General features: G+C 44.8%; 5 protein-coding genes and 2 long non-coding RNA genes across 10 annotated transcripts in view; 3 read left to right on the top strand and 4 right to left on the bottom strand.

Moving 5' to 3' along the window:
- Positions 1-1,000, bottom strand: part of LOC132472955 (1-phosphatidylinositol 4,5-bisphosphate phosphodiesterase beta-1-like) — a 35,618-nt gene extending 34,618 nt beyond the window's left edge. Inside the window, exon 1 of one of the 2 annotated variants that reach the window (XR_009529227.1) lies at positions 372-1,000. Coding sequence is in view for 1 of the 2 variants with exons in the window: in XM_060072841.1 (XP_059928824.1) it covers positions 372-470 (99 nt within the window). In the remaining variant the exon portion in view is untranslated. The remainder of the gene's footprint in view (positions 1-371) is intronic. The other variant, XM_060072841.1, reaches the window with a different exon arrangement.
- A 6,302-nt stretch (positions 1,001-7,302) lies between these two features.
- Positions 7,303-16,491, bottom strand: crls1 (cardiolipin synthase 1). The gene is made up of 7 exons (XM_060073044.1): positions 15,807-16,491; positions 15,350-15,487; positions 14,909-15,038; positions 9,130-9,215; positions 8,875-8,943; positions 8,581-8,672; positions 7,303-7,788 (listed from the first exon to the last, which is right to left on the bottom strand). The coding sequence occupies exons 1-7, from the start codon at positions 16,332-16,334 to the stop codon at positions 7,695-7,697; spliced, it is 1,137 nt and encodes a 378-aa protein (XP_059929027.1). The 5' UTR covers positions 16,335-16,491; the 3' UTR covers positions 7,303-7,694.
- A 1,239-nt stretch (positions 16,492-17,730) lies between these two features.
- Positions 17,731-61,436, bottom strand: mcm8 (minichromosome maintenance 8 homologous recombination repair factor). 2 transcript variants are annotated; one of them, XM_060073677.1, is made up of 21 exons: positions 61,357-61,436; positions 36,458-36,736; positions 36,233-36,298; positions 35,878-35,960; positions 35,424-35,573; positions 35,044-35,141; positions 34,709-34,907; positions 34,236-34,321; positions 33,721-33,866; positions 33,078-33,152; positions 32,611-32,725; positions 30,883-30,913; positions 30,615-30,752; positions 26,674-26,734; positions 25,188-25,268; positions 24,328-24,523; positions 23,579-23,795; positions 23,117-23,326; positions 19,673-19,749; positions 19,283-19,472; positions 17,731-18,131 (listed from the first exon to the last, which is right to left on the bottom strand). In XM_060073677.1, the coding sequence occupies exons 2-21, from the start codon at positions 36,696-36,698 to the stop codon at positions 18,039-18,041; spliced, it is 2,553 nt and encodes an 850-aa protein (XP_059929660.1). In that variant the 5' UTR covers positions 36,699-36,736; positions 61,357-61,436; the 3' UTR covers positions 17,731-18,038. The 2 variants fall into 2 exon arrangements, with proteins under 2 accessions (XP_059929660.1, XP_059929661.1); XM_060073678.1 differs by lacking the exon at positions 23,117-23,326.
- A 131-nt stretch (positions 61,437-61,567) lies between these two features.
- On the top strand, positions 61,568-117,920 carry LOC132473518 (endoplasmic reticulum junction formation protein lunapark-B-like). 2 transcript variants are annotated; one of them, XM_060073689.1, is made up of 17 exons: positions 61,568-61,718; positions 62,470-62,523; positions 63,041-63,082; positions 64,951-65,001; positions 79,159-79,295; positions 79,681-79,739; positions 80,033-80,073; positions 80,367-80,450; positions 80,711-80,762; positions 88,061-88,180; positions 103,730-103,822; positions 104,637-104,742; positions 106,054-106,124; positions 109,669-109,839; positions 113,177-113,269; positions 115,450-115,654; positions 116,144-117,920. In XM_060073689.1, the coding sequence occupies exons 2-17, from the start codon at positions 62,497-62,499 to the stop codon at positions 116,154-116,156; spliced, it is 1,365 nt and encodes a 454-aa protein (XP_059929672.1). In that variant the 5' UTR covers positions 61,568-61,718; positions 62,470-62,496; the 3' UTR covers positions 116,157-117,920. The 2 variants fall into 2 exon arrangements, with proteins under 2 accessions (XP_059929672.1, XP_059929673.1); XM_060073690.1 differs by lacking the exon at positions 113,177-113,269.
- On the top strand, positions 113,276-114,113 carry LOC132473526 (uncharacterized). The gene is made up of 2 exons (XR_009529432.1): positions 113,276-113,669; positions 113,737-114,113. It is a non-coding gene; the product is annotated as an uncharacterized LOC132473526 (long non-coding RNA).
- Positions 117,857-174,000, bottom strand: LOC132473524 (acetylcholine receptor subunit alpha-like). Its single transcript, XM_060073711.1, has 10 exons — positions 173,967-174,000; positions 167,086-167,228; positions 165,560-165,604; positions 165,369-165,478; positions 149,097-149,292; positions 121,291-121,528; positions 119,954-120,177; positions 119,731-119,845; positions 119,443-119,567; positions 117,857-118,795 (listed from the first exon to the last, which is right to left on the bottom strand). Exons 1-10 carry the CDS (start codon positions 173,998-174,000, stop codon positions 118,667-118,669), a joined length of 1,359 nt encoding a protein of 452 aa, XP_059929694.1. The 3' UTR covers positions 117,857-118,666.
- Positions 174,001-200,902: 26,902 nt separating this feature from the next.
- On the top strand, positions 200,903-201,506 carry LOC132473324 (uncharacterized). The gene is made up of 3 exons (XR_009529322.1): positions 200,903-201,162; positions 201,256-201,318; positions 201,409-201,506. It is a non-coding gene; the product is annotated as an uncharacterized LOC132473324 (long non-coding RNA).
- Positions 201,507-288,358: the final 86,852 nt, after the last annotated feature.

Here is a 288,358-nt window from a genome sequence, read left to right on the forward strand (position 1 = left end):
ACACACACACACACACACACACACACACACACACACACACACACACACACACACACACACACACACACACACACACACACACACACACACACACACACACACACAAACAGTAACAGGTAGAAAATTACCCAACTATCGGTTTCAGCAACACGTTCTCCTCTTTACTTTCTTACTTTTTGTGTTTCAGAATGTAAATCAACCAATACAAAAACAGAGTCAATGCTTAAAAAAATGAAAATATGTCACGGCAACACAACCCTGGACACATCCTCTCCATCCGCTGTCTCTCCTCAGTGTATGATGGAGAACCATTGGCCCAAAACAAAAAATACAACAGCCTCACTCCAGCCAGTGTCTCTCTCTCTACTCACGTCGTCCCATTTGGTGAAGTTGCTTCCATTCCTCAGCGCGCTGCAGACGCAGGGGGTCTGGAGTTTCAGAGCATGGACCCCCGGCTGAGCGCTCGCCATCCTCTCTCATACAGGAGAACACCTGTACGCACCTGTGTGCTAGCCGCCGCCTGTTGAGTCGTGTTGAGTCCCTTGCTGTTGAGTCTCGGCTGGTTTACAGCGCAGAGCGTCCGGAACAGACGTGACACACCGCAGCTCCGCAGCACGCTCCTGAAGCAGCTCCTGGAGCAGCTCCTCGCGACTGGTTGCTCTTCAGGCTTGTTGCCGTGTTTCTCCTCTCGCTCTCTCTCTCTGCTCACTCTTTCTTCTCCTATTCTCCTCTTAATGTTTGGATCCGCCCCCTCCCTGGGCGTCTGCTTTCCTTTCTTTCCTTTCAATCTCTTCCTCCGTGTTTCTCTAATGTGTGTGTCTCTCTCCTCATCCGTGTGTCATTTCTCTCCTCTCCTGACACACTCTTCTTTTGCTGGTGCTGCGTCTCTCAGAGATGGCTTTAAACAGATGCTCCGAGATGTGTGTGTGTGTGTGTGTGTGTGTGTGTGTGTGTGTGTGTGTGTGTGTATGTGTGTGTGTGTGTGTATGTGTCTGTGTGTGTGCATGCGTCTACTGCCTCCACAAATTGACTCATCGATGACATGCGCACAACACAGCTGCCTCCCACGGATGGGGGAGGAGAGGAGAGTAAGAATAGGAAATACAGAAAGAGAGCAGGAAAGATACAGCGAGGGAGAGTGGGAGAGAGGGATAGGAAGAGGTCAGGAGAGTAGGTAGAAGATGAAAGAGCGAGGGAGATTAAAAGATAGAGAGACAGGAATGAAAGAACCTTGTTAGAGAGAGAGAGAGAGAGAGAGAGAGAGAGAGAGAGAGAGAGAGAGAGAGAGAGAGAGAGAGAGAGAGAGAGAGAGAGAGAGAGAGAGAGAGAGAGAGAGAGAGAGAGAGAGAGAGAGAGAGGAGCTAAGGGGAGTGTGGAGATATAGAGTGGGTGTTTGAACATGGAGTGAGTTAGGTTTAAAAATGAAATACAGGGAAACAGTCGCATGACGACAGTTAAGAACATTCCTCACTCAGTGTAACTACTGATGGCGTACTATGTGAATACATATACACTAGCAGGATTTGAAGAACTGGTAGCCAATAGATGCAATCATGCAAGCATTCTGATGGAGCATACAGACAATTACAATACTAGAAACATATTGTACATGCATGTGTGTGTAGGGGTGTTGGGTAAAACACCCACACTTACAGTTAACATCTCTCTTGGATGATCGGTTGAAAGAAATTCAACCATGGAAACAGCATATAAGTGTTGTTAGACCATACCAAACCATACCCAACCAAACAATACCAAGACCTATCAAACCATACCCTACCAAACAATACAAAACCATACCAAACCATACCAAGCCCTACCGAACCATACCATACCATACCTACCAAACCATACCAAACCATACCAAACCCTACCATATCAAACCATACCCTAACAAACCATACCCTACCAAACCATACCAAACCCTACCTTATCAAACCCTACCATATCAAACCTTACCCTACCAAACCATACCCTACCAAACCATACCAAACCCTACCTTATCAAACCCTACCATATCAAACCTTACCCTACCAAACCATACCCTACCAAACCAAGCCCTACCAAACCATACCAAATCCTACCAAACCTTACCAAACCTAACAAACCCTACCAAAACTATGCAAAAACCCTACCGAACCATACCAAACCAAACCATACCATACCATACCATACAATCCATACCAGACCATACCAAACCATACCCTACCAAACCTTACCAGACCATACAAAACCCTACCGCACCAAACCCTACCATACCAAACCCTACCAAACCAAACCATACCATACCGAACCATAACATAGCATACCAAACCATACGTCTCCAAACCAAACCAAACCTCTCCAAACCATACCACACCAAACCAAACCAAAACATACTAATACTTATACCCAAAAGTCCTGCTGCATGACACTTGAGGCACTTCCAGCCTTTAAATATAGTTTATAAATAAATATATATAATATGTTTATAATGCACGATATAAGAGCTCAAACCGAAGACTTAACTACTAAATACACGCACAAATGTTTTTATAGAATGTCCCTGTTATGTGTTGTATGTAAATGTGACGTGTGATGTGCCTTGTCCCTGTTACATGTTATATTTGCTTCAGAACAGGAACCTGCTGGAAATCAGCTATTTTACTGAGACAGGCCAATTTTAAATTGTAACTTTGTTACTTTTTATACTTTCCTGTATAATAAATATAAAATAAAAATAAATACATTTTCATAACACATATCACACGATTACCATGAAAATCTCTAATCACAATTTCATGCATTACATGTTTTGTAAATCATACAGAGATTATATCTAACTAGGGAACTCTTCTGGTTTGGCTTTGACCCCATTCTTTAATATTAACAAAACATTTAGCACTTTGGGAAATCATTAGTTTGAGCAATGTGTTTCTTTCCACTGTTGTTTATTGTGTGAATGCCTGCTTGTTCCTTTTGCAGTGGTAAATTGAATTGCCCTTTTTGAAGAGACACCTATGACAACAAGCACTTGATTTAGTGGAAATGCTTTCCATGAGCAGGTGAATGCAAGGGCATAAAAGGCCTTTAGCGAGTGGTGCCCAGCATGGCCTCATATGACTCCTGCTTATGCACCACTCTCCCACTCTCCATCTCCCTGCTCCGTGATCACAATCCACAATACGTGTCTACACTCAACATGCATTAGCCACAATGTGTTACAATAGCCTTTTTTTTTTTAGGATGCAGCAGTATCACATATGCTCAACTACACGCCAGTATGGTCAGGTCTGGTGTGGTTTGGTATGGAGTGATATGGTGTGGTGTTATAAGGCTTGGTTTGGTAGAGTTTGGTATCCTTGGTGTGGTTTGGTATGGTCTGGTGTGGTCTGGTGTGTTTTGGTATGGTCTGATGTGGTCTAGTGTGGTTTGGTATGGTCTGGTGTGGTCTGGTGTGTTTTGGTATGGTCTGATGTGGTCTAGTGTGGTTTGGTATGGTCTGGTGTGGTCTGGTGTGTTTTGGTATGGTCTGATGTGGTCTAGTGTGGTTTGGTATGGTCTGGTGTGGTCTGGTGTGTTATGGTGTGGTTTGGTATGGAGTTAAATGGTGTGGTGCTGTAAGGCTTAGTCTGGTACTGTTTGGTATGGTTGGGTATTGTTTGGTTTGGTGTGGTTTGGTCTGATATGGTTTGGTATGGTTTGGAGTGGTATAGTCTGGTAGGGTTTGGTATGGTATCGTCCAGTTTGATTAGTATGGTATGGATAAGCTCTGAATGGAAAGGTATGGTTGGGTATGATGTGTTTTGGAATGGACTGGTATGGTTTGGCGTGGTTGGGTATAATATGTTTTGGAATGGACTTGTATGGTTTGGTTGTTCAATCCAAGGCTGGGTTATTAAATCCATGAAGTTAGAAGGCTTAAGTTAGGTCTTCTGGGTGAGCTAATCTATAGTGAGGACTGTATAAGCTTTGCTTGTTATTTATTTGTTACATTTAAAGGCTGGAAATCCCTGAAGTACTATTGCAGCAGTACCGAGTAATTAGAAGTAATAAAAAGTAAGGTATATACTTAAGATGAGCTCACACAAAAAACTGTACTAACTGTTAAAATGTCTTAAATACTTTGCTTGTTTACTTATGCTTTCTCAGTATCGTGTTAATAATTAATAATTGATTGTGATTTCTTATTGTGGAGCAATGTTTATAACCCTGATTTCAGTAGGAATTCATTGTTTACTTCATTAAGGCCTCAAAGTTATTAGCCATTTACTGTTTTATCAACATCTGATTGATCAGAGCTGGTAGGTGTAGGGGTTCGCAAAGTTTTGACAGCTGAGGGCCAATTTAGGAACCCAGAATTTGACTGAGGGCCGGTGTCACGTTAAAATTGTACCAGGGGCAAAAATTGTACCGGCCTACGTCATCAGTTGTTGACAACTTGACTTGATTGCGTTGTCCGTTGCCGGGCAGGTTTCAAAAAACATTCGGCTCATGTTTCCAAAGACGAAATAACATAATACAGATAACGGATCGCTAGATAACACTTGTTTTTACTTTATATTTGTATTGTATTGAATTGTTTAATCGAATTTAGCAAGTAAACTGAGTGTTTAAAGCAGATTTCAATGAACGAGGAGTGCAATGAACGAGCATGAAAGTTCGCGAATGTTCAAGAACCTTCCTAGTCATTCGAGGCGATCGCCCGTTGCCAGGCAACAGACGATCGCGTCGTCTGTTGCCAGGAAGGTTTGGAATTTGTCAACAACTGATGACGTAGGCCGGTACAATTTTCGCCCCCGGCACAATTTTAACGTGACACCGCCAAAGGAAAAAAAATGTCCCAGTGGTGAAAATAAACATTGCACCATGGACCTCTGGGAGTGAGGTCAAGTGAGGTCTAAATCACGATTCTGAGGTTCATCCTTTCAAAGTAATGTAGAGTCGGATTAAAACTAACAAATGTAACAGGATTCAATTGAAAGCTAGAGAGAGTCGACTTTTCTCTTTATATTTATTTAAATGAATATTTATATAATAATGAAAAAATATATATATAAAAAAAATGTCTTTCTTTACTACATCTGTATGTCATTGCGGGTCCCCAGGAATGTTTCTGCAGGCAGCCATTGGCCCGCGGGCCGCACACTTCCAATGGTGTAATGTGACAAACTGTGTGACACAGGCAACACACGCACGTTTAAACACACACACACACAAACATGTACACGACCACCCACATCGCACACACACCCACAGGCGTGAACACATCCAGGCAGGCACCACTTCTCCACCAAACGGATCGCTGTGCTGAGATCTTATATAAAGCTGAGTAGGAGGCAGCAAGCTATTTCAAGACCAGAGAAAGCGAGTGTGTGTGTTTCCATCCATATGGATTTGTGTATGTGACTGTGTGAACCTCTCCCTCGTGTAACATCTCTGAATCAGTTCGTTTCATAACCAGCAAGGTTTGATATAAAGTTAGGCAGACATTTCTGTGAGCTTCGGAGGCAGGCCCTTCTCTAGACACTTTGAGAGACACTGATTGCATGATGCTGAAAATACCAACAGATCCACTGCAAATAGATTCCATAACTCCCAGAAGCAGTGCCGGGCTTACTACCTCAAACAGCATGATAGGTTTCACAATGTTCCAAGGTTAGGGAGATAACGGTAATTACTACAAATGCTGATAACGACCATTCTAGGGGTAACTCTGAGTTGTTTCTAGAACCAGTTTCAGAAGGTAGTCAGTGATTCATTTTTTTGTCCCATTAGTTTTAAAGTAGAATAACATGATTAGCTTTGTTATTATATAATTTAATAGAGAACATTTTGTATAACTTTACAATTAATAATACTAATTTACTAAGTTACAATCATTAACTAACAGCTTACTAATGTCATTGTAATAATTTACGTGGTGTAAATTACGTAATCACGTTCATGTTAAAATGTGTAAATGCATACATTATTCAACACCATGAGTAAACATGGAAAGTGATAACTAGACAATAACTGTTAGTTTATTGTTAGTAAATGCTTATAACTTCATTAAGGAATGGCAAATTATGTATCCTTATGTTAAGTAGTACCCAAATTATTCTCCACCTTAAGTGCTTTTAATCGTTTTGGCCTAGCCTTAGGGACAGAGAAGCCTAACTCTTTCGCCTGTTATTTCTACTGTGCTCCTCTTGTATTTCTATTGCGCTCCTCTCGTATTTCCATTGTACCCCTCTTGTATTTCCATTGTTCGCTTGTATTTTTTATTGTGCTCCTCTTGTATTTCTGACCTACGATAAGTTAAAAGTGCGAGCTCAACAGCTGCTGGGAGGAGAGATCCCTTCTGCGTTACATCTGGAAGTCAAACAACAAACATAAAACACTCCAGAAGACAAGTTTGCTACAGGACGCACTGAGCAACACGTCAACCCTACAAAACGTTATTTTCTGTGTAGTATGCAGTATACACTGTTCATGTGCAGCTTAATTAGGCCAAATGAAGTTCCTGTGGGGTTTAAAAGTGAAACGGTCAGTTCAGTAAGGCAACAAGGATTATATTGAGCAACTGGGCCACTGTCTTTTCAAAAAGTAATTGCTTGGGAGTATTTTTTGGGAGCCCCAATCCAAGGGGCATTCAGGGATGTTTCTGTCATGATGGAGGGACGGCCATCAGAAAACACTTGACTAACCTGATGGCCATCAGAAAACACTCGACTAACCTGATGGCCATCAGAAAACACTTGACCAACATGATGGCCATTTGAAAACACTTGACTAACCTGATGGCCATCAGAAAACAATACACTAACCTGATGGCCACCAGAAAACACTTGACTAACCTGACGGCCATCAGAAAACGCTTGACTAACCTGACAGCGAGACAGTCCGACTTACCTGATGGCTGACACTAACCAGCTCCACTTAACTGATGGCTGACACCAGGACCTCCAGTTGACTCACCACATCTGCTCCACAACCATAGCTTAGCTAAGCTCAGAAACCCTATCTGCAGCCACATGTCCACTCAAACTCCTTTAGTGATCTCGACGGACGTTGCTTTAGGAGCACTGCTAAATAAACAAGGATCAGTTTACTCTTCGCAGAAGGTCCAGCAGTCCTCCTGAAAGTACAACTTAGTACTAATTATAAAGCCACACAAATTGTGCGTGATGTTGTTTGAAGCATTGGACGATTTAAAAAGTAAGATCTGACCAACTATGTTAACCGTATGTGATATGGTGACGTGTTTGTGAGTCATTTATCAATTCAACTTACCTTAGTGTTAACCAATCAGAGATAAGAACAAAAATAACACAGATGTATCTATTCTTTCCTTTGTTTTTAATCATAAATCATTGACTTACAAAACTGATTTGACAAAATATGGTTGCCATGGGAACATCTAGAAATTATTTAAATGAGAGTACAGAATCAGGGACTGGCCAGACTACAGTGAGAACATCTCTGGTTATGTGTTCCATTGTTCCAGACCAAGACGCCGCTAGCGTAAAACCAAGGCCGCTCCATCAATGTCATCTCGTTTATTAAGTGGTCGTCATAGCAACCTGCATCAGAGCACCGTATGCCAGCGTGTCCGTCATGTAAAACCGGCCCTTATCCTCCTGGTCGGCCGCGTCTCGCCTGGGCCGTTTCCTCGTTAATCAGCGGCCATTGTCCGCGCCACCGCCAGGTGTGTTTCTGCTCGGGGCTTGTCATGGTGATTTGGTGTTGAGTACCTGGACCGTCTTGCGGCCGTAGTGCCAGTAGCTGTAGCCGGAGGCGGCCGTCGTCACCGCCGTTACATACCTACAGGATACAAGGACCAACAAGGTATCTGATTGTTGCAAAGTGCAGCCCCACCGTTGCTAATAGCAATTAATCATGCTTCTAAATCTAGGGCCTTCAGCAGACGCTTTTATCCGAATCGACTTCCAATAAGGACATTTGTCAGGAAAAGATCAACAACAATATATCGCTGTCGGTACAGTACGGATGTTCATAGAACCATGTGCCACGCACTAACATCACTAGGTTAACCCATCCCGTATACAACAAAGATGGCTAGAATAAGACTCTACACTAAGTTATATAACTAAGTACGACTTACAATAAGTGCGTACATTAAGTGCCAGGACGTACAACATACATTCATTGTGTAGGAGGGGTGGGCGGGGTGGCTATTTTGAGGGTAGAAAAATAAATTGAATGGTCCTATTTTTTATCTGCTTTGCCTCTAACCAGATGCAATCCGTCTGTGGGCATTCGCACAACATATCCAAATAGCTCTGTCTGCTGTCACCCGGTTCAGAGCCCCCACAATGCACTGGTCTGTGGGCGGGACATGTCGCCCACAGCAACACTCTTGGGGACGGATCTACTTTTACTCCCGAGCTAGCAGTAGCTGCAGCAGACGTCACTATCACATCTCATCACTCCTGTGCCAATACCCTGATGCACATGGAAGTGAAGCCGGGCTCTGAGGCAACCATGTCCAACAACACACGATGAAGGGGTCCAGAACAGGGGGGCTGGTTATAACGGAGTAGCTTAAGAGACAGCAGCTGCAGGACGACGATGTATATCCTTTGTGTGCGTTACCATAGCGACTGCAGCAGAAGACTGTCCGTGTATTTGAAGACTGGAGCAGCGAGGGACGCAGCTACTAGAAGGAGCTGGATGGCTGTGTTCACCTACACACAAAGACATACTGTTAAATCATTATCTATAACCACTATGTTCCTATCTTTCAATGTGGATGTGTTTGCAATCGATGAACCAAAAATAGAGGGTATTTCATGGGCAATCCACAATGTGTGTGTGTGTGTGTGTGTGTGTGTGTGTGTGTGTGTGTGTGTGTGTGTGTGTGTGTGTGTGTGTGTGTGTGTGTGTTACCTTGCTGAATAACGTGGGTTTGAGCTGGGCTGTAGTGTAACATGGATTAAAAAATTTACTGAGGGTCACCTGCAATGAAAAGACGAGGAGGAAAGAGGGTTAAAACCGTTTGTTTTACACAAACTGGTGCCTGCTCCCAGGGCTCTGGTTGGGGCCCCCTCCGCCCCCCTGTCACATCCAGGGATCCCCTGGGACAGGTGGACGTGGGGAACCGGGTTCGAGCCCAGGGCTGAGGGGTACAGCAGGGCTTCTTACCGGTGGGGGCACAGTCTTGTATCTGACCCAGAAGACTGCGGCTATCAGACCGATGTCTCTGAAGATCACCAGAGCCGTGAGAGGAGCTAAGGGCAGAGGAAAGGAAAAACACCCCAAATCAAACTCAATAACTCATTGAATCATAAAGCAATGTATCAGTAATGGTTGAGATCTACTATCAGTAATACATAAAACAACAGCTAACCGCAAGGGACGCAGCCTCTCTGGGAAACCCGCCTATCGATGGCCCCGTTTCCACCAGAGGAACATCGCCATTCCACAACTCTTTTAAGATAAGATAAGCTATATTTATTTGTCATTGTACAGGAGTACAACGAAATTCAGTGCATTCACGGACTGGTCTCATTTAAAAAAAATATAGGTAACATAATAAATAGTAAATAAATGAAAAAAGAAAATACATTCAACATTTCGTTCACTCACTACATTCATGTCGTCATATACTATACCGTTAACTTAGTGCCATTGTATGCCTAAAAATAGTATGCCTTAAAATAGTAGTGCAAATATGTAAAGTGCTGAGCATTGCATTAGGTGTGGATGTCACTGGTTAATACTGTCAGAACTAGTGGATTTATTTTCAGGTCAGAGTTGAGTATGGTGACTGCTTTGGGATAGAAACTGTTCATGAATCTTGTGGTGCGTGTTCTGATGGACCTGTAACGTTTCCCTGAGGGCAGCAGTTCAAACAGGTAATTTGCAGGGTGGTATGAGTCTTTCAGAATGTTGTGTGTCTTCTGCAAGCATTGGGAGTTGAAGATGGTGTCCATGGTAGGTAGCTGTTGGTTGATGATGTAATGGGCAATTTTTATAATCCTCTGCAGTGACTTTCTGTCTGCAGCAGAACTGCTACCAAACCACGACAGGATTCCGTAGGTGAGCACACTCTCGATGGAGCAGGGGTCTAGATAGACAAACTCATCCGTTTACCGGAAAGGCACAACCTCATACAGTTCAGGAGGAGTCCCGCACCACAGGCTCCAGGTTTGTACTGCCTACCGGTTTAAGCTTTGGATATTCTACCATTCAGATAAAAAGATGGAAATAAAACAATGTTTGAAATGTGCTCTAAAATACATCTGACGCTAACTTTAAAGATCTTTGTCATTGGTTATATTTCATTCTTTATTTAATAAAAAAGTTAAAAAGGTTGTATCTGCGATTCTAGGCCGAAACATAAATGATCACATTTATCTGATCTTTCCTCACGATCCGCTAGCTGCCCGCCCAATAAGCAGGCCATCAAAAAAACCTGTCTCTGTAGGCAGCCTGTGCTCCGAGATCGTACACAAAAACAAATGGTACTACCAACCACTCAAAACCAAAATAAATTGTATTCCAAACAATCACCGATAAGGGGTGGGTGTTGTGGGGTTTCACGCTGCGTTCATGATCGTTTTTACTTGATGCAAGAAACACGGAAGGGAGGGGCGAGCTGGCTCTGCTTGTTTGGGATCTTGTTTAAAATACCAACAGAAGGGACGTCACCCAACATCGATGATACATTCTTTAAAAAGAAAAAAAATCATAAATTGTGGTAAAATAAAAACGCTTTTAATTTGGCAACAAGCTAGGCAATGTATTTGAACACAAACCAAAGAATAATCACAATGTGTACTAAACGTAATTTAATGAAGTAGCATCAATTGATTAAAGGCCCACTATGCAACTTTTTTAGCCAAAATTACATTAATTATGCAGGTTGAGAGTTATTCTGATGGTTCTGCAACCATTTTTTGGGTCGTTTGGTGGGTGTGTCATTGCCCCATGTCGCCTCTCCAAAGAAAAAGCGCATATGCAACTTGCTCTGTTCGGACCGACACAATCCGGAGGTGACGCAGCGGAAGTATCCAATCGCGCCTTGAAAATGTAGTCAGATTGTAGTTTCGAAAATGCTTTACGGCACAGACACACACCCAAACATGGCACCGGCTAGATATAAACAGCCAGTTGCGAGGCAATTGTTGCATTCATCATGGATCAATCGACTGATAAGGGAGCCAAGAGGCGACTGTCGGTGGAACAAAAGAAGAATAAAAAGAAGTTGGACCAGAAAGAGACCAGACACGAGTGAAAGGGGAACTATGCAACTTTTTTGGCTTGATTTACCTTAATATAACAGGCTAAGAGTCATTGGTTCTATTATACATTTTTGTTCGATTGTTCGTTGTTTCGACTCCCCCTTGCGCATCTTGGCGGAGAAAGGGAATAGGTTTCTCCCGGTGACCCGCCGCCTACTCTCGCGGGAGTCTCGGGTCTCGCAAAGTAACGAATTGCTTTACGGCACAGACCCCCAAACACGGAACCGGCTCGATATAAACATAGAAACACAAGTAACTAAGGGATTGTTACATTCATCATAGATCAGCCGACTAAAAAGAGACAGAGAAACCCAATGTCGGAGGAACAGAAGAAGAGACAAGGGAGACTGACCGACAGAGAGGCCAGACACGAGTAAACGTTGGGCAAGCTTTTCAGGAATAGCGTGAACTGAAAGAAAAAGACTGCAAATCAGACGCCGACTTGGCCGTGTTGCTTTTGAAATTGAAAGTACCCTTTGGTGAACTTTGTCTTCGTGGTATTCTTGATGTTGATGGTCTCTGTACAAATGTGTTTGCTCAACCATTTTGTTGTGAGCCCTGTAAAAATGTGTTTTCTCGACCGTTTTGTTGTGAGCCCTGTATGTTTCCTTTCCTTTGTTACCACGGGTGTTTTGCTGTTCGTCTGTCTCGTCCCCAAGATACAGGCTGAATCCCCGAATCCAGGTTCTTGTTTATTTAGATTATTATGTTGGCCAACACTCTTACACTGATTGTTCTGTTCAACCTAAAATAAAACAATTATAATCTAGGATATAAATTCTCCCAGTCAACTATAAAAAAGGATGGATTTATGTTTATTGCAATACAAATACACAGTTTTAAAAATGTATAACCTTGTCTACACTTCATGATCATCTACTTCGGACATGGCTCCACGCATTCACCGGTTGAAAACAAATGCACATGGCTAGCGTAGAAGTGCATGGGGAAGGGTTGTCAACGAGTTGTTACGACACTGTTGTAAAATATCTACTACGAAGCTGTATGCTCTTCAATCAAGCTGGATTTATTATTTAAGGATTGAGTGTTGAAAAGTTCAAATTTGACCAGTGACTGTGGGGTTATTCTCTGTACAGGTCGCAGAGCCTTAAAATCCACTCCTCGCAGGTTGGAATCCACTCCATGAAATCTATCCAGCCGGGAGTGCGGGGATCTCGCGATGTTGCGTCTTTTGCCCTCAGCCGTCTCAGCGGACCTAATGGATGTGATGAAACCGGCAGGCTGACCATAAATAAAGTTTCTCCCTGAGCCTCTGTGGATATATCGAGGTCTACGCAATAGTCCTAGCTGCTTAATGGTGGAAATACAGGGTGGGATGGAGCGATTGTTGTAGTTCAGCAGCTGTGGGGCGAAGTACGTCAACATCGAACCTGATGTTGCCTGTTAGCAGCTAGGTACAGACCCGAAACATCTGGGGAAGAGCTGGGAGGCAGTGCAGAAAATCCACGAGACAGTAGAGACAGCTTAGCATGTTGACCAGGGCATATTCCTCACCAGGATCACCGAAAAAAACGCCAGCAGTGACCAGGAAAATGTCACATCGGCTACTTGTTTTTAGCCGTTGTTTTTAGCCGTTGCTAGGGACGCCAAAATAGCAAGTGAGCTACACGGCTCTTCACAATAACACTGGAACAACTAAAGACAGTCCATAAGCTTGCTTTTCGTCGCTGATGTAGCTTGCAGGGAACCATGTAGAGATTATATGTCCACAAAAATTGTTTGGGCCAAATTTTGGGCCAAAATTGGCCCAAAAATTGCTTGGAGAAGCGGATAATAAGCTGTAGGCCTCACTCACTCAACACTTTTTTGCCTGTCTCCGACTTTTCTTGGACTTATTGTATTTGCTCTCGGACTTGTCTCGGTCTCAGCCATTGGGCTCGTCAATAGTGTAGTTTGTCCCGACCGAGAAAGGGTGGGGGGAAATCATCGGTCCAAGGACTGATTGGTGTTTCGAGATATACGGCTACTCGAATTCTGAGATAACCTGGGTGGGATTTAGCGTGAATATCCATTACGGAGGTTGTAGCACATAATACAATGGAAAGATTTCAAATGACAGACTTGGATGCAAAATGTAGCCCTTTATTATACAGAAATTTGCTGTTGGTGTATTAGCCTAGGACAACACTCTTGCCAGATTATTTATCTAAATAGCCCTATGTTGTTAGAATTTACTAACTTTATGCACTGCTGCGCGCCTGCGTGCTTGCGCAATAGCATACTGACTGAGAAGGCAGTATTGCTGTCAAATCTGTCCCTGGGAAAATAATCGTTGCGCCGAATTGAAAAAGGAACTATGTTTCGTTACTATATTTTCAGTAGTTGCGCGTAACTTTACTTTTTACATGAAAAAGTAGTGAGGTTACTGTATTAACTCGTTACTTACGTTGTTACGCGTTACACACAACAGTGTCTAGTACCGGTCACACGGTAACGTCAAAATCCATACCGTAGCGCAAATTCATACTGTTGTACTTTCGATACGGTTTAAATACTGTACACCCCTACTTCAAATTGATGTTAAGAGTTTCCATCAGACTCCCGCGGCAGCCAGGAATCTCATCCAAAGGGAGCTCAGTTGGCGCTGTGTGCCTCAAGATTCTGAAGCAAGTGCTGAGATTCTGATTGGCCCAGAGAAATGTCAATTATAGGAATTATCCAATAATGTTTCACAATTCTAGCCTGCATGGCATGCATATGAAGGACAGCCTCCCCCACCCCTAAAAAAACCTCTCTGGTTCTACGCGATTCACGTGTATGACCCAATTGACCAAGAAAACGGCAATTGTCTCCGAAAAGCGACAAGTTTGCAGGTGTGAAGTATTGAGTAGTGAGAAGTATCCGTCTGCATGAACTCATTACACATTACCATGCCTCGATGTCACCGAGACACATGTGGATTGTTTAGTTCATCGTTTTAGTGTATCGTTTATCAGAGGAGAGGATTTGCAAGGTAACACCTGGCTCATCCACCAAAATAAATACTTGTATTCCACTGTGTGGGCAAACTTCCTATTATTCATGGCACTGAATTGAGGATGTCTAACGTAGCCTACTGGAAAAACCAAGGCAATCATAATGTTTTTCCTTCTATCATTTTTTAATCAAGCAGGGTTATCAACAGGCGCCGACCAAAATGTCTCTGGACACGATTGGATAGACAAACAACCCAATAGAGCAATGAAACATAAGAAGTCAGTGGCAGCTCTCTTGGTTAAGGAAAAAGCCAGATTTGTATCGGTCACCAGCTTAAAGGTCTGTTCACATGGCGGTGCGAATCGAAGAATAGGGCAGCACTAACACCCTGTAATATAACCCTATAACCCTATAATATCACTGTGTGCGCCTTCCGGATGATATCAGGAATCTTAAACGATGTTTAAGATGTGTGTCGGGTTCTCCGACGTCTCTGGTACTTCCACAACAAGTAAAGACTGGTAGGGGTGGTTATCTCGGCCATGGTTGAGAAGGAGCTGGCGGAAAGAATCTTTGGCAGTCACAAGAGGAAGCCCTTGCTCCTACAATCATGCGAGTAAGTTTGCCTGATCAAACTTGCGCAAATCACCTCCCTCGAGTAAAGTTTGTCTACTCACGCGAGGAAACTCAGACGAAAAAAAGACCACCATTACTGTCCATACCACTTAAACAAACCTTACCTGGTATGAGCTGAGCATAGGTGAGGCTGACGTACAGAACACTGATCAGGATCTTATCAGCCAATGGGTCAAGTGCACTGCCCAACGCTGATTTCTGATTGGGCCATGTTCTTGCAATGTAGCCGTCTAACTGAAGACAGAGCAGAAAACAGAGGGGTGCTTCAAGCAGGTTCAGATAACTAGTATTATGTTATATAGTACTGCAGCGTCATGTCGAGGAGCGAGTGTTGATTCATTCACTATAAAAGTAATGTTATGAACATACTGCCTCACTGTACAGCAGCAATGAAATGTGCCACTGAAGATCATTTATTTGGTCTAATTCGTTAGTATTATACTGACCACTCTGTGTGCATGGTATTTACTACAGAGCACAGACCATTGGTGCCATCTTTAATATGAAGCAGCATTTACACATATCTGTGTGTGTGTGTGTTTTACCATGTCTGTGGCCCCAGCCATAGTGAACAGAGCCAGGCTGAGGTAAAAGTGTTGGTGGATGATGAGGTAGCCCAGGTAGGGCGACAGCACGATCCGACAAACACACAGCAGGTTTGGGACGGTCCATGGGTTCTCGTGCTGCGTGGAACCATTCAGTGGGGACGCATTGAGCAGAGAACGAGATATAGTAAGAGAACACACAGCATCAACACAGAATTTAAGAGACTTGGTTGTATTCAAGATACATATTCTATTATACAATTTAAAATACACTAACCATGTTGTGATGAACTCAAGGGCAAACACATTAATCACGTTTAATCAAAATTATGTTGTTTATTCTAGTCAATAGTTATAAATCTGTATACGGTTGTATTCACCACAAGCACAAATGTTACCACTTGAACCAGTCTAAACCAGCACGCGAGGAGCAGTCAGTGGGCTGTCGTATACATACCAGCTCTTTGAACTTAAACAGCCCGTGTCCCGGGACATGGACAGAGCTTCCTTGACTTTCATTTTGCTCCGGTGACGGGTCAGTGTCCTGAGTTGGCCGGGATTTCCCGCTGCACAGCCCACGAGCCCCGGAGGACCGGAGGAGGGGCGGGACCCCAGGCCAGCCAGGAACCCCCCGGAGGAGGGGCTGGACATGGGCCAAAGGCCAGCCGGGACCTCCCCGGAGGAGGGCCGGGTTCACCTGAGGGTTCCCATTCGGCCTCAGCCACGGACTAGTCCGGCAATAGTGCGCGTTTAGATTTGTTTCCGTGCAGGCAGATATCTGTAGATGGCCTCTGAACTGCTTCGGTCTTGTGCCTTGGTTGACCGGTGTCTGCGGGGTCCGCCAGGATGACGTCTCAGGGCGACACCTGTTTGCCTGACGCGCTGACCCCCCCTGACCCCGTGACAGCGACCCCGCATCCCCCCGCGGACACAGCGCCTCGCCCCGCTGGCACAGCCGCACGGCGCTCCTCCGGATACGAAACATCTCAGCTCCAATGTTACCTGAACGTCTCTCCTTGTTTCATGGTGTATCGGGTCGGTCAGAGCTCAACACAGTGCGTACAGAAGCTTCTGCCTGCGGGCCGCCATGTTGCCGAGTTCCGAGACGGCACGCTACGTCACAGCGTCGTAAAGGCCGCAACTCGGTTCTGAGCAGTGTTGCCAGATCGGTTAACACACCAGCTAAAGCCAATGTTGGCAGACGGGCGGAAAATCTGGCCCAATCTGGCAACACTGGTTCTGAGGCGCATCAGTGATAAAGTTCTGGGGCATCTATGAATAGTCATATCTCGTAACCTTTATGCCTCCTTTACTTAGCTTTTGTCGAAAACGTCATCGGGTCAGGGAGAGATGAAGAGTTGCTTCCTTTCGAACATAGGAAAAGACAGCACTGTTAAAAGGAATAGACTCCACTTTTCCTAACCGACGTCATTGCGCAACGGCGACTATTGCAGACCTCTTGCGTCTAGCCAGTGCCGCTGCTAGCTATTTTGGGGCCCTAAGCATAACTCCTTTATGCCCCCCCCCCCCCCCCCCCCCCCCCGAAAAAAAGAATTGGTTTCTGCCAGTTTAACATTTTATTAAAACGCAAAAGTTAAATCTACTTTGTAAACACAGTTCACAGAACAGCCAAAACATACATACAGTACACACAAGTATTGGAATGTCCAAAATCTTTTAAATTAAAGTTATCCATAAATACAAACTTAAAACCAGAAGTATACAAGTAATAATTTTTTTTTTTTGGGGGGGCCCTCAGGACTTGAGGCCCTACGCGCAGCGCGTAGTGCGTGTTATGGGAGCGGCGGCACTGCGTCTAGCGTTGTCGCCAACAGCGAGAATCACTTAGGTCGGACTTGAACAAGCGGGAATATTTTAGGCCACTTGAAACCCAATTCACATGTGAAAAAATAGAGGCTCAATTTATGAAGTTAACTGCCCCAAGTATTCTCTTAAATGTGAAGCCGGCATTTTCTTACGGTGTATATTGTGTGCTTAAACACCAGCCACAAATTAATTAATTTATATTCAAATAATATTTTTCTGGAAATTAGCCAATATTATCAATTGAATTATCTTCTCTTCTTCTGCTTTACCGCGCCTCTCGTGCATCTTCGCGTAGAGTCGGTCAACTTTGTTGGCGGCCCGTTGCTTTAAATATTGCCGCCGTAAAGGATTATGGGATACCAATCTCTTTTGCTTTCGTAAAGGTTGCTCCTAAGCATACCTTTCCTAAGCATTTTTAGAATTCGAACCGTCCACTTTTCCTCCAAGTACTTCGGTCATCTCCTCAGGAAAGGAAATTTCCTATGCAAAACAGAATCCCTAAAGGCCCCTGCTGTTAACTGGACTTTACACCTCCAACAGAGACACTAACACAATTCAAACACAAACTCCATTTTATTTGTATTCTGATCATAAGGCTTACAATTACTATAAGAAATCAGAAATAATGAATAAATAACAAACCTATAAAAGTGTCGCACTGTAACGCAACATTTAATAAGCCATCAAAACCATTCAACTCTTCATATAAATGTTTGAAATCTATGTCTAGGCAGAGATGACCACCATCGCACCTCCAATAAGAGCCACACGTCCAGCAGTAGATGTTTGTCAAAGTAACACAGTAGAAACTGATTATGAGAGAGGGTCGAGGTCAAATCCAGCGGTGTGTGATAGGGGGGGATCAGATGGTCTGCAGCTGGTACAACTTTGCTCCTTTCTTCAGCAAGAAGCCCTGCTCGTTCAGAGAGCTGATCAGGCCCTCAAAGTCCACCACCTGAAATACAAAGAGCACGATTAAGGAACACACACATAACACATAACACAAGCGGACATACATGGTAATGGGGTGATATCATGCTATTAAATGGTATATGAGGTATGTATATGTTTTACGTCTGCTTAACTAGAAAAATCTAAGTGAGCCAGGGGGAGTATTCGTGCCCACGAGAACGCCCCTCCTAAGTGTGTGAAACAGCTTGTTTGCGCTCAAACTTTACTTTTGTAACAGTGTGACATCAGACTGTGCAATGGGCAGTTCTGATGTGCAGTGGTCCCCGACTCATGGCTACACGCAATGTTTACAACTTCTCGGGGGCGTGAATTTGCCGACGCATGCGCAAAGCGGTCGACCAATTGCAACAGAGTGGGCGTGCTGACCAATAACAGAAGACTGGGCTACTCGTAGGGGGGCCTTAATGTGCCTTCAAAACAGCTCGGAGGTTCGGAAGCTCTTGAGTGTCTTTACGTAAACCTTCCCGTCTTCCGAAATAAGAGTGTTCAGGAAAAGCCCCTCAGAAGTTCGTAGGTTATGACATAAAACCTGAAAAAAGTTTGTTTGTGAGACTAGACTTCATAACAACTAAAAGTATGGATGCCCGCAGGGACCTCTTTGCACTTCTTTGCTGATCAGATATTAGCACTCCTTGTGATGGTTGAACATGAGCGAGAATTTAATCAGGCGATGTTTATAATTGTAAGCTATAATGTATCGCAATGCAAATGTTAGAATGGGTGTTAAGTCCGCTTCTTAGTGCTTGCTGCAAGTTCACTTTAGTCTATCAATGCAATCGGCAGCCATTGTTGTGACATGATCTCGGAGGACTCGGGTTGCTTTACTTCTGCACGAATCTAAGCGAAAACCCGGACCCAACAGAGTGTTCAGAGGACTTTCCTCCTTTTCCGAACCTCCCGGAACCTCGACATGATACAAAACAGAACATTTTTGAAAGATGCTGAATTGGTTTTGCAAAAAATTAACAGTGTGAGAATAATAAGGGGTCATTATAACATACAGGCATGTAACCCTATTCTAGTAGTACCTCCATATTATTAACCCTAAGAAAGCATGATATTGGATCTTTAACATCCAGTATATGGTCTACCATTCAGTGTGAATGTGTTCCCTCTGCGTTGATGGGCTGTTACCTGTATGTTCAGCCTTTCAGCCAGCGACCTTAGCTGCTGCATGTCAAACTGCTTCTGATTGGTCTTCTGAGCGTGGGAGTGCAGCGCGTTGACCAACTGCTTGGCTGCGCTGCGCTGACTCATCCCCGAGCCCAGTTGGGAGCGCTGGAAGTCCAGGCCGCCCAGCCCATCAGAGTAGGTATCGGCTAGGCTACACACACACACACACACACACACACACACACACACACACACACACACACACACACACACACACACACACACACACACACACACACACACACACACACACACACACACACACACACACACACACACACACACACACAGTTATAAACAACAGCATTCCAAAGCGGTCTAGTTTAACACCCTTGTTTCTACGGTGACCACCTGTGTTTCATGATCTCCACTACATCTTCAGCATCGGTCTTTACTGCCGTCTCTCTGAGTTCCAGCCTCGCCCTGGCCTGCACGCACACACACAGGGTTATTGCATCATTCAGTGTAATTAATGAATTGTATTTATGTATTCATTCTTTCCGCCCTCTTCAGTCATCTAAGTTTCTGTAAATAACACCTTGCTGGTGTATAAACAAGAGGACAGGTCCATCCATGGAGCAACCTCATAACTGTCCAATATCTGAGTGAGCAAGCTCATCGGAGCCAAGATGGAGTCCACCCAGTGTTTATACTCTTGGTGGGCGCTTCAGACCGCTGTGGAGAACAATCAAAACTCGGGATGCATTAATATCGGTATCGGCCGGTGTTCGTCATTTTTTTAAATATCGGCATCGGTCCAATGAGTAAAATTGGGCCGATATCCACAACCGATATCCTCGAGTTGCTGTTTGTGTGTCGGGAGAGGGAGAAGGAGGGGGAGGGGGATTTGGCCATGTGTGTAGGGGGATTATTTGTTTATCAACACGGTGGATGCGCGTGCAGAATGATCGCAAAAAGAACATTTGTTTGACCGGTTGCCATGGTTATCTCTGTGTCGTTGCGGTGTTAATTAGCGATGTTGTCAGTTTACTGTTACATTAAACTTTAATCAGAAAACGCGGTTATATTCTATCGACCCTATAGTATCTGGTATAAAGGCTGGGACGAATTTGAAATTATAAATATGTAGCCTACACTTTATGTTGAAAGTATAGACCGTCGCGATTTCCATTGAAACGAATGGCGCGGTGATTATTCTTCAAAACGAGAGCTGGTAAATTGTGAAAAATGAATTAAACTGTAATCAGACAACGCGGTTATATACTATAGACCCTAGAGTATCTGTGGTATAAAGGCTGGGACGAATTTTGAATTATAGATATGTAAACTTTATGTTGAAAGTATAGACCGTCGAGATTCCCATTGAAACGAGCCTGGTGATTATTCTTCAAAACGAGAGCTGATGAATTGCGAAAAATTAATTAAAAACTGTAATCAGAGAATGCGGTTATATGCTACAGACCCTAGAGTATCTGTAGTATAAAGGCTGGGACGAATTTCGAATTATAAATATGTACACTTTATGTTGAAAGTATAGACCGTCGCGATTTCCATTTAAACGAATGGCGCGGTGATTATTCTTCAAAATGAGAGCTGGTAAATTGTGAAAAATGAATTAAACTGTAATCAGACACCGCGGTTATATACTATAGACCCTAGAGTATCTGTGGTATAAAGGCTGGGACGAATTTCGAATTATAGATATGTAAACTTTATGTTGAAAGTATAGACCGTCGAGATTCCCATTGAAACGAGCCTGGGGATTATTCTTACGAGAGCTGGTGAATTGCGAAAAATGAATTAAACTGCAATAGACAACGTGGTTATTATATGCTATAGACTAGGGGTTTTCAAAGTGTGAGAGAGTGAGCCCCCCCTCAGAGAAAATAATTCAGCTGAGCCCCCCCCCCCCCCCCCCCCCCAAAAAAGTTCTAAATACCTGTGTTTTGAAAGCTATTTTAATTATTTTACACATTTGAAACATCTCTGATCATAATTATAAAACATTTGAAACATATTTTTGAAACATTTGAAACATATGTTTTAAACATATATTTTAAACATATTTCTGAAACATTACAACATCTTTGTGTGTTTTTAAACACATTTCTTAACACAATTTAACAACTTTATCTAAGCATGTTTTAGCTTAACCTTTTTTAAATACATTTGAACATCTTAATCTGTGTAAACTGCCAGTCGAATCAGATCTGCCTTTTCAGTCCAGATATTCGACTATTCGGCGGGGTTTGTTTACCGGCGTTGCTATGGTGACCTAAATTATTATAAGCAACTGAAAACGATGCCGGTTTGAAACTAAAACTGATTCTGAAAAAAGTATAAATGCTATCAAAATTCAGTTTCTATAGTATTGAAGACACAAGTGTGTAGATTTGTTTAATGGTTTGAACGATGGTAAACGGTTGAAAAAGGAATGAGTTACGATGTCTAGAAGTAGGTGTATCAGAATGGGCTGACGTCTTCAATGAAAACAGTTGAAAACGAAGAGGGATGAAACTAAAACTGTGATTCTGAAGAAATTTTAAATGATATCGAAATTCTGTTTAGATATTATTGAAGATACAAGTGTGTAGATTTTTTAAATGGTTTGCACGAAGATAAACGGTTGAAAATTGATTTAGTTATAATAATAATAATAATAATACATTTAATTTAGAGGCGCCTTTCAAGACACCCAAGGTCACCTTACAGAGCATATAGTCATCATTCAAAACTATGTAAAACAGACTAGGAATAAAAGGAAAACAGAGGTTAAACATGAAGAATAATAATAATTAATAACACTCAAAGACGCCTAAAGTGAAGGGGGGACCTCACTAACCACCACCAATATGTAGCACCCACTTGGGTGATGCACGGCAGCCAATCGGTGCCAGAACGCTCACTACACACCAGCTTGAGGTGGAGAGTTAGGGATGAGGTGGAGAGTGAGGGAATAGAACATTTAAGCACTATCGACCATATTTAAACACTATCGATCACATTTAAACAATATCGACCACATGTAAACACTATCGACCACATGTAAACACTATCGACCACATTTAAACACTATCGACCATATTTAAACACTATGGACCACATGTAAACACTATCGCCCACATTTAAACACTATCACCCACATTTAAACACTATGGACCACACGTAAACCCTATCGACCACATTTAAACACTAACGCCCACATTTAAACACTATCGACCACGTTATGTTACTTCTACAGTTGAAGTACGACTGATGATTTGAATCATCGACTTTCAGTTTTTTTTTCGGGATTAAATTAATATCGGAATCGGCCAAAATTTTCATATCATCTCTAATCAAAACTAATAACATCTCTTGACTCATGTTCGTGGCAGACTCATGTTCCCACAGCCAGCTGGAAATCTAATTCACAACATAAGGTGTTTTTTTGAGGTTCATCTCATTCAACTAGCTATGATTTAGACATCTAGCGTTGGCATTTGTCCAAAGCAACTTACAAATAAGGCTAAGTATGAACCATCACAGCGTAAAGCAGCACTCAGGATCAGAGTAGCTGCAGTAATGGCTGGAGTCCCGACCAGCCTTAGAAATCAACCTCTCTCAGACTATTGAACCCTTGGTCCTAAGAGAAACAGATCCATCCATCTATGTGTATTCTTAGGGCACCATAAAACCCCCCTGACCCAGACTCCCCAGTACCCGACCCCCCCCGCCAGACCCAGACCCCCCAAGACCAGGACGCAGCCCCCCCAGACCCAGACCCGGTCCCCCAAAAACCCAGACCACCCCAGACCCAGACCCAGCTCTCTTTTCTTACTGATCAAACCTCACCTCGGTCAGCCTGATCAGAGACTCCAGCTGCCTGGTGGTGATGGGCGTGCAGTCTGCCGACTGCGCCTGCACCCTGAGGGACAGGTAGAACTCCTGCAGGGTCTGTGCCGCCTCAGGCGAAAGGGTGGGGTGGACGTACTGCCGGGCGTAGCTAACATACTTCCTCAACAAGCAGGCCGGGATTACGTCCACAGATTCGCCTGCAGGCACCTTCCACCAGAAACAGATTTAGACCCTCAGTGGGTGGCATCCTTCAGAATAAATCAATAGCCTTGTGCGAGGAGAAATTGTCGGCAGGCAAACTTTGGTCAATGAAAGTTTCATTAGTTAAGTCAAAAAGGTTGCTGCCCGGTTTAATGAGCTCATTCTTTAGGACATAATTCAGTGTGGATTCTCGCCTATAGTCTTGCTCCCTGCGTCTTACGTCTCCACCAGATAACGTCATGTGATGGTCTCTCTCACCTGCAGCCGTTCCGATAGAGGCGCCTCCGAGGCCTCCAGGAGTAAGGAGCTCTCCAATTGGCTGTTATTGGCTCTGCTGACCATGGCACTGCCTACCCCACCCCTTCCTGTCCGGGTCGCCATGACGTGCTCCGACAGTAGCCGGTCATGTGACTCTTCCGGGACGTCCAACAACAGGAAGACGATGTCGAAGCGGGAGAGCAGAGCAGAGCCCATTCTAGACACACACAAAATACCATTCTTTGGGACGCACACACAAAACACATCCTTCCTCTGCTGACCTTGCCATCCCTTCGTCTAGAGCTCGCGGACAAGGGCTTCCCTCAACGCCACACTCTTTCAACCAATTTTTTCAGTTTATATATCTAGAATACCAATACATTAGACTTGTGTGAGCAGAGATGAATATCAGTCTGGCCTTAGATGGGCAGTAATTAATTTCCACATGCGAGAAAAGCCGAGTATGCACATTTCTACATGGTTATGACTACGTCCTTTGCTGCACTTTCCTCAGACGCCGCCATCGTATTGAGATTCTGTTGATGTGGCGCTCCATTTCCGTCATGAACTAATCCGATCATATAATTTTTTACCTTTTAACGAGAGCCTTTCAACGTGCTTGAAGCAAGATTGATCCTCAGAGAGCAACGGGAGGAGAGCTTGGAGATTAGGTTGGGCTCATTCATTTCTAAACCCTGAGGTTCCGCCGTGTTTGCACAGTGGGCACGCCGTTGCTCGGGGGGGGCTACCTCAGGTTTTCGGACACAGTCTTGGAGCGGTTGTAGTGCCCCCCGCTTGGGTTGGCTGCGGCGACGACGGAGGTCCTGGCGGGAAGACTGGACACGATGCCGGCCTTGGCCAGGCTCACCGACTGCTGCTCCATCGCCTCCAACAGTGCCTGCTGCTGGCTGCCCAGCTTATCAAACTCATCGATACAGCACAGCCCTGCCAGAGGAAATACACAGGAGGACACACACACATGAGAGCAAACACATGAGAACACACAATTGAGGACACACACGAGGACACGCTCATGAGGAAATACACATGAGAACACCTACAGTCAAACTCATCGATGCAGCACAGCCCTGCCAGAGGACACACACATGAGACACACAGCCCTGCCAAAGAACACACAGCCCTGCCAGAGGACACACACAGGAGAACACACAAATGAGGACAAACACACATGAGAACACATACACATGAGAACAAACACACATGAGAACACATACACATGAGAACAAACACACATGAGAACACATACACATGAAGGGTTTCCCACAGCAGTAAGCCACACATGCCTGCCACCTTAACTACGACGTCAAAAAAACTCCAAAAAGATTAAAAATGTATATATATTTTAAAAGTAAAAATTGTACAGATTCATCGACTGTTCTTGTTTCAGTTGTTATTGTTTAGCACTTTATTTATTTTTAATTATAATATTCAGACATCAACCCCCAGAAGGGGGTTGATGAAGATGTACGTCCAAGAGATGAGAGATGAGAGATTCAGCTAAATGGAGAGACTGACGCCAGAAGACAATGGAAGGAGAGGAAGAACATAATGCCAACGCATACCAACACAAACAGACACCAACTCAGACCTTGGTCAGCCAGGACTAAAGCTCCAGCCTCCAGTGCATAGTCTCCTGAACCCGGGTCTCGAGACAGACTCACTGTCAGCCCTAAACACACAAACACTCATCACAAAAGATACACACATACAGTATATATACATATATACCAGTGGAGGCTTCTCCAGTGAGGAGAGGAAGGAAGATCCTCCTTAACATTGTTGAGAATAAAAAATGTTGATTGCCAAGACTACTAATGAATTAATGCCCTTAAATATGACTACTTTAATGCCTTTGTATATGTAATGTTTGTTTCCCGCAGCCCAGTCCCCGCGGCCGAGCTGCAGGAGGATTGACTTGTTCTATAAATGAAGTCCCTCAATCTTAATTGGCTTAAACCCATGACCAACATTCTGAAACAGCCATTAACATCCACATTTGCCTCAAACAATGTTAGGCTTACAGCCCATGCTAATAGTTGTGAAATAATGTTCTTCTTGTTCTTTTAATTGTTTGTTACTCTGAGCATTCTGTTTGATATTGTGGAAAGGATTTTTTTATTTAGTTTTACAAATCAAGAGTAGGCCTGATTTGACTAATTGGTTTTACATCCTTTCCTTCTGACCTTGTAGTCCAAGTCATGCTGCCCACCAGCTTTCAAACAACAATGCTGCCACTGGTGGATTTGTATCACATTCACATAATTATCCCTCCCTGCTATTTTGTAGTTCACCAGTACCTGAAACAACTTGAGTCTCACATTCTTATGCCACTGTCACGCCAAATTTGTACCGGGTGCCAAATTTGTACCGGGCACGTCATCAGCTGATTACGTAAGGGTTGTCCGTTGCCGGGCAGGTTTCAAAAAACATTTGCGCTCATGTTGCCAAAGACAAAATAACATAATACAGATAACGTATCGCTAGATTACACTTGTTTTTACTTTATATTTGCATTGTATTTAATTGTTTAATCAAATTTAGCTAGTAAACTGAGTGTTTAAAGCGGGTTTCAAAAAACATTCGCGCTCATGTTGCCAAAGACGAAATAACATGATACAGAAAACGGATCGCTAGATAACACTTGTTTTTACTTTATATTTGTATTGTATTTTATTGTTTAATCAAATTTAACGCTAATAAATGTAATTTGTAAGTGTAAGTGTTATCTGTCTTGTCACGGTCAATGTTATCGGTCTTGTCACGGTCAATGAACAAGTGCGAATGAACGAGCTTGAAGGTTCGCGAATGTTCGTGAACCTTTCACTTCATTCGACGCGATCGTCCGTTGCCAGGCAACGGACGACGCGATCATCTGTTGCCAGGCAGGTTTGGAATGGATTACGTATGGATGACGTGCCCGGTACAAATTTGGCACCCGGTACAAATTTGGCGTGACACCAGTGGCTGATACGCCACTAACAGCGCAAGCAGGCCAATGGCAACCAAGCACGCAGTTCTTCCTCCCTCACTTTAAAAACCACCAGCCGCCACTGATATATACACATAAGACATACCTGAAGTACTGGTGCTGTTTCCACAAACATAGATTCCTCTGGGAGCCACATTGCACAAGGCCTTTAGTTGACACACACACACACACACACACACACACACACACACACACACACACACACACACACACACACACACACACACACACACACACACACACACACACACACACACACACACACACACACACACACACAGACAGAGAGAGAGAACAAATGGCACATTGTGTACATGATATCTAATGTAATTTTAATATACACTACATCAATTCAGGGAGGCAAAGAAAGGCTGAACAATTGTGACAAAAATAATAATTGTGATTATTTAGCCCAATATTGTGACTATTTATTACAATTAACAGATCCTTTAGTCAATTAGCCCTATCTTGCCTCCACATGACTTTGAATGGTGCTCTGTATCTAGCGGTATGATTCTTTAGATAGCGTATGGACAAAATTCCTCCGAGCGCCCTTAATGCCATTGCCTGTTATTCATTAGAGCGCTTATTGCAGAGTTTTCCCTGTTGTCATTCCATTTTAAAAAGGAACATTCCTCAAATATTTGTCATGACCATGTCAGGGATTAGGACAAGGTGCGTTTTGTCTGGTACATACGAAAGACAGTCATTAAAAGCAAATACTATCAAAGGAAATGTACAGGCGTTGTGATATGTACTTTCAAAATAAAAGCCCAACTAATTGAAAAATGTAAGCTTATGCCAGTACCGTAGTTTTTGGAGATTTAAAAGGAAACACCCCGTTATCACAGACTTATTCCACATCAGAGTTATAGTTCACGACCCCATAGTGTGACCCAATAAGTTTCAAGACATTCTGATGCATAGTTTCAAATTAAAAGCCCACCAAAATTCAAATATGAGACATATTACATATGATTTTGGATTCAATTTAAAGGAAACACCCTGTTATCACAGACTCATTCCATTTCAGGGTCATAGTTCACGACCCCATAGTGTCACCCAATAAGTTTCAGGACATTCTGATGTGTAGTTTCAAATTAAAAGCCCACTAGATATTGAAATATGAGAAATATTAGAAGTGATTTTGGATCAATTTAAAAGGAAACGCCCTGTTATCACAGACTCATTCCACATTAGGGTTATAGTTCACGACCCCATAGGCTAACCATGTAGGGTTCAAGAAATTCTGATGTGTAGATTTATTAAACCCTCTCCATGTAAAGATTTCTGACGTACAATATTTTCTATGTATTATTAAAAATTATAGTTGTGACAAATTATACATAGTTCTCTTATGCATTACTTTATAAGTAATTTCAAAATTCTATCACTACCATTATAATTAGTTATTCCTGTTCGATTTCCCATGTCTTCTTTTGGCCCTATACCTCCACCACATGGGCCTCAATGATGTTCACATGTTTTTCCTGGTTTAAATATTTTCACCAGATTTTGATTTACATTGAAAGTTATTCTTTTCTCTTTGTAGGATCACAGTGGATGAGAATAATACGGTCTTGCAAATATAGGAAACCTATTTTGATGGGTAAGACAAAGTAAAAGAGTGTGAGGATCAACTGTATGTTCAGAGGGTCACCTGAGCTCCATTACTCTACAGGCCAGCCCCATCTTTGCAGAAACCATTTCACCCCACCAGGAGTTCCACCACTGAACCTCTAGGAAGCAGTATAGGGTCTTCATCTATCAACTTTTGTTCACCATTTTATTGTTCTACTTCGATGGATACTGTAACATATTTTTATTCATTAAACATTGCAATATTTTATTAAATAAAAATGCTATTAGTGGCTTAGTCTTATCTATTTTTAAAGTGCAAATACAGTAAAATGTATTCTTCTATTTAAATATGAAGTTTAACTGTAACATATCAAGATTTTCTTCGAAACTCTAATCTGGTTATATCTGGGTGTCAGACTGTGCAGTGATCAAGGCTTTTAAGATACTGTTACCTCATTACAATTGGTTCACTTATTACATTACAGTTTATTTTGCTCCATATGGTATTTAAGTGAACCCAAATGTAATACATTTTTATATTATGGCAAAAAATGCGCCAGTATTTTCTTACATAATGGGTTTTAATACATTTCTTTAATACATTATATTAAGTTGTTACATTGTGGGCTATTACAAGGCTAACTGTATATATTTTTTAAAAATACAATTAAATAATAGGATAATGAAAAAAATGAGTTACTTATAAAGTTTTCTTAATCAAGTTACAAGTATTTTATTTATGTTCTATGAATACATATTAGGATGTCAAAATATCAATTATGTTTTTCACAAGTGGACTGATTGCATTTTAGTATGAACTTTTTTCTTTTATATTATTTTTTATATAATGCAGAATTGTTTGAATAAAGATTTTCAAAAATGATTTTATAAGATGTTTTAATTCAGTTTTATCTTCAGATTGTGGACAGATACATTTGTAGCCTATAAATGGTAGTGTTATTTTTTAAATACATAGAAAATATTGTACGTCAGAAATCTTTACATGGAGAGGGTTTAAAAAATCTACACATTAGAATGTCTTGAACCTTACAAGGTTACCCTATGGGGTGGTGAACTATGACCCTGAAGTGGAATGAGCCTGTGATAACAGGGCGTTTCCTTTTAAATTTAATCCAAAATCATATCTAATATGTCGCATATTTGAATTTTTGGTGGGCTTTTAATTTGAAACTACACATCAGAATGTCTTGAAACTTCTTGGGCAACCCTATGGGGTCGAGACTCATTCCTCAAGTGGAATAAGTCTGTGATAACAGGGCGTTTCCTTTTTTAATTGAATCCAAAATCATATGTTATGTGTCATATTTAAATTTTTGGTCGGCTTTTAATTTGAAACTATGTATCAGAATGTGTTGAAACTTACTGGGCGACCATATGGGGTCGTGAACTATGACCCTGAAGTGGAATGAGTGTGTGATAACAGGGCGTTTCCTTTTAAATTGAATCCAAAATCATGTCTAATATGTCTCATATTTCAATTTCTAGTGGGCTTTTAATTTGAAACTACACATCAGAATGTCCTGAAATGTATTGGGTGACCCTATGGGGTTGTATACTATAACCCTGAAGTGGAATGAGTGTGTGAGAACAGGGCGTTTCCTTTTAAATCTTAAACCTGTTCAAACACTCAATCCGTGGAATGAGTGTGTGAGAACAGGGCGTTTCCTTTTAAATCTCCTATAAAAAACTATTGGCATAAGCTTACGTTTGTCAATTTGTTGGGGTTTTATTTTGAAAATACGTATCACAACGTCCGTACATTTCCTTTGATAGTATTTACTTTTATTGACTGTCTTTTGGTATGTACCCGTCGAATCCTTTTAATTTGAAACTAGTAGTTACCGTAATGGCTAGTATAAACAGGTACAGCAAAAAACTGGGTCGGCTGGCTTGACCGTAGTTGTTTATCAGCGTTACTATAGAGATCATTATGATAGCTGATGTAACAGGAGTCCGGGCATGTGCAGGACCGAACCGCGCTGTATGACCACTGTTACACTGAGCATAGGCTATATATTTCAGGTAGCCTATTTTTGCACCGAAAAGATTTGAAAACCATGAAAGTTTAAACCCCCCCCCCCCCCCCCCAAAAAAAATTAAAAAAATCATATCCCAGCGCCTAGGTTGTGTGAACGCCCCCGTTGAGAAACTCAAACCAAGATGTATGACGGATAGATGAGCAACGTTTGCTACAGTCCACTGGGTAGGCTGGTAGACTGATCTATCCAGCACACATCCAGGTGGACACGCCCACTTGTGATGTCAGGAGAGGCAGATTTTCAAAATAGCTTGTAATGTCTGATCACACTCACACCTGGTGGTATAATATGTCACCTTTCAATGCAATCATTCATAGTGAGGTAATTGCAGGGGGCTTGAGTTATATCATTCCCTTCATGGAGCAGCAGAGGGGTCCTTGTTTACCTGGAGCATCTGGCTCTTGCCCAGGCCGGGGTCTCCAACCACCAGGACATGGGGATCTCCTCGGATAGGCACGCAGTTCCTCTCTGTCCGCTTCTGACGCCCTCCGAACAGAGCCAGCGCCAGGCCCGCCTTCACCAGCTAATCCAATGGTTAGGCCCAACGTCTCATCAATGCACATCCATCCTATAGTCTAGCTATCCAAAACAAGGACTTCCTCGTTTAATGGAGGGATTGAACCCACTGTGTTTTGGAGCAGGAGGGGACTCACCAGGTGGCCGTAGATGGCAGGACACAGGGATCTGGAGGTGGAAAGAAGAGGCGCAGGGGAGAAAAGGGTTAATGTGATTTCACACTACTACTTGGACGCGATTGTTTGTTGCAATGTTTTCCATAAGATTATGAAAAATCTTGGAGCTGAATGGGATCTCACCATGGTCTATTGTTGCCGGCTCTAACCTGCGATAAATCGGTTTAAACAATCACAATCAGGTCTCTTTGTCAACCACGAGTGGGAACAGTAGTTGGTGTTTGGTGTCTCACTCAGGGAGGCCATGACAAACTCCTAGGAGGAGCCGGGGTCAAACCAGCAAACATGTGGTTGCCAGACCACCTGCTTTCCCCCCTGAGCCTCTATCCTGCCGTACTACTGGTATATTCTAGGAGTCTCAGGAGGTCCGTCTGGGACTGGATCTCCTGGATGGCCTACAGCTACTAGTATCTTACTGCACTAGGAGTCTCAGGAGGTCCATCTGGGACTGGATCTCCTGGATGGCCTACAGCTACTAGTATCTTACTGCACTAGGAGTCTCAGGGTGTCCATCTGGGACTAGATCTCCTTGATGGCCTACAGCTACTAGTATCTTACTGCACTAGGAGTCTCAGGAGGTCCATCTGGGACTAGATCTCCTTGATGGCCTACAGCTACTAGTATCTTACTGCACTAGGAGTCTCAGGAGGTCCGTCTGGGACTGGATCTCCTGGATGGCCTACAGCTACTAGTGTCTTACTGCACTAGGAGTCTCAGGAGGTCTGTCTGGGATTGGATCTCCTGGCTGGCGTACAGCTACTAGTATCTTACTGCACTAGGAGTCTCAGGAGGTCCATCTGGGACTAGATCTCCTTGATGGCCTACAGCTACTAGTATCTTACTGCACTAGGATTCTCAGGAGGTCCGTCTGGGACTGGATCTCCTGGATGGCCTACAGCAGGGGTCAGCAACCTTTTCAACATGCAGTGCCAGTTTGACATTTTTCGTTAGAGTGTGCCTGAAGCAACAATATATAAAAAATGAAGCTGAATTATGACACAGCGACCAAAAACATTTCCAGAAGACCTGGAATTGTACTATTTCCATATAGTCCACAATCATGCATCAACATTTTAAATGTTTTTTTGGTTGTTATATTTGCAACATGGGCTTGCAAATTATAATTACATATGTCCCATCTTAAAACACCATTATCAGAAACTCATTCAAAAACATATTTGCACTGCGAGGAATGTAAAAAACGAGAATATATGAGGATGTTGAAACCATCCACATCAATATCTGGATAACCATGTGAAGGCTATGCATACAGCAACAACACCACTTGCAACAATATTTTAAATATTTTCTTTTCTATTACTGACAACATAGGTTTTAAATACTAATAATTGATCCCATTTCAGAACACTGCTTTCTGTAACTAATTTTAACATATTTGCACTGGGAGGAAATGCCCAAATCAGAATAAAGTGCAAAAAAAAAATCTGTAGTAATGATTATGCTGCCGCATTTTGCTGTGAATCTTTTTAATAATAAAATATATATATATTATTTTTTCTTTTCTTTTAAGTGTGCCAATGATTATTCTACCCCGTGCCAGTGGTGGCACGCGTGCCTAGGGTTGCTGACCCCTGGCCTACAGCTACTAGTATCTTACTGCACTAGGAGTCTCAGGAGGTCTGTCTGGGATTGGATCTCCTGGCTGGCGTACAGCTACTAGTGTCTTACTGCACTAGGAGTCTCAGGAGGTCCGTCTGGGACTGGATCTCCTGGATGGCGTACAGCTCCTTCAGACTGAACTCTTCCCCTCCAGAGTCCTGAGCGCCCAGGTCAGAGCGCTGACCTGGCAGAAGAGAGCGTAAGACAGAAGGTTTAACATAACCACCTGTTTGTGGATCACCAGAAAAAACATATTTTAATGCAACACATGTTATACATGCCATTACTTGAACTCAACAATGGAATAAGAGTGAACTTAATGAGAAGGGTCCATTTAATATACAATTTAAAACACTGTATTGAATGCTGCAGACATAAAGACAGACATCAGTTGTCTGGTTTATAGACCAAATTAGGCAAATGCAGCAACACAGACAGAAAGCAAGCAACAAACATGAAATGAGAAGCAAAGGAAAATGATTGAGCAGTAATCTGGTCTTCAGACGTGTACAGGGTGGGTGTTGAGGAGACCGTACCTTTGGTGTTGCTGACTGAGTTGGCTTCAATATAGAGCAGGAACATGCACTGGTCCTTCTTTCCCTTTGAAGTGCCTGCACACACCCAAAAACACTGGTTATGGTGTGTTAAAGACCTTTTCCGAGAGGATTTTTTTAATGTGCGAGTTTGGTTAGCCACCTGGTGGCAAAATAGGGCCCTTTAATACCGCACTATTCTACATCAAAAGACCAGAATCTATAAAGAGGGCCTGAATGACAGTGAAAGAATGTGGTATGACCCGTATGGAGGGCGCCCGGCCCATTAGGGATACGTCAATGGATTTATCAATCAAACAACCACTCAATCCATCTATCATTCAGAAGTTAGAGCGCATTTTAAATCATATTCATACGATGTAAGAGCTATAATTATATCTATATTATGTATATTATGATATCTAGACAACCGAAACGATTTTCTACCAAGATGGTAGAATCATTCGAGCCCGTACAATTAGATCAGAGTAGCGAGGGAGGAGAACTTAGTTTTAAAATGACTTTGCTTCTGCCCTCTCAGTCTTTGCAATCTGCTCGCTCAGCCTTTTCAATGCCAACATGATGGTAACTAGTGCAGCTTTGAGGAACCATGTGCATGTTTCTGTCTGCATATACGAGTGCATACCATCACTAGCCACCCGAACGATCCCTGTGACTGTCACCGTGTCGCCGGGGACACAGCTGTCGCACAGGTCAGAGGTCAGCTGGCACTCCACTGTGCGTGGAATTCTTCCAGCCTCCCTCTGCTCCCCACAAATCAGCTCCTGCACTCTATGCAGCATAAGGAAACCCCATACTTAGCGGTCTGCAACAACTTAACTCAACTCATGAGAAAATTGGTTGGACACAACAAACAATTTCAAGCAAAGGGTAATAAAAGAGTTGTGTTTCTATGTAGGGATCATTTCCATAATGAAAGGATATAATTGGAGCCAATCAGTGGCAGAAAACCCTTTGAGAGGACGGACATTGACAGAGCTATGTGCCCAAGGATACATCCCAGCCCGTTCTGCAGATCACGGCTGCAGGGTTCTCACTATATAATGTTGTCTGCATTGGTCCCTAAGACCCAGAATAGTCTGAGAAAAGGAGTAAAGAAGGATGGGCGCAGTAGTATAGTGTTATTGGTTGTAGACCTACTTGATGGTCTGCCAGTCCACGGCGTGTGTGAGAGGAGACCTTCTATCTGCAGTAAAGGAACGGCTCCGACACTCAGGCTGGGGACACTTTTAGAGCGAAGACAAACATACACACAAAACATGCATATGTTAGTTTATATATTTATTCAAATAAACAGAAAAAATAAAAAACAGACCGGTGTTACACCGCACACTGTCACCCATCATAAAGTGTGACACCAGGGGTCACTGTTGCAAATTTTCTTTAACATGCACATGCGTAAATCGTAGAGGGCCATGAAGTTGTTCACTTACAGAAACATGCACGTGCTTAAAGCGTAGACTGAGTTCACTTCTAATTAACATTGTCTCGCCATCGCTCAGTTGGGATGGGTTCTTTCGTTTTGCTACACCGGGCGATACACCAATGAGTGGCTGAAGCAAAGCGGTTGATTTGCCTCTGTGGTGGCAGCATGTTTGCGTGCGTACATGTACCTTGACCGGTGTGGTGAAGCTTCCGTGGGGCAGCGGGACAGAGTGGGTGTGCGAGCATCCCTGACACAGGAAGGCCATCCTGGTGCACATGGGCTTGATGTTGCTCACTCTGACCACCGTGCCTCTCACACACACCAGGCGGCCGAACACACTGGCCCGCAGTGTGCGCAGGGGGGTCAGTGGCTCAAAGTTATACAGCCTGGAGCGCATAGAACCATTAAAGACCCTCTAACACTGGACTGTGAGTCTGGATGCTATGTCTGGTTCTAGGACTGGATATAAATACTGAATGAAGTCTGGATTAGAGTAAAGTCATCAAATGTTTGATATTTTACCTGGCGTTTATGTGAGGTATGCTAATAATAGATGCAGCCGTATTAAGCGCTTCCCCTTGCAGTTCTGCAGCCTGTTTCTCCAGGTCGGTGGTCAACACCTAAACAAAAAGAAAACGATCCAGAATCTCTCTCTTTGTCAAGAAAAATAAATAATATTCTACAATGGAAAAAATATCCTCCAAAAGTCTAAAAAACATCGCCTGGGGACCAAACCAACCTGCAGCACAGTTTTATCTGGCATAAGCCTCTGGACCACACCCTTTAGATCTCCAGCAAACCAATCACAAATGCATCTGATGTGTGTTTAATAGGATGGCAGTTCAGAGGAGTATACTATGATAGCGCTGTAGGGGTATCGGTCTGTCTGTCTGTCTGTGTACCTGGTGAATGGCCAGTCCTAAACAGTTAAGGACGGCCTCTGGCTTTTCCTTCAGCTCTGTAGCCAGTTCATGGAGCGTGTCATTCACAAGAACGTTCTCCATGAGGTCCGCATAGTCCACCAGAACACTGCCCTGCCGCTCAATGTCATCCTGGGTACGCATAAAACACACACTTATCGACACTGGATTTAAAAGGAAGTACAGATACAGCATTGTATATCTGTCCAATAACCGCAACGTTACAACATTATCACTAAAAAGCAACGTGTCAAGAGTCCATTTAAAATATGTTCGCCGTTACAGCAAATATTTACATTGACTAAAGGCTGAATAACTTTTTTTCGAGATTAACTTCTGTATATTCTTTGATAATTTAGATTCATAATGAACATTGCTGATAGGTTGTTGCATAGTCCATTCCATAGCTGCCAAATTATTGATGGGGCTAACAGACCTTGTGGTAAAGGTCGATCTTGGAGGTGAAGTATTGTTCAAAAACTCTGATCTTCTCCACAGACGGTGAACTCTCAATGAAACCTACACACACACACACACACACACACACACACACACACCTTAGACTGATTATCTCAGGAACTTGAAGATTCTGAAAGCAATAACCAATACCAAAACACTGAACAAATCAATCTCTAAGAAAACTAATATTTTACAGTGATACAATAGATGCCTAAACAGAAACATACAATTTGAGTTTCATTACACTGAAAACTGGTCTAATTCTAAAATCAATCAGTCAGTCATTCTAATATTTGCAAGGATTGAAAATGTATCAAAATGATAAAGCGTACCTTCAGTAAAGTAGAGGGGCCATCCCTTATAAGGACACAAACTGTCTAACGTGGTTTGATAGAACTCTGCAGAGAGAAAGAGGCAATTTGATTTCAATCAATCTATCTATATCTGTATGATAGATAATAATACAAACAAATACACATACAATAACAGAATAATACAAAAACTCTAATCTCATATCACGTTTTCTTTAATGTCCGACATTTCAGAAAGGAACCTACTCCTCTGGCTGCTGAAGGTAGACCCAGCAACCTCTCTTCGTCCTCTTCCCTCTCCACCTCTCCTGGCCCCCTTTCCTCCCCATCCTCCTCCTCGCCCTCCTCCGGCCCCACCTCTCCATCCTCCTCCTCGCCCTCCTCCGGTCCCACCTCTCCATCCTCCTCCTCCTCGCCCTCCTCCTCCTCGCCCTCCTCCTCCGGCCTCACCACTCCACGGGCCGCTCCGGGATCCCTCTCTACTCATCGTTCTCTCAGAGACAGAGACACCTCACATAACCTGGCCTAAAAGTATGAGGATGATATGTAGGGGAGGGTGGGGAAAGATGAGCCAGTCGGTAAATTGACCTGCCCCCTGTATTTAGGCAACCCCCTGCATTTAGGCAAAAATCAGAACACACCCATAATTTATATCTGGCTGTGACCATGGCAAATGGACCTTGGAACATAGTTAGTATGTTAAAGGGGACATTTATGAAAACAGCACTTTTCCTGGGATTTGGGGTGTTACTGTGGGTAGATGGTGCTCCCACACGCATACAAACTTTGAAATAAGTCCGTACATGATTTTTTGAGTGAGATACGCATTTCTGGAAGCAGCCCGCCTCCAGCTACCAAACGAGCGATTCAGTTTCGGCGCCCCCTCCTACGAAGGAAGGGGGCACATTTGAAAATGACATCCCACTTCCCAGGGGCGCAACTGCCTACTTTCTGGGGGGTATGCAGACACATAGCAGGCACCCCCCCCCCCCTTTGATCTGGGCACAAATTTGACCTAAAACACACTGATATCGAATCAAAAAATTCATTTTGAGTGCACCAGGACAGATATCCGGTGTTTTTTTAGAGGCAGCCTTTCTAAGATGCTCTGCCAGTGTAACATCATACCGTGCTATAAGAGATCAAGGATACCCAGATTTCCTAACTGTGCATTTTGTCCCCCTCAGTGGCAGGTTTCTTTCTGCAAGGAAGAGTATGCAGTCGATCACTCGAGTCAACAGGCTCTCTGCAATTCGCTATCAATAGTTTTACCTAGGCATAAACGGGATGCCAATTCTTTCCACATCAGATAAGCATTTATGTGATAACCACTTGTTTCATGGTGCTTCAGTATCTTTGAAAGACACTGCCAGTTATTATACCCCACCACAAGGCGCGTGTCAGCAACTCTAGCTTCACCAAAAAGCTTACATGCAAAACAATACTCTGTTAGAACTGTTGGAGTACAGTAACCAATAGGGGTGGGAAAAATAATCGATTCTTTGATGCATCGCAAATTTCGCAATACTGTGTAGAACGATTCAGTCTCGATTCAGATACGATAATAATCTTATAGTTATAAAGCATCAACTTTAAAACTCAGTTTTTACTGGTTCTATTGACATAAAACAAAGACTTGCATAGAGATTGAAGTAAAACAAAATAACCACAAACGAGTTCCTTTATTTTTCTTGTTATGATCCGTTATATTGTAGGCTCAATTCTGATCAGTACACAGTTGCAAGACAACAGTAACCTGTTGTTTTACTAGTAGTAGATTTAGCTAACCTGAATATTTACAAGCCTCCTCTTGATACACTGACATAAAAACGACTGTCTTTCAACCACTTTGAAAACCTTTCTTTAATCCCTGCGCACACTTTCTCCTTCCCAATCTTTCTTTTTCTATGTTGTGACCCCGAGGGCTTTCTTCTCTGCCTCTCCATATTGAGGTACGTGTCAGGAGATGACAATACGGTTCAAATAAAGACACTGGCGCTCGCCTCCAGGGCGTGGTCGAGGAGGTGCCCACTGGAGCGCCGTGTGGGGAGGAGGGGGGGAGGGCGGCGAAGGATCAGGGGGGGCGCCTTATCAGTGACGTTCCTCCGTTATTGATCATCGCGATATTCCATCGCTTTGGCCCCCCCTCTGGTGCGGCGCCCCTATGCGCCGCATATAGTGCATACCCACTTTTTGCGCCACTGCCACTTCCCCACTCCCCTCCAATCAGAGCATCGCTACGATTTTGTGGACCAGCGGACGAGCAGCTCCGGCGGGGGGAACTCGGCCCTAGCCCTGCAGCTAGGCTCCGGGAGTGCAAACCCTTTTACTGGCGCCAAGCTCACCCGGCCGGAGCTGCTACCGAAGGGAAGTCGGGGGGAGGAGACATGGAATAGAAAGGGATTGTACTCCCGGAGCTGAGCTGCCAGACTGCCGCCGAGCAACCCCAGCCGGAGCTGCTCATCCGCCGGAGCTGCTAGTCCGCTGGAGCTGCCACCTAGCTTCGGCGCCAGTTCAGCTCCCGGAGTACACCGCCGGAGCTGCCGGACTGCGGCCGGACGGCTTTGACGGCGGCCGGCAGCTCTGGCGCGGGGAGCTCGAGGCAGTCCGGTAACTCAGCTCCAGGAGTACAATCCTTTTCTTCTGCATTACTGCCACAAGCATTGGCAGCAGTAGTCATTATGCGCTAAAATGGTCCCTGCCAGTGTTTTTCCATTCTGATGTTTGTGGATGAATCTTTCAGCTACAGCTTTGTTACATTTCCTTGCGATGGTTTGCTAGTTTAACTATACAGCAATACATCAAATTATGTAAGATGATGTGTCCGTTGCGTGGCTGTCTTGTGAGAGCCGTATACGCATTTTAAAAACACCTGTAATCAGCGTGACTATGACTTTCCCAGCCGTTCCAGGTGGGCTCTACCAATAATTTATAGAACACTGGCCGGGACCATTTTAGCGCATAATGACTGCTGCCTATTATGCTTATGGCAGTAGGCCTAATGCAATTCTGCTGAATTATTTGGAGGACTTATAGCCTACTTGTAGTGCCGTATTTTTAACAGTGTGTGGAATCTACAGCTGATCACTTTCACTGAATAAGCTAAATGAATCCCGAACAGTTGAACCTCTGAATTGATCCTGAAAGCCTATGTCCTAGAATAATTCATTTGTATTCCGTTTTAGGCCATCTCACTAAGGGTCACTTAAATGTAGCCTATTTAAGCTCACCAAGTCCAGTATTCAGAATTCAAAGCATATATTCACAAATACGTTCTATTTTTTTGCCAAGCGGAGCCGAAAGTCCTGTGCAAGTAGCCTATGCAAATTAGCCATGTGCGCCAAGATAGACGCAAATTTGTATAGAACTGATTGTTGTGCATTGTTGTGGATATGTAGGCTGGTTAGTTGTGGTCGTTTGTGGTCTTAGTGAAACAGCCTTGCCTTGGAGTTGGAGAAGTTGGAGTGATTGTGTGAATGTGCGAGAGAGAGCGCACCTGCCGTGGTGATGTTGGGCTTGTTGTGGGCTTATATGTGATCAATGATGTATCTGTCTGATCGTATTAGCTGTAGATGGATGGTTAAATAATAGGGATGGGCACGAGTAGTAAATTCCAAACTCGAGTGATCGAAGGAATTCCTCGAGGATCAATCGAGTACTCGTTTAATCAAATCTATTTTTAGAATGCAACGCATCTGCAGCAGGAATAGGCCTGATGACGAACGGCAATATTACCAACCAAACATGTAATGCTTATTCTCCATCAAAACAGAGTTATGAGAGTATTCATTATTTATTTTTGCAAATGTTCAAAACACATTTTCCTTACAGAAATAAATATGCGTCTCACGATTTAATCACGTTGAACCAAGGCCTTTAACAGTTTAAAAAAATAAAAAAACGAAACAAGTAGCCTAACCATTGAAAATAATTTAAAGCTGCAAATAAAACGGCAGCAAATGGACTATGGAAATACTCAGCGTTGTGATCTTCACTACACGGCCGTGATTACAGCTGCGTCTTGCGGCGGTGAAAATAGCCGACACACTTGGTCTGCTTTCCCGAACTCACCGTTGTGTTTCAGGAGCATATGTTGCCACATAGTACTTGTAGTACTCTGGTAGCTCGATTTCGCTTGGCATATTTTACATTTCACCTTATGATCTCCTATTTCTTTAAAGTATTTAAATTCTTCGCTGCGCTTTGCTTTAACCGCCATCTCAACTTTTTGAATTCTGGCGTGTCTGCACACGGAACGGCACGCGCCACACAGAAATGGATACATTTAATTTGCTTTGTTCCCACGGCATGCGTTAGTGGCCCCGCACAGAAAATTGATACATTTGCTTCAGAAAACTTTGTGTGTGTATAATATGCAAACTCGAGTTCGCCTGTCCACCAACCGAGTTCATTTGTAACGAGGAGTACTCGAGTAATCGATTCCTCACGCCTATCCCTATTAAATAATGTCACAAGATCGGTCATACTGCAGGCTCTCATTTGCAAATGCACTGATTGTGTGCCCGTCTCCGATATGCTATATACCTGGCATTTATTCAGTTCATGTTCTTCTGAGTGCGCAAGAATGGTGCCAATTATTGTCGTGTTTGCATTGTAATGCACAACTTTGCCTCTCCCCGTTATAAAATAACGTGCATCCCAACAACTTTAGCCAATGCAGGCTCCTATTGCTTTATCAGTGTGTTTAAAGTGTGTGTGTGTTTAAAGTGTGTGTGTGTTTAAAGTGTGTGTGTGTGTGTTTAAAGTGTGCGTGTGCGCGCGTGTGTGTGTGTGTGTGTGTGTGTGTGTGTGTGTGTGTGTGTGTGTGTGTGTGTGTGTGTGTGTGTGTGTGTTGTCATGTTGGCTATAGATATAGATTTATTGTCTTGGCTTGCTTGCATCCATGAAATATTGTAATGTTATAGCCTAGCTGGCTACTGCATATCGAGAACAATCTGGGGATGAGGACATCCCCGAATATTGACTGGTATTTCGCACACTGCCATCTCAATATATAGCCTAACATATACAAATATATCACTGTACTAGACACAAATGTATTTTCCACTAGCTAGTGGTGGTCATTACATTGTAGTGAAACTAGTAAAGACAACACAGCTTTATGTTACGGCGAAACATGGAGGCACTGCAGCTCTCGACAATGCGTTACTTTAGTCTGGTATTTCTCTTCACTGATTGGTTAGACAGCCTTCAAACTTTGTAGTCCAGCAAAGAAGAGGGAGGGGCTCGTTCTGCATACCTAATAGCCGGAGTGAATAACTAATAGCCGCGGCTATTAGTCATTCAAAAACCGTACGGAATTCCTGGCAAACCGTACGTAATCCGTATGGATTCCGTGAGGTTTTGCACTTTTACCGCGCCATTCTAGGGCCAGTTAGTGGCCTCCTTGGCTTTCCATAGAAGTGCGCCATAACACCAAAATTAGAACAGTTATCCAAATAACAAGGAAGTGTACAACACTTGCTTTACAGTCCTGGAAACTCTATATCTAAATAATATCATATAATACATAGATATCTATATCATATAATACATATTATCACGGCCAAAAGCAGTGTGCGCCTCCTGACGATATTATGAATCACAAACGACTTCGTCGGGTTCTGCAACATCTCTGGTTCTTCCACTTTCACATCAATCTGAAGTAGACTGAACCGCACGCTGCCTGCTGCTGGCTGCCCACTGCCGGTGGTGCCTCGCGGCAACCGGCGACATGACGCAGTTCATGTACTTCAGGGAGTCAAAGCCAAAGTTCCTTTCCCCCAATTTTTTCTCAACCATGGCTGAGATAACCCCCACTACAGTCTCGTTGTGGAAATACAAGAGACGTCAAAGAACCGACAAGAAACACTTGCGATACAGTGTGTATTCACACACACACACACACACACACACACACACACACACACACACACACACACACACACACACACACACACACACACACACACACACACACACACACACACACACACACACACACGTCTCATTGGCGGGCCAAGTCTCTGGGCGGGCCAGGCAGAGTAAGGGAGGAGCTTACTGCAGTGTGATGATATAGGAAACCACATTCCAAATCAGCGCGCAGAACACCTAGTTCTCGTTTTACACCAAAAGCAAGTTTTAGCCACTTGGAGACCATAGGCAGGCTAGGGGAACTCATATTTATGTTAGAAAACCTCATAAAGTAAGATTTTCATGCCATGGCACTTTTAAAACATAAGTCAGTGATTCTGATAGTGTTTAGCACAGCAGAGAAGGCCTTGCTGGCCCTGACAGCCCACCACTGCAATAGACCTACTTCAGCAACTGCCTACTACTTTAGCTACTGCCTACTACTTCAGCTACTACTACTACTGCTACTTCTACTTCAGCTACTACCCACTACTTCAGCTACTCCAGCTTCTACTAATACTCCAGCTACTACTACTCCAGCTACTACTACTCCAGCTACTACTACTACTTCAGCTCCTGCCACTACCTCAGCTCCTGCCACTACCTCAGCTCCTGCCACTACCTCAGCTCCTGCCACTACTTCAGCTCCTGCCACTACTTCAGCTCCTGCCACTACTTCAGCTCCTGCCACTACTTCAGCTCCTGCCACTACTTCAGCTACTACTTCTACTTCAGCTACTACTTCTACTTCAGCAACTACTAATACATCAGCAACTACCAATACATCAGCAACTACCAATACATCAGCTACTACTACTTATACTTCGTCAACTACTACTACTACTACTTCAGCTACTACTTTTCAGATTCTTCAGTTCAATTAATTTTACATTTCTTCAATTTCAGCAATGCTTTGTGCTTTTCAGTCAGCATTCAGTAGGGCCCGACCGATATTGATTTTTGAGTGCCGATGCCGATTATTTTCAGAGAAAAATTACGATTACGATTTAATTGGCCGATAAAAAACAACAAAAAAAAGCATATAAAACGTAGTTTTTGATACCTTAAATATACTAGGGCTGCAACTAACGATTATTTTGATAATCGATTAATCTGTCGATTATTTTTTCGATTAATCGATGAATCGGATATAAAAAAATAAATAAAAAAAATTGTAATTGCCGCATCTTTATTCAAAAACTGAACATTACTTCAAATTCACAGTGCAGACTGAAGTGTAAAAAAACCAGGTTATTGCTCCAACGTCCCGGAACTATTAAAAGTAATATTAAATAATAAAAAGATTAAAAAAACATAACTGGGATAACACAAAAAAACAAAACATACAATGTATGATATACTTTTATATGTATATAAGGGATGTCCATGGTTAACCGGTCAAACCTATTGAAACCATTTTCGAGACTTGCTTTAATTGCTGATAAGATGACGATGGTTCAAGATAGGACATTAAACAGGTCATAATTCGATCTTTACTATCTATTTTATATTACTGGGAAAACAAGTTTTCACCAAAATCTCTATTTTTTTTTTTTTTTACTGCTGCATTTGAACGCATCAATCATATTACTGAGCCGATCTGAACACATCACATTTGACACTGTTTGTGACCATTGGTTAGTTGTTTTTTTTAAGCTAACTAGCTCTATATCCTGCCGATTTTAACATGGATTTAAAAACTGCATTACTATTTTTAACTGACGGGACTTTCTACACCGTCCGGTTGTGTGATTACTACCGCTGCTTTGAATGACTGTTAATGCACGCGGTGCCGACTCCGAGCCCGTCTGCACAACGTCTGCAGCAGCAGCAGCTGACAGAGTTTTCGTTTGGACTAGACGGATACTGAGTTGAGGGAGTTTTTTTTAACCCAAAGACAGTGAAGGTACAACACTTTTATGTAGGCCTACAGTGCAGTTTTAAGATATGACCAAAATACAAGCTGTGGTCGCTCACACAGCTCGCTGTGGGCAAGTTAGTTATAGAAGAAGTCTAAACTGCAGAAAATAAACACATCCAAGCTGCCTTTTAAGGATACCTTGGAATATCTGTCTATTTTTCAACCATCGGACCCTAGTTTACGACAAAAACAACCCAATTGACGGCAGCTCCTTTGCCGCGTGGTTTTTTAGAGCCACGAGTATTAGAGGGGGCGGTCGATAGCAACCACCATAGCAACCATGACGGTCAAGTGACTGGATTCAGCCCCGTTGAAAAAAATAGAATACCTCCCTACACACTCAGTAGTAGCTTAATGATATTTAAATTATTATGACCATGAAGTCTTTATTTGCATGGGTTTACATTTCGTTGTGTAGCATGGAAAAATCGGAGGAACACTCCCATTCAGAATGCATTGGTTTACACTTCGTTCTTTGGAGCACGGTTATTTTTATTTATTTATTTATTTTCCGTTTTTGAGGAGTTCCAATGGAAAAATCCAATGGAAAACCCGTTGGCTTTTTGTCAAGGGAACCGAGGGCGACGCTCACTTCCGGGTTTGCCAACATACGTCATCCCTCTCCACCACTATACTGTAAAAACACATGTTCAAGTTGAATGATAATGCATGAATTTATTCTTTATTCTGCCATAGTAACACGGTAAATAAATGGCAAAAATAGGCTGAGAACGAATTCGTATTTACGATATTGTAGCGACCCTGGGACAGTTAAATAGTTTGTGTGTTATGTGTTGCATTGTATTTCGTTGTCCGTTATGCCAGTTGTTCTGTGTGCATGTATTGTAATGTTCTTCTTGTCAATCAGTGTGGGGGCGAATCATTAGGTCAGCTGGGGGAGGGCCTTGGAAGAACACGAGGGTGGGGGCCTGCACGTGAATGAGACCGTGTTGGGGGTTGCCGGGGTAACCGGGGTTTGTTTTGGGTGGGATTTCTGCCGTTGGTTACGGGTTTCAGTGACCTGGTTTTGGTTCATTAAAAGTTCCTTCAATTACTAATGACTCGACATCGTTATGTCACCGGCGAGGTCATTACAATATGTTCAATAAAACTTAATCACGGACAAAATACGTTTTTTAGACAAACGTAATTGAAAATGCCGAATAGTTCTCTGGGAATGTAATTTTGATGAGAAAGGGTTGCTCTGTCAGTTGTCAAAAAAAGCGCACGGACGTGGCCTCTATAGCAACGACCTCAGCTACCCAACACTGAACAAAAAAACGATTGTTTCTCTCAATCAAAACACAAAACAGGACAACTGATGCCCATAAACTTAACCCATACATGTTTTGTAATTAACAAGGACACGTTGGTGTATTTGTGTCGAGGAATGTCACAGATTTCACTGTAAAATCGCCGTTAATGTGCAGACATCGGGTCTTCCGTTAGCCAATGGGATGAATGAATGCTCATAGCTTGATACATTGCCGTGGAGTGATTACATTGCAATGAGTGGAAAACCCCCTGCGTCGAAAAAAGAAGCACATGGTCCTGCGTTAGCCAATGGGATGAATGCTCATAGCGTCTCTATGTGCAGCCATCGGCTCCCCCGTGAAGTTGTTACATTGTAAGGAGTTGAAAACCCCATGCGTCGAAAAAAGAAGCGCAAGGGTACCCTTTTGCGTCAGAAACTGAAGCCAAAGTCACTGACCGTTCGTCAGAAATCGACTCGCTCGGAGTGAGAATGTGTTGGCAAATACTGAGGGACCTTCCTGACGCCATAGTCAAAGTAAGAACCCATGAATTGAAAACTTTATTATTTATTAAGTGAACATTGCTGTACTACTCATAATAATAAATACTACTAATTATAATGATGATAATAACACTGTGGGTGTGGATACATACATTTAATGTGATTATTTTTATAATTTCAGGCTATCAAAACCAGATTTGCTGATGTCCTGGGAAATGAAGAGGCGATGCTTGCTGCCGTAACTCTTTCAAAATTCAACTTCGCTGGCTGCGGTCACAGGAGTTAAAGGATAAGGCTAAGGCAAGTTTGCTGGCAGAGTGCCGTAAAATTGTCCACGAAGAACCACAGCCAGGTACCAGCAGCACATCTTCACATCACACAGATTCAGCCAAAGAGCTATTTCTTTGCTTTTGAGGAGGATGAGGAGGAGACCTCCTCTTCAGCAGAAAACCAGGTGGCAGACTATATTAGATCTTCAGCAAAAAACTCTGTGGATTTTCTCTCATCAAGAAAATGTCACTACGTTACAATGCTGCTACTCCATCTAGTGCACCTGTTGAGAGACTGTTCAGCCTGGGCAAACTTGTTTTCTCTCCGAAGAGGAACAGACTGTCAGACAAAAGATTTGAAAAGCTTCTCCTCCTACGTTACAACTAGGGCCCGACCGATTTATCGGCCTGCCGATTTAATCGGCCGATTATAGCCTTTTTGAAAATAATCGGCATCGGCCAAAAAGACGCAGATTACAACCGATTATTATTATTATTTTTTTTTTTTTAAATGTTATTGCGATTAGTATCCTGCAGATTGCGCTCCTACTCGCCTTGCTAACTAACAACTTTAGCTGGAGTAAAAAAGAGGAGATTGAATTTTACCATACAACATGAAAGCACGCTCGCTCAGGCAGCTGCGCGCTCACCTCACCAATGTACACAAGACGCGTTGTTTGAGCATGTTGTGCCTGTTTTTCTTTAGGTCCCAGCCATGTTAATTTGTTATACTGTAGACTAACGGTGAGACCATACTGCTCAGCACGCATGTGTTAGTCACTGCTCACGAGCGCAGCACATTGGGAGTTAGTTATTTATTTTACATTTTACATTACACTCATTTTTGACTGTAAATGTATTCTAAAACACTCAAAGGTTCTGCATTCAATTCACATATTCGTGAAAAGTGTTTAAAGTATATTTAAGGTATCAAAAACTACGTTTTATATATATATATATATATTTTTTTTTTTTTTTTTTTTTTTTTTAAATCGGCCGATTAAATCGTAATCGTAATTTTTCTCTGAAAATAATCGGCATCGGCATCGGCACTCAAAAATCAATATCGGTCGGGCCCTAGTTACAACCACTGGTTTAATCGTTAGATGAGGAGCATTTCAGTATAGATAGATTAATGCATTGATCATTTTCACTGAGAATGAACAACGTTCAATGGATAGTGCTCTGTTTATTGTGCAATGATACACAGGTACAGAGATTTGCACTACTTAATGGCCAGATCATCCTTCGTTTCTTTTTACCCAAGTTTACATTCGTGTGTTTTGCACTTGATTGCAAAGTGTCAATAGCTGAATATTATTCATTTTTAACAATTCATTTTGTTACTGTTCTGAATATTTAAGAGTTGGATAGTGTTCTGTTTATTGTGCAATGGTATACAGGTACAGAGAATTGCACTACCTAATGATCAATTTTCCTTTGTATCTTTTTACCCAAGTTTACTTTTTTGGGTATTTGGTTTTGTACTTGAATGCAAAGTGTGTGAATATTATTTTAATTTTCAATATTAAATTTTGTTACTCTACTGAATATTTAAGAGTCGGATAGTGTTCTGTTTATTGTGCAATGGTATACAGGTACAGAGAATTGCACTACTTAATGGCCAGATTTTCTTTTGTTTCTTTTTACCCAAGTTTACATTTGCACTTGAATTCTATTTTCAATATTTATTTTTATATGTTTTAATTCTATGCATCATATGGCAGGCTGCAATCTATTGAGTTCAAATGAATACCAAATGTTCTAAAATACTGTATATAGTGTTTTTATTATCAGTTAATAGAAACAACTTTGACGTTAAAGATGTTATAGAACGTAACAGCGTTATAGAACATGAAAAATAACGCCAGTTACTTTGCTGAGTAACTAATTATTTTTACAATGTGGTAACCGAGTTACTAACTCAATTACTTTTGGGGAGAAGTAATTTGTAACTGTAACTAATTACTTTTTAAAAGTAACTTGACCAACACTGACCACCTCTCTTTATATTTACGGCCCACAGCCCACGGAAAAAATCGTATGCACTCGCAGAATGCAAAATCAAATTCGATTGACCGTATACATGCACGCTTAGTTAAAGGCCTACAATGCAGGATCGGCCATTTCTTCACAGTTTTCTCGGTTTGGGCTCACACTTTTCTCTACACAGCTCTGTATTTGTGTTAAAATAAACCCCATGCTTTTTTATAGTTGACGGGGAGATGTTATATTCTAGAATAGAATTGTATTATCTTTGGTTGTTGAACAGAAAGATCAATGTAAGAGTGTTGGCCAACATAATACATAACGACAGCATGAACAATTTGCGCAGCAATCATACATTTAGGTATCTGCTCAAGTACTTCACTTGTGTAAGGAATTACAGGGAGATCAGGGGTTGACACTAATGGTTGCCCGCTTGCCCGGGGCAACTAAAAATAATGTTTGGGCAAGTTGAGATTATTTCTGGTTGCCGAAAGGGCAAGTGCATTTTTTAGGGTTTGTTCATATATAATCATATATATTTAAGAGTTTTTAAAAACTGCCAAGCAACCATTTTCTTCCGTAAAATCACACAAAATAGATATATTTGCAATTGATCAGCTCGCCGTCTTCTCTTCTTTCGGACAGCCAGTTAACAGACACACAGCGCTACTGCGCGAACATATCCCCGCCTCCTGTCACTCACTCGCAGTGCGGTCTCTGGCAGTGATTCGGCAATAGTCTCAATGCTCTGTGTGACGGTGTTAAAGGTTGGGTATGGGATTTGCGAAATGCCAGCAGATTTTGAAAACACACAACTCAAATGTTCCTACCCTCTCCTTCAACGCTGACTCTGACTCCACCCATTCCAAGTACATGGACGCGCAATCATGCACGAGCGAACACAGATGCGCGAGAGCGAGCCATTAGCTAGTTAGCTAGCTCCAGTAGCTACCACAGGATAACAACAAACAGAAGCTTGCTCTGGGTCACGAGCTTTGAGTACGTGCACGAAGGGGTCGCGAGGGGGAGTGCAGTACGACCGTTTAATTGACGTACTTACTGTCCAATGCCATTCGGTGGGTCTGGAAATCATTGGCTGGAGTTTTTCAAGCCCTGCCCATTCCAAAGATGATTGCCTTGTTTAATTTTCATGTCAGTACTTCTAACTCAGTGGCTGTAAGTGGGTTATGAAAAGCATTTCAAGTAATTTTGCAAAAATGGCCAAAAAAGAGAATTCCATACCCAACCTTTAAAGGTTAGCCAATACATCTAGCATCTCAAGTGCAGCGCCGCCGCGACCGTTTTAGGTAGAGAAGGTAGACGGAGTAGTGATGGAGGAGTGCGGTTTGGAAGTACTTTAGATTAAAGCAAATGACCAAGGAAAGTCAAAAGAATCATTTCAAGTCATATGCAAATGCAAGAACACAGTTTACGGTTTCATAACTGTGCACATGCACAGCAATAGCGATCTTTTTCACAAAATTGAAACTGCACAAACTATATATTATTTGAAAGCTGAGCCTCCACCAATTCCGGCAATCTAAACCATATCATTCTGGGACTAAAACTCGCAAGTAACAACTTAAGGAGAAACTTCCCCTTTTCTTTTAAAAATCAAAAATGAAATTTTACCTTTGTGATTTTTATCCACAAAGTTAAACCACCATAAACAGATAATCCAGTGGCCAAATTTTGCAACTAAACATGGTGTTTACAATAAATTCCTTAAAGAAGGTTTCTTAGGAAAAAGGTAAATTGCCTTCAATCAGAACACATGTTCTTCAGCGCAATCTAGTGGCCATATGTGTATTTGCGAATGTTTGGCTTGGTGTCATTCGATTATATTTGCCCTGAACTTTAAATAGAGGTTTCAAGTGTCAAAATGGTAAGATATCTGTTATCTGCTATGAGACACCTGTTTGTGTCTCATAGTACGACAGTGATACCAACTGATAATGCAGGGCTCCAGAGTGCGCCTAATTTGGGCGCACATGCGCCTAGAATTCGGGGTAGTGCGACCAAATATTTTATTTGGGCACACCGGTGCGACTGAAAATTTATCTGGTATAATTATTATTATTTATTTTTTTACAGAGCAGTCTATTCATAATATTGTAATAACCACGGAAGAGGCAGTGAATGAAGTATTGATTAGACAGCGATTTATTAGACACCTAATAAACCGTTGGAACACGCAAGACCGGTAACAATAGCAACGCCGGTAAACAAACCCGCGAAGCCCAATCCAGGGGCCTGTACTACGAAGCTCGATTAGAGGGTTAGCGAGGTAGGTTGAGCTGAAAGCCTGGGTTAGCTGTACCATGAAAGTCGATCTCTTTAAGCGTCGCTGTATCACCATGGTGACTTACGCTCGCAACCAAACCTGGTCGGGAGCAACTTTTCAGCGAGTCTACCCGGAGATCGGCTACTTATATCGGCGTGCGCAGCTTCCTAGCCCCTCCTCCGATAATGGCGTCACCATTTGTGGGTTTTCCCATGGACCTTGGCGCACTTATCGTACAGGCGTCTCTCCGGAGACAGAGGGTTTTTCGGGACAGAACCGATCCCTTGGCATTGTCTGACGATTGTTCTTTATGAGAGATACAGATTCTGCCTTTATTTAAGGCATTTATTTAATGGTCAAGATATTATTAATCAATGGCGTAAATATCGACGGTGCAACTGCCCGGGTTGCCCCCCCCCGTCAACAACTCAGCGCAAGGCAGGCACGGTTTCCAGGTATAGCATCGAAGTTAGAAAATCCAGTATCGTGACAACACTACTATAAACGCGATTGTGATTATTTAGTTAGACATAAAGGCACCCAGTGCAACTTTATGTAAACATTCAATGAAAAATAAACATTCAATTTCTAGTCTTTTTTACACGTAGTAAGTTTCAATAACTCCATACCATTACATATCGACATTCAAGGAGCAAAGATGAGACGTCGTTGTGTGGTGAGAACTGATAGAAAATCGTAAACAACAACAATCGCCGGTGGGGAGAAGCCATTTTTCCATTGACTGGAAGCCTGCTTTATTTATTGTAGGTTACAAAAAAGAAAGAAAATGGCGGCATTGTTGTTGTTATCGATTTTGTATCAGTTCTCACCACACAACGACGTCTCATCTTTGCTGCTTAAATGTCGGTATGTAATGGTATGGAGTTATTGAAACTTACTACGTGTAAAAAAGACTAGAAATTGAATGTTTATTTTTAAGCCTCGAAAGTTGCACTGGGTGCCTTTAAAAGAAACGTGAAAGTTAAAAAATACATATCTTTGCTACTACCTTGGACATTTAGTTATTCACATTTGCATAAAATCCAGATGAAAGCATGCAGGTCTACATATAACTGGGCGATAGCTTTAATAGGTTGCAACGGTGGACTGAAATCATTTCATGGCACGATGTGACCATTTGGTAAATAAGTAAACAAAGAATTGTTATTTTTTGAAACACGTACTAGGTGGAAGCTAACATTCAGCTTCAGTCTGAGGTAGGATGAGTTTTTTGAGTTCCCCAAAATTAGGCCAGGTGCCTGGCAAAAAGAGGCCCGTTCACGTTTTAATTTGGGCAAGTGAACATTACATTCGGGCAAGTCGAACATGACCTGTACTTGCCCGATGGGCAAGTGCTTTTGAAACCTTAAGGCCAATTTCCACCAGAACCGGCACGGAAGCGCCACGGCAGCCACTGGAAGTGGCACGGACACGTTCCGACTGATGGCTCAAGACGTGCATAATTATAATAATTATCCATGCAATATTATTCCCGAGTTATATTCAAACCATGTATATTATAATATATATATATATATTATACATTATAATACATACATACATACCTTATAATCAACCATACACATAACCCATTAAATACGGTAGACCTATGATTTCTAGATGTCATGGCACTCGCGTAACTGGACTTGCGAGGCATCGACGCAGACTTTCATTACTTCTTTGCCACTGATTAGCTATTGATACCGTAGATAGATAATATTATATATACAATATACAAGATGATATTACAATACCCTGTGAATTGCATAGGGATCGATGCAAACTCATGAATATTCATGAGCAAAGGCAAACTGATTGGCTGTAGTCTACTTCTGAGACACGGCAGCGAACCGGCAACTTTCAGAAATAAAAGAGGCAAGTATCGTAAACGAAGTGCCGGTTTGGGGGCGGTTCCGTTCCGTGCCGGTGCCGTATCCAGTGGAATAGCCTACGTTGACTTTAATGGTTTCTATTATTTTCGGCGACCGGTTCGCTGCCGTTCGCTTCCGAGCTGATTCCGGTGGAAATTGGCCTTTAGTGTCAAACCCTGGAGATAGATTCAGACATCGAGAGGATATGCTGTCGCCGGTCCCCGCAGGAGAGTTGTCATAGCCAAATGCTGTGTCTGGAAGATTAGGGGTCACATTTATGTTTATGTGTAAATGTTTGCAAATAAACATTTTAAATAAATATTATATATGGTTTTAATTTTTTTCCCTTTTTTACATTAATGTTTGTGCCACCCCTCTCTCATGTTTAATAATAAACACTTTTTAGTTAGAAAAATATTTATTTTGGACAGTTCATCAGGGTTTGTTTTTTGCCTTAGGGCTATTGTGTAGCATCTTCTTGAGGGTTCTCTGGAATTCCTTGTGACACTTGTACCCGCACAAGTCCGGATGTGGGTGGTGGCCGACAGGCCGAGCCGTCTTGGGTCATCAAGCCTCGTAGCGATCACTCATAACAATGCTGTTTGCCAATGCTTGTAACTAAGAAAAAATATAAAGCAATCTTTTTTCAACTTGTTTACAAGCGGGGAACTACACCAAAGATAATAACATGGCTAAAGCTATAATGGAGGATCACGTCTCGTTACAGTTCTGTTACCGACGAATATGTGCTAACAGCAGCTCTCGTGCTACATTATATGGCCAGCCTGACCTATCACATGATACAGGCTACACTCTTAGAAAAATCTGAGGAATTCAAATAGCGGTCTAGTGATCGATATAAACAACAAAACGGTGGAGCAAACACATTTTTACAGAGACCGTCAACATCAAGAAAGCCACAATACAAAAGAGGAAAAAGTTCAAAGGGTACTTACAATTTCAAGAGCAACACGGCCAAGTCGGCATCCGATTTGCAGTCTTCTCTTTCTTTCAGTTCATGCTATTCCTGAGGAGCTCGCCCAACGTTTACTCGTGTCTGGCCTCTCTGTCAGTGTCCCTTTTCTCTTCTTCTGTTCCTCCGACATTGGGTTCATCTGTCTCTTTTAAGTCGGCTGATCCATGATGAATGTAACAATCCCTCGCTACTCGTGTTTATATCGAGCCGGTTCTGTGTTTGTGAGTGGGCGGCGGGTCGCCGGCAGAAACTTGCATATTCCCTTTCTCCGCCAAGATGCGCAAGGGGGAGTCGAAACAGCGACCAATCAGCCCATAAAGTGTTATAGAACCATCACATTGACTTGTTATATTAAGGTAAATTAAGGCAAAAAAGTTTCATAGTTCCCCGTTAATGCGACTAACAATCAAATAATCTGGGGGTCTTATTTTGACCATGGGAAACCCAATTCGATTCTAGTCTGACTATGGTGTATACATGCATCTTAATAATCCAATCATAGTCGGACGAACTCAATAATCAGACTAACCCAATAATAAAATAATAACGATATTCTTGAGTAAACGCACTTAAAAATACCGATATATTGACAGGTTTTATATTGTTTAAAGTTAACTTAAGCAAATATATAAAGACTATTTGGAAAAGGTTATTCAGCTTGAAAAAGTAAATTGGTAAATTTATGGTGTGATCCAGATGCCTGGCTAGTCGTTTATTGTTAGCTACAATAGCCTCTTGAGCAAACCAGCTTGAAAACAAACACAACTTTGCATTGTATTGCATGCACAGCAAGACTGTGAAATGAAAAATTGGGGAATAAACATAAAAAAAATAGATGCATTTTGATTGACAGGGGACATCCTGAAATATGGGTCGATATTTTCATACAACATCTGTCTTATTTTTCCGTGCCTAGAGGACCACAGGAGTACAATTGACCAATCGTAACCCACTCTCCCCTATATATATGGCTGCAGAAACACAAGACATTGTTATTCGAATATTAGATTAGTCTATAGAATCTATAAAAACTTTGCCAAAAAGTTTTTATGCAAGGATACTTCACCCATTCAGAACCGGCGTTCTATCATTATAAAATCGCTATTGTAACGTAAAAATTGTTTTTTTTCCCCCCTCAATCTAAGTCTTCCTTTTGCCCAGCTCTAATTGTCTCCCGAGAAGACATCAAATTATGCGTTTGACGTCATCTCGGGAGAACTTTGCTAGAAGGGCCGAGGACTACAAACTAGAGCCCGACCGATATATCGGCAGGCCGATATTATCGGCCGATATTAGGCATTTTTCTAACTATTCGGTATCGGCATTATAATGGCCGATAAATGAATATTAAAAAAAATAAAAATTGTCCACCAGAGGGCGCTCTAACGCCCCAAACCCGCTGATTCAGGCAGAGTGAATGACGGAGATCGACGGAGATCATCGGTGTTGTTCATAGCTGTGTTCGAAATCATTTCCTATCACGGATGTAGTGCACTATATAGGGTGCTCGCCATTTTGCAGTGGTGTTCGAATTCTCAGTGGTTAATTTCATGCACTAAAATTTGAGTGTACATACAATGTTCCCTACTTGTTACTCCGTATACCACAATGCAATGCGGTAGTGTTCATCCGGAGGAGAAGAAGAAGCTGAATAACCGCGAAAACTAATACATTTAATGATGGAGTCTCCGGCTTTCGTTTAGAGATGTCAACAATTTAATTGGGAGTTAACATAGAAAATGTAATATTCAAAATTAATAAAAAAAACTTGAACAAGGAAATGTTGCATTCAACATCAATACAAGCTCCAGCTTTCCTCGGGATTGCCCGGTTTGTTTACATGATGTGGGAGCATCTGTCTGCGTCACACAAATACCCGGCGCATTTACTGACGCAAATGACGCTTAGAAATGTTCAGCGTAGTGTCCGAATTCTCGTTTGTTCGTTCCCTATATAGTGCACTATATCATAAACACTATATAGGGAATAGTGAGGGAGTGAATAGGGAATGATTTCCAACACAGCTCATGTGTGCAAGTGTGTTCATGGTAAGTTGGCAACTGTCACAAGACATAGGCCTACATTGCTTGAATAACAATTAAAAGAACATCCCCATCAATTCTCTAAAGTCGATAAGCATGACTTAATTCATGACTACCATGTCCAGTTTTGCTGTTGTTACGTGTTAGTTGAGAGTGAAAAGGATTTAAAGGATAACTACAAATAACCAATGTTAGGGAAATCTGTTTGTTTTGTTGCGCGTTTCTGGATTTTTTTTTTTAATATATATCGGCATATCGGATTTTTTAATCACAAAATATTCGTATCGGTATCGGCCTTAAAAATCCTATATCGGTCGGGCTCCACTACAAACCACTGGTTCCGCAAATTTGTGAGCCCACCAATAAGGAATGAGGGGGGCGGGAGCTCGGGGACAATATGTAAACACAATGTCCGCCATGTTTCTTCACCGCGAGAACAAATTTGCAATGTGAAACAGCCGAAGTGGATTTTGAAAATCTATAGTTTGATTTGGAAATTCAGGGCTATTAGTATGAGCCAGAATACAGCCAGGAAGAATTGACACAAATAGAGGAGGCTGCTGCGGCTGCAGCAGCTGAACAAGCCTTGCCTGTTGCAGAGGAGCCGGAGCACGCCGGATTGCTCTGTTCGCCTATAGACAGAGTCACTGTGCTGCAGCGAATTTAAGCAATACCAGTTTCTTCTAGAATAAATGGCTGAATCTGGCGAGGACGGGGCCATGTGTGTAACCTCTCACCCAGTCTTTACGCCTCATCTGAACAGTTCGGTATTCAATACATATTTCCGGACCCAGAAAGTGAACTGGAAACGCCAGCCAAAGCCCGCCGGGAGAAACAGATGTCTGAGCATTGTTTTTTTATTAACACATTGGCTACAATAGTTTTGAGTCCCCGGGAACGTGACAATGTAGGTCTCCGAAAGTAGCCGATCTTATCGGCAGAGCATAGGCAACGTCTGTGTAATGCTGTATAGGCTACTCTGTGTTGTCCAGGCCATCAGAGCTAATTACCCAGCACAGGATGGGAAGTACCGTGGCTACCAGGAGACAGTAGATGCTCAAGTAGAACTGTGACTATTTTGACTCTAGCAAACGCACCCTACACGTTTTATTTTTGCAAGTAGTTCAAATTTTTTCATGAATAAAAGTTCAAATTCAGGTTAGTTGTTGTGATTTGTTTTCTTAACCCAAGTGCTGTTAAACTAAAGTAGGCCTACTGTATAAGATACACTTATTTCAACTGGGGAGAAAAGGTTGAGTACAAATACTTGATATGCTGAGCTACTGTAATTAGCAAATGTTTTTACACTGTACAGTAATTCACAAATGAAGCGTTTTAAAGAATGAGGGCAAAAACCAGTCAACGTATCACGGGGATATGTTTACACAAGTTTGCTCACGCCTCCACTCGCGCTAGGATGCAGCGGGAGCAATGCACTGTGGTAGTTTGAGGATTTCTTACTTTTGAGCCAGAGAGACACGTTCTGCCTTTTCTCAGGCTAGGATGAACCGATTTTTTTTTTTTAAATGCACATTTATAATACATAGAATTATTTACTTCATATAACCTTCGTATCGAGTGCCTTTCAACACTCGCATGGGATTCCTCCGGGAATAGCAAGAACACCGGCGTCTCCATGGATAGATACACCGAGCGGCATACCCCGAAGACGGAGGAGGGAACGTAAACAGAAGCGGGGTTGCAGGTCTGGCGACTTGGCTAGGCTAAAAAGGGCTCCAAACAGACCACCACTGCCCAGTCTTTACGTCGCAAATGTAAGGTCTCTAGGAAATAAGATGGACGAGCTTCATCTAGATATATCGACGCGGTCAACCATACGAGACAGCTCCATCATCGTTATCACGGAAAGCTGGCTACACTCGGGGATCTCAGATGCAGCAGTGGAGCTGGCAGGTCACTCACTTCATCGCAGCGATAGAACAGAGGCTTCTGGTAAGAGCCGTGGAGGAGGACTATGTACATATGTAAATAAGGACTGGTGTACAAACTCCACTGTCATTGATCAGCATTGTTCACCTGATCTAGAGATGCTAGCAGTCAAATGCAGACCATTTTATTTACCACGCGAATTCTCCGTTACCGTGGTAACCGCTGTATACATCCCACCAGATGCCAACGTTAATGCAGCACTTGGCTATCTACTAGCAGCTATAAACAAACAGCAGACCACTTATCCAGAGGGCGTTTTTATCGTGGCTGGTGACTTTAACCATGTCAACCTCAAGACGGTGCTGCCTTGCTTTGATCAACACGTAAAGTGCGCAACTCGAGGAAAAAATATTCTAGACTGTGTGTATTCAAATATTAAAAAGGGATACAGGGCCTCACCCCTCGCACACCTGGGCCAGTCTGATCACCTGTCACTATCCCTGATTCCCGCATATCGCCCCATCATTAAAAAACAAGAAGCTACCATTAAAACGTTTAGGAAGTGGCCTGAAGATGCATCTCTACAGCTCAAGGACTGCTTTGAAAGAACAAACTGGACCTTGTTTTTTTTAATCAGGATGTAAATGAGTATGCCTTCGCTGTCCTCTGTTACATCAGGACCTGCATTGAAAATATCACCACCATCACCCGCAGCAGGATTCCCCCTAACAGGAAACCCTGGATGATTGGGGAGGTACAGGCCCTTCTGAGGGAGCGCAACGCAGCTTTCAAATCAGGTGACAGAGCACAGTACAGCATAGCCAGGCACAACCTGAAAAAAGGCATCAAGCAGGCCAAAGCCATGTACAGGGAGAAGATTGAGGGCCACTTCACCAACAGAGACCCAACACAAGTGTGGCAAGGCATACAACAGATCACGAACTACAGGGGAAGCCGCAACCCACCGACAAACATCAATGCCTCCTTAGCAGAGGAGCTCAACCACTTCTATGCCCGCTTCGAGACACCTGGGCTAGATAATGGAGCTGCTCCCCCACCTGCTGGCACAGACCACACAGCCATGGTAACAGCAGAGGAGGTAAGACTCATCCTCAGGTCTGTGAACACAAGGAAGGCAGAGGGACCAGATGGCATTCCAGGAAGAGTGCTCAAAGAATGCGCATACCAGCTTGCAGATGTCTTTACGGACATGTCTTTAGCCAAAGCGGTCGTACCAACCTGTTAAAACAGCCACTATTATACCTGTGCCCAAGCAAAGTAACATCAGCACCTTAAATGACTATAGACCTGTGGCGCTCACTCCCATCATCGCCAAGTGCTTTGAGAGGCTGGTGGCGAAGCGCGTTAAGGCTTTCCTCCCTCGCTCCCTGGACCAGCATCAGTATGCTTACAGGGAAAACAGGTCCACTGAGGACGCTATCGTCACAGCCCTCCATTCAACGCTGACACACCTGGGGCCGTATTCACAAAGCATTTTATCTTACCGCTAGGAGTGCTCCTAACTCGCGCTAAAACATTTTACGTAGGAGTTTTTTCTTAAAAGTTATTCACAAAGCCGCTGAGACCTACTCTTACTAAGGATAAATCACAAAGAGTGAACTAAGAGTGACGCGCCGTTGCTATGGATTACGTCAATTCTCGTGCACGAGTTTAGAAGCTGTCAGTTCGGTGATTGGTTGTTCAGACGAGCCCACTGAATCACCGAAAAACAAGGAAATAGCCCAGGCTAGAAATGAATTCCTATTAAGTAGTTATAGTGCAGTTAGCAGAATACACACATGATGACAATTTTGTGCAGACCACAATAATGACGTTGTAGCCTGCACGTTCAAGAGAGAGAGAAAGCAAACAATAAAAATACGTAAAAGAAAATAAATGTTACGAACTACCCAAGTGTTGACTGATTTGTGCCAAGGTGTTTACCTAAAATGTGTTTTCAAAGTGATCCCTAAATGCCTGTCCACTCGGTTCCACACGGCCAAATTCCTTGTAATGTTGATCGCCATCATCATCATCATCATCATCATCGTCGTCTGGCTGTGGAATGTTCCTCCGCTTGCAGAGGTTGTGTAGAATGGCACATACAGTGAATACTGTGCTTGCCCTCTCTGGGGTGAGGCGTATTTCGCCGTGGAGGACATGAAACCGACGTTTCATCTGCCCAATTCCTCTCTCCACAACATTTCGTGTATGTTTGTGTGCTCGCAAAGAGCCAATACGATGTGTTTTACGCATAGGACTAAGCGTAATCTGCGTAATCACTTACATTTAACTGTGCTCCCGGTTGTGGATTGAGGTAGGGTGTCTAGAGCCACGTCTTGCATGGATAGTCACTGTCACCCAGCAAGTGACACCCAACTGGTACATCTCAAAAAGCTGCCTCAGACCGCTCACCATTAAAATGCGCGAATCATGGGTAGCTGAAGATCCAGGCCACTTTGCAACAACATCCAGTAGGCTATGTTAAAATTTGCATCAAAAACAACCTGCGTGTTGATGGAATGCACTTTCTTCCTATTGACGAACACGTCCTCGTCTTTTGATGGCGCAATTATTTTTATTTTTTATAAGTTATATATTTTTTTTTATAACTTTATAACTTTATAACATTTTATTTCGGGACTAATCTGATTATTCCTGTTAGTCTGGGATGTTATTGCATCGCGCATTAACTCCACAATAAGTTGAATACCCTAACATTTCGTCTCGCAGGCATTTGAAGATTCTTTGTGAATAGGTCTTACTGAGTTAGGAGTCCTCTTGAGGACTTTTAAGCTCTCCTAGACTTAGGTGCTACTTTTAGTCCTAAAATACTTTGTGAATTGCTCTTAGTGAAAAAAGTTAGGAGTCCTAAATTTAAGAGTGACACGCCCATTATTTTTAGGAGTTACTCCTAAATTCGGCAGTTAGGACCTACTTTTAGCCCTAAGATCCTTTGTGAATACGGCCCCTGGACAAGAAGGAGACATATGTAAGACTACTCTTTATAGATTACAGCTCGGCTTTTAATACCATCGTCCCCAACCGGCTGATCACCAAACTTCTTGATCTGGGCCTCAGCTACAGCCTGTGTATGTGGATTAAGGATTTCCTAACAGATCGCCCGCAGACAGTGAGACTGGGTCCTCACCAATCCTCGAGCCTGTCCCTCAGCACTGGAGCTCCACAAGGCTGTGTATTGAGTCCCCTGCTGTACTCCGTATACACATATGACTGCACCAACACCCATCCTTCAAATACTGTGATCAAATTTGCAGATGACACCACTGTGGTAGGACAAATCACCCATGAAAATGAAAGTGCCTACAGAGACGAAGTTGACAGACTGACAGAATGGTGTCAAAAAAACAACCTGACCCTGAATGTCAGAAAGACAAAAGAAATCATAGTCGACTTCAGGCGGCAAAAGGCGAACCCTCAACCCCTCATCATCAATGGTGAGGAAGTAGAGAGGACCTCCTGCTTTAAATTCCTGGGGATTATGCTCTCAGAGGACCTGAAATGGGTGATGAACACAACTGCCACAGTAAGGAAAGCACAGCAGCGGCTCTACTTCTTGAGAATATTGAGGAAAAACAGTCTCCCGAGCTGCTTAAGACTTTTTACCACTGCTGCATTGAAAGTGTGATCACTTACTGTATCACTGCATGGTACGTCAACTGCACAGAAAAGGACAGGAAATCCCTCAGTCGGGTCATAAGGTCTGCTGAGAGAATAGTTGGACTTCCACTGCCTCCCCTGGATGACATCTTTAGGACGCGCTGCCTCCGCCGAGCATGTGGCATTTTAAAGGATGAGACTCACCCCGCAAACCATCTCTTCACCCTGCTACCCTCTGGCAGGCGCTACCGGGCCACTACAGCCCGCACCTCCAGACTGCAGAACAGTTTCATCCCCAGGGCCATCACAGAACTTAATAATCACACTACACTCCTACCCTCCACCCAGCACAACTGCACTTTTGTTAGTGGTTGCACAAACAAATTTCGTAGTGTATCCAATGCACAATGACAAATAAAGTCTATTCTATTCTATTCTATCGGCACCGGTGAAGTATCCATTTAAATGGACTGCAGTGCGTAACAACTCAGTCGTGAATACAGTTTCAGTAAATCTTTCGTGAATTCGTTATTTTTTAACTGATTTAGTATTAGTGAGGTGTTGTCACAGCAGCAGTTTATATCGTCTCTAATGGTATTAATCCGTGTTTTACCTGACTGGAGTTAGTTGGAGAGAGAAGACACTTGAATCTCCCTCCGTGGCGCTTGAATATGACGTCAACGCGTTGCTGACGTCAGGTTACCGACAAAACAGTTCATTGTGTTTGTAAAAACTCTGAATATCTTTTTCCTAAATATTTATCTTCAGTGTTTCTTATTTTTTCCAATGCGCCATTCTAATTTATGTACATACTATATACTATATATACAGTATTTGGAAGATAAAACACACGTTGGAACCGGAAGTACATTTACGTCACTGTTGTTTTTCCGCCGCTAGCTGAAGCTGTCAGTCTGGACCGTCAGTTTGTCCGGACAGTGTTTCCGTCACTCTGTCTGTACCGTGCTCACTAATGTAAGTACGTCTAGATGATATTCTATAGAAGATATTGAAGCAGCAGCCTGCCATGCAAATACCGTTTAAGGGCTAACTTTCGTCCCATTTAAGGTCTAATTTAGTCCCGTTTAAAGTTTAACCTCAGACCGTTTAAGGCGCTGTCTTAAATCCGTCACTTAGTCCCAACTAGTCCCTCGAGTCTAGTCCCTCTAGTCCCCCCTAGTTCCCTCTAGTCCCACCTAGTCCCCTCTAGTCTCCTCTAGTTCCCCTCTAGTCCCCCCTAGTCCCCTATAGTTCCCCCTAGTCCCATTACTGTACACATTTACACATATGAACGGATTTGCTGACATATGGAAGTGTTTAGTTGTGCTGTTGTTTAGGGCACTTTGTATTCTGCTGTTGGGATGATCATGTATTTGGTCAAATCGCTATAACCAGACCGTGAATATCGGTAAAATATCTAATAAGATTATCTTTCTAACTCAAAATAATACATTCAAACTACATGAACTGCTATTGAGATGTGTGTTAAGTATTTAATAAACGGACAGTCATTAATTTAAAACCTCACACATCACGAGGGCAGCTATTATTATTGTTCACTAATCTTATTTTATCATCCAATGTAATGGCCATTAATGGCCCCTATGCCATTTCATTTAATGATATGTTACTTGTTCAATATGTTATGATACAAATACAATGAAATGTATGATTAAGTCAATTAGTTGATTATAATTTATTTAACTAAAACTCTTGATATCAAAAGCTCAAAGAAAACGGCCGACCTGCAGATATGGGGGCTGTCATATCCAGATGGAAGGTAAGGAATAGTTTGGGCCTGCAGAGATACAATTTACATTGTATTGTGAGCAGTTCACATGTTTTGCTCTGTTAGAGGAGAAATTAAACCTCTCTACCCTATCTGGAATGAAGCCAGCTTCTATTCTGAGCAACACTGGGAAGTGAGCGATACCGAGTCAGAGGGATTGGGATTAATGAGGGAGAGATAGAAACAGAAGTAGGGGAAAATAGTCAAGGGTGTTGGTGTTCAGTCTGTGTTTAACTGGTAAATAAGAATTGGAGGTTACCATTGTGCAATAAATACATTGTCCCGTCTTTCTATTCAATCTTGGTTGTTTCAAGTAACTAGTTCAGGTCTGAAATATTAATATTGAATATGTGTATATGTTGTGTAACATTCAAAATAAGTAATCCCAAAATGATCTGATGTTCCCAGCCCAGCCAATGTTTGTATTTCTCTGTTGTAGCATCTATGTATCTATCTATCTCTATACGTATATGCCCCATTCTTGTTTTTTTCTCTATTTTCTGTTCAGACAAAGCAAACCACAGTTGAAAAACTTGAAAACTTGGATAAGGTACAAACACACTCTTTCACACTATGTTATATTATAATTAGGTGTATAACGGTACACATATTTGTACCGTACAGGCACTTCGGTGCGGTTACAGAGGTGTACCGCGGTTCGTAAATGTGGCATACATAGCGTTAATACGGCGAATGTAAAGGCTTGTTTTGCGATGCAGAATTGAAAACTTGAAGTTGGGGGTTCCAACTGGACCGTTTAGCCAAAGTATAGTACTCCAACTCCGTAATCCGACTCCATAACTACGGAGACCCCTCAGCAGCCCTCTGTCGGGATGTCGGATAATCAATGCAATTCGCCGCCCGATCTATCTTATATGTTGACTACAAATCATGTAAGCAGTGTTGTAAATAAACTTTTATAATTTTATTTGGTTTTTTATTCGTCCTTAAGGTGCAAAGTAAACGATATACAAAGTAATTAAGGTGCAAAGTCAAACCGGAGAAGTGATTCAGGAATGATTTTGTTAGAGGACCAATCACAGCCCTTGCTGTCTCCGTTGCGTCGACCAATAGGTCCATGGCGTCGACGGATAGTTAAAAAATATCGGATGCGCACGTAAGCTACGGAGAGGGTCTCCGACAGGCTCTCCGGCCATGGAGAGGGCTCTACGTGTCCACGTACAGCACTTTAACATGCACACACATTTGAAAAGGCACCATCCAGGTGTTACTATCACCGTTGCTGTGAAAAACTAGCTGTGCAACCCAGCTCGCAACACTATTTCAACAACCCCTGTCTGGGAATTCAGAAATGCAAATTACATTACCAAGCTTATTGGTGTTTTCATTGCTGCTTATCTACGGCCATTCTCCATGGTTGAGAAAAAAACTTTTTTTTTTAATAATTGTTTTAATCGCGCAATAAAAATTTTAACGCCGTTAAAATTGGTTTGCATTAACGCCGTTAATAACGCGTTTAACTGACAGCTCTAATCATTAACTATCTATCTGTCCTTTAAGGATATGGACAGTTTGTCGTGAATTGTTGACATTGACTATGTTGTGATGTAACATAGTCAACTTGCGGTTTAAACGAGGTCTGATACCGGTAGTTTGGCGGTCAATTGACCTCCAATTGAGTTCCCATGCTAACAGACGAAGAGACCTGCTGAGAGTGAGAAGTCAGCGTTCTTGAATGTTACATTTCCTAGTCACGGGGATTTGGGTTAATTTTGGGTTCATCTGTGAATATTGCTTCGACCCACCGATATTAATGGATTTGCTTACTGCGGAAAAGGTTTAATTCATGTTCAGTTCTCTCATGCTACTTTCAGTTAAACACACCGTAAGTATAAAATAATCTAAACTTCATTCACTCTCTGTGTATAGATCAAGACAAACTTGCGGGCTGACAGCCTACAATAACCGAGGGCCCTTGAATGCCGAGGGCCGTTGCAATGCTAGACTCAGCCATAAGCAGTGACTGTGATACGTAATGTTTGTGAAATTTTACAACTTTTTTGCAATCAGGGCCTGAGATATAAGCTTTTGAATTAAAAAAAGAAATCAATAATAGCAGTACAAATAAAATTGGTATCCACAGTTACTATGTGAGTAGCAAACTAGTGAATACTAGAATACAAACTGTTAGTTTGTGAGCCCTATTGGAGAAAGCCACCAAGCCAAGGCAGTTTACATCCGCTTATGTGAACAAAACATAGACACAGCTACCGGAGCTAGAAAACACTATCAAGATAACACAGACAATATCAGCAATTTACCTGGGGTCTTAACCGACCGAATCCTTTAACATCTGTGTCATTTCCAACGAAGTTAATACAACATTCCTGACTCGCAAATCTCACTTTCTGTCACTTAACCAGTGTAGTGAGACTGGGCTTCTTATTTATTTTGTAGGAGATCAAAGACCTCGAGGAATTCCGAACCAAGAACCAGCGTCTTTTGAAGGTAGGCTCACAGAACAAGAACTTATCCACAGGGACTTCTACAACTCCACTCTTCTCTAAAGGTACGGCCACACTGAACGCCTTGCGCGCGTTAGAGGCGTAGAAAATCTCAATTTTTTCATAGGGAACCATTGCTGTAGATGCGTTACACACGCTAAAATAATTTTTGGGCGGGCTCATCTAGCTGCGTAGGCGTGTTAGGCGTGTTTAATCATTTTTGTGACACACAATGATCAAGCGGCAGGTTAGGCGCATTACCCGCGTAATCCTACGTGCGTTACGCGCTCAGTGTGGCCGTACCTTTAGACACATTTAAGATTGGTCGCACTTCAAAGAAACATTCCTTGTAGAGATTTTGTTGGAGTCCAAAGAGGTCTGGAACAGTTCTTCCAGAAGACTCAACACAGAGGTTTCTGGCAGGCTTGTCTCAAGGTTCTCAGTGAATGGGTTCTTGCCATAGAGTTGAGAAGCTGATCCTCTTCTGTAAGTGATGGACTGTATTTCTTGAGCTTGTCCACCAGCCTTGACAGGTGGGATGTAACCTGGAAATATAGAAACAATCCTACATTAATTTAGTTATTTTCATCTATTTGCCATTATACTCACAATTACAAATGTGGCTGTGTTTGTCCTAACTGGTGTTTGTTTTGAAGTCACTCTTCCCCCGAAGGAAGGAATGCAGCTCCTTAAATATGTCTGTGGTTCCCTATGACCATGGGCGTCAGTTTGGTTTGAAATGTGCTGGGGACAGAGACGCATTCGGAAGTGCATTTTCAGAAGTGCTGGGTACAATGAGGATGCACTCTTTTTTCTCTCTTTAGTGCTGAAATGAAAGGTTCTGAAAGACGGCATACCCATGTAGCTGATTACTAAGGAATAAAATGTATACAAAATCTGTCTGGCACGTTTTATTTAGTAAACGTTTCCAAAAAGTATCGGATATATGACCCACTATGTTGTGCTCCATGTATCCAATGTTGACAACGTGACATGATATGGCTAAGCTAAAGGTATTTAACTGCGTGTTTAAGTTCAGAAGGGCCAAACGTCAAGATTGAAAAAGAAAAAAATATTTGTTGCACAGCTGAACGCTGTATCACATCATGAGCTGGCTGTTCTCAATTCACAACACATCAAAACTAGCCTACATCAGGCATTCTGACCAAAACTCATGCACTCCCTCCCCACAATTATTCCAGAATTCAAGCAAAGCCAGAATGACCAAAAGTCACTTTGTGTCAACAAGAGAGTGACTCCACCGACTATCAATTGCAAGCAATTGCAAACAGCCGACCACTTGAGTGCAAAAAACACAAAAGACCTCGCCACAGCCCCAGCAAATCTTAAGCAATAAATATCGCGTCTTACCTTTATTCATGTGGCAGTGGTCTGCAGATGCATCCCGTGGTGTAGCCTACCACATCCATTTAGTTCAACAGGTTATCGTTCTGATACTGTCCATGGTACTAGCAACCTGCTCTGGTGCTTTTTACCTATTTATTCAGGCTAAAATGACTTGATTGTCTGATGCCTCCTCATCCCAGCCAAAGAGTATTGGTATTATTAGTAATGGCTACTTGCCCAATCGAAAAAAATAACTTCACACAGTGTGTCTTTTTCTAATGTATTTATTATCATTCGTAGAGTTGATCAGCAGAGAAATATTTCACCAAAGTTGTTGACGTCGCTTAGCAACCGAATACGCTGGGGTTGATAAGTTACTGGACTGCAGAGTGAGGCAAAAAAAAAACACTTGATGGAATGGAGCAGTCTAAAGCATTAAGAAGAGCTGTGTATAAGTAAGGGATAATGTATAGTACGGTCATTATCGGGAAAATAAGTCCCGACAGGGCGAACAGGACACAGACGCGCAGTGAAGGAGTCTTGCTTCCCACTCAAGGGGCTTAACAAAGTTCACACCAGTCCATTATTGGGACTTTGAAAAGCAGTATATTGCTCCAAGCTTAATTGAGACCGGGATCAAGGTCCTTGGTGGCCCGTCTCAGACCATGTGCGTTGAGGCGGCACAGGGAGTGATAGCTTTTATGCTCTGAACCAATGGCGGTTCTACATTGAATTACGCCCCGGGTGAGACCACTCCGAGCGCAAAATTTGACAAGAGCAGTGATACAATAATGAAAAATATTAACTGACACATACAAATAAAATATTGAATAAAGATTCTAAATAGCACAATGTGAATTATTATACTATTGCACCAAGAACAGAAAACAGAAGCTAAAACCTAACTTTTCTGTCGTTCCTTGATGCAAAATCATCATATCATATCAGCTCCCCTATTCAATGATTAATACTGATGACAGCAAGGCCAGTGAGCCGTACCTGAGACATGGTTGACCTAAGGTATGACTTGATCAATTTTAGTTTTGAAAAGCTCCTCTCTGCTTGAGCCACAGTGACTGGAAGAGTAAGTTCAATCCTGAGAGCAGTCCAAAAGTTAGGATAGATCTCCGATAGGTCCTTATCATGCATGAAACAGATAAGCGCAAGGAGGCTCATGGTTATTGATGGCAAGTCAGGGAAGTTTTTAATTTCCTCCTACTGTCCAAATCAGAGTGCACTTCAAAGGGCAGTGTGGTGCCTAGTGCCTCACATTGCTCTGCCAGCTCCTCATCTGTGAGGCTTGGGAAATTGGTCAAAACCCAGAATTTGTTAACCACATTTTCCAATGAGGAAAACCTCTCCTTGAGGGCTGACGTGGCTGCATCAACAACAAAGTTGAAGAATCCAACCTCCAATTTCGTAAGTGCATCACTGATCGGCTCATCATGAGATTCATTTAAGAAGTGGTGCTTTACGGACCTCAGCCATTTTTGTTTTAAAACAGCCTCCTCATTAATTTCTTCACAAAGGTCTTTGTCTGCCATCTGTGCAGTCACAAAGCCACTTGCCCTGTAGCTCTTAAGACCTCGTTCAGTCTTCTTCAGAAGACGCACAGCTAGGTCCACATGCATATTAGGAGTCTGCATGAATTTGCTGACATGCTGTATTGCAGATGGCATGTCATACCAGACAACCGTGCAGATGCTGAAGCGGTATGACCCTACTTCCTCAGACAAAGACTGGGTCTCAGCCTTTATAGCAGGGTCTTTGGTGTGGTCTCTCACCTCAATTGAAGCCTCTCTCACGGCAGCCCCCTTGTACCTCATGGGCTCGACACTATTGACATTGCTCTCCCACCTTGTTTCTGCCCACATATTTAAGGTGATGCTCAAATGATTCTTCAGTATGGCCCTTTTTTGGGTGGAGGCTGAAAATTATGTGTAAATCTTTTGCAGGACACCAAAGTAGCTCATTCTGCTAAGATCCCTTAGCAGAATCACACACAACTAAATTAAATGTATGCGCCCAACATGGCACAAACAGAGCTCGGATTATTTTCTAAGAGCCTGGCTTGAACTGCCTTATTTTTGCCTCTCATGTTTGCCTCATTGTCACATGACTGTCCTCTGCATTCTTCAAAAGGAATTTCCAGCTCCTCAAGTCTCATCAGGATCATGGATGCCAAGTGCTGGCCTGTGGACTCCTTTGCCTCCAAAAATCCCATAAAATGTTCCTTGATATGGGGCTTCTCCATCAGTGACACCGCTCTAATGACCACTGACGACAGTTCTGTGTGGCTTATATCTGGGGTGCCGTCCAGAATTATTGAAAAAAACTTTGCCTGCTTGATATCATCCAATATAGCAGATGTGATTTTGCTGCTCAACAAATCAATTACCTCATTCTGCACATGATGGCCTAGGTAGATGTTGTGACTTGCTGTTCCTCTTTCAACACGGTTAAGGTGATCTTTCATAATGTAATCAAACCTAGCCATAAGTTCAACCATAAAATTCCCATTTTTTGGTGTGAACAGTGTTTCTGTGTGTCCGCTTAGAGACAAATTTCAAACTGCCAGTGACTGCACAATAGCAGTGAGACGTGTCAGCACTGCTCTCCATCTCACCCTTTCAACTCCCAGAAGCGCCATTGTCTGCTTATCAATAGTTTCTCCACTTCTTAACCGCACTGCCAGTTCCTTCCATGCTTTCATGCAATTGAGGTGTTCTGGACTGTTTTCATCACTGTATCAGATATAACACATAAATTATCAGAAACATAAAAATTACATTAAATTGCAGTTGTCACACACACACACACACACACACACACACACACATAGGCAAAAACCCACCTGAAGGCTCATGCTGGAGAGAAGTAGAGGCAAAGAGGTCTTTATCCTCAATGTCAGATATTTATGGAGACATATCAGTACCTGAGGGCATAGGTTGTAGTAGCTGATGAGGTAGGCAAGGCAACTTTATTTATATAGCACTTTTCATACACAAGGCAGACTCAAAGTGCTTCACATATAAACATTGTCATACAATAAAATAAAATAATAGATAAGTAAAAGTAAACATATGCAAGAAATGAGTAAAATAGAAAGTGCAATGTATTTAAGAGAAAATTAAATTGAAAGTTAAAAAGGCTTTTTAGCAAGTAAAATTGAAAGTGCAATGTATTTAAGATCAGATAAACAGTCTCTCTGGAACCCAAGTCGGGACTACAACCCGACCTAAAGGAACTTGGTCCTTTCTCTGGAACTCCAATCCAGATTCTAGGACTCTAACCAAGACAGAACTTGGACACAAACTCAGGACTCTAACCCTTATACAAACAAACTCAGGACTCTAACCCTTATACAAATACAAACTCAGGACTCTAACCCTTATACAAATACAAACTCAGGACTCTAACCCTTATACAAATACAAACTCAGGACTCTAACCCTTACACAAATACAAACTCAGGACTCTAACCCTTATACAACCTTTCTCTCTGGTATCGGATCATGTATTTTTCTGGTAAAAATAGAAAATAAAGGGAAAGTTAAAAAGGCATTTTAGTAAAATAAAGGTAAAGTATTTAAGATTCAGCAGAAAGCTAAAGCAAACATAAAAGTCTTCAATCTTGTTTTAAAGGTGCTCAGAGTTGGGGCAAGTCTTAAATCCTCAGGGAGTTTATTCCAGCTATTTGTTGCATAGTAACTAAATCCTGCTTTCCCATGTTCCGTGTTTACTCTGGGGATAATTCACAGATTGGTCTCAGAAGATCTTAGTGTTCTAGAAGGCTTATGTAGTGGAAGCATATCAGTTAAATATTTTGGGCCTAAACCATGTAGGGATTTATAGGTTAGCAACATGATTTTAAAATCAATTCTCTGACCTACAGGAAGCCAATGTAACGATTTAAGAATTGGTGTAATATGTTCAAATTTTTTGGTCTTTGTTAAAACTCTAGCAGCAGCATTCTGAACAAGCTGAAGCTTCCTTAGAGTTTGTTTTGGGAGACCTGTAAGGAGACCATTGCAGTAATCAAGCTTACTAGTGATAAAGGCATGTACAAGTTTTTGTAAGTCTTCGGTGGACATGAGCCCTCTATGTCTTGCTACATTTTTAAGGTGATAATATGCAGATTTTGTGACAGATTTGATGTGACTTTCGAAATGTAAATCAGAATCCATGATAACCCCTAGATTTCTGGCTTTGATTGAGGTTTTCAGGGACAGAGAGTGAAGGTGTTGGGTTACTTTAAGCCTTTCCGTTTTAGCACCAAATACAATTATCTCTGTTTTATCCTCATTTAGATGAAGGAAATTTCGGCACATCCAGTCTTTCACTTGCTCAATGCACTGGCACAGCAGATCTATGGGCCGATAGTAATTTGGTGATAGCGATACATCAGCATAGCAATGATGGTCAATATTGTTATTATGCATGATTTGCCCTAGTGGGAGCATGTAGATGTTGAATAAAGAGGGTCCTAAGATCGAACCTTGTCGAACCTCGCCAATGGAAACAAAGTAGTTCCTATTTTGTAGGTAGGATCTGAACCAATTTAAGACTGTGCCTGAAAGCCCCACCCAGTTTTCTAACCTGTCCAAAAGTATTGTATGGTCTACAGTGTCTAATGCAGCACTGAGGTCTAGTAGCATTAGTATTGAGGTTTTGCCAGAGTCTGTGTTAAGACGGATGTCGTTTACAACTTTAATGAGGGCGGTCTCAGTGCTGTGCAGGGGTCGAAATCCTGATTGGAAGGTGTCATAACAACAGTTGATGCCAGGAAGTGATTAAGTTGCTGGAGGACAACTTTCTCAATGATTTTACTTATGAAGGGTAGATTTGATATTGGTCTGTAGTTGTTAATAATAGAGGTATCTAGGCTCAGCTTTTTTAAAAGGGGTTTAATAACTGCAGTTTTCAGGGCTTTTGGGAAGTTGCCTGACTGGAGAGAGTTGTTAACTATCTGCAATATGTCTATGGCTAGGCAGGTGGATGGCTTTAGTTGTGTAACAGTTTCCACAAGAGTTTTAGAGTCAATAACATTAAAGCATGCCATCCCTGCCACGTTACTTTTGCCTGAACAGGGTGGTAGTCCAACATTTTTGTTTGAAGTGGAGATATTGATGGCGCGTCTGATGCCTTCAATTTTATCAGTATAAAAAGCTGCAAACTCATTGCATTTCTGCGTGGAATGGAGATCAGGTGGAATTTGTGTTGGGGGGTTGGTCAGTCTGTCAACAGTTGCAAATAGGGTTTTTGCATTATTAGTATTGGTTTTAATGATATTGGAGAAAAATGTTTCTCTAGCACTTTTTAAGTCTGAATTGTAGGCACGGAGGCTCTCTTTGTAGATATCATGGTGAATATGAAGTTTTGTTTTACGCCAGATGCGTTCAACCTTCCTGCATTCTTTTTTCTGTGCTGTTACAGAAGCAGCTTTTCTCCAGGGTGCCTTTTGCTTTCCAGAAATAGTTTTAACCTTATAAGGTGCAATGACATCCATGACTTTCAAAATTTTCAAATTAAAGTTTTCTACAAGATCATCAGCAGAACATGGGTTGAGAGGTGGTAGTAAGGAGATGGCCTTTCTAAAAAGTACATAAGATTCTTCATTGATATACCGTTTTTTGACAGTATTTGATTTTGTCTGTATGTCGGGAATAAAAGATATATTAAAGAAAACACAAAAGTGGTCAGACAAGGAAGGATCAGTCACAGAGAGATCAGAAACATTAAGGCCCTTTGTGATAACCAGGTCTAGAGTGTGCCCCTTACAATGAGTAGTCTCTTTCACATGTTGGGACAGTTCAAATGTGTCCAAAATGGTAAAAAGTTTTTTTGCACACTTCATTGTGTCATTCAAATCATCAGTATGAAAATTGAAGTCACCAGTTAAAACTAGACAGTCAAAGTCTGTGGAGATGCTAGACAATAATTCTGTGAATTCATCGAAAAAATTTGCAGAGTATGTGGGTGGCCTGTAAATAATTAATAGGATAACTCTGGGGAGCATTTCAATACAGCACAAAGGTATTCGAATGATGGAAAATCACCAAATAACATCTGTTTCCCCTGAAAAACATTTTTAAATATAACAGCAACCCCTCCACCTCTTTTTCCAGATCTACATGCATCAAAAAAGTTATAGTTGGGAGGAGCTGTCTCTATCAGAACGGTTGCACTGTTATTTTGTTCCAGCCATGTTTCACTTAAAAACATAAAATCCAGTTTAGAGGTGGTAATAAAATCATTGACTAAAAATGATTTGTTATTAAGAGACCTAACATTAAGTAGTTAAAATTCAGCTGAGCCCCCCCCCCCCCAACAATTTTTTTTCTAAAGACCTGTGTTTTGAAAGCTATCCTAATTATTTTACACATTTTAAACATCTCTGATCATAATTTTAAAACATTTGAAACATATTTTTTAAACATTTGAAACATATTTCTGAAACATTAAAACATCTTTGTGCGTTTTTAAACACATTTCTTAACACAATTTATGAACTTTATCTAAGCATGTTTTAGCTTAACCTTTTTTAAATACATTTGAACATCTTAATCTGTTGTAACGAAAAGAGAGCTGAGCCGCAAGGCAAAGCTCTCGATCTACCGGTCAATCTTCGTTCCTATCCTCACCTATGGTCATGAGGGCTGGGTGATGACCGAAAGGACGAGATCGCGGGTACAAGCGGCCGAGATGAGTTTTCTCAGAAGGGTGGCTGGCGTCTCCCTTAGGGATAGGGTGAGAAGCTCAGCCATCCGTGAGGAACTCGGATTAGAGCCGCTGCTCCTTTACTTAGAAAGGAGTCAGCTGAGGTGGTTCGGGCATCTGGTAAGGATGCCCACTGGGCGCCTTCCTTGGGAGGTGTTTCAGGCACGTCCAGTGGGGAGGAGACCTCGGGGAAGACCCAGGACTAGGTGGAGAGATTATATCTCAACACTGGCCTGGGAACGCCTCGGGATCCCCCCGTCAGAGCTGGTCAATGTGGCCCGGGAAAGGGAAGTCTGGGGCCCCCTGCTTGAGCTGCTCCCCCCGCGACCCGACCCCGGATAAGCGGATGACGATGAGGATGAGGATGAGGCTATCGGCGGGAAAAATGTAAACTTGAATAACCTTAAAAAGTGGTAAACAAGCATTAATGTTGAGTTTAACCAGTTATAGGCCTAAAACATTCGACCAGGAAAGTGGTTTGAATAAAATTATACTCCATCTGCCTTCAATTTAATCTCATCTGCCTCACTTACTATCTCAGTAACCAGGTAACAGTCCTCATCCAGTTTACACATATTCATTCAGGGTCCCCGACTCTGAATTTTCAGAGTCGAATCAGATCTGCTTTTTCAGTCCAGAGCAGGGGTCGGCAACCTTTGTGACATGGAGTGCCAGTTTGAAATTTTCTTCTCATCTAGTGTGCCATTATCAACAATAACGCAAAGTTAAATTATGTCACAATATTTTTTTTTTTTCCAATATACCTGGAATTTTATTCTCAACAATAACAGTATCTGTATTCTTAACAAAATAGCCACATCAATATTTCAAAGACTGAAAAACAGCTACACATTTAAACAAAAACTAGTGTAGGCTGAGGCAACATCAAATTATCAGATGCCTACCAGACAGTCAGTGTGATCCCTGGCCCTGCTTTGCTTGACTGAGCTCTGTGATCTGTGGCTTGTAGTTAGTTAGGCCTACTTTGAGTTGCAAACATGCCTCAGAGTGCTCCGTTGTTAACCTCCTTAATAAATTTGCCATCTGTAAACGGCTTCCCATGATTTGCAATGTAATGCACAATGCGATAACTTGCTTCTGTCCCATGATCTTTAGCAGTGGTAAAAACCTTGAAGGAGCAAGGTTGTTTTTCATATCTGGACACAGCACGTTTGATTGACTCTAATTAGTCTGCTTGGTCTTTGAATGTCTTCTCGTGGTTCGTCTCAAAATGACGCTTAACACTTGACGTTCTGCACACAACATTCTCACAGCATAAAATGCACACAGCACGGTCCTTCACAAATACAAAACCAAACTCTTGTGTCCAGCAGCACTGAAATGGCCTAGTTTTAGCTGCAGCGGGTGTGGCCATTGTTCACAATATCACGCTCTGTCATTCATTTATGTCAGCACGAAGACAGCGGACAGTGCGCTTGAATTTCAGACAATTTGATCTGAAATTCTCCCGCTGCAACCTGACCAATGGCCACACTCCAACATAAATTCCAGTGGTGTCCTCCGGGTCTTAGTGCCGGCAGACAAAAGCCGGCTTTTTTTTTTTTTTTTTTTTTTTTAAACGGGACAGATAAAGTGAGTATCGTAATAACACTGAGGTGCCGTGCCAGTGTTTATTCTGCGGCGTGCCAACCGTGGCACGCGTGCCATAGGTTGACGACCCCTGGTCCAGAGATTCGACTATTCGGCGGGGTTTGTTTACCGGCGTTGCTATGGTGACCTAAATTATTATAAGCAACTGAAAACGATGCCGATTTGAAACTAAAACTGTGATTCTGAAAAAAGTATAAATGCTATCAAAATTCCGTTTCGATAGTATTGAAGATACAAGTGTGTAGATTTGTTCAATGGTTTGAACTATGGTAAACGGTCAAAAAATGAATGAGTTACGATGTCTAGAAGTAGGTGTATCAGAATGGGCTGACGTCTTCAATGAAAACAGCTGAAAACGAAGCGGTATGAAACTAAAATTAAAATTTTTAATTATATCGAAATTCTGTTTAGATATTATTGAAGATACAAGTGTGTGTAGATTTGTTAAATGGTTTGCACGAAGATAAACGGTTGAAAATCGATTTAGTTAGGTTACTTCTACAGTTGAAGTACGATTGATGATTTGAATCATCGACTTTCAGGTTTTTCTTCGGGTTTATTTTTTTCTCACGTCGCGCCCCCCCTGAAGAACTCTGGCGCCCCCCAGGGGGGGCGCGCCCCACAGTTTGAAAACCACTGAAGTAGACCCATCCTGATGGTGTTGTTGATAGGCTTTAAGGTTGTTTTTGGTTTGGAGGCAATATGTATGAGATTTGTGAGGTTAGCAGTGTGTCTAAGTTTCCCTTTGTTTACTCTCTTAGTGGTTACAGCAGGAATGTAAAAGTTGCCATGTTTTGACATAGGCAACCTTGTGTTCAGCAGATTATGCGAAACGTCCTTTATACTTTGTCTACGGCTGAACCCTTTTTTGTCTCAGTAATACTCAGGACTACTATCAGTACAGGGGGCGGGGGCCTGGGGCTCCCTCCGCTTTGGTGTTATCAGCCTGTGGGCATGACCTGGCGATGCTATCATTGACACAGATGCAAGTTTGATGCCAACATATTCCAGTTTCTTAAATTCAGCTGGAAAATCGCAAAGGGAGGAGACAGTGGAGCTGGAGTTGTTGTTGTGGCTATGGGAGAGATGAGGCTGGAGGTCATTGTCGATGGGGGAGTGCAGAGGAGGGGGGTGGCCGTTCCTCGCCAAGCCAGCATCAGTGATGGGGGAAGGCACGGTGTCCATGGTGTCGGGCAGGCTGTTGTCTCTCTTCAAGGTCTTTGGTCTGTAATGCAGAGGTGGGGGGTGGCCGTTCCTCGCCAAGCCAGCATCAGCGATTGGGGAAGGCACAGTGTTGATGGCGTCGGGCGGGCTGTTGTCTCTCTTCAAGGTCTGTGGGCTGTCTGCTATCTGTGTGTCAGATAGTGGCAGAGTAGATGTGTGGGGGAGGCTGTAGTCTCGCTTCTTCTCAACCTGTGCTCTGATTGTGGCCTGTGCGTCAGACCATGGCAAGGTCTGTGGGCTGTCTGCTATCTGTGTGTCAGATAGTGGCAGAGTAGATGTGTGGGGGAGGCTGTAGTCTCGCTTCTTCTCAACCTGTGCTCTGATTGTGGCCTGTGCGTCAGACAATGGAGATTTGTGGGAAAGCGAGAAGAGAAGATTGTCCCTCAACAGTTTTGAGCCTAACCTGTTTGGGTGTAGGCCATCTGCTCTGAAAAGATATTTGTGCCCCCAGAATAAGTTGAAATTGTCAATAAAGCCCCTTCCTCTTTCATTGCAGACTCTGGAAAGCCATGTATTCAGTGCAAGTAGACGACTGAATCTGTTTATTCCCCTGTCAACTGCTGGTATGGGTCCACTGATGAATGACTTGATGTGTATTTTGTCCAGTGTATCCAATAGATCAGTGTAATCCCTCTTCAGAAATTCTGACTGTTCTCTTTGAATATCATTAAATCCTGCATGCACAATAATCTGTGAGATTTTGGGGTTTTCCAATATGATTTTGGCTAGTTTATGGTTAATATCACTAACCATTCCATATGGGAAGTTGCATATTTTGATCTTCTTACCGGTTATATCCTTGATGGTTGAGTCTCCTATAATCAGAGTGTCTGGTTCATCTGCTTTCTCTGAGATGGGCCCTTGTTGGATGGTGGCAGACACATGCGCAGCCCGCCTCCGTGGCGACTGGTTGTTCCATGTCTGTCCGTACCGTCTGTCCGGACACATTTCAGGGGTCAGGGGTGCACAGGTGGCCGAGGCATGCGCAGCTCGCCTCCATGGCGACTGGTTCATGTTCCGTCTCTGTCCGCACTGTCCGTCCGGACGCATCTCGGGGCTCAGGGGTGCTTGGGTGGCGGGTGCGTTCGTGGACTCTTGAAGTGGCAGGAACCGGTTCTTCAGTGGCAGGGTTAATTTCAGTGATGAGCTAATCCGGCTGATACATGTAACTTTAGCTTTGGGTAGTTTAGCATTTGGCGTTGAGTGATCTTGTTGATTCACTTTGGTATGTTGTTTTGGCTTAGCGCCGACTCTGTGCCAGTGAGACGCAGCTGGAACTGTCTCTCTCTTGTCCAGCTTCGGGAAGGATACAGTGTAGCTTTGATCATCTTGCTGTATCTGAGTGAGCTCAGCAAACTCACCCATCGGCACTGTATCCTGTAGGAGTCCTTTGCATTTTTCTAATGCTGCTAGTCTCGTTTCAAATAAAGCCACCGTCTGTTGCAGTTTGGTGCAGTCTGTGCATTTCCCAGTCTCCGTGCCTGAGATATCCGAGTACAGAGGCATGTTGGCGATAGGAAAGTCCAAGGCTTTTTCTGCGGTCTGATCCGGGAGTAAAAAGTGCCAAAATGTATTGTTGAATCGAGCGATGGAGGACGACGGAAACAAACTATATACTGTTAGGTATTATGATCATGAAATAAAATAAGATAAAGTAGATCTGAACGATGAATTAAGTAGTTTTTTCCAATGCCTAGCGGAGCTTCGGGAAACATGACCTCTCTCTCTGCTGCCTCTCTAATCTCCGGTAGGTAGATGGCAGCTCCTCATCCAGAAGCACTGAGACTACAGCAGAGTCCTTTCTAGTGGGGGAGGTGGTTGGCTCATCCTGACCAGTGGTAGAGGATGCTCCAAAATACTTTAGAAGTGCCCCTGAAATTGCAATTGAATTGTAATTGACATCAAAAGACAGTAGGCTTAGGGCTGGGCGATAAACCGACTTTATCGATTAACCAGTTCACGTCGACTTGTTTAAATGAAAATCGGTTTTCTCTTCATCATCAGACAACGCTTCCCTCTCAGCTCCCGTAGTTCGAATGGGCTCAGCCCTCCCTCCGCACATTTACCAAAGTGATACACAAACATTGCAGTGAGCCGGGAAGAATATGTTCCTAAGAAGCATCCTCGATAAAATTGTATGATGACTATATGCTCTGTAAGGTGACCTTGGGTGTTTTGAAAGGCGCCTCTAAATTAAATGTATTATTATTATTATTATTAAGAAAGTCACGCGTCATCCGTTATTTGGAATTAGTTCGCGTTCGCGAGGTCAGATTGAGACCAGACAACACCCCGTTGCAAAGTCTGTTCGAAGTCTGTTGCTAGCAAAGGCAGCAGTACGACGAATTGACTGCAGCACCTCAGGCATAAACATCCCGCCGAATGGGAGAAAAGTTGCGCGCAGCGGAATGAGAGAGACCACGCCACCACAAGCACCACACGCACAGCTGCTAAAATACAGACCACCATCACACAAACCTTTGCCAACTGCATCCCATATGAAAATAATTTGCCCCGCTGGAAAGCCATTACTGATGCGATCGCTATGTATATACAGAGGATTTGGTCCCAATTTATACAGTGGAAAAGCCAGGCTTCATCAATATGCTATAAGTATTAGATCCCAAGTATGTACGTCTAAAGCCAGAGGTCGTAGACAGGCTTGTCTTCCTGGCTAAAAATGTAAAAATCGATTTAAATCGGAAATCAGATTTTTGGTGAAAAAATCAGGGACTTATTTTTTAGGCCAGATCGCCCAGCCCTAAGTAGGCTATAATATCATCTTATAGAAAACACCCATGAATAGCCAATTTAAATGAACATACCCTTACATGCTAAATGTCTATCATTAGACGCAATATTAATCTAACTTTCAGGGAGGAAAAAATAGCTCCTTGGTTACTGCCTTGAATTCTATGCATGGCATTATTTTAGCTATGACTGGTTAACTAACTCTTGAGGTCCTCAAGAGGTCCCTCAGAGGACCTCTTGATGTCAATTGTTTTTTCGATTAATTGACCGGATAAAAAAAGAAACATTTGTAATTGCCGCATCTTTATTCAAAAACGGAACATTACTTCAAATTCACAGTGCAGACTGAAGTTTAAAAACACCAGGTTATTGTTAAACAATCACTATAGATTGCTGGATGTGAGTTTTGGGCAGGTGCCAATATCGACAGTGGCAGAAGTTGAGCCTTTGCATTTCTCACCCAGTGTCCATCAAAACGTGAATGACAGTCCTGCGTTGTCTCTCCCCAGCTGTGGGTTTGCAGGCTCATCCTCTACTCCTCAGTGCTGTACCTGTTGACCTGTCTGGTCGTCTACTGGCTCTACCTCCCTGAGCCATGGATCCAGAGGATTGCCATGGCCCTGCCGTTCTTCATGGTTCCTGTGCTGTGAGTATGCAGCATCACATAGGTTCCTATGAAATGGATTTTACAATCAAGTTGCCCAGACTTGCCTTTATATATCTGCATCTAGGGATAAAGTTAATGTTCAATTTTAAACTAAATATGGTTAGCTTTCTGCTATTAGCGCCATATGGACTCATTTCACATTGGTTTCCTTGCATGGCATACGTTTACAACATTGATTTATCAGTCCTTTCATTAATATTTACTATACCTCTTGCATGTTAAGTAAGTTAAGTTATATCACTGGTGTCGCTATAGCAACCAGCATACCACAATGGAACCAATATTTAATATTAACCCTGCTTTTAAACTGATGTGAAAATAGCAGTATCTTCTCTCATCTGTTGTGGCCGTCATTCTCCCTCAGGGTGTGGTTCTCAAGGAAACTGCTGGTCTATCTCTTCTCCAAACGCACAGAACGAAACAGTAAGCATCTCTCCTCGCCTGTCAGTTTTATCTATGTGTTTTTTGGTTTCTTCTTTGTTCTATGCTTTTGTTCCATGTTGTGTTACAATTTCAATTCCGTTCAATGTAAATATATCTTGCAAGTGATGCCAACGGCAGACTTTACAGACATCATGGTCTGCATGTGCCGGGCTACAATACTACACCTTATGGAAATGTGCCATACTGTCCTAGCCATTACTGAGGCAGGTCTGGAGTTCTCATCTCCCCACTGGTGTGATACTTTGTCACATTGTTTCTATTTCTACTTTTAGATGATAAATTAGAAGATTTGAAAGTTTCCAAAAGAAAGATTGTAAGTATATGAGCATCCAATCAGAGCTTGTGAAGGGTGCTAGTTGGGGTTTTTCTGTATGCATGGGGTACCATGTTTTTGTTTTCTTTCAAATTATAATAGTTCTGCAGGTAATGTGTCAAATAAAGTCTCAACAGCTGGATGAATGGGTTGTAGTTATTTAGTAACAAACCGTGTAACATGTTTGATGCACTAGGAGAGTGTTTTAATGAGGAAGATTATACAATAATTTATATTTCAAAACAGAACTAAAAGGTCTAGCTTGAGGTGGAGATAAAGGTTTTTGATTTCAGCTGGAGGAAGTGATGGAAACGGAGACCTACAAGAATGCCAAGCTCATCCTAGAACGCTTTGACCCTGAGGCCAAGAAGAAAGCGGTGAGCACGGTGTTGTGTGCTATTTAAATCCCTATATCCATAGGTTTATGCAACACCCACTCAGAGTTCAGCAGGACCAGCCTTTATTTTACTAGTGTGCCACTAGAAATACTCAAACGACCCCTACCGGTTGGGATGGAATTGTGTGGTACTTGTGTCTCTTTTATCTCTGGCATTGCAACACGGTCACAGGCGGGAATAGGGGAATTTAAACACATGTTGAAGACTTGATTGTAGATGTTTTTCATATTTTTTTGTAGGAGTTGGAGTCAACTCCAGTGCGTCTCCAGATGACTCCACGACCAGGACAAGGTAGAACCGTGATCCACACAGTAGAATCGGTAGGAAGGTAGAACCGTGATCCATAAAGTAGAACCAATAGGAAGGTAGAACTGTGATCCCCACGATAGAACCAATAGGAAGTTAGAACTGTGATCCACACAGTAGAATCAAGAGGAAGGTAGAACCAATAGGACGGAATAACCAACACGAAGGTAGAACCAATAGGAAGGTAGAACCGTGATCAAACATTTGTAAAAATGCCAACGGCAGTCAAAGCTGCAAATGATAAACTTACCCCATGGACCGGTGATCCTCTTTACCTTGCTGATGGTCAACCCAGGAAACCCCTTGGGTGGGTCGAGCTTGAAATGAGCCTACATGATAAGACCTGGTTGATAACTATGGTGGTCCTAGACTCCAGGACTCTGGCTTTTCCTGCCCTGATTGGTTTGGACTTCGTGTTTTTTACTGGTATGCAGCTTGATGTTGCAGGCGGGATGTACTGGTTCCGGGATAATGCAGAAAAGAAATTCTACTTTTGTGCAGAGTCCTCTCTTTCTGGGGAGGGGGAGACTGGCAACTCTATTGCCTTCTTTTCTGTGGTAGCTCCATCGGCCACTGCACTGTTCCCTACACAGGTCCCTTTGGAGGACTCAGACTTGATGCTGGAGATGGATCCAGAGGTGAGGGAAATCACAGCATTTATATGCCCTCATGGACTGGTCCAATTTAAAGTCATGCCATTTGGACTTAAGAATGCCCCTGCCACCTTCCAGAGGCTCATGGAGAGAGCCCTGGGAGAGCTGAAGGGAATCATCTGTTTTGTCTACTTGGATGACATTATCATCTTCTCTTCGTCCTGGGAACAGCATTCTTATGATGTCCAAGCTGTCCTGGACAAACTCTGAAACGCAGGCCTCTCTGAATATGAAGAAAAGTAAACTGTTCAGAACCTCTTTGAAATTCCTGGGCCTTCTTGTCTCTGCTACAGGAGTCCATGTTGACCCAGACAAGATTGAGGCTGTGCAGAACTACCCTGCACCCACCAACTTGAAAGCCCTACAAAGGTTCCTGGGCATGGCTGGGTGGTATCACAGATTCGTCCCCAACTTTTCCCAGATTGCTGAACCACTCAATGCCCTGAAGAAAAAAGGAGCAAAATACTGCTGGTCACCTGCATGCCAAACATCGTTTATTACCCTGAAAAAGCACCTGGTTAAACCACCTGTCCTGGGCCACCCAAGCTTCAATGCACCCTTTGTGGTATACACCGACGCCAGTGAGATTGGACTTGGGGCTGTGCTTTTCCAGAAATCCCACCAAGGAACCGAGGAAGTCCTCGCCTTTGCCAGCCGCAGTCTAAACCCTGCAGAGAAAAACTATGCTGCCACTGAGCTAGAATGTTTGGCAGTGGTGTGGGCAGTAGAGAAGTGGAGAACTTACCTGGAAGGTAGACAATTCACAGTGGTTACAGATCATGCCTCTCTACTATGGGTGTTCAAAACCACCAAACCCAGCACCCGACTCATCAGGTGGGAACTCCGGCTTCAAGAATTCTCCTTCACTGTTGAATACAGAAAGGGAAAGTACAACACTGTACCGGATGCCCTCTCCCGAGCTCCTACAGAATCCATCCATACAACCGCACCGGTGTGTGCTACCATCGCATCTGCCCCTCCAAAACCATCAAAAGAGCTTCCTATCTCAATTGAGGCCCTGTGGAAGACCCAACAGGAAGATCCAGAATGTCAGGTTCTATATCAAAAAGTAGTAGAAACTGGACAAGTCATTAATTCAAACCCTTCCTACATCATTCTGGATGATCTCCTCTACCGTCTCGTCACCCTCCCATACAAAACCATCTACCAACTCTACATACCTCCTAGCTTCCGCTCACACTTAATGGACTACTTCCACCAAGATCCCCTCTCTGGACATCTTGGCAGGCACAAAACCTACTGAAGACTACAACATCTTGTCTACTGGCCAAAGATGAGCTGGGATGTCAGAGAACATTGTTACACATGTCAACTTTACAAACCAGAAAACAAAAAACAAACCCAAACTCACCGCCCCTGGGAGATGCTGGGAGTGGATTTGATGGCCCCCTTTCCCAAAAGCTCCAACCAAAACGTCTATCTCCTTGTGTTTGTAGATTATTTCTCACGGTGGGTTGAATTGTTCCCAATCCGAAATGCAACTGCTGAAACCATCTCTCGGGTCATGGTCAAAGACATCTTGACCAGGTGGGGCATTCCTGACTACATCCTGTCGGACCAGGGAACACAGTTTGTTTCATCAGTTTTCCAAACTGTATGCAGGACCTGGAATGTGGGACACAAGTTAACATCTGCATACCATCCACAAACTAACCTTACAGAAAGGGTGAACCGTACCCTAAAATCCATGATAGCATCCTATGTTGGTGACGATCATAAACATTGGGACAAGAACCTGTCGGAGTTCCGGTTCGCGATTAACTCTGCAGTCCAGGAGTCAACAGGCGTTTCTCCTGCAGAGCTTAATCTTGGTCGCTCCCTCAGAGGACCTCTTGATGCAATGTTGCAACCTCAGGAAACTGCTCCTGACACCCCTCCATAAACCAAAATCACACAGCTCAAAGATCTCTGTTCCTTTGTTGAAAAAAATCTGGACTCTGCTCGTCAACGGCAGAAAAGAAACTATGACAACACCGACGTGACCTTGAGCTTCAGGAACAGTCTGGTTGAGAGCCCATCCTCTCTCCAAGGCTGAAAAATCATTTGCCGCCAAGTTAGCCCCAAAATGGCAAGGTCCATATCGGGTAGTGGAACAAGTTTGGCCGGTGAACTATAAAGTTGTTTTAGAAAATTCAGGCAAAGACTTAAAAGTTGTACACATTTCCCGTCTCAAACCTTGCTACCCGACTGCACTGAAGAAAAAACACCTTCTTGAAATCTTCAATGAGGAGTCGGATGAAGAGGTCTTCCTTGGGTTCGCAGACACCTCCGGTTCTACTACAAATAAACTAGGAGGTGATTCTGTGTAAAACGCACACTTAGTAGGACAACTACTGCGCCTTACCTTTGGTCGGCTTCTGCTAAGGGGGGAGGAGTGTAGCGGCCGCGTTGTCAGAATAACACATTGCTACACCCCTTTCCAGTAAAACACACCTCCATTCATGTCTTCCTCCGTCATCCACCCCATTCATCTCCTACTCCAATGGAAATAAACTGCCCACCGATTCCGCGCATTTTAAAATCCGTCCTCCAGGAAGGAAATGTGGTAGCGAGTGAAAGTCACCGAAAGAGCGGAGTCCGTGAAGAAGAAGTGGGACCACGGCGTTAAGCGTTTGGTTGAAGTCCGCGATATAGCCGTCTTATGCTTTGCATCCTTGTCACGGGAGTTTCGTCGGCACGTCTGCGATTGCCTGTGGATGTCTTAATTTCCCTACCGGACGTTGCTTCATGGGAACCGGCATCTCACGACTGACTCACTCTGACTCTGACTCTGACTAACGTAAACAACTTCGGTACCGTGAGTACCCGGTGTGTATTTTTGTTTTGGGTGGGTTGTTGCTACACCGGGTCGAGAGACGCTGGTTATTGTGGTTTATTTCCTTATTTTTCTATTGGAGTACTTTTATTACATCGTATCTCGTAAAACCTGAACGGACTTTTCCCAAATGGATTAAAAACGGGATTAAACGAGGAACAGACAGACTGATGCGTACGCACGCTGCATTTATTTTCTTCCAACCAATATGAAAGTAGAACTGTGATCCACACCGTAGAACCAATAGGACACTAGAACCAATAAGAAGGTAGAACCAATAGGAAGGTATAACAAATAGGACAGTAGAACTAATAGGAGCAAGGTACGTTTTATCAGTCTGTTTTCTGGGAATAATTGACACAAGCAGAAACCAGAAAACAAGCCTTTTTTGTTTTGTCAAAAAAACAAATCAAAAGTTTACCACTCAATATCTTGTTTCGGTGGGTGGGCGGGTCCTCTAATTGGCTAGTATGCTTCGTTGCCCTGCGCTCTTCAAAATAAAAGTTCTTCCGTTTGATAATGTCGACAAAAATAATAGTATTCATAATCATTTGAAAATGAGAACTTATGAAGTTATGATGACTTCAGTGCAGTTGACATGAAGTTATTACCTGAAGAGTAGACCTGAGGGCTTTACTACGACGGATGCTCAACATATCCAGGCTCTATGTTCATAATCCGGCTCAACAAAACTTAAAGCCCCGGTCAGAGTTAACTGGTATGACGACGGTGGTCATTGTCCGGATATGAGCTTTGCGCTCTGTGCGCGTTCACATCAAAGGAGCTGCGATCGCGGGCGGCTGATTTCCTCACAGCCTGAGAGCTATGAGGAATACAAGTGATCACAACACATTTCTGACAGCTGAACATGGCGCATCTGTTGACCTTTATCCATTTACAGTAAACAAATATTTTTTTCTTGTTGGAAGATATTTTATATTGTTTTCATATTATTATTTACGGATGGTGATTACAGAATGCGAGTGTGTGTTATATTGAAAGCGAGGCTGGGTGTGCCTATGAATATAGGCTACAGTGAGTTTTTTAAGGTGCTGTACAGGCAAATCATATTGTCTACTCTGTACAGTGACAAAGAGTGTACAGTGTCGTAGCAATCTCGCTATTAGATATTGCGTCAAAGACAGATGAGATATTTAGATGCAAAAAGCACACAATACTTGTAGGCAATTGCTGGTCACATATATTTGTAATAAAAGTACTAACAAAGATACATCTCAATATGCATCAACAAACAATAAAAACAGGCATACAATAATAATAATCTGAGGCCTCAGATGGGAGTTCTCCATGCGTCTTACTTCATACACTAAAGGTACGCTCAGAGAAAATCCACCGATCAATGAGTTCTTATTCACTTGGGTTGGGTTCTGGAGGGGGTGTGTCCCCTAATTAACCAAAAGCCTTTGTTTACCAGATGGTAATCTTTTACAATTGAAGCTCCCCTGGATGCCATTCAAGGGGGTGGCGGCCGTGCCATGTAACCCTTTTGCTTCCTCGACGCTAGCCCGGGGGTCGAGGAACAGGCCCATACATCAAAGGATTGCATGGAAACAAATTTACATCACACGTAAGGAGAGGAAGAGGCAGGCAATAATATGCATCACACAAAACCCAAAGGTTCACACTTTAGATCACCCACAAGGAGAGTAGAAGGCAGGCAATATAAATGAATCACACAAAATAGCAACAAAACTTAAATTCATAGATAGACCAAAACAATACAACATGTGGATTTTCCATCACAACAGTAACCTTCTTCATTCAATATTTAATTGGCTACTGTAGCCTACACTATAAACAAATGGTTTTGCGCTTTGCTCATGGCAGTTGTGACAGTCATTTTAACATGTCAGCAGGCAAGCTTCACTCATTCCAAGATATACTATGCTTTGTCCTATAGCCTACTTGGAACATGTTTTGAAATTGATCTATAGTAGCCAGATTTGCTAACAACAGGCCAGCTGGAATACAAAGCAAACTGTCACTCAAATGCACATTCATGGAAGTTTTCCATTGTCATCCCAGGACAAAACACAAATAATGCTGTAATGTAATAATATACATCTTTAAATGCGCAATAATGAGTCATTCACAGACTAATTAAATGTTTTTATTGGCTCCCAGAATGCAGGTCAGTTAGTGACTCCCAGTATCTCTAAAAACAGACTGGGAAGTAGAGCCTTCAGTTACTGGGTTCCTTTACAGTTACTGGGTTCTTTTACTGTGGAACCAGCTCTCTCCATGGGTCAGAGAGGCAGACACTCTCACTACATTTTAAGTAGAGCCCCCCCCCCCCCCCTCACCTTTCGCAACTTGTAGTTTGGCCTTGGCGTCTCGCAGTCTCTCTGTGTTCCCACATATTCTCCACAGCTCCATCCCTCTGCACCAACTGCAATTTTCCCCCTGTTAAAAGGGTTTTCCTGGGAGTTTTTACTCAGTGGATGTGAAGGTTTAAGGGAAGAGGATGTTGTTATGATGCTCATGCTATTTTAAGCCCTTGGAGACAAACTGTTCGTAAAAACGGGCTATAAAAATAAAATGGCCTTGCCTTGCCTAACCCGCTTGGACTGTAATTCATATTCATGCTACTAGTTTGATCATTGACTGACTACGTGAGTAGTTGCACAGAGGAGATCTTATAGAAGTCTTATAGTCAAACGGTATAGGGTATATACAAATTTGATGTGTTTAGGCCATTTATAAGATCTAGTTAACATCATTAAAGAGTAGACAACATGATTTTCTTGTACAGCACCTTAAAAAACTCACTGTAGCCTATATTCATAGGCACACCCAGTCTCGCTTTCAATATCGCATTCTGTAAGCACCATCAGTAAATAATAATATGAAAACAATATGAAATATCGTTCAACAAGAAAATATAATTTGTTAACTGTAAATGGATAAAGGTCAACAGATGCGCAATGTTCAGCTGTAAGAAATGTGTTGTGATCACTTGTATTCCTCATAGCTCTCAGCCTGTGAGGAAATCAGCAACACGCGATCGCAGCTCCTTTGATGTGAACGCGCACAGAGCCGGACAATGGGGCTTTAGGTTTTGTTGAGCCGGATTATGAACACAGAGCCTGGATATGTTGAGCCTCCATCGTAGTAAGCCCTCAGGTCTACTCTTCATGTAATAACTGTGCCACCTTGTGGCTAAACATCAACTGCAAGTTCTCATTTTCAAATGATTATGAATACATTGTTATTTGAAGCCGTGTCAGTCTTGACTGTGGGTGATGGGGTCCTCTTTGTCTGCTAGTGTCTATAATACAGTAATATTTTTGTCGACATTATGAAACACAAGAACTTTTATGTTGAAGAGCACAGGGCAACAAAGCAAACTAGCCAATAAGAGGACCCGCCTACCGATGGAATCCAGATATTGAGTGACAAATTTGTTTTGTTACGTAAGAACCAAAAAACGAATAAACGTCCTGAAATTTTGATTTTCGTTTTTTTTGACAAAAGGAAAAAACGAAAAAAAACGGCTTGTTTTCTCGTTTCTGCTATATTAGCCAATTATTCCCAGAAAACAGACTGATAAAACGTACATTGCTCTAATAGGACAGTAGAACCAATAGGAAGGTTGAACCCTATATATATGAGCCCAATGACAGTTGCATGACCCCGGTGTGCATATCACTAACAAACTGAACTGATCAACACGGCACTAGCCAGGATGATCCCTTTAAAGAGAGTCTTTAAATCCTGAATCTGAACGGTTTGTCTTGGTACTGCTGACAAGGCTTTGCTGCCCCTCCCATCAGAGATTCGTCAGAGGGGCGTGGCCATGAGGCCCATGCCGATGGTGGGCCCGGCTGGTATGGTGATGATGACTCCGCCCCTGGGGGAACGCCCTCCAATGGCCCCGGGCGCCACACCAATGGGTAAGGGAGTGCCCACACGGGTACAGCATGTCAGAGAAAAGGGAGACAAAGTTTTGTGTTTATGACTAAATCTTATTAATATTTATTTGGCAATGTAAAGAATTGTGCACCCACCCTGTCCTCGTAGGGTTAGAATCTGCTGTTTTATTCGACATAGAGTGGATTCTAATGCCATGAAGTTCCCCATGGGGACAGCTTACCATACGGCTGTCCCTGACTGCCACAACTCCACTCTGTGCCATTTGACACAGAGAACCCTGTTCGAACCCCCTGTCCCTAACCCTGACACCCCCAGGGTCCAGTTTTAGAGGTGCAACCCGGTATCACACGATTTCGTGCTCATGCGCACGAAAAGTAATCTGTTGAACCGTGTCCCAGAGCATGATTGTCCGACTTTATTCTTACTTGTTACGATGCTGACCGTAGACAGCCCATAACCCAAGTCTGTCCCTACGTGGTGTGCTGAACATGAGTTTTTTTTTTTCCTAATCTTGCCCTGGGTGAGTGCAACCTAACCTATCTAGGGGGTTAGGTGCAAGGTACTCACCACAGGTCCGTCTCTCACACTCCGCACCGGCTCCTCGTCCCGGTTGGATGAAACGTCAGTCCCGCTGACCAGCCCGCGCCTTGATCCAGTCTTTAATTCACTGTGTATATATATATATACAGTGGGGAGAACAAGTATTTGATATACTGCCGATTTTGCAGGTTTTCCCACTTACAAAGCATGTAGAAGTCTGTAATTTTTAGGTACTCTTCAACTATGAGTGACAGAATCTAAAACAAAAATGCAGAAAATCACATTGTATGATTTTTAAGTTATTAATTTGCATTTTATTGCATGAAATAAGTATTTGATACATCAGAAAAGCAGAACTTAATATTTGGTACAGAAACCTTTTGTTTGCAATTACAGAGATCATACGTTTCCTGGAGTTCTTGACCAGGTTTGCACACACTGCAGCAGGGATTTTGGCCCACTCCTCCATACAGACCTTCTCCATATCCTTCAGGTTTCAGGGCTGTCGCTGGGCAATACGGACTTTCAGCTCCCTCCAAAAGATTATCTATTGGGTTCAGGTCTGGAGACTGGCTAGGCCACTCCAGGACCTTGGGATGCTTCTTACGGAGCCACTCCTTAGTTGCCCTGGCTGTGTGTTTCGGGTCGTTGTCATGCTGGAAGACCCAGCAACGACCCATCTTCAATGCTCTTACTGAGGGAAGGAGGTTGTTGGCCAAGATCTCACGATACATGGCCCCATCCATCCTCCCCTCAATACGGTGCAGTCATCTTTGCAAAAAAGCATCCCCAAAGAATGATGTTTCCACCTCCATGCTTCACGGTTGGGATGGTGTTCTTGGGGTTGTACTCATCCTTCTTCTTCCTTCAAACATGGCGAGTGGAGTTTAGACCAAAAAGCTATATTTTTGTCTCATCAGACCACATGACCTTCTCCCATTCCTCCTCTTGATCATCCAGATGGTCATTGGCAAACTTAAGACGAGTCTAGACATGCGCTGGCTTGAGCAGGGGGACCTTGCGTGTGCTGCAGGATTTTAATCCGTGACGGCATAGTGTGTTACTAATGGTTTTCTTTGAGACTGTGGTCCCAGCTCTCTTCAGGTCATCGACCAGGTCCTGCCGTGTAGTTCTGGGCTGATCCCTCACCTTCCTCACGATCATTGATGCCCCATGAGGTGAGATCTTGCATGGAGCCCCAGACCGAGGGAGATTGACCATCATCTTGAACTTCTTCCATTCCTAATAAACCTAATAAAAACAGTTGTTGCCTTCTCACCAAGCTGCTGGCCTATTGTCCTGTAGCCCATCCCAGCCTTGCAGGTCTACAATTTTATCCCTGATGTCCTTACACAGCTCTCTGGTCTTTGCCATTGTGGAGAGGTTGGAGTCTGCTTTATTGAGTGTGTGGACAGGTGTCCTTTATACATGTAACAAGTTCAAAAAGGTGCAGTTAATACAGGTAATAAGTGGAGAACAGGGGGCTCCTTAAAGAATAACTAACAGGTCTGCGAGAGCTGGAATTCTTACTGGTTGGTAGGTGATCAAATACTTATGTCATGAAATAAAATGCAAATTAATTACTTAAAAATTGTACAATGTGATTTTCTGGATTTTTGTTTTAGATTCCGTCCCTCACAGTTGAAGTGTAACTATGATGACAATTACAGACCTCTACATGCTTTGTGAGTGGGAAAACCTGCAAAATCGGCAGTGTATCAAATACTTGTTCTCCCCACTGTATATCCCAAAAGTGTTTCCTTAATGGAATGTCCGAGTAGTAGGGATGGGAATTTATAAGAATTTAACAATTCAGATTCTGCTTATCGTTTCGATCCCTTATCGATTCTCTTATCGATTCTCATTGGGTGAGAAAATAAGTACAAATTTGTTTGTTTATATTAACTCTCTTTAATATCTGATCAGAATTGCGTCTTGTATTAGGAAATTGTACATTTTCACATTAATTGGTCTAGGCAAAATAAGGATATGTTTGGCTTTTTAAGCCCAAATGCCATCATTATGTGCAATAAAACTAAAAACACAGACTGAAAATAGCCAAGTAAGAGCTTGTGCCTTTTGGAATATTAACAGTGCTCATTTGCGTTCAACAAAATTCAACTGACATAAACAGAGAAGAAGTCACTTTTTGTGCAGAAAAATTATCATGTTTGCCCTCTCAGGAAGGATACGAGATCTTTCTGGACTTAGGGTGTCTCCAGCAGTGGAGAACACCCTTTCAGAAGGGATGGAGGACCCTTGCACACAGAGATACTCCTCAGCAAGAGCTGACAACACTGGCAATGTGTCACTCTTCTTCCACCACCAGAGATTGGTACTATCTTTGGTTGCAATATATATTGCATACACAACAAACATAACCTTTTTAATGTGTCTTTAGTCAACCAAGTTTTCTATAAGTCATTTTAATTTTTTCTTCTCCTTCTCAATGGGCTTTCTAAGCCGTTGGTCTATGGCTGCAGCTTGGATGGCAGGGAACTGTTCACAAAATCTCTCCATCATCAAATACAGGGAGTTCTATCTTGTCCTCACATCTAAAAGGAGCATGTGCTGGGGCAGCTCTGCAGACACACACACACACACACACATTAAAGGTTGGGTATGGAATTCGCTTTTTTGGCCATTTTTGCAGAATTACTTGAAATCCTTATCATAACCCACTTACAGCCACTGAGTTAGAAGTACTGACATGAAAATTAAACAAGTCAATCATCTGTGGAACGGGCAGGGCTCGAAAAACTCCAGCCAATGATTTCCAGAGCCACCGAGTTGCATTGGACAGTAAGTACGTCAATCAAACGGTCGTACTGCACTCCCCCGCGCCCCGCTCGCGACCCCTTCGTGCAGTACTCGTGACCCAGAGCTCGTGACCCAGAGCAAGCTCCTGTTTGTTGTTATCCTGCGGTAGCTACTGGAACTAGTTAATCCACATTTGGACCTAGCAGTAGAAGACAATTTCCATGGCAGACAAGACGCCACCATCCCCATGTTTTTTTTTTTTAATGTTGCCATGTTGTTTAACGAAAACCTACGCTAGCCTGGCTCGATCTCGGGCATCTGTGTTCGCGCTCGTGCATGATTGCGCGTCCAGGTACTTGGAATGGGTGGAGTCAGAGTCAGCGTTGAAGGAGAGGGTAGGACCATTTGAGTTGTGTATTTTCAAAATCTGCTGGCCTTTCGCAAATCCCATACCCAACCTTTAAACAATGTAATATTTCCATCACTTTATAATTTTTAAATTGATCATAATCTGTTATTTATCTTACAATTTGTATCTCGTTAGCTTGCAATTAAAGTATTTAAACGGTAGGCCTATTACTTATTGAGGAGTTGTTGCTTTTCCTTTAGGACGACTTTAGCCATGTGGGATCTCCTCATCCATACGATCACAGAACGAATCCTAGCTGCCCAGTTGGAAACTGTATTGCAGTTGTACAGCTTCTGAGCTCCAAGGTGTGTGTGCAAAACATGGAAACTTGATGTTTAGCTTTTTGACAGCTACATCCATGTTTGCTGTGTTATCCACAGTTGCTGCCACCTCCTTCTCTTTCACTCCAAACTCTCCAGGATCCCCTCAATTTCCTTCGCAACAGCTATCCCTGTTTGAGATTGGTACACTGCTTTGGTTTTAAGGACTTTTTCTTTACTCTGACTTTCCCTGACGTAGTGCAATGAGTGAGGTAGTGGTCCTAACTGAAACTAGTCCAACCATCTGCTGTGCTGGCTGCATTTGTGACATGCCTCAGGTCTGTGATCAGATTGCTCTTTTAAACTGTCTCTGTTTGGGGCTTTGTATTTTGAGTTCAGAGTCTTTTCATATCTCTACAGAAAATATATGGTAGGATTAGGAATGAATAAAACAGACTATACTGACATAAAAACTTAGAAATTTGTTATTTTCATTTGAAAAGAAAAGCTGGACAAAATACTACGGAAATTCAGAGGACTCTAATGTGGCAAACGAGTGCAAGCCCTTTACCACAAACTTAGTCACTGCTCGGTGACATTCGTTTATCCTCGCCTCTGTCATTTTATTCCTCCCTGCCTCTGTGAACGGAGTAGCTAGAGGTGCACGAGAGCTACTTGCTGCAGTGCAGACTCTGAGCCAGTGTGAGAGCCAGCCTCTGAGCCAGGCAGACTTTGGCCGTCATCATCTTTTAAATTTGATGGACAATGACAATGTAGATTATTCGTATAGTATACTTTTACACAATGAAATAGCACTCACATTAACTAAGTAGACAGGGCCTGTCCTGCCTGGAGTTTAAAGTTACCTTCGGCATTAATAACAGATGGCGTCCCGATAGCTCCGCTGCTGCTTGACTCACTTCGCTAATTAGTATTGTATCAAACACGCAACATTTCTGCAAATGAACTGCATGCTGTGTAGCCAAATGTTTCTGCATATTGGAGGTAGTTCCCCCCTTTGGAAAATGGAAACTTTACAATTGTTGCAAATGGCCATATTTTCGTCTTTTCGCATGAAATACAACCGAGCGCTTCTGCATCGGCGCCATGCTGGCTGCGTTCTCTGAACCAAAACAAAGCAGCGTGTGTGTGATGTGTGTCACATTTGAAACAACTGGTGTTACACCGAATTCTGCGACACACTGAAAAGTGTGACCCAAAAAAAAGTGTGACATTTTCTGCAACATGCATGATGTTTGCATTATAACAAAAACATAAATAAAACATAAGATCTCCCCCCACCGGTGGGTCTTTCTTTTCTTGATACTAACATTAATTCGAAACAGCGTTTTACACAGTAGGCTATAATAGGAAATGCTCCAAGGTAAATCAGCGTAATTTAACACTGACTGTAGCTTTTTATGGGTAAAAAAGCAACGGTGAAGGATGGTACTAAACACCCTATCATTGTTTGGCTCTGTAAAATGCAAATTAAAACAAATGTATTTATTAAGCACCTTTTAATAAAAAGGTAATTGGTTGGGGGGAGATCTTATGTTTTATTTATGTTTTTGTCATGCCTGTCTACGCTTCAAAAAATATGCAACAGCGCCCCCTGGGGTCACACTTTTCGTGTGACCCCAGGTAAGCGGAATCGTTAAGCAGGCATGCTAACGATTCAAAGGAATTGGTTCACTGGGCACCGGTTCTGAACAAAAAACGGTTCTAAATTCCCATCCCTACCGAGCAGCACGAGTCCCTCGGGTAATTCTCCTTCCCCCGACTCTCATCTCAGTCTCATTCTCCCCCCCTGCCCCCTCAGCTGTTGCTACTTACCTGTGATGAGCGCCTCAACAACGCCCCCTCTGTGTGACGTCAGTACTGACCCTAACCCTAAGCACATGCTACCCTACTGTAACAGTACTGCACAGTACCCATGCATTTTTGATGGGAGCGTTTCTCAGAATATATCTATATCTATATTAGATATAGATATATTTATTTATTATATACAAAGAGATTATTGGTTAAGCCCGTCAGTTACTTGGATCGTAACTCTGTCTATGGCTCCCTCTCTCCTTCCACTGTGTTTTGAGAATTTATATTGATATAACGAGAAAGGATGTAATGATGACGCCAAGAAAATAAAGGCTCCTTGGTTATATTAATTTAAATATAATTAACTTATAAAGCGCGTAACGACACAACGAGACGATCTGTGGGCCAGCAGAGGCTGAATTGCAACTAAATTCGGCCCATGACCTTATACATACCTGTGGTCTTACTCTATATACAAGTCAAATGTATATGATATGATGCTGTACGTGTAGCCTAGTCTTTATATTATAAATATTTTAATATTGTCTGGTTATACCTGAACCACACTTTCACATTGGTGGAAGTGGATTTTCCATGGTCAGATATAGATCTTGTTATAACGATAATTGAATAAAAGCTACATGGTCTACTCATAATATTAATATAACTAAATAATTGTGTATTTACTGTATATATTTAATATGTATTTTAATACATAATTGTTTAAATGTTAAACCAAAGCATTTCAATCTGGAGATTTTTTTTGGACTTCAGAAGAGGGGGAGGGCTGCGCATTGCACCCTCTAGTTATGGATTCGTAAAACAACAATCCGATTCATCCGATTTTTGCAGTAGACCCGGAAAATGCATTACAATATCGTCTCTAAAAATGTGACACGCCCTATTGTTTTCAATGGGCCTGCGTCCACGACACTTGGTTATAACCATGACACGACTGTCATGGTTGCTATGGTGGTTGCCATTGACCGCCCCCTTCCCACGGTTATCGTATGTATCCATATGCACTTGTTAACGACCTATGGCCATTATTTCATTTTCTGTAACATCCACGCATATATCCTGCATTTAATACATGTACATTTTATATGCACAATATTCTGACCAAACCCCGAACATATTGATTCTAGATTCCTATGATAGGAGCGGGATGCTGTGTGCACCGTTCACCTGCAAAGGACTTCATGAGTTCAAACCTTGCTCTGCTCAAAACCACGTTAACAACGTTAAGTGCGGCAACTGGGCTGTTGTCAATTATGTTGTTTTTGTCGTAAACTAGGGTCTGCTGGCTAGGAAATAAACAGGAATATCTTTCTATTTTCCGCAGTTTAGACTTGTAATTATTAATTTACTTTTGTAATGAACTTGACTTTTTTTATTTTTCTGGTGGTTAGTAACGTCACTCTGAGATATGTGAATAGACAGATTTTCATTTCCTGATTTTCATTTCCTGTAGGGCTGGAGCCCCCAAGTTGATAATCGTATGTGTCCTTTGAGACCCCCTTTGATATAAAATGGACCCCTGGTCTATAGCTTAATTTTTACTGTCCTTGACTCAGAAGTTAACCGTTCCTTTTAGGGCCTCAGCCTCCTAATTGATCATTGTAGTATATTTGAATGCCCTCTTCATAGACGCTACCACCACTGGGGCGTGGCAACAATTCTCCATATCCATATGGGAAGGGGGGGGGGTGCTTGTGGACAGTTGGGCTACACTAGACTTACATAGGAAGCTTGCAATGAGCATTTCAATCACCAGCAATTATCAATACACACTCAGGAGGAGGAATGACCTCTCACACATGATAACTTAATTGTTTCAAATAACCCTGCCTCGTTATATCAATGAGCTTGATGTTTTGCTTTCACAAGGTTATAAGCTGTGTCACTACCAAATATTTCCGCGCGCATCTCTCAGAGTGACGTTACTAGCCACCAGACAGTGATAAAAAGGGTCATGTTGATTACAAAAGTAACTTATTAATTAAAAGTCTTAACTGTGGAAAATAGAAAGATATGGGGGATGGTCGATGGCAACCAATATAGCAACCATGGCAGTCAAGTGACGTGGACGCTGGCCCATAAAGAAATTACGGAAAATAATGTATTGGTAACACTTTTCACAACAATAGTCGTGCCGTAAAGCTTTTGGAATGGAATTGAAACAGCGGCACCTGTTGGTTGTATATATTATTGCAAACTGAAACCCCCACCGAACCCCCCCCCCATACCTTGACTAAAGGCCGATTCATACCTCTGGATCCGGACGAAATTCGTCCGTCCGCCCCAAACGTTGCCTCCAAAAGTACCCTTCATACCTCCGTCTGGTTTCAGCTGTGTTATGGATGTTACGCAATAAATCCTCTAGAGGGCAGTGACTGTCGTTTCACAAATTAAAGGCATCGACAATCGCAAACATAATATCTAGGGATGGGAATCGAGAACCGGTTCTTGTTCAGAACCGGTTCCGAGTCAACCGATTCCTTGGAATCGTTACCTGCTTAACGATTCCGCTTATCGGTTCCGGTCGCGGCAAATGCGTCGTGACGTCACACACACGCTGCTTTGATTTGGTTCAGAACGCAGCAAACATGTCGCCGCCGAGGAAGAATCGCATTGTGCGTTCACACCAAACGCGACGGGGCGACAAGATCCCATACAAAGTGAACGTAGAGACGCGTATAAGGGAAAACCGGCGGCAAGTTTTTGTCGTGATGACAGCCAATCAGCGTTCAACAGCGTGATAACTGAGTGACATGTGTAACGTAACAGCCAATCAGCGTTCAGCCGTCAAACTCAGTGCAGTGCAGTCCGGGTGAACCGCGGAATGGAGGAGAAAGTGATTGTTGCAGTTTGCGACTCCCGGAGCTCTATATATAATAGTATATAATATATATACTATATTATAATTGTATATATAATATCACGGCCAACAGCTCTGTCGCCTCCGGATGGCCGTAGCGTGGGGAGCTCTCATAGGGATTGGGCTTCTCGGGGTTTGTTTACCGGCATTGCTATGGTTTCCGGTCTTGTGTGTTCCAACGGTTTATTAGGTAGGCCCATCTAATAAATCTCTGTCTAATCAATGCTTCATTTTGTTTGTCAGTTTAATTTTGTTACAAATTGAATGCAAATGAGCACTGTTAAAATTCCAAAAGGCACAAGCTCTTACTTGGCTGTTTTCAGTCTGTGTTTTTAGTTGTATGGCACATAATGATGGCATTTGGGCTTAAAAAGCTAAACATATATTTTTTCGTCTAGACCAATTGATTTGAAAATGTACAATTTCCTAATACTAGAAGCACTTCTGATCAGATATTAAAGAGATGTAATGCAAACAAAGTCATTTATACTTATTTTCTCACCCAATGAGAATCGATAAGAGAATCGATAAGGAATCGGATCGATAAGCAGAATCGGAATCGGAATCGTGAAATTCTTATCAATTCCCATCCCTAATGATATCTGTAGAGATGATTTAGCTTTGTGTCATCCGAAATCGGCAAAAAAAAGTGCTAAAAGTGTAGGCCTAGGCGGCGGTGGCATGTGACACCCCTCACCAACCCGCAGATCTCCTCAAAATGTTGATAAATAACCAGTTACAACTCATTGCCACAGCAGGTGAACAATTAAATAAAAAGGTCTGGTATGAAGTATCCTTTCCTTCTACCCTTGTAGTCAAATAAATGCTGCCCACCAGCTTTCAAAGTACAATGCTGCCACTGGTGGATTTGTATCAATTCACATAATTATCCATCCCTGCTATTTTGTAGTTCACCAAAACACCCTCAATCAACTTGGGTCTCACATACTTATGCCACCGTACGCCACTAACAGTGCAAGCAGGCCAATGGCAACCAAGAAAAAAACGGAGAAGTCAGAGTATCCCTAATACCCTACATTTACCCTTTGATGCATTTGTTGTTTTAACAAATACATAAGTAGAGGGTGCACTGTACTATCTGCGCACACGCATTCTGTAGTCTAAGAAAATATCAATGGTAATGGTTTGAATTTCGTTCTGTGTATCACGAAATAAGCCAGAAAATCGTGCTATGGTCACGATTCAATAGATTAAATTTCATTAGTATGAGCACGAAATGGTTTGAGGAGGTTTGTTGTAAAAAAAATGGGCAAATCACAGTATCCCTTATACACTACATTTACCCTTTGATGCATTTGTTGTTTTGACACATACATAACCAGAGGGTGCACTGTATTATGTGTGCACACCCCTTCTGAAACCTCTCTCTCTCTCTCCCTCTATCTCTTTCTCTCGTTTCGTTCTGTGGAGCACGAAAAATTTGTTTCAGTTTTTGAGGAGGTCTGCAACAATCTGAAATATTGACATATATATATAACTAGAGGGTGCACTGTACCAGTCGTTCCCAAAGACTGGGTCGCGACCAACATGTGGTTCACAGGAGATTTGAACCTGGTTGCGAAATAAATGTAAAAAAAAAAAAGTATATACATCAATATATATATATATATATAAGTGCTGTCAGTTTAACGCCTTATTAACAGCGTTAACGCAAACCAATTTTAACGTTAATTTTTTTATCCCGCGATAATGAAAAACTCCTTAAAAGTGTGTGTGTGTTTGTGTGTCACTCTGTTCAAGCCTGCTGCACAAGAGATCAATGTTGTCATTAGCTGTTACGTCTTTCTGACCAATCGCAGTTCAAGGCCCACCTGGGCTGTACCACTTTGGGAGGGGCCGCTCAGTTACTCCCCTCTAGACAAAATCAACTTGGTTGCGACGTTGACAGTTTGTTCAGTGAGTGAGAGGTTGCGGGCACACAGCTCAGGCTGCCGGACGGCGCTGCAAGGAACTTTTCTTAACGAAATATTGTTATCCCGCAGTAATCAGCCCGACAGCTCCGAAACGTTAACGGCCCACCGGGAATTTTCCCGACTCTACCGATTACCACTCCGCCACTGTGTGTGTGTGTGTGTGTGTGTGTGTGTGTGGGCGTTATTCATAGCCTGGTAATGTATATAGGCCTACGTATGGTAGGAATTATCATACTGGTTTAAATAATAAATGTTATAGTATTTCCCATCTTTGCTGAGCAAGAGTTTTGTTCCAAATTTTAAGGGATATTTAGAATAGAAAAATATGTGTGATTAATCGCGATTAATCGCAAGTTAACTATGACATTAATGTGATTAATCACGATTAAATATCTTAATTGCTTGACAGCACTTATAATATATATATATATATATATATATATATATATATATATATTAGTGCTGTCAAGCGATTTAAATATTTAATCGCAATAATGACATAGTTAACTTACGATTAATCGCGAGTAATCGTGATTAATCGCTAATCTTTTTTCTATGCTAAATATCCCTTGATTTCTTTTTCCCATTAATTGTTCTCATTTTAATGCTCTTATCAACATGGAGAAGTGCATCGGCTTGCCTTGTGCAAATGTTTTTTTATTGATAACAACATTGGCATATACTGATCAAAACAGGACGATACAAAAAAAAAGCCTATAGTGCAATTAAACGATGAACATACAAACACACTGCCTTGAACATAGCAGTCAGGCTACTCCTTCTTTGTTTTGAGCTTAAGAAATAAGAAAAAAAAAATAATAATAATAATAAATTGCGTTCATCACGCGATAAAATAATTAACGCTGTTAAAATTGGTTTGCGTTAACACCGTTAATAACGCGTTTAAAGGTCCCATGACATGCTATTTTATGTATTCTTTAATATAGGTATTAGTGGGCAACTAACACAGTATTCAAAGACGTTCCCTAAATTCAGCCGTGGTGCAGAGTTACAGCCACTCCGAGCCAGTCGCACATTGAGCTTCCCCCAAATGCGCTGTTTCGGTGGGCGTGTCAAGGAGGAGGGTGGGGGTGTGGCCCTGAGCAGCTTGCAGCCACCATGCGCTCTGTTTACAGTGGATGTATCGCAATGGCGAGCCGCACACAGCCTTTAGCCGTGTTCTGTAAATATTCTAGAACACACGGGAGTCCTGGAGCTCTATATCTAAATATTATCATATAGCCTACACAGATATCTATATCATATAATCTATATTATCACGGCCAAAAGCTGTGTGAGCCGATATTATGAATCTCAAACGACCGCGTTGGGTTCTCCGACGTTCCTGGTTCTTCAACGTCCACATCGATGTGAATACACACACTGTAACGCAAGTGTTTCTTGTCGGTTCTTTGACGTGTCTTGTATTTCCACAACGAGACTGTCGTGGGGGTTATCTGAGCCATGGTTGAGAAGGAATTGGGGGAAAGGAACTTTGATTTGACTCGCTGAAGTACATGAACTGCGACATGCCGCCGGTTGCCGCGAGGCACCATCGCCCGGCAGCGGGCAGCCGGCAGCAGGCAGCGCGCGGTTCAGTCGACTTCAGGTTGATGTGAAAGTGGAAGAACCAGAGACGTCGCAGAACCCGACAAAGTCGTTTGTGATTCATAATATCGTCTGGAGGCGCACACAATATGTTATATGATATAGATATCTATGTATATGATATTATTTAGATATAGAGCTCCAGGACTGTAACGCAAGTGACTCGAGACACGAGACTCGTATTGGGGGTTATCTCAGCCAAGGTTGAGAATGAATTGGGGGGGAAGGAACTTTGGCTTTGACTCCCTCAAGAACATGAACCACGACATGGAGGAGAAAGGGATTGTTGGCGGCGAATGTCTCCCGCTTGAGCCCCGCTGAGGGACCACCGCCGGAGGCGGAGGTGCATAAGCGCTGCCCGGCAAAGATCCCTTTCTCCTCCTTGTCGTGGTTCATGTTCTTGAGGGAGTCAAAGCCAAAGTTCCTTCCCCCCAATTCATTCTCAACCTTGGCTGAGATAACCCCCAATACGAGTCTCGTGTCTCGAGTCACTTGCGTTACAGTCCTGGAGCTCTACATCTAAATAATATCATATAATACATAGATATCTATATCATATAACATATTGTGTGCGCCTCCAGACGATATTATGAATCACAAACGACTTTGTCGGGTTCTGCGACGTCTCTGGTTCTTCCACTTTCACATCAACCTGAAGTCGACTGAACCGCGCGCTGCCTGCGGCCGGCTGCCCGCTGCCGGGCGATGGTGCCTCGCGGCAACCGGCGGCATGTCGCAGTTCATGTACTTCAGCGAGTCAAACCAAAGTTCCTTTCCCCCAATTCCTTCTCAACCATGGCTTAGATAACCCCCACGACAGTCTCGTTGTGGAAATACAAGACACGTCAAAGAACCGACAAGAAACACTTGCGTTACAGTGTGTGTATTCACACACACACACACACACACACACACACACACACACACACACACACACACACGTGGCGCTCGCACGGTCGAGTCTCATTGGCGGGCCAACGTCTCTGGGCGGGCCAGGCAGAGTAAGGGGAGGAGCTGAGATTCCTCATGACGTCATGAGCACAGATTTCCAAATCAGCGCGCTTGAGCCTCCGTTTTTTTCAAAGGCGAGCAGAACAGCTAGTGCTCGTTTTACACCAAACGCAAGTTTTAGCAACTGGGGGACCATAGGCAGGCTAGGGGAACTCATATTTATGTTAGAAAACCTCATAAATTGAGATTTTCATGTCATGGGACCTTTAACTGACAGCACTAATATATATATATACAGTTGTTGTTTTTTTTTGACATTAGCATTTAAAAAAACTTTCAACAAGAAGCATGTTTTTGATAGTACTGAATGTTTGCTATGTTTGTAACTGTTAATTTTACTTATAACATTGAATCTAGTTGAAAGGCTAACGTAGATTGTGTTTGTTTTACTGATGAGAGGAAATAAAAACAATGAGAAAGCCAAAACAAGGAGATGTTAGCTCCGCCTAAATGCATTTATTTCGTCTCATTTATAAAGTATTTAATACGGGTTTTATGTTTTCAATAACAAGTGCATAGAACAAAGTTGTGATTTATCTCTTTGAAATGGCTGGTTTAAGTTAATACATAAGGGGATGCGGAATTGGCAGTAAAAACGTTCAGGAATGTTCATTCATGGTCAAAAATGATTTTATAAATAAGGCCTGTTGTGAATTGGGTCGCGATGGTTTGTAGTTTAAAAAAAATTGGTCCACAGAAAAAAAGTGCACTACACTGTCTGCGCACACCCCTTCTGATGCCTCCATCTCAACACAGTCTCACTCCCTACTCGTCAAATGTGTGACGCATGGCCAAGGATCCCTGGTGTCAATCTCTTACGAAATTTATTTTTCGTCGTTTTTCAACGCGGGGGCCCGTCAGATAGACATTCATGTTAATCCCTCACCGTCGGATATCGACGAAAGGAAATCGATGTCCATCAACGGTGATGCCGTCACGTTATGCAACTATTGATTTGTTTGACATGATCTAAAAACAACAACAATGCAGACCATCAGAGCCATCAACCTTAGGTTACTTTGATCTTGCATAATTTTATTCAGCTCCGGTGTTTGTAACGTAAGGTAAAACAAATCATAATAATTACGATGATGATGATGATATAATAAAAATAATTATAATAATTGAATATTTATCTCACTTTGTGTATCAGTCACTTTGCGACTGGGTTATCTCACTTTGATACACAAAGTGAGATAAATATTCAATTATTATAATTATTATTATTATATCATCATCATCGTCATTATTATGATTTGTTTTACCTTACGTTACCAACACCGGAGCTGAATAAAATGATGCAAGATCAAAGTAACTTAAGGTAGATGGCTCTGATGGTCTGCGTTGTTTTATTTTTAGATCATGTCAAACAAATCAATAGTTGCATAACGTGACGGCATCACCGTTGATGGACATTGATTTCCTTTCGTCTATATCCGAGTGTGAGGGATTAACATGAATGTCAACATGAATGTCTATCTGATTGACCCCCGCGTTGAAAAACGACACTAAAGGTAAAACATGAATGTCTATCTGACGGACCCCCGCGTTGAAAAAAAACGAAAGGGAGTGAGACTGTGTTGTCCATCTCTCTCTTTCTCTCTCTCTCTCGTTTCGTTCCGTTGAGCACGAAAATGGTCTGAGAAACATTCAAAATGCATTGGTTTACATTTCGGTCTGTGGAGCACGAAAAATTTGTTTCAGTTGTTGAGGAGGCCTGCTTTAAAAATAAAATATTTTAAAATATTGACGTATATAACCAGAGGGTCCACTGTACTGTCTGCGCACACCCCTTCTGAAGCCCTTCTCTCTCTCGCTCGCTCGCTCTCTCGTCTGAGAAATGCTCCCATTCAAACTGCATGGGTTTACATTTCGTTCTATCTAGCACAAAAAAGTCAGAGAAACGCTCCTATTCATAATGCATTGGTTTACATTTCATTCTGTGTAGCACGAAGAAAGTCGGACAATCGTGTCCTGGGACACGATTCAATAGGTTAACGTTGTGTGCGCGTGAGAACGAAATCGCGTGATACCGGGTTGGGTGGTGCAGATGCAGGGGAACCCAATACCATTAGCACAAGTCAGTTCACCCTCCCCAACTGTCCCAACTCTTTTCCAAACACCCTGACCTTGGACACACATGATCCGTCCCCGACTCTCAACGTTCTCAATGTACTTTCTCCCTGCCCCCCTCTCTGTTGCTCCTTTTTCTTGTTTGTGAACATGGGTGAGTTTTAGTAGATTGTGTTACTTTTCGTTTTTCTCTGTGAATGTGAGCTGTCTTACCACAGAAGAGTAACGCAGAAAGGGTTGTTATGTCTGTGTTTCCTCCCTGGTCCCTCTCTCAGCTCCAGGGGGTCCCCCTGAGAGATCTGCTCTGTCAACCCATGTCCACCAGGGGGCCATACACAGAACACCCTGCTCTCCCATCCCAGGTGAAGGTAGGCTTCCAGTCCAGTGCCGTGTTCCAATACCCGTACTTCCATGAGTATACTTAAAGGAATAGGGTATACTATCCGTACTATCCGTACTCACTGAGTACGTTCATTTTTCAGATGTGAGTGCTGTTCTAAATCGAGTACTCCGTGGTGCACTTACCGGAAATGACGATCGCGACAGCCGCCTAAAAAAACTATTCAGAGGCGATTGTAAAATGTAATAAATATGAATATGTAACACGACAAAACTTACATTTGTATGGTGCAGAAGCTGCAGGCGCTGTCCCTTCGGTATCCATTTTTTTTCGAGTTGATCGCTCAGCTTGGCTCCGCCTCTTCCGCTACGTAGCTAAGATGGCTGCCGTTGAGTACAGAAAGTGTCCTTCGATCCACACTTCACGATTAGCCCGTTTTGAGTACGACATCCGGGTCTTTGAAGTATACTTCTTTTCGCCAGATCTGAATTGGAACGTACTACGTACTCAAACTTTGGCTAGTAAGTACGGATTGTACGGGTATTGGAACACGGCACAGCTATCCACCCAGAGGCCTGGCTTGTGCCACTTAAAAAGTAATAATAATAACAACAGTACAGAATATGTAAACTTTTACCTTATTTAGATAATTGTTTTATGCAAAGGAGATAAGGCTAAGAACAATCAAGGCATACAATAAAATTTGGTTTGGTGCTGCTAACCACATAAAACAACTGCAGGATGCTGGGTAGTAGCCATTGGGCTCAAGATGAACTAAGTGTAGACATAGAGATTTGTCAGGATATTAGAGATTGGTGTGTCAGTGACCTGGTCTTCCCCAGGCATGCACCCTCCTGGGCCTCCGTTAGCCAGGCCTGTCCTGCCCAGAGAGCGAGGCACGGTGGACCGTGTCATAGAGTACCTGGTGGGAGACGGCCCCCAGAACAGGTGAGCATCAGGGAGTAACGCTGCTTTACATTCACTAAATATACAATCAACCAGGCAAGTTACTACCTTGGTAATGGCATTTTTTTGAAACCCATTTATAGTTGGGGACGTCTAAGAAGATTCATATTCCAATCAGTGACATTTAGGGGCCACTCACACTAGGGCCGTTTGCCTGTTCCGTGCTGCAGGAAGATTCAGCACGATTCCCCCCGCTGGCCCGTGGTCACACTGCTCCCAAAGGCTGTGGCCTGGGCACGATTGCTCCTTCATACACACGTCATCACGTTGTAATACGATAAATACGTCATCACCAAGCGTCCTCGCTGCCATAACAACAATGGAGAACAACAACGTGAATGCTGTCATCGGCCCAAATTTCAAGTAAACACTCGACTTCACTATCGCACCAACGTAAACCCACTCGTGAACCGCTTGCCGCCATTGATTAAAATGATTGTTGTGGGGAGGAAGGGCATGGACCTATAAAGAAAGAAGGGTCGCGCAAGGACTACGTCATCCAGCTCACTTTGCGTATCCGCGAATGTCGTCTCATTAGCATCTGTACTTTGGCCACGGGGCGGTTCCGTGCTGGAATACGGTTGGCGTGGTCACACTAGCCAAACGATCTAGACTTTAGTAAAGTATGCAAATGAGCTCGGGCACGGGGCCGCGGCCCTAGTGTGAGTGGCCCCTTATGCCGCTTTTCCACCACACATGTAGCTCGACTCGACACGACTCGACACGACACGACTCGACACGGTAGCAGCACGGGTGCTTTTCCACCGCAAATAGTACCTCCTGGACGTGGGCGGGGTCGGCTGCGCGAAAGGGCCGTGACGTATTTGTGTACGCGACGCAAACAACACATACGCAACCCACACATGGACAGAACCCACATAACAACAATGGAGGACATCGATCGCATTACTATTATTAGCTGGCATGTTGAAGAAGTTGGAGAAGTGGAACATGTTGGCTGCGGCGCTGCTATGGATGTTACCAGCATGGTTGCCATGTCGCTCTCGTGACTTCGTCACACTCTCTGGCCAATCAGTCGCCGGCCGTCTGCCGACGTCACCTTTTAGCATCGGCTCAACTCGCTTGGAACCTAGAGCGAGTAGGTACTAGAAAAAGCAGCCACTTCAGGTACCAGATACCATGGTACCGCGGTGGAAACGCAAAAAATGCGAGCTGAGTCGAGTCGTGTCGAGCTGGTACCATGCAGTGGAAAAGCGGCATAAGAGAGCTGAATGAGGGCTTAAGACAGGATGGTTTAAATAATCCTAACCCAATGTCTTTGTGTGTTTCTAGATATGCTCTCATCTGCCAGCAGTGTTTTTCTCACAATGGGATGGCTCTGAAAGAGGAGTTTGAATATATAGGTAACAAAAAACAATTTTACTCACGGTACTATCTCCATACACAGACACGTTCCGCTTTATTTCTCATGTGATCCATGCGAGATCAACTGTTAATGAAGGTCATTGACATGTTTTATATTATTTGTGCATGTCGTTAAGCCATGGCTACTTAGTCGTTGAAGCTATACTATATTGTTTCTGCTGGTAGGGGTCTCAATCAACATAATAAGAAAAGACATGTTTGATGACGGTGGAGTTGTTGTTTTCTCCCCCATTGACAGTGAAAACCAATGTGATGGGCAGAACTCTTGTTCAAGGATGAGTTAATGTATTAAAGCTGTGTTAACAGCTGAAGATAATGTTGTCTGAGGTATTCTAGTGCTGTTTTCCATGGGTAAGACAATCATAATAAATGTTACTGTATGACGTTACCGTACCCATTACTGTGTTTCCCGCAACATTGTATGCTAACCACCAACCCACATGAACTGTGATGAGTGCACAGGTAACAACAGTGCAATTATCCATTGCATAGATAACACTAAGTGTTTACAAGCAGGTAAAAAAAAGTGTGGCCAGTAAGCACATGGACTATAAAAGATATGTTAAAGGTGCCATGACATGCTATTTTATGGATGCTTTAATATAGGTATTAGTGGGCCACTAACACAGTATTCAAAGACGTTCCCGAAATTCAGCCGTGGTGCAGAGTTACAGCCACTCCGAGCCAGTCGCACATTGAGCTTCCCCCAAATGCGCTGTTTTGGTGTCTGTAGCTATAATGCAAATAAGGAGGAGCATGGCGGGTCAAGGAGGAGGGTTGGGGTGTGGCCCTGAGCAGCTTGCAGCCACTGTACCATGCGCTCTGTTTACAGAGGATGTATCGCAATGGCGAGGCGTACACAGCCTTTAGCTGTGTTCTGTACATATTCTACAACACACGGGAGTCCTGGAGCTCTATATCTAAATAATATCATATAGCCCTTATAGATATCTATATCATATAATATATATTATCACGGCCAAAAGCTGTGTGAGCGGATATTATGAATCTCAAACGACAGCGTTGGGTTCTACGACGTTCCTTGTTCTTCCACGTCCACATCCATGTGAAGTAGACTGAACCGCGACAAGGAGGAGAAAGGAATTGTTGCCGGGCAGCGTTTAGGCACCTCCGCCTCCTAAAGCGCCGAGGCGGTGGTCCCTCGGCAGCGGGAAGCGGGGCTCAAGCGGGAGACATTCGCCGCCAACAATCCCTTTCTCCTCCATGTCGTGGTTCATGTTTTTGAGGGAGTCAAAGCCAAAGTTCCTTCCCCCAATTCATTCTCAACCATGGCTGTGATAACCCCCACTACGAGTCTCGTTGTTGAAATACCAGAGACGAGAGTCCGACGTGTTATGCGCCATAACACCAAAAATCAGAACGGTTATCCAAATAACAAGGAAGTGTACAACACTTGCGTTACAGTCCTGGAGCTCTATATCTAAATAATATCATATGATACATAGATATCTATATCATATGATATAATACATATTATCACGGCCAAAAGCTGTGTGCGCCTCCAGACGATATTATGAATCACAAACAACTTCGTCGGGTTCTGCGACGTCTCTGGTTCTTCCACTTTCACATCAATCTGAAGTAGACTGAACCGCACGCTGCCTGCTGCCGGCTTCCCGCTGCCGGGCGGTGGTGCTTCGCGGCGGTGGTGCCTCGCGGCAACCGGCGGCATGTCGCAGTTCATGTACTTCAGGGAGTCAAAGCCAAAGTTCCTTTCCCCCAATTCCTTCTCAACCATGGCTGAGAAAACCCCCACTACAGTCTCGTTGTGGAAATACAAGAGACGTCAAAGAACCGACAAGAAACACTTGCGTTACAGTGTGTGTGTATTCACACACGCATACACACACACGTGGCGCGCGCACGGTCGTGTCATTGGTGGGCCAAGTCTCTGGGCAGGCCAGGCAGAGTAAGGGGAGGAGCTGCAGTGTGACGACATAGGAAACCACATTCCAATTCAGCAGGCTTGAGCCTCCGTTTTTTTCAAAGGCGAGCAGAACGCCTGGTGCTCGTTTTACACCGAAAGCAAGTTTTAGCCACTTGGGGACCATAGGCAGGCTAGGGGAATTCATTTTTATGTTAGAAAACCTCATAAAGTAAGATTTTCATGCCATGGCACTGTCATGCCAAATTTGTACCGGCTGCCAAATTTGTACCGGGCGCATCATCCATACGTTATCCATTCCAAACCTGCCTGCCAGATGATCGCGTCGTCCGTTGCCGGGCAGGTTTCAAAAAACATTCGCGCTCATGTTGCCAAAGACGAAATAACATAATACAGTTAACGGATCGCTAGATAACACTTGTTTTTACTTTATATTTGTATTGTATTCAATTGTTTAATCAAATTTAGCAAGTAAACTGAGTGTTTAAAGCAGGTCAAGGACGAAATAGCACAATACAGATAACGGATCGCTAGATAGAAGGTTCGCGAATGTCCGTGAACCTTTCACGTCATTCACGTCATTTCACGATCATCTGTTGCCAGGTAGGTTTGGAATGGATTACGTATGGATGACGCGCCCGGTACAAATTTGGCAGCCGGTACAAATTTGGCATGACAGCACCTTTAAGCTGATTATACATAGACTATATAATACAGGTTAAACTGAATTAACAGACAATTATCATAGATTGTATATTAATACAGGTTAAACTGACTTAACATAGACTATATAATATAGGTTAAACTGAGTTAACATCGACTATATAATACAGGTTAAACTGATTAATGATAGAATATATAATACAGGATAAACTGAGTTAACATAGACTCTATAATACAGGTTATACCGAGTCAACACAGACTGTAGGTTAAACTGAGTTGACATAAACTAGGTTAAACTGAGTTAACATAGACTATATAAAACAGGTTTAACTGATTAAACATGGACTTTATAATTAAGGTTCAACTGTCTTTTGATATGTGTACATCAATAGAAAGTTTAGAAACTATATAAGGCTTTTGTCACCACAAAGTTTCACCAAAAGCAGTACTCCTCTCCTTCCAGAACGTGTATCCAATTCAGGTTTTTGGTATTCCGTAATACTGATTTGTGAGTTCTGCATTTATTCTGTTCAGGAAATCTCTGTGGGTAAAACAAAATGTAAATACAAAATTAGCTGCCCAAGGTAAGTCTGTTTGGTAACTCTAACTCGCTGGCTGGCATGAGCCACTGGGAACACTAGCACATGGCAGCTAGATCAATATTATCAAAGAAACAAATCGCCTCTGGATTACGGTTTTCCCAGTTTCCTCGGATGTAGGGGGGTAAAGGGAATTGAACATTGACATGCAACCTCACCAAATGTAACGGGCCGTACCTTGAATAAAGCTACGGAATAAAAAAATAAAGAAATTGGTTTTCATGAGGAAATGTTACATATTATACCATTAAAACACACAGTGAATCAGTGGGTTAGCTCTGGAGTAGATGTGTGTGACTAAGCTGATCTTTTGCGTTGTTAATTGTCTTGTTCACATTCCTCCTCCATGTTCAGCCTTCCGTTGTGCGTATTGTTACTTCATGAACCCGGCCCGCAAGACGCGCCCCCAGGCCCCCAGGCTTCCAGAGTTCAGCTTCGAGAGGAGGCTGAGGGCCGAGTCCCCTTCCCCAGGGCCGGTGCCTCATTCCGGCTCAGAAACAGAGGAGAGTGCCACACCGTCTGGAGGTACTGACACATGAAACCACAGCAGGCTGCTTCATTTTAGGCTTTAAAGAGCAACTGTTTTCCCACACACAAGATTGATTAGTCATGACATTTTCAAAAGGTTTATTCTTGTCCCAACTAGGAGTGAATCTCTAGATGTGAGATTGACAGATCAACTAGGAGATCAATATATTTTTGAGAACGATCCGACCCGTCACTCAAAAACCGTGACCCGATCCGAACCGTGAGCTTTGTGATCCGTTGCACCCCTACCAAACATGACAACAACTTTTTCAAAAACGAGCCTATCCTAGCTTTAAGAGACATTGAATTTATCGTTGTGTTTGGATATAGAATGACCAACGTATCTAAAGTAGTATATCTGTATAGGCTCTTTATCATTCAAATGTAATGGGGAAGTCAAAGTGCCGGCATCATCATTGCTGAACCTTTGAGCTCAGCCTTTAAAGATGAACTGAACTGAAATTTGAAGTTTAGCTGATATAACAGATGTATTGTCTGCCTTCTCATTGATACAATAACAAAAAATGGCTTGACTTGCTAAAAGGGATTAAATAGTACGGTGAAAGTGTGGCGCCGCCATGTTGGATTTCAACAACGCTACGACACTTGCATGGTAACCTACTCCTACTCTGTGGCTCGAGCAGCCATAGCAGGTAATGAGTCAGTTCCTGAGGCTCGCTGAAATGGCTACAGAAAAACAAACAACCAGCTCTACAGGAGGATCATCTTATCGCATTGCCCCTGGCTGCAGTAATGCATTATAAAGGGCCAAGGCAGCTGGGGTAATGACTATTATAAAATAAATAACACTAAAAAATATTGTAGTGTATACTAATATTGTAAAAATACATTTCCACAGGCTTCCTTTGAATGGGAAACCAGCCCTTAAAACGGACTAACCCTCCGATAGCCCCTGTCATGTCAATCTCCACAAGCTAGCACTCCGACCATAAAGTGTATAAACTAGTACTCCGACGATATCACAGATCTATGTTTCCAAGCTGCTATTTAAACCATGGCGGGTCTGTAAACAGAAGTTCAACAAATGTCTCTTTCTACTCACCCTGATGTTCGCTGACTAGCCGATTGCTGATGCAGAGGGAGTTAAACTCGAAGAAGTAGTTTTAAAGTAAGATGTATCTGTGCAATATCCATCTGTTCAATATCCATCAACATCCATCAGAAAGTAAACCGCCAACATCCACCTAAAGTAAACGTGACGCTTGTGAATCCGCCTCGCATCAACGGGTGTATCTCCCAAAGTGCATCCAACATGTCTTTCAGGTCCCGTCCACCCGGAGCCGATTTTTTTGTGAAACCATGTCTTTAATAACCATGTTATTAGGCAGATAATAAACCATGTTCTTTAATAGGTCCATGGTCCCAGGGTGGTTTCAATTAAAACCGGACCTATGCGGTTTCGTGTTAGGATTCGTGTGGACGCCTGAAGCGACGTTAGAGTTGCGTTGAAAGTTACAGGTTTTTTTTTGTATAATTTTTTGTAGCTTTAAATACAGCCCCTTGTTCAATTTAATTACTAACTGTACATTCAGAAGTATTTCTACTCAATCTAAAAGGTTAAACAACTACTATCTCCTCCTCGACTTCAATGTTTTTATACAGCGCGCAGGCTGGATGCGCGCAGGCTTGATGCGCTCCACTTTTTTTTGTGGAGAACCAGCGCCTTGAATATGTAGGTACTACAGCGTCTGTACAGCTCGTTGCGTTTCCGCATTAAGTCCGTCTTTACAGAGATATTCCTGAAACTCATCAAAAGAAAAATGAGGGGGAAAGATCGTTTTCGCCTTGTTACTTGTTTGCTATTTATGGGGCGCTCCAGTGTCTCCGCTCGGACGTACCTTAGAGAGAGCATGGGCACTTCCAAAACCTCTCTCTCGCCGCACAGCATTTGAAATGCCCTATGCAACCTATGCAAGTCATGGTTGACCGGGACCTCTCGGCAGCAAACCGATTCAATGGCAGTGTCCATGCTCCGGCAGCACCCACACGATCCGAAGGTGGAGCTGGAGCCTGAAATTGATCCCTCTCCACCTGGCAGTCGGACACTACAGGCATGTCCCACACAGGCTCAAACCAGCCATATTAAAATCACTATTTCCCGCCGTGGAGTGTAGAAGACGTTTGCGTGTCTGCAGCAACGACCTAGTCCTACCATGCCAGTAACGTCACCGGCGCTCTAATACTAAGACGCATTTTCTTTTGTTGCTAAAAAAAAGCTATATATAGATTTTTTTTTCAATATTTTTTAGTGTTATTTATTTTATAATGGTCATATTCTAACACGTTATCGAAACTGAGTGGCTGCCGAGGATTTTTCGTTCTCAGTGGGTGTTGGTCTCCGCCAGGGCTGCGCCTTGTCACCATTCTTGTTTGTGATATACATGGACAGGATATCGAGGCGTAGTCGTGGTGGGGAGGGGATGCAGTTCGGTAGTCTGAGGGTCTCGTCACTGCTTTTTGCAGATGATGTGGTCATCATTGAATCATCGGCCTGTGACCTTCATCACTCACTGGATCGGCTGGTGGCCGAGTGTGAAGCGGCTGGGACGAGGATCAGCACCGCTATATCTGAGGCCATGACTCTTAGCAGGAAACCGGTGGATTGCTTACTCCGGGTAGGAAATGAGTCCTTAGCCCAAGTGAAGGAGTTCAAGTACCTCAGGGTCTTGTTCGCGAGTGAGAGTACGATGGAGCGTGAGATTGGCCGGAGAATCGGAGCAGCGGGGGCGGTATTGCGTTTGCTTTACGCACCGTTGTTACGAAAAGAGAGCTGAGTCTGCAAGGCAAAGTCGATCTTCGTTCCTATCCTCACCTATGGTCATGAGGGTTGGGTGATGACCGAAAGGACGAGATCGTGGGTACAAGCGGCCGAGATGAGTTTTCTCAGAAGGGTGGCTGGCGTCTCCCTTAGGGATAGGGGGAGACGCTCAGCCATCTGTGAGGAAGTCGGATTAGAGCCGCTGCTCCTTTACTTAGAAAGGAGTCAGCTGAGGTGGTTCGGGCATCTGGTAAGGATGCCCACTGGGCGCCTCCCTTGGGAGGTGTTTCAGGCACGTCCAGTGGGGAGGAGACCTCGGGGAAGACCCAGGACTAGGTGGAGAGATTATATCTCAACACTGGCCTGGGAACGCCTCAGGATCCCCCCGTCAGAGTTGGTCAATGTGGCCCGGGAAAGGGAAGTCTGGGGCCCCCTGCTTGAGCTGCTCCGCCCGCGACCCGACCTCAGATAAGCGGATGAAGATGAGATGAGACACGTTATCGATGTTCATTATTTCAGTTCAGTTCATCTTTAATGGTGTGATTCTGCCTCTAGCTAGGGCCCCAACTCCATGGACCTCTGTCCACAGCTTTATCCAGAGCCAGCAGCCCCCAGAGCACCCTCTGGCACAGCCCCTGCAGAATCCAGGTTCCCCTCTCTCCTTTTCTTCTCTGATTTTCATTTAATCTCAATTGCTTAAGCTAATTCCCCACGCCCCCTTGTGGAGTCCTGCTCTGTTGTAGATTAGGTAACGTTATAGATGGTCCCTGCTACACACCGTCTCTTTCCCTGGGACAATCAGGGGCAACATCTGGTGCGATTTTACTGTCTGAATGGAATTTAGTCCTTAATATCAAAATAAGGTATGAGAAGAGTCCACTTAACTTAACAGAGCGTAGGTCGTCAAGTCAAAGGTCATCAGGGCAATGCTGCAGTAGGAGAGAGTTATAACTAAACAGAGCATAGGTCGTCAGGTCAAAAGTCATCAGGTCAAAGGTCGTCAGGTAAATGCTGTGCTAGGAGAGAGTTATAACTGAACAGATTGTAGGTTGTCAGGTCAAAGGTTGTCAGGTCAATGCTGCGCTAGGAGAGAGTTATAACTGAACAGAGTGTAGGTTGTCAGGTCAACGGCATCAGATCATAGGTCGTCAGGTTGATAGTGTGGTCGGAGAGAGTTATGACTGAACAGAGCATAGGTCGTCAGGTCAATGGCATCAGATCATAGGTCGTCAGGTTGATAGTGTGGTAGGAGAGAGTTATAACTGAACAGAGCGTAGGTTGTCAGGTCAATGGCATCAGATCATAGGTCGTCAGGTTGATAGTGTGGTAGGAGAGAGTTATAACTGAACAGAGCGTAGGTTGTCAGGTCAATGGCATCAGATCATAGGTCGTCAGGTTGATAGTTTGGTAGGAGAGAGTTATGACTGAACAGAGCGTAGGTCGTCAGGTTAAAGGTCGTCAGGTCAATACTGTGGTAGGAGAGAGTTATAACTGAACAGAGCGTAGGTCGTCAGGTCAATGCTGAGGTAGGAGAGAGGTGTACAAACCACGTCGTCATGCAGTCGTTTTTCCCCTTGGCTCAGCTCTGTGAATTATCCCTTCATTGTGATCCCTTCAAAATGATTTCAGTGTTTCTTTCCCTGGTGTCTTGACTATTGATATGTCTAACATGGATGGTGTGTATAACTATTTATAACCTATCGGGATTTGAATGTGCCAGCGTTGGGTGTTTCCTGGCTTTTAGTGCAGCGCCACAGGAGGACTGCAGGGAGTTCAATGAATGTGTGTCCCTCTCTTTGGAATGCAGAGCCGCTCACTTTTACTGGATCAATGTTAACAGATTCACTCTCAAATTCCATCTTCTGATCTCTTCATATCCGAATGAACTTATTTGACTCTGCATTATTAAAGCCAAATCAAACACAAAAAAAACCAACCTCAGGGACATGAGCGTACACGATGGTGACTGACTCTAAGGTCACCAATCAGGCAGGGCCATTCATGACATATTGGAAGATTAGTTGAACTGGTTAAACACAGACACTATAATACAGGTTTCACTGTTTGAAAATCGTTGTTTTTACACATTTGCCGAGGTAATATACCGGCTTGATTTCTCACACCAATTTCCCCTCTTGAACCCTACACATTTGGGGTGTTCATTTTCATGTAAATGCAAATTGATGGCATCGCAGTACCAGGGGCGGGACTTAGAAACTTTTGTCGGGTTTAAAAAACATGTGGGCAGAAAAATAAAGAAGCCCAAAATAAACAAAAACACATTTGGAATATGCAAATTACTTTAAAGAGGTCTACTCTCCGTGTGTAGTCCCGCCTACTCCAATGAACCAAGAAAGCCGGCTCCTTGACAAAGGTAGAATAAACCCCCTAGGTTTTAACCAAGCAAGACATTCCCTGGCTAATGCAAGACCTTGCCTGCAGGGTGTGCCATGGACTTATAGACTTTATAAAATGCCTATAGAGTTTATAATACAGGTTTAACTGATTAAACATAGACTATAATATAATACAGGTTCAACTGACTTTTGATATGTGTACATTGATGAAAACTATGGCAGGCTTCTGGTAGAACGTGTTTCCCATTCCGATTTTGAGTATTCCTGACATCGGCAATCCTGATGATCGTTAGATTAGATTATTGCTTGCCCTGGATACAGGTTTATTTGTGTTTGGTTCATCTTTAAGGCGTCTATAAGTCAGTTGATGCTCTTGTTTCAGTCTCTTCATCAAACTAATTTTTCTCCTGTTCCCGCGTTCCCATCCTCTGCTTCTCGTTTGTTTCTCTCTGTCTTTCTGTCTTGCCTCAGACGAGAGGGAGGTAGGGGAAGAGGAGGAGTCTGGCAGGCAGGTGGTGGACAACAGCCAATCAGAGGAGTCCCTGCAGCAGAAAGGGGAGGAGGAGGAGGAGGAGGAGGAGGAGCAGCAGCGTGCTGAAGAACCAATGGAAGAAGCTGGATCGGAGGAGGCTCCTAGCGAAGGCCAAGAAGCAGAAGTACAAGCGTCAGATCTGCAGTGAGACTCTAAGGATGAACCCCTCTTCTCCCAGGTTGTGAAAAACAGGGAATCTGTTGAGGCGTTGATGATGACAATTATTGTGGGTGATGCTAATATTCTTTAGTTCGCTTCTATCCAGCCATGTTCATATATAATATATCATTGGCTTCTTATTGGCTACAGACTTCTCAAATAACAAATGCCAGTTAGGTTCTTCATAGCACATATCTAGATGACTACTAGGGAGTCGGCCAAGGAACTGTGGTAACTATGGTTTAGGCTACGATGGTTTCTGCCCATCAGAACGTGGTTTTATAGCTCTTAGAATTGATCAAAATATAGAATGCAACATAGCCAACTATAGGAAAAACAAGGAATTTGGTTGGCCATATTACAACGTCAGTATATAATGTATTATCTCCTGCAATAGTGCAACTCTATTTCCCTTACAAACTGAGGCCTTGTCAAAACAATCCTGCAAAGGTATTTCTCTGTCTGTTTTTAAAGGGATTCCTTCTAGAAAATCTCTCCTTCCAGAAGAAAAGGTGCTGATCAGACATACGAACTGAGGAGCATGTCTCAGAGGGCTTCTTCTTCAGGTGCCAGTCCAACACATGATGAAGGCCATGCTACCATGGGATTCAACTCAACTAAACACAACTGTAGTCTACCATTGTTTGTATGTTTTGGCACGTGCACTATGAGTGAACCAACAATAGATGAATACACGGCACACTTTTTCAAGCTTTGTTTTCACAGTCACTTTAAACGCAGAGTAATGCTACCATGTTTCAGTACCGTAAACATGTTAACCAGGCCTGAAGTCATCATCGGATTGGAATTCTTTGTTGGATAATTGACCACTATTTGGGGTTTGAAGGGGTACTAGTAGGGGCTGCCATTGGGGTACCACGCATACTATGAATTATTTATTGTATTTATGCTATTTGTATAGAAGTGGTTAGAATATGTAGCATATTCTGGAACATTGTTCTGATTTCTGATTAGTTTTAAGATATTTGATATGTTGACTATTGCATGGGCTTGCCTTAATGATAATTTAAAGTAACTGCAAAGTAGAATTATGTAATCATTGTCTCACTTTATTTGGAACACTATATTTATTGCAATCTTAATTAAATCCTCACATTGTGTCTGAGGGCGATACTTATAATGTGACCCGAAGGAGGACATTGGTTTATGAGCTAGAAGTCATGAATAGAACGGTCTCCATCCCGTCTACCAAAGACTCCAACAAAACCCTCTGTTAACCAGATGGTCAGGTTCAACTTATAAAAATAATCAGAGAGGTAAATACCACTAGTTTGGACCTATTCCTGTGTGACGCACAGAAATGGACATGCACGACAGAATACTGAATACTAAAATGTGTGCCGGGTTTTTCTGTAAATTTATTTCTCCCATAATCAGAATGTAGGATCCTGTTATGGTCTTGTCAACATAATATAAAATCAATCCATATGTACATATTATTTTACGTTTTAAAAACTTTGTGCATGTATTTGGCGATAGGCACTAAGATCACCCATATCCACAGTGTAACTCCAGTACCTACTTTTCATCCGAAATAAGTTTATTAAGGGGTTTCTTTTGAGTTAATTAATCAGCTTTATCTAAACCAGTCAGTTTATGTCTACAGAAGCCAGCTGATCTTCATCCTACTTGTACATTGTTTTCAGACACTTTCTGAAAATATTATTGAATTGATTTAGAAATGAGTCCTATTCTAGCTATTCTAGGTGATTTTACTCTAAAGAACAATTTACTCTAGGCTACATGCATCCAGGATTCCTGCATGTAAAGACACTGAAACCAGTCCTGGTGTGAGAGGGTTGGGTGACGCTTTGTATGTACGCTTTTGTTTGTTAGCAAGCATTACTTGAGGCTTTTTAGCGTTATAGCAGTCACTGTTCTAGCATATAGATATTCTTTCAGAGATAACCATTATTGTTCTGATTGTTTTGGTTGGCACCTTTTGCAGTCCCTCTGTGTGCCTTGGCTGCTATGTGTTTACATTGTATATTATTTTAGCACTAATGTAAAGCAGATTACAGTCGATTTAACCCTGATGGCAATGTTGGCCTAATTATTTATCAAAACGCTGGTTCAATTCAATATCACATCATTGCTTTTTAAGCTCTCCAATGCCATGTCTGTTGAATTAGGTTTTCAAGCATATGACTGCTTTTGCACTTTCAGTATTTTACCAATTCTGGATTTACTGTGTTTGCCATCAAATACACTTTGGAAACATTGCAATTGATATAGTGTCATGATTTTGTTATTGGTTATTGCTGTAGCCCTTGTGGGGATGTGTATTTTGTAATGGTATCATCTTGAGGGTACTAGGGGCCTCTGCGTGGGGGGTGCGACTACTTCCATGGGGTGCTGGTGATCAGGCGATCAATCTGAAGGAAAGCACATACTGTTGGATTTACACATTACTTTAGTTATTGGAACTTATTTTTATACAGTACAGTATATACTTTTTTATGAGATGCATACAAACAGGAAAATACAGGCACCTACAAAGGGTACGGACACATGGGGATTTAACAGACTCTATAGTTCCACCCATTCATGTTTTTTATAGATTTCTATAGGCCGGGAAACTCAATCAAACCATGCCTCAATGTGTCAACAATGTGTAAACAAGTAGAAAACAATCCAATAATATAATCATATGATATGCCAGAATAACACTAAGTCCTATGACTTAGTGCTGGTGATTAATGAAGCAGATATTAATGTCATATCATCCATATGGGAAGACGTATGGGTCTGTCTAACCAGGTCCCCCAAAGGCTTCGCTTGTCTTAGCTAAGTACAAGTCAATGGATATATGTTTGGTTCTTCATGACCTGGACTTAATCAGCAAAATGAACTGCATCATACACAAAAATATGTGTATTATGAAACAGGTGAAATGCAGACTCGGAAGGAGTCCTTCTCTGTGTATCGGGCTCCATATGCAGGTGGACCACTCTGCCTTCAGAGGAGGCGTGCTCACTACAGCGTGTTGAGCTCGATGAGCCGTCCAGCGAACACCCCAAGCGTGCCGATGATGCACACAGCCATGAACACGCACAGCAGGATGTGGTCCAGCACCATGGCAACGAACTTCCACTCCTCGGCCGCCTGGAGTGGTAGGGGACTCAGGGTCAACAACAGGCCACGCCTCGACACATGCAAGACCACTGATTCTGAGCAATATGGATATACAATCCATCTGGTCATTAATACAAGGTTCTTCTGGATTATCCTCAGTTATGTTAGTATTGTACACATAAGGGATCACTGTCCAATACCTAGTGCTCCAGTCTAACGCTATAACAGTATACTCTGCATTGATCAGACGATTATTAGTACTTGAGAGGTTGACGAAAATGGCATTGAGCACAACATAGGACGAAGTGCAGCACTCATTCCTTTGAAAACGTATTTTGTTTATTTTCAAGATTTGCCGAATTTTTGGTTCAAAGGTTGCCAGGTGTTTCCAGCAGGTTGTAAAGTTGAAAACCAATAGCATTTATGCAGGCATCATTACATTGATGCGCACCCAGTTTAGTTTGTTTGGGTTTTGTCTCGACCATTTACATACCTCAAACAAAGTGCATATCCGGAAGCGTGAAAAAATTAACTCACTGTCACCTCACCTCAGCTGACCTGCAACCGTTCAGTGCTGCATGACGAATTAATTAAATAAATGTCCCTTTTAACATTTTGACCTTTGTCCTAACAATAAAGGATAGGTATGGCTGACTGAAGAGGCAGTATGGACTCACGTTGTTTGCCTCCTCGTCTGACTTCATGGTCTCTGCGATGTAGCTCACGCCCTCGATGGCGCTGCGCACTTCAGGGTTCTTGGTGATTTGGGAGTTCAGGGGCACGTTGGTCGGGGTGGGCTTCCCTTCAAACAGGAAAAGGGTCAAAGGTTATAGTGGACTACGGAGTCTGCTTACACTTTTAGCATAGCACCCGTGTGTTTTAGCATGTTTACATGGCAAACGTGTGTTTCAACATCAGAATCAGGGTTTAATTTACAGACTGTGGGTGTTGTGTTTGGTGTAGACCTGAGATGTCAGAGATGTCCATCTCAATGGGGAAGAGCCTTTTCTGGCGGATCTCCTGGCTCGGTCTCTTCATGGTGGAGAAGAACATCATGTTGGGGATGGTTTGAATGAACACCTGAGAGAGAGAGCGAGAAGATGTGCATCTGGGTTTATTTGTGTGTATCTGGGTTTATTTGTGTGGGGGGTAAATGTTTTGCTGTATATGCACATTTCCGAGCTGTACCTTGCGGACCCAGTGGGGCATGGTGTGAGTGCTGGGCGAGCGGTGGTGGGTGTTGATCACGATGACGGTGACAATGATGGAGGAGATGACAAAAACCATGGTGAAGAGCATGTACTTCCCGATTAGTGGCACGGCGCTGGACGTGGACGGGATGAGCTCCACGATGACCAGTAGGAACACGGTGAGAGAGAGCAGTACCGAGATAGACAGGGTCATCTTCTCCCCTGAGAGAGACAGAGAATCACCAGAACACATGTGAGAGAGCAGCACCGAGATGGACAGGGTCATCTTCTCCCCTGAGAGAGAGATAGAGAGAGAGTCACCAGAACACGGTGAGGGAGAGCAGCACCGAGATGAACAGGGTCATCTTCTCCCCTGAGAGAGAGACAGAGTCACCAGAACAAGATGAGAGAGAGAGTCACCAGAACACAGTGAGAGAGCAGCACGAGATGGAAAGGGTCATCTTCTCCCCTGAGAGAGAGAGAGCAGCACCGAGATGGACTAATACTAAATGCCTACATCAGACCCCACATGATAAGAGGCACTGAGGTTTTTTCTACCTGTGTCGCCTGTGACGTTTAATTGGGGATATTGATTTTCTGCTTTACTTTCTTTGGGTCTTACTTTTTATTATTTTATTATTTATGAAAATACAATGTCCTCGCCAAGATGTGGGAATAGTCCATGTGGAAAAGAAAGTCACATGTAATTTCAGGAAAAGTGAAGGCTGGAAATGTTTTTCTTGCATTTAGCCTGTAGGGGTCTGTGCAGGCTTGGCACCTCCCAGGTAATATAAGGCCAGGTGTGTGTTTGTCAGACACGGAATGTCAAGGGAAAGAGGCGGTAGTTTAAAAAAGTCTTTCGACCGCGCATGTTAAGTTTAGTTTGTTACTATTTAAGTGTACTCGTTACTTATAAAGGTTTTTAGTTTCCCAGTACCATTTTCTTAATTTAGAAGACAGTTTGGTGAATTTTTGTATGTAAAAATAAACACAATTTTTTTTTAAAGTTGCAAGTTCTTGAAATCTTTGGAAGCAAGTCGAGCTGACCTCATCTTCTGTACCCATGGTCCAAATGAAGAACGGCCGAGACAACCTGCGTCTGGGCAGATAGAAGACCTTCCTAATTGAGTTTGTAGGAGAATACCTCCCTACCTGAGTCTGGGCAGCAGATTTAAGACCTCTACCTGAGTCTGTGGGTAGAAGACCTCCATATCTGAATCTGTGGGTAGAAGCCCTCCCTACCTGAGTCTGTGGGAGAAGACCTCTCTACCTGAGAGTCTGTTTGAGAAGACCTCCCTACCTGAGTCAGTAGGCAGCATGTAGAGGACCTCCTACCTGAGTCAGTGGGCAGGTAGAAGACCAGGCCGGTGAGGAAGGAGAACAGCATGCAGGGGATGATGACGTTGACTATGAAGTAGAGCGGCAGGCGCAGCATGAGGAAGTGGTAGGTGATGTCCAGGAAGGGGCTGTTGGGGCAGCAGGTGTAGTACACCCAGTGCTTCCAGCCACGGTAGTCCTTCAGAACCCACTCCCCTGACTCCATGAAGTTGCTCAGGTCTGGCCTGTCACTTTCCTGAAAAAGAAGATAGCGATGAAAGGCCTGATGATAACTTTGTATTTGTTATAGCATTTCAGATGTTTTTTTTAATACTGATACAAAATAAAACCAATTGAGACGCAGTATCAGTAAGCAATGAAGGGCTTCAAGAACAGACAAGAAAAACAAGCTGTTTTGTTATGAGTAAGAAGTTTAATGTTACAGGTAAAAAATAAATGCTTTATATTTAGTCAGCATTACATAATAACCGTATTGGTCCGAATATAAGACGGCCTTTTTTCCCCTCAAAATAGTTCTGAAAAAGTCGGGTTGTCTTATATTCGGGCTCTAGTATTCAGAGCGCAGCTTCTCTTCTTCGCCGCTCCCATTAAATGTCAATACACATTCGTGGCCCCAGGTGGCGCCAAAAAAATTGGTTCCGGGAAGAAGTAGTCCAGCGTCCTTAACAACCAGCCCGTTACCGGGGTTTAAATATGGAAAGACAGGGTGACCATTTAGAGACAAGTGGCTCAAAAGTGGGTCAGGTCAATCAACAACAGCGGAGGAGCTATGATGCCAATTTTAAAATAATGGTCATCAATAAGGCATGAGTCAAGTAACAACTGACAAGCTGCCAAGAAGTTCGGGGTCACGGAGTGTAACGTAAGAAGATGGCGAGCACAAAAACAACGTCTCAAAGATGCCAACAGTCAGCGCAAATCTGGTCTGCAAATCTTTTTTTCTAAATGTTTTTGTTGAACACGGGGAGTCGTTATAATCAGGGTCGTCTTATATTCGGACCAATACGGTATGTGTTCCAGGAATATGAATTTCCTATGCGTTTCTATTCAGGACGCGTTCACTTTAAGGCGCATGGTTCTAATCGGCCTATCGCGTGACTCCAGGAAGTAAACTCGCGTCTAGCTGGTTCAGCGCTTCGTTCAATTCTGTTAAATCCATAACAATTTAATCGAATCCGTCAAAATCTTGTGCTTTACATAGCATTGTTGGTATGTATTCTTTGTATTTTGAATTAATTTGAAAGTATTCATCACTATTTTGACGTTAGTGTAAAGTTTTTATAGTTTTCATCTCAAGATAGTTCAAATGTACTACGGCTACACAAATACCATGTTAGGTCACACGTGGGTCATTTGACGACGATAATAGTGTTGTAATGACCAAAAAGAAGGTTGTTTTCAAGTTAATATTCTTTATTATTTGTTTGAGATGAGTACAAATGAGATTTCAGATTTCTCTGCCTTTTTATTCGTGTGTTGTGTTGCAGTTTCACCTTTTTCCATGTGCTTCCAATAAACCTGTGGAAGTGAGAAATACATCTGCGGAGTCTTGGTGTTTTGGGAAAGAGTTTAGCTGGCCGTCAGGGTATTAGTTGTTTCACTGTGCCGAGGACGGCACAGTGAAACAACGGCTATAGAGCAAGCGAGATAAAGCAGAGAAAGTTGGAAGCCAACCGACATGACGTTGTCATACCCATCCAGTGGACGATCAACGGAGCATTCTCTACAGTCAAGTGCTACAGAGGAGAGTTTGCATGGAAGTACAGCAACACAGGAGAACCCCCACAGCGCATTGTTAAGGACACACTCACAAGTATTTTGTTCAGAGAGATCAAGTTCATCATCAGCGGGGTCTGCAGCAGTCAGAACAAGAGCAAAAGCCGAAGCAGCAAAGGCACGGCTATCCTATGCTAAAGAGGAGGCTACAACAAACTAAGTTGGTAGTGTCTTTAGAAATGCTCAAACATAAAAAAGAGGCTGCAGCAGCCATTGCTGAAGCAGAGGCATTTGAAGCTGCTCCTGATGTAAAGAGTTAGAGACATAGTTGTGACCTGAACATAGACTCTGTTCCTTTAGAAGCCTCACAATGCACAAAGCAGTATTTGCTTGGTCAACTTAAAGAAAGGGATTCAGAATTACAGTCATGTGATAACGGTGACACACGGGCAAAGACAGCGCCGGTCCCTAGCCACAACGTGTAACCTCCACCACTAAAGCCTGAAGCTAGTCCTTTCTATCCACATCAGAACAATACTGCTCCACATTGTCTTGTCTCACAGCAGCCTTACACCAGCGCATACGAGGACACTCACGAGCCAACAGGTTCAGGTTGCCTGGAGATGTTCGTCTACCTCAAATCAAGGCCAGCGGTGAGCATGATACACCTGCACTCCACTTCAGACCACAAAATCACAACACCCGGCCTTCTCCCGCATGCCACGCCATACCGCCAGACCAGTCCAATGACGGCAGTTCACACATATATTACTTTGTCAGGTATCTTCCCCGCCGTGAGCGTGTGGCTACAGGCTTGCTTCAATTCAATGACAAGCCCCAAAACTACAGAGCATGGAAGCGTTCCTTTTTGACTGCCGTCAGCGGCTTACACCTGGAACCGAGCGAGGAGATGGATCTTCTACTAAAGTGGCTCGGGAAGGAGTCAGCCGAGCATATTGAGCAGATAAGCCATAAGATCAATTGGCCAGAAGCAGGACTGGCCATGGCATTGGAAAGGCTCGAGCTAACATATGGCTCGGCTGAAGCAATAGAAAATGCTTTGGTCAAAGGCATTGACAGCTTTCCAGAAATGATAAACCGAGATGGACCTAAGCTGACAAAGCTGGGTGATCTACTGATGGAATTGCAGGCTGCTGAAGCTGAAGGAGACTTACCAGGGCTAGCTTTCCTTGACACGGCGAGAGGCGTCAACCCAATTGTACAGAAACTCCCGTCTCGTCTCCAGTACAAGTGGTTGATCGCTGGTGCAGCCTAAAAGCATCAAAACCAGGTGTGCTATCCTCCCTTTGGCTTCTTTGTCGATTTCGTAAGCCAGCAGGCTCACATTGCAAATGACCCAAGCTTCAGCCTCATCGGCTACACAGACATGGCCCCCAGAACAGAGAAGACAGTGTGGAAGCCGAACAGACAGCGGGAAGTGTTACCCATAGCCACATCTGACACGGGTGAGCCTCCAACAAAATCAGACAACGGCGACAAGCTGTGTCTGTTGCATAAAACCCACACCCTCCCCGTAAGTGCCAGGCATTCAGTAAGAAGCCCATTGACGAGCGCAAAAAAAAAAAGTGTGCTTTAAATGTCTCTCTTCCTCGTCTCAGATATTAAAGAACTGCAAACTCAATGTTTAGTGATTTGAATGTAAGGCACAAGACAGTGCTTCACCCTGGACCCGCACCCTGGCAGAAGGAGGTTGACCCTGCTTCTGAGCACAGCGGGGAGGAGGATGAAGCTTCACCACAGTCTCAGGTCACCAACAAATGCACAAAAGTCTGTGGTGGTGAACACAATGATCGCTCCTGCTCGAAGATATGCCTCGTCAAAGTGTTTCCAGCCGGCCACAGAGAAAAAGCCTTGAAACTGTATTCGATCATTGACGAGCAGAGCAACAGGTCACTGGTTCGCCCACAGTTCTTTGACATGTTCAAAGACCAAAGTCCAAGCGCTCCTTACACACTGAAAACATGTGCTGGAGTGAAGCAATCAGCAGGCAGAAGGGCCAGTGACTATGAAGTGGAGTCTGTTCACGTCCCGATGCCAAGCCTCATAGAATGTAGCGACATACCGAACAACAGAGAGGAAATTCCGACCCCCGAAGTAGCTCTTCATCATGCTCATCTAAGGTCAGTGGCACACCTCATCCCAGACATTGACCCACAAGCCCCCATTATGCTTCTGTTAGGAAGGGTCATTATCAGAGTGCATAAAGTCTGTAAACACGTGAATGGCCCTCACCTGCCTTACGCACAGAAGTTAGAACTGGGGTTGGTCATTGTTGGAACTGTGTGCCTAAGTAATGTCTACTGTTGCAGAAGTTCTTCAAGGAAAGTCGGTCAAATCCAGGATAGCTTTTAAGAGTTACTTTATTTGGTAAAGTATTTCGGTATGGTAAACTAATACTATGGAGCAAAATGAGGTGGAAGCGTGTCTTTGCACGTGCTGAGCGACTCCCAGCTGACAAAAGCTATATTAACCCTATCCATATGGGCTGCCGAGAGTTTCTCAGGAGCTTGCTCCTGGAGATTGTTGTTATGGTCTGATCCGCATGGCCCGGAAGGAGTGGGAGGAGCCGGTGTGACGTATTACCCTCGGCTTCCTCCCTTGTCTGTGGTGCTGCCTTCTGTGGATGGAGCAGTTATTGCAGCCTTCAGTAAGGTCCTGCTCCCCTTGTGGCTATGTATAGTATTTACAGCTTATATGTTTGGTCCTGCTTCCTAGGGTCTATGTGTGGGTTGGTCAGGTTCTTAAAATACGTAGCACTACGTACCAGTGACTATAAGCACGTTCCACATGAACACCACAGAGCTGCAACAGCCCACTCTCTTTGACGCGTGCCCCAACGTGTTCCATGTGAAGGAGAGGTTCAGCGAAACCCAAGCCACCAGCGAGCCCCCAGCGTATTCTGAGGTCCAGCCTTTCTGTGAAACCGACCACCTTCGATGCACGGCGGACCAGGGATGACAAACAGGTGTCTCCCTCCATTCAAGATGCAATGTTCATGGAGATAATGGATGAAGGACTGCGAAAAGATTCAAACAACAGTTGGGTGGTGCCATTACCTTTCAAGAGCCCACGGCTCCCAGACAACAGACCACAGGCGCTGAGGCGTCTCATGTCTCTAAAGCACTTTACAGAGGGGGCGGTCAATTCAGCTCACCTTTGGATTGTCTGAGGGAAGAAAAGAATCCTCCATTACCCTGCTTGGGTCTGGATGTGTTCAGCCCATGGAACGTCTCCTCACACAGGACCAGAGTAAAATAAAAGTGTGCAGGCCGGTCAAACACATTCGCTCTCACCGCGGCACAAACTTCATTGGCGCCTGTAAAGAACTGAAGATAGCCTCAAACATTAACAGCACCGCAGTAAAGACTTACCTCTCAGACAAGGGCTGCACCTGGTCCTTTAATCCTCCACATGCATCCGATTGTGGTGGATCATGGGAGAGAATGATAGGGGTGGCGAGGAGAATTCTGGACGCAATGTTCCTCAAGCTGAAAGACAAGCTCACCCTCAAAGTGCTGGTGACTTTCATGGCAGAAGTTGCAGCGATCATCAACGACAGGCCACTTGTTCCAGTGACTATGGATAGGCCTGTCGTGATAAGCAATTAATCAATTAATTGCGCGATAAATTAAAATGAGCGATAATCTTTTGCCGGACGCAATAATTTCCATTCGCACGGTTTTTTGTTTTCCTTGTGTCTCTATCTATCAAAGAGACTGGATATCAATAGTTTTTACTTTTGATATTCTGGCGTTACACAGAGTGCAGCATGGGAGTGCCCCGTGAAGAGGAGAGCAAGAGAACAAAACTTTGGAGGAATAAAAAGATGGAGTTGGTGTCTAGGCCGAACGCGACAGCTGCTTTTTTGGACCACTTCGGCTTCAAACCCAACCGCCGGGGCGAACCAACTAACCTGAGCGATCCGAGATGTCGCATTTGTTTGAAAACAATATTAACAAACGCGCCAATGCAACATTCATGAATCTTCACCTTAAACACAATCACCCGATGCAGTTCTCCCAGCTTGGGCCAAACTAACAGATGGGAAGTCTCCATCTTCCCTAACCCACAATCACTGGGGCGTTTAGTCGGCAAACAAAGTACAACACAGACAGTGCAAAATGGTGCGCGCTCACTGACGTGTAGGTTGCTTCATCGCTAGAGAGATGATGCCCTTTAGTATCATGGGAAAGCCTGCATTTCGACGAATGCTGCCAACATTTGACAGCAACTACGAATTGCCTGGGAGAACATACGTGTCAAATGGCAATTCCACAACTGTACAACAGTATTAAAGACGACATACTAAAGGAGATCAAAGACATCACATTTTACTCAGCCACTACAGATATGTGGTCAAGTACAAAACTTGACCCCCTATATGAGCTTGACCATGCACTACATAACTGCTGACTAGACCCTGCACACAAGTGTTAGAGACCAGATATGTCCCAGATAATCATACTGCTGACATCCTTGGAGAAAACCTGAGGTCTTCTGTAGCAGACTGGGGACTGGATGAGCAAAAACTAGTCTGTATCACTACAGATAATGGTGCTAACATTGTTGCTGCAATAAGGAATCTTGGCTGGTCCTTGATCAATTGCTTTGGCCACAACCTCCACCTTGCTTTGTCCATGGCTGTCCATGGTCTGGACAGCGACAAAGATCGGACAGCGCGTGCAGTAGGACTCTGTAAAAGTATGGTCAACGTATTCAACATGAGCTGGCTTGAGAGGAGAAACCTGAGGAAGGCACAGAGTGAGGCTAATCTCCCCTAACACAGTCTAATACTGGTGAGAGATGTTTAAATCATTGATAGTTTAATTTAATGCATCGAATGATTACAATTGCACTGAGTTTATGGTACAGTGTATGACGACATGAATGTACTGACTGAGTGAATGAGACGATGAGAATGTATTATTTATTGACTATTTATTGCTCTACTTTCTTTCTATGAGTCCAGTAGTGAGTGCAGTGCACTGAATTTCGATGTATAATGTATTACTGTGCAATAAATCTCTATTCTATAGTTTAATTTAACATAACCTGTCTTAATGATTATAGGCCTGTGGCACTTACTTCTGTTGTTATGAAGGTACTTGAGCGCCTAGTTTGTAGGTACTTGACGTACATCACGCTAGACCCTCACCAATTTCCCTACAGGGCTAATAGGGGAGTGGACGATGCAGTTTCACTTTGCACACATTTCATTCTGCAACATCTGAACACTAAGTCCACCTATGCCCGTGTACTGTTCATTGATTTTAGCTTGACTTTCAATACCATCATTCCTGTCAGACTGTACAACTTTCTCCTGGCCGCAGGAGTTAATGCTCTACTTTGTCAGTGGATCTTAAACTTCCTGTCCAGTAGGAAACAGTGTGTTAAAATCCAGAATAATGTGTCATCACCAAGGATTGTGAACACTGGCGCCCCACAAGGGTGTGTCTTGTCACCTCTATTATTTTCTCTTTACACTAATAATTAACATTGTTAAAATGTTAAAGTTTGCAGATGACACCACTGTCATAGGCCTCATATCTGATGGGGACGAATCTACCTACCGGAGTGAGGTTGAACAGCTGGTGCAGTGGTGTGAAGACAATAACCTTATACTAAATACAACCAAAACCAAAGAACTCATAATTGACTATAGGAAAAAGGCAGGCCAGCACCTTCCCATCTCCATTGATGGCCAAGTTGTGGAGTGGGTCTCCTCCTTCCGTTTCTTAGGCACCACTATCCACCAGTCCCTACCATGGAACCTGAACATTAGTCTTATTATTTCCAAATCCCATCAGAGATTATACTTCCTCCGTCAGCTGAGGAAGTTTGGGGTAAGTCAGGCAGGCATGACCCATTTTTATCGTGCAGCCATCGAAAGCGTGCTCACTTTCTCCATCCTGTTCTGGTATGGTAGTGCTACCAGCCAGGACAAACAACAGCTTGAGAGGGTAGTACGCAAGGCCTCTAAAATCATTGGCTGTAGTCTGCCTACCATAGGCTCGCACTATGACACCAGAATTTCCAGGAAAACTAGTAAGATCATCTCTGACCCCTCTCATCCAGCACACCACTTATTCACACTCTTACCATCAGGGAGGAGGTACAGAAGCATCACAAGTAAAACATCACGCTTTAGGGATAGTACCTATCTACAAGCTATACGCCACTTGAACAAGCACTAAGCACTTTAAGGTCTTTAAGATCTTCATGGTCTACCTCACTTGCAGTTTTTGCACCACTGTACTGTACTTTACTGCTGTCATTCTCTGCGAACCATGCATTGTGTGTTTTTTATGTGTGTTAAGTGTTGTACTCCTTGTTATTTATGTGCCGTTTTGGCTTTTTGTCTTGTTATGTTGTGTTGTTATGTTGCTGTGTAATACATGTGAGCATACCAAAACAAATTCCTATCAACTGTATTTTATATATTGTTGAAATGGCTATAATAAACTTGAACTTGAACTAATTTGCAACAAAAAATATTTAAAGAGTTGTTATTCTTATTTCATAGTAGCCTGTAGACCTGGAGAATAACCTGTAGAATCTAATTGAGACTGTAGTCGTATGCACTGGCATATAAAAATAATATAACATACAAATTAATAATGATAATTAATGGAAATGTAAACAGTAATATTTGTTTAAGAATGTTGACATAGACTAACTAATGAACAAGAACATTATTATCTTTCCCACAGGATGTTGTCACACGATGGGGCACTAAGCAGAAGATGGTAGAGAGGGTGCTTGAGCTACTTCCAGCCATAAGAAGTGTCCTGGTTCAAGACAGAAAATATAGCCACCTCAAACCAACCTGGCAGGATGTTTCTGTGTTGGAGTCCATCAATGCAGCAATGAAACCACTAGCTGACTTCACAGACGTCCTCTCAGGGGAAAAATCTTTCACAGTGTCCTCAGTTAAACCTGTGCTGGAACTGATTAAAGACGACCTTCTCTCTCCAGGCCCCGATGACACTGCACTGACAGCCGGCATTAAACAAAACATGTGCAGGGTCCTGACTGAAAAATACAAATCACCTGCAATCCAAGTCCTCCTGAGAAAGGCCACCATCTTGGATCCAAGGTATCGTGGCAGCATGGAGGAGGCAGAGGCATTGTATGGCCCAATCCTAATGTAATGTCCAGACTCACTGACATTGATGCGCGTTCTTGCAAAATTCTTTAGGGCTGTCCCAATGTCGAATTCCAAAGGGTTTGAGTCCACACTTACCGAGCCCTTTCCGTGGATCTGCATCAGTGCAGACTTCATCTGAGGGAATTACCCACAGTTCAAGGCGTTGTGACGTTTACCGCGGAGACCATAGGGAAATCTGGAAATTTGGCCCGGTCGGACCCCGAGGGCAGGCACCCCCTGAAGGCTGCAGGCACACTGAAGGCTGCCCTCGGGGTCCGACCGGGCCAAGTTTCAGTGTGGGGGTCCCAGTTAGGCCCTAGAATAAGGTATTCAAATTTCAGGGCGGTAGGACCTTCCTATCTCAAAAACTGTTTTTCCACCACATTCTGAACAACTAGGTCTTGCAGGCAACACTTCTGAGGGGCTTTGTCCAAATTTTTTTTATCTATGGTCTAGAACTCCAAATCTCGGATATGACATTCTCGGGACCCGGGGAAATGTGTGTAAACATTTAAGCATCCCTAGCTATCTCGAAGAGGCCGGAAAAGGGGCCTGACCTCCAACAGTAGAGTAAATGTACAAAAGACAGAGATAGTTTCTAGTCCCCATTATTTTGTGGGATGGGGGTGTACATTTGTGGCTTAAGGTGTGCAGACACAGCTGGCCTGCACTCAAAAAAATGAACTGAAAAATGAAGGGCATGTGTTTGATTAGCAAGCTAGGAATATGTTGACATGAAATGATTGAAACATGTTTTTCGTCATTACATGATTCATTCTTGTTCATAATAGCTGATTTGAAGAAAATGCAGATCAATTAGAAACATCTATATCAATCCAATGTGAAGTGGAATAATCAAGACAATGACTGTTGTATTGTGAGCTATTGCGCATGGTCGTTCACGCCCTTGACCGACCGGATGACACGGACTGATACCGACGGACTAGCACATGCTCCAGATTCATCGTTTAGTATCCTTCAACTTACGGGGTGAGTAATTCATATCTAAAATCACAAATGTATATTATTTAACCGTGTGAGTGTTAAATTGTACTTATTAGCCCTTATGATACATTTCCGAGAAAATTTCTCAAGTTTTCTCTGTCACTCGTTTCCCAGTTAGCTCTAAGTAGCTCAACTCCGCCTTGCTAGGTTTCTATAATTTACACCCATGGACCACCCGAGTATTCTCAAAGTTGATTTTCGTGCTTTGTATTGAAAGAAATGACAATGTATGTGTATACAACCAGATTTGTAAGTACTCATGCGAGAGACACGTGTGCATTGGTAGCGGGGGAGGGTCAGCACATAGTCATAGCCATGTTGCTAGCGCACGTGTGCATGGGTGCATGGGTGGGGGAGTGCTAGCACGGGGCCTGCCCGTAATTCCGACGCCTCATTGTTCCGACGTCTCAATGTTCCGAAATATTTCCCATTAGATCGACATGCCACTATTCCGACGGTTCAATGTTCCGAAAACGAAACCCATTGGTCCGAAGGTCCGTTAGTCCGACTTTTCAAATAGGAGGCGCATTAGGCCGACGGTTCAAGATGCCGAATAGGAAAAAGAGTTTTATACCTCGCTCCCTCTCACTCTCACTCTCACTCTGTGTGTGTGTGTGTGTGTGTGTGTGTGTGTGTGTGTGTGTGTGTGTGTGTGTGTGTGTGTGTGTGTGTGTGTGTGTGTGTGTGTGTGTGTGTGTGTGTGTGTGTGCCCGTGTTGAGAATTAGACCTCCGCTCTCTGTCCATGGTGCTGCAACACCGTGTCGAAATGAAGTGAAGCGTTGTCTTTTTGCCCTCCAAAATTCATCGTGAACGTGATATGTAGGCCTAGGTTGTATTTTGGAGACAGAGAGAGAGTGAGAGTCAGAGAGAGAGGGAGAGGGAGCGAGCGAGGTATACAACTATTTTTCCTATTCGGCATATTGAACCGTCGGTCTAATGCGCCTTCCTTTTTCGAAAAGTCGGACTAACGGACCTTCGGACCAATGGGTTTCGTTTTCGGAACATTGAACCGTCGGAATAGTGGCATGTCGATCTAATGGGAAATATTTCGGAACATTGAGACGTCGGAACAATGAGGCGTCGGAATTACGGCATGGCACCGCTAGCACATGGTCATAGCTTTGGTGTTAGTGCACGTGTGCATCAGTGTTAATTTCGTTTACGAAAAATATGACGAGAAATGTTTTTCAACAACTTTTTTGGTAACACTTTAGTTTGATAGTCCACTGTTGACACTCAACAAGCCATCAGTAGATACTCAGTTGCATGTCAACAGTTAATTGAGTTGACAATCAACTGAACTATATCAACAGATAAGTAACATGTATTCAACTAACTGTAAGTTAACTATAAGTTGCACTATTAGTTGATGGTTAGTTGATATTTGACAGAGCTTGTTCAACAGATAAGAAACATGGATTCAACTAACTGTCTGTTAACTATAAGTTGCACTATTAGTAGATGTTGTTTTGTACACGTAGCATGCATTCAACTAACTGTCAGTTAACTATTAGTTGCATTATTAGTAGATGGTTAGTTGATATTCAACAAAGCTTTCAACAGATAAGAAACAAGCATTCAACTAACTGTAAGTTAACTACACGTTGCACTATTAGCTGATGTTTAGTCAACATTGGTTTTACATTTATAATTTTATTTTACTTTACATTTTATTCTTCATTGTTCAGGCATTACAGAACTTGCATGGTCATAAATAAAAAATACGAACTGCAGTTTAATTTCTTTGTTTGTTCTTAAATTGACGTAGAATGGAGCAAAGACTCCTGGGATTGGGAAATGCGTTTATCCAATAAACAGATGGAGGTCAAGTCTATTTTCGAAAAAATGTAGGGGGATATATGAGTGGCCCCACGTCGAATGGTAGGACCCAAGATACGTCAGACAGAGAAAGCGAGCATATTCGACGGTACCGCCTTGTCATTGGTTTACCCAGGTGCCATTCCAACACCATTGCTACCTCTCATTGGCTGAATCTTTGAGGAAGTTGTAGACTCAATCAATATAAGTCGCGGGGAGACGGAGCTCTGTTCGTTTGTATATTTTATTTACGTGACCATATGTTTGGTTTATGTTAAAAAAAAAGAATCAAAGAACCAGTTCTTCTTGTTTTGGGGAACCAGTTCTAGTCGTTCACGTTCGGGATTCGTTCGTTGTAACGAATCAGTCGCGACCGACACATCCCTAGTTGGCCGTGTCGTATGGTGCCATCAGGAACAAAAGGAATTACAAATATAGCTGCGAGCAGCAATGTGGGGGTCAAGCATAATGGGACTTGAGGTGGCTACATGACGACCGTCTCGGTAATCGGTAATACCGCCAGCCGGTGTGATGAGCATTATGCGAGTGCACTTCAATGTTTACCAAATGGGAAAATGACCCCACCTAGAGGTAAGGGCGCAATACAGTCTGCCTGACAGAACAAATATCACAAATACATAGGGGTATTCGGAACAATATCCCTAAAAGAGACACAATGTAAACAAGCATGCGTTCTGAAGGTGGTGCATGAAGCATCTAATCCAGTAAGGATTCAGTTTATATTAAAAGTGGGCGAAATGGTAAATAACGTCATTGATGCATTCTACATGCAGTACCGCTTTTCGCCACACGAGTGCAGTGTATCCTTTAATGAGCGCTGTTCTGAAGTAGTGTTCTGATTGTATGCTGTATGTCAGATTTACATGGTGATTCAATATGATTGATATGTTATCAGTTTTATATAACACAGTATATGATCATGAAAAAATAAACATGATTAGACAATGAAAGTTATTGGCAAATGGGTATCACAATGAGAATACATTGAAGTTGCTTTCTAAGGGCTGGAATAGACTTTCTGCTAACAACGCACCCCTAAAATTAAAATCACACCAAATTATTTGGGCATCATCAGGATAGGGTCATAAGACTATCAGCAAAGTTTGGTTTGGATGCATGAAGGCCTGGCAGAGATATGAGCTCACTTCCTGTTTGACGTGCCCCTGAGGTCAAAGGTCACCAAATAGTTTGGATGCACCCAGAATGATGTCTATGTACCAAGTTTGGCTATGATATGTTAAAGAAGTGCTGAGAACAGGCTTACTTCCTGTTTGGCTGCTTTGCCGTCAAGTCTGTTTGACGAATTTGTTTAGCTTGGTCTGAAGATCATATATGCCAAGTTTCATGAAGATTGGACATCATTTGTGGCCTGTGGAAATGTACAACTGATTTTGACAACTCTCAACATGGCGGCCAAGTTCTGATGTTGCCATGAGAAATAATTTATAAGCTATATGGGGAGGTCTGACAGTATCATCAGACATTGAAAATAAGTTTGAAATGTACTCATGTGAAGAGAGAGGAGTTAAAACACGTCTTCATTAATTATAGCGCCCCCTAGGGGTCAATGGTCACCAGATTCATTGGGTGTCCCCATGATGATGTCATGGGTCTATGTACCAAGGTTGGCTATGATATGTCAAAGGGCTGCTGAGATATCGGCTTACTTCCTGTTTGGCGACTTGGCGGTCAAATTTGATTGGCTCTAGCGGGCAAACGGTTTTGAATTTGAAAAATGTATTCAATATTTTTCATCAAACATGACCTAAACATCATGTGTGCCAAGTTTCGAGATGATTGGAGAAAATCTGTGATAGGAGATGCATTTTGAAGGTTTTTGACATAAACCAAGATGGCGGAGAATCCATCATGGCGCAAATTGACCTCATAGGGTGCGTTGAACTCGGCTTGGACCAAGGAATCCAATGATAACTTGTTTGTGAATATTGGACGAATGGGTCGAAAGTTATGAACATGAATGCATGTCTAACTTTGACCTGATGGTGGCGCTAGAGCTGATGAGCTAGCAACCTCAAATTATCTTCATTGGCTAATGGGCCTGTCCTGAACCAGTGTGCCAAATTTGACAACTTTTCACCGAGGCATTCTATGGGCTGCCATAGACTCCCATGGCAGGAAAATAATAATAAGACTAGAACTGCAAGCAGTTATTGAGGGTGCCAAGATTTACAATTTCCTCGTTTATTGCGCCCCCTTGTGGCGAAATTTATCCTTGGCGTAGCGCCACCTAGTGACCGGCATGTCTGGATTTTGTCATCTGCGTACACCGGACGGACCTGGATCTAGTCATGCAATTGGCATGTCTGCACCATCTACGGTTTGGGCTGTGGACCCACTTTTAGGGGGTGTAATGGCCGTTTCTGTTTTTTGTTAAGCTCACTTCGACCTGTGATTTGTATACGCCTACCTAGGCACAGGTGCGGGTGATTTTAGGTCACGCCCGCCGCTCTAGCATAGTTGGAAAGTAATGTCGGGCGGCGTGGCATGGTTTGGGCGAGATAAAAAGATTTTACCACACCTAATGCAAGCATTTTGGATAATGGAAATGGAAAACCTTTGTTAGAACTTCATGCAAAGAAAACCGTTGGAATAAACCGAACCCTTTTTTGGAAACTTGTGTTTGTGCGTAAACTTGAAGCCGAATCCACGTCACCCACGGCCTTTAGTTTGGAACATTGGAAAATAGAAAAAAGGCTGTTACATTAAGTAAAATCTTTCTTTCGTTTGGACATTGAACTTGGAAGATATCGAATTGAATTGGATTATCTGTTGGAACGTTTCTGTTGGATTACTGGAATTTGGAAGCCGAAACGAGAAGACGCCGAAATACGTGAGTAACAGCTGACTGACTAACAGCTGACTCTGAAGCAACCCGCAACGTCGGGGTGGACCCTCTTGAGCTGTAATTTAAAGACTTAAAAGAAGACAAAGCAAAGACTTTTTAGTTTGAAAACATTCTTTGGATTTTCGCGGAAACATAGTAGTTGGAACATTATGCAGCAGGAGCAGGAAGATTTGGGAAAGGAAAGGGAAGTTTTAAGTTTAATTAAGAAGCGAAGTGGAAAACTCGGCGCTCTCACACGAAAGCGGAATCAAATTCACACTTTGATCGATAATGGAGAGAATACCACAGTCATTGAACACATGAAAGTTTACAATCGTTTCCTGGAGGAGTTTATGGACGTACAAGTGGCTGTGCAAAGTTTATTGAACGAGGACGAGAGAGAATCTGACCACACCGACTGGTATGAACCCAAATTGATAAGCTGCAGAGAATTTATTGATGACATAGAAACGTGGCTAAAACAAGACGCCTCGCAGGATGCCGCTAATAATGTAAGTGCCGTGGAAAATGTGTCTCACGCTGCATCTCGCAAAAGCTATGACGTAGAGCCCCACGATAGCGTCTCACAGACCGCAAAACCCGCACGCCCCAGTAGCAAAGCAGCTGCGAGCAAGTCCTCTAGTTCATCCTCTGCCAGTAGAAAAAGTAAAACCCTTTCAGAGATGGCAATTCAGGCCGAGCTGGAGCGCGTAACCCTGCTAAAGCAGGCCGACGCGTTACAAGAAAAACACGCGCTTGAACTTGAAGAAGCCCAATTAAACGCAGTAATGAAAGCCAAAAGAGAAACGCTGTCCGTTAAAACTAATTTGGCCATCGCAAAGGCGAAGTCACAGGTGTTTAAAGAACAAGAAGAAACACAAAAATCGAAAAGTCTAGCGTCCTCTGGAGCCTCTACATCCACACAATTCATATCGCCCGAAAGCTATGAAACAGACAAAAATGTCACCGGCTCCTGTTCCGTTGTCTACCGTTGGACCTACTACGTCAGTTGCCCCCCCCATATATGCAAAAAGCAAAGCAAAAACACGTCATCTACAGCAAAGTGCAGACAGTAATAATGACCAACCCGATTTGGCTGAAGCAATGCGCAGGCAAAATGAGATCACTGCAATGCTGATTAAGCAGCAGAGACAGTCACTTTTACCACCCATACAAGTACCAGTTTTTGATGGTGATCCCATGCAATTCAGATCCTTTATCAAAGCATTTGAACAAGGCATTGAGAGCAAGACAGATGATATGCAGGTTAAGCTTTATTATTTAGAGCAATTCACATCTGGGCAGCCCAGAAAGCTGGTGCAGAGCTGCATGCATATGAGCCCAAAAACTGCATTTGGAGAGGCTAAAAAGCAGTTGGAGTGGAACTTCGGAAGCAAAGTGAAAGTTACAGCTGCATTTCTGAACAAGGCATTGGATTGGCCAGTCCTGAAAGCAGATGACGGCGTAGGTGTAGCATTAAGATCATACACATTTTTCCTAAGAACCAGTTATAACACAACGGAGGACGCCGGATATTTGGATGAAATGGAAAACTCCTCACACATGAAGGTGTTCGTCTCCAAGCTGCCGTTCAGAATGCGTGAGGCCTGGAGGATGAAAGTGTGCAGCATCAGAGAGGAGCAAAAACGGAGAGTGAAATTCAAAGACTTACTGGACTTCCTGGAAAGGCAAGTGAGAGCTGCAATGGATCCTGTCTTCTGTGAAAGTCAAAATACAAGAGCAAAAGCCACAACACCACCAACCCCCAAGTCAATTGGAAAAGCCAAAGGCAGCAGCTTCGCCACCTCTGTTGCTCAGGTGCCACACCAGAGTGACACGCCCAACGCTGGAAATGCAGGTGAAATTCAGTGCTTGTTTTGCAATGACGGCCACATATTTGACAAGTGCACAACATTCAAAAAGAAACCAAACAAAGACAAAATGAAGTTTTTACAGAGCAAAGGCGTGTGCTTTGGATGCTTAATACAAGGTCACTTAAGCAGGAACTGTCAAGAAAGGCTGACATGCCGCACCTGCAGTAAGAATCATCCAACAGTTCTGCACATCGAACCAAAACCTCAGAACACCCCAGCCGACCATGAAACACAAACGGTCTCCAACGCACTTGTGTCCTTGGACTCTGAAGGTGATACTGGGGTCGGTTCTAAAGAATGCTCGCTGTCTGTTCTACCTGTCAAAGTCAGACTAAACAAAAGCACAAAAGTAATCGAAACATACGCTTTCTTGGACCCAGGCAGCTCAGCTACATTCTGTACTGAGTCATTAATGACTCAGCTGAACGCACCTGGACAAAAAATGGACATACTGCTGAAGACGATGGGGCAGGAGAAGTATGTGAGTAGTCATAAGATCTCTGGCTTGGAAGTAGCTGCCTTAAATGACAACAAATTCTTGAGACTGCCAGATGTGTACACTCAAAAGTCAATCCCTGTCACGAAAGACAACATACCCAAAGAAGAAGACCTCAAAAAATGGCCTTACTTACAAGAAGTGGAACTGACGCCCATCAATGCAAGTATTGGACTGCTGATTGGTGCAAATGCACCTAAAGCACTGGAACCATGGAAAATAGTCAACAGTGAAGGTAATGGACCCTACGCTGTCCAGACTCGTCTTGGATGGGTCATCAACGGCCCACTTGGACAAGAAGATAGCGACGCCAGCGATGCAGCTTCTGTACAGGTGAATCGCATCTCATTAGGAAAATTGGAAGAAATGTTGATTAAGCAGTATAATCAAGATTTTGTCGAACAGCACTGTGACGAACACGCTGAATTGTCTGTGGAGGACAAACAGTTTATGGAAATAATGTCAAGCTCAGCAACACTTACCAATGGTCATTACTACCTGAAGCTGCCATTCCGCGACTCCAATGTAGTGATGCCCAACAACAAACAAGTCGCCCAGCAGAGGGCGCAACACCTGCTGAAAAAGTTCAAAAGGGACCAATAATTTTTTGAGGAATACAAAGGATTCATGCAAGATGTTAGCACAGAGGGATACGCTGAGATCATACCTCAAGATCAGCTGAGCCATGAGGAAGGTAAAGTCTGGTTCTTGCCGCATCACAGAGTCTACCACCCCCGCAAGAAAACATTACGCGTGGTGTTCGACTGTGCCTCATGTTTTGCTGGAACATCCCTGAACAAACAGCTCCTCCAAGGCCCCGACCTGACAAACACCTTGTTAGGTGTTCTCACCCGCTTTCGTCAGGGTCCAATGGCACTAATGACTGACATCAAAGGAATGTTCCATCAAGTCAGAGTGGCTGAGGAACACGTGAATTACTTGCGCTTTCTGTGGTGGCCTAACGGCGACCTAACCAAAGACCTTGCTGAGCACAGAATGTTAGTCCACACCTTCGGAGCAGTGTCCTCCCCCAGCTGTGCTACATACACCCTGCTAAAAACTGCTGAGGATAATGCACATCTGTATCCAGAGGAGGCCATTAGCACCATCAGAAAGAATTTCTATGTCGATGATGCCCTCAAGTCAGTTCATTCAGTCGAACAAGCCACCTCTCTCTACCAGCAACTCACCGAGGTATGTGCTAAAGGAGGGTTCAAGCTCAATAAGTGGATATGCAGTGACCGCTCTGTTCTCTCCGAGATCCCCGAAGCAGATCGAGCCAGTGGAGTGAAAACACTTGACCTAAGCAGAGACCAGCTGCCTATGGAAAGAGCCCTAGGCGTCCAGTGGGATGTTGAACAAGACTCCTTCACCTTCAGCATTCTGAACAAGCACAAGCCACTGACAAGACGTGGAATACTGTCAAGTGTGAGCTCCATTTACGATCCACTAGGGTTCTTAAGCCCAGTGATACTCCCCGCAAAGCAGATTCTGCAGCAGCTGTGCAAGTTGAAGCTGGCGTGGGATGAGGCAATACCACCAGAGATGGCACAAACATGGCAAAGGTGGGTGGATGATTTGATTCTGTTACACTCATTCAGTGTCAGAAGATGCTTCACACCTAGTGAATTTGGAAATGTAGAAATGGCACAGCTGCATCACTTTTGTGATGCCAGCGAAGTTGGATTTGGTGCTGTATCATACTTACGGCTAACTAACAGCGAGAAGGAAGTGTGTGTTGCTTTTGTTATAGGCAAAGCAAGGGTGGCTCCACTCAAGCACGTCACCATACCTCGCCTGGAACTGGCTGCAGCAGTCGTTGCTGTGCGCCTGGACAAGATGCTGTCAAAACAGTTGGAGCTCAACCTCAGTGAGTCAGTCTTTTGGTCCGACAGCATGACTGTCCTAAAATACATTGCAAACACCACCACTCGCTTTAAGACCTATGTAGCCAATAGAGTTTCCATCATAAGTTCACTGTCTAATGTCCGTCAGTGGAGACATGTTGGCTCTAAGATGAATCCTGCAGACGCAGCTTCGCGAGGCATGAAAGTTGGAGCCTTCCTGAAGTCCTCAACCTGGATCACTGGTCCTGACTTTCTCGGAAAAACCGAGCGTGAGTGGCCAGCAAGCGTGGACAAAGCATCGCTGCATCCGGACGCTGACCCAGAAGTGAGAGAGGAGGTCCTTTCCTTCGCTGCACAGGCGGAAGAAGTATGTCCCACCACTAAACTACTGCTGCACTTCTCTAGTTGGACAAGGCTCACTCACAGAGGCCAAGTCAAAGAAATCCGGACGGATAATGGAACCAACTTCGTCAGCACAAACCGTGAGTTGAAACAAGCCATTGCAGAGTTGAATCACAGTAAAATTCAGAAAAGCTTGATGCAGGATGGAATTAAATGGACATTTAACCCCCCATATGGAGCCCACCATGGTGGCGTATGGGAACGCTTGGTGCAGGACGTAAAAAGATTGCTGCGTTCTGTAACTAACCAACAAGCCCTAGACGATGAAGCTCTTCTGTGAAGCGGAGGCCATACTGAACGACCGTCCAATCACCACCTCCTCTGGCGATCCCAATGACATCGAGGCCTTGACTCCAAACCACCTTCTTCAGCTGAAAGGTAAACCCATCTTGCCACCAGGTTTATTCAAGAAGGATGACCTGTACGCTCGGAGACGCTGGAGGCAAGTGCAATACATCGCCGACCTCTTCTGGAAGAGGTGGACGACCGAGTACCTCCCTCAACTGCAAGAGCGGCAGAAGTGGAACAAAGTTCACAGAAACTTCACAGTTGGTGACATCGTGCTCGTGGTGGAAGAGTCCGCACCCAGAGGTGCGTGGCCCATTGGGCGCATCACCGACACCATGGCAGACCCCAAAGGGTGCGTTCGACGGGTCCGTGTCAAGACACAGACCAACGAGTTGGAAAAGCCCATCACCAAGATCTGCCTCCTGGTGGGGGTAGTTTAAGGGGCAACAGTGAATGTTCGCCTCCAACGGAGTCATGTTCTTGAACCTCTGACTCTACACATCTACAGATGCTCACTTACTGATTTAGTCCGTGATGCAATTCACAACCTTTATGCTGAAAACATGCACACAGCCCATAAGCACACAGAACACATGCACACAGACCATTGCATACACTTGAAGCCTTTTTCCCTTTCAAGAAGAAGAATTTTTGTTGTTTACGGACCGAAAACCATTTGTAAATGCACTTGAGTATGAATTTTAATAACAATGCAAAAAAAAGGAAAGCAAATAGCATTGAATTGTATGTAAGCTTACATTTATCACCGTACTTGTAATGGCCATTCACTTGTATATATTGTATATAGATTTGTAATTACTTGTTGTTCAAGAATTAGGGGCCGGAATGTAATGGCCGTTTCTGTTTTTTGTTAAGCTCACTTCGACCTGTGATTTGTATACGCCTACCTAGGCACAGGTGCGGGTGATTTTAGGTCACGCCCGCCACTCTAGCATAGTTGGAAAGTAATGTCGGGCGGCGTGGCATGGTTTGGGCGAGATAAAAAGATTTTACCACACCTAATGCAAGCATTTTGGATAATGGAAATGGAAAACCTTTGTTAGAACTTCATGCAAAGAAAACCGTTGGAATAAACCGAACCCTTTTTTGGAAACTTGTGTTTGTGCGTAAACTTGAAGCTGTCATGGTGCGTGTGTGTTTCCCTGTGTTTCCCTCCTGTGTTGTTTACTGTTCCCTCCCCTAATGTGTCTCAGCTGTTCCTTGTTGTGTTTGTTATTTAAGCCCTCGTCTTTCCTTTGTTCCTTGTGCTGTCATTGTGGTTGTTCGTCCTGCGTGTTCCCTGGTCCCTGTTGTCTCCTGAGTTCCCTGAGTTCCCTGGTTCCTTGCCTTAGCCTTTAGGCCTGAATAAAGTGCCGTTCTCCGTAAACTGTCTGCGTCTGGGTCCTACCTGTCTGCCTGCACCCTCAACCCTAACAGAATGACAGCACCCTCAACCCTTAACAGAATGACAGCACCAACCTTGGACCCAGCAGACGCTCAATTTTGCCGTGAGTTGGAGGATATATTGTGGTTCATAATGAAAGAAATGGACTACTGGGAGAACATTCCCAGCAAGAAGGAGCAGGAGGCTATCGTGAAGCGTACACGCAGGGTTGTCTCGTCAAGGCCTGAGTTGGAGGACGCCTTGCCCGAGTGGGCAGTGGAGCTGCTCAGCCCCACGGTCTTTTGGCCTGAGAGCTACATGCCGGTGCCACCAGACTTTTGTGACCGGCCTCGACGCTCCCACTCTCAGCCTCTGCCTCCGGTTCACCGCTCTCAGCTTCTGCCCCCGGGCCCCCGCTACCAGCCTCTGCCCCCGGGCCCCCGCTACCAGCCTCGGCCCCCGGTTCCCCGCTCTCAGCCTCTGCCTCCGGCCCCCAGCTACCGGCCTCTGTCCCCGGTTCCCAGCTACCGGCCTCTGTCCCCGGCCCCCAGCTACCGGCCTCTGTCCCCGGTTCCCAGCTACCGGCCTCTGCCCCCGGTCCCTAGCTACCAGCCTCTGCCCCCGGTCCCTACCAGCCTCTGCCCCCGGTCCCTAGCTACCAGCCTCTGCCCCCGGTCCCTAGCTACCAGCCTCTGCCCCTGGTCCCTAGCTACCAGCCTCTGCCCCCGGTCCCTAGCTACCAGCCTCTTCCCCTGCCTGTGGAGGTCCGCCCTCTGCTCCTGCCGGAGGTGGCCCGCCCTCCAGACCGTCCAGGGGAGGCACGCCCTCCGCTCCTGCCTGTGGGGGCCCTCCTCCACTCCGTCCCGAGGGGGGTTCCTCTTCAAGGCCTTCCTCCTGAGGGGACCCGCCCTCTACCTGGCCTTCCTCCTGAGGGGGTCGGCCCTCTACCTGGCCTTCCTCCAGAGGGGGTCCGCCCTCTACCTGGCCTTCCTCCAGAGGGGACCCGCCCTCTACCTGGCCTTCCTCCTGTGGGGACCCGCCCTCTACCTGGCCTTCCTCCAGAGGGGACCCGCCCTCTACCTCGCCTTCCTCCTGAGGGGACCCGCCCTCTACCTGGCCTTCCTCCTGAGGGGACCCGCCCTCTACCTGGCCTTCCTCCAGAGGGGACCCGCCCTCTACCTGGCCTTCCTCCAGAGGGGACCCGCCCTCTACCTGGCCTTCCTCCAGAAGGGACCCGCCCTCTACCTGGCCTTCCTCCAGAGGGGACCCGCCCTCTACCTGGCCTTCCTCCAGAGGGGACCCGCCCTCTACCTGGCCTTCCTCCTGAGGGGGTCCGCCCTCTACCTGGCCTTCCTCCTGAGGGGGTCCGCCCTCTACCTGGCCTTCCTCCAGAGGGGACCCGCCCTCTACCTGGCCTTCCTCCTGAGGGGACCCGCCCTCTACCTGGCCTTCCTCCTGAGGGGACCCGCCCTCTACCTCGCCTTCGCCGGCCTCCTGAAGGGTTCCGCCTTCACCGCTGCCGGCCTTCTGAGGGGGTTCTTTGCCACTGCAGGCCTCCTGAGGGACTGAGCCCTCATCGTCCTTGCCGCCGGCCTCCTGAAGGGTTCCGCCTTCACTCTGCCTCTGCTTGCCCCCCAGGCTGTCCGCCTGAGGCTCCCTGCCATGCCCTGGGGCAGTTTTCTGGCCGCCCGCCTGACGTCCCTCGGCTCTGCCCCAGTCCATTTATTTTTTTTTGATTCCCCCCTCCTGGTGCCCCTCCACCCACCCGTTTTGGGTTTGACTTTCTTCATTGTTTTGCTTGTCGTGGGTCGCCTGGGAGTCGACCCTTAAGTATTTTCATTGGATTAGGAATTTTCATTGGATTAGGAAATTATGGGCGGGACTATTTTGTCCCGCTCACGGACGCTCTGTCATCTACGGATACGAATACTTTTGCTACACATTTACCACCTAGGGGTGTTGCAAAACAACCTGCAAAAAACCCCACAGCTGAGACTTGCAGGAGCAGATTCGAGCAGTTGTAAAATTGTTTTGTGCTCGCTCATTAAAATGCTGAATTAACATAGCGTTCACAGATGTGCAACTTCTGATGCATTTGTTCAAATTTGGGTTTACGAATGCACACCTTTTGGGCATGTTCTCAGATTATGAAACACGGGTGTGCGAATGTGTTTTGCACCAACTGCGCTGCAATAATTGTAGCAAAAGGATTTGTGCACCTGTAACACAGATTAGCGTACTCGTAGACCCTATTTTGTGTTTACAATGGTATAAAAAATATTTATATATTTTTTACGACTACAAATGTATTGTTATACATTTGTGACTTTAGAGTACACATGCAAAATAAATATATACGACTTCAAATTTACTGTGACTTTAGTGTACGCATTCAAATTCTGCAGTTACAGGTGCTAAAGACTTTTGCTACAATAATACCTTCATACGGGGGGGGGTACTGTCATGGTGTGTTTCCCTGTGTTTCCCTCCTGTGTTGATTACTGTTCCCTCCCCTAATGTGTCTCAGCTGTTCCTCGTTGTGTTTGTTATTTAAGCCCTAGTCTTTCCTTTGTTCCTTGTGCTGTCATTGTGGTTGTTCGTCCTGCGTGTTCCCTGGTCCCTGTTGTCTCCTGAGTTCCCTGGTTCCTTGCCTTAGCCTTTAGGCCTAACTAAACTTTTCTAATATCACCTAATTAACCATTGTCGGGTGTCTGCTGTAATAAAGTGTCGCAGATAATGTAACGGAATTTTCGGACTATAAGCCGCGCCTTTTTTTCCCCATTTTTCGATTCTGCGGCTTATATAACGGTGCGGCTAATCTATGGATTTTTACAGCTAATGGCTACTCGGAAAATTAGTATTCGAAGCTTAAATCAGTATTCGGAGCTTCGTTTTTTTCCACGTACTTGACGTTACAAGAGCGAGGGAGGCAAACTATAAGCGTCAGCGACACCAAGCAGAGAAGCGAGAGAGGTGGAGGAAGAATATATATCTTGTTTCCCTTTACTTTATAACACAACATTAGCGGGATCTCGGGAGGTAATGTAATACTTGACGAAATGCTAACCTTAGTTGTTTGTTTACATTCACTGTACAGCGCCGCGCCAATCAACTGTGACTGGCTTGCTGCAGAGCGTGAGCGTCTTGGGAATACCCGGTCAATATAATGGATATAATATGGACACATACGACAATCAATATTCGGTATTTGTTATGGATTTATTGTACAAATTCCCTGAAAAGATGCATTGAAATTAATTGAAAAGCTCCCGTAAGGGTTGAGATGGCAGAGGACAGCTGATTTGGAACGGAACAACAGCTGTTTGCTTTCACGGGGGAAAACTAAAGAACTTCAACCTACTTAGGCCTACTAATTAACGTTCAAAAGCTATTAAATATTCAACAAAATATGCAGATACTGTTAAAATCGGTTCGAGGGAGAATATAGGGATTATTAATGTTGTTTTTTATGCTGTTTTTTTCTGGAACGAGTATTTGAATATTCGCTCGGAAAACCAACGAGTATTCGAAGCTTGAAAAATGGCATTCGGGCCAGCCCAAATGGTAATTAAACATTAAAACATGTGTGTTTTAATGTTTGTGTCTTTCTACCATTCCTGCCAGGATATCCATTTTGTGTTCATCGAAACAGGCCCAGGTTTCACACTAAGTGAGTATAAATACATTTAGAAACTATATTATTAACTATATGTGTTAGAGCTATGCAGTTCTTAGATTTAATTGTAAAACATTTATTTAGTTTGTTTGCTTAATATAAAATAATATGACTTATGTTTATTTTCTCGTTTGTATTATAAATTAGTTAATTTGAGTTTGTTTATGCTTTTGTTTTGAAGTTATTACTAGCCTATGGTGGTGGGCATAGGTAAGACAGGCACTGGGAAGGGTCATGGTTTTTTACCAGCTTTACGAGAGAGACAAAGGAGTGAGGCTGCTGGTTCACACTGTTGCACATTTGTTTTGTTTGCTTGGAAGATCGGAAAATAAACCTGCAGAAATCTAAATTCACGACTGGACAGTTGACTCTTTTAAGATTCGTCCCCCCTGGTGCCTCAGTGGCTATTTTGATTACGTTGCTTTGTTTGATTTTGCTTTGTTATTGTTTTATTGAGGAAAAATCGCCACTACAATATGTATTATATGTACTGTGTTCAAGTGTCATTTTGTGTCATTTTGGTTGGTGGTGTGCCCCAGGATTCTGTAAACGTAAAAAGTGTGCCGCGGCTCAAAAAATGTTGGAAATCCCTGGGCTAGGTGATATATATATATATATATATAGTCAGTCATTTCACGGATCCCTGTGAGGCCAGGTCGACTCGCTCATTGAAAAGGGAACCCGTGTGTGTGCCACGGAATATCAGTGTCATTTACTTGCATTGGAGCAAATTCCATGCCCATATCACGGAAATCGGCGTGTTTCCGTGATGATCCCACGGATTTTGAGTTAAGCGTCCGTGGTCATTTCACGGGTTCCTGTGAGACCAGGATGTCAAATGTACTACGGCTACAAAAATACCATGTTAGGTCACACGTGGGACATTTGACGACGCTAATAGTGTTGTAATGACCTAAAAGAATGCTGTTTACAAGTAAATATTCTTGCTTATTTGTTTGAGATGATTACAAATGAGATTTCTGATTTCTCTGCCTTTTTATTTGTGTGTTGCAGTTTCACCTTTTCCCGTGTTCTTCCAATGAACCTGTGGAAGTGAGAAATACATCTGCAGAGTTGGTGTTTTGGGAAAGAGTTTAGCTGGCCGTCAGGGTATGAGTAGACATACCAAGGACGGCACACAAGCTTTAGATGTATAGAATGAAGTGGCATCTAGCCCAACAGACCTGGCAGAAATTAAATACAACATTACTAAATCTGTTTACATTTTTTAAGGGTATAGTCCGATTAAGGTAAGAAGCTTTGTGTTTTGGTTACCTAGATTTATATCTCTTCTGCCGGTAGCCACCATGTTTCTACAGTAGCCCATAGCGGGCAAACTACTCCATACATAAGATCTCTTTAGTGCAATCAACGTTTAATGGACGGTCAAAGGGTAACAACTAAACCTCATCACAGGAATGATTTAAATGTATGTCAAATTCAGCTTTCCACGGTGCATTTTACAGCCTAATAAAGTACGATGTAAAAATAAATAAATTAATTAATTATTTTGCATTGATTTAAATCAATCCATGTCTATAATGAGGCGTGAATGTGACAATTTTTGCCTTCCATCCATCAACTGTCAAAGGGCCGTGTACCTTCTCTGGGTCGCGACGTGGAGCTTCCCAGATGTTCACGTTCGCGCACAACGTACCATGGATACATCGTGCATCGTGTTGTGATTGAGGAAGATGTAGCACCACCCAATCCCTGCATTCATACTCTCGAGCACTCTGCCCCAATGTTTCTGCTGTCCTTCCTAACTCTTCTGCCAGCTGTTCTGTCTCTCTCTGTAATAGCTCTGATGTAAGACATTGACCAGCTGTTCTGGACAGTGCTGTTTCCTATTTCGGACACAACTAAACGCTAACACGACTAAATATTATACTTGTTAGCACATTCAGCCTCCAACAGGAGCATTGTTGGTGAGAGAGAGGCTGGGTCTTCCAGCATTCTACGGAAGGATTAGGGAGTTTTCCTCCATCTCATATCACCATACAGAGATGGAGACTAGGGAGGGCTCCTCACTCTGGAAAGAGAAGGACTAGGGAGTGCTCCTCCCTCTGGACAGAGAAGGACTAGGGAGTGCTCCTTCCTCTCATATCACCATACATTGAAGGACTAGGGAGTGCTCCTCCCTCTGGACAGAGAAGGACTAGGGAGTGCTCCTTCCTCTCATATCACCATACAGAGAAGGACTAGGGATTGCTCATCATTCTGGAAAGAGAAGGGCTAGGGGGTGTTCCTACCTCTGGCCTCATATCACCACAAAGAAGGAATAGGGAGGGCTTCTACCTCTGACCTCATGTCACCATACAGAGAAGGACTAGGGAGTGCTCCTACCTCTGGCCTCATGTCACCATACAGAGAAGGACCCGGGAATGCTCATCCCTCTGGCCCTAGGACAGAGGGCAGCTGTATCTTTGGGAAGCGCACCTTTTTCAATAAGAGCTTAAACTGAGGTCCTGACCCCTGCTGCTCACTAAACATCCCTTGATACTCATCACAAGAGGAGGAGGGCTAACCCTGGTGTCCTGGCTCTTGTACCAACTAATCATCCCTTAACCTCTGATTGGATAGCCTCATTCATCACCTCTCCACTGTGACCAGTGTGTGGTGGTCATACTGGGTTACACATACTGGTAGTGGATGAAGTCTATGTAAAAGCGCTTTAGGTACCTTAAAGGGTCATTTAATTAGTTAACATGAACACCATTAGTCAGTTAACTGTTAGCTAATACTTCTAAGTGCATGAACTAATGTTAATTAATGTTGTACCTTTGCATTATAAAGAGTCCCAGTGGAATTACTCCTCAGCATGTACTTAGAGTGCAGTGTTCTCTGCACTGGCTCACAGCTACCGTTACACAAGCTGGGACCAACAAACCACAGTAAAGAGCAAGGAAAACACAACAAAGTAAATAGACCTGATGCACATTCATAGTTTGGGACGAGTAAGGTATATTTGAGACAGTTGCACATCCTATAGGGGGCTGGAGAGACTAGGCTATTTCCATCCCTTAATGTGTGTGTGTGTGTGTGTGTGTGTGTGTGTGTGTGTGTGTGTGTGTGTGTGTGTGTGTGTGTGTGTGTTTTTTTTTGTTTGTGTGTGTTCGTGTGTGTGTGCGGTTTGAGGGTGATTGTGTGTGTGCGTGTGTGTGTTTGTTCGTAGAGTGCTTCACTGCGCATGGATTCGAGTATGTCTGCGTGTGTGTGTGTTTGTGCCTGTGTGTACAAGTGCCCCCATCGGGTTACTCACCGGGTTGATGACCACAAGCGTGCCGTCGTAGGACCAGGTGCCCAGCTTCATGCTGCAGTTCTGCAGGTCGAAGGGGAAATGCAGCACGATGATCTCACAGTAGCTCTTGAAGATGGCGGGCGGGTTCCAGGTGATCTGCCCGGTGTGCTCCAGAAGAACCTTGGTCTCATGGATGATGGCAAAGTCCCCGTCAGCACTGGTAAGGAGAGAAAGAGGGAGGAAGGGGCCGCACAGAGGGTTCAGGCATGAAGAGGATGAACCAGAATGATCAATGGATGGAGGAGAACAGTGAAAGGATGGCTCTGTGTTTACATATTTACATCAGATGGTCACTAATGCATTGATATCATAATGTAAACTGTCCGTCATTTCTAACTCAAATGTCTACCAACATTTCAACCTCTCTTACTTTACGCATTATCTGTTTATTAGTTTGTAGATTCATGGTTTCTTTTCATATATTGTCTTATACTGCTTCTGCCCTGTACTCTTTTTATGTTCTGGATTATCGCAATAACCCGAGCGGTCGTTTGTTATTGGAGTTCTGTGCTAGTCATGGATTATCCATACCGAACACCATGTTCGAACATAAGGGTACTCATAAGTGTACCTGGTACCGGAGTACCCTAGGCCGAAGATCAATGATCGATTTCGTGATCGTGTCATCTGATCTGAGGCCGCATGTTCTGGACACTCGGGTTAAGAGAGGGGCGGAGCTGTCCCCGACCACCATCTGGTGGTGAGTTGGATCAGTGAATGGGGGAAATTTCCGGATGGACCTGGTAAGCCCAAACGAGTAGTGCGGGTGAATTGGGAACGTCTGGAGGAGGCCCCCGTCCTAGGTATCTTCAACTCACACCTCCGGCTGAGTTTTTCTGGCATTCCTCTGGAGGTTGGGGGCATTGAGCCGGAGTGGGCGGTGTTCAAAGCCTCCATTGCTGAAGCTGCAGCGGCTAGCTGTGGCCTCAGGGTCTTAGGCTCCTCAAGGGGCGGTAACCCTCGGACACCGTGGTGGACACCGGTGGTCAGGGAAGCCGTCCGATTGAAGAAGGAGGCCTTCCGGGATATGATATCCTGGAGGACTCCTGACTCGGTTGCAGGGTACCGACAGGCTCGAAGGGCTGCAGCTGCTGCCGTGTCGGAGGCTAAGCAGCGGGTGTGGGAGAAGTTCGGAGAGGCCATGGAGAAGGACTTTCGGTCGGCACCAGAGCATGTGAGCGGAGCGGAGCGTGGAGCGGGTGGTGGAGCGGAGCGGAAGAAATAGGTTGGAGTGGGTTGGAGCGCAGAGCGGTTTTAAATTCAAAGGCCGGAGCGGGGATTTCACTCCGCTCCAGTCCGCTCCGATTTTAACTGCTTCTAGCGGCTTACATGTAGGTGGTTCACGTAGAATAGAATGGGTTTCAATGGGAGCATCCAAGCAACCTGATTGGATAAAACGCGTCACGTGAGACCCTTCCACCCCCCCCCCCCCCCCCGCAACACTGGCTCGTGTGCCCGCGAGAGTAGCAAGATGGAGTTTGGGAAGTACAAAAGTAAAAATTTGAGCGGAGCGTGGAGCGATTTCGCCGGAGCGGCAGGAAATTTAAGATGAGCGCGGAGCGGTTTTGAGCGGAGCGCCCTGGCACAACGTTGAGCGGCAGAGCGAATGAGCGGACATCCTCCTGAGCGGGGAGCGGGAATTGCGCGGCGCTCCGCTCCACTCACATGCTCTGGTCGGCACCAAAGTGTTTCTGGAAGACTATCCGCCACCTCAGGAGGGGGAAACAGGGAACCATCCAAGCTGTGTACAGTAAGGTTGGGACTCTGTTGACCTCAACTGAGGTGGTCGTCGGACGTTGGAAGGAACACTTTGAGGAACTCCTGAATCCGAATAACACGCCCTCTATGTTGGAGGCAGAGCTCGAGGTTGATGGTGTTTCGTCATCAATTTCCCTGGTGGAGGTCACTGAGGTAGTCAAACATCTCTGCAGTGGCAAAGCCCCATGGATTGATGAGATCCAGCCAGAAATGCTAAAGGCTCTGGGTGTTGAGCGGCTGTCTTGGTTGACACGCCTATTCAACATTGTGTGGGAGTCGGGTACAGTGCCAAAGGAGTGGCAAACCGGGGTGGTGGTTCCCCTATTCAAAAAGGGGGACCAGAGAGTGTGTGACAATTACCGGGGTATCACACTTCTCAGCCTCCCTAGTAAAGTCTACTCCAAGGTGCTGGAAAGGAGGGTTCGGCCGATCGTCGAACCTCAGATTGAAGAGGAACAATGCGGTTTTCGCCCCGGACGTGGAACCACGGACCAGCTCTTCACTCTCGCAAGGATCTTGGAGGGGGCCTGGGAGTATGCCCATCCGGTCTACATGTGCTTTGTGGATCTGGAGAAGGCGTATGACCGGGTCCCCCGGGAGAAACTGTGGGAGGTGCTGCGGGAGTATGGGGTAAGGGGGTCTCTCCTCAGGGCCATCCAATCTCTGTACTACCAAAGCGAGAGCTGTGTTTGCGTCCTCGGCAGCCAGTCAGTTTCGTTCTCAGTGGGTGCTGGTCTCCGCCAGGGCTGCGCCTTGTCACCAATCCTGTTTGTGATATATATGGACAGGATATCGAGGCGTAGTCGTGGTGGGGAGGGGTTGCAGTTCGATGGTCTGAGGATCTCGTCACTGCTTTTTGCAGATGATGTGGTCGATCTACCGGTCGATCTTCGTTCCTATCCTCACCTATGGTCATGAGGGTTGGGTGATGACCGAAAGGACGAGATCGCGGGTACATGTGGCCGAGAAGAGTTTTCTCAGAAGGGTGGCTGGCGTCTCCCTTAGGGATAGGGTGAGAAGCTCAGCCATCCGTGAGGAACTCGGATTAGAGTCGCTGCTCCTTTACTTAGAAAGGAGTCAGTTGAGGTGGTTCAGGCATCTGGTAAGGATGCCCACTGGGCGCCTCCCTTGGGAGGTGTTTCAGGCACGTCCAGTGGGGAGGAGACCTCGGGGAAGACCCAGGACTAGGTGGAGAGATTATATCTCAACACTGGCATGGGAACGCCTCGGGATCCCCCCGTCAGAGCTGGTCAATGTGGCCCGGGAAAGGGAAGTCTGGGGCCCCCCGCTTGAGCTGCTCCCCCCGCGACCCGACCCCGGATAAGCGGATGAAGATGAGATGAGAGAGAGAGAGATTATCGCAGTTTAAATGATCTAAGGCCGTATTCACAAAGAATCTTATGGCTAGAAGTAGCTCATAAGTGGCAAATTTAGAAGAAACTCCTAAAAATTATGGGCGTGTCAGTCTCAAAATTAGGACTCCTAATTTATTTTACTCAGAGCAATTCACAAAGTATTTTAGGCCTAAAAGTAGCACCTAAGTCTAGGAGAGCTTAAAAGTCCTCGAGAGGACTCCTAACTCAGTAAGACCTATTCACAAAGATTCTGAAAATGGCTGCAGTGAAACAAAATGTTTTAGAGACAATGGAGGACTGCGAATTGATAAAGAAATATATGCTAATGCTGCGTTTCAGTATTCTCTGCGAACCGACTCGGATCTCGGATCTGACGCCACGCCCACACTTCAAGCGTTTTATTATTTTGCTCGGTCGTTGGAGGAAAACATGGACGCCACCCGGAAAGCTGTTGTCGCGGTAGCAGTGGTCCAAGCACAATGAAAACAGTTCATACTTCAAGTCACAATGGCCGCAGCAATCTTGAATTCTGTCTCGGAATTTTGCTCGGTCACCACCGAGATCCGAGAAGAAGAATAAAACGCACCATAACTACCCCAACACGGACTGTGGCGATCACCGGGTTCCATTGTTTCATTGCGTCTGTCGGCGGCTAGTCAATGTAATGACTGTGAGAATAACCTTTCCAAAATGTTAAACTGGCTCCACAAGAGTAAAAGGAAACGAACGGATTCAGAAGACGGCATGTCCGATCTTCTAAACTCGAATGACTCGTCAACATTACCTTTAGTAACGCTTACGAGACAGAGTGTTAGCACCGCTCCTAGCTGTCCACAGCCTGACATGCTATCAGCCAAACGACCCGACCGACCAGCGGCTCCCGATAAAGTTGACGATGACGTTAATAATAACCCGGTGAGTCCTGCAGAAGTAATGGCCTCACTGTTGGTAAAGTGACCAAAGGATGTATTTTTTATCACAAAATGACTGGCTCATTGCCAAAGAAAAGAAGCTAGGCTGAAAAGTGTGCAGCAAAGTAAAATCGCTTGCTGCTCACACAGAGCAGGGACTGAGGCTGTCACCTGAGTGGAGCGGCTGTTCAATCTCTGCCTTTGGTACTGACAAGGCTAAGCAACAGCATTCACTGCGTAAGAAAATCAAGGAACACAGAGATTCCAGATCCCATTTAAAAGCAGTGGAGATAGAAAAGAACACAGAACGTAATGACATTCACCAGAAAATCCAAGACATGCATAAGGCTAAACACGATACTAGTTGCGGAGTGTTACAAAATCGGTAAGCATGGGCATCCATTCACAGATATGCCAACTGATGTGACCTTGCAAGAGTTAAATGGAGTAAACATGGGGTGAGTTTTGCACACAGACAAGACGTGTGGTGATGTAATTGACCATTTTGCTACAGACATGAAGAAGAAAATAGCCGACGACATAATCAAAAACAGACGAAAATTGTGTGTGTTGATTGACGAATCCACCACAATCAGTGGCAAGACTGTGTTAATGGTCTGTTTAAGGGCAGCTTTTGCTGATGCAGAGCCGGACACAATCATCTTCGATCTTCTTGAGTTGGATGGGACCACAGCAAACATAATCACAGACACATTAATGACATGCCTTCATAAATATGGCTTCGATGACAACTTTTTGGTGTTTTATGGCCTTCGCATGTGATGGAGCATCTGTATTGACAGACATGAAAGTTCTTCAACCAGAAACTTGGCCTGAGGGAAAACTGGACATACAGCATGGTGATCCAGAGGTGCTTCGTTTGTGTGACTACCAAAAAGTAGAGAGAAGAGGAAGTATCCAGGGATTTCGGGATTACAAGGACAATAGAGCATCCCAGACCCCAGCCGCCCTGCAGCCACTACTTAAAGCTGTCCATACCATTGCTGTGTCTACCAGTGAATGTGAGCGAGCTTTCAGTTGCATGAATGACCTTCTTACTGCAGATGGAAACTCACTTGCTATGATCAGACTGTCCAACCTGGTGTTTCTGAAATGCAATGGGCCACCTTTACACCAGTTCAATCCACATCGTTATGTAAAGTCATGGCTTGCCAAGGGAAGAAGATCTGCAGATGAAACAGCATGTGAAGCTCCTCACCATTCAAGCAAAGCTGACCCCAAGATCGCTGGACCCTTTTTTAATTAGGTTAATTGTCTTATAATATTTAGTCTGTGCACAATCTTTTGTCTTTTTTTTAATCAAGATTGACATTCAATATTTCTGTTAAAGCTACATTTTTTGTTTAATTATGTCTTCAGCTGTGAGTATTTGTCAACTCTGCTGACGTGTTACACTAAAGTACAATTGTTGACAAGTTATGGTTTATTCATTTACCATTTATAGATTACCTCACTGAATTCATTACCAAATTCACAGCTAACTTATTGTCTACCTCTGATCCCTTTCAGCCTCTCCCTGCAAAGGCAAGGCAAGGTCGATTACACCGGGGACGCGTCCCCACCTGATTTTGTCAAGATTCATTTGGTACCCACCAATTGTAAAAAAAATCAAAAAAAATAAATAGAGTTGAATAATTATTGATTATTAAACGGGTCTTCTCAATGCCGTGGAACGCTCCGTTCACTTGCATGGGCTCTTCACAACTTCCGTCTGTGAATTATGTTTGATAATTCACCGACCGCTGTCAAGGAAAACAATGGACTTTTTGCCTCTAATGACGTCTTTGGTATCACTCCTCAAGTAGTCCGGTAACTGGTAACCCCAGCGTCTTCGGTTGCTAAGCGACGTCAACGTCTTTGGCAGACTATTTCTCTGCTGATCAACACTACGAATGCTGGGTAACAAATAAATTGTCAAAAGACACTATGTGAAGTTATTTTTTCGTTCTGGCAAGTAGCCGTGTAATAAGCGGGATAATGTCTAGAACGTCGCCGGTCATTATCAAAAATATGCTCCTTCAGGGCGAGCAAGACACCTTCGCTGTGCGTCGGTGTCCTGTTCGCCCTGTCGGGGCTTATTTTCACGATAATGACCGGCGTTCTATACATTATCCCTTACTTAATACACGGCTCTTCTCAATGCTGTAGACTGCTCCATTCACTTGCATGGGCCTTCCTAACGTTCAGCTGTCAATTATTTTAGTTTATTACACGGCTCTTCTCAATGCAGTGGAATGCTCACGTCCAGCATATTTGACCGCTGTCAAGGAAAGTGTTTATTTTTGCCTCTGATTCACGTCATCTGTATCACTCCGCAGTCTGGTAACTTATCAACCCCAGCGTATTCGGTTGCTAAGCGACGTCGACGACTATTTCTCTGCTGATCAACGCTACGAATGATAACAAATACATTGGACAAATATTTTTCAGATTTGGCAAGTAGCCATTACGAATGATACCAATACTCTTTGGCTGGGATGATGAGGCAATCAGACAATCAAGTCATTTTAGCCTGAATACATAGATAGAAAGCACCAGGGCCGGTTGCTAGTACCATGGACTGTATCAGAACGATAACCTGTTGAACTAAATGGATGTGGTAGGCTACACCAAGGTGCCACATAACTGCCACATAAATAAAGGTAAGACGCGATATTTATTGCTCAAGATTTGCTGGTGCTGTGGCGAGGTCTTTTGTGTTTTTTTCATTCAAGTGGTCGGCTGTTTTAACTTGCAATTGATAGTCGTGGAGTCAGTCTCTTGTTGACACAAAGTGACTTTTGGTCATTCTTGAATTCTGGAATAATTGAGGGGGGGAGTTCATGAGTTTTGGTCAGAATGCCTGATGTAGTTTTGATGGAATGCGTGTTGTGAATTGAGAACAGCCAGCTCCTGATGTGATAGGCTACAGCGTTCAGCTGTGCAACAAATATTTCTTTCTTTTTCAATCTTGACGACTTTTATAGTGCTGTGTGTAGCCACACCTTTGGCCCTTCTGAACTTAAACACGCAGTTAAATTCCTTTCCTAGCTCCTCTTGTTTATGTTGTTAGCTTAGCCATTACATGTCACGTTGTCAACATTGGATACATGGAGCAGAACATAGTAGGTCATATGTCCGATGCTTTTTGAAAACGTTTTCTTCATAAAACGTGCCAGACTGATTTTGTATACATTTTATTCCTTAGTAATTAGCTACATGGTTATGCCGTCTTTCAGAACCTTTCATTACTGGCACAAAAGAGAGAAAAAGGAGTGCATCCTCATTGTACCCAGCACTTCTAAAAATGCACTTCCGAATGCTTCTCTGTCCCCAGCACATTTCAAACCAAACTGACGCCAATGGGCTCACTGATAGGGGAATGGTCACTTTGCGCCGCCGTTGGCGCACTGGGTCGATGCGCAGGCGAGAAAACCATCTCTGCAGCCACCTCATGTGAAGCAGCCCCAGCGGCACCACCATGTGAGCGGCTGACATCATGCCCAGCAACCTCATGACAGAGAGGGCTGCCCGGGGAACAGGGGCGGAGGAGAGACAACAGGGTCTCCATCCTCTACTGTGAGAGCAGTGCTTTCATTGTAGCTGGACTGGACTGTTTAAATCACTTTTTTCGCTAGAAGATTCTGGAGCTCCGCCAAAAGTGACAGCTGTTGATCCTTGGATGACAGCGTTGTTTCCACAATCCCGTTGAATCGTGGCGGAACAGAGGTGAACTGCAGGGTGTGACCCTTGCTGATCAGCCTGTCCTTCCATCTGGCCAGGGTGCATGCGTTCAGCCATTCTGAGTAATGCTCTGGAAGCGGCTGTGCAGCCTCTTGTTTTGATGCGGCTGTCATGGAAACGAGCCACGCTTGAGCCCCTGCCGCCGCTGCGAGGGGAGGAGTCATCCTCGCTGCCCATGGGGAGCTCCGCCCGAAAGGGCTGGGTGTGTGTGTCATTAGCAGAGGCATGCCCTGCCTGCTCAGCTTGTGACAAGAGTGTAGTTTCCTCTCTCCTGAGCGTTGGGACGCGAGGAGGAATAACACTGTGACTGGGAAGCAGACTGCTGACTCTGTGAACGAGCTGCGTGTCATTCGTCGAGAGCTAGTTTTAGCGGCCGTCCCGCCACATGTCATGCCAGGCATGATGTGGTGAGGGGAAAGTAATGTAGGGCTGGCTTGATCAATAATACAAGGTTTATTGACGGCCTGCCTATATGTGTTGGGAGATGCGTGCGAAACAGTTATGGCCGGGCTCCGGCGTTAACTGTGTGGGGAGAAAACAGCCGTCTTTAGTAAAGAGGTGTTCCCCGCTGTCACACGCTCCTCCCTTGCCCCGTAATAGTCGGCGCTTGTGGGGCGGGAAATCGCCCCATGAGCCCGCTGCCCGAGGCCTTTGCTGGCCGCTCGCCGCAGCCTGCGATGGAGGCGGGCGGGGCTGGTAAGCCGGGCGAGGTTGCCTTTTTAAAGGTAATGAAGGGCTGGCTCGATCAATGATACAATGTTTATTGACGGCTTGCCTATATGTAGCGAGAGATGCATGTGAAACAGTTACACAGTGGGGAGAAAACAGCCGGTGGGGAGGGTGGGGAGAAAACAGTTAAGTAAAGAGGTGTATTTCGCTGTCACTCGCCCCGTAATTGCCTTCGCCGGCGCTTGTGGGGCGGGACATAGCCCAATGAGCCCGCTGCCCGGGGCCTTCGCTGGCAGCTCGCCGCAGGAGGCGGCCATTAAGCCTGGGGGCCAGGAGGAGGAGTTGCCGGCGGCGCCGTGACAGTGGCTGTCGTGGGCCTATGGCGGCGACGGGAGCCTGGAGCGGAGCGCTGCTGCCCGGGTGTTGGCGGAGGGCGGGAGACATGTCTCCGGAATTTCTCTGCCTCCTCGGAAGCAGCCTGCATGTCATCCGGCCTAGATGACAGACGGGGCCCGAACAGCCCGTCCGGGCTGATGGGGCACTACAGTTACTGTCGCCTCATCGGCTCAGGGATGCCCGGGGTCTGCTGCAGCCACAGGTTCCTCTGTATGAGCTGCTGCCACCGCGCCGGTGGAGCAGAGGCAGAGGATGACACCGGCGGTTTTCGCCACGTCGACTGCCTATTCAGCCAGACGATGAGGGTCAGCCGCCATGGTGGAGATGTTCTGTGCCAGCAGGGCGATGTTATTCACAGACATGCTGTCGCTTTTTTAGCATACATTTTGGGGACCTGTGTGGTTCGTACAGATCCACACAGATTGGTCGATCGGTGCGCACGTGCAGGTGTCAATATTCCGTAATCTGACTGACTGAGACCCCGTCCACAGGAAGACGATTTCATGGCGAAACCGCAAAGGTCTTGTACGATTCGGCCTTCCGTCCACACGAAGCCGGCGAATCCGCTGACCAAAACCGTAAACTTCTGAAACCACCCTAGGAGGTGGTTTCAAATCTACCCCGTTTCGTTTTGGATTCGTCTGGACGCCTGAAACCGACTGAAACCGTAAACCATGACGTCATCGCCTCACCCCTCGGCCCTCTAGCCAATGTTAAGCCCGCGGAGTCTCAGAACTCACAACAACAAAGATGATGGCGGACTACTGGCTCGTAATCGTTCTGTAGCAGATCATGTCCCTTGTTGGGTTGCTAAGCCATTATTTATTCAGACTGTTGACTGACTGTTGGTTTGTGTTGTTAGTGGATCGGGGGGCAGCCTTTATGCGCATGCTCGCCTCTTCTTCTTATTTAATTTTCTTCTGGATTTCTGTAGCAGCAGCAGCGCCCCTTATGGGCCTGGCATGTGTACTACAGCGTTTCTACAGATCTACCCGGTTTCGCTTGACTCCGTCTTTACGGAGATACTCCGAAACCGGAAAGATCGAAACCGGAACGGTTTCACCCGTTTCGGCTTCGTGTGGACGGGGCCTGAGACCCCTCGAGCCTTCGAAGTATAGAAAAGTGATTCCGGAAATGATTTTGTTAGGGGACCAATCACAGCTCTTGCCGTCGCGTCGACTGAAGGTTAAATATTTGATGCGCATGCGCACGTTAGAGCTTAGATCGGGCCCAGAAAATCAAGCCCGACCCGGCCCGAGCCCGTGCACGTTCTGTCCGAGCCTGGCCCGACCCGACACATTAACTGTAATTATGAGCCCTAGCCCGATTTCAACCCGACATTTAGTTTAACACATATGTAACTTTGTACACATTTGTTACTAGGGCTTCTCTGTTCAATATATATGTAAGGGATAATGCATAGAACGCCGGTCATTATCGGGAATATAAGCTCCGACATGGTGAACAGTACACCCCGACGCGCAGCGAAGATGTCTTGCTTCGCCCTGAAGGGGCTTATTTTCGAGAATGACCGGCGACGTTCTATACATGAACCCGCTTATTACACGGTTACTTGCCAAAACTAAAAAAATAACTTCACATGGTCTCATCGCATCTCTCTCATCTCATCTTGTGGGCATCCTTACCAGATGTCCGAACCACCTCAGCTGACTCCTTTCTAAGTAAAGGAGCAGCGGCTCTAATCCGAGTTCCTCACGGATGGCTGAGCTTCTCACCCTATCCCTAAGGGAGACGCCAGCCACCCTTCTGAGAAAACTCATCTCGGCCGCTTGTACCCGCGATCTCGTCCTTTCGGTCATCACCCAAACCTCATGACCATAGGTGAGGATAGGAACGAAGATCGACCGGTAGATCGAGAGCTTTGCCTTGCGGCTCAGCTCTCTTTTCGTAACAACGGTACGGTAAAGCGAACGCAATACCGCCCCCGCTACTCCGATTCTCCGGCCAATCTCAGGCTCCATAGTACCCTCACTCGCGAACAAGACCCCGAGGTACTTGAACTCCTTCACTTGGGCTAAGGACTCATTTCCTACCCGGAGTAAGCAATCCACCGGTTTCCTGCTAAGAGTCATGGCCTCAGATTTAGCAGTGCTGATCCTCATCCCAGCCGCTTCACATTCGGCCGCCAGCCGATCCAGTGAGTGCTGAAGGTCACAGGCCGATGATCCAATGAGGACCACATCATCTGCAAAAAGCAGTGACGAGATCCTCAGACCACTGAACTGCAACCCCTCCCCAACACGACTACGCCTCAATATCCTGTCCATGTATATCAGGATTGGTGACAAGGCGCAGCTCTGGCGGAGACCAGCACCCACTGAGAACAAAACTGACTGGCTGCCGAGGCCGCGAACACAGCTCTCGCTATGGGAGTACAGAGATTGGATGGCCCTGAGGATAGACCCCCTTACCCCATACTCCCGCAGCACCTCCCACAGTTTCTCCCGGGGGACCCGGTCATACGCCTTCTCCAGATCCAAAAAACACATGTAGACCGGATGGGCATACTCCCAGGCCCCCTCCAGGATCCTTGCGAGAGTGAAGAGCTGGTCCGTAGTTCCACGTCCGGGGCGAAAACCGCATTGTTCCTCTTCAATCTGAGGTTCGACGATCGGCCGAACCCTCCTTTCCAGCACCTTGGAGTAGACTTTACCAGGGAGGCTGAGAAGTGTGATACCCCGGTAATTGTCACACACTCTCTGGTCCCCCTTTTTGAACAGGGGAACCACCACCCCGGTTTGGCACTCCTTTGGCACTGCACCCGTTTCCCACGCGATGTTGAATAGGCGTGTCAACCATGACAGCCCCTCAACACCCAGAGCCTTTAGCATTTCTGGCTGGATCTCATCAATCCCTGGGGCTTTGCCACTGCGGAGATGTTTGACTACCTCAGTGACCTCCACCAGGGAAATTGACGACGAAACACCATCAACCTCGAGCTCTGCCTCCAACATAGAGGGGCGTGTTATTCGGATTCATGAGTTCCTCAAAGTGTTCCTTCCAACGTCCGACGACCTCCTCAGTTGACTTCACATGGTGTGCCTTTTTAAAATGTATTCGTTACCAGCATTCGTAGTGTACAGCACAGCAATAATAAATTGTCCGCAAAGACGGTGACGTCGCTTAGCAACTGAAGACGCTGGGGTTAACAAGTCACCGGACTACTACCAAAGTGAACGGAGCGTTCTACGGCATTGAGAAGACCTGTGTAATAAAGGCCTATAATATTTCTGTTTATGGCATAGATTTCTGCTCAGATAAGGCCAATAAACCAATGATAAAAATAAAAACGCTTGATCAAAGGCCCGGCCCGAGGATAGTGGTGGGAAATATCGGAGAAGGATGCACTTATCGTGCAGCAGGACGCCGGGTGCAAGTGCAGTTGGAAGTGGTCATGGCTCAAATTAGAAGCCATGACTGAGGTGAATTCAGTGAAGCATAACTTTTCACTGTCTGACTTTTTCAAAAAAATTGAGAAAAAAGAAATTAAAGAAATTAATTATGCCAGCAGGGGTGTACATGCCCTGTATGCACACTGTAAGGCAGACATTCATCTGAGGAAAGTGACAACAACAAAAACTACACAAAGTGTTGCACAGCTTCTCCGAAACCCTCTTCCAGAAACCCCCTAAGCAGCAGATAAGATCAGGGACAGTGCCAGGCCTACACTGCCAGTACCTGTACCTGTGATCGCATATCCAATGCAGAGGCGTGTGTTTGTGTGCATGTGAAAATATTTAACTTAGTTTAAAAAGTCACTTTTTTTAATCTTTCTAGGCATATAGAATATAGCATAGGCCTTCTCATGATAATAGGATATCATGCGGTCATATTTTTTCCGACTTTGGGTAGCTCTCTCTTTTTTTGTCATACATGTGTTTGCATCCCTGTATTCATAACAGCCTCTTGCTGCATCATACACTGATGCGCTCTGTCTGTAAGCTTGGCCGTCAGCTGGTCTTTGGGTGTAGGGCAGCGGTCGCTGAGCCCCGGCTTCACTCCAGAGACAGCACACATAGCGGGATCCAGCGGCGGTACCGCCCTGTAACCCCGGCTGTCAGACCCTCCGACTTCCTGATGTTTTCACCGGGGCCTCGAGCTTCCCAGGCTCCGCCGCAGCCCCACTGAGGTACGGTCTGATGGCGGGAAACATCGGCCAGATCGGGTCGAGACGGGCGGGGCGTGTCGCGGCCCCGAGCCCCCAGATGCCATGCAGCTGGTCCGGGCGTTGGGGGGCCTGAGGCATGGGCACCGCAAGGCCAAGGTTTGCGGCTGCCCTGGCGATAATGCCCAGTGTTGGCTCTGCGCAGTCTGTCATCCGACGGCAGTGCCGCACAATGCCGACACAGACAGAGCGGCGAGAGCGCCAAGACGGCATGTTCATGCCCAAGGCAGCCCTGGCACATCTCATGGCCGTCATACGGCAAGATGTAACCCGTGTTACATGTCTTTCAGATGCGGGTCGTCTTCGAGTCCATAATATCTATTTATATACTTCAGTATGCTACACGATCGCCCTGAAGAAAATGGGAGGAGAACGTCCGCCGGTACCTGCGTATATCTGCGAACTGCGGATGTGATTGAGGCCCCGCGGGCGTGATTGAGGCCCACGCTGTTGGTGGGCGGGGATTACACATTTTTCAGTGCTACGGCTCACGCCTAAGGAAAACCCAATAGCGATAGCCTTAAAAGGCAAAGCCTATACGACATAGAACACAAGGAGAACAAAACAAAAGATACACAAGAGGACTCAGAGAGCTCAAGTGAGGATGAATAATAATGGGATAATAGACTGAGCTAGCATCACCACCAGCCTGGAGAGCTAAATGTTGCATCTCACAATGCTTCTCAAATTATTCGGCCTGAACCTGAGGCTGATATAGAGGGGGTCAGGTTTGATACTTCAGCCCCAGTGCCTGTTGACAATGACTCTACCGAAAATGATGTTACTAGTGTTGACACTGAAGAGGTGCCACAGACAGTTCCAGCTGCAGACGACTGTCCTGGCGACCGGGAGCCAGAACCCACTGACATGCAACCACGTCGTTCACAGAGGGAAAGACGACCCAGAGAAACACTGACGGATGACTCATTAGGTCATCCAACGCATCATGTGGTGGAGCTTCACACTAACCCACTGTATGTTAATGCACTGGCCCCAGGATATGGACAATACTGTATGCCTTGGCCACCTCCACAGATGTTTGGACCACACCTGGGTTGTCCTTCACTTGTGTCCATGGGATACTACTGAAGAACTGTTTGTAGATTGAGCATGGACTGATTTGGAAAGAGAAAAAAAGTGGACACAGTAGAACTGTTTGTGAACTGAGTACTAACTGTCCATGAAGTGTGTCATCCGAGAAAAAGGACTGAGATCAGTTAAGAGAAAGAAAGGAAAAAGAAAAATACTGCTGTGTTCAGTTAATGACTGCTATCCTTGATTGTTAATACTTTACTGATTAAGACCAAATTTCTGATGATGATATTAAGGGGTTAATATTTCAAAAGCTACGTATTGTTTAATGTCTGACATAAGAATCCGGATATTTTGTTATTAAGCTTTGGCATTTTTGGCAACAGATTTTATTTTATGTTTTCAGACTATGAAAAAAGAGAAGTCTCCAGAGAAGATATTGAATGAACAGAAATGGTTTTGTGTCAAAGAAAACGCAGATAATTACACTATTGTTGCAACTGCTCAAAGGTAAACTAAACTGAAGTTTAAACGCTTAATGGTGTTATTTAAGAGTAGAATGTGATTATATCACATGGCATGCAATATTTATATATTATAAGGGTAAAACCTGGAAATGCAAATTTGAGGTAGAAAAGAAGACACTCCGGCGTCACATTTGGACTATAAATAGCCCTTACACGGAGGTCCCACGGACGTCAACATTAGACGTTTGGTAGACGTCGAAAAAAAGATGTCACCTGGCGTCACAAAACAACCCCTTCAGTGGACCGAAATTTGAAGACCAATAATGACACAGAAAAGACGTCACTCCGACGGTACATGGCGCAGTGGAATCATGTATACCTTTCCTGCAGTCATAGGCGTCCAAATGATGTCCAAAAAAATAACTCGGTCCAAAGGTGAAATGTTGTACGTCAAAATTACGTCCATATTGGGTCACGGTTTGACTTCCAAATAGTGGACCTAGTATTGGACGTCAAATAGATGTCAAGAATTGGTCATGGACCGATGGACCAGATATAAACATGATCTGCAAGTCTATCCAACGTCCAATGTTAAGTGGGTTTATTCTCAGAATTCTGATTATAAACTCACAATTCTGACTTTAATCTCAGAACTCTGAGATTAAAGTCAGTATTCTGAGATTAAAGTCAGAATTCTGACTTTAAACTCAGATCTATGGTATTCTCAGAATAAAGTAAGAATTCTGACTTTAATCTCATAATTCAGACTTTTTTAGGTTCAGTACTGACGTCACACAGAGGGGGCGGTGTTGAGGTGCTCATCCCCCTCTTGCCCACTGCATCCGTCAACGGACGGATCCCATTGACTTAGAATGAGGCGGTACCGCAATGCATTGTGGATCCATCCGTTCCGTTGGATCCGTCGGCTCCGTCAAGAAAGTTGAAAATGTTTCAAATTCTCAGGTTACTGACGTATGCCTCTTCAAATACTACTCCCCCATCCGTCAGCCACGCCTTCCGTCATACGTTGACAAACGGTGCAGTGGGTAGACGGTTGTGAGGTGAGAGTCTCGGGAGGTGGCTCTCTGTAGTTTGGACTTGTATATAGGAATTTAAACCGATAGACACGTGTTGCTCGACACTTTATTGAGGGAACCTTTTTGATTTATACATACACGTTGGAATTAAAAGACTGAATACCAAGCGCGGGCTGGGCAACAGGAGACTAGGTGCCTGTGCGGCGGGACACGGAGCTGTTTGCCTACGGTGGCTGTGGAACTGAGGTGGGTACCTCACACCTAACCCCCTAGATAGGTAAGATTGCACTCACCCAGGGAAAGCTTAGGAACATACCTCAAATTCAACGCACCACAATGGGACAGCCACACGGTTGTGTACCCAGGTAATGATGGCTGCGGTAGGTCGGCATCGTAACAATTCTGAGATTAAAGTGAGAATTCAGAGTTTAAACTCTGAATTCTGAGAATAAAGTCAGTGTGGCCCTAATCCTTTTACGTATAAGCGGCTTTGTGAATTACTTTTAAGAAAAAATTGAGATTTAGGCGCACTCCTAGCGGTAAGATAAAAAGCTTTGTGAATACGGCCCCTGATTTATCTCCTTATCATCTGTGGTGGTTAGCCAAAGAGGCTGACCCATAAAAGTGACCTCAGAGGGTTTAATGAGAACAGTTTGTTTGTTGATGTGTGGATCTTACTTGTTGTATAGGACCAGGTCGGGTCTCCAGATGTCCTTCGATGGGACTCTGATCTTCTTGATCCCACTGTAGTCGTCAGGGTTCCAGTTAAGGTTGACATCCGTCCACCTCTGTGGAGAATGAACATCTTTGAAGCTCTGCTCATCGGGCCTTGCCACGTGAGGTATGAGAACAAGAGGCCGATCTCTTACCTGCTTTAGACGGACATTACTGGTCACAATCTGGTTCACCTCATCCTCGGGAGGGAGGTGAAAGAGAAGATCTTTACATTTAGATAGATGGAGACGTTTCTAAAGCTGAATCATGAATCCAGAATATCCCTCAACCAAATCCGTGATTTCCTCAAATTGGTTAAAATTTGTGAAAAGGGACTTAATGGGACTGCAATGCATCCAAGTCCATCAAACCTGAGCGATGTTAAGATGAAGGGTGTTGATGGGTCACCTTGTTATAGGGAAGGGGTTCATATGGAGTTAGATTCATGCCAAAACCCCGCACACACGCGAAACGTGTTTTGCTCACACATAACGATTCACACGCACACAAAACGTGTTTTACTCACGCAAAATGATTCACACACACGCTCAGTGTGGTTTGCAAATACAAAACATCATTCACAAACTAATGCATTTTGCTTCAGAAACAAATACAGTATGTTTTACACAAAGTACAAAAAAAAATCCTTCAAGTACACAAAACAATTCTACAAGTACGAAACACGAAAGCTGCGCGTGGATCGGAATGCATTTGCGCACGGATCGGATTGCATTTGCGCACGGATCAGCAAGGCGGAAAATTAGTGCCAAAAGTCACGTGACAAATAAATGTCCTGTAATTCACACTACACAACAGCAGGTGGCGGTGTTGAGTCAGTTTAAGGCCGCCAGGACGATATTTTTTCTCCCCAAAATCTTTATTTGATGCCAAAACGGACTCCGTTGTAGCGCCTACTTCCGGGGTATGGAGTAATCTCCCAAACTAGCTTTTCTCCGTGTCGTACGATTCCGTGACAAAGGGGCGGCAAGTCGCATAGTATGGAGTTGAATCCACACACGTTTGGCCGGCATCAAATAAAGATTTTGGGGAGAAAAAAGATCGTCCTGGCGGCCTTAAACTGACTCAACACCGCCACCTGCTGTTGTGTAGTATGAATCACAGGACATTTATTTGTCACGTGACTTTTGGCACTCATTTTCCGCCTTGCTGATCCGTGCGCAAATGTAATCCGATCCGTGCGCAAATGCATTCCGATCCACGCGCAGCTTTCGTGTTCCGTACTTGTAGAATGGTTTTGTGTACTTGAAGGATTTTTTTTTGTACTTTGTGTAAAACATACTGTATTTGTTTCTGAAGCAAAATGTATTAGTTTGTGAATGATGTTTTGTGTTTGCAAACCACACTGAGCGTGTGTGTGAATCATTTTGCGTGAGTAAAACACGTTTTGTGTGCGTGCGAATCGTCATGCGTGAACAAAACACGTTTTGCGTGTGTGCGGGGTTTTGGCATGAATCTAACTCCATAGGTTCACCTGCGCTAAGGAAGAATCAATGTGAATGCATGTCCCTGTTATACATTATATGTGCTGCAGAACAGGAACCTGCTGGAAATCAGCTATTTTACTGAGACAGGCCAGTTTTAAATTGTAACTTTGTTACTTTTAATACTTTCCTGTATTATAAATATAAAATAAATAAAGATGTGTTGATGAGCCTCTCACCACGCTGATGAGCTGGATGAGCTGCAGCCCCACCGTCACCACCACCGGCTCTCTGAAGTGGTTGACGGGCCGTACCACCTTGTTGTAGCCGGTAAACAGGGTCTTCACCAGACGGGTCTCAGCCTCGGAGCCCAGCGCCAGGCCTGACACACACACACACACACACACACACACACAGACACAGACACAGACACACACACACACACACACACACACACACACACACACACACACACACACACACACACCGTGTTTTTATTAACATGACATCTAGTTGAAGCACTGATTCGAATGGATTAGCAGCGAATTAGAAGAGACAAACACAGAAATTAACCATAACTACCATTGTGCCAATATTGAAAACCAACTTAGGGATTTGTAGTGAAAAATATACCTGATACTGTGCAACCCCTTGATGGTAATCAAAAGGTAGGTCTGCAGCCAGACTATTACTCAGTCAATTGAATAAATTTAGGGTAAAGGGAAAATAGAGACTCAAAAAAATAGACTCAAAAAAATATACATAATCTGCTTGAAATGAATCCATAAAATCAAGGTAAAAATGGCACCAATTTCTCTTTGTTTTTCCTTGTGAAAACAGCTTTGCCAACAGCTGTGTGTTAATCTCACACACTCAAATTGTCTCTAGGTTAGCAGCCTGCAGCTATCCACATGAAATACCCTGGTGCCCATAGGTCCTATGGAGGTATTCTCCCTGATGCCAGCAGGTCATATGGAGATATCTTCGGCATGTGAATGTTCGTTGTGAACGAAAGCCTTCGAACAGGCATAGACAACATCTGCCTCTTTATCTTAAAAACAAAATCCTGACAACTGTGTGTGTGTGTGTGTGTTCGTGCGTGTGTCAGAATGGATGTTACTTCCCTTGACCTCTCGTCTGCTGTGGTCTCTGGGTTTCCTGCTAGCATCAGTCAATCACCCACCAGGCCCCAGACCAAATGGAGGCCCTGACGAAGGGGACACTTGGACCTGTCAATCACTGCCTTCCCTTGCTTTTAACGTTTGAACTCCCATTTTATTTAACTGCTGGAGCACATGAAGAAACAAACATTGTCATCATCACTTGTGTGTTAAGGCTCAGTTATGGTTCCATGTCGATGCAATGCAATGACCACGCGGATGCTTTGCCGCAGTCATGAACCTGTTTTGGTTCTGAGTCGGGTTTTAGTTAGCGAACCAATCACAGCCCACCTCAATGCAAGGTTATCATTTTTTGGGACTCGCACACCAGGCCCTTTTAGTGGACGCAAGGAGGGTCAACAAGGATGCAATGGGTCCGTAAACCCCCTTGCGTTGCGTCTAAGTGGAACCATAACTAAGCCTTAAAGGTCCCATGACATGCCACCAGGTGTGAGTGTGATTAGCCCTTACAAGTTGTTTTGAAAATCTGTCTCTTCTGACATCACAAGTGGGCAAGTCCACCTAGATGTACGGTGGATGGATCTGTCTACCAGCCTACCTAGGGGGCTGTAGCAAACGTTGCTCATCTAACCGTCACACATCTAGTGGACAAGCTCACTTGTGATGTCAGAAGAGCCAGATTTTCAAAACAGCTTGTAATGGCTAATCACACTCACACCTGGTGGCATGTCATGGGACCTTTAACTCTGGACAAAACGACAAAGCCAAAATAAAGTCATTAGATTGGTGTGGAGACATGATGGAGTTCTGTGGTCCTACGTTGTCTGCTGACCTCATAATGAAGAGGCCAGCATCTTCTTATGCTATGAGAAGTATTAATATTATTTTTCGGACTTGGATCATGTGTATGCGAAAATTGCCCAGTAGATTACTATTTTAATCCTTTGTGTGTCTGTGTGTGATCAGCATGAATGTTACTCTCCTTGTAGTATGTTCTCAGGAATGCTTCAATGGGCCCCTGACTAAAATAGACTAGGTGGGGCGGGATGAAAGGGACACTTGGACCTGTCAATCACTTATATGAGGTCAGTTATATGAGGTTAAACACCATATTTGTTTTACATACATGCATCTGACAACAATCCCCACTCAGCCTAAATTCTGAATGTTTGGATCAATTGATCATCATCATTATGGAAATGTTAACGCCAAATAAATGTCTTTCTGCAAACACTAAGGGAGATTTGAATATAGTGCTGCACACTTTTACTATACAAATGAGCGGGGCTGGAAGTTGAAGAACAGCAGCGGCCCAGATGGGATGGTGGCTAACATCAGATGAAGAGGCCTTGGAAGGCCTCCAGGTGTAGTACACCGCCAGGTACATTCCATTACGCACACAAAGGGCTGCAGGCTGCAACAGTATCTGTCCTTTTAATGCCTGACTCAGTGGTTATCTAGCTTGGACTCATGACTTGTTTCTAGCGAGAGCTGGTTCTTTAAACCTTTGCAACTCTGTGTGCTTCTTCTCTTCATTCTATTATGCTGTATGTCGGTCTGAGCCGTTTGGTGCTCGACAGCGGCTACATCTGCTTCTCTTTCTCCTCCCACTACACAATGAAAGACAGTGAACCCATCGCCGATACAGGAGAGCTTCCAGCCTAGAGCATTTTCCTGGCTATCTGTGCAGCTAGAATGTGTAGCGGGTGAGCTTAAATTGTTTTATTTTATTTTATTGCCATACGTAATAGCCAACAGTATTAAGGGCTTTCATGTACACAACAGGGATTCAAAAATAGTGGCTGACCCATCCATCTGTTTGAATTCAGCAAAAGTACAGCTCCCAATTAGAAAAAACTAATGGGGGGTGATGTCAGCACATTCAGAACCACTAGAGGGCAGTATTTATCAGTTATTTGATCCTTCTTTATCAACCTTAACGCCGGGATTCCTCCGGACGCGTTAAGGCCCGATTCCACCGGGCGCGTTACGGCAGCGTTACGTCTTGGCCGCGGTCACCGCAGCAGCGTCCCAGTGCAGTGCGAATGATAGCGCTGCGCGGCAGCGCTATCATTCAGTAGCATTTCTATTTTTGCCGCAAGCCTTTGCTGAACCACGTCAATTTCAACAGAGCTGATCGAGCAGGGCAGGAAGTGAAAAAGTAAAAGCCATAGAGTCAAATTTTCAAAATAAAACACAATGCTCAGCTCAGGTAGCCTATCACAATTTCACATCAACATTATTACGTCATGACCGGTGGCACCAGGTCAGCAGTCAATCCATCAAAGGGTCTCAGAGGGTCAGGCAACATGGGCGACGAGAGACTCATTGTCGTTCCGCAACATGAAGTCATTTATGTACCAACATTAGGTTTAGGATTATCGCGTGAGCTCGCGTGAATACCGCTGCCGCTCCGCTGCCGTAACGCACCCGGTGGAAATCTAAGCAGGGCAGAGTCGCAGCCGTTCCGTGCCGCAGCCGTAACGCGGCCGTAACGCGGCCGTAACGCGTGAGGTGAAATCCCGGCGTTAGGCGTCCGGTCAAATCGGGCCGTAACGCGTCCGGTGGAATCGGGCCGTAACGCGTCCGGTGGAATCGGGCCGTAATACAAAGAAATGTCGATATATGACATTCATATGATCATAGGATATACATTTACCATGATGCTACCAGGGTCTTTTAGTTGATCACACTTTATTATAGAACCACTGAGACAACTTATGTTCTTGTTTTTTATATTTTGGCCAGAAAAAACATGATAGTAGTGGGTAGTTTTGTATTTGGTCCGTAATGTCTGTTGGAGGAACGCTGCTCTGCTCTATGGGCTCAGAGAGGGACTGTAATGGGGAACAATACTCAACCACCTCTAAGGGGGAAGCAGTTGTACAAAAATAAATGAATAAAGAACTATTCAGGCACCAAGTTTGAAACTCTGTGCATACGTAGATGATATAGACGATATAGAAGATCAAGTCTAAATATTCAGTCCCCATGCTGTATGCCTGATAGCAGACTATAGGAGCAGCCTTCAATACATTCAACTGAACATTTACATGATATGTAATGTGTCAACTAACTCCGAATCAACTCTCTCTCACACCACACACATACACAGACAGACACACACACAGGCACACACACATTACAAACATTACACACACTTACCGGTAAGTAAACTTAGGATCCATGCCAGAAAGATCTGGCGAGGCATCATAGTGGCAGCAACCAGAAACCAAGAGGTCATTAGATATTCAAAAAGTGACCTCCCAGCTCAGTTCATGGAGCCACCGTCCACTCCTGTTCCTGAGGCCGGAGTGCAGGAAGGGTCAAACTCGTAGTACTGGAGCACCACCCTCTGATGGTGACGCCCACCCACCCCCCGCCTCACGCACCCAGCCCACTGCATCGGCACGGAGGACTGTGAGCGATGCGAGTGTGTGTGTGTGTGTGTGTGTGTGTGTGGGCGGGGGGGGGGGGGGCTCGAAGATGGGGTCGGCAGCTGCCTTGTTGGAGGTTGGGCAGGATTGTGTGTAACAGCAGGCACGGTGTGGAACAGACTGGATATTACGGCGCCATCATATCCGTTACAAATGCTCTACCGGGGCAACTGCTGGCCTCACGGCAGACAGACGGACGGACAGTGAGATGGAGAGACAGACAGCCAGACTGACGATCAGACAGACTGACGATCAGACGGACGGACGGACGGACGGACGGACGGACAGACTTAAGTTAAAATTTTAAAGAAGAGTAAAAGGGACAGCTAGTGGTACGGGAAGAGAGAGAGGGACAGGGAGCGGGTACAGAGAGGGACAGGGAGCGGGAGCAGAGAGAGAGACAGGGAGCAGAGAGAGAGAGAGACAGGGAGCGGGAGCAGAGAGAGGGACAGGGAACAGAGAGAGAGAGAGACAGGGAGCGGGAGCAGAGAGAGAGACAGGGAGCAGAGAGAGAGAGAGACAGGGAGCGGGAGCAGAGAGAGGGACAGGGAGCAGAGAGAGAGAGAGACAGGGAGCGGGAGCAGAGAGAGGGACAGGGAGCAGAGAGAGAGAGAGACAGGGAGCGGGAGCAGAGAGAGGGACAGGGAGCAGAGAGAGAGAGAGACAGGGAGCGGGAGCAGAGAGAGAGACAGGGAGCAGAGAGAGAGAGAGACAGGGAGCGGGAGCAGAGAGAGGGACAGGGAGCAGAGAGAGAGAGAGACAGGGAGCGGGAGCAGAGAGAGAGACAGGGAGCAGAGAGAGAGAGAGACAGGGAGCGGGAGCAGAGAGAGAGACAGGGAGCAGAGAGAGAGAGAGACAGGGAGCGGGAGCAGAGAGAGGGACAGGGAGCGGGAGCAGAGAGAGGGACAGGGAGCGGGAGCAGAGAGAGGGACAGGGAGCGGGAGCAGAGAGAGGGACAGGGAACAGAGAGAGAGACAGGGAACAGGGAGAGAGACAGGGAACAGGGAGAGACAGGGAGCGGGAACAGAGAGAGAGACGGGGACCGGGGAAGGGAGATATTAAAGGGGACCTATTATGCTTTTTCGACTTTTATGACCTATAAACGTTATCATGTTTGATAGACATGCTTAACCATACACAAAAAACGATGTAGATTTTCGGGAAACTCTTCCTCTCATCTGGGCGCTTTCAGCATTCTCTGTCAACTCTTGGTTTCGTCGTTCTCCGCCCCCTAGCCCCCCTCCTGCCAACCAAACTCCGTTATGATTGGTTACCTTCCTTGAAGCCCGCAGAGCAGGGTAGATTTGACCAGGCATATGGGGGCGCGGCAGGAGTGCCTCTACGTAGATGATTTCACGGAAACGTGAACAAGTGAATCTCAAACGTTGTCCCGAGTGTTTAGCGCTCTGCACAGCCACCCCAGACTGTCAGCAGGGAATACGTCGAAATGCATGTTCGTCATTATTTGACACTTTAGTATGGTTAAACATGACTATCAATCATTATAACAACGTTTATAGGTCATAAAAGTCGAAAAAGCATAATAGGTCCCCTTTAAGGTAGAGGATGTTGAGGGACAGACTGAATGTTAAGAAGCACCAGACTTGGGACAGACAGAGTGACAGACAGCTGAAAGCTGAAGGCAAAACACACGGAGACAAGGAATGCATCATCTAAATATAATGTGGTGTGTGTGTATGTGTGTGTGTGTTTGTGTGTGTGCGCATGTTTGAATTTCTGTTTTTATTAAACAAAGCTTGTTCTGAGAACATGAATTTTTTAAGTGTAAATTTGTTGGATGTCAAATCAACCAAATAAAATCTGGACAAATCGGTGCCAATCATTCCATATTAATTTACTCCATGACTCATGTGTCAATTTTTTTTTTCAATTAAAGCATTAAAATCAACTTCATAAAAATAAAATAATCGCATCCACAAACGATATCTGATGTACATGTCTGGTCTTATGAGGTTGACCACTGGGTGGCAGTATGAGACTGATGTGTCACAACCATGGAGTTCACGACAGAGCACAATGTTGACCGCATACATTCATTCCAACCCATTGTAAATAGGCATGGTGGTTCGGCTGATTGGTGGTCATTCTGCTATAACTCTTCATCATCGTGTTTAGCTCCCATGGAGAACTTACCAGAATTGACAGTCTCAGAAAGGACAACAGAACAAGAGAACGACGGAAAGATAGACCGATGTGTTTATATAATATTGAATATGTATAATACATGAAATAATTGGTAATGAAAGAGAGAGAGAGAGAGAGAGAGAGAGAGAGAGAGAGAGAGAGAGAGAGAGAGAGAGAGAGAGAGAGAGAGAGAGAGATGTTCCTCTTAAAGACCGTCTGATTCTGATTAGGACGGAGGAGAGTTCATAAATATTTGCTGGAGATAATGTCAATATAAAAGAAAGCCTTCAAAACCATAAATACAGGAATATGTTGGACACATGTTGGATCACACAAAGTTCAGCATGCCAGGAGATGGAGGAAATGATCATAAAATTAATATAGTGGGGGAGAGGGGGGGACAGAAACACACACAGCCAGCAGTCTTCAGGATAAAGCTGAGGATGAGCATGAGGCTGTTGTGTTGTGAGTCACAAGGTGACACTGTCCTTGCCCCATGCAGAGGAGAATGGACGGTAATGTTGTTTTCCTCATGATTATGCAGCTCTGCGTTTGTATCCTTCACTGTCCAACAGAAACGGTGAACAGGAAATAAGGAAGGCTCCACTTTTAGTGTTTTATTTATAAAGGTAACAACAGTTATTGTGTTGCAGGTCTGTAGCCTAAAATACAAAGAATATCTGCTGCTGTCATTTAGGAATGTTTTACCTTTCATTTAAAATGAACGGGTTTTATGATAAAAGCATATTTTCCTTCACCTCTCTACTGCATTCTGGGCACTGGAGGTCAGAACTGCATTCTGGGTAAAGAGGGTCAATCGTTTGATCTGAAGTTCCAAATGCACATTTCAAGACATTTCAAGACTACGTTTGGGAAACCGGACATTGCTGCATGACCAAATCTTTTAACCGAGCAGCTAATAAAGTGGGCTGAGCGATTTGGGAGCGTGTTGTAAAGCCCTCCTTAAAGCTCCAATAATGCTCATTGTTGACTGTGAGCAGGATAAGTCACCTCAGACCAGGGGTCTCATTTATAAAGCTGTGCGTGGGATCGCTACTAAAAGTGTACGTACGCCCAAAAGCCAAGTTTTGCGTGTGCCAAAAAATATTCAGACTTATAAAACCCTGCTTACGCACACCTCTAAGCAATCTTTGCTTTATAAATCACAGAGTGTCTACAAGTGTGAGCAGCTGAATCAGCTTCACATTCCGCCCTGTTCACAGCCATTTTTAACCATAAATGGTCAATGCAAGTATTATGCCTTGTCGGAAACAATGGCAGAAGGACTGAGAAAAGCAAAAAAGCGAAATTTCAAGGAGATTGAAGTGGAGACACTTGAAGTAGTTTTTTTCGGTGATCACGGGACTGGGATCACTAACAACAAAAAGCAGAGTTAGTGGCAACATGTTGCTGCAGCAGTGAACTCTGTCAGTGGCACGGAGCGCACAGTCCCAGAATTAAACAAGTAGTGTTCTGACATAAGGTACATATTTTTATTAGCACATGTTTATAATTTATTGCTCAAATGTTACTGATCGTACAGTGAAGATCGTTAATTACAGGGGGATGCAAAGCGGGGGCTGTCTTCACACCGCCAGAGCTTGACTGCAACTGGTGGGGGGGGGGACCCAGTACTCCTGACCAAACACCAATTGACACAAAAGTAGCATCCATAATTGGCACCGCAAGCGTGAGTGGCATCGTGTCCGAAAGGGAAGGAGACACTGACAACACAGAAGAACAAAGTAAAGCTGATTTCAGTTTTTTATAGATTTTTTTATTATTATTATTGATCATGCATAATAATAATAATACATTTAATTTAGAGGGGCCTTTCAAGACACCCAAGGTCACCTTACAGAGCATATAGTCATCATAAATCGTAAAAAAAAAAAAAAAAAAAGACATTGCGGAAAAAATAAAAAAATAAATAAACATAATAAATTAAAATTATAAATTAAAATAGCTTGCATAGTGCAAGCTATTTTGCTTGTGCGTCATCCAGAGTCAATGGTCGGTTGGGAGGAGGACGATGATGCCGGTGAGGGAAATTGCCACAATATTAAAAGATACTGTGAAAAAATGAACCTTGAAGTTGTCTTAATTTCATAAACGCTGCATGACATCCACAAATACTCTTGCACCCTGTTGAAATCCCACTTGCCTCAGAGGGGGCTCGGACTCCGGGTCAAGCTCGGGGGGAGGGAGGTCGGAGGGGAGAGGGATGTCGTTCCGCTGGGACGAATTGTGCAGCACCCCGCAGGCTCTTATAATGCTGCACACTTTGGCAGGCTGGTATAAAAGCCTCCCGCCCGACGCATCCAGAGCGCGCCACCGGCACTTCAGGAGGCCGATGGCGCGCTCCACCACTGACCGAGCACGGGCATGGATGTCATTGTACCTATGTTCCTCTGCGCTGTGCGCGTTCAAAATCGGGGTGAGGAGCCAGCGTCTCAGGGGGTATCCACTGTCACCTGCAAGGCAGAAAATCATTAGTTACGTCAAGAACCACAATGTTACATTTTTCCTCTCTTTAAAACTCACCTAGTAGCCAGCCATCCCGCCCGCGCCTGCCTGTAGTTTGTTCCCTACACTACTGTGTGCCAGAATAAAGGAATCATGTGTTGCACCAGGCCAACATGCCACTATGTTTGTTAAGACCATATGGGCATCACATATAACTTGAACATTTATAGTGTGCACGTGCTTTCGGTTGACGTAAACAAACTCATTTTCAGATGGAGCCCGTATAGCAATATGAGTGCAGTCAATTGCGCCGATTACATTTGGGAAACCGGACATTGCTGCATTTGCCTTTTAATCTCCAACTCCACCTCCGCCTCTCGTCCATCAAAAGGCGGTGCTCATCAGTGAGACTAGGAGTACTGGTGAGTGCTACCCTTTTCAAGTCCTCCTCGATCCTGCTTCCTGTTACTCTTGTGACGGTTCCCTGTATGTTGTGTCTTCCATTGGTTTCTAGGACTGGGGAGCAGAGACCTAGGCCTACTTAATTGGTCATTAGGAGGGATTGGCGTGCACCTGGGCCCGGGTGCCAACGCCCTATAAGAGTCTGCTTCCCCAGTCATTCCCTCTCTGTTCTTTTCAGCTCCATAGCCATGCACACCTTTCAACACTTATGTTAAAACAACACACACACCTATAATCCACTCATGCATACACACTCCACACTACGGACTTACTGACTTCCACATCCCATACTTTTATTATAAGTTGAGCACTTGGATTGGTTTGCTTTGATTAAAATACTTATTTTGATTGGGAAACTGTTGTCTCCCGTCTTTTTGTTGTGTAGCCTGGCGCCCCTAGGCCAGGTGCGTAACAAAGTGGGGGCTCGTCCAATAAGTTGTTTGTACAGTGAGTTTGGAGCGTCAATTTAGTCTCACTCCTGTATTGGATTTATGAATGGAGTGACGTCAGTTGGGAATCTTTCCGGGAGGTTCCGTCGTTCCATTGTTTGGTCAACAGTCCGGTGAGTAGACAAAGCAATGTTACAGGCTTGTTATTCAGACTTTGGGGAGATGCAGTTAATTGTTATGAGTTGAATTCATCTGTTTAAATTTGAGTTAATTTGATTAGGTTTGGTTATTTCAGTACAGTACGGTAGCTGTTTGGTTCATTTTGTGCGGTTGGAGACTTGTTTATTTCTGGTAGTTGTGCAGCTAAGTAAACGTCATTTGGGACGCCAACAGTTGCCTGGCTGGTTGTTTATTTTATTTTTTTTGTATTTGTTTGATACGAGTGTCCCCGGTAGGTGCGCTTAGCTGCCTGGGTAAAATAGCTCGTTGGTTTAGGCCGGGGGGTGGCTAGGTGCGTCAGGTGCGGCAGTAGCGAGAAGTTCGTACTGAATATCTCGACTCGGGGGCACGGCTAAGGGGGGCATGCGGGTCGCCAGTTATTGGTTGCCTTTCCTCCCCTTTGGTATGAGCTAGGCCTTTGCGGTGGCCTTCAGTGCGTAGAAATCCTCCGCAACCGGCACACGAAGAGGGTGGAGTTAGCTGGGGTTTATATAGGCTAGGGGGACACTTGTATTGTATTTAGTTTGTTTGGTTTGCCAGCTAGGAGGCTCTTAAAGCGCACAATACCCAGGATGGTGTCAGTGGATGACGTTGTTCAGTCTCCCTCGGTGGAGCTCTTAAATCAATGCACCAAAGACCAATTGCTGAACGTTGCAGATCGTTTTGGGTTGAAAATTGAAGCTAGTGATAGAAGGTTAAAGGAGACATTGTTGGAAGTTTTGAAAAGAGAGCTATGTGGTATAGCGGTTTCAACTGAGGAACGGGATAAGAAAGAGGAGGCGTCTCTTTCTCCCGCAGTAGGTGCCGCAATGGAGGTGCCTTCACCAGCAGCTAATGTCAGGGTTGACGTTCGACCAACAAAAAGAATTAATCATTTTGCAAGCGAAATTAAAAACTGATCAGGAACAACTTAGGCTAGATAGTGAGTATGCTATTGAAAAAATGAAACAGCAGACAGAACTGGCTAAGTTGCAGGTAGAGCAAAATAGATTGGACTTGATAGGGGATGGTAAGATTTCAGCGGCTGCACCATTGTTTTCAGAACCAGCAGAACGGTCTGCAGGGGGGTTTGACATTAGTGGCAATCTACGTCTGGTGCCCAAGTTTTCCGAACGTGATCCTGAGGCATTCTTTGCCATGTTTGAGAGGGTGGCAGATGTGCGTAAATGGCCTGACTCGGCGCGCACATTGATGCTGCAGTGCGTCTTAACAGGCAGGGCGCAAGAGGTTTTTTCAGCTATGAATGCGGCTGACAGTCAAGAGTATGCCCGTGTTAAGGCGGTGGTACTGAAGTCGTACGAGCTCGTTCCTGAGGCGTACAGGCAGCGGTTTAGATTTTGGAAGAAACATGACAGACAAAGTCATTTGGAGTTTGCACGTGATTTGACGACGAGCTTTAACCGCTGGTGTAACGCCTCGGAGGTGGAAGATTTCGAAGGCTTACAAGATTTGATGATTTTGGAGCAGTTCAAAGGTTCTGTTCCAGCTCGTGTGGCAACATATATCAGTGAGCAGAAAGCACGCAACGCAGCAGATGCGGCGGCGCTCGCAGATGACTTTGTCTTAACGCACCGTGGAGAGTTTAGAGCGGGCGGTGGCAATTATGTTGCCGCCAGTGAGTCGCATGGCCGATTTAATAAATCTCTGCCTGTCGATTCCAGAGCTAACGCCAACAACAGTAGAGATGATGTGCGTGACTCGGGGAAGGTTTGCCATCACTGTAACAAATGGGGGCACTGGAAAAAAGATTGCTTCTTGTTAAATTCCCCTAAGGCGGGTCATTGGGAACCAAAAGGGGTTGCTACGGCAGCTCCAGTTCGTCCGGTGTCCACTTGTGTTACACCTACTTTCGGTTCAAATGAGGATACATCGGTTGTAGCTCTGAATTCTTACCGTCCATTTATCATGCAGGGGACTGTGTCTTTGGTGCAGGGTGGGGAAGAAGTACCGGTAACTATTTTGAGGGACACTGGGGCTTTTGATTCATTCATTCAAGCTGGTATTCTCCCTTTGACTAATGTTTCTGACACTGGTGATAAGGTTCCTATCCGGGGCTTAGACATGAATATTTTGTTGGTTCCCTTGCATAATGTTGTCCTAAAATGTGAACTGTTCCAGGGAGAAGCAAAGCTCGCTGTGCGCCCAGCACTGCCTATTCCGGGTGTGACGCTGATCCTGGGCAACGACCTGGTGGGTGCTAAGGTCTGGGCTGGGGTACCGCCGCTGCCGCCGGCAGTGGTGACCTCTGTTCCCTTGGTAACGGAGGAAGCTGATGAATGTGAACATGACTTCCCAGAGGTTTTTACAGCGGGTGCGGTGACCCGTGCAATGGCTAAGTTAAAAGAGAAATCTCATTTAAATGATTCAATTAAGGCAAAAGTATCTGAAAAGTTTTCGATACCTCTTTCTGATTTTCCATTGTCCATAACCTGTTCAGATCTGGTTGCGGAACAGCAGGCTGATGCCTATCTGAAGGAGATATTTCCATTGGTACGGCCAGAGGAGGAGCTGTTTGACAGTGCTTGTGGGTATTTTCTGAAGGACTCATTGTTGGTGAGAAAATGGCTGTCACATAAAGGAAGGTTTGTGGGTGAACCAGTGTTCCAAATTGTGTTGCCAGAGAAACTTCGCCAGTCAGTGTTAAAAGTAGCGCATAATGAATCTGGACATGCTGGTGTGAGAAAAACTTATGATAGACTACTTAGGCATTTCTTTTGGCCTCGTATGAGGAGAGATGTGTCAGCATTTATCAAAACTTGTCATGCATGCCAGTTAACTGACGAGCCTAATCAAAAGTTGAGGTCCGGTCTCCGTTGGTCCTTTTTGCCTCTGTCTGTCTTGCACCCCTTAAAGTGCTTCCGTGGTACCGGTTGCTGGGGTGGAGGCCTGTGACAGTCGGCAGGCGGCCATTGGAGTAGAGGTTGGGTATGATAGGGAGTAGATAGTATATATTTATCCAATGTTAAATGGGTTGCCGGTGATCCCTTTGGGACTCCGTCTTTATGGGGGGGGGTGTGACGGTTCCCTGTATGTTGTGTCTTCCATTGGTTTCTAGGACTGGGGAGCAGAGACCTAGGCCTACTTAATTGGTCATTAGGAGGGATTGGCGTGCACCTGGGCCCGGGTGCCAACGCCCTATAAGAGTCTGCTTCCCCAGTCATTCCCTCTCTGTTCTTTTCAGCTCCATAGCCATGCACACCTTTCAACACTTATGTTAAAACAACACACACACCTATAATCCACTCATGCATACACACTCCACACTACGGACTTACTGACTTCCACATCCCATACTTTTATTATAAGTTGAGCACTTGGATTGGTTTGCTTTGATTAAAATACTTATTTTGATTGGGAAACTGTTGTCTCCCGTCTTTTTGTTGTGTAGCCTGGCGCCCCTAGGCCAGGTGCGTAACACTCTAGAGTGGGCTGGTCAGCAGCAACCCCTCACCGTTCTCATTGACTCTGGGGCTGATGAGAATTACATTGACACTAAACTAGCTTTTTACAATTGAGACTGCAAATTCCTCCTTTAGATTCACCCCTAGTGGCCAATGCCTTGAATGGTAGGAAGCTTGCTGATATTACCCATATGTTTGCTCCTGTGTCTCTTCTAGTTTCTGTTAACCATCGTGAACAGATCCTGCTCCACATGTTGAGTCCCCTTACGCTCCCGTAGTCCTTGGTCATCCCTGGTTGAAGAAACATCACCCTCAAATTGACTGGGTCAGCAACAAGGTTCTGGGCTGGAGCCCTTCCTGTTTGTCACTCTGCCTCTGCCAAGCTCATTTCCCTTTCCCTGCAGTGGTGGACCCCCTGGTGAATTCCCTGATCTGCCGTTCCCTCTGTGTACATGGACCTCGAGGCCGTATTTATTAAATCCTGCACCATTGCCCTTCCCCCTCTCCCTCATCTCCCATGTGATTGTGGCATCAACCTCCTGCCAGGTAAGGCGCCACCTAGGGGCCGACTCTACTCGCTCCCCCGACCTGAATATGGGTCCTTGGAGAAGTATATCAGGAGTCATTGACCAGCGGCATAATTCACCCCTCATCCTCGCCTGCGGGGGCAGGATTATTTTTCGTTGCTAAGAAGGATGGCTCCCTTCGTCCATGTATTGATTATCGTGGTCTCAATGACATCACAGTTAAAGACCGGTACCCTCTTCCCCTCATGTCTTCCGCATTTGAGCTACTCCATGGGTCGACCATCTTCTCCAAACTGGACCTCCAGAGTGCTTACCACCTGGTTCGGATTTGTGAGGGGGATGAATGGAAGACCGCGTTCAATACCCCAACGGTTCATTATGAGTACCTCGTCATGCCATTTGGCCTCACCAATGCCCCAGCTGTTTTCCAGGCACTAGTGAATGACATCCTGAGAGACATTATAAATAAATATGTTGTTGTCTATTTAGATGACATTTTGATTTTTTCTCGCTCCCCTACTGACCATGTTCACCATGTCTGCCAGGTTCTCCAGCGCCTCCTCGAGAATCAACTCTATGTCAAGGCAGAGAAGTGTGAGTTCCACCGAAGCTCTGTTCCCTTCCTGGGGTATGTTATCTCTGCCGGGGCCATTGAGATGGATGAACAGAAGGTAAAAGCAGTCATTGACTGGTCCCAACCGACAACCTGCCATGAGCTGCAACGCTTTCTGGGATTTGCCCATTTCTATCTGCGATTTATTCAAAACTACAGCGCTCTGGCTGCCCCTCTCACTGCCCTTACCTCGACATCAGTTCAGTTTGTCTGGGCACCTGCTGCGAAGAGAGCTTTCCAAGATCTCAAGAAGCGGTTTACCTCTGCCCCCATCCTGACGCAGCATGACCCCAACCGCCAGTTCATCGTGGACGTGGACGCGTCAGATGTGGGTGTTGGAGCCATTCTATCCCAGCGTTCAGCCAAGGATGAGAGGGTACACCCTTGTGCTTTTTTCTCCCATCGACTCACTCCACCGGAGCAAAACTATGATGTTGGCAATCGAGAATTGCTGGCCGTTAAAGGACAATTCCGGTATTTTGAACATTGAGCCCCCTTTCTGGTTTGTTTAGGATGAAATAGAGTGGGTGACACCGAAATTTGAACTATTAGTCCTTTCTCGGGTATTTGGCTCATTTTGAATCGCTCCTGCCTGCTTCACAATGGTTGTCTGTGTGCATACACAAACCTGTCAACCCAGCAACCCTAAACGTTCGTTTTCAAAAATGTGCAAGCAACCGAGTGGTTAGTGGCATTCGTGAAGTTTAAAAAAAAAATATCGGCGCAATATATGGTTTCTGTCGTGTTTTATTGCACATTTATCGCCAGTTGATTTCGGTTGGAAGACTCATTACTGCACGTTGATATTACTCTGCCGAACCGGAAAGGTGGGCTGTTTACGTTGGTTTGAAGTCTTGTACCGTGAGCACCTCGGATTAGGGAAAATCACATAGAAAATCACTGAAAATGGATTATGAAAGGTGGCTTCGGGAGGACGCACTCGATTTTGAGTTTGACGGCAGAGGATATCGTTTTGAACCAGAATTCACCCAAGAGGAGCTACGTGAGATGGAGGCTAGGGCTACGGAGGCGCCTGAAGCTCCGGCTGAAGCGGTCCCCAGGATCACGGGAAATTGGTGTGCCTGTGGGAAGTTCAGGCAGATGCCGACGGAAGTCGAAAGTAGGTGCTGCACGGAGTGGGACCTTTTGCGGAAGTTTATATGCGGTTGTGAGGTATCTGAAAAAATAGTTCCAATTAGCAACTAACACGGATGGAAACCATATATTGCGCCGATATTTTTTTTTAAACTTCACGAATGCCACTAACCACTCGGTTACTTGCAAATTTTTGAAAACGAACGTTTAGGGTTGCTGGGTTGACAGGTTTGTGTATGCACACAGACAACCATTGTGAAGCAGGCAGGAGCGATTCAAAATGAGCCAAATATCCGAGAAAGGACTAATAGTTCAAATTTCGGTGTCACCCACTCTATTTCATCCTAAACAAACCAGAAAGGGGGCTCAATGATCAAAATACCGGAATTGTCCTTTAAGTTGGCTCTAGAGGAGTGGAGCCATTGGCTAGAGGGGACTAATGTTCTATTCCTGGTTTGGACTGATCATAAAAACCTTGAATACATTCACACTGCTAAACGTCTGAATTCCCGCCAAGCCCACTGGTGCCTCTTATTTTCCAGATTCAACTTCTCCCTGTCTTTCCGTCCCGGATCAAAGAATGGCAAACCAGATGCCTTCTCCCGGTTCTTTCCTGCCTCAAGTAGCGCAGATGAACTGAGGAATAACCTTCCTGGCCACTGTATTGTTGGGGCAGTCCAGTGGGACATAGAGTCTCTGGTGCGCTCCGCCCAACCAGACAATGCTGCACCCAGTCAGTGCCCTGTCAACAGCCTGTTTGTCACTGTGTTCCTCCGTTCCCAGGTCTTGCAGTGGGGTCATTCATCCCGGCTCTTCTGCCATCCTGGAGCTAATCACACCCAAGCCTTCATCCGCCAGAGATTTTGGGTGGCCTACCATTGGAGGTGATGTTCATGCCTTTGTCTCTGCCTGTTCTGTCTCTGCACGGAGCAAGAACTCCACACAACACCCTTCCTGCCTGTTGCAGCCCCTACCCATACCCAAGAGACCCTGGTCCCACATTGCTCTGGATTTTGTTACTCGTCTTCCACCATCTGATGGTAACACCACTATTCTCGCAGTCGATTTTCCAAATCAGTACATTTTGTTCCATTACCCAAGATCCCTTCTGCCAAGGAGACTGCCAACTTAGTCATTTTACCTGTGTTCAAGTACCATGGATTGCCTGTGGATGTAGTTTCCGACAGGGGCCCACAGTTCATGTCTCACTTCTGGAAAGCCTTCAAGCCTTCTGTCCTCAGGGTACCATCTTCAAAGCAATGGCCAGACGGAGCGGGCAATCCAACAACTTTAGACTACTTTGCGTTGCATGGCAGCTGAGAGACCGTTCTCCTGGAGCTTCCAGCTACCTTGGGTTGAGTATTCAATTAATTCCCTCCAATCTGCCTCCTCAGGCCTCTCCCCTTTTGAATGCTGTCTCGGTTACCAGCCCCCCCCGATTCCCTGCTCAGGAGGTAGAAGTCAGCGTAACTTCAGCCCGGGCTTTTGTCCGCCGTTGCTGGCAGATATGGTGAAGGACACGGACGGCTCTGCAGCGTGTGTGGTGGGATTTCTAATAACGACTTATCTAATTCACTTCAACTAGCTATAGGCAAGAGGAATCGGAGAGTCCAGGTCAAGTATAGATGGAGAGTTTATTGCCACCCGCAAACGAGAGACAACAAAGCCGAATGGTATTCGCGAATACACACTATTGAATGACACCCGTACAGCTCCTTATATCCCCAATCCTTACACAATACAAAGTTGGACTTTCATCAAATATTGATGCGCATAGAATGTTTTTCTGGGTCATACTGTGTGGATGTCAGCATATTCTCATGTCTTCTGGGTCCCAATGTGACCTTAGAACATATATTATCCTTATACAAACAGAGACGATGCACACGTGTAAATGTAAGCATTGTCTTCAGAGAGTACATCAGATGGGAATAGACTGGACCCACTCACTGGCGTGCCACATGTGGTACATCAGATGGGAATAGACTGGACCCACTCACTGGTGCCACATGGCACATAACATCTAGGCTAAAGGTGATCAGCTCTTTTCCACTATTAAAGTATCTATATGATATGTAGGCCTAATAATAATCATAGTTTAACATAAAATGTAAGGTTAATTTCTACCACATAACCCCCCTTTGAGGCTTGCCCAAGCCTCAATAAAAGAAAACAATAATACCATCTCTATTACTTAAATTGTCCCATTTCCCCTTTATCTATTAATTAGTCTATGAGATTATGTGCCGGCGATTGGATCAGAATAGCACCACATCTGGCTACCTAGAAAAAACACCGCTAATCTAAAGCAGGGGTTTCAACCTGCATCCAGGAATTTAAACCTGGTGATGAAAAAGATTGCCAAATGTGGTGTATTATGTCCAATATTTTTGACTCCCCCAAAGTATTCATAAAAAGATCAAAAAACCTTTCTAAACATAACACCACAATGTTCCCACATTTAGAATACAACCAAATCAAAATGTGTACCTAAAATACCCTCATAAAAATCATAACAATATGTTTTCAGCATGCATTGAAAATCACAATTTTTCAAAAATATGTGACATAATAATAAACTAAAAATTTATAATTTTTAAAAATATGAGTCATGATAATGTACCCAAACATGGACATTTCAGCATTTGAAATCTTGAGATTGTCTGTAGGTTTGCACGGATCTGAATGGCTCAGGTGATCTTCATGTATTGGTGCGCAGGATACAGGTGGGGGGTTTTGGACAAGGTCATAGATGTTGCTCCTGTTGGCTGAAATCAAGCCTTGTAGATCACGAGGCCGGCTCACATGAAGAGGTCACTAGCACATCACTTGAGCCTCCACCTAGTGTTTGATATATCACAGTCCGTAATCCTCTTTGGCAAGGGCATATGTCCCCAACCGTCCAGTAGGATCGGGTCGGGCCTCTGTTGGATCCTCATTTGTGTTCACAGGTTCAACTGGATCTCCATGTATTCTTGGATGACACCTGGTGCTCCTTGAGTGCTCACTGCTTACAGGCTCTCCATCCGTCCTGAGAAGGGGTTATTAATTCCGGAGTTCTCTACCAACTGTAATCTGAGGCACTATAATCCTTCCAGTGCCCTGGCCACCGACCCATCCGGAGCTGTGTTGTTGGGGATAAAAGCACAACATGTCGCCCCTATCATCCCACACACCCCTCTTAGTTCTGCCAATGCATAACCAAGACTAGCTTAATTTGATAGTTCATTCGGGAGGTGGCATTTAATTGTTCTGATAGTCCTTCTGCTGTATCCATGGTAAATTTGACAAAACGTTGCTGATTTTATATAAATTATACAATCAATATTTTTGTGAATGGTTGAACACAAAAACAGAATTCATTCAAACCCCTGCCACTATTTGATTGCATCATGTGGCTGTTACTCCTTGCTTGGCGGACGTAGTTTGTAGGCTCCGGGTGTGCCTGCATCTGGCTCTGGAACTTTGCGTTTCTATTGTTGAAATACAAACTCATGTGCAGCAGTTAGTTGTTCAAAAACATATTTCCTTTGATTCTATTTTTAATTTTTCTAATGGAAGTCCCTTATGGGGCCCTTGAAATGTAAGTGAAAGCACGAATCTAACCGTAAGCATTACATGCAAAGTTAGCTGTGTCATTCTATTAGCTTGTATGTGATAACTCAGTATTGCTATAGATATTGATTGATGTCTAATTGATATCTCTCAGAGAGATACAAGGTACTCACCTTGCTTCTGGAAACATTGGACCCGAAATATGTATGTGTTTTAAATATGTTTGTATTATAATTGATAATGCCTCATTTGCATTCCTTCTTAAATGTTTTATGTGTGTATAGATGTGTGTGTGTGTGTATAGATGTGTGTATATAAATGTGTGTGTAGATGTGTGTATAAGTGTATATAGATGTGTGTGTGTGTGTGTGTGTGTGTGTGTGTGTGTGTGTGTGTGTGTGTGTGTGTGTGTGTGTGTGTGTGTGTGTGTGTGTGTGTGTGTGTGTGTGTGTGTGTGTGTGTGTGTGTGTGTGTGTGTGTGTGTGTGTGTGTGTGTATTGTGGCAACCCGCTCCTTAAATGAGCCGGGTTACCGGTACAAACGACGCGTTTGGTGAAGGTTAAAGCCATTGCGGGCATTTATTAACAGTCAACTTTAGTCAACCAAGGCACTCGCGGTCTCTAGGGCCTCCGTGGGCCTCTAGCTGCACGTGGACCCGAGCGCTTCCTTCTTCCTCCCGTGCTGTCGAAGTGTCAGCCCTTTTATATCTCCTCTGCCACCGGCCAGGTGTCCACCAATCACCCTGATTGGGGAGGCGAAAGGGCTGCTCTCGGTCGCCGTCTGGTGGGCGACGGCGGTACACGCCGTCCAAGACCAACCCTCGGGCTGGTCCGGGCCGAGGCTTACGGGGCGGGATGCCACAGTATGTGTATGTGTATGTGTGTGTGTGTGTGTGTGTGTGTGTTTGTGTGAAAAAGTTATAAAGATAATAATTGCATCTAACCAGTTCTATTTAGTGCTTGAATAAGTGTGTGCTGAATATACGCTGGCCCATTGTCTGAACTTATCTCTGATTGAATTTCAAACCTTGGCATGACTTTTCAGAAACTTGATTACTGTAGCCGCACTTTGGTCTTTTGACGGGACTGCTTCTACCCATCTACTGAACCTGTCAAGGATAACTAACATGCGCAACATGTCAACATAGTTCATGACCAAATGTCAAAATGGTCCTTCAGGTGTGGGAATGTGTCCCAATGTAGTAGTGATTGTTTTTCTTACATTGTTTTTTGCACATAATTCATACTCATTTAGTTGGTTATCAATCATTTTTTGCAATTATGGTGAAGAAAAAACCTTGTTTTCTAATTCCCCTCAACACTCCTCAACACCTCCCCCCTTGCGCAATGGTCAAAACCATGCGCATTTAAATGATAGGCAAACTTACCAACGTTGGAACTCCTAACCTTAACCATCCGTAAACTAAAACCAAACTATTGGGAAGGGAAATCGAAGCCAGTATATCGAAAACCAAAGGTTGATATTGGTGGGTTTTACCATCAGCCGCCTTGAAACCACGCCGTTACCAAGTCATGCACTAAACCGAAAAGATTTCATGCGTCAGTAGGCCTTCATACCTCAACGGTCAAATAAAACGCAACATGCCCTGTTCCAAGACCACCACCTCTGCTGCCGGGGCTGCCACATCTGACTCCTGTTCCCCCTCCACCTTTGACCAGCCGGCTCTTCCTATGATGGTTGCAGTTTGTCACTTAATGATCAAGTGAGCCAGTGCTCACAGTGACTGCCAAGTAATCGTGACTGTGCCTGTTTTAGGTTGTCCCGGGCTTCAAGGTGGGATCTTACCCGTCGTTGGCTAACCAGCCTTCCATACTGGCTTAGTGCAGGATGCCGTGCCTGGGATACAATCAATCCCCACCCATAAGGCGGTATTGACCGCAAAGTGGAGGGATGGAGACAGTCTTCAATCACAATTGCCCATGCAGCCAAGGCTGTGCGTAACGGATACACATCAGAGCAGCTACTACAACAACAACAACAACTAAAATTTTACCCTGTGTGTGCGGGGGGTATATGATGGGGTGAATCTAAAGGTAATTTATCAGAGTTAAAAATATATTGTCAAATGTTAAAGGCACCCAGTGCAACTTTCGAGGCAAAAATGAACATTCAATTTCTAGTCTTTTTTACACGTAGTATATTTCAATAACTCCCTACCATTACATATCGACATTCAAGGAGCGAAGATGAGACGTCGTTGTGTGGTGAGAACTGATAGAAAATCGTAAACAAAAACAATGGGCGACATTTTCTTTATTTATTGCGATCTCACAAAAATAAACAGGATTCCAGTCGGCAATCCTCGGAACAAGACCGATGAGTCCCGAACGCTTCCGGAGATTCTAAAATGTGATCCTGTCACTGGTTCTGTTTGCCAATGCGCGAATTGTTTTCTAAATGTGTACATACTTTACGATACGCACCCACATTCAAATTTTGTACCATTTTGTACCGTTTTGTACCGTTTTGTGCTGCTTTTTCTGCGCCCGTGGTTTTCTCATTTCTGTAAGGATGGCACATCGTCCTCCCCGAGCAACAAAGCAGAAAGCCCTGGAGGGTTTTCACCTGATGGAGGAAGATTCCAGCAACGAGGTATGTAGAAAAGTTTTGTTTTCTAACTTTTGCGTGGACCGTAACGTTATGTGTTGTCATCGATCACCGGTCTCACTTAGTATTCTCTAATAGATATGAGTAGATAAAGTAGATTACTTACCTGTCAACCACCTTCAGTTCCGATTTGATAAGTTTTCCCATTTGTATAAGTTTGTTTTCATGGAAGTACCGATTTGATGAATTTTGCGTCCAGCAAGCCATTTTTTGGGGGGGTTTTATAGCATCTACCGTGGAAAATAGAAGCCAGGCAGCAATTTACCCGCCGATATTCCCTAAAGTCTACGCTTCGAACCTAATGTAAACAACAGTGGAGTTTAGCATTTCAATGACCCTGTCACCTTTCTTGGTCGAGTGCTAATTATGGAAGATCTGAACCACACCAATATAAAAACAAGAGAATGCATATTGCCCTTTATCCGACCGCCAAACTTAGTAACTATAGATGAAAACCTATAAACATGATAATCACTTATTAGGCCCGATTTACATTACTGTTCTACACATCGTACAGCAATTTCAAAGTGTAAAGCGGGCCTTACTTTTCATCTTGAATCATTCTAGTACCCTTTCTCATTCATCTTTTACTGTCTGGTCTAGGACAATCTGGGGCCACAAAGGGCATTTGCCCGACACATGGCAGAGAGTGTATCATCAGGTCCGGCCACTGAACCACTTCTAGACATGGACATGTCCTCTGCGGATATGTCCTTTGAGATGGACAGTGATGAGAGTAATCTCGACAGTGCCAGAAGTGGAGGAGAAAGTGAAAGAGGAGCCAGCAGAGGAGCAAGGGGAAGAGGTGCAAGAAGTGGCGCAAGGGGACGAGGGGCAAGGAGAGGAGGAAGAAGGCAATACAACCCCCCACTAGCATCGGTGGAGGAAAGGCACAGGGTCCAGAGACTAAGGGACGGCAGAGTCAATAGAATAAAGGTGATGCTGGCTATCTTGTAGATAAAAACCAAATAGCGACGTCACGTGTTCGGAAAACTCCGAGGCTTGCCGACTGGAATCCTGGGTTATTTTTTGTAGGTTACAATAAATAAAGAAGATGTCGCCCATTGTTTTTGTTTACGATTTTCTATCAGTTCTCACCACACAACGACGTCTCATCTTCGCTCCTTGAATGTCGATATGTAATGGTAGGGAGTTATTGAAATATACTACGTGTAAAAAAGACTAGAAATTGAATGTTCATTTTTGCCTCGAAAGTTGCACTGGGTGCCTTTAATATTCTATAAAAGTGTTGCAGCAGCAGTCGTGGCATTTGAAAGGTAAACCCACTACTTCTGAATGTAAATTGAGACCTATGTAGGATCCCTTCCCAACAGATGTGGCGTTAATCCACCTATTGTCCTTAACTAAGGAGATGTGAAATAAAACAAAAATCACAATATCAAAACTTGCATTTTCAATATTTGGTGACTCACTTCTGTGTTAACCGTTACTCATAATCACAATTCCCTTTATAATTCCACCCGATTGTCTTATACTCACTATTTAAATTGGGCGATCTAATCTTATTATATTCTACCTGTTTTGTCTGAAGTAAGCTTTTGGTACCCCTTCGTGTATTCCATCACACTAAGTAGGAGAGGATTCTCCCCTGCCTCTGTGGCCCTAACACACACGCGAGAGCAGGCTCAAACACACACCCCTTTTAATTGTATTTTACTTATTTATTTTTAAATGACATTGGTCATTGTGGATGACATGAATTCATAAATTTGAATAATATTAGTATTATTAGTCTAATTTTTAAGTATTGCTGATTATTATTTCTAGATTGTACGACCACTTTTAATAAATGTCCGTTATTATCGTAATTCCTTAGGAAATATTTTATTTGTGTTGTTATCTTGGCACCTAGACCTCATCAGGTCCAAACACCAAAACAACATCCACCTATCCACCGCGGAGTCCGAGGGTTGGGTAAGCTCCTCTTTTGATGAGTGCAACTGTGTTTACCCTGAATTCTTTGAATAAGAATCCCCAGCGCTGCTAGCCCCCTGGACTTCTGTGGACGAGCGGTGTGCATGTTATTGACAACAATTTCCTATCGTTTGTTAAATAACATAGGTCAGAATAAGTTTGTGACCTGTGGTAAGTCTGAAATCTATGCAGTTTGTCTGCTGTATGCAGTAGCCAATGAAAGGAAAAAGGCAGAAGAAATGAGCCGATCTGGATAAGGTGACGTAGCGTTGTCAAATTATTATTCATGGCCCTGCCCACTTGGTTGGTTCGTAACCACCCACAGAAATTCTGAAGGAGTCGTGATTGAGCTAGTGCTAAATGCTAATACGTGTACGGTAGTTGCTAAGTTCGTAGTAACAGGCTAGTTACAGAATTTTGAATGCAATGGCAGAACGACATCGAAGTACATGAACTGCGACATGCTGCCTGCCGCCGGTTGCCGCGAGGCACCACCGCCGCGAAGCAGGCAGCGTGCGGTTCTGTCTACTACAGATTGATGTGGAAGTGGAAGAACCAGAGACGTCGGAGAACCCGACGAAGTCCTTGTGATTCATTATATCGTCTGGAGGTGCACACAGCTTTTGGCCGTGATAATATGTATTATTTGATATAGATATCTATGTATTATATGATATTATTTAGATGTAGAGCTCCAGGACTGTAACGCAAGTGTTGTACACTTCCTTGTTATTTGGATAACCGTTCTGCTGTTGGTGTTATGGCGCATAACACGTCGGACTCTCGTCTCTGGTATTTCCACAACGAGACTCGTAGTGGGGGTTATCTCAGCCATGGTTGAGAATGAATTGGGGGAAAGGAACTTTGGCTTTGACTCCCGGAAGTAGGCATGAACCACGACATGGAGGAGAAAGGGATTGTTGACCGCGGTCGTCTCCCGGCGGAGCCTCGCTGCCGATGGACCACCGCCTCGGCTTCAGGAGGCGGTGATTAGCGCTGACCGCTGCCGAGGCGGCGGGAAGCAGGGCTCAAGCGGGATACATTCGCGGCCAACAATCCCTTTCTCCTCCATGTCGTGGTTCATGTACTTCAGGGAGTCAAAGCCAAAGTTCCTTTCCCCCCGTTCAAAGCGGGATATTTATTGTGGGGGAGGAGCCACGGCGGCAGTCGTGATCATAATTTCCGGTTAGTGCACCACGGAGTACTCGATTTGGAACAGCACTCACATCTGAAAAATTAACGTACTCAAGTGAGTACGGATAGTACTTCCTTTAAGTGTACTCATGGAAGTACGAGTATTGGAACACGGCACGGATTTCCTCTGAATGTTTAAATAAAAAAAGTCCCTGTCCATGTCAAATCCCTGTCCATCATACTCCTGTTGTCTTTCTGCACACCTGACAGCCTCCTCCATCGATTGCGGCCACAGCCCTCTCCCTGTACAATATTTCATGTTAAATACATTTCAGGATCAAGTTTGAGATTCAGTTTCAGTATTATGTTTTTGAAACCTGACATGGGGCTGGCACAACCACCATCATATGTCTTATTTATTGTACCCACACATAATAGTTCCATGATACCATGTGGGGTCATTTCAGACTCCTTTGCTTCCTAACACCTTGTGAGTTCCCTGGGTACACCAGCTGATGGGTCTGTGTATATATTGGGCATTTGATTTTCGTTTCAGAAACCGAAATATATAAAAAAAACGAGTGGTAATTATTTCTGTTTTAACATTCAAAAAGGTATATACAAGGTGCTTTTCTTATAAAGTCAAAAAGTGGCAAACTAATCTAAAATAATTGTTAAACATATAGAGAATCATCAGGGGATTACTTCCATGGTCGGTAAACAATGCGACTGCTATCGCTCAGACCTCTCGCTTATGATTCTACAATGCTAAAAAACAAGAATATTTCTGCATCCGGTACGTCATGAAGTAGGGCGTAGCCATAGACCCATTATGCGGAAGCATATCTCTCCTTGATTTTGCCCTGCGCCACTGAGCAGTTTATGCCGCGTTTCCACTGCAGGGTGCGGAACGGATCGGATCGCAAAGGTGCGGTAGGGAGGCGGCGGTATAGCCCAGCTCAGTTCCGAGGTCGCGTTTCCACTGCTGACAGTACCCTTTGTGGTAGGCCGGATGTCGATCGCCGCGCCAGCTACGTAAACATCGTAAACAACGTCTTCCTCCCCAAGAATACAGACGAACGTCTCCACCTCCTTGTTTGCCCAAGCAAGCGTTTTACGCGACATGTTAATTGTAAAGAAAAATACCTTGAGGCTACTGTTTGTTCGTTTTTATCCCCGCGTCACCCGGAAGTGATGATTCTGTCGACCAATCAACGGAGGGGGTGTGTAGCTAGAATTTCCCGGGACCCTTTCAGGCGTCTCGTCTCGTTTTCAGTACCCCAACGGAGGAGTCCTGAAAATGAGGCCAAAACGGGTACGGCTAAATCCGGGTCACGCCCACTTTTGGCGGTGGAAACCCGACCCGATCCGCACCTTTGCGATCCGATCCGTTCCGCACCCTGCAGTGGAAACGCGCCATTACATAGGAATGAATAGGCGCCATTTTTTAATCCGTTGCCCATTTTATAATATGTCCAAGACGTACGCATGGGTCAGTTTGCTTAGGGCTACGCACATTCTCCCGTCAAGTTGGTTTTTTATAGATCACAACCTTGGCGTGGAAAGTCACGTACGCCTGGAAAGTCAATTTCGCGTGGAAAGTCAATTTCAGCCCCGTTTTGTGCGTACACAACGGTTATAAATGAGACCCCAGATTTCCCGCTTTGTGCACGCATTTTCATTACTTTTTACACGTCCCGCAAATTGAGACGTTGTCTCGCATTGTTATTGACAGTCAGACTCGATTTTTTTATTTTTTTGAAACGTGTGTTTTATAATCTGGCATTTATCAAATAGCTGTGTGCGGCGACAGCAGTAAAGGGCTTTCATCAGTGGGTGGGGCGGGCTGTGTGATCATGTCAATCAAACTGGGAAGCGTGCGCAGGTTAAGGGCACGCCCCCCAACAAGAAACGGCGCAAATCAGGGGCCGTTTCAGATAGCAGGTTCAACAAACTCTGAGTTAAAACCTTAACTCTAGGAGGTTGACCACCTCTGAGCTGTCAAACTCTAAGTTTTCGGTTTCAGAACAGGTGATAACACTTAGTTCAATCAACTCAGAGTCAAGGTAACCCTGAATGAAGCCCGTGCATGAGAATATAAAAAGCCTTCATCAATGGAACGCAGATAACATGATTCACCATGGCAACAAGTGGTAAAGTGCCTCGATCCTCCTACTTCTCCCCAGTGGAGTTGGAAATATTAATGACTGCGTATGCAGAAAGTAGGCATATATTTTTTAAAAAGAAACAATACTGTGGCAGCAGCAAAAGAGCGGGAGTATTAATTGGAGAAAAAAAATACATTTGTCTTGAATGTTCCACTTATTCAACAATTATATTCCATATGTGTGTCTGTGTGCACAGGTGCAACCCAACAGGCACCAAACGGACTTGGCAGCAACTAAAGATGAAATATAAAAATGTAGTTCAAACAGGTAAGGTATAATAAATAAATACAAGCAATTGTGATGTTGTTTAGCCTGCCCTCATTAAACAGCATTTAGTGGCTACATTCAACATGTGATGGATATATTTAAGTAATTAGGGAAATCTGCTAAAAAAAGAGAAATCCCAACACTGCCAGTATTTAATATTGTCTATATGAAAGCAACACCTAAATGGCTTTTATACATACAAGTCTCCAAAGTTGGGTTTTCTGTATGTATTTAAATTTGACCTCCATTATAGCCAACAGAAAAAAGGCTGAGGCCCGCAAAACAGGTGGCGGTCCACCACCACCACCTCTTACAGAGGCTGAGAAGATGGCCCTCAGTCAGAACAGTGGGCGACCCATTGCTGAGGGCATCTCTGGGGGGAGCTCATCGGACCCACCCACGCCCCAGGACACAGGGGCCTACATAAGAGGTAAGTTATTCAAATGAATGGCATGTGGCCGTGGAGGTGGTCTCGCCGTCATACATAAAGAGACCTATTTGATTAAAGAACTCACCCTCCCTTTAGTAATATCATCCTTTGAATTCATTGCTTTTAAAGCCCCCTCCGCCACAACAGTTATCCTCATCTACCGGCCACCCAAACCTCATCCCTCATTCCTCTCTGACCTCACTGAACTCCTCACACTAACATCAACCCTCTCTCCACGTCTGCTGTTACTTGGTGATTTTAATATCCACATGGACTCCCCCACTTGCAAGCTCTCATTTGAATTCACCACTTTATTGGAAAATTTCTCTCTCGCCCAACATGTCACCTTCCCCACCCATGACAAAGGACATATCCTTGACCTTGTCTGCTCCATTAATCTCCCTGTACTCGACCTCCGGCCATGCCCCTTTCCCCTCTCTGATCACAACCTTTTACAGTTCTCCATCCTCTCCCCCATCTCCCGCCCTCGCCCCCTTAGAGAAATCACCTTCCGTAACCTAAAATCCATTGACCCCCACCATCTCTCTGACCTGCTCTCCTCCACCCTCCCCCTCGACTCAACCCTCATCTCACCTGATGAGCTCACAAACCACCTTAATGCTACCCTGTCTTCCTCCCTCAACACTCTGGCCCCCCTCAAAACCAAAACTGTCTCCTTTAATACCTCCTCACCCTGGTTTACACCTGCACTCCGCAAATTGAAACAAACCGGCCGCCAACTCGAACGACTCTCCAAAAAAACCTCACTCACAGTCCACCATCAAGCCTACAAACTCCACCTCACTGCCTACAAAGACGCCCTCACCGCCGCCAAGTCTGCATACCTCTCCGCCATCTTTTCTGACCCCTGTCAAAACCCCAGAACCCTCTTCTCCACAGTGAGCAACCTCCTCAAACCGCGGACCAGCATCCTCTCCCCCTCCACCCCAGATCTCTGCAACTCATTCCTCCAGTTCTTCGCCGAAAAAATCACTGCAATCAACCATTCACTATTCCCTGTACATAACCCCCCTACCCATCTCTCTGGACCTCCCAACACCTCCTCCCCATTGCCGTCTCACCCACTTTGACCTGATTACCCCTCCTGCACTCTCCAAACTTATAGGCTCCTCCAAACCTACTACCTGCTCCCTTGATCCCCTCCCCACTCCCCTGCTCAAGTCCTGCCTCCCCGTTCTCTGCCCTTACCTCACTAAGCTCTTCAACTCCTCACTGTCCCATGGAACTGTCCCCTCTGCCTTCAAATCTGCTGCTGTCACCCCCACCCTCAAGAAACCTGGTCTCGACCCCTCCTCCCTCAGTAACTACCGCCCAATCTCCAACCTCTCCTTCCTCTCCAAAACCCTTGAACGCATCGTCACCACACAACTCCAATCCCATCTCCACGCCAATAACCTTTTTGAATCCCTCCAATCTGGCTTCCGCCCCCTCCACAGCACAGAAACCGCTCTCCTCAAAGTCCTCAATGACCTCCTCATCTCTGCCGACTCTGGTTCCCTCAACTTCCTCATCCTCCTTGACCTGAGTGCAGCCTTCGATACTGTAAACCACACCATCCTGCTCACCAGACTCAGCAACCTCGGAATCGAAGGAACTGCACTTAGCTGGCTTCACTCCTACCTCTCTGACAGATCTCACTTTATCTCCCTCCACAACCACACATCTGCCACAGCCACCGTCACACAAGGTGTTCCCCAAGGTTCTGTACTTGGCCCCCTCCTCTTCATCATCTATCTCCTCCCCCTTGGTCAATTACTCCGCCATTTCTCCATGGACTTCCACTGCTACGCCGACGACACCCAGATGTACCTCAGCACCAAATCCCCCCACAACCCCCCCCCTCTCCCACATTGAATCCTGCCTGTCTTCACTCACTCTCTGGATGCAAAATAACTTCCTGAAACTTAACAGCAACAAAACTGAACTCCTCCTCATTGGCTCCAAATCCACCCTCAGTAAACTCGCAAACCCCCCCACACTCACTATCGACGGCACCACGGTCTCCCCCTCCCCCCAGGCCCGCAACCTTGGCGTAATCTTTGATTCCACCCTCTCCCTTGAACCCCACATCCGCCACACTGTCAAAACCTCCTTCTATCACCTCCGTAATATTGCAAAGATCAGATCCTCCCTCACACCTCACGCTGCAGAAAGACTCATCCATGCCTTCATCTCCTCCCGCCTTGATTATTGCAATTCACTCCTCGCCGGCATCTCCACCACCTCCATCAACAGACTCCAACTGGTCCAGAATGCAGCAGCCCGTCTCCTCACTCATACTAAAGCGTGGCACCACATCACCCCAGTCCTCAAGAATCTCCACTGGCTCCCCATCTCACATCGGATCCACTACAAACTCCTGGGGTCTCATTTATAAAACTGTGCGTGGGATTGTTACTAAAAATGTGCGTACGCCCAGAAGCCAAGTTTTGCGTGCGCCAAAAAATATTCGGATTTATAAAACACTGCGTACGCACACCTGTACGCAATCGTTGCTTTATAAATCACATACTGACTACAATTGTGCGCAGCTGAATCAGCTTCACGTTCCGCCCTCTACACGCCCCTTTTTAACCATAAATGGTCAATGCAAATGACCTCATGAATGCGATCTGCATATATAACAGACTCAGGTGCCGGTATTATGTCTTGTTGGAACTTGGAAACAATGGCAGGACAGAGAAAAACCAAAAAAAGAAACTTCACGGAGGTTGAGGTGGAGACACTTGTGGGTGAGGTGGAGGCCCGAAAAGAAATTTTGTTCGGCGGTCACGGAATCGGGATCACCAATATAAAAAAAAAGAATGAGTGCCAACATGTTGCTGCGGCAGTGAACGCTGTCAGTGGTACGGAGCGGACAGTACCCGAATTGAAAAAGAAGTGGTCCGACATAAAGGTACATTTTTATTTCCTCACGCACAGCACGTTTATAATTAATTGCTCAAATGTAACTGGTCGTATAGTGAAGATCGTTAATTACAGGTGGGTGCAAAGCAGAGGCTGTCCTCGCAACGCCAGAGCGTGACTGCAACTGGAGGGGGACCCAGTACTCCTGACCTAACCCCGATTGACAGGCAAGTTGCATCCATCATTGGCACCGCAAGCGTGAGTGGCATCGTGTCCGAAAGGGAAGGGGACACTGACAACACAGAAGAACAAGGTAAAGCTGATTTGTTTTTTATAGATTTATTATCGATCATGTAGGCCTAGTGCAAGCTATTTTGCTTGTGCGTCCTCCAGAGTCAGCGGTCGGTGGGGAGGAGGAAGATGATGCCGGCGAGGGGCCCTCGGCCGCAGGTCATCCGGCTGCCCCAACCCCCAGCACCAAGCGTCAGTCCGCTGGTCGGGTCCTCACAGACGAAGTTCTGCAGCTACACAGGGAAACAATAGATGCAGTCAACAACTTGACTGAGGAGATGAGGCAGATTCGACATGTCATCACCGAAATTGCCACAACATTAAAAGATGCTTTGAAAAAATGAACCTTGAGTCGTCTTCATCTCATAAACGCCGCATGACATCCGCACGTACTCTTGCACCCTGTTGAAATCCGACTTGCCTCGGAGGGGGCTGGGTCTCCGGGTCAAGCTCGGGGGGAGGGAGGTCGGGGGGGAGAGGGATGCCGTTCCTCTGGGACAAATTGTGCAGCACGCCGCAAGCCCTTATAATGCGGCACACTTTGGCAGGCTGGTATAAAAGCCTCCCCCCCGACGCATCCAGAGCGCGCCACCGGCACTTCAGGAGGCCGATGGCGCGCTCCACCACTGAACGAGCACGGCCATGGACCTCATTATAACGTTGTTCCTCGGCGCTTTGCGCGTTCAAAACTGGGGTGAGGAGCCAGCGTCTCAGGGGGTATCCACTGTCCCCTGCAATGCAGAAAATCATTAGTTATGTCAAGAACCACAATGTTACATTCCTCTTTAAAAAAAACTCACCTAGAAGCCAGCCATCCCGCGCCTGCCTGTAGTCTGTTCCCTACACTACTGTGCGTCAGAATAAATGAATCATGTGTTGCACCAGGCCAACGTGCCACTATGTTTGTGAAGTTCATATGGGCATCACATACAACTTGAACATTAATAGTGTGCACGTGCTTGCGGTTGACGTAAGCGAACTCATGTTCAGATGGAGCCCTTATAGCAATATGAGTGCAGTCAATTGCGCCGATTACGTTTGGGAAATCGGACATTGCTGCAAATTGCCTTTTAATCTCGGCCTGTTCTTCCACTGTGTAGGGAAACCTTATGTATCGACTGCCCATATGTATGATGCCATTCAAAACGCTGGGCATTAGGGCACTGAGGGATGGCTGTGATATACCGGATCTACAGGGTGGAAAACAAACAAAATTAGCACAATTATGCTTAAATGTGAAAGCAGGTTGTAAGATGCAGCTATATGAAACACTTAACTGTCTGCCAATTCCCGTTGGAAACAGCCGGTTGCCAGGAACCCCAAAGTGGTGAGGACCTGCGTCTGCACCGGGATTGCGTGGTTCCTACGTGTTGCCCTTTCCAATGCTGGACCCAGTTCAGCACATAGATCCAAGAGCATAGCTCTAGGGAATCTAAAACGGCTCATTAGCCAGTCATCATCATGGGCCAATAAGTCGTTATGGTCCCTGAAGACCCTCTCCCTCCGAATCATGCCATTTGCATGGTCCTCCAGCAGTGCCAGCAGTCCCAGCAGTGCCATGGTGCAGAATTACGCACTGGGCTCACCGCTGTATTTATAGGGTTACGGTAATAAGACTGACCGAGAACAGCTTGGTTAATCAGTTTGTAATCACCCACGTAAAATGTTCTTGAATATAACCCCTTTTGAATGCCTGATTTGTCCTGAAAAGCATCAAGAGGAACGGACTATAATATAACGATTGTGATGAGCGTGTGGCTTGATTTTCCACACTTGGGATTTAATTGACATTTGATTTTGATTCTGTGTTTACCGTGTCACATAAAAATATTATGTTATTGACACATGTTGGACAGATGCTTTATTCCATGGAGTCGCGCCGTCCTCTCCTCCTCCTGCGATCCGGGAGTGGACAGTATGGAGTGACGGGATTAAATAGGCCCATAGAGAATTTTAATTTTAATTTAGATTCTAAGGAGATGTTTCTGGAGTTATAACTGAGAAATAACGCAGTTGGCTAAAATTATTCTGATTAGGCCCTACTATGATTTAACACATGATACGGGTTGAAATTCAATTTAGGAAGGGGGATGATAAAACATAATCGTTCTACTCCCTCTACATTTCTTCAGTCTGACTTCAGTTCACCACCACACCGTCTGTCGCCAATTCTCCTTTTCCTCCAAACCATGCGTACGCATGGGTCAGAGTTTGCTTAGGGCTGCGCACATTTTCCCGCCAAGTTGGTTTTTTATAGATCACAACCTTGGCGTGAAAAGTCACGTACGCAACTTTCAGCCCCGTTTTGTGCGTACGCAACGGTTATAAATGAGACCCCTGGTCCTCACCTACAAAGCTCTCCACCATATGGCCCCCCCCATATCTCTCTGATCTTCTCTCCCTCTACCAACCCCCCCGGGCCCTCATATCCTCCTCAGCTGGTCTCCTCTCCACCCACACATCAAAACTCCACAGCCTAGGTGACAGAGCCTTCTCCAGGACATCTCCCAGGCTCTGGAACTCCCTCCCCCAACATATTCGTGACTCTGAGTCCCTCACCATCTTCCAGTCCCGCCTCAAGACTCATCTCTTCTCCTCTGCCTACCCCTAGATCACTCACTATCTCTAGCCCCATCTATTTTTGTGCCCCTATGTAAAGCGCTTTGAGTACGTGAAAAGCGCTATATAAATTGAATCTATTATTATTATGTACGTTAATCCTTTTTCTAGTGTTCGCTCAGTAATGGCCACCCATTCATCTTAGACACAACTTGGCACACTGATTTTTCTTGTAGCAGTAAGCTACAGTTCTTTGCAATTGGCTGTGTTTGCTTTCAGATATCAATCTATTTTAAGGTGACTCAAGAGTTTGAAAAATTGTGATGGGACCTGCACACTATTGTTAAAAAAAATTTAATTAGGTGGGGCACTTTTCTGGGTAATCATCAACTGTCTAATCTTCATCTTCTACCAGTTACTGATGGTGTAAACTGTCTCGTGGAGCCTTCTGCCATTACAGACCTCCATGCTGTTGTAAGTACTCTTAATATTCCACAGATTTTTCATAATGGGTAGAATAACAAACATTCTGTTTCATTACAGGAGGATGATGAAGACACCTTATCAGCTGCCACAGAGAGGAAAGATGCAGAGAGGCCTGTTGAAGTATACACCTTTTTTTTTTTTTTTTTAATAACTTTGGCTTCAGTTAATAGTGTTGTTCCACAATACAACTTGCAACTTCTTTCTCTCTAACAGAGCAATGCTGGTAATTACAATGAGGAAGAAGGTCCATCAACCTCCACAGAACAGCTTACCTCAGTAAGATGTTGTTCAGCATTGACCCACAACTTACAATGACGCTAAGTAGACATGGCAATGGGAAATTCAACGTCATTTCTGTTCGTATAGCTTCCTGTGAAACAACTCTATAAGGTATATTTGCAAGCACAAATCAACAAATTGCATCTGGAAATGGACCATATAAGGCTGCAGATCACAGACAAAAATGGAATTACAAATGCTGGACCATCAGTTAAAGGTGGGTGAAGTGCCCACAGCTGGATGATTTTTAATTGTTTCAACAACCATGGATTAACAACTGTGCAAAATTTGTCCTTCTAGGAAATAAAGGTGACCTCATAAAATGAGATGCATATTGCCGTTCTTTAACATTGGGGAGGTGATGGGTCAGTGTGAAAATGAGCCTCCCGACTCACTTCCACTTCGGGACGTAGCGGTTTAGGACGCAATGAAGGTCTTTGAGTAGGCCGCAAAAATTCAGCCAGCAGCAGAAATTAGTTGAAAAAACTGATTTATTTTCCATGCTTGAAAAGTGAAATGGCAACGCCAAACAAAATACTTCGATAAACAAAACAAACAAGCAAAGTTCCATTAGTCTGAACATGTACCAGCCTCACAGCAAGCCGTCTCTCTATGCCTCCACCCACCTTGAAAACAGAAAATACCGGGCTTAAATAAAGCCAACCAATTACACAAAATGGTAGATACCAACTGCCATGGGGGTTCACCGACCCAAGTACCACAATACATTTATATTTTATAACGAAATCATAATCAACCAGACACTTCATTGCATATCTTAACAGTTTGCATCTTGATCATAAAGTTCACTGTTGCACAAATGCAAAATAGCATGATAATTAAACATAAAAAAAATAACGTTCCCCCCCTTTACAACCAGTCATGTTCCTGCATCCCAATCAGGCAATGATTAACTTCCAGGTGCTCATGTTCGGGAAAAGGAGGGCTACCTTTTCACAGTCAGTTAGAAATGATTGAAGCATATCATGTCTCTAACAGCTCTTCCATCTCGTGCATCAGCAGGGGGGGTAGGATTAATATCTGGATCATTGGGGGAAAGAGCAGGACATTGTTCTCCTCTAATAGTGGCAATGTTGTGGAGAACCACACATGCCACTATAATGTCACAAGCTCTTTCTGGGGTGACCCTGAGCCTTCGAAGGCACTGGAACCGGGCCTTGAGTGTCACGATGGTCATCTCCACTCTGGCTCGTGTCCTGCAGTGAGCCAAGTTGTAGTGTTGCTGTGGGCCAGGCTCAGGGTCAGGGTAGGGGTCAGCAGATAGCGCTGGCAGGGGTACCCTCTGTCTCTGAGTAGGTAACCATCGAACTCTCCTATGATAATACAAGATACAGTTTATTGTTTCAGTTGCAATAGGAGGAAACAAAATATTGATCATAGGATATAACTTTATACTGTATATAAACTCACCATGGGCAAATCTGGCACTCACGAAACATTCGTGAGTCATGCACAGACCCAGGCCACATCGCTTCCACATTGTTAATCATGTGGGCTCCATCACATATGATCTTCACAGTGGAGAACAGTAATTAGCTGTATAGTGAAGTATATTTAATTACCTACCTGTAAATTAATGCTGTGGACAAATCTCCTATTCACATAATCTCCTTCATTTATTGAAGGAGCTATGATAGGAATGTGAGTGCCATGCAGCCAATCACACCTGGAAACCCTAAAATATATCAAATTGACTGATTAGTGCTTCAAGTCTCAAAGCTTTATGACATAAATGAATTACTGCTTAGACTGATACCTGCAATTCTGTGGAACTCTTCTTTGAGAAGTCTGGTGGGTCTGTGACTTGGGAACACTACAAACGTGCATAGTAGCCGTTTCAGTGCAAGTGTCACATTTCGGACAGCCCGACAGACAGTTGCCTTGGACACATGCTCTGCATCACCGACGTTATACAAAAACTTAAGAGCAGGAGAAACTCAGGGTTAGTTGAAGAAAACCTGCCAGCGAGCAGGTTAGGTTCACGGAGTATGTTGCCTGGGTAACTGACTCAGAGTAAAGCTGAACTGGCTTTGTGAAACTGAAAAAACAGAGTTTCCCTCATCTCAGGGTTAACTAACTCAGAGTTTTCACTTAACCTGCTTTCTGAAACGGGCCCCGGGTCAGAACGGCATGATGCAGCACGAGACGGAGGAAAGCATGACTCGTACGGCTAAGAGGAAATGCAGCTACAATAACGAATGGGAAACTATCTATCCCTGGGTGAAACCAGTGCAAGGCGAGTCTGGTAACTTTTTGTGTGAAGTTTGCTTGAGTCACTTTTCCATTTCACACGGAGGTGAATACGACGTGAAACGACACAGACAATGCGGGACTCACAAAAAACGTTATTTTATGTAGTGCCTATTGCCTAATTGTATACACAGGTGTGCCTTTAGTTGGCATTGTCCAGTAAATGCAGATAATTATCAAATGCATTTATTTTGTGTAGTTAATCTATGTGATTCTGACCTGAGTGAGTTGTTTTGTTCAGATAATCAGCCTATATGTACTCCATGTAGTCTAATCCAGTGCATGTTCTACTTGAATATGTGGTTCAATATATTGTTCGACTCTTGCAAACACTTAAATGTGGTGTTTTGAGTTGTGCTGGGGTTAGGTTGTTGCTCTATGTTGTTGGAGAAAAGGCACATTAAAGTACAATACTTGAAATAACAATTGTAGCCTTGACTGTCTGTTCTGTTTGATTGTATACAGTCAGGTCTGTTGACTTGAGACACAGTGAACTAGCATGAAAGCTCCATGCCTATGTTTTCTCACGTGATAGAACTTGGGGAAGTTCCATTTAAATAAGATATATTTGTTGAGTTTGTATTTGCAGGATGTTATGTGACACTGAATGAACCAGATGGCAAAGCATAGTAACGTTATAAGCAAAGGCGCAGAATAGTCTAAAATAACTTTTTTAGAAGTTATTTTAGACAAGCTCGATGCATTGGTATCCCACATTGTTCCACACAAACGTAGTCTTTGTCTGGTGAATTGTGATCTGGCCACCCTATTCATATCAGAGATCAGATGAGCTGGAGGTGTGGCAGGTGCCTGTTCAGGGCCTGATAATGTTAGATCACCTTTAAAGGAGGAAAATGATTATATCATTAGCTTTTGTTCACTGACCTCTGTCCATACAATGAATGAATAAAGAAACGTTCTTTTTATTATGCATATATTTATTCTGGCAGAATTTAGCATGATGACCAACTTAAATATATCCAGAATTTTGTATTGGTTACCGGGGTCCCTAAATGTATGTAGAAATGAAGGAAATGGTATTCAAATCGCCTTTTAATTGACCAAAGGATGCTTTACATGTAGCAGACACAACTAAATAATACGGGAACAGAAAATAGTGATTGCAAAGACTGCCTAGGATGGTAGAGGGAGCCATGGCCTGGTGAGAAGGTGGTCAGCTCTTTTCAAAGTGTCCACAGACACAGAATTCAGATCTGCGGTAGAAAGGGGGAGGGGCTCTGTCCCCTACAGCCTGCAGGTTGGTGCAGGGGCCGATGAGCAGACCGGCTTATGGGGGGAAGGAAACAGGAAGGTACTGGGGGCCAAGGGCCAGGAGGGTTTGGAACGTGAGAAGGAGGGTTTTTAGGAGAGGCTAGACCAGACCGGAAGCCAATGGAGGTGTATGACACCTCTTGCCCACTGCATCGTCCGTCAACGGATGACGGAAGGCGTGGCTGATGGATGGGGGAGTAGCCTTTGCAGAGGCATCCGTCAGCCAAGCCCGAGCATACGCAATCTGATTGAATGATGGAGCCTGAAAAGTTGAACATTTTTCAACTTCTTGATGGAGCCGACGGATCCAACGGAACGGATGGATCCGCAATGCATTGCTGCTCCGCCCCATACAAAGTCAATGGGATCCGTCAACGGACAGAGGATGCTGGTTTGGTCTGGGTTCTGAGTTCTGCACATACCATTGCTAGGCACCCAAACAGATGAGATGTCAGTATCAAATATAATCATAAACATTGTTAACTATAATCTTCAATCAATGTTATACAAATGAAAAGGCTATGAAAGAACATCAGTTTTGGCCATTGGAGGCTTAGCCACATCAAGGTTATAAATTAGTTATCTTAAAGTAAAAAGTCTGCATGTATTGTGGCAATCTGGTCCCAATAATGTCTCTGCGCTCCCACAATTACCACACTGTCATCCGTTTCAGGCCGAGAAATTAGGCATTTATTCACAATAAATGCGACTTCACGAGGGTCTGTGTCCTACGTGGAAAAAAAGGAAAAGAAAACCGATGACTCCGAGAGTCACGATACTCTCTCGGTTCAGGGTCCCGGGAGCTGGGCTGGTCTTGCCTTGGGTATGGGGGGGGGGGGGAGTCCCGTGTGTCACCTCTGGCTCTCGATCGTCCCCGGTGCGGCCGTGTTCTCTCGGGGTGTTCAGGAAGCAGTCCGGTTAAATCCTGTGATCCACTCCTCCGTAGTGTACGCCTCCCCTGTGCGATTCTCCCGGCGTCTCCAGGCTTGCTCGTGCGTCGGGACTCTCTCCCTAAAGGGACCAAAACCACAGCCTTTTATCCATTGCCTAATTGGCCTCCTCCTCCGCCGCAGGTGCTTCTTATCAGGCTCATCAGTGCGACCTAAAATGAGCCCTCTGTCGCCGACTGGTGGGAATCGACGTTATCTCCCGTCCAAGACCTCTCCCTAGCCTGGTCCAATGGGTTGGGGCCGGGTTGCCACACTCCTCCACCGCTGGATGAAGCCTCGGGTTGTTTTCTCCCGACCAGAGACTAGCATCTCGGCGGGACAAGGCGTCAGCATTGGCGTGGTATCGTCCTGGTCTGTGGTCCACCTGGAACCTAAAATCTTGTAGGGCCAGGAACCACCTCGTAATCCGGGCGTTTGTGTCCTTCGCGCTCGCCATAGGCGTAGATTACCCCGGGGACTCGTCCCCACCAGATTTCACCAAGAGTCATTTTGTACCCACCACACCCACCAATATATATATATAGAGTAGAATTATTATGGATCATTACACGGGTCTTCTCAATGCCGCGGAACGCTCCTTTCCCTTGCATGGGCTCTTCACAACTTTGCGGTGAATGCTAGATATAAATTGACCGCTGTCAAGGAACACAAAGGACTTTTTGCCTATAATGACGTCTTTGGTATCACTCCTCAAGTAGTCCGGTAACTTTTCAACCCCAGCGTCTTCGGTTGCTAAGCGACGTCAACGTCTCTGGCGGACTATTTCTCTGCTGATCAACACTACGAATGCTGGTAACAAATAAATTGTAACAAGTCACACCATGTGAAGTAATTTTTTCGTTTTGGCACGTAGCCGTGTAATAAGCAGGATAATGTATAGAACGTCGCCGGTCGAATTTAAGCCCTTTCAGTGGGAAGCAATTACCCTCGCTGCGCGTCGGTGTCCTGTTCGCCCTGTCGGGGCTTATTTTCCCGATAATGACCGGCATTCTATACATTATCCCTTACTTATTACACGGCTCTTCTCAATGCTGTAGACTACATTCGTATTCGGTTGCAAAGCAACGTCAACGACTTTGGCGAATTATTTCCCTGATGATCAACGCTACGAATGATAACAAATACATTGGAAAAAGACACACTGTGTGAAGTTATTTTTTCGATTTGGCAAGGAGCCATTACTAATAATACCAATATTCCTTGGCTGGGATGATGAGGCATCAGACAATCAAGTCATTTTAGCCTGAATACATAGGTTAGAAGCACCAGAGCAGGTTGCTACTACCATGGACAGTATCAGAACGATAACCTGTTGAACTAAATGGATGTGGTAGGCTACACCACGGGATGCATCTGCAGACCACTGCCACATAAATAAAGGTAAGACGCGATATTAATTGCTTAAGATTTGCTAGTGCTGTGGAGAGGTCTTTTGTGTTTTTTGCACTCAAGTGGTCGGCTGTTTTAACTTGCAATTGATAGTCGGTGGAGTCAGTCTCTTGTTGACACAAAGTGACTTTTCGTCATTCTTGCTTTGCTTGAATTCTGGAATAATTGTGGGGGGGAGTTCCTGAGTTTTGGTCAGAATGCCTGATGTAGGCTAGTTTTGATGGAATGCGCGTTGTGAATTGAGAACAGCCAGCTCCTGATGTGATACAGCGTTCAGCTGTGCAACAAATATTTTTTTCTTTTTCAATCTTGACGACTTTTGTAGTGCTGTGTGTAGCCACACCTTAGGCCAGGGCTATTCAACCTCCTTAACAAGTGGGCCAAAAAGGAAAACCGCTGGTGGTTCATGGGCCACACATACAAAACTTATAATGTCAATTAATCGATCAAGTAATCGATACCTCACGCCCATCCCTAGTTCATACGTTGTAAGGCCAATCCTGAGACACTCATGCAGCTTCTCACTGGTCATGGAGCAACGTACCCTTGTTTTTTCATATGAGAAAACTGGCAGCAAACAAGCCGTGATTTGAGTTGTAGTGCCTCTTCACCTTGTATTCCTTCATCATGGAAATGGCTTTGTTGCACACTAAACACACCGGTTTACTACTTGTGGCGGATGGCAAAGTAAATAAATATTTTTCAGTCCAAATCGTTTTGAATTGGCGTTTTTCAACATCAACCTTACGTTTTTTGGCTTGGAAAGAGACATCTTGGAGCTTTTGTTAGCCTTGCTAAAGTGAGTTTCTCCGTGGTCCGCAAGCATAAAATGCAAAGTGAGCTTGATTGAGGCAATGGCAGGTGTAGACAGAGCGGGTGTAATCCTGTTGCCGTAGCATACTTTGCGTTTATTGGCTGGTCATATATATTATATTACACGCAAACCTGATTTGCAGGCAACAATTTTCCAATATTTATTTATTTTTTATTTATTTATTTTTTTTAGGTCAGCAGGCAACCTCTTGCGGGCCATAAAATAAATAAGAAGGGCCGTATTCGGCCCGCGGGCCGCTAGTTGAATAGGCCTGCCTTAGGCCCTTCTGAACTTAAACATGCAGTTCAATTCCTTTCCTAACTCCTCTTGTTTATGTTGTTAGCTTAGCCATATCATGTCAACATTGGATACATGGAGCAAAACATAGTGGGTCATATGTCCGATGCTTTTTGAAAACGTCCGACCTGGTAACCCAGGTACGCCATCTCTTCCAGACCCAGGCGGCACTTGGTTGGGTTGGCTGTGAATCCTACCTTCCTCAATTCCCCTAGGACCGCCCGTAGCTGTCGGAGGTGGACATCCCAACTAGCGCTGTGGATTATAATGTTGTCTATATAGGCCGCTGCATACGACTGGTGGGGCCGGAGGAGTTGGTCCATCATTCTCTGGAACGTGGCAGGGGCACCATGGACGCCGAATAGGAGGACAGTATATTGGTATAGTCCCCCCGGGGTTGCAAACGCCATCTTCTCCCGTGCGGTTCTGGTAAGTGGCACCTGCCAGTACCCCTTGGTGAGGTCTAGGGTGGTGAGGAAGCGCCCCAGACCGAGCCGCTCAATCAGTTCATCTACTCGGGGCATGGGGTAGGCGTCGAACTCTGACACTTTGTTGAGTCTTCAGAAGTCATTGTAGAAACGAAACGTCCCGTCAGGTTTGGGGACCAAGACGATGGGGCTCGACCAAGCGCTGCGTGACTCTTCGATGACTCTGAGTTCAAGCATTCTGGCGACCTCCTCACGGATGGCATTCCAGCGTGCCTCCGGGACCCTATAAGGAGGGACTCGTACCGTGACGCCTGGTGCCGTCTGGCTGTCGTGCTGGATAATCGTGGTACTCGCTGCATGACGACTTCCTCTAGATCCTGCCTCTGAGGTTTCGAGTCGGGCGGTCAGGGCCAGGGGTGTGGGTGCTGGTGGGGCAGCTTCACTCTGCCACTGTTTCAATAGGTTGATATGATATAGTTGGGTGGGTTTGCGTCTTCCTGGCTGTCTTACCCGGTAGTTTACTTCTCCGAACCTGTTGACCACCTCGTAGGGTCCCTGCCACTTGGCCAGTAACTTACACTCCGCCGTGGGTATTAGGACCAAGACCAGGTCTCCCGGTCGGAATACGCGTAGCTTGGCTCCCCGGTTGGAGACTCTGGCCTGAGCCTGTTGGGCCTGGCGATAGGCCAAATCCGGGCCATGCGGTCTCGCACCTGTTCGACGTGGTCCACCACTGTGCGATGGGGGGAGGGTTGACTCTCCCAGGCCTCCTTGGCGATGTCGAGGAGTCCCCTTGGCCTTCTCCCATACAGAAGTGGGGGAGAGCCCCAAGGGTTGCCACAGCATCCTATTCTTTCTTTGGAAACATTAACTCACCTCACCCCACTGTCTCGGTCTTATAACAGAGCACCAAGACCAACATGGGGTTGGAATGTGCATGTCACGCTCGAATAGACCCCTTTTTTCTTGGTAAAAATCATTAAGTTCCTTGGCGGGCAGAACTTCGGGTGGATACAATATAAAAGCAGCTTAAGTTGCTTTAACACTTCTCCCATAAACACCGACCCAACTTCATTGCTGATTTGAGATGTTGGTTTGGTTTAGTATTTTGTAATAATTAGAAAAAATAACCAGACACCAGAAATACCTCCGTATTCCGAGTCACCCCCACACCGCCTATCCCAGTGGCCGCCCTTTTCAAGCAAATACGTTTTTTTTTAACAGTAAACATTATTCTATTTAGTGCCATGTTTCACAAAATATTCAAAAGTGGCGCTGTTACCTACTTTTTTAACTTTCCATACACAATTTGTACACACGTGTTCAGGAGGGTGGCCTCTATGCGAAGACTAAATGCATCCTTCAAAAGCTGACTTGGGGTAGAAATTCTCACTGTACAGAAATATCTATCCTAAAATCTAAATATCGGCATAATAATAATAGCCTATCACTAGAACAATAGGTATTGACAGATATTCCAACCCGGTATCACGCGATTGCGTGCTCCTGCGCACGAACGTTAATCTATTGAAGCGTGTTCCAGAGCACGATAGTCAGACTTTTTGCGTGCTACACAGAACGAAATGTAAACCAATGCATTCTGAATGGGAGTGTTCTCAGACAATTAACGTGCTCCACAAAACGGTACGAGAGAGAGAGAAAGAGAGAGAGGGAGGGACAGAGAGGCTTCAGAAAGGGTGTGCGCAGATAGTACAGTGCACCCTAGTTATGTTTATGCCAAAACCACAAATGCTATATATATATATATATATATATATATATAATGCCTAATTATATATATTGCCTACATATATGTATAGGCTATATATATGTATAGGCTATAATTATATTATTTAGCGTGTAATGAGACAATCTATAGCCAAATTGTCGAAGATGCCCGAGAATCTCCGGGGATATCAGCATGGGAAATCGGCGAATCAGACCCATGAACCTATAAAGAAAGACGTCATCTCAAGCGGGAGAGAACGTTTGCGGTGCTGGTTTGTGTCACGTAAGTACAGGGCTCTCATGTCTCATGCATTCGGCGTGAGACACACGCAATTCAACCCATGCACACGCTCGAACCTGGGCTCACGAAAATACGTGACACTGTCACGTTATTTAATCTATTGAAACGTGATCTGGGACACGTAGGCCTATTTTCTAAATTTTGTATTTCAATTGGAAGTAGGCTAGTTGTCGTGTCACTAAGCATGACTTCCAAACTAAGGTTCTGTCCGGGAGCGTTCTCCTAATGTCCCTTATGGAGCTCCGTACAGATCATTAATTGTTGAAAATTGTCTGTGATAACTAACAAATGACAGCTTTTGGCCACCCGTTTCTACTTAAAATTGTCTGTGATAACTAACAATATGACAGCTTTTGGCCACCCGTTTCTACTTTCACCTTTGATAGCCTACTGAGAAATTGTGACAACATAATTCACCTACAGTATTTTGTTATGTGTTGTTCTTTCAATTGTGTTAGGCATGTCGTTTACTGTCTTGGTGGTTCAGGGATCGCTGTCCCTTTAAAGATTACGAGCGTCTCATGACGTCAGAGCCCATGCGGGATTTGTTTACATTCAGCACGTTTTGATTTCCTGTTTCTCTCTTACTAAATAAACGAGTCACACAACTGTGTGCTCAACGTGCGAAATTGTATCCCTCACTTATTGCAATTTCCACAGGGTTATCATTAATATTGATGAGTAGGGGTTGATTATAACTCGTGAATAATATTGTTTAGACCACGGTCTGGGGGAATACGCGTGTTCTGATTGGCTGCAGTGCGTGCATTAACTCCTGATATAGCCCTACAGACACCTGCTTAGTAGTTCCAGTCAATGTTTAGATTCTCTGCCCGAGCCCGACGCGGGCCGGGTCGGGCCGATATTTCCCACCACTATACTCGGGCCGGGCCTTTGATCGAGCGTTTTTATTTTTATTTTACCATTGGTTTATTGGCCTAATCTGAGGATAAATCTATGCCATAAACAGAAATATTATAGGCCTTTATTACACGGGTCTTCTCAATGCCGTGGAACGCTCCATTCACTTGCATGGGTAGTAGTCCGGTGACTTGTCTACCCCAGCGTCTTCCGTTGCTAAGCGACGTCACCGTCTTTGCAGACAAGTTATTTCTCTGCTGATCAACACTACGAATGGCCAAAAGACTTGTTTGCCCCCCCCCCCCCCCCCCCTTAAATAAATACTATGGCGGAATTATTATTATTATTATTATTATTCTCATTCAACTTGAACATGTGTTTTTACAGAGTGGTGGAGGGATGACGTATGTTGGCCAACCCGGAAGTGAGCGTCGCCCTGGATTCCCTCGACAAAAAGCCAACGGGTTTTGCCATTGGATTTTGGATTATTGCAGAAACATTTGCATCTTTGAAGCACCTCCTCAAAAACTGAAAATAATATATAAAAATAACCGTGCTCCAAAGAACGAAATGTAAACCAATGCATTCTGAATGGGAGTGTTTCTCCGATTTTTCCATGCTACACAGAACGAAATGTAAACCCATGCAAATAAAGACTTCATGGTCACAATAATTTAAATATCATTAATATCCTGAGTGTGTAGGGTGGTATTACATTTTTTTCAACGGGGCTGCATCCAGTCATTTGACCGTTATGGTTGCTATGGTGGTTGCTATCGACCGCCCCCTCTAATCCTTACATGGCTCAAAAAACCACGCGGCAAAGGAGCTGCCGTCAATTGTGTTGTTTTTGTTGTAAACTAGGGTCCGATGGTTAGAAAATAGGCAGATATTCCAAGGTATCCTTAAAAGGCAGCTTGGATGTTTTTATTTTCTGCAGTTTAGACTACTGTAACCTATTTTTGAAAGCAAAACACCAAGCTCATTGATTTAACGAGGCAGTGTTATATGAAACAATTTATTAAATAAATATTTGTGAGATGTCATTACTTCTCCTGAGTTTGCTTCCTATTTATGTTGAGTATACACCCCTACTGTCCACAAGCATCCCCCCCCCCCCCTCCCCATATGGATTTGGAGAATTGTTGCCACGTCCCAGTGGTGGAGGTATCATATATATGAAAGAGGGCATTCAATTGTACTATAATGATCAATTAGGAGGCCGAAGCCCTAAAGGAAGTGATGCAATAGGTGACTGAGGGTCAACATTTGAGACCCCCTTTTATCAAAGGGGGTCTCAAAGGACGCATACGCTTCAACCTGTGGCTCCAGCCCTACAGGAAATGACTCAGCAAGTGCTACATCTTGTTGCACCTGCACCCAGCGGCTCGCTTGCAAGATTTTGGCCTGAAGTTCTTCCCAGACCTACACCCTAGCCATCCAACATGCATATCTGAGAATCAGTTCTCTCTTTCACACTCGAAAAGGCCGGAGAAGGGGCGTGACCTCCAACAGTACAGTAAATGTACTTAAGACAGAGGTTAGTTTCTAGTCCCCATTTTTTGTGGGATGGAGCTGTACATTTGTGGCTTAAGGTGTGTAGACACAGCTGGCCTGTGGCCACGTTTTTGAAGTCTGGGGTCAAAAGGTCAAAAGGAGCCGGCACCACGCCGCTTATGAGATAACAAAAAGTTAATGTGTATTTCTCTCATAACTTTTTGTCATTATTAAAGAGAGGCCTGATTCTCAGATATGCATGTTGGATGGCTAGGGTGTAGGTCTGGGAAGAACTTCAGCGAGCGAGCGAGCCGCTGGGTGAGGTGCAACGAGATGGAGCACTTGCTGAGTCATTTCCTGTATGGCTGGAGCTGTCACGTTAAAATTGTACCGGGGGCGAAAATTGTACCGGCCTACGTCATCTGTTGTTTACATCTTGACAACCTGCATGGTAACAGACGACGCGATCGTCTGTTGCCGGGCAAGTTGCAAAAAACATTCGGCTCATGTTTCCAAAAGACGAAATAACATAATACAGATAACGGATCGCTAGATAACACTTGTTTTTACTTTATATTTGTATTGTATTTAATTGTTTAATCGAATAGCAACAGACGACGCGATCGTCTGTTGCCGGGAAACAGGCGATTGCGTCAAATGACGTATAGAACATTCGCAAACTTTCATGCTCGTTCATTGCACTCCTTCATTGAGCGTGACAAGACAGAACACTTATTTTACCATTCACATTTATTGGCGTTGCTAACTTTATATTTGTATTGTATTTAATTGTTTAATCGCATTTATGAATGTTCAAGAACCTTCCTACGTCATTTGACGCGATCGCCCGTTTCCCGGCAACAGACGATCGCGTCCTCTTTTGCTATTCGATTAAACAATTAAATACAATACAAATATAAAGTAAAAACAAGTGTTATCTAGCGATCCGTTATCTGTATTATGTTATTTCGTCTTTTGGAAACATGAGCCGAATGTTTTTTGCAACCTGCCCGGCAACAGACGATCGCGTCGTCTGTTACCAGGCAGGTTGTCAAGATGTAAACAACAGATGACGTAGGCCGGTACAATTTTCGCCCCCGGTACAATTTTAACGTGACAGAGCCACAGGTTGAAGCGTATATGCGTCCTTTGAGACCCCCTTTGATATATAAGAGATCCCAAGGTACAGCTTACTTAAATGTTGTCACCTATTGCATCACTTCCTTTAGGGCTTCGGCCTCCTAATTGATCATAATTGAATGCCCTCTTTCATATATATGATACCACCACCACTGGGACGTGGCAACAATTATCCAAATCCATATGGGGAAGGGGGGGACAGTAGGGACAGTAGGGGTGTACACTAGACATAATTAGGAAGCAAACTCAGGAGATGGAATGACCTCGCAAATATTTACTTAATAAATTGTTTCAAATAACCCTGCCTCGTTAAATCAATGAGTTTGGTGTTTTGCTTTCAAAAATAGATTATAGAAGAAGTCTAAACTGCAGAAAATAAAAACATCCAAGGTGCCTTTTAAAGATACCTTGGAATATCTGTCTATTTTCCATCGGACCCTAGTTTACGACAAAAACAATACAATTGACGGCAGCTCCTTTGCCGCGTGGTTTTTGGAGCCATAAGGTTTAGAGGGGGCGGTTGATAGCAACCACCATAGCAACCATGATGGTCAAGTGACTGGATGCAGCCCCGTTGAAAGAAATAGAATACCACCCTACACACTCAGGAGATTAATGATTTTTAAATGATTATTATTTTTTTTTATGGGTTTACATTTCGTTCTGTGTAGCATGGAAAATTTTGAGAAACACTCCCATTCAGAATGCATTGGTTTACATTTCGTTCTTTGGAGCACGGTTATTTTTATTTATTTATTTATTTTCAGTTTTTGTGGAGGTGCTGCAAAGATGCTAATTTTTCTGCAATAATCCAAAATCCAATGGAAAAACCCGTTGGCTTTTTGTCAAGGGAAACCCAGGTCGACGCTCACTTCCGGGTTGGCCAAAGTACGTCATCCCTCCACCACTCTATACTGTAAAAACAGTTCAAGTTGAATGATAATGCATGAATTTATTCTTTATTCTGCCATAGTATTTAAGGGGGGGGGCATACAATTATTTTGGCCATGGTGGATCCAGATCTGTTCCGGAGCATTTTAGCACCTCGGGCAACAGTGCAGGGTTCCCAGGTCCTGCCTGCAAAAAACGTCCTGCCCACATACCGTTCAAAATCCACCCAAAATGTCCTAGAAGCAGCCCAAGTTGTTGTTTTAGCAGCAAAATGCATTGTGTGTGTGTGTGTGTGTGTATGTGTATGTGTGCTTAACACACTATTTTATGTTGAAATGCGACGTAATCCAGTGTTCACGAAAACGTACACTGTCAACGTATGCTTTTGGCGACTGGGTTGGCTCTCAGATAAATACGGAGCCCTTCTGGTGACATCTGGGAAAAAATATATATATCTGTTTGCCCGATTTAGTGATCTGTTTGCATGACTTAATAATCTGTGGCCACAATTTAATAAATTGCGGGAACGAGATAATTAATTTGTGGCCACAGTTTAATAACAATGACATTCTAAAGTCACTTGCTGTTAGGCAAGGAGTTATTCTAAGTAAGAGGCACTTAATTAGGCTGCTAAAAATGCACGGGTACAAACAAAGACAATATGATGACCTCGGTGACGTGATAGACTTTATCATGCAACAGCTGAGGGGAAATGGAAACCTGCATGGATACAGATGGATGTACAGCAAATGCATGAAACATGGCATCCGTGCAAAAAAGGAAGATGTGCGTTTGATTCTTGCAGCTCTTGATCCTGACTCTTCAGCCATGCGCCGTTCCAGGCGATTAAACCGCAGGATGTATTTTTCTGAAGAACCTAATTATATCTGGCATACCGATTCATACGATAAATTAAAACCATATGGAATCTGCATCAATGGTTGCATAGACGGCTTTTCCCGTAAAATAATTTGGCTTATAGCGGCATACACCAGCAGTGATCCACATGTCATTGGAGGCTACTTTATGGAGGCCTTAGAGCAGTTCGGTGGCTGTCCCCGGATCGTCAGGACTGATTTCGGAAAGGAGAATGAAGTTGTCCGCGACATCCAGACCTACCTCCGCCTCAGTGATGTTGACAATCGATCAGGTGAAAAAAGCTACATCGCAGGAGCAAGTGCTTCAAACCAAAGGATTGAGAGCTGGTGGGGGATACTACGCAAAGAAGGAATGCAGAACTGGATAAAGCTTCTCGGCAAAATGAAAGACGAGGGCCTATTTCTTGGCGACTTCCTGGACAAATCACTTATGCAGCTAAGCTTTCGGAACATTATTCAGGTGAGGATAAGAAAGCCTGGGGTTTATTCGGACAGCTGTTCTATTCCTTGCACATATGAATCATGTAGCCTTTCGTAATGTTAAAGACAGTGAGGGGAAAAACGGTCTGTCTAGTTACTGGACCAGATGAAATGAGACGGAGAGGTAATAAAGTCTGTCGGCACGAGGACCTTGGATTTATTAAGTAAAGTGGCAACGGTTATACAGAGTCATAAAGCGTGAGAGATCGAATATGTCTAAGTCCCTAATCAGCGCTGATGGTTCGTCCAGAGCTTCGCCTCCGTGGAAGGTCTGCTTCAGAAGAAGATGAAGAGTCCCTGTGTGATACAGTCTTATGCTGTATCCTCCTCTCGATGAGGTGTGTGCGTTCAACCCGGTCTCACGAAAAGACGTGACACTGTCACGTTATTTAATCTATTGAAACGTGTTCAGGATCACGTATTTTCAAATTTTTCGTGTTTACAAGCACAAATTCCAAACCCATGTATTTCAATTGGAAGTATTTGTCGTGTCACCAGCACGACTGAATCCAAACTAAGGTTCTGTGCGGGAGCGTTCTCCCTAATGTCCCTTAAGGAGCTCCGTACAGTACATTTATTGTTAAAAATTGTGAACGATATGACAGCTTTAGGCCACCCGTTTCTACTTTCACCTTTGATTCTGAGAAATTGTGACAATTCACAGATATAGGCTATTAAATGCAGGTGCGCTGCTCAGGCAAACCGCGAAAGAAAAAAGGGTAGCTGCTTAATCTGATCTTTTTAGAATTGTATGTCTTGATGATTTGATCTAACCATAGATCTATTGTTTTTGGCTATGTGAATGGAAGTCCGCGTCGATGCCTCGCAAGTCCAGTGTCGCGAGCGGACGTGACATCTAGAAGTCATACGGTATAATAATGGGTTATCACTATCCTCGGGCCGGGCCTTTGATCGAGCGTTTTTACTTTTATTTTATCATTATCATAAATTAGCCTAATCTGAGGAGAAATCTATGCCATAAACAGAAATATTATGGGTCTTTATTACACGGGTCTTCTCAATGCCGTGGAACGCTCCGTTCACTTGCATGGGTCCGGGGATATCTCGGGATTGGTTTCTTTATTAATCGAATGGGAAATGCAATAGGCCTATTTTAGGACCGAATCACCGTTGAACTTGTTTCTAATAACATTTCTAGCGAGAAATATACTTTTTACTTGCATAATCTTTAGTCAGTGATTACGTATGATCTTTAGTTGTATAGTTATTAGGAAGATTTTATCGGCTCGCTCGCATGTTTCAATGACGTCAGGTTGCTAAGGACGCTGCTTTCGCTAAACTAGCACACACACACACACACACACACACACACACACACACACACACACACACACACACACACACACACACACAATGCATTTCGCTGCAGATATTCCCTCAATTATTATTACTTTCAAAACGTTGGCCAAGGTTGAATATCCTTTTTATTTGGGCTGCTTCTAGGACATTTTGGGTGGATTTTGAAAAGTATGTGGGCGGGACGTTTTTTGCAGGACCTGGCAACCCTGCGCTGTTGCCCGGGGTGCTGAAATGCTCCGGAACAGATCTGGATCCACTATGGCCAAAAGACTTGTATGCCCCCCCCCCCTTAAATAAATTCTATGGCAGAATAAAGAATAAATTCATGCATTATCATTCAACTTGAACATGTGTTTTTACAGTATAGCGTGGTGGAGGGCTGACGTATGTTGCCCAACCCGGAAGTGAGCGTCGCCCTGGTTTCCCTTGACAAAAAGCCAACGGGTTTTTCCATTGGATTTTGGATTATTGCAGAAAAATTAGCATCTTTGAAGCACCTCCTCAAAAACTGAAAATAAATAAATAAATAAAAAATATCTGTGCTCCAAAGAACGAAATGTAAACCAATGCATTCTGAATAATAATAATGATAATAATACATTTAATTTAGAGGCGCCTTTCAAGACACCCAAGGTCACTTTACAGAGCATATAGTCATCATTCAAAACTATGTAAAACAGACTAGGAATAAAAGAAAAACAGAGGTTAAACATGAAGAATAATAATAATTAATAACACTCAAAGATGCCTACAGTGAAGGGGGGACCTCACTAACCACCACCAATGAGTAGCACCCACTTGGGTGATGAATGGGAGTGTTTCTCCGATTTTTCCATGCTACACAGAACGAAATGTAAACCATGCAAATAAAGACTTCATGTTCATAATCATTTAAATATCATTAATCTCCTGAGTGTGTCGAGTGGTATTCTATTTTTTTCAACGGGGCTGCATCCAGTCACTTGACCGTCATGGTTGCTATGGTGGTTGCTATCGACCGCCCCCTCTAATCCTTACATGGTTCTAAAAACCACGCGGCAAAGGAGCTGCCGTCCATTGTGTTGTTTTTGTCGTAAACTAGGGTCAGATGGTTAAAAAATAGACAGATATTCCAAGGTATCCTTAAAAGGCAGCTTGGATGTTTTTATTTTGTGCAGTTTAGACTTCTTCTATAACCTATTTTTGAAAGCAAAACACCAAGCTCGTTGATTTAACGAGGCAGGGTTATTTGAAACAATTTATTGAATAAATATTTATGAGAGGTCATTCCTTCTCCTGAGTTTGCTTCCTATTTATGTCTAGTGTACACCCCTACTGTCAGCAAGCATCACCCCCCCCCCCCCCCCCCCCCTCCCCATATGGATTTGGAGAATTGCTGCCACGTCCCGGTGGTGGAGGTATCATATATATGAAAGAGGGCATTCAATTATACTACAATGATCAATTAGGAGGCCGAAGCCCTAAAGGAAGTGATGCAATAGGTGACTGAGTCGACAACATTTAAGTAAGCCTTGGGGTCTCTTATATATCAAAGGGGGTCTCAAAGGACGCATATACGCTTCAACCTGTGGCTTACAGGAAATGACTCAGCAAGTGCTCCATCTTGTTGCACCCACCCAGCGGCTCGCTTGCAAGATTTTGGCCTGAAGTTCTTCCCAGACCTACAGCGTAGCCATCCAACCTGCATATCGGAGAATCAGGCCTCTCTTTAATAATGACAAAAAGTTATGAGAGGAATACACATAAACTTTTGTTGTCTCATAAGCGGCGTGGTGTCGGCTGCTTTTGACCTTTTGACCCCAGACTTCTGAGGGAATAGCTGAATCAATTCATTAGTCAATCAGAAGTATGTAAATATCTTCCCGGTGTCGTAAGAGGGCGAACAAGGTGTCCTTCAACATCTACGCTTCCAGGCGATTGCAATGGTGCCACACATGAGCATATTCGAACATGTTTAATGGTAGTAATTAGCTGTCGAAATTGGAGGCCTTAATCAATAATGAGCAGCTATTGATTTACTTTCCGATAGAAATTTGTGACAAATGACATATTATTTAGCATCTACACGTTGAGCTGAGTCCAATGACACCAAGCATGACACTCTAGCAAATGTATTTTACATGGTACATATGGTCTAGGACATGATCTCGGTGTGGCAAGAGGGCAAGCTTGATCTCATTGGACTCAGCTTAACGTGTAGATGCTAAATAACATGTAATTTGTCAAGAATCTCCATCGGGAAGCAAATCTATAGCTGGTCATTATTGATAAAGGCCCCCAAAATCGACAGCTAATTACTACCCCGAAACATATTCAAATATGATCATGTGTGACACTGTTGCAATCGCCTCGAAACGTAGATGTCAAAGGACACCTTGTTTTCCCCCTTACGCCTCCGGGAAGATATTTTCATACTTCTAATGGATTGATTCATATTTTAAGGTTCGCGGAGTGAGACTTTAGGCGGCTGCAGCAGAAGTGTTGAGACGAAAGATGATATCAAGACATTTATAGAATATTCCGATTCACATTATGATTCTTCGTCATAACTATCTGACCAAACATCCTTCACATTCACTGAGCGAAGATTATGAAAGTCCAGGCCCCCCCTTCCTGCATTCGGGTTCCGACTGGGCCAAGTTTCGGGCAGGAAGGGCCCTCCGGGTCCGACCGGGCCAAGTTTCGGTGCAGGGGTCCCAGTTAGGCCCTAGAATAAGGTATTCAAATTTCAGGGCGGTACGACCTTCCTATCTCAAAAACTGTTTTTCCACCACATTCTGGACCATTAGGTCTTGCAGGCAACACTTCTGAGGGGCTTTGTCCAAATGACAGTCCATTTGGGAAAAAAAATTTTTCTAAGGGCTACAAGTCCAAATCTCGGATATGTCGTTCTCTGGGCCCCGGGAAATGTGTGTAAACATTTCAGTATCCCTAGCTCTCTCGAAAAGGCCGGAAAAGGGGCGTGACCTCCAACAGTACAGTAAATGTACATAAGACAGAGGTTAGTTTCTAGTCCCCATTTTTTGTGGGATGGATGTGTACATTTGTGGCTTAAGGTGTGTAGACACAGCTGGCCTGTGGCCACGTTTTTGAAGTCTGGGGTCAAAAGGTCAAAAGGAGCCGGCACCACGCCGCTTATGAGGTAACAAAAAGTTCATGTGTATTTCTCTCATAACTTTTTGTCACTATTAAAGGGAGGCCTGATTCTAAGATATGCATGTTGGATGGCTAGGGTGTAGGTCTGGGAAGAACTTCAGGCCAAAATCATACAAGCGAGCCGCTGGGTGCAGGTGCAACGAGATGGAGGGGGGCCTGGACTTTCATAATCTTCGCTTGGTGAATGTGAAGGATGTTTGGTCGGATAGTTATGACGAAGAATCATAATGTGAATCGGAATATTCTATAAATGTCTTGATATCATCTTTCGTCTCAACACTTCTGCTGCAGCCGCCTAAAGTCTCACTCCGAGAACCTTAAAATATGAATCAATCCATTAGAAGTATGAAAATATCTTCCCGGAGGCGTAAGGGGGAAAACAAGGTGTCCTTTGACATCTACGTTTCGAGGCGATTGCAACAGTGTCACACATGATCATATTTGAATATGTTTCGGGGTAGTAATTAGCTGTCGATTTTGGGGGCCTTTATCAATAATGACCAGCTATAGATTTGCTTCCCGATGGAGATTCTTGACAAATTACATGTTATTTAGCATCTACACGTTAAGCTGAGTCCAATGAGATCAAGCTTGCCCTCTTGCCACACCGAGATCATGTCCTAGACCATATGTACCATGTAAAATACATTTGCTAGAGTGTCATGCTTGGTGTCATTGGACTCAGCTCAACGTGTAGATGCTAAATAATATGTCATTTGTCACAAATTTCTATCGGAAAGTAAATCAATAGCTGCTCATTATTGATTAAGGCCTCCAATTTCGACAGCTAATTACTACCATTAAACATGTTCGAATATGCTCATGTGTGGCACCATTGCAATCGCCTGGAAGCGTAGATGTTGAAGGACACCTTGTTCGCCCTCTTACGACACCGGGAAGATATTTACATACTTCTGATTGACTAATGAATTGATTCAGCTATTCCCTCAGAAGTCTGGGGTCAAAAGGTCAAAAGCAGCCGACACCACGCCGCTTATGAGACAACAAAAGTTTATGTGTATTCCTCTCATAACTTTTTGTCATTATTAAAGAGAGGCCTGATTCTCCGATATGCAGGTTGGATGGCTACGGTGTAGGTCTAGGAAGAACTTCAGGCCTAAATCTTGCAAGCGAGCCGCTGGGTGGGTGCAACAAGATGGAGCACTTGCTGAGTCATTTCCTGTAAGCCACAGGTTGAAGCGTATATGCGTCCTTTGAGACCCCCTTTGATATATAAGAGACCCCAAGGCTTACTTAAATGTTGTCGACTCAGTCACCTATTGCATCACTTCCTTTAGGGCTTCGGCCTCCTAATTGATCATTGTAGTATAATTGAATGCCCTCTTTCATATATATGATACCTCCACCACCGGGACGTGGCAGCAATTCTCCAAATCCATATGGGGAGGGGGGGGGGGGGGGGGGGTGATGCTTGCTGACAGTAGGGGTGTACACTGGACATAAATAGGAAGCAAACTCAGGAGAAGGAATGACCTCTCATAAATATTTATTCAATAAATTGTTTCAAATAACCCTGCCTCGTTAAATCAACGAGCTTGGTGTTTTGCTTTCAAAAATAGGTTATAGAAGAAGTCTAAACTGCACAAAATAAAAACATCCAAGCTGCCTTTTAAGGATACCTTGGAATATCTGTCTATTTTTTAACCATCTGACCCTAGTTTACGACAAAAACAACACAATGGACGGCAGCTCCTTTGCCGCGTGGTTTTTAGAACCATGTAAGGATTAGAGGGGGCGGTCGATAGCAACCACCATAGCAACCATGACGGTCAAGTGACTGGATGCAGCCCCGTTGAAAAAAATAGAATACCACTCGACACACTCAGGAGATTAATGATATTTAAATGATTATGAACATGAAGTCTTTATTTGCATGGTTTACATTTCGTTTTGTGTAGCATGGAAAAATCGGAGAAACACTCCCATTCATCACCCAAGTGGGTGCTACTCATTGGTGGTGGTTAGTGAGGTCCCCCCTTCACTGTAGGCGTCTTTGAGTGTTATTAATTATTATTATTCTTCATGTTTAACCTCTGTTTTTCTTTTATTCCTAGTCTGTTTTACATAGTTTTGAATGATGACTATATGCTCTGTAAAGTGACCTTGGGTGTCTTGAAAGGCGCCTCTAAATTAAATGTATTATTATTATTATTATTATTATTCAGAATGCATTGGTTTACATTTCGTTCTTTGGAGCACAGATATTTTTTATTTATTTTTTTATTTTCAGTTTTTGAGGAGGTGCTTCAAAGATGCTAATTTTTCTGCAATAATCCAAAATCCAATGGAAAAACCCGTTGGCTTTTTGTCAAGGGAAACCAGGGCGACGCTCACTTCCGGGTTGGGCAACATACGTCAGCCCTCCACCACGCTATACTGTAAAAACACATGTTCAAGTTGAATGATAATGCATGAATTTATTCTTTATTCTGCCATAGAATTTATTTAAGGGGGGGGGGGGGGGGGGGGGGGGGCATACAAGTCTTTTGGCCATAGTGGATCCAGATCTGTTCCGGAGCATTTCAGCACCCCGGGCAACAGCGCAGGGTTGCCAGGTCCTGCAAAAAACGTCCCGCCCACATACCGTTCAAAATCCACCCAAAATGTCCTAGAAGCAGCCCAAATAAAAAGGATATTCAACCTTGGCCAACGTTTTGAAAGTAATAATAATTGAGGGAATATCTGCAGCGAAATGCATTGTGTGTGTGTGTGTGTGTGTGTGTGTGTGTGTGTGTGTGTGTGCTAGTTTAGCGAAAGCAGCGTCCTTAGCAACCTGACGTCATTGAAACATGCGAGCGAGCCGATAAAATCTTCCTAATAACTACAAAACTAAAGATCATACGTAATCACTGACTAAAGATTATGCAAGTAAAAAGTATATTTCTCGCTAGAAATGTTATTAGAAACAAGTTCAACGGTGATTCGGTCCTAAAATAGGCCTATTGCATTTCCCATTCGATTAATAAAGAAACCAATCCCGAGATATCCCTGGACCCATGCAAGTGAACGGAGCGTTCCACGGCATTGAGAAGACCCGTGTAATAAAGACCCATAATATTTCTGTTTATGGCATAGATTTCTCCTCAGATTAGGCTAATTTATGATAATGATAAAATAAAAGTAAAAACGCTCGATCAAAGGCCCGGCCCGAGGATAGTGATAACCCATTATTATACCGTATGACTTCTAGATGTCACGTCCGCTCGCGACACTGGACTTGCGAGGCATCGACGCGGACTTCCATTCACATAGCCAAAAACAATAGATCTATGGTTAGATCAAATCATCAAGACATACAATTCTAAAAAGATCAGATTAAGCAGCTACCATTTTTTCTTTCGCGGTTTGCCTGAGCAGCGCACCTGCATTTAATAGCCTATATCTGTGAATTGTCACAATTTCTCAGAATCAAAGGTGAAAGTAGAAACGGGTGGCCTAAAGCTGTCATATCGTTCACAATTTTTAACACTAAATGTACTGTACGGAGCTCCTTAAGGGACATTAGGGAGAACGCTCCCGCACAGAACCTTAGTTTGGAAGTCGTGCTGGTGACACGACAAATACTTCCAATTGAAATACATGGGTTTGGAATTTGTGCTTGTAAACACGAAAAATTTGAAAATACGTGATCCTGAACACGTTTCAATAGATTAAATAACGTGACAGTGTCACGTCTTTTCGTGAGACCGGGTTGGTGCGTTTGAGGTGTGTGTGGTTCTGTGTGTTTTTGCTTGACCTTGGCTCTCAGGCCCTGGTATATGCATGTGTATCTCTTGTGTTCCTCCTAACGGGGGAGAGCTCCTCGAAGTGTCTCCTGTGTGATAAATGAATGTGGCTCTCAGGCCCTGGTATATGCATGTGTATCTCTTGTGTTCCTCCTAACGGGGGAGAGCTCCTCGAAGTGTCTCCTGTGTGATAAATTAATGTGGCTCTCCCGTTCTTGAGGATGACTGGTGCATTGTCTGAGTGTCCACCATTTGTCTGGTTGGGAAATGGGGCCTTCGGCTCTGGCCTTGACCTGACTATATTATCATGTTTGTGTTATGTGTTCGTTGGGTTAGAGCAAGAGTTGACTATATTGTAATGTGCTCATCAGGCTAGGGTAGGAGTTAGCTATATTTGTAATGTACATGTGATGTACTCAGCAGGTTATTTTGCCCAACAACAGCATTAACAGTTAATAGGCTATGACTTTATGTTGCAGATGTGCAGTCAAACACTCAATATTGAATTGCCTATAAGCGTTTCAGCACCACTGGAAAGCAGTAGCAAGAGCAGTAGTTGTAGATCCCAGTGGGAAATCAACAGTATAAAGTAGTTGTATGAGTCCCAATCTTGAAAAATAACTGAAAATAGATTTTCTGTAGAATAAAGCAATGCTAAATTAATTTCCCAGCAAACATTTTATTTTTGTGCCATCTTAGCCTCTAGAACCATTTTATGAACCATACTTATTCTCATTTCAGGAAGAGCTGGATGAGATCAAGGCAGTCTGGAACAGTCATCACATTCGGCCAACAAAGAATCCCAATGTACCCAGTGGGATTCCTGACATGATGTTTACTGTGCCACAGCTCTGGGGTTCTGAGGACTTAATCGTTCCACACAATGACCTTGATGACTGCAAACAGGCGTGCAAGTTCCTCTCATCTGTCCCATGTGATGAAGATATATTTGACCTTTGTAGTATCCTCATGTCAGAGTCTGGCCTTTCTTTTCCCACAAACAAATCCCAAGCCCAGGAGTTTTACTTGACACTTCGAGAAGGGCTTCGCCCCCTTGTCTATAATTGAGCAGCCACTGAAGTGGTATTCAAAGATCCAGGGTCATTCATATGTACTAGTTTACTGTTGTACCTATTGTGTACAAAAAAGAAAATACATTTTTTTCTATATTTGTATTTCATTTTAATCAAGGCTTGTAGATATAACATATAAAAAGCATATTTCAACACATGGGGAAGGGATTATCGGTTTTGTAAATATCACGTATATATCAATGGTATAACAGATCAAATGAATGGTAAAATCCTTTTTAATGTTCACACTTTTGAAGTCCCTCATACTCCTGGTCAAAGTACTCAATGATCTCCTCACCTCTGCAGACTCCGCTGCCCTCAACATCCTGTTACTACTAGACCTCAGCGCAGCCTTTGACACTATAAACCATTTCATCCTCCTACAAAGGCTGCGCCAACTGGGTGTTGAGGGCTCTGCACTTGACTGGCTCACATCATACCTCACAAACAGGCAACAGTTCATCTCCCTCTCCGGTCACTCATCCACCCTCTCCCCAGTTACGCAGGGGGTCCCCCAGGGATCAGTCCTCGGCCCCCTCCTCTTCATCTGCTACCTCTTCCCCCTTGGTCACATCCTCCGCCAACTCACCCTGGACTTCCACTGCTACGCCGATGACACCCAGATATACGTCACCACCAAATCCCCCCAAAATCCTCCCCTCACCCACATCGAAACTTGCATCTCCACAATAAAAACTTGGCTAACTCACAACTTCCTCAAACTGAACAGTGACAAAACTGAGCTCCTCCTCATTGGCACCAAATCCACTCTCAATAAAACTGGTCCCATTTCACTCACCATCGACTCCTCAACCATCACCCCCTCCACCCTGGTACGCAATCTCGGTGTCATCATGGACCCCACCCTTACCTTCACTCCCCATGTCAGCCACATCGTCAAGACCTCATATTTCCACCTCCGCCGCATCGCCAAAATCAGACACTGCCTCCCCCCCCCTGCTGCTGAATCCCTCATCCATGCCTTCATCTCCTCTCGCCTCGACTACTGCAACTCCCTCCTTACTGGCATCTCCTCCCATTCCCTCCATAGACTCCAAATGGTCCAAAACTCTGCTGCCCGCCTCCTCACCCACACCCGGTCCCGTGAACACATCAATCCGTTCTCCACTCTCTCCACTGGCTCCCCATCAAGCAGCGCATCAACTTCAAAATACTCCTCCTCACCTTCAAAGCTCTTCACCACCTAGCCCCCCCCCTACCTGTCTGACCTCCTCCTCCCCCACCGCCCCTCCCGAGCCACCCGTTCCTCCTCCACTCTCACCCTGACTACACCAACATCCCGATTAAAAACTTTTGGCGACAGAGCATTCTCACGCACAGCACCCCGACTCTGGAATTCCCTCCCCCAATCTGTTCGCCACTCTCCCTCACTCACAACATTCAAGTCCCGCCTCAAAACATACCTCTTCACCCAAGCCTATGATCTTCCCTATCCCTAGCCACCATTACCCAACTGCCTACACTTCTACCCCCTGTTACATCTCAATAACTCTGTTTTTTCTGCCTGTGCTGTGTATGCTTGTGTTGTCCCCCCCCTGTCTGTAATACCCCCCCCCCCCCTTCTTTGCCTGTAAATGTAAATGTGTCCTGCTTGTACTGTCCCCCTGTCTGTAATACCCCCCCACCCCCCCCCCCCCCTCTCTATGACTTTGTAATTTGCGACTTTGGGTATTTGAAAAGCGCAATATAAAATAAAGATATTATTATTATTATTATTATTATTATGTTTTCGTTATCTGGACTTTATCTGAAAAAGTTTTTTTGAAATATCCAAACATAGGAAGTGTTAATGTGTAATAAATATTAATACATAAAATACTGTCGACTGGTTTTTATTTCAACGGAAAAGGGGGGAGAATTGATTTCAATACAAAAGAAGGAAGCTTTTAACGGCCTGTGCAAATCATTTGTAACACTGATACACAATGAACATATTGCCAGAAGCAGTACTGACCTGAACTGCACAAACTGGTGGTGCACAGATTGCTTTAACAGTTAAACCAAACATTAACAAACATGCTTGTCAGCATTTTCCATAGAAAAAACAAAATGGCTGCATTTCATCATAGTGACAATTATGTGTCCATAGAATCAGCCTTAGTTGGCTCAAAATATTTAGATTATGTCCATAACCCAGATGGAGCTCCTAAGCACAAGGTCGAAATCATTTCGAAGGTCGGGGTAATTTTGGTAGTTGGTTGGTATGGTAAGGTAGCAGCCACATGTGTGGGCCTGAGGTCGGCACTGAAAGTCTGTTGTTTGAATGAACTGAACTACTATTGGTTTCTCAAATAAAATGTCTGCCCCTGTGCAGAAACACAGAAATGATTTGAGGATAGTTTTGTCTGACTCCCCTATGTATTTCTTCAGATGTCTTGCCACAGTGTTTTGGACTGCAGTCATCTCCTTCGGGAATTTTAGAAGTTCCCTAACACGTTTTGGTGTAGGCACACGTTCTTCCATCATGTCCACAAGCCTCTGTGGATACAAAGTGTCTGCCAGAGTTTGCAATATGGGCTTCCAGCATTAAATGACAAACATAGGAGTTTGGATCAGGGTTTTGTGTCCCAACTGTGACACAAGTGCAGCAATTGTCTCCTCAGAGGCAAGGTGGTGGCAGTCATGTGCCTCCAGCACATCCAGCAGGTCATCTTTTTCAACAGACTCAAATGATTCAAGGGCACACTCAAGAATTTTTCTCTCTTCTTTGGAGACATACTGCAGGAAGCTGTCTGTCACACTGCTGTAATTTCTTCCATACAGGATTTCTTCTAAAAAGGGAAGAGGGAGAAGCAGCGGGAAATACTTCAGTCGTACAGCCAACAACGAGAATTCTTGCAACTGCCTGCCATTCTGCATTTGTTGGGCAAAATAACCTGCTGAGCACATCACATGTACATTATAAATATAGCTAACTCCCACCCTAGCTTGAGGAGCACAACACATGGCTGTCACGTTACAATATAGTCCATTTTTAACACATAACACACACATGAGAACATGGTCAGGTGAAGGCCAGAACCAAGGCCCCATCTCTCCTCCCGGCAAATGGTAAACACTCAGACAATGCACCGTTTCATCCTCAGAACGGGAGGGCCACAAGCAGGAGACTCTGTGAGACTCTCCCCCGTCAGGAGGAACACAAGAAGATATACATGCATACACTAGAGCCTGGGAGGCAAGGTCAACCAAAGACACACAGAACCATACACATCTTAAACGCACACACCTCATCGAGAGGAAGATACAGCATAAGAGTGTATCACACAGGAACTCATTCCTTCTTCTGCAGCAGACCTTCCACGGAGGCGAAGCTCTGGACGAACCATCAGCGCTGATTAGGGACTTAGACATATTCGATTTCTCACGCTTTATGACTCTGTATAACCGTTGCCACTTTACTTAATAAATCCAAGGTCCTCGTGCCGATAGACTTTATTACCTCTCCGTCTCATTTTATCTGGTCCAGTAGCTAGACAGACCGTTTTTCCCAACAATTTGGTGACCCCGACGTGATTTTTTTCTGAATTGAACACGCAACTGGGAAACGAGAGACGGAGAGCGGCGCGACCTCGGGACCCCGGAGCACCGGACCGATTCCTGCAGTCTCACCTCGCGTACGCCCAACAAAAGGTAGGCAGAACCTGTTGATAAAATCCAAACTCTGCATAGTTATATAGGAACCACATTAGGAGGTGAGACTGTGAGAGCGGTTCGCTACGGGATATCTCGTGGGGACGAATAGAGCTCCATCCCAGCATTCCCCCATAAACCCGATTGACCCTGAACGCGTGACACATCGAATATCGGCTCGTTGCATGGTGAAAGAATACCCTCGAGACCATAGGGCCTATAAGAATCGGGCATAGTGATACAAGACTACCGATGGCCAAGTTATTGATGTGTAAAGAGGGTTAGAGTCCCCACCAGTGTATCAAGAGGGTTCGAGTCCCCACCTGTGTAAAGAGGGTTCGAGTCCCCACCTGTGTAAAGAGGGTTCGAGTCCCCACCTGTGTAAAGAGGGTTAGAGTCCCCACCAGTGTATCAAGAGGGTTCGAGTCCCCACCTGTGTAAAGAGGGTTCGAGTCCCCACCTGTGTAAAGAGGGTTCGAGTCCCCACCTGTGTAAAGAGGGTTCGAGTCCCCACCTGTGTAAAGAGGGTTCGAGTCCCCACCTGTGTAAAGAGGGTTAGAGTCCCCACCAATGTATTAAGGGGGTTGGAGTCCCCCAGAGTGGGGTTAGAGTCCCCACCTGTGTAAAGAGGGTTAGAGTCCCCACCTGTGTAAAGAGGGTTAGAGTCCCCACCTGTGTAAAGAGGGTTAGAGTCCCCACCAGAGTGGGGTTAGAGTCCCCACCTGTGTAAAGAGGGTTTGAGTCCCCACCTGTGTAAAGAGGGTTAGAGTCCCCACCTGTGTATTAAGGGGGTTGGAGTCCCCCAGAGGGGGTTAGAGTCCCCTTCTTTGTCTGTATATTAAATAATTCTATGTGGTAAGCTATATATTCATTGCATATGCGGGGACTGACGGACAGACACCTGAACTGACGCAGACTAGGGATAGCAGAGACCTCTCACCCCCACCTTCACGACCAGAGAGCAAGTGCGTGTGTATGGAGTCGAGAACGAGAGTCAGCGTGGGTGGAAGAATAGGAGAGCATGGGTGAGAGCGAGACAGAGAGACAGTGTGTGTATGCACGAGTGAGAGAGAGGTTGAGACGGAGAGACTATGTGTGTGTGTGTGTGTGAGAGGCCCAGAGAAAAAAAAAAAAAGAGAACAAGCGTATCTGTGAGCCGGCTAAATATAGAAATAAATCATTCAATGATAACCCGGGTGTGTGTGTGCAGCGTTCCCTTGTTTTGTTATGCTCAACGCTATGTGTGCAGCGCTTGCTTGCTTTGTTGTGCTCAACGCTATTTTGCAGTGTCTGTTGATATGTTTCTGTGTGCATCTGCGAGAGACTGAACGAAAGGTCTGTTGATGTGTGTCTGTGTGCGTCTGCGTGAAAGAGAGGATCTGTGAGCGAGTCAGTGAGTGTATGCGTGGTCCGCTCTATCGTCGCCCGTTAAAACGGGTAAAGGAAAGAATGGACAGATTGATAATAATGAATAATGTCTCTCTGACGTATTGCTTCGGTCTATGGCTTAACCTGCGGACCTAGATAAATTGACAAGGATAAATAACTTTTTTACTGCGTTGCTTCAATCTACTGTTTGACCCGTTAAAACCAGACCTAGATAAGTCGACAAAGATAAAGGATATATCTTTTACTGTGTTTCTTTAAAATTACTACTGGACCTGTCGCATAGATAAACTACGATACTAAACAACATCTCTTTGTCGCGTTGGTTGGCGATTTAGCCTGTTGAAACAGATTAATCAATAAAGATAGATAACGATTATTGGCTATGAGGAATATCTGGATGTATTGAATAACGTCTCTAGGCCCCGTTGTTGTTTTTGCTTCCTTCCCCCCCTGTTTTTTCCTCCTTTTCTCCTCCTCCAAGTTGCCCCCTAGCCTCTCATCCGCTCTCGTGTGTTAGACAGGTCACACAGAGTTATAGCACCACAGCCGCCATTTTTTGAGTTCTCTCACTAAGTCCCAAGCCACACCTCCCCCTCCGCCAAATCTGGACCACTCCGACTCTGCCCTTCCCCAACTACAGCGCCCCCTACTGGACCACTCCGACTCTGCCCTTCCCCAACTACAGCGCCCCCTACTGGACCACTCCGACTCTGCCCTTCCCCAACTACAGCGCCCCCTACTGGACCACTCCGACTCTGCCCTTCCCCAACTACAGCGCCCCCTACTGGACCACTCCGACTCTGCCCTTCACCAACTACAGCGCCCCCTACTGGACCACTCCGACTCTGCCCTTCCCCAACTACAGCGCCCCCTACTGGACCACTCCGACTCTGCCCTTCCCCAACTACAGCGCCCCCTACTGGACCACTCCGACTCTGCCCTTCCCCAACTACAGCGCCCCCTACTGGACCACTCCGACTCTGCCCTTCCCCAACTACAGCGCCCCCTACTGGACCACTCCGACTCTGCCCTTCCCCAACTACAGCGCCCCCTACTGGACCACTCCGACTCTGCCCTTCCCCAACTACAGCGCCCCCTACTGGACCACTCCGACTCTGCCCTTCCCCAACTACAGCGCCCCCTACTGGACCACTCCGACTCTGCCCTTCCCCAACTACAGCGCCCCCTACTGGACCACTCCGACTCTGCCCTTCCCCAACTACAGCGCCCCCTACTGGACCACTCCGACTCTGCCCTTCCCCAACTACAGCGCCCCCTACTGGACCACTCCGACTCTGCCCTTCCCCAACTACAGCGCCCCCTACTTGACCACTCCGACTCTGCCCTTCCCCAACTACAGCGCCCCCTACTGGACCACTCCGACTCTGCCCTTCCCCAACTACAGCGCCCCCTACTGGACCACTCCGACTCTGCCCTTCCCCAACTACAGCGCCCCCTGCTGGACCACTCCGACTCTGCCCTTCCCCAACTACAGCGCCCCCTACTGGACCACTCCAACTCTGCCCTTCCCCAACTACAGCGCCCCCTACTGGACCACTCCGACTCTGCCCTTCCCCAACTACAGCGCCCCCTACTGGACAGCATCAATACCAATCCAACCCCGACTCTAGGACACCCCCTGCTCGAAGAATTATCCCAGTTACTAATAAAGCTAAAAAGACAAACCTCCCCGCATCCGGCCTTCAGTGTAAAGGCGTCCACAACCCCGACCACCCCATACCAGGCGGTTGTCAGAAGAAGCGGCGAACGCGCCCACTATGTCGGACGAGCGACAAAGAGCCCCCGGAGAGGATTGGCAAGACGAACACCAGAGAAGCCAAGACAGAGAGCGATTCTCAGCCTCCCGGCCCACTGACAGCCACTCACCCCCACCCTCCCCGGAGAGGGCTCACCTACCCATGGCATCCAACCCAAAATTGTTCTGTCCCCTGGAATCGACAACACCAGTTCAGTCCCAGCCAAAAGCCCCCGCCTCATACACCCTACATTCCCCATTAATGACCCCCTCCCAGTTCAGCCCTGACCCAGATCACTTAAGAGACCCCCGTACCAATAAGAGCGAGCCCCGCCGCCCCCGGCCAGGTATACAAGAGGCTGTTATGGCACCTCTATTGATAGATGCGGAGGGAAGAGCGGCATACACACCATGGAGCCACCGGGACATGACCGCCCTGGTCGCCCGCTTGCCAACGCTCACGGCAGGAGCCTCGGCCTGGATCAGAAGATTTGAAACTGAGACGTCTGGCGATCTCCTGACCCTGGGAGACATACGAGCCATCATCGGCAGGGCACACGGTGCCAGACGAATCATTGAACTGGAGACACTGACCAAGACTGAGGCCCTACCTGACAACACCCCCTTCGACGCCTACCGAAACCTCTTCTGGAAGAGTCTCAGGGCGCTCTTCCCAGCCGACGCAGGCAGAATGGGAATCTCCGGCCTGACCATCAAACCTGAAGAATCTATCTTTCAGTACATAGAAAGAGCCGAAGGATTGTGGACGGATAATAATGACTGTCCCCCACACAGTAGCAAACTGGCGACACAGACATTCCAGCGGGCAATAATACAGGGACTGCCACCCACGGTCCAGAGGAGACTGAAGACAGTGGTGGCACTGCACTCCGAGCCATGGACGGAATGGGTGGATCACCTTGATCACCACCACCGACTCGATGAAGACGAACGACTTGAAAAGGATGATGATTACGAGGAATTGAAGAAGCAACTCGTGAGGATGCAGATCAAGGAGCTAGCCGAAAAATCCCAGCTGCACAAAAAGACCAAGGACGACAAGGGACCCAGGTGGTGAACCTGGGAACGGGAGCCCCAATGGTGGACGGGCTCGTAAACCAGACCCCGATTCGTTTCATGGTCGACACCGGAGCCACAGTATCCACCATCGGGGACCTGAACCATGAAATCCCACCCCTCTCCACTCGAACCCTGACTCTCGCCTCCCGAGCCTTGTACACACAGGTCACCTCCCTCCCGAACCCCGCGGATCCCGACCCCGTCCTCGTCAATCCCGGGGATTGGGTCTGGGTCAGGGTCCACAAGAGACAATGCCTTCAGCCACGGTGGGAAGGTCCCTATAAGGTACTTCTGGCCACCCCCTTCTCTGTCTCCCTTTCAGGAAGGAGCGGCGCCCGCTGGCACCATCTGTCTACCACCCGCAAGGCCGACAACCCGCATGACCGCACCCTGGCTACCGTTCAACGCGACCTCGCACGGCTGCACCATGAGACCACCACTGACGCCACAGGAAGCCCGGACCAGTAGACGTTGCATCATCGGCATGGTAGGAATAACCGGGGCTATGATGGGTTTCTTCATCCTGTGGGGAATGGACTTCCATACAGCCGTCCCGGGGAGGTCCTCCACCATCACTCCCCCGTCTACGACGATACAACCCTCATCGGGACCCCCAACCCAGGGTCCACACCGCCGCAAGAGACAGACACCCCTGCAAGCCGCCAAGTCCCCCGGCGACCCCTGCCTCAACAAATACGGTGGGCTATCCCTAACCTATACTTATGGTTCCAGCGCCGCCTATACCTTCCTCCTATGCGACGTCGTTCCGTGCGTAGGCGGACCCGCAGCCTGGGAGAAGTACGATGCATACATCTGCGATGCTCCCAAGGGCTCCTTCACGGGAGTCCAGGGCAACGGGGTAATGACGTCCCCGGACAACAGCCAGAGCTGGTGTCGAGGATGGGGAAATGTACTATGGATGACGGGGAGGCACCAGGGGTACTATGTGACTAACCGCTCTCAGACTCTCCCCAGGCCGGTCGTAACGGCCGCACTACAGGCGAACGGCTTCCTCTCGGGAGGCAACGGCAGAATCACCCTTACCCTCAGGAACATTACCAGCAACCCGTACCAAGGCTGGGGCAAACCCACGCTAGGGTCGACCCGGGCGTGCGGGGTAAATACGGACTCTGCCTATCTCGTGTTCGGGGTATCCCAGTCCGGCCCGGACACGACGGCGTTGTTGAAATTAAATTTCAGAAAGGCCCCCACCACACCCACCGCACCAGCCTCCAGGGCCAACGCGACAACTCCTAAACCCCCGGTCCGACCCATAATGACTCGCGACGGCCCGGTTACGATTTTTGATTTAGATTCCGTGGGGCGGCTCCCCACCCACGATTCCATCGCGCTCGCGACCGGCTACGCAGACGATAATGCATGGCTTAGCTGGATTGCTGCTACTGTCCGATTCCAGGGGCTGTCCGACTGCGTAGCCTGTGCGTCAGCTCGCCCCCATCTAATCTCGACCCCAGTACTGTTCGACTTTACCAGTGACCCCATCGGTTCTCACTGCATGTTAGCTCTGTTTGTTACCCCCAAACCGGCCGGCTGCGGCCTCCTTAGCTCTCTGTTTCCACCCGGCCTTAACGACTCAATTCCCCCGGTGTACTCCCCTGGGGAGTACACCCACTCTTGCATCACCAGGGTCGGTGCGGTAAATGTTGGGGCGGTACCACCGTCGTGGTGCCACTCCATCACGAACGTTACGCTTTGGCCCAACATGACCGAACCGGGCCTGGGACGCCAAGACCTATTCTGGTCCTGTGACAAATTCACCCTTAGACTTACACTCCCGGCACAATGGTCCGGAACCTGCATTATAGTGCGCCTACTTATGCCCGTCACGCTCTTTACCCGGGGTTCGACCGGGCCCGACCAAACTACCTCTCGACACCGCCGCGACACCGCTCTCACCGACCACTTTGACCTAACCAAGAACACCCCCACGTACATGGATAGCATAGGCATTCCCCGGGGCGTTCCAAATCAGTTTAAGTTAGCAGACCAGATAGCCGCGGGTTTCGAGAACATACCCCTTATCTCTGCCATAATTCCAATCACCCCCAACAAAAACGTAGATCGCATTAATTACATTCACTACAACGTCCAGCGCCTATCCAACCTGACTCGCGACGCGGTAGAAGGCTTGGCCTCACAACTGGCCGCCACCTCTCTAATGGCGTATCAAAACCGTCTAGCCCTGGACATGTTGTTGGCCGAGAAAGGGGGGGTCTGTTCGATGTTTGGGGCTCAATGCTGCACCTTCATTCCCAACAACACGGCCCCTGACGGGTCGGTGACAAGGGCCCTGGCCGGCCTTCGAGCTCTTTCCGTCCAGATGGCAGAGGACTCTGGGATCGACAACCCCATGGAGAAATGGATGACGGACATGTTCGGCAAGTGGAAAGGCCTTCTCATGGCCGTCCTGTCATCCCTGGCTTGCTTTGTCGGGATTGTGGTCTGCTGCGGGTGTTGCTGCATCCCCTGTGCCCGCACCCTCTGCTCACGCCTCATCACCACGGCCCTCGAGAAGGAGAAACAACAGCCCCCTCCCTACTCCGAAGCAGCCCCCCTCATGCCCCTTCTGGATTGCCTGGACGAGCTTCCCCTGGACGACCAGATGGTGCCTGAAAAATTTGACTGTGAGTATGGCCTCCCTCGCCCTGCAACCCCTGACTTTGAGTACGAGTTCCCCTACACACTCCCAACCCCCACCATCGACTGTGTCCCCGCCGAGCCGGACGCCTACCCGTGAGTGCTAGTGGCCTCTCCAGGTGCACGGTCCCGGCGTCCTGTTTCCACCACCGTATGCTGAAACCCCACCACCACACCCCCCTTCCCATACCCCCGCCTGTGACGTGCTAGTAACCTCTCCAGGTGGCCTGCCCCATTCCCGTCCCCGCCAACGGCACCACCCCCCCTCCCACCTGATGCGCCCACGTCGCCCGGACCAGGGATCTGCGTTCCGGTACCAGGGGCGGCGGCCCGTTCCCTTAAGGCTTGAGGGCGCCCCTGGCTGTATTCGCTTCTGTACGCTTCACTGTTTTTAGCCGCTCCCATATCTATGCCCGCGTCTACGCAACCGACGCCGGGAACATAAATGTTGTTGTGTATATCGCTGTCCCACTAGATGGAGCTCGGGGATACACACGGGCGAGATTCCAGGGGCCTTGATTGCCCGGTTATCAGATGAGGTCCTGAGCGCAGTTGAATAAAAGGGTTTAACGCTCAGGTGGCGCCTTGCGACCACCTGCCCATGATGACGCTCAGGACTATTCCGTGGTTTCAGTTGTTCCCGTGCCCCGGGCCTGCCCCGAATACCCCGTGCGTGTGATTGCTTATTGTTACACGACCAGCTAACTCCTCCTCACATCCTTAGTGTGTGGTCATCTGGGGATGGGTTGAGGGGGATTGCCATTCGTTATCTACCTCATATCTTTCTATTATTATTAATATTATTTAGGGACACGTTTCATGGTTGCATTTCTTTCCGGTGATTGTTATTGTGTAGTATTTGTGTGATTGTTGCATTTTTGTTTATTGTTTACTGTTTGTTTTATTGTTGCATTTCGTTGTTATTCTTAGGGTTTGTTATTGGGTAGTATTTGTGTGATTGTTGCATTTTTTGTTTATTGTTTACTGTTTGTTTTATTGTTGCATTTCGTTGTTCTTATTAGGGTTTGGTGTTAGTTTTGTTGTTGGTTGTTGTTGTTGTTTTTGGGTATCGTTTGATATTTGTTTTCTGTATTATTGTATGTTTGTGGTATGTTTGTTTTTTGTGTATTACCTGCTGCCACTTTACTTGGTATTGTCTGTTCGCGATGTAAGGCCGGGGTGGATGCCACCCCCTAGGTGGGGTGTGTATGGCATACCCATGTTTGAAGCATGGGTGGCGTTTCTCCCACGTGGTTCCCCATACACCCGGTCCAGCGACTTATTTTAGTCCCATGCTCATGGTTGTTTGTTTTTATGATCATTTTGCCTTCTTTCTGTTGTTTTTAAAAAGTGTTATGATGGTAGTCCCGCGCTGAAGTCCTATCCCTCGTACCCCTGAGTAAAAGTCGTCTTGCGACGACTTGAGGGGGATATGTTGGGCAAAATAACCTGCTGAGCACATCACATGTACATTATAAATATAGCTAACTCCCACCCTAGCTTGAGGAGCACAACACATGGCTGTCACGTTACAATATAGTCCATTTTTAACACATAACACACACATGAGAACATGGTCAGGTGAAGGCCAGAACCAAGGCCCCATCTCTCCTCCCGGCAAATGGTAAACACTCAGACAATGCACCGTTTCATCCTCAGAACGGGAGGGCCACAAGCAGGAGACTCTGTGAGACTCTCCCCCGTCAGGAGGAACACAAGAAGATATACATGCATACACTAGAGCCTGGGAGGCAAGGTCAACCAAAGACACACAGAACCATACACATCTTAAACGCACACACCTCATCGAGAGGAAGATACAGCATAAGAGTGTATCACACAGGAACTCATTCCTTCTTCTGCAGCAGACCTTCCACGGAGGCGAAGCTCTGGACGAACCATCAGCGCTGATTAGGGACTTAGACATATTCGATTTCTCACGCTTTATGACTCTGTATAACCGTTGCCACTTTACTTAATAAATCCAAGGTCCTCGTGCCGATAGACTTTATTACCTCTCCGTCTCATTTTATCTGGTCCAGTAGCTAGACAGACCGTTTTTCCCAACACATTCTGGTATTCATGCCTTAGATAAGGTGTCTTGACATCTGTACCCAACGTACACCGGCTGTAAAACTCCCCCCAGAATTCTGAGAGGCAATCGCGGAAAACACCAGAGCCTTCCTCTTCCTCCAGTTCACCATTAGGAAGTTTCCTCTTGATGTTGACCTCTTTGTTGGCTATATCTGGGTCAATAAAGGCTGCCATGAGGTCAGCAAGGCAGTAACCTCTTCGCACTTCCACTATGACTGTTGGCTTTGATCCCTCCCAAGGCAACGTCTCATCAATTTCAAAGACATCACCAAGTGCTGCTCCAACAGTTACTTCACCATCAGGGGAATTGTTAAAGGTTGGGTATGGAATTCGCTTTTTTGGCCATTTTTGCAAAATTACTTGAAATCCTTATCATAACCCACTTACAGCCACTGAGTTAGAAGTACTGACATGAAAATTAAACAAGTCAATGATCTGTGGAACGGGCAGGGCTCGAAAAACTCCAGCCAATGATTTCCATTGCCACCGAGTTGCATTGGACAGTAAGTACGTCAATCAAACGGTCGTACTGCACTCCCCCTCCCCCGCGCGCGACCCCTTCGTGCACGTACTCAAACCTCGTGACCCAGAGCAAGCTTCTGTTTGTTGTTATCCTGCGGTAGCTACTGGAGCTAGCTAACTAACAAATGACTCGCTCTCGCGCATCTATGTTCGCTCGTGCATGATTGCGCGTCCATGTACTTGGAATGGGTGGAGTCAGAGTCAGCGTTGAAGGAGAGGGGGTAGGACCATTTGAGTTGTGTATTTTCAAAATCTGCTGGCATTTCGCAAATCCCATACCCAACCTTTAAGCAGCATCTCCACATCTTGGGCCACTGTTGAACCTTGGTCTTCCTGTCCTGGCTATATCCTGAAATACTCTCCTGTAATTTCGAAGGCTCCTTGGTCTTGTCTGTCTCCTGCATCTATGTTGGGGTCATCCAGAAGTATGACATCTGAGTCCTGTATGACGTTTAAGTCAAACGTGATGACTTCTGGTTCTGTTGCTGGGACTGAATATAAATTGTGTGCAGCATTTCCTGTGACCTCTGATGTTGTTGCTTCTTCATCTTTGCTATGATCATGATTCTTAGTGTACAGATACAGTCTCAGGAGCTTGACTTTGTTTTTCTCATACAAGTCATCCACGGTGGAATTTTGATCTACTTCGCCTTGTGAGAAATCAAGAATTCTGCGATGATGACTTTCCAGCATTAGTGACTTGCAGAAACCGTTTGGAAAGAAAAGGGATTCTGCCAATCGTTGAATTTCGCTGACTTGAGTGTATCTGTCGACACTGAAATGTCTGGTTCCACCTCCCTTCACAGCCCTCACTTGTTTGAATTCATTTTTGATTTTGTTGAAGTTCATCCATCCAATTTCAACTCTCTTTAATGGTCTTTTTGCATTTTTATTTCCCTGCATTTTCTCAGAAGTCCCCATTCTTTTGACTCCCCTGCTATCCGTAGCAGAGGACTTTGCCCTTACTCTTTCAAGTTGGTGACTTCTCCTGGCAGCTCCTGTGTCTAACTGGTGACAGAAGGCAACAGTTGCCAATCTGTCCCCATAGTGTGGAATGTATTTTGCGAGATCTTCTTCACTCATCAGTGGAATAACTGAAGAATCAATCTCCAAAATATGAATGAAGACAAAAATATATTTAAGTACAATTATTGTGTGTGACAGACGGACACATTTTCCCAATTTAATGAATGATGAATGATTTAACTATAATTAAACCACAGCAGAAAGAGTTAGATAAAAATTTAAAATTGTAAAAAATTTACATTTTCTACACCAGCAAACAGCAATTGTCGGGGGCGGGCTAACCCTGCGTTCACACCAAAAGATGCATTTGCTGCCCGTACGCGTTGTCGCCGAAGTTTTGCGGCGCAGCAAAACTTTTGCGGCTTTTGCTGCGCCGCAAAAGTTTTGCCCGCGGTGCTTCTGAATTCATTCACAACCATGGCCGACATTACGCGCAGGCGCGTGCCGTCCATATGGGCAGGTGGGGCGGCGATCACTCCCTGCAAAAGCATGCTCCCAAAAAAAAAAGTTCCTCAGTAAATCAATGCTCCAAGTTTATTTTTAATAATGTGATTGTCACATTAACTATCTATAGTTTCTGTAGGCTTTCCGACTATTTTTGGTCTGTTGATATCAAATTGATGGTGGCGATTCTAGTTGAGTTTAACGTGTCATGCAATGTGGGGCAGCGCTCAACGACCGCGTCCCTCCGTATGTTTCTCGCACTGCAGGCTGCAATAAGAATTCCAATCCGCGCTTAAGACGCCCATATGGTCGTAAAGTAGTCTGCCCCGTCTACCAACGGCCAAAGTTGAGCGACCAGAGCGTCCAATGAAAGTTGAAAAATGTTTAACTTTATGCAAATTACTATGACGCGTTTCAGCGTCCAAACGCTGACTGCCAATCGGAATGTAGACGCTCTTCGCTTGCGTGGATTCCAGGGAACACCGGCAGGCACTTTTGAATTGTACGTCATGAGCGACTTGAGCGACCAAAGCGAACAGAAATATTCGCAGCGAAACTTTATGAGCGTCGCTTCTGGTGTGGACGTACAGTAAGCCTGTTGTTAAAATTAAATATGGAAGAAATAACTTCCCTAGGGACATCATATGACGAGTGTTGCGGATGGCACTTCAAAAGCGGGCAGTAACATTAGGCTATTAGTTTATTTTTAATTCTTACTCAAAATTAGTTTAGTTAACATGTTTTAATGTAGCTCAAAATATACATGTTAAAAATATGTATAAATTGTGAGTGTGGTCATACGCCAGTTGTTTCTGCCCCACCGACGGCATGTCACTCAGTGGCAACGCTGTTGAACGCTGATTGGCTGTCATCACGCGTTAGCCGCAGAAAAGTTGAAATATTTCAACTCGAGCAGCATTTGCCGCGCCGCAAAATCCACGCCCGCGCCGGGCACGCTGCCGGCGCGGGCGTGCTGCGCTGCAAATCAAATCTTGCCGCGCCGCAAATCAAATCTTGCTGCCGGTTTTCTCGGCAGCAAGTGGTCCCGCAGCAAACCCGCTACGCGTCTCTACATTCACTTTGAATGGGATCGTGCATCTTTTGGTGTGATAAAGCTGGGCCAGATCTAATTATTTACCCTTTGGAGTATTAGTCATCACGAATCAATAGTATGTTGTATACATTTCCACAACACTGGTCTACTATAGATATAAATAGCAGTGGTACAACCATGGGTACAACCAAGTGAACCAACGCACGTACCAATGATAACATAGCATGAAGGTTAGTTTGGCTATCCCTATGTTCCCTTTTTAAAAAAAATAAAAAGGTCCAATGTTCCCCGTTTTTCCCAAAAAGGGTCCTATGTTCCCCTGTAGCAATACATACCGGAGAGCATAGGACCCTTTTTCTGAAAAAGGGTCCTATGCTCCCCACTGTTGCGGGGGAAAAGGGTCCTATGTTCCCCGCAATCTATCAATCTTTAAAAATATTTAAACTTTGACGCGACATTCGTGTGATGACAGACAATCAGCGTTCAATAGCGTGGCCACTGAGTGACATGTGTAACGTAACAACCAATCAGCGTTCAACCGGCCAACTCTGTGTAGAAGGCGGCAGTTGATGTCGGAACACAGCTATTAATATTCAAATACTCGTTCGGAAAATTAGTATTCGAAACTTAAATCAGTATTCAGAGCTTCGTTTTATTTTTTTCACGTAGGCCTATGTGACGTTACCAGAGCGAGAGAGGCAAACTATAAGGGTCAGCGACACCAAGCAGAGAAGCGAGAGAGGTGGAGGAAGTATAGATATCTTGTTTCCCTTTACTTATAACACAACATTAGCGGGATCTCGGGAGGAAAAGTAATACTTAGCGAAATGCTAACCTTAGCTTAGTTGTTTGTTAACATTCCCAGTCAATATAATGGATATAATATTGTAGCGCCGACCAGGAAGAACAGGGAGTCAGGCTTTTGGTCAACTAGGGGTTCTGTGCCTCATACACCGCTCGACTACAGAAACACCCTCTTTTATTGACTCGACAACACGTACATAGAACAGCACACCTAACTAACACACAAGTCATTCTCGGTGATGGTGGCAACAACGACACACAACAATGAACAATCCCAACCCATTAACCCCACTGATCATTAATAACACCAACAACTAGCAACGGATCCAGAACAACAACAATAACAGCAACAATAACCCCAACAACATGCGCTCCGAGAATCCCCCAGAATCCCCGGCACGAACCCGGTAGAGAACGAACACGTTGCGAACACTGGTCGTTACAATATGTACACATGAGACAATCAATATCAATCGGTATTTGTTATGGATTTATTGTACAAATTCCCTGAAAAGATGCACGTTCCAGGAGGAATTGAAAAGCTCCCGGAAGGGCTGAGATGGCAGAGGACAGCTGATTTGGAACGGAACAACAGCTGTTTGCTTTCACTGGGAAAAACTAAGGAACTTCAATCTACTTAGGCCTAATTAATAATTAACTAATTAACGTTCAAAAGCTATTAAATCTTCGGTAACCCTTCCTTTTACAGTCCCCTAATAACTACCCAGCTAACGCAGTTACGTCGTCGCGGTTACGTAACTTTATGACCAAACATACGTTGCCGCAACGTAAGTTTCAACGTTGCCGCGACGTGCGGGTGAAAGACGCGATCACGTTGCCGCAACGTATCTTGGCGACGTTGCTCGTCCGTAACTGCCACGTCCTGGCGACGTCGTGGCAACCAAAATACATACTGGCGACATTTATGCAACCTTCTTCAAAAAGGTTGCCATAACGTTGCCATAACGTTGCAAGGACGTTAGGGCGGATATGCATGGAGCAGTCCTCATTTGCCCTTTATAGAACCCACAAAATCTAGTCTGAAATCTACAAGCCACATTAATATTTTATCTACATTTTGGCTGGTGGCTGTTGCTAATGTTGACCCCAAGCCTATTCAAAAGACAAGACAGCTGTACACTTGCAAATATAAATTCATTATATTTTTATTTCAAAACATTTTGAATTAAATTTTGGGGATCTTCTTCCAACTGCCGTTCCATCCGACCCTGTGAAGAACAAATAAAAGAGAACATGCGAGTGCATTCATTTTCATTTTACATTCAGTCAAATGTCATTGTACATTTAGTCAAAACTAAATATGTTATTCCGAGGTTACGCTAGACTCGAGCGTGACCACGTTCTAGATAGCAGCCTTTATTGTGTTCACCATTGGTCTTTTACATACTTATTTTGTGTGTTGTGTAATGTAATCTCATGGAAGACCAATTTTCTGCTAATTTTAGTGTGTTCTTTACACAGACCTTCTGAGGTTTGTGTGTGTGAGAGATAGATGAGAGGTTCCTTGTATGCCACATACGGTAGTTAATAATTAGGTTGTTAAATGTATTCAAACTTGATCGCATGAGCTATTTGTTTAACTCTTCACTTTATTAGTTTCCAACCATTTGACATTTTTTAAATGGTGTGCATGTTTACATTATTTACTCCATTCGGACTGTTCAAATCCCTTTACTTGATTTAAGACATTTAACATCTCTTTAAATCGTAAACTATGTGCATGGCTTTATTAAAAAATATTTAGACCTCACTTTGCACTACAGCACTTTTCTGTGGGAAATGTATTTACTAGTTCTTTAATTTGAATTTTTTTGCGTTTGGATAGTGGATCAATGTATTAATCCTGCAGTATGTGTGTTTTACACCAATACCACACCGGGGATAAGTGGCGTCATCATGCGCATGCGCAGAACCACTAGGTAGCCAAATCTGATAGGATTCAGGAAGCAGAGATTGGCAGAACACGTTTTCGTCAACTAGCTGTAGAACATGTAGTTGTCGATAGACCTGTTTGGGATTTAGTTAAGCGAACCAAACGAAAAATAGTTAATGATATGTTAATTTCATCTGCCAAAAAAATTACACAAAAAAAACTCAACCGTGATTAAACCAAATATAAAGCCTATTGTATTGCAACGTAGTTTTGTTAGCGAACGTGTTAGCGCTGCTCTATAAGGTGTCCGCCATATCCTATTCACGTGATTACCAGCTTTTGTGTATTGGAAAACCTGCTCAGCAAGCTGCAGTCTGCAACTTCTGCGGGAGGTATGTAAGTTGCTTACATACAAAAATATTCTCCAACGATGCATAGCTTTCTGAAATATATGACCCCATCCCAAGTGGCCTATAACTGGTATGCTAGTAAAATCACAATACCAAACATAATTACATGCATTTTTGGCTATAAGCTTCATTGGTTGACTGGCTAACTACTAGTTAAAACGAGCAGTGTTGGCATGGAAACGGTGGCGCTATTATGTTTTCGCTGCAAAAAGTTGTAGCTTGTTGCAGAAAGACCACGTCTTGTAAACAAGCTTAAAGAGTAGGACATGGATCTGCATATCATGTTGTGGTGGTGTACAAAAATATGATAATTGTTAGCATGTTCGTATAATTGATCTTGAGGGATATCGATTGCCTATGCCTCTCTCATTTAAACTCACCTTCAAACTTTTGGAGTGGGCTGAGGGGGCATGTTTCAAGACCTCTGCCATTAGAAGCTCCACCTCCTTCTCTTCCAGCCCCGGCTTCCATTTCATGATCGCCTCTGTAATTAGAATGAATTTGTGATCAAAAGTTAGGCTTGTCACCCACACTCAAAAATGATTTTTCCTGAAAGCTATTAATCTCTGGAGGATATTTTTGTGCGATAGTTAGTTGGAACTTGTTGCTTTGTGATTTCAACAGCCCCTCAAATAGCCTTCTCATTAAAAATGAATGGGATTGTATGGATTCAGATGAAGTGCGCATACATTTTGGGCTACATTTTAGAATTCCATGTGGAATAGAAGAGGTGGTGTAGTCTGCTGTAATCGACATGTATACACTTATTCCGATAGGTTTGGGGTGGCTGCGGCTCCTTTTTAACTTAGAGAGATGGCATCAGCAGTTGCAGTAGTTCGTCCGTCTGTACTTTTATGCACACCGAACTGGACTGCTGTCAAGGAGATGTGGATTTTTTGCCTGATTCACGTCGTTCTTAACACTCCGTAAGTAGTCCGATAATTTATCAACCCCAGCGTGTCCGGTTGCTAAGCAACGGCAACGTCTTTGGCAGACTATTTCTCTGCTGAACAACATGGTAAGTGTAAAAAAATTATATTATATATATTTTTTAGCATTAGTTTTATCTATGGAAAATTTACGTCATCCACGAAATTCTTAATGATCAATTAGTCGATCGTCGATTCATCATGCCCATCCCTAAATTAGGAGTCTTTGGAAGTAACGGATCACATAAGCTAAAGTGTAGACAAATAGCTGAAAAAGCTAAATAGATTTGTTTGCACATATTTAGATTTACGTTTGATGGTACTGCCCACTGCTGTGCCAAGCAGTGGCATCTTCCCCTTCTTCCCCCTAAGGCTGTAGCTAGTCCATATATAGTTTGAGGCCACAGAGCGCAACACCCTCCTCACACACTCCCCAGGATTGGACCCCCCAACTAGGCTCAGATGGGAAATCTAAGGAAATCAAACAACCATGGTTAAGGCAAGTATTTGGATTGTATTTTTCATGGGGTGGTGGTGTTTTCGTTTGAGGTGGGGTAACCAAATTAATAGGTATTTGAAGATGGACTGCATATCTACTCAACTACTTAGCTAACAACAGGGAACTAAAGATGAAAAAAGCTTAATGGCAGGGCCATGTGGCACTCTTGGTGGCATGTGCACATTATAGCCTAAAGCCACTTCACAATTATTCGTACACTACTACACTTACCATTTTTTTGGTGAAATCCCTATTTTTAAGGCGCTCCTCGAGTTCCTGCAGGTCGGCCTGAGTTTGCGCCTGCAGTAACTCGACACTAGCTTCCCCAGGGTCCCCACGTCGATTTGCCCGTAGCAGAATCAGAGCCTCTCTTTGATTCTGCTCAACTGTCTCAAGCTTTCGGAGCAGAACCTCCAATGTCGCTGTAAAAAAAATATGTTGAGAGGAGAGGAGTGTATTTAGTAGAAGTTGGTGTCATTTGCATACAGTGCAATATAGTGCAATGCCTGTATTACCGTTGATATTCTTTGCCCAGATTGGCATGGTTTCTCTTCGGTCACCTAAGTAATGTGTAAAAAGTATAATGTGTAGGGGTAGCATAGACAGAAAACTGTTATAATCTGCTTTTAACCACCCTCTCCACCTGCCACTTTACCGTCACTAGTAGAGATGGGCAATGGCGTTTCAATTGATGATGGGATCGAATCATCTGCAGAAAGCACAAAACAATAATTCAATGTCATCTTTTTGGTTCCAAACTCTTTGTTGTCTTGGCTCATAGAATAACTTTTATGTCGACTCATCATCATTCGTCATCATCACCATACATAACTTTACCATCATTTTCTGTAAATAATTGTCTTGCCGGTGAAGAAGGAAGGGAGTAATCTACAGAAAGAACAAGATAAGAATTTAGGTTACGTGTTTTTGTTTTGAACCATAGTGTCTTCTTGACTTCTATACAATTATTGCTGTTTGTTTTTAACCATCATTCCCTTGCAAAACTTTACCGTCATCAGTCAAAGGGGGTGAAGATGGTTGTTGTGGGCTAGGCCGTGGAATGGGGGTTTCTGTCTGGGGTGGAGGGGGAAGAAAAGTCCTGAAATGTGGACCTTGTTCTGCCTTTGGTTTCTTTCTGTGTTTAATTTCTTTGTGTGTTTTCTTTTCACCTGAACAGAATCATATGAGCCAAATGTAAATAACAGTGTAACATGTTTACACATTGTTTGAGAATTGCTGCTTGCCCTTTTAACACTAAGTTAATACAGTACACAAGGATGTGCAGATATACCGTTGTGAATAAATTTTTGGGGTTTGACAATGATGCGCCTCCCTTTGTCCTCCTTTCCTGTCTCCACAGAGGTCCTTGTCTCCGCCCTCTTGTTCCTCCTGACGGCCTGATCCCAATCATCTAGACTATTCTGATATCGATAACTATAGCTTAAATTAGCTATAGTACTATCATGACAACGATATCCAGGCGTTAGCTAATGAGCCAATAGCTAATGAACTAGCTGGTTGAACACTAATGTAACTCAAATGATATGTGCTTATAGGCAGAGGCAAATTACACTTAACACTCAAGTCTAGTAATTGTTTAATTCAACACCACGAAGTATGATGAAGACAGCAAGAATAGGGCAAACTTTAGCAGGCTACTTGGCTAACTCAACAGGCCGACGGGGCTATCGACATTGCTATAAAATGCCATTGTTAGCCAGCTGTAGCTTCTGTAACTTGATTTAACCTTTCATTCAGAGTAGATTATGATTTAATGGGCTTTTACAGTTTTAAGATTGCATTAATTTCGCTTGCCTTTGGATGTGCAATGACCACAACCTGCTAATATCGACGAAATCGGGCGGGAATCAACAAAGATGTTGCTTGCAGTCCCAACATTGCATTTATCTGTTAACTATAATGCTGTTGCACGAGCTTGCAATGGTAGTGCCAGCACTACAAGGCGCTACAAAAAATCAACTTTGTCTGAACAAAGGATAGCTTCATACCGTAGCTTTCCGTTCCTCGCCATGTCTTCTTTTACTCCCGTCAAGCTGGGTGTTCTGCCAATTTCTGCTACCTATCATATTGTGCTACTTACTTTGTTCCGCGCATGCGCATGATTACGCTATTGATCCGTGGTGTGGTATAAAATACACATACTGTACCCCTGAAATCTCCAATAAAGATGTTATAATAATACAGTATGAAATTATGCTCCCCATATTCTTACAGTGTACATGGAGTGAGTAGTGGTGTACAACAATGTGATTCTGTAGTGGGAGCATCGTTTGATAGAGGCAGTTGGTCTATAGATTAAATACGCTTCCTGACACATAAGAATATGGGGAGCATAATTTGATGCTGTATTAAAACGTCTTTATTGGAGATTTCAGGGGTACAATGGATTTTAAAATTTTACACATGTCATCATGCGCCTGCGCAGAACCACTAGGTACTGAATCTGATAGGTAATAATAATAATAATAAATGAAATTTATATAGCGCTTAATATGGTACTCTAAGACGCTTTACATATTGCCCTATCAAAACTATGTAAGACAGACTAGGAATAAAAGAAAAACAGAGGTTAAACATGAAGAATAAGGTGGGAGTTAGGTGGGGAAGGCTAGTGTGAAAAGGTATGTTTTGGGGGCAGATTTGAAAGAAGAGAGGGTTTGAGAGACTTTGATGTGGGAGGGGAGTGAATTCCAAAGGGTGGGGGCAGCAACTGAGAAGGCCCGATCACCCCAAGTCCGTCGCTCAGTCCGTGGAACTTGTAGCAGGTTGGCAGAATTGGACCTGAGGAATCGGGAGGGGGCGTGGTGATGGAGGAGGTCGGCAAGGTAGGGGGGGGCTAGGCTGTTGAGGGCCTTGTAGGTGATGAGTACGATTTTGTAGTTGATTCTGTGTTTAATTGGAAGCCAATGGAGTTCACGGAGGACAGGTGTGATGTGTTCTCTGGAGCGGGTACCAGTGAGGAGGCGTGCAGCAGAGTTCTGGACATATTGAAGTTTTTTGAGGACTTTGTTGGTGGTGCCGTAGAGAAGACCATTGCAGTAGTCAAGCCTGGATGAAATGAAAGCGTGGATGATTGTCGCAGCAGCGGGAGTTGACAGGTTGGGGCGGAGGCGGGCGATGTTTCGGAGGTGGAAAAAGGCAGTTTTGGTAATATGGTTAACATGGGGGAGGAAGGAGAGAGTGGGGTCCAGGATAACTCCAAGGTTACGGATTTTGGTGGAGAGGGTGATGGTGGAGCCGTCAATGTTAAGGGTGAAGTTCAGAGTGGAGTGAGTGAGGGTGTCAGGACCAATGATGAGGATTTCGGATTTGTTGGAGTCGAGTTTGAGAAAGCCGTTTTGCATCCAGGTCTTGATGTCAGTCAAACAGTTGGAGAGGGTTGAGAGGGTGGAAGGACTGATGGTTTTGGAGGGGAGGTAAAGCTGTGTGTCATCGGCGTAACAATGGAACCGGAGTCCATGGTGACGAAGGATCTGACCAAGAGGAAGCATGTACAGAATGAAGAGGAGTGGACCAAGCACAGAACCCTGGGGGACACCGTGGATGAGAGGAGTAGTGGCTGATTGACAGTGGTTGATGGCGATGAATTGATGTCTGTCGGAGAGATAGGATCCAAGCCAGGAGAGGGCGGTGCCAGTGATGCCAAGGGTGGATTGGAGACGGGAGAGGAGAATGGAGTGATTGATCGTGTCAAAGGCAGCACTGAGGTCAAGGAGGATGAGGATATTTAGGGAGCCAGTGTCAGAGGATAGCAGAAGGTCATTGGTCACTTTGAGGAGGGCAGTTTCTGTACTGTGTTTGGAGCGGAAACCGGATTGGAAGAGTTCAAAGAGGTCGTTGGTGTCAAGGTAGGTGATGAGTTGTTTGGCAACAACACGTTCCAGGATTTTAGACAGAAAAGGTAGATTGGAGATGGGGCGGTAGTTGTTAGGGGAATCAGGATCCAGGCCGGGTTTCTTTAGTACGGGGGTGACTGATGCAAGCTTTAGGGAGGAGGGGACATGGCCGGAGGATAGAGAGGAGTTTACAGTGTTAGTGATGAGGGTGGAGAGAATGCGGAGACAGGCCTTTAGAAGTGTGGTGGGGAGCGGGTCCAGGTTGCAGGTTGTTGATTTCATGGTTGAGACTATGGAGGAAAGATCAGAGGAGGTGATGGTAGCAAATGTGGAGAAGGATTGACCGGTGGTTAGGGGGAGATCCGGTTTGGGAGGTAGGGCGGGGTCGATGGTCAACTGGCTGTGGATTGTGCTGATTTTATCATTGAAGAAGGATAGGAAGTTATTGCATTTTTCAACTGAGAAAGAGTGAGAGATGGTGTCCAATGGCTTGAGGAGTGTGTTAATGGTGTTGAAGAGGGTCCTTGGATTGCTGCTGCCAGACTGGATGATTCCTGAGTAGTAGGAGGAGCGGGCTGAGTTCAGGGTGTCGTTGTATAGCTGGAGGTGTTGTTTGTACATTTCCTGGTGGACGGTAAGCCCTGTTTTGTGGGAAAGCCGTTCCAGTTGGCGTCGTTACCATGGGGCAGAGTGGGAGAATGAGACCAATTTAGACTGAACATGTGCAAGCTGGTCAAGGCAGGATGAGAGGGATGAGTTATAGCAGTTAACCAGGTAGTCGGGGGAGTTGTTGTGGGTGATGGTGAGTTTAGCGATGGACTCAGAAAGACATGTGGAAAGAGAGGATGGGTTAATGGATTTGAGGTTGCGGAAAGTGATGGTGCGTTTTTGCTTCTCATGGGGGGAGGGAGTGTGAGTTTGAAAAGTAATGGCCAGATGGTCGGAGATGTGGAGGTTGTTACTGGCCAGGTGACTGATTGTGATGCCAGTGGAACGGACCAGATCCAGGGTGTGGCCTTTGTTATGAGTCAGAAATTCAATGTGTTGGGTGATGTTGAAGAATGAAAAGATTTCCAGAAGTTCGATTGCGGGTTTGCAGACAGAGGAGTCCACATGAATGTTGAAATCGCCCAGGAGGAGAACGGATGGAGATATAGCACAGAGCTGGGTAAGGAATGCCGATAGATCAGAGGGAAAGGCAGGGTCGGGCTTAGGGGGACGGTAAATGACTGCAATGACCAGGGGCTTGGGACCAGACAGTTTAAAAGAAAGGGATTCAACTGAAGAAGGGGTTGGGATGGATGTTGCACTGGTTTTAATGTCATGGCGATGGATGATGGCAATTCCACCACCAGAATGACCATCCAGACAAGGTTTGTTAATGTAAGAGTATCCAGGGGGCGTGGCTTGAGTGAGTGAAAAATAGTCCATGGGTTTTTGCCAGGTTTCAGTGAGACAGAGAAAATCCAGTGCTGAATCAGAAATAAATTCACTGAGGAGAAGTCCTTTTTTATTAAGTGAACGGGTGTTTAGAAGTGCAAATTTCAGAAGAGATGAGTTTTTGTTGGTGACAGGTTGAGGAGCTCTGGGTAGCGGAGTGAGATAAACAGTGCGCACGGTGTGGTTGTAATGTTGATGACGTTGCGTCTTTGGCGGGTGCCGATTGGCCCACAGTGAGGAAATGGAATTTTCTGAGCCGGAGTAAGCAAACGTCCTCCGGCTGCCTCTGTGGACATATCGTGGCCGACGAAGGAGTCCGAGTTCTTTGATTGTGTTGGATATAATGTGTCCGGGAGGAGTGCATGGTGAAGAGCGTAATTGGAGGAGCTTGGAGATGGAATACCAGTGTTTAAGCAGGGGACGATGACGGAGGGCAGGGTTGTAGCAGCCAGCTAGCATGTAGTCACCCCGCAATGGCTCACCCGGCAGCCAGCTAATCAATGGCCCAGCGCTGCAGGCAGGTCCCGGACAGCTGACAGCAGTGGCACGGACAGGTAGCATCCAGCTGGTCACAAGCTGGCTAGCTAGGGACCAGTTTCCAGGACTCTGTGGCTTATGGTGAAGCCACAGAGCCAGCACAGCGGAGGCAGAGGAGTGGAGCAAGCCGGTTGTAGCTACGCTGGAGACGGGGAAGCCAGTTGGAAGGCGCCGGGGGTTAGCAGCAGTCTAGCCGGCCAGCAGGTGTCATCCACCAACAGCTGCACGACTCCACGCACAAAACACAAAACAAAACACGCAGACGTTTAACGTTCAGAAATAAAGAAAGAAAGAAAGAAAGAAAACCGACGCACTTACTTAACTTAACTTTGTAGTCCGATCCGAGGTCCAGAAGGGTTTCAGACAGAAGGCGTTGAAAGTAAGCAAGAGAAAACTGATAAAAAGTTAAAAGGCTACTTGGCTAACTCAACAGGCCGACGGGGCTATCGACATTGCTATAAAATGCCATTGTTAGCCAGCTGTAGCTTCTGTAACTTGATTTAACCTTTCATTCAGAGTAGATTATGATTTAATGGGCTTTTACAGTTTTAAGATTGCATTAATTTCGCTTGCCTTTGGATGTGCAATGACCACAACCTGCTAATATCGACGAAAAAAATTATGTTCAGAATGACGTTCCGGTGAGCAGCAGCAGCAGCAGCGTTCAAAAGGCAACAGCGTCCACCAACTGTACGACTCCACGTTTAAAACACGTAAAAATAAAGAAAACTGGCGCACTTACAATAGCGAAAAGTGACTATATATAACTAGTAAACTTAGCTAAACTACTAAAGACCAAAAAAAAAATAAAAAATGTCAATGCAATCGTGAGAAATATTGAAAATACTGAATAAAAACAAGCCATACAGAGCGGCGTTAGACTCGCCAGCGTCCCCGTTACTAGCATTCCATAAGCTCTGTCTGCAGACTAAATGCCACCAATGGTAATCTTAATTTACCTTATTGAGGATTTCATGCGAAAACGACCACGTATCATCACTATGGTCTGGGTCTCAACCGTGAAGTGTTTGCGGGAATGGGAGGAAATTAGCCTGGCAGCTCCATCGTAGATTACACGGGAGGCTGCTGTGAATCAAGAGGCGAGATCAACTGCCGTAGTTCAAATGACTCTGTACTCAATTGGATAGTCCTTCAACCAATCAGACCAACGATCAAAAAGCTGTCCCTGTCCTTATTTGGTTAAACCAGCCAAGGGCGCCAGGGGGTGATTGGCTCCAGTAAAACTGCAGAAACAGAAAGAAATGTAATGCTCCACTCAAATTCAAATCCCCCCACCCGCTTATCTACCCACCAGAGGTGGGTAGTTAACCGACAAATGTCCGTCATTGACGGATATTTTTTAACTATGACGGAAAAATCTGAAGGCAGTCCGTAATTTTGACAGATTTTACAATGACCATTACCAATAATAAACATAAGAATAAAAATCACAATTGAAGTAACAGGCAAGTTGTGACAGTTTTCTTACTCTACATAAGCTTCATTGCAGACACCAACTTTCAAACTGAGCCGAAGTTACGGCAGTTCTGGTGTTCAGTGGGTCGATACATTGTAGCCAGCTGAGCAAGTGTTCAGCTCCATCGCGCTCAAAGCCATGCTCCGATTTAAAACCATTAGCACAGTCTGAGATGTAGCCTAGGCTGCAGTAGGCTATGTTTCAGTAGGCTGTTTCCCCTTCTCAATCATCTGCAGAAAACATGTAATTTTGCAGAGATGCATTGAGCCGTTTGTGTCACTTCGCTGTCACCTGTACGTGATCAGTGCTGTTATTGTTAAGGACGCTTAGGATCACGGCTGCTCGAATATCTGCGATCATTTTAATGAAAGTACAGGCAAACCAACATTTAGGCTTACATAGTGCAGGGGGTGGTTAAACTTAAAATTATCACACATCTAATTATCCTACGGCAGAATCCGATGGCCGTCCGTTACTTTGACAGATAGACTAATGAATCGCTACCGGTAGCCTTCACGCCCGACCTGTTGGTGGCGTGCTCGTGCATATTAATTAGCAATTTATTAGCTGTCATCTCTTTCATCGCTCGTGAATTCGTTGTCTATCTGGATAGAGCATACGGTCAGCATCAGAAGTTACGATCAGCATTACGATCACAGCCCTTCCTGAAAAAAAATCTGTGTTACGATTTGGTGTAGCAAGATGTCATGGCAGCTAAGTGTAAAAGGATTTTTTAAAAAGCCCAGCTCCGCTGGTCTTGAGAGAGGAGAGAAGAGAGGGAGCGATGTGCTGGAGGATGATGAAGAAGGGGGGCCTGCAGTAACGGCTGTTCCGTCAGCGGCACCGGCAGCGAAAGCAACAAGCGGGAAGGAGGTCAGGCGGGAGTACAGGGTTCAGTGGGAGAGGGAGTTTACTTGGCTGAGGGCAGAAGGAAGCAAAATGTTTTGTGACATCTGCAGGAGAGCAAAAGCCAACAATGGATTTGTTAAGGGCTGCACGACGATGCAGAAATCGGCCCTCAATGACCACAAAAGCAGCCACAGCCACATCGAATCCTGCGCGGTGGTCAATCAGAGTGTGCAGATGGAGAAGCAAGTCGACAAATCCCAGGTTGCCTGTAACGAGGCACTAAAAACACAACTTAAGGTTGTGTTACACATGGCCAATACAAGTACACCTAGCCATCAGTATCCCAAACTGATTCACCTCTTACAGTCTGCTGGGTGTCCAAACTTGAACAGTGCACACACGTACACTCACCATGACACAGTCAATCAGATGGAGGAAGCGATTGCAGCGACCGTAACCTCTGCCATTGATGACCGCATCGCAAACAGCAGATACGTGGGTGTGATAGTTGATGAAACCACTAACATAACTGTTGAGAAAATGCTGATAACATACCTAACACTTCAACAGAATGGGGAGCCAGAAACAGTGTTCATTGGCAACTATGCCATACCCTCTGGCACTGCTGTTGGGCAAAATAACCTGCTGAGTACATCACATGTACATTACAAATATAGCTAACTAACCCAACGAACACATAACACAAACATGATAATATAGTCAGGTCAAGGCCAGAGCCGAAGGCCCCATTTCCCAGGCAAATGGTAGACACTCAGACAATGCACCAGCCATCCTCAAGAACGGGAGAGCCACATTTTTATCACACAGGAGACACTTTGAAGCTCTCCCCCGTTAGAAGGAACCAAGAGAAACACCTGCCCATACCAGGGGCCTGAGAGCCACACTAAATTATCACACACAAGACACTTCGGGGGGGGCACTCCCCCGTTTAATTTATCACACCGGAGACACGAGGAGCTCTCCCCCCCGTTAGGAGAAGATCCAGGGCCTGGGAGCCAAGGTCCGGCAAAAACACACAGAACCACACACATCTCAAACGCACACACCTCATCAAGAGGAGGATACAGCATAAAACTGTATCACACGGGGACTCTTGATCTTCTTCTGAAGCAGACCTTCCACGGAGGCGAAGCTCTGGACGAACCATCAGCGCTGATTAGGGACTTAGACATATTCGATCTCTCACGCTTTATGACTCTGTATAACCGTTGCCACTTTACTTAATAAATCCAAGGTCCTCGTGCCGACAGACTTTATTACCTCTCCGTCTCATTTTATCTGGTCCAGTAACTAGACAGACCGTTTTTCCCCTCACTGCCGAATGCATCACAGCGAAAATAAAAGATGTGCTTTCAGGTCGTGGTGTAGCGATGTCTCGGGTTGTTGGGTTGGGAAGTGATGGGGCAAATGTGATGGTGGGACGAAAAAACTGAGTCGCACAACAGCTGCGCCAGAATGACTGTCCCTACATCATAAACATTCATTGTGGTGCGCACAGGACGGCACTGGCAGCCCGAGACGCATCAAAGGCGGTGCGTGAAATAGATGCTTATGTCACCACCGTCAACAACATCTACAAGAATTCCCCCATCCGAACACATAGACTGAATGAACTCCAAAAAGAAATGGAGGATCACGACTTGCTGAGTCTGAAGCAGCCATCTGCTACGCGCTGGCTGTCCCTGGAGAGGGCAGTTAAGGGCGTACGGGCAAATTGGGTTGCTCTGGTGCTGGAGCTCGAGGAGGAGGAAGCCGCGAGAGACTGTCCGGTAGCGAAGGGTCTGAGGAGGCAGCTCCAGAAGTTCACATTCCCTGCCCTGACACACCTCCTCACTGACGTGAACCTCACTTTCCAAAAAGAGGACTAGGGAATATTGCACTACGGACCTCTATGTTGTTACACATAACGGAACCGGAAGTTAATGACTATTTAGATGTAAACATACCAGCACCTTTAGCTGCTCATGACATGTTTGGTTATTGTCATTTCACTGCTATCTTTCATTAAAGAAAGTGAACAAATGGAAAGTTGTTCTTATTTATAACCAAACACCTGGATGAAGCCAAGCAGACACCTCCGACGTCGCGAAAAAATGCGATCAAACGAACGAGCGGGCCGCGAGTGTATTTACAAGTGACGTCGCCCGGGAACCTGAATATATGAGCGCATGAAAAAAAAAAAAAAAAATTTTTTTATAAAACTGTGGAACCAAGGATGGATGTGCCTTGCCCTATCGAGGAGTGTGACTATGTGGCTACACATGCGGAAGTAGCGGTGGTGGTGGCCATGCTGAACATACACGCGACCACACACACTGCAGCCCCCAGGGAACCGCGCGCAAACGCCAAAGTGGAGAAACTCAGGCGCCCGTCCATAGCATTGGCTGGGACAGCCGAGACCTGGTCATACTTCCTAACCCGCTGGGGTGAGTACAAGAGGGGCACTAAACTAATTGGATCAGATGTTGTCACACAACTGCTGGAGTGCTGTGAGGAGGATCTGAGAAAAGACCTCACCCGTGCTGCAGGCAAAAGCCTAGTGGACAGTGATGAAAAGGACGTTCTCTCTGCCATAAGGGCACTCTCTGTCCGTGCAGAAAACACAATGGTAGCTCGAGTGGCCCTATCTAACATGCGACAGGGACACGAAGAGCCCATCCGATCATTTCATGCTCGCTTAAAGGGGCAGGCAGGCACGTGTAAATACGAAATGACATGCACTAAGGAGGGGTGTGACCAAGTCAACGACTTCACAGAGGAAATATTGCGCGATGTGATCGCCCGCGGCATAGCAGACCAAGAAATACAGCTCGATCTGCTTGGCGAAAAGAATCAGGATATGCCACTAAAGGACATAATAGAGTACATCGAAGCCAAAGAGTCAGGAAAGCGCTCAGCGTCACGCCTGCTTAACCCTCAGAGCACGGACACTGTCAGCAGCTCATATCGACGGGGGAAGCAGCAGGACGTCCGCGCCAGAGGGGGCGCCAGAGCGGAGCAATCCAAGGTCAAGGCCGAGGGGACGTGCATCTACTGCGGCGAGGCAGGCCACGGCAAGACGCCTCAGTGGCGTGCCAGGCGCGCCGAGTGCCCCGCGTACGGCAAGACGTGCCGGAAATGCAACCGTCAAAACCACCTCGACAAGGCCTGCCTGGGTGGCCGGTCATCTAGGCCCGCACCGGAGGAGACTGATGGGGTGTGCGACGAACAGCAGGCGACCGCCTTCGGCGAGCTGTGCACACTCACCAGCAGCGCCGACATGGTACGCACACTCCCCCTCGCTCACCACCTGTATGATGACATGTGTGACAAGTGGATGAAGCGCCCGTCCAACTCACAGCCATACATCCACCTCACACTCAGCATTGAAAACGAGGATTACAAAGCACTGGGCCTCGACCTCCGGAAACGCACCCGCACTGTGACCCTGCCTGCCATGGCTGACACGGGGTGCCAGAGCTGCCTGATCGGCGTCAGGGTCGCCCAACAGATGGGCCTGAACACAGACGACCTCATTCCTGTATCCATGACCATGAAGGCCGCGAATAATGAGGGCATACGGATCCTCGGGGCCGCCGTCGTCAGGTTCGCCGGTAACAGCAGCGACGCCCGGAGATTGGAGACGCGCCAGATCGCGTACGTGACTGACACCTCAGACCATATATTCCTGTCTCGTACAGCCTGTGTGGACCTGGGCATGATCTCAGACAGGTTCCCAACACTCGGGGAGGTCAACCTTGCGACCTCAGACCCATGTGACTGCCCGCGGCGTGCGGAACCTCCGACCAAGCCAACCACGCTCCCCATGCCGGCCACGGAGGCTAACAGGGGAGCTCTACGGAAACACTTACTTGGACTATACGCTCAGAGCACATTCAATACATGTCCCCACCAGCCCTTGCCGAGAATGTCTGGTCCACCTCTTCGTCTCATGCTCAATGAGAATGCAACGCCGGTCGCCTGCCACACCCCCATCCCAGTCGCCATACACTGGCAAGGTGAGGTGAAGGCGGGCCTTGACCAGGACGTTCGTCTTGGCGTGCTGGAAGAAGTGCCCATTGGCACGCCAGTGACGTGGTGTCATCGCATGGTGATCTGCGCAAAGAAGAACGGCAAGCCACGACGTACCGTCGATTTCCAAGCACTGAACAAGCATGCGCTCCGTGAGACCCACCACACGCAATCTCCCTTCCACCAGGCGAGACAGGTGCCCAGTGGGAAATGCAAGACTGTATTCGACGCCTGGAATGGCTACCACAGCGTCCCACTGCATGAAGATGACCGCCACAAGACGACGTTCATCACGCCATGGGGGCGCTACCGGTACCTTTCGGCGCCACAGGGGTACATAGCGTCGGGAGACGGTTACTCACGGCGCTATGATGAGGTGGTTGCGGACATCGGCAACGAGACCAAGTGTGTGGACGACACACTCCTGTGGGCTGATACAGTTGAGGAGAGTTACTTCCAGGCGGCACAATGGCTGGACGTTTGTGGCAGGAACGGAATCATCCTCAACCCGGAAAAATTTGTCTTCGCCGCACCCTCGGTGGACTTCGCGGGCTTCACAATCACCATGTCTGACGTACGGCCATGCAGCCGTTACCTGGAGGCTATCCGAGACTTCCCACGACCGCGCAACGTCACCGATGTCAGGTCCTGGTTCGGACTGGTCAACCAGGTGGCCTACGCCTTCAGTATGGCCGAACGCATGCAACCGTTCCGGAAACTCCTACTGCATGGGGTACGCTTCGAGTGGTCTCCGGAATTAGAGAACGTTTTCCGCGAATCAAAGGAGGAGATCGTCCAGGAGATCGAGCGTGGCGTCCGCATCTTTGACAAGTCCAAGCCAACATGCCTCGCAACTGACTGGTCAAAGGAGGGTGTCGGCTTCTGGCTGTTCCAGAAGCACTGTCAGTGCACGCCGGTCAGGCCCTTCTGCTGCGCTGATGGATGGAAGGTGACCCTGGTTGGCAGCAGGTTCACACACGCGGCCGAGTCCAGATACGCGCCTGTAGAGGGCGAGGCGCTTGCGGTCGCTGACGCCTTGGACAAAGCGCGCTACTTCGTGTTGGGCTGCAGGGACCTGATTGTGGCAGTCGACCACAAGCCGTTACTCAAACTCCTTGGCGACAGAGCACTCGACGACATACCCAACCCCCGTCTCAGGAAACTCAAGGAGAAGACCCTGCGCTATCGTTTCCGCATCATTCATGTCCCCGGGATGAAGAACAGGGCTGCAGATGCCATGTCGCGCAGGCCGGTCGGCACACCGTGCCCGTCGCCCATGGATCTTCCAGACGACAATACCGCCATGGTGACCCACCTCTCACCCAGCGCACACGCTGATGTGCTGTCTCTCATACGGTGGGCAGGGCCGGTGGCCGATGATGTTGAGGAGGGCGACCTGGCCTGGTGCGCTGCGGGGCTTGAATCGCTGCAGTCCGTGACATGGGACCGTGTCAGGGAGGCCATGAGCAGCAGCGATGATATGCGCACGTTGGAGGAGATGGCGGCAGACAGCTTCCCCGAGTCAAGGGCTGGGATGCCGGCGGCGATTCGTGGCTTCCACCAGTACCGCGAGGATATCACATCAGCTGATGGGGTGGTCCTGTACAAGGATAGGGTAGTCATACCACCCTCACTCCGTGGCGAAGTGCTGAGCGCCCTGCACGCTGCCCACCAAGGCATCTCCATGATGACCGCCCGCGCGGAGTCGTCTGTGTTCTGGCCAGGCATGTCAGCTGACATCTGCGCCACTCGGAATAACTGTGAACACTGCCACCGGATGGCGCCTTCTCAGCCCGCGGCGCCGCCGACCCCGCCTGTCATGGCCATTTACCCCTTCCAGGCTGTGTGTTCAGACTTTTTCATGCACAGGGGTGTGCACTATCTTGTGATAGTTGACCGCTACTCGAATTGGCCAATCGTCTCGAGGTCGACGGGTGGCGCCGCAAACCTCATATGCCACCTACGCCGTGCCTTTGCCACGTACGGGACTCCGGAGGAGCTTGCATCGGACGGGGGGCCAGAGTTCACCTCCGCCGAGACCAGGTCTTTCCTTCACAGATGGGGCGTACACCACCGCCTCTCATCAGTGGCCTTCCCCCACAGCAACTGCCGCGCAGAGATCGGGGTGAAGACGATGAAGCGGCTCATCACTGACAATACAGGCCCGAAAGGCGAACTCGACACCGACGCTGTGCAGAGGGCGGTACTCCAGTACCGTAATACGCCGGACCCTGACACAAAGCTATCCCCGGCGATGTGTGTCTTCGGCCGGCCCATCCGCGACTTCATCCCGATTCCACCCGGGAGGTACAGGCCGCACGTAACATGGCGTGAGACGCTGACGGCAAGGGAGGAGGCCCTCCGCAAACGCCACATCCGCACAGCTGACGCTTGGGCGGAGCACACCAAACGCCTCCCTCCTCTCGAGGTGGGGGACTTTGTCCGCGTACAGAACCAGGCGGGACCTCACCCTAACAAGTGGGACAGGACGGGCAGTGTCGTTGAGGTGCGCCAGCACGATCAGTACGTGATCAAGATTGACGGGTCGGGCAGGATCTCAAATCGGAACCGAAGATTCCTGCGCAAGTTCTACCCGGTCCACAGCGACCGGCCCCCGCCTCGATCGATCTATGACGATCTGGCGTCTCGTGTCGCTGTACCAGCACTTAGTGCAACGCCGCGGCTGCCTGGTCTTGTGAGCGGCCCGGTGAGGCCTGTGACGGAGTCAGGGCCCGCTCCACCACCGGCACTGCCACCTGCAGGCTCTCCCCGGCGCGGGATGCAGCCCACCCCTATCGTGCCAGTGGTGCCGGCCCAGGGCGTCCTTCGTACGCCACCGCCGGGCTTTGTGGCCCCTATGGCCCCTCTCCCACCGCCACCCGATGTGCCGCCGGCGACAGACTTGCGCCGGTCCACCAGGAGGGCCGGTGTGCCTGCCTGGCATAAGGACTTTGCTATGGGGTAGTCTTTGATGGGTTCTGTGGGCATTGTGTTCATGTTGGGCCTTCCGCTCGTTTTTGTGGCGCATAGTGCGTCCAACCATTCGTTTGGTGCTGTTTTGTTGTTTTAATCAGCCTTTGTGTTAGAGTGTTAAAGGCTCAGGGGGAGATAGGGAATATTGCACTACGGACCTCTATGTTGTTACACATAACGGAACCGGAAGTTAATGACTATTTAGATGTAAACATACCAGCACCTTTAGCTGCTCATGACATGTTTGGTTATTGTCATTTCACTGCTATCTTTCATTAAAGAAAGTGAACAAATGGAAAGTTGTTCTTATTTAAGGACGTCAACATATCCTCCATCCAGCCAGTGGTCAACATGACACTTGCCAGCCTGGATGACCTGATAAGTGAGCCAGGTGTGGCGGAGAGAAAGTTCAAAGAGGCGTCACAGGACGGCAGATTCTGTGGCATCACCCTCACGCAGCCAAATGCTCAGGCCTTCTCCAATCTGCGCTCCCAATACCTGGCAGAGATCACCAAGTCAGTAAAAAAAAGATTCCCCGAAGAGCATCTGGGACAGGGTGTCTACAGGTATGAACAAATTAAATTTAAGACTTTTTAATACCACTTCTTAATGAAATTTAAGACCAAACTTACGATGGAAAAACAAATCAAAAGGGGAAATATACAGTAATCTTTCCAAGTAAACACACTGATGTCTGATAATAACCGGTTGAGTTTAAGAACATCGGCTAAATGTGTGTAATGCGAAAAGAGAACACAAAAATGTCATTAGTCCTCAATTATATTTATTATTTTCAGAGCATTTAGGTCCCATAAACAAATGCTTATAAAATCAAGTAAATAAATAAAAAATACTGTTCCTTTCGAACAAAATAATAAATACAATAACTACATAAATAAATGGCAATTTCAAGTGCTTTTGAAGTGCAAAATATAACTTGATATATATATATATATATATATATGATTTTATTCAGGACACATGAAGATCCATAGTACAATGTATAAAAATAGACTCAATACAAAAACAACAATAAAACACAACACATAAAATAAGAGATCAGCATACAACACTTGCAGTATACAAACATGCCCTCCAATGTCTCCAGAGTGTGGAGGAGAACCTGACAGAGCTGAGCCCAGGCTTGACCAAAGCCTGAATAATACTGTTTTCAGATGCCGTCAACCTACACATAAAACGATACATCAAATTCCTAATTAAAGCATGACAGGTAGGCACACCAACATTTACAAACATTTGACTAGCACTAGACCATCTCGGTATTCTGAGAAGCATCCGCATGCCGTCATTATAAGCCACAGTTAGTTTTTTCATATTGCTTTTTCTGTAAACACGCCACAAATGGGCAGTATATAGTGGGGTACAGAATGCTCTAAATAGCGCGACCTTTACAGCAGTTGAACACATGTTAAATTTACGTGCAAGCATATTGGCTTGACCATACATCTTACGGCATTGTCTGTTGATGTCTTTATCATCTGACAAATCATCAACAAAATGGTGGCCTAAATACTTCACATCATCACACACTTTAAGAGCAGTACCAGATAAAAAGAAATCAGGAAATACCAATTTCCTGTCTTCTTTGCTTCTGACAATCATAATATTGCTTTTATTTGCATTATATCGAATGTCAAACTCCACACTGTATTGGGAACAAACCTTCAAAAGTTGTTGTAAGCCAGCACTATATGGGCAAAATATGACTAAATCATCTGCATACATAAGGTGATTAATGAGACTATTGCCAATCACACATCCTGTATTGCATGCATTCAACTGCTGTGACAATTCATCCATATACACATTAAAAAGAAAAGGAGACAGGATTCCACCTTGGCGTACACCGTTACCAACATAGAAAGGTTCTGACACAGAATCCCCCCATTTCACCTGCATAGACTGATGAGCGTACCAGTAGACTAAGATTCTAATAATGACTTTAGGCACTCCTCTATGATGCAGCTTAAGAAACAGTTTCTGATGATTCACACGATCAAATGCCTTGGAAGCATCTATAAAACACGTAAAGATAGTGGAATGCAAGCTATTATAACGGTCTAAAATTTCCTTTAAGGCAAATATACACATATCCGTACCATGTTTACGTTTAAAACCGAATTGGTTATCTGTGGTAAGAATATACTTTTCCAACCTGCTGAGGAGGATTTTCTCCAAGACTTTGGAAACAATGCTGGCTAAAGCTATGGGCCTATAATTGTCTATGCTGTTAATTTTGCCAGCTTTGTCCTTAAGAACCGGCACTAATAGTACTGGTAAAATGGCATCTGGCAGAGACCCATGGCCTAAGAATCCTGTCATACATATAGCAAGCAGAGTAATGAGTTTCCTGCTAGCATATTTCAGATGCTCAGCAGTTATTTTGTCAGCACCACAAGCTTTGTTGTCATCTAAACCCAATACTGCAGATTGTATCTCTTCTGAATTGATAACCACATTTTCATTATTAAGAACATATCCAACCTCATAATTATTCCTCTCATGACAGTTAAACAACTCACTATAGTGTTGTCGCCACGTCTGACAGATAGCATCTGATCCACTGGCTCCCTCAATATCTGTAGGTAAGGGCAATTTACTACTTTTCATGGCTCTAATCTCTTTCCAGAAATCATTATAGTTTTTATATTGTAACTTACATGCCAGAGACTCAGACCTCAGCGAGTTCTCATTCCTTTTGATGAATCGAAGTGCATATTTAAAATGTGCATTTGCACGTTTCTTCTGTTCAAATAAAGGTCCCGGTCTGTCTCTACCAGACACTATCCAGGCTTTAAATGCCCTCCTAGCTTCGGCATGAAGCCCTGCCACATGCTCATTCCATCCGGGCTTGATATACTGAAGCCCACACTGGAATTTATAACAAGGCCTACAGGCAGCATGAAGTGATTTCACAATTAAATCATATAAAACACATAAGTCATTAATATGTTGTGAATTTTTACAGTTAATATCACAACATTGTATAGCATCTTTAGGCAATGAAATGTTTCCCAGCAACCTATCAGTCTTAATAAAATAATTCAGGACATCTTCTTCAGTTAGCTTAGACCAATCCAGTCTTCCTGTGTTGATGCTACTAGCCACAGTAGACAAAGCGGGTAGCTTCTCAACATTCACAGACAAAGAAAATGGTATATGATCAGCATTTGCAAACTCATAATGAATCTCCATGGCATCCACTGAATCGTGAGCATCAGTTGTACCAACACAGTGATCTAACCATGAGGTAGAATGCCATGCTTCACTGATGTGAGTGTAACTATCAGCCGGCAGGAGAACCTTGCTTGAGAGTACTAAACCAGCATCAGAGCAAAAATTAATTAGATGTCTAGCAAAGAGAGATTTAATATCAGAGATGTCAGCATTCATGTCTCCTACAACGAAAATACAGGTTGAGGCATTATCTTGAATAAAAGAGCCAAGAAATGCTAATCGATTAAGATATTCTGCTTCATTGTCATAACACTCATAAGGAGTGTATATGTTTATGAGGATAAACTTTGTATCATGACAATTAAACTCTATACCAATAGCCCAATCCACTCCCAATCTTACAACTGAAATAAGTGGATCATATTTCTTATTCCAGAGGATAGCTACACCCCCGGGTATCCTACCTCTGACTATTTTAGTAGTTAGATCAGTAGTAGATTCCCCTACCCCATAATATTCATTATGTAATGCATTTAGACCTTCCAAATCCTGTTTGGCTAAGAAAGTCTCTTGAACACACAAAACATCACAGAGATATAACTTGTGTGAGTGTGTGTATGTGTGTGTGACAGACATCCTTTGAATCAACCAAAATCAAAAGATAATAATAACTAGAACTGCAAGCAGTTATGCAGGGGTCCAAGAAGTGTGCATTTCGCCGGCACAACGCGAAGCATGTGTTCGAAATTGAGAAACGGCGTATGGCAAAAGATGCAGCTGACTCCAGTGAATCTGTGGATATAAAGGTTTTGACTGTGGGAGGTTCGGTGTGGGAGTTATAGCCCAAAACGCGTTTTCAGAACATTCCATTGGCCAATTAGGAGATATATTATTTCGTCGTTTTTTTGCACCCCCTTGTGGCGAATTTTTCCAAAGACATTTTTCCTTTTCCAAATAACTCCCGCCCACATTAATAATTCTTGGCCATATTTTCTCTATAGACTCGGGATTGCCCCTTGATGGTTTCCCTTGAGTTTGAAGAACATTCCTACGGCAAATTAGAAGATATACAATTTCCTTGTTTATTGCGCCCCCTTAGGGCGTAATTTTCCGATTTCTTTAGCAAACGCTGTTAAGGTTAGCACCGACATGTGTGTAAAATTTGGACTCGATCCGATGTCTAATTTTAGATTTTTTTTTATTATTATTTTTCACGTCTAATATAGCTAATAAACCAATATTCAAAACGCTACCGTTTTGTCGTCGAAGGTCGGATCAAAAAAGTGTCTAAGATTTCTTTGCGTGTGCGTCTGACGATGTCGTGTGCAAAGTTTGGTGTTGATTGGTCAAGAAATGTGGGAGGAGTAGGGAAAAAACAGTTTTGCGGTTTTCGCGATTTAGCGAAAAATATTCATAGACGCAAATGGGCGTGGCCTAGGCCAAAAGATGCAGCAGACTCCAGTGCATCTGTGTGTACAAGTTTTTGACTGTGGGAGGTTCGGTGTGGGAGTTATAGCCCCAAACGCGTATTCCTTGGTATAGCGCCACCTAGTGACCGGCGTGTCTGGATTTGGTCGTCTGCTTAGTCCGAACAGATCTGGATCTAGTCATGCAATTCGCGTGTCGCCACCATTTACGGTTTGGGCTGTGGTCCCACTTTTAGGGAGGTACACATAATAACAAGAAGTGTGCATTTCGCCGGCACAACGCAACAAGAAATGTGCATTTCGCCGGCACAACGCGAAGCATGTGTTCAAATTGCTACCCTGAACCTGTGGATACAAAGGATTTGACTGTGGTAGGAGTAGCGAGAAGTCAGTGTAGCGTTTTGGCGGCGAAATTTTGTAGAAGATATACAATTTCCTCGTTTATTGCGCCCCCTAATGGCGAATTTTTCCGGAATTTTTTTCGAACGTCATTAAGGTTAGCACCGACATGTGTGTAGAATTTGGACTCGATCCGATGTCTAATTTTGGATTTTTTTTGGATTTTTAATTTTCCACGTCTAATTTAGCTAATAAACAAATATTCAAAACTCTACCGTTTGGTCGTCGAAGGTCGGATCAAAAAACTGTCTATAATTTCTTTGCGTGTGCGTCTGACGATGCCGTGGGCAAAGTTTGGTGTTGATTGGTCAAGAAATGTGGGAGGAGTAGCGAAAATACAGTTTTGCGGTTTTCGCGATTTAGCGAAAAATATTCATAGACGCAAATGGGCGTGGCCTAGGCCAAAAGATGCAGCAGACTCCAGTGCATCTGTGTGTACAAGTTTTTGGACTCTGGGAGGTTCGGTGTGGGAGTTATAGCCCCAAACGTGTATTCCTTGGTATAGCGCCACCTAGGGACCGGCGTGTATGGATTTGGTTATCTGAGTAGCGGTGCCGGACCTGGATCTAGTCATGTAATTGGCGCGTGTGCACCATTTACGGTTTGGGCTGTAGTACCACTTTCACCGCGGGAAGTATAACTAGAACTGCAAGCAGTTATGCAGGGGTCCAAGAAGTGTGCATTTCGCCGGCACAACGCGAAGCATGTGTTCGAAATGGAGAAACGGCGTATGCCAAAAGATGCAGCTGACTCCAGTGAATCTGTGGATATAAAGGTTTTGACTGTGGGAGCTTCGGTGTGGGAGTTATAGCCCAAAACGCGTTTTCAGAACATTCCATTGGCCAATTAGGAGATATATTATTTCGTCGTTTATTTGCGCCCCCTTGTGGCGAAATTTTCCAAAGACAATTTTCCTTTGCCAAATAACTCCCGCCCACATTAATAATTCTTGGCCATAATTTGTATATAGACTCGGGTTTGCCCCTTGATGGTTCCCTCATAGTTTGAAGAACATTCCTTTGGCCAATTAGAAGATATACAATTTCCTCGTTTATTGCGCCCCCTAATGGCGACATTGTTCAAAATTTTTATCTAACGTCATTATGGTTAGCACCAACATGTCTGTAAAATTTGGACTCGATCCGATGTCTAATTTTGGATTTCTTTGGATTTTTGATTTTCCACGTCTAATTTAGCTAATAAACTAATATTCAAAACTCAACCGTTTCGTCGTCGAAGGTCGGATCAAAAAACTGTCTATGATTTCTTTGCGTGTGCGTCTGAAGATGCAGTGTGCAAAGTTTTGTGTCAATTGGTCAAGAAATGTGGGAGGAGTAGCGAAAATACAGTTTTGCGGTTTTCGCGATTTTGTGAAAAAAAATTATGGACGCAAATGGGCGTGGCCTAGGCCAAAAGATGCAGCAGACTCCAGTGAATATGTGGGTACAAGTTTTTGACTGAGGGAGGTTCGGTGTGGGAGTTATAGCCCCAAACGCGTATTCCTTGGTATAGCGCCACCTAGTGGCCGGCGTGTCTGGATTTTGTCGTCTGAATAGTCTTCACGGACCTGGATCTAGTCATGCAATTGGCATGTCGGCACCATTTACGGTCTGGGCTGTGGTACCACTTTCTTGGTAGGAATCATAATAATAAGACTAGAACTGCAAGCAGTTATGCAGGGGTCCAAGAAGTGTGCATTTCGCCGGCACAACGCGAAGCCTGTGTTCAAAAATCGAGAAACGGCGTATGCGAAAAGATGCAGCTGACTCCAGTGAATCTGTGGATACAAAGGTTTTGACTGTGGGAGCTTCGGTGTGGGAGTTATAGGCCAAAACGCGCTTTTAGAACATTCCTTTGGCCAATTAGGAGATATACAATGTCGTCGTTCTCTGGCGCCGCCTTGTGGTGAAATTTTCCGAAGAGAATTTTCCTCGTGGTGAAAATTTACGATTTTTTTATCGAACGACATTTAGGTTAGCACCGACATGTGTGTACAATTTGGACTCGATCCGATGTCTAATTCTGGATTTTTTTTGATTTTTGATTTTCCACCTCTAATTTAGCTAATATACCAATATTCCAAACGCTACCGTTTCGTCGTCGAAGGTCGGATCAAAAAAGTGTTCGAATTTTATTTTTTGTGTGCGTCTGACGATGCCGTGGGCAAAGTTTGGTGTTGATTGGTCAAGAAATGTGTGAGGAGTAGGGAAAAAACAGTTTTGCGGTTTTCGCGATATAGCCAAAAATATTCATAGACGCAAATGGGCGTGGCCTATGCCAAAAGATGCTGCAGACTCCAGTGCATCTGTGTGTACAAGGTTTTAGACTCTGGGAGGTTCGGTGTGGGAGTTATAGCCCCAAACGCGTATTCCTTAGTATAGCGCCACCTAGTGACCGGCGTGTCTGGATTTTGTCGTCTGCTTAGTCCGAACAGATCTGGATCTAGTCATGCAATTCGCGTGTCGCCACCATTTGCGGTTTGGGCTGTGGTCCCACTTTTAGGGAGGTACACATAATAATAAAAACTAGAACTGCAAGCAGTTATGCAGGGGTCCAAGAAGTGTGCATTTCGCCGGCACAACGCGACAAGAAATGTGCATTTCGCCGGCACAACGCGAAGCATGTGTTGAAAACGCTACCCTGAACCTGTGGATACAAAGGATTTGACTGTGGTAGGAGTAGCGAGAAGTCAGTGTAGCGTTTTCGCGGCGAAATTTTGTAGAAGATATACAATTTCCTTGTTTATTGCGCCCCTAATGGCGAAATTTTCCGAAATTTTTATCGAACGACAATAAGGTTAGCACCAACATGTGTGTAAAATTTGGACTCGATCCGATGTCTACTTTTGGATTTTTTTGGATCTTTGATTTTCCACGTCTAATTTAGCTAATAAACAAATATTCAAAACTCTACCGTTTCGTCGTCGAAGGTCGGATCAAAAAAGTGTTCGAATTTTATTTTTTGTGTGCGTCTGACGATGCCGTGGGCAAAGTTTTGTGTCAATTGGTCAAGAAATGTGGGAGGAGTAGGGAAAAAACAGTTTTGCGGTTTTCGCGATTTAGCGAAAAATATTCATAGACGCAAATGGGCGTGGCCTAGGCCAAAAGATGCAGCAGACTCCAGTGCATCTGTGTGTACAAGTTTTTGGACTCTGGGAGGTTCGGTGTGGGAGTTATAGCCCCAAACGCGATTTTCTAGTTATAGCGCCACCTAGTGGCCGGCATGTCTGGATTTTGTCGTCTGCGTAGTCTACACGGATCTGGATCTAGTCATGCAATTGGCGTGTGTGCACCATTTACGGTATGGGCTGTGGTACCACTTTCAAGGAGGTAAGTATAACTAGAACTGCAAGCAGTTATGCAGGGGTCCAAGAAGTGTGCATTTCGCCGGCACAACGCGACAAGAAATGTGCATTTCGCCGGCACAACGCGAAGCATGTGTTCAAAACGCTACCCTGAACCTGTGGATACAAAGGATTTGACTGTGGTAGGAGTAGCGAGAAGTCAGTGTAGCGTTTTCGCGGCAAAATTTTGTAGAAGATATAAGATTTTCTCGTTTATTGCACCCCCTAATGGCGAAATTTTCCGATTTTTTTATCGAACGACATTAAGGTTAGCACCAACATGTTTGTACAATTTGGACTCGATCCGATGTCAGATTTTTATTTTTTGGGATTTTGGATTTTCCACGTCTAATTTAGCTAATATACCAATATTCCAAACGCTACCGTTTCGTCGTCGAAGGTCGGATCAAAAAAGTGTTCGAATTTTATTTTTTGTGTGCGTCTGACGATGTTGTGTGCAAAGTTTGGTGTTGATTGGTCAAGAAATGTGGGAGGAGTAGGGAAAAAACAGTTTTGCGGTTTTCGCGATTTAGCGAAAAATATTCATAGACGCAAATGGGCGTGGCCTAGGCCAAAAGATGCAGCAGACTCCAGTGAATATGTGTGTGCAAGTTTTTGACTGTGGGAGGTTCGGTGTGGGAGTTATAGCCCCAAACGCGTTTTCCCTTGGTATAGCGCCACCTAGTGGCCGGCGTGTCTGGATTTTGTCGTCTGCCGTCACCTCACGGACCTGGATCTAGTCATGCAATTGGCGTGTCGGCACTATTTACGGTTTGGGGTGTGGTACCACTTCTAGGTTTAGTGTGCTGGAATAATAAAAACAAGAAGTGTGCATTTCGCCGGCACAACGCGAAGCATGTGTTCAAAACAAATGGGCACGGCGTGTGCCAAAAGTTGCAGCTGACTCCAGTGAATCTGTGGATATTAAGGTTTTGACTGTGGGAGGTTCGGTGTGGGAGTTATAGCCCAAAACGCGTTTTCAGAACATTCCATTGGCAAATTAGGAGACATACAATGTCTTAGTTTTTTGGCGCCGCCTTGTGGCGAAATTTCCGAAGACAATTTTCCTTTTCCAAATAACTCCAGCCCACATTAATAATTCTTGGCCATATTTTCTATATCGACTCGGGATTGCCCCTTGATGGTTTCCCTCGAGTTTGAAGAACATTCCTCAGGCCAATTAGAAGATATACAATTTCCTCGTTTATTGCGCCCCCTAATGGCGAAATATTCCGAATTTTTTATCGAACGCCATTAAGGGTAGCGCTAACATGTGTCTAAGATTTGGACTCGATCCGACGTCTAATATCTTTTGTTTCTGGATTTTAGATTTTCGACTTAAAACGTAGCAAAGCGACAAATATTCAAAACGCTACCGTTTCGTCGTCGAAGGTCGAATCCAAAAACTGTCTATTATTTCTTTGCGTGTGCGTCTGAAGATGCCGTGTGCAGAGTTTGGTGTCGATTGGTCAAGAAATGAGGAAGGAGTAGGGAAAAGGCAGTTTTGCGGTTTTCGCGATTTTGCGAAAAAAAATTATAGACGCAAATGGGCGTGGCCTATGCCAAAAGATGCAGCTGACTCCAATGAATATGTGTGTACAAGTTTTTAACTGTGGGAGGTTCGGTGTGGGAGTTATAGCCCCAAAGGCATATTCCTTGGTATAGCGCCACCTAGTGACCGGCGTGTCTGGATTTTGTCGTCTGCTTAGTCCGAACAGATCTGGATCTAGTCATGCAATTTGCGTGTCGGCACCATTTACGGTTTGGGGTGTGGTATCACTTTTAGGGGGGTAAGTATAGGAATAATAATAATCCTTACAAAAACAATAGGGATCCAATCTGTTGGCTTGGACCCCTAACTAGAACTGCAAGCAGTTATGCAGGGGTCCAAGAAGTGTGCATTTCGCCGGCACAACGCGACAAGAAATGTGCATTTCGCCGGCACAACGCAAAGCATGTGTTCAAAACGCTACCCTGAACCTGTGGATACAAAGGATTTGACTGTGGTAGGAGTAGCGAGAAGTCAGTGTAGCGTTTTCGCGGCGAAATTTTGTAGAAGATATACAATTTCCTCGTTTATTGCGCCCCCTAATGGCGAAATATTCCGATTATTTTACTGAACGCCATTAGGGGTAGCATCGACATGTGTCAAAAATTTGGACTTGTTCCGATGTGTAATTTTGGTATCTTTTAATTTTTTGGCGTTTCGACGTAAAACGTAGCTAATAAACATATATTCAAAACGCTACCGTTTCGTCGTCGAAGGTCGGATCAAAAAAGTGTTCAAGTATTTATTTTCGTGTGCGTCTTAAGATGTCGTGTGCAAAGTTTTGTGTGAATTGGTCAAGAAATGTGGGAGATGTAGGGAAAAGGCAGTTTAGTGGTTTTCGCGATTTTGCGAAAAAAAATTATCGACGCAAATGGGCGTGGCCTATGCCAAAAGATGCAGCAGACTCCAGTGAATAATTTGGTACAAGTTTTTGACTTTGGGAGGTTCGGTGTGGGAGTTATACTCCCAAACGCATTTTCCCTTGGTATAGCGCCACCTAGGGACCGGCGTGTCTGGATTTGGTTATCTGAGTAGCGGTGCCGGACCTGGATCTAGTCATGCAATTGGCGTGTGTGCACCGTTTACGGTTTGGGCTGTAGTCCCACTTCTATGGCGGGAAGAATAACTAGAACTGCAAGCAGTTATGCAGGGGTCCAAGAAGTGTGCATTTCGCCGGCACAACGCGAAGCATGTGTTCAAAACAAATGGGCACGGCGTGTGCCAAAAGTTGCAGCTGACTCCAGTGAATCTGTGGATATAAAGGTTTTGACTGTGGGAGGTTCGGTGTGGGAGTTATAGCCCAAAACGCGTTTTCAGAACATTCCATTGGCAAATTAGGAGACATACAATGTCGTCGTTTTTTGGCGCCGCCTTGTGGCGAAATTTCCGAAGACAATTTTCCTTTTCCAAATAACTCCAGCCCACATTAATAATTCTTGGCCATATTTTCTATATAGACTCGGGATTGCCCCTTGATGGTTTCCCTCGAGTTTGAAGAACATTCCTTAGGCCAATTAGAAGATATACAATTTCCTCGTTTATTGCGCCCCCTTATGGCGAGATTTTCCGATTTTTTTATCGAACGACCTTAAGGGTATCACCGACATGCGTCTAAAAGTTGGACATGATCCGATGTCTAATTTTGCTATTTTGTTAATTTTTGCGTTTCGACGTAAAACATAGCTAATAAACAAATATTCAAAACGCTACCGTTTCGTCGTCGAAGGTTGGATCAAAAAAGAGTTTGAGTATTTATTTTCGTGTGCGTCTTAAGATGTCGTGTGCAAAGTTTGGTGTTGATTGGTCAAGAAATGCGGGAGGAGTAGCGAAAATACAGTTTTGCGGTTTTCGCGATTTTGCGAAAAATAATTATAGACGCAAATGGGCGTGGCCTATGCCAAAAGATGCAGCAGACTCCAGTGAATATGTGGGTACAAGTTTTTGCATGTGGGAGGTTCGGTGTGGGAGTTATAGCCCCAAACGCGTTTTCCCTTGGTATAGCGCCACCTAGTGTTCGGCGTGTCTGGATTTTGTCGTCTGCGTAGTCCGAAGAGATCTGGATCTAGTCATGCAATTCGCGTGTCGGCACCATTTACGGTTTGGGGTGTGGGCCCACTTTTAAGGAGGTAAGAATAATAATAAGAAAAATCCTTACAAAAACAATAGGGATCCAACCTGTTGGCTTGGACCCCTAATAATAATAATAACTAGAACTGCAAGCAGTTATGCAGGGGTCCAAGAAGTGTGCATTTCGCCGGCACAACGCGAAGCATGTGTTCAAAACAAATGTGCGTGGCCTATGCCAAAAGATGCAACTGACTCCAGTGAATCTGTGGATAGAAAGGTTTTTACTGTGGGAGCTTCGGTGTGGGAGTTATAGCCCAAAACGCGTTTTCAGAACATTCCATTGGCCAATTAGGAGATATACAATGTCGTCGTTTTCTGGCGCCGCCTTGTGGTGAAATTTTCCGAAGAGAATTTTCCTCGTGGCGAAAATTTACGATTTTTTTATCGAACGACATTTAGGTTAGCACCGACATGTGTGTAACATTTGGACTTGATCCGATGTCTAATTCTGGATTTTTGTGGATTTTCGATTTTCCACGTCTAGTTTTGCTCATGAACCAATACTCAAAACGCTACCGTTTCGTCGTCGAAGGTCGGATCAAAAAAGTGTTCGAATTTATTTTTTTGTGTTCATCTGAAGATGCCGTGTGCAAAGTTTGGTGTCAATTGGTCAAGAAATGTGGGAGGAGTAGCGAAAAAACAATTTTGCGGTTTTCGCGATTTTGCGAAAAAAAATTATAGACGCAAATGGGCGTGGCCTAGGCCAAAAGATGCAGCAGACTCCAGTGAATATGTGGGTACAAGTTTTTGACTGTGGGAGGTTCGGTGTGGGAGTTATAGCCCCAAACGCGTATTCCTTGGTATAGCGCCACCTAGTGACCGGAGTGTCCGGATTTTGTCGTCTGCGTAGTCCGAAGAGATCTGGATCTAGTCATGCAATTGGCGTGTCTGCACCATTTACGGTTTGGGCTGTGGGCACACTTTTAGGGAGGTAAGTATAATAGGAAAAATCCTTACAAAAACAATAGGGATCCAACCTGTTGGCTTGGACCCCTAATAACTAGAACTGCAAGCAGTTATGCAGGGGTCCAAGAAGTGTGCATTTCGCCGGCACAACGCGACAAGAAATGTGCATTTCGCCGGCACAACGCGAAGCATGTGTTCAAAACGCTACCCTGAACCTGTGGATACAAAGGATTTGACTGTGGTAGGAGTAGCGAGAAGTCAGTGTAGCGTTTTTGCGGCGAAATTTTGTAGAAGATATACAATTTCCTCGTTTATTGCGCCCCCTAATGGCGAAATTTTCCGACATTTTTATCGAACGTCATTAAGGTAAGCACCGACATGTGTGTAGAATTTGGACTCGATCCGATGTCTAATTTTGGATTTTTTTGGATTTTTAATTTTCCACGTCTAATTTAGCTAATAAACAAATATTCAAAACTCTACCGTTTCGTCGTCGAAGGTCGGATCAAAAAACTGTCTATGATTTCTTTGCGTGTGCGTCTGACGATGCCGTGGGCAAAGTTTGGTGTTGATTGGTCAAGAAATGTGGGAGGAGTAGCGAAAATACAGTTTTGCGGTTTTCGCGATTTTGCGAAAAATATTCATTGACGCAAATGGGCGTGGCCTAAGCCAAAAGATGCAGCAGACTCCAGTGCATCTGTGTGTACAAGTTTTTGGACTCTGGGAGGTTCGGTGTGGGAGTTATAGCCCCAAACGCGTATTCCTTGGTATAGCGCCACCTAGTGGCCGGCGTGTCTGGATTTTGTCGTCTGCGTAGTGTTCAGGGACCTGGATCTAGTCATGCAATTGGCGTGTCGGCACCATTTACGGTTTGGGCTGTGGTACCACTTCTAGGGGGAAATAATAATAATAGGAAGAAAAATCCTTACAAAAACAATAGGGATCCAACCTGTTGGCTTGGACCCCTAATAATCCTTACAAAAACAATAGGGTTCCAACCTGTTGGCTTGGACCCCTAACTAGAACTGCAAGCAGTTATGCAGGGGTCCAAGAAGTGTGCATTTCGCCGGCACAACGCGAAGCATGTGTTCAAAACAAATGGGCACGACGTGTGCCAAAAGTTGCAGCTGACTCCAGTGAATCTGTCGATATAAAGGTTTTGACTGTGGGAGGTTCGGTGTGGGAGTTATAGCCCAAAACGCGTTTTCAGAACATTCCATTGGCAAATTAAGAGACATACAATGTCTTAGTTTTATGGCGCCGCCTTGTGGCGAAATTTCCGAAGACAATTTTCCTTTTCCAAATAACTCCCGCCCACATTAATAATTCTTGGCCATATTTTCTATATAGACTCGGGATTGCCCCTTGATGGTTTCCCTTGAGTTTGAAGAACATTCCTTAGGCCAATTAGAAGATATACAATTTCCTCGTTTATTGCGCCCCCTAATGGCGAAATATTCCGAATTTTTTATCGAACGCCATAAAGGGTAGCGCTAACATGTGTCTAAGATTTGGACTCGATCCGACGTCTAATATCTTTTTTTTCTGGATTTTAGATTTTCGACTTAAAACGTAGCTAAGCGACAAATATTCAAAACGCTACCGTTTCGTCGTCGAAGGTCGGATCAAAAAACTGTCTATTATTTCTTTGCGTGTGCGTCTGAAGATGCCGTGTGCAAAGTTTGGTGTCGATTGGTCAAGAAATGTGGGAGGAGTAGGGAAAAGGCAGTTTTGCGTTTTTCGCGATTTTGCGAAAAAAAATTATGGACGCAAATGGGCGTGGCCTATGCCAAAAGATGCAGCAGACTCCAGTGAATATGTGCGTACAAGTTTTTAACTGTGGGAGGTTCGGTGTGGGAGTTATAGCCCCAAACGCGTATTCCTTGGTATAGCGCCACCTAGTGACCGGCGTGTCTGGATTTTGTTATCTGAGTAGCGGTGCCGGACCTGGATCTAGTCATGCTATTGGCATGTCCGCACCATTTACGGTTTGGGCTGTGGGCCCACTTTTAGGGCGGGAAGTATAAAAATAACTAGAACTGCAAGCAGTTATGCAGGGGTCCAAGAAGTGTGCATTTCGCCGGCACAACGCGACAAGAAATTTGCATTTCGCCGGCACAATGCGAAGCATGTGTTCAAAACGCTACCCTGAACCTGTGGATACAAAGGATTTGACTGTGGTAGGAGTAGCGAGAAGTCAGTGTAGCGTTTTCGCGGCGAAATTTTGTAGAAGATATACAATTTCCTTGTTTATTGCGCCCCCTAATGGCGAAATTTTCCGTCATTTTTATCGAACATCATTAAGGTTAGCACCGACATGTGTGTAGAATTTGGACTCGATCCAATGTCTAATTTTGGATTTTTTTTGGATTTTTAATTTTCCACATCTAATTTAGCTAATAAACAAATATTCAAAACTCTACCGTTTTGTCGTCGAAGGTCGGATCAAAAAACTGTCTATAATTTCTTTGCGTGTGCGTCTGACGATGCCGTGGGCAAAGTTTGGTGTTGATTGGTCAAGAAATGTGGGAGGAGTAGCGAAAATACAGTTTTGCGGTTTTCGCGATTTAGCGAAAAATATTCATAGACGCAAATGGGCGTGGCCTAGGCCAAAAGCTGCAGCAGACTCCAGTGCATCTGTGTGTACAAGTTTTTGGACTCTGGGAGGTTCGGTGTGGGAGTTATAGCCCCAAACGCGTATTCCTTGGTATAGCGCCACCTAGGGACCGGCGTGTCTGGATTTTGTTTTCTGAGTAGCGGTGCCGATTCTGGATCTAGTCATGTAATTGGCGCGTGTGCACCATTTACGGTTTGGGCTGTGGTTCCACTTTCAGGGGGAGGTAGAATAACAAGAAATGTGCATTTCGCCGGCACAACGCGAAGCATGTGTTCAAAACAAATGGGCACGGCGTGTGCCAAAAGTTGCAGCTGACTCCAGTGAATCTGTGGATATAAAGGTTTTGACTGTGGGAGGTTCAGTGTGGGAGTTATAGCCCAAAACGCGTTTTCAGAACATTCCATTGGCAAATTAAGAGACATACAATGTCTTAGTTTTTTGGCGCCGCCTTGTGGCGAAATTTCCAAAGACAATTTTCCTTTTCCAAATTACTCCCGCCCACAATAATAATTCTTGGCCATATTTTTTATATAGACTCGGGTTTTCCCCTTGATGGTTCCCTTATAGTTTGAAGAACATTCCTTTGGCCAATTAGAAGATATACAATTTCCTCATTTCTTGCGCCCCCTAATGGCGACATTTTCCGAATTTTTTATCGAACGACAGTAAGGATAGCCCCAACATGTGTGTAAAATTTGGACTTGATCCGATGTCTAATCTTTGATATTTTTGGATTTCTGATTTTTCACGTCTAATTTAGCTAATAAACAAATATTCAAAATGCTACCATTTCGTCGTCGAAGGTCGGATCAAAAAACTGTCTATTATTTCTTTGCGTGTGCGTCTGAAGATGCCGTGTGCAAAGTTTGGTGTCGATTGGTCAAGAAATGTGGGAGGAGTAGCGAAAAAACAGTTGTGCGGTTTTCGCGATTTAGCGAAAAAAAATTATAGACGCAAATGGGCGTGGCCTAGGCCAAAAGATGCAGCAGACTCCAGTGAATATGTGGGTACAAGTTTTTGAATGTGGGAGGTTCGGTGTGGGAGTTATAGCCCCAAACGCGTTTTCCCTTGGTATAGCGCCACCTAGTGTTCGGCGTGTCTGGATTTTGTTATCTGAGTAGCGGTGCCGTACCTGGATCTAGTCATGCAATTGGCGCGTGTGCACCATTTACGGTTTGGGCTGTAGTCCAACAAGTACGGGGGGAAGAATAACTAGAACTGCAAGCAGTTATGCAGGGGTCCAAGAAGTGTGCATTTCGCCGGCACAACGCGACAAGAAATGTGCGTTTCGCCGGCACAACGCGAAGCATGTGTTCAAAACGCTACCCTGAACGCTACTCTGAACCTGTGGATAGAAAGGATTTGACTGTGGTAGGAGTAGCGAGAAGTCAGTGTTGCGTTTTCACAGCGAAATTGTGTAGAAGATATACAATTTCCTCGTTTATTGCGCCCCCTAATGGCGAAATTTTCCAATATTTTTATCGAACGTCTTTAAGGTTAGCACCGACATGTCTGTAAAATTTGGACTCGATCCGATGTATAATTCTGGATTTCTTTGGATTTTTGATTTTTCACGTGTAATTTAGCTAATAAACAAATATTCAAAACGCTACAGTTTCGTTGTCGAAGGTCGGATCAAAAAAGTGTCTATGATTTATTTGCGTGTGCTTCTGAAGATGCCGTGTGCAAAGTTTGGTGTCGATTGGTCAAGAAATGTGGGAGGAGTAGCGAAAAAACTGTTTTGCGGTTTTCGCAATCTTGCGAAAAAAAATTATGGACGCAAATGGGCGTGGCCTATGCCAAAAGATGCAGCAGACTCCAGTGAATATGTGGGTACAAGTTTTTGACTGTGGGAGGTTCGGTGTGGGAGCTATTGCCCCAAACGTGTTTCTCCTTGGTATAGCGCCACCTAGTGGCCGGCATGTCTGGATTTGGTTATCTGAGTAGCGGTGCCGGACCTGGTTCTAGTCATGTAATTGGCGCGTGTGCACCATTTACGGTTTGGGCTGTAGACCCACTTTCAAGGCGTGAAGTATAATAAAAAAAATCCTTACAAAAACAATAGGGATCCAACCTGTTGGCTTGGACCCCTAATAATAGGAAAAATCCTTACAAAAACAATAGGGTTCCAACCTGTTGGCTTGGACCCCTAATAACTGCAAGCAGTTATGCAGGGGTCCAAGAAGTGTGCATTTTGCCGGCACAACGCGAAGCATGTGTTCGAAATTGAGAAACGGCGTATGCCAAAAGATGCAGCTGACTCCAGTGAATCTGTGGATATAAAGGTTTTGACTGTGGGAGGTTCGGTGTGGGAGTTATAGCCCAAAACGCGTTTTCAGAACATTCCATTGGCAAATTAGGAGACATACAATGTCTTCGTTTTTTGGCGCCGCCTTGTGGCGAAATTTTCCGAAGACAATTTTCCTTTTCCAAATAACTCCCGCCCACATTAATAATTCTTGGCCATATTTTTCATATAAACTCGGGTTTGCCCCTTGATGGTTTCCTCATAGTTTGAAGAACATTCCTTAGGCCAATTAGAAGATATACAATTTCCTCGTTTATTGCGCCCCCTAATGGCGAAATATTCCGAAGTTTTTATCGAACGCCATTAAGGGTAGCGCTAACATGTGTCTAAGATTTGGACTCGATCCGACGTCTAATATCTTTTTTTTCTGGATTTTAGATTTTCGACTTAAAACGTAGCTAAGCGACAAATATTCAAAACGCTACCGTTTCGTCGTCGAAGGTCGGATCAAAAAACTGTCTATCATTTCTTTGCGTGTGCGTCTGAAGATGCCGTGTGCAAAGTTTGGTGTCGATTGGTCAAGAAATGTGGGAGGAGTAGCGAAAAAACAGTTGTGCGGTTTTCGCGATTTAGCGAAAAAAAATTATAGACGCAAATGGGCGTGGCCTATGCCAAAAGATGCAGCAGACTCTAGTGAATAAGTGGGTACAAGTTTTTGACTGTGGGAGGTTCGGTGTGGGAGTTATAGCCCCAAACGCGTATTCCTTGGTATAGCGCCACCTAGTGACCGGCGTGTCTGGATTTTGTCGTCTGCGTAGTCCGAAGAGATCTGGATCTAGTCATGCAACTGGCGTGTCGGCACCATTTACGGTTTGGGCTGTGGAGTCACTTTTAAGGAGGTAAGAATAAAAAAAAAAAAATCCTTACAAAAACAATAGGGATCCAACCTGTTGGCTTGGACCCCTAATAATAATCCTTACAAAAACAATAGGGATCCAACCTGTTGGCTTGGACCCCTAATAAAAATCCTTACAAAAACAATAGGGATCCAATCTGTTGGCTTGGACCCCTAACTAGAACTGCAAGCAGTTATGCAGGGGTCCAAGAAGTGTGCATTTCGCCGGCACAACGCGACAAGAAATGTGCATTTCGCCGGCACAACGCGAAGCATGTGTTCAAAACGCTACCCTGAACCTGTGGATACAAAGGATTTGACTGTGGTAGGAGTAGCGAGAAGTCAGTGTAGCGTTTTTGCGGCGAAATTTTGTAGAAGATATACAATTTCCTCGTTTATTGCGCCCCCTAATGGCGAAATTTTCCGACATTTTTATCGAACGTCATTAAGGTAAGCACCGACATGTGTGTAGAATTTGGACTCGATCCGATGTCTAATTTTGGATTTTTTTGGATTTTTAATTTTCCACGTCTAATTTAGCTAATAAACAAATATTCAAAACTCTACCGTTTCGTCGTCGAAGGTCGGATCAAAAAACTGTCTATGATTTCTTTGCGTGTGCGTCTGACGATGCCGTGGGCAAAGTTTGGTGTTGATTGGTCAAGAAATGTGGGAGGAGTAGCGAAAATACAGTTTTGCGGTTTTCGCGATTTTGCGAAAAATATTCATTGACGCAAATGGGCGTGGCCTAAGCCAAAAGATGCAGCAGACTCCAGTGCATCTGTGTGTACAAGTTTTTGGACTCTGGGAGGTTCGGTGTGGGAGTTATAGCCCCAAACGCGTATTCCTTGGTATAGCGCCACCTAGTGGCCGGCGTGTCTGGATTTTGTCGTCTGCGTAGTGTTCAGGGACCTGGATCTAGTCATGCAATTGGCGTGTCGGCACCATTTACGGTTTGGGCTGTGGTACCACTTCTAGGGGGAAATAATAATAATAGGAAGAACTAGAACTGCAAGCAGTTATGCAGGGGTCCAAGAAGTGTGCATTTCGCCGGCACAACGCGACAAGAAATGTGCATTTCGCCGGCACAACGCAAAGCATCTGTTCAAAACAAATGGGCACGGCGTGTGCCAAAAGTTGCAGCTGACTCCAGTGAATCTGTGGATATAAAGGTTTTGACTGTGGGAGGTTCGGTGTGGGAGTTATAGCCCAAAACGCGTTTTCAGAACATTCCATTGGCAAATTAAGAGACATACAATGTCTTAGTTTTTTGGCGCCGCCTTGTGGCGAAATTTCCAAAGACAATTTTCCTTTTCCAAATTACTCCCGCCCACATTAATAATTCTTGGCCATATTTTTTATATAGACTCGGGTTTTCCCCTTGATGGTTCCCTTATAGTTTGAAGAACATTCCTTTGGCCAATTAGAAGATATACAATTTCCTCGTTTCTTGCGCCCCCTAATGGCGACATTTTCCGAATTTTTTATCGAACGACAGTAAGGATAGCCCCAACATGTGTGTAAAATTTGGACTTGATCCGATGTCTAATCTTTGATATTTTTGGATTTCTGATTTTTCACGTCTAATTTAGCTAATAAACAAATATTCAAAATGCTACCATTTCGTCGTCGAAGGTCGGATCAAAAAACTGTCTATTATTTCTTTGCGTGTGCGTCTGAAGATGCCGTGTGCAAAGTTTGGTGTCGATTGGTCAAGAAATGTGGGAGGAGTAGCGAAAAAACAGTTGTGCGGTTTTCGCGATTTAGCGAAAAAAAATTATAGACGCAAATGGGCGTGGCCTAGGCCAAAAGATGCAGCAGACTCCAGTGAATATGTGGGTACAAGTTTTTGAATGTGGGAGGTTCGGTGTGGGAGTTATAGCCCCAAACGCGTTTTCCCTTGGTATAGCGCCACCTAGTGTTCGGCGTGTCTGGATTTTGTTATCTGAGTAGCGGTGCCGTACCTGGATCTAGTCATGCAATTGGCGCGTGTGCACCATTTACGGTTTGGGCTGTAGTCCAACAAGTACGGGGGGAAGAATAATAATAGGAAAAATCCTTACAAAAACAATAGGGTTCCAACCTGTTGGCTTGGACCCCTAAAAATCCTTACAAAAACAATAGGGATCCAACCTGTTGGCTTGGACCCCTAACAAGAAGTGTGCATTTCGCCGGCACAACGCGAAGCATGTGTTCGAAATTGAGAAACGGCGTATGGCAAAAGATGCAGCTGACTCCAGTGAATCTGTGGATATAAAGGTTTTGACTGTGGGAGGTTCGGTGTGGGAGTTATAGCCCAAAACGCGTTTTCAGAACATTCCATTGGCCAATTAGGAGATATATTATTTCGTCGTTTTTTTGCACCCCCTTGTGGCGAATTTTTCCAAAGACATTTTTCCTTTTCCAAATAACTCCCGCCCACATTAATAATTCTTGGCCATATTTTCTCTATAGACTCGGGATTGCCCCTTGATGGTTTCCCTTGAGTTTGAAGAACATTCCTCTGGCAAATTAGAAGATATACAATTTCCTCGTTTATTGCGCCCCCTTAGGGCGTAATTTTCCGATTTCTTTAGCAAACGCTGTTAAGGTTAGCACCGACATGTGTGTAAAATTTGGACTCGATCCGATGTCTAATTTTAGATTTTTCTTTATTATTATTTTTCACGTCTAATTTAGCTAATAAACCAATATTCAAAACGCTACCGTTTTGTCGTCGAAGGTCGGATCAAAAAAGTGTTCGAATTTTATTTTTTGTGTGCGTCTGACGATGCCGTGGGCAAAGTTTGGTGTTGATTGGTCAAGAAATGTGTGAGGAGTAGGGAAAAAACATTTTTGCGGTTTTCGCGATATAGCAAAAAATATTCATAGACGCAAATGGGCGTGGCCTATGCCAAAAGATGCTGCAGACTCCAGTGCATCTGTGTGTACAAGGTTTTAGACTCTGGGAGGTTCGGTGTGGGAGTTATAGCCCCAAACGCGTATTCCTTAGTATAGCGCCACCTAGTGACCGGCGTGTCTGGATTTTGTCGTCTGCTGAGTCCGAACAGATCTGGATCTAGTCATGCAATTGGCGTGTCGGCACCATTTACGGTTTGGGCTGTGGTCGGACTTTTAGGGGGGTTAGAATAACTAGAACTGCAAGCAGTTATGCAGGGGTCCAAGAAGTGTGCATTTCGCCGGCACAACGCGAAGCATGTGTTCAAAACAAATGGGCACGGCGTGTGCCAAAAGTTGCAGCTGACTCCAGTGAATCTGTGGATATAAAGGTTTTGACTGTGGGAGGTTCGGTGTGGGAGTTATAGCCCAAAACGCGTTTTCAGAACATTCCATTGGCAAATTAGGAGACATACAATGTCGTCGTTTTTTGGCGCCGCCTTGTGGCGAAATTTCCGAAGACAATTTTCCTTTTCCAAATAACTCCAGCCCACATTAATAATTCTTGGCCATATTTTCTATATAGACTCGGGATTGCCCCTTGATGGTTTCCCTCGAGTTTGAAGAACATTCCTTAGGCCAATTAGAAGATATACAATTTCCTCGTTTATTGCGCCCCCTTATGGCGAGATTTTCCGATTTTTTTATCGAACGACCTTAAGGGTATCACCGACATGCGTCTAAAAGTTGGACATGATCCGATGTCTAATTTTGCTATTTTGTTAATTTTTGCGTTTCGACGTAAAACATAGCTAATAAACAAATATTCAAAACGCTACCGTTTCGTCGTCGAAGGTTGGATCAAAAAAGAGTTTGAGTATTTATTTTCGTGTGCGTCTTAAGATGTCGTGTGCAAAGTTTGGTGTTGATTGGTCAAGAAATGCGGGAGGAGTAGCGAAAATACAGTTTTGCGGTTTTCGCGATTTTGCGAAAAATAATTATAGACGCAAATGGGCGTGGCCTATGCCAAAAGATGCAGCAGACTCCAGTGCATCTGTGTGTACAAGTTTTTGGACTCTGGGAGGTTCGGTGTGGGAGTTATAGCCCCAAACGCGATTTTCTAGTTATAGCGCCACCTAGTGGCCGGCATGTCTGGATTTTGTCGTCTGCGTAGTCTACACGGATCTGGATCTAGTCATGCAATTGGCGTGTGTGCACCATTTACGGTATGGGCTGTGGTACCACTTTCAAGGAGGTAAGTATAACTAGAACTGCAAGCAGTTATGCAGGGGTCCAAGAAGTGTGCATTTCGCCGGCACAACGCGAAGCATGTGTTCAAAACAAATGTGCGTGGCCTATGCCAAAAGATGCAACTGACTCCAGTGAATCTGTGGATAGAAAGGTTTTTACTGTGGGAGCTTCGGTGTGGGAGTTATAGCCCAAAACGCGTTTTCAGAACATTCCATTGGCCAATTAGGAGATATACAATGTCGTCGTTTTCTGGCGCCGCCTTGTGGTGAAATTTTCCGAAGAGAATTTTCCTCGTGGCGAAAATTTACGATTTTTTTATCGAACGACATTTAGGTTAGCACCGACATGTGTGTAACATTTGGACTTGATCCGATGTCTAATTCTGGATTTTTGTGGATTTTCGATTTTCCACGTCTAGTTTTGCTCATGAACCAATACTCAAAACGCTACCGTTTCGTCGTCGAAGGTCGGATCAAAAAAGTGTTCGAATTTATTTTTTTGTGTTCGTCTGAAGATGCCGTGTGCAAAGTTTGGTGTCAATTGGTCAAGAAATGTGGGAGGAGTAGCGAAAAAACAATTTTGCGGTTTTCGCGATTTTGCGAAAAAAATGTATAGACGCAAATGGGCGTGGCCTAGGCCAAAAGATGCAGCAGACTCCAGTGAATATGTGGGTACAAGTTTTTGACTGTGGGAGGTTCGGTGTGGGAGTTATAGCCCCAAACGCGTATTCCTTGGTATAGCGCCACCTAGTGACCGGAGTGTCCGGATTTTGTCGTCTGCGTAGTCCGAAGAGATCTGGATCTAGTCATGCAATTGGCGTGTCTGCACCATTTACGGTTTGGGCTGTGGGCACACTTTTAGGGAGGTAAGTATAATAGGAACAAGAAGTGTGCATTTCGCCGGCACAACGCGAAGCCTGTGTTCAAAAATTGAGAAACGGCGTATGTGAAAAGATGCAGCTGACTCCAGTGAATCTGTGGATATAAAGGTTTTGACTGTGGGAGCTTCGGTGTGGGAGTTATAGGCCAAAACGCGCTTTTAGAACATTCCTTTGGCCAATTAGGAGATATACAATGTCGTCGTTCTCTGGCGCCGCCTTGTGGTGAAATTTTCCGAAGAGAATTTTCCTCGTGGTGAAAATTTACGATTTTTTTATCGAACGACATTTAGGTTAGCACCGACATGTGTGTACAATTTGGACTCGATCCGATGTCTAATTCTGGATTTTTTTTGATTTTTGATTTTCCACGTCTAATTTAGCTAATATACCAATATTCCAAACGCTACCGTTTCGTCGTCGAAGGTCGGATCAAAAAACTGTTTCATGCATTCTTTGCGTGTGCGTCTGAAGATGCCGTGAGCAAAGGCTGGTGTTGATTGGTCAAGAAATGTGGGAGGAGTAGGGAAAAAACGGTTTTGCGGTTTTCGCGATTTAGCGAAAAATATTCATAGACGCAAATGGGCGTGGCCTATGCCAAAAGATGCAGCAGACTCCAGTGAATATGTGCGTACAAGTTTTTGGACTGTGGGAGGTTCGGTGTGGGAGTTATAGCCCCAAACGCGTATTCCTTGGTATAGCGCCACCTAGGGACCGGCGTGTCTGGATTTTGTCGTCTGAATAGTCTTCACGGACCTGGATCTAGTCATGCAATTGGCATGTCGGCACCATTTACGGTCTGGGCTGTGGTACCACTTTCTTGGTAGGAAGTATAAAAATAATAAAAATCCTTACAAAAACAATAGGGTTCCAACCTGTTGGCTTGGACCCCTAAAAATCCTTACAAAAACAATAGGGATCCAACCTGTTGGCTTGGACCCCTAACTAGAACTGCAAGCAGTTATTCAGGGGTCCAAGAAGTGTGCATTTCGCCGGCACAACGCGAAGCATGTGTGCAAAACAAATGGGCACGGCGTGTGCCAAAAGTTGCAGCTGACCCCAGTGAATCTGTGGATATAAAGGTTTTGACTGTGGGAGGTTCTGTGTGGGAGTTATAGCCCAAAACGCGTTTTCAGAACATTCCATTGGCCAGTTAGGAGATATATTATTTCGTCGTTTATTTGCGCCCCCTTGTGGCGAACTTTTCCAAAGACAATTTTCCTTTGCCAAATAACTCCCACCCACATTAATAATTCTTGGCCATATTTTTCATATAGACTCGGGTTTGCCCCTTGATGGTTCCCTTATAGTTTGAAGAACATTCCTTTGGCCAATTAAAAGATATACAATTTCCTCGTTTATTGCGCCCCCTTAGGGCCTAATTTTCCGAATTTTTTAGCGAACGGCGTTAAGGCTAGCACCAACATGTGTGTAAAATTTGGACTCGATCCGATGTCTAATTTTCTTTTTTCTCTGGATTTTTGATTTTCGACTTAAAACGTAGCTAATAAACAAATATTCAAAATGCTATCGTTTCGTCGTCGAAGGTCGGATCAAAAAGTTTTACATGATTTCTGTTCGTGTGCGTCTGAAGATGTCGTGTGCAAAGTTTTGTGTCAATTGGTCAAGAAATGTGGGAGGAGTAGGGAAAAGGCAGTTTTGCGGTTTTCGCGATTTTGCGAAAAAAAATTATAGACGCAAATGGGCGTGGCCTATGCCAAAAGATGCAGCAGACTCCAGTGGATATGTGGGTACAAGTCTTTGACTGTGGAAGGTTCGGTGTGGGAGTTATAGCCCCAAACGCATCTTTCCTAGGTATAGCGCCACCTGGTGGCCGGCGTGTCTGGATTTTGTCGTCTGCGTAGTCCTCACGGACCTGGATCTAGTCATGCAATCGGCGTGTGTGCAACATTTACGGTTTGGGCTGTATTCCCACTTTTACGGGGGAATAATAATAATAATAATAAACTAGAACTGCAAGCAGTTATGCAGGGGTCCAAGAAGTGTGCATTTCGCCGGCACAACGCGAAGCATGTGTTCAAAACAAATGTGCGTGGCCTATGCCAAAAGATGCAACTGACTCCAGTGAATCTGTGGATAGAAAGGTTTTTACTGTGGGAGCTTCGGTGTGGGAGTTATAGCCCAAAACGCGTTTTCAGAACATTCCATTGGCCAATTAGGAGATATACAATGTCGTCGTTTTCTGGCGCCGCCTTGTGGTGAAATTTTCCGAAGAGAATTTTCCTCGTGGCGAAAATTTACGATTTTTTTATCGAACGACATTTAGGTTAGCACCGACATGTGTGTAACATTTGGACTTGATCCGATGTCTAATTCTGGATTTTTGTGGATTTTCGATTTTCCACGTCTAGTTTTGCTCATGAACCAATACTCAAAACGCTACCGTTTCGTCGTCGAAGGTCGGATCAAAAAAGTGTTCGAATTTATTTTTTTGTGTTCGTCTGAAGATGCCGTGTGCAAAGTTTGGTGTCAATTGGTCAAGAAATGTGGGAGGAGTAGCGAAAAAACAATTTTGCGGTTTTCGCGATTTTGCGAAAAAAAATTATAGACGCAAATGGGCGTGGCCTAGGCCAAAAGATGCAGCAGACTCCAGTGAATATGTGGGTACAAGTTTTTGACTGTGGGAGGTTCGGTGTGGGAGTTATAGCCCCAAACGCGTATTCCTTGGTATAGCGCCACCTAGTGACCGGAGTGTCCGGATTTTGTCGTCTGCGTAGTCCGAAGAGATCTGGATCTAGTCATGCAATTGGCGTGTCTGCACCATTTACGGTTTGGGCTGTGGGCACACTTTTAGGGAGGTAAGTATAATAGGAAAAATCCTTACAAAAACAATAGGGATCCAACCTGTTGGCTTGGACCCCTAAAAAAATTCTTACAAAAACAATAGGGTTCCAACCTGTTGGCTTGGACCCCTAATAAGAAAAATCCTTACAAAAACAATAGGGATCCAACCTGTTGGCTTGGACCCCTAACTAGAACTGCAAGCAGTTATGCAGGGGTCCAAGAAGTGTGCATTTCGCCGGCACAACGCGAAGCATGTGTTCAAAACAAATGGGCACGGCGTGTGCCAAAAGATGCAGCTGACTCCAGTGAATCTGTGGATATAAAGGTTTTGACTGTGGGAGTTTTGCGGTTTTCGCGATTTTGCGAAAAATATTCATAGACGCAAATGGGCGTGGCCTATGCCAAAAGATGCAGCAGACTCCAGTGCATCTGGGGGTATAACGATTTTGACTGTCGGAGGTTCGGTTCAGAGTTATAGCCCCAAACGCGTCTTTCCTTGGTATAGCGCCACCTAGTGACCGGCGTGTCTGGATTTGGTTATCTGAGTAGCAGTGACGGACCTGGATCTAGTCATGCAATTGGCGTGTCCGCACCATTTACGGTTTGGGCTGTGGTACCACTTCTAGGGGGAGGTAGTATAATAAACAA

Source organism: Gadus macrocephalus, chromosome 15, assembly GCF_031168955.1.
Source record: "Gadus macrocephalus chromosome 15, ASM3116895v1".
In the NCBI taxonomy this organism is placed as follows: Eukaryota; Metazoa; Chordata; class Actinopteri; order Gadiformes; family Gadidae; genus Gadus; species Gadus macrocephalus.

Coding starts and splice junctions, on each gene's coding strand:
- mcm8 (XM_060073677.1), bottom strand. CDS start 36,698: ATGAGTAGAGAGGGATCCCGGAGCGGCCCGTGGAGTGGTGAGGCCGGA. Junction 35,961..36,232: donor GCCCCTCTACTTTACTGAAG/GTACGCTTTATC, acceptor GTGTGTGTGTAG/GTTTCATTGAGAGTTCACCG. Junction 35,142..35,423: donor TAGGACTGGCCATTCACCAG/GTACACAGACAG, acceptor CTTTTTGTTTAG/GTGTTGACCACCGACCTGGA.
- LOC132473518 (XM_060073689.1), top strand. CDS start 62,497: ATGGGGGCTGTCATATCCAGATGGAAG. Junction 104,743..106,053: donor GGAGACGGCCCCCAGAACAG/GTGAGCATCAGG, acceptor GTGTGTTTCTAG/ATATGCTCTCATCTGCCAGC. Junction 109,840..113,176: donor GAGTGCCACACCGTCTGGAG/GTACTGACACAT, acceptor TTCTGCCTCTAG/CTAGGGCCCCAACTCCATGG.
- LOC132473524 (XM_060073711.1), bottom strand. CDS start 174,000: ATGCTCATCCTCAGCTTTATCCTGAAGACTGCTG. Junction 121,529..149,096: donor CGCTTGTGGTCATCAACCCG/GTGAGTAACCCG, acceptor CTTCTTTTTCAG/GAAAGTGACAGGCCAGACCT. Junction 120,178..121,290: donor CTACCTGCCCACTGACTCAG/GTAGGAGGTCCT, acceptor TGTCTCTCTCAG/GGGAGAAGATGACCCTGTCT.
- crls1 (XM_060073044.1), bottom strand. CDS start 16,334: ATGTTTCGTATCCGGAGGAGCGCCGTGCGGCTGTGCCAGCGGGGCGAG. Junction 8,944..9,129: donor ACAAGACTGTGCCCCCACCG/GTAAGAAGCCCT, acceptor TTTTCATTGCAG/GTGACCCTCAGTAAATTTTT. Junction 8,673..8,874: donor AACCCACGTTATTCAGCAAG/GTAACACACACA, acceptor CTTTGTGTGTAG/GTGAACACAGCCATCCAGCT.